This window comes from Scardinius erythrophthalmus (genome assembly GCF_964197995.2).
Source record: "Scardinius erythrophthalmus genome assembly, chromosome: 16".
Taxonomy (NCBI): domain Eukaryota; kingdom Metazoa; phylum Chordata; class Actinopteri; order Cypriniformes; family Leuciscidae; genus Scardinius; species Scardinius erythrophthalmus.
In genome coordinates, this window is record NC_138236.1 from 5,951,871 (window position 1) to 6,189,455 (window position 237,585).

Here is a 237,585-nt window from a genome sequence, read left to right on the forward strand (position 1 = left end):
AGTATTATTGATTTATTTTAATGCACAGGCCAGTTTTCTCTTAGTTTGCATTGGAACAAACATCCCCAATAAGTTCCGATAATGACAGAAAAGGCAACGTTCCACTGTTGTGTTTGGGAATAGCTTCCTTTTACTGCAAAATCATTGTGGACTTATGAATAAATCATTATGCATAAGATAATATAATGCATCAAGCCATATTGGCCATAGACCTTTAACCCTTGGTAGGTTATGAGATTAATCAAAGAAAATGCACTCACCCAGATATTTGGTTAATGTTTGGCCTCAAATGCCAAACCACCGAAAGGATTGATCTCCATCAAACACTGAGGAGATGAAAAAGGTTTGTGTTTAATCCATCACCAAAAGATTATTTAATAATCTCTATAGGATTTAAATGATGCTAATAGAAGCAGGGCCACTCTTAATATGCAGCGCAGTTTCATATCCCCATCATACTGTATATGTGTTCATGTATTGACATTCTTTTGTGCATGACAATGAACTCAAGACTTAAATTTGAATACCCACGACTAACGAGGGAATGCTATTTCAGTTCTTTTAGCTTCACAAATAGGAAGTACTTCATAAATAAGAAACAAAAACTGTTTGTTACATTGTTCCAACATGTTTACCACTTCATAATATCAAGCAACTGCACATAGCCGAAAAACAGCTGAAAATAAATAAATAAAGTCGCATGAGAAAATCTATTGTAAAGTTGTAATTAAAGTAAAGAGGAACAAATGAAAAGACCTGTTCAAGGATCAGAGAAGACATTTCATATCTTCTTGTGAATGGCAATCGACCCTGAGCCCCTTGAAACAGCCACGAAACAGCCTTGGGCTTTTTGGGACCCTTTCATTTAAAGAAATTAAATTATATTTTTTGCATTGAGGTCAGTCACGTAATTAGGCTATTTCATAATGATGCATTATAATAATTGAATGGATCCGGACCAAGACCAAACCTGATGAGATAGGCTACATAAGATCAGTCGATACAGTTCGAGTGAATCATTTTTTGATTCCTCGCTATTTAAAAGCACTTTTATTAGAATATTTGCAAGGAAGCCATATGCGGCTGATGATAGTGCCTTCTTAAAAAATAAAAAATAAAACACATAATGGGTTTGTTTACACTGGGTCACTTCGTATTTTCTCTGATCGGATAACTATCCGATCGTAAAAAAACCAGGTGTAAATGCCGTCCGAAAAGCTTTCGAGACGGATTTAAATCCGATCGCTCAATTAGCCTACCATTTCAGGTGGAGGTCTGGGCCGCATTCCAGACGAAACTGGAAAAGTGTAAATGCATCTGGTTTTTGAAACCACATGTAGATTTTACTCCACCCAAAATGTTAAATTTAAACAAACGCGTGAGATCGTGTTATAGGATATGTTTGGCGGCGCTACCGCAACACGCATCGCCGTAGATGAATATTACTTGTGTAGGCATTTTTATTTAGTCATTTATTTAGTAATTTAGGCCTACTTGATTTTATCACGGGAAATGACCCGTGCAAAATCTAAACCTCTGTCCTTCATTTTAAAGGAAATATTCGCACAATATTGGAAAAATCCAGCTATTTTAAACCATGAAGGTGAGCCAGTGGAAACAAGTGCAAACAATGCCGGTGTTATGCCGGTAAAGAAGTCGCAAACCCCAGTCAATTATTCACTAGTCTACAGAAACTGAAAGTATGAACATCTGACGCTGCATTAAAGGTTCTCTCAGAGACGATGAGAGTAGGCTATCTAGGCTAGGCTACTTAAACGTGCTGATAACGGTAGGCTAATAGCTGTCTTAATCTATTTTCTTAATATTTCTCTTGTGGCCCATAATAAGTGAAAAAATTAGAAGAGAAGAATTTCGTGTAAAACAGGTAGGCTAGTTTCTTAAATGATGTGTAGGCCTAAACTAATCTAACTAATCTTCTACTTTCCTCGCAGCTCGTCGGTTATGCGCTTTAAAATTATTGCGGGGCAAATGAATTGTAATAGCCTATAGGCCTAATAAAGGTAGTAGCCTTGTAATAATAATTATAATTTAATACGTTACTGGAAATGTCAAATCCTCTTGATAAGGCCGATAACTGATCATCTTCTGATCATGGTCTATAAGCTGATCATCGTCTATCGGCACAACCTGGCACGGGGCTATCTCGGGGTTAGTGTTTCTTGATTTAAGAAAAAGCTGCTTTTTCAAAGAACCAGTTCCTTACCCAATGCAAACAATCAGAGACGGTTTGTGTGGCACTTCATTTACGATAGAGGCGGGGGAGTTATGAGGTTTAACTGACAGTTTAAGTAGGCTATCCAATGGAGATACGAGGTTCAGTCACAAGCTCTTTTTAATACATTTCATTGGTTAAATATTTTTAAAACCCACAGACAGATCATGTAAAGGGTGACCAATAGTAATGATTTATTTTTTTTAAATGGCAAAAAATGGAAATATGAGGTTTGTGCCAATATTTAAACTGTTAAATTATATAGTAGTTGTCTTACAGTGTTGTACTATAAGAGTGAAATAATTAATAATAATTAAAAATGTGCAATAAGCCTGTAAATCCGGCCCTGATTATGCTTTATAGTCCCCATGAAATCAAGTTTTTGGCTTTTAGTATGAATAGCCTATGTTAGTCTTACATTTATCTATAAGCTATAGTGTGCTCCAAAACAATGACAAAATCCGCATTTAGAAGATATAAGCATTCAAAACTTATACAGTCCAAATATGGATGAATGATTTTGATGACATCACTCTGCACTTCAACTTCTCATCAGATTTCCTGTCCAATCAAATGCTCTCTAGAATCTAAAGCCTCGCCCCCTACATTATAAATAGATCCTGCACCTAAAATCGGTCACTTGTTCACACATTTACTTTCTACATTGTGAATGGCACTTAGTGCACTATATAGGGGATAGGCAACGATTCAGAAAATATGCTTTCCATTGAAGCAAATGAAGTTTGCGCAGTGCAGTGTCAGTGCAGACAGCAAAATGTATCGGACCCATTTGAATTCTGCAGAATGCTAGATTTTAAAGTGATATGGAAAACATTTTAGAAGGAAACTGCGGCTTTACTGAGCTCAACGGCTCTGGCCAAGCTTTGACATAAACAAAATCCTATTGGCTATTTTAAAAAGGGGGAGGAGCTAATTGATATGTCCACCCTGTCCTCCTGTTTCAGTGGAAATTACGTCAATATATTAAATAATGTTTCAAGTCACTTCAGTGGGCCTTTAAATTGTTAATTTAGATAGTAATTTTCTTACAGTGTTTTACTATTAGAGTGAAATAATTATAATAATTAAAAATGTTCACTATGCTCGAATGTCCAGGGGGTGCCTATAAATCCGGCCCTGATTTTGCTTTAATTTCAAGTGGAAATTAGACCGAGAGTGAGCTAATACACAAAAGAGGCAGAAATGGAGACAACTGTGAGAGCGAGCCAGAATGGAGGCATGAGAGGAGATGCTGCATGTTCATTAGTCTTTGGCGAACTGCTCCTCGAGTTTCGGCTCATCTGCATGAAGACGGGCTTCTCGTGTCCCTAATGAGAGAACCTAGATTCGGTTACATTACCAAAACCCCCAGCAGCATGAGCCAATCGATCCCAGGTTTACCCCAGCGAGTCTCACTGACACTGCTGCTCTGAATACTATGATTTGGGTGTTGCTGGGGACTGGTTCCTGGTAGAGAGATGATGTGAGAAGAAGACGAGGCAAAAGCTGCAGAACTGGAGATGGACACACCCTGCACTGCTCAGCAAAACATATCCTTTTTGTTGTTTTTATTTACTTTTCTACATAAAAACCAAACTGTATACTGTTCATTTAAATCAAGGGTGTCCAAACTCGGTCCTGGATGGCCACTGTCCTGCAGAGTTCAGCTCCAACTTGCCTCAACACTCCCGCCTGGAAGTTTCGCTTAGTAAGACCTTGGTTATCTGCTTTAGGTGTGTGGTTGGAGCTAAACTCTGCAGGACAGTGGCCCTCAAGGAGAAGGAGAAGGATTAGGATTGGACACCCCTAATCTAAATGCTCTGCTAACTGAAAAATGCATTATAGTGCTGGTCAATTGCTTGCTTTGAGTTGTCTCCCTAAAAACGACCCAGAACAACCACATCTCATTCCCCTAAGAACCACTAAACAATCTTTTTAATACTGAGGTGGAAGGGTCACATTTTAGGAGTTGCAATAAATTCACAAACTTATTGTGTTATTTTAATTTGGCATTACTCATAACTTAACCGGATATGCAAATGTAGCGCGTACAGGTCGATGGTTTGCTTTATTGTGTGTGGCAGTGGACAGCAGGAGTGTGGAGATCCATATATTAACCACTGCAGGTGTAAAAGCCTTTCCTTGTACCAGTTCCAGGAGTGCTTTTACTCCGGTCCACTCTGATGGTCTCTCTCTCTGTGGCAGGACATTAGTCTGATGTGGATTGAGAAACCTGCAGCCAGGTCACTACTCTCCCCTTCTGTCATAATACATCTTTATATCTCTCCAGATTCAGATATCACTGCTGCTTTGAAAAAAAGAGGGAGAAACAAGTTAAGACCAGTAATTACTAAAATGATTCAAAAATATTAACATTGAATGCAATAAGTATTTTTACATAAAATGTAAATAAATATTTTTGAAGTAAAAGACAATTTAAAAATTGATTTTAAATAAATGGCAACATTTATAGACATTTTCAAATAAAATGTTACTAAAAATAAATAGATTTAAATAAATAAAACATGCCAAAATTTAAGACATTTTAAAGGGATAGTTCGGCCATAAATTAATATTCTGTCATTTACTAACCCTTATATTGTTCCAAACCTGTATGAGTTTCTTTCTCCTGTTGAACTAAAAACAGAAAAAAAAAAAAATTGTGTGTTTGTGTTCACACATTAAGTGCCAAAACCTGTACCAAGTGTCGTACAATTTCGATGATGTAAAAAAATGCTAAAAAACAAAAACAAAAAACGTAAACATTTTCGGTAAAAAATGACAGAACCGCACTAGAAAGCTATAATAAAATTGAATTTGAAATATATATATATATTTTTATTGAATTAAACATGCAAGTCCATGAGGTCACTGACTTCCATAGTAGGAAAAAAAATACTATAGTCAATGGCTTCAATCAAATGTCTGGTTACCAACATTCTAGTTTTATGGGATTTTATGGTGCTAAATTATATTTATGGAATAGTTATGATCCATTTATGCCAAAACATTTACCAGGTGTTGAACCATTCAGATGAAGTAAACAAATAAAAAAAATAAAAAAATTCAAGCAAAACTGATATAATCAGCACCAGAGGGTTAAATATAATTGAATATTAATAAATAAAAAAAAGTTAACAAAATGTTTAAATAAAATTGTATACATTTATTTATTTATAATAAATATAGGCCAAAAATTTACACATTTTTAAATAAAGCTATATTTTAACTATATTATATTTTTATATTTTAAATAACCATATTTATTTCAGAGATAAATGGATGGCACTTTCTGAATTAAACATGCAATTCCATGTGGATATGTGACAACAATGTAGCATACTGTTTGAAACAAGTATCGCTAGGCTACTGCATACTTTTTCATATATTTTTTAAAATTAGCATGCAGGACGCTATTTAGTATATACTCTGAAGAAAAACAGTATTCTGCACAAAGCCTTTGAGTAGAGGAAACCGGTGTTTCCTTTTTATTTGGAAGCTGCAGCCCATTAGCAGTAGTTTTGTTGTGTGGGAGTGGTTCATTTGGCCTGTAATTGAATTATTCTCTACTTTGATTGGCTTGACAGACTTATTCAGCATATCCTGTTTAAAATCACTCATACTTCCTACGCCTACATTTAATGGACTGGGAGGGCACGCCGAAAAATAATGACAGTATTTTTTTTTTTATATACAGAAAATCAGAAAGTCTCTTCCAAACAAATTGTCTGATTCATGAATGAAACCTTCTTTTGAGTCAGAACTTTACAATGAATCATTGATCCAGTTCACAAAATCGTCTAAATGATTGTACATGAATCGGACAGATCTGACTCCCACTGACACAATGGCTTCAGAAGACACTTTTATTAACTTTTTTGGGGGAATTTTTCAAGCGTGAATGCTCTAGTTCACCTCAATTGTAAGTTAATGGAAAAGAGCCTAATATATCATTAAAAATGACTCCTTTTGAAAGGGTTTGGAACGACAAGAAAATTTTGACAGGAGAGGTGTAATGGTCAGCATGGATTTCTCTGCGTGTCGTTCTTTAAAGCACACTGAGGGAGTATCAACAGCCAGCCTCTCCTCATGCTGACGGTTTTCTCTCTTTCCAAAAGATTGAGAACGCACTGAAAGAAATCAATGGATTGTGGAAGCACACAGGTACACTGTTAGATGTAAAGAGGTAAACAACTGAGGTAATAATAGAGTCCGGAATCTACGAAATGGTCTTAAAAGCCTCTTCACAAGCTGAGCTTTTAAAGAGCACGAGAGAACCGTCCAAACTCTAGAGTTGCCATTTTAGGGCCACGGGATAGAAAACCACCATAGATGGATTTTTCACTCGCCCCCTCATTCTCTCTCTCTCTCTCCCCCCTACTATATCTTACTTTGCTGATCCTGATGAAGAGGGAACAAGAGGAGGAAGTCTGGAGCCATCACTATGTCCTTATTGCAGCAGAAAAAGGGTCTGCTCGGGTCCTGCCAGTAATTGTGGTCAGGGCATTATGACCTTACTGATGTGTGTATGGAGACTCTCTGAGAGGGAGGCGGGGCACAATATTTATCCCTTATGGGAGGACGAGACTCTGCAATCACAGCTGCAGTCGGCCAACAACATCCATCCTCCTCCTCTTGTACCCTTTCAGTACCAGAAAGCCTTGAGTGTCTCTGAGAGCTATACATGGAAAATTACAACAGGCATAGCTAGATCTGTAACACACGAGGGAAACAACTCTTTCATGTCAATCTAGAACTAAATGAGATTTGAAATGAAGTAATTTCATGTTGCACATCTCTGGATTTTCATAAGAGATCTCATAATATCTGCTTGAATTTGACAAGATTCCAGCAATCAAAAGTCTGAGATCTCAGTATGAGCTCAAATATTTCTCCTCAGATTTTAAGTTATACTATCCACTTTCATTTTATAGCACTATATGTAAACAATTTTCCATGAAATTTTAAGAGAGACTAAATCGATTCTTACTGTAAATGAAACGGCTCACCTGAGCAATAAAAGAGCAACTTGTGAGGATTCAAAATTTCTGCTGGATCTTTGTAAACATGTCAAAATATCGCGCTGATATTAAATAGAGATCAAATGTAATCATTTGCATGGGCTATTTCAAAGTGTCTCAAACGGTGCTCGGATTTGTCAAAGTCTGCAATCAAAATTCAAAGATCTCAATTTGAACTCCTATTTCTCATCAAATTATAGAGCTATACGTTATCTATATTAATTCTTAATGTCAACAATTTCCTATTGGTGTTCATGACATTTTAAGAGAAACATCTGAGAAAAGATTTCTGTTTATTGTAAATGTCTATGGAGCAAAAAAAAGAGCAACTTCTGAGCACACATCTTTTCTCTCAGACAAAAAGAAGAAAAATGAGTTCTCCTCAATCTCAATTGTTTCTCCAGGACAGCAATAATACTCAATGGAGAGCAAATGCAGACCTTTGCTTGAGTCTCCTGCTTCTCATAGTTATTCTGCTGAGAAAAAGCCCCAGTGATCTCACATGTGCCTCCTTCAGAGTTTCAGAAGAGATCTCTAAGTGTCACAAACTGTGCTCAGATTTGCAGATTTAGTCAGAAATCAAATGTCAAAGATCTCAATATGAACTCAAATATTTCTCATCAAACATTACCAAATGATCTGAGTTATGCTATTCGGATTCATTTAACATTTGTGTTTACCAGGAATATAGCAGGGAATTGTAGACGAAATTGATGCTCACATCTGAGATCTCCATTGAGTCTCCTGAGCTGTGAAAGAGCAGCCTCTGAGCAATATCATTTTCCTCTCATACCTGTAACATTTGAGTCTATTTTTACTTATTTTATCAGAAAAAATCCAAGAAAAAATGTATATCTAATATCTCAGTTGTTTCTTCTATGAGGTTATATGAAGACTTTCATTTACTCGTTATACTCTCATTTACAGCGATCTCACATGGCTCCTCACAGATCATCGGACCAGTTGCAATGAATCATTTCAGATGATACCAAACATAACATTTTTTAAAAAAAATTTTTTTTTATCATAACTAACATTTCTTTTTCTTGCAGGATTCACATTTATATGCTTAAGATCCCCAGCACTTTGGGCAAAGTTCGTGTGTCTGAGAATTAAAAGAGGAAACAAAACTGTCTAAATATATAACCTCATGACCCAACAACAAGCTGAAGTATCAAGGAATCCAAATTAACAGAAAAATGATACAATGAATCATATCACCTTTGCCATGCTCCTATAAAACTACTGGGTAAATGGCACAATCCCCTTTGTGCATACATGAGTCATGAGTTGTTTTGCCTCATGAGCTCAAAGTTCATGGTCACTTCCGATCTATCCGTGTCCACCTGCAGCTCATGAGTCTGACTACAGTCACTTCTGCAAGTGTCACAGAGGTGTCTGGTGACCATTTCTCTCTCTCATCTCACACTCAACTAATGGACCGCTTTGCCCCTCCCCTCCTTTTCTCCATCTCGGACTGGGAGGTAGTGAGAGGAGGAGAGGAGGCAACAGCCCACCGTTCCCCTGGGCCCTTCTACACGGCTCAATAGCTCAGCTCCTGGATGGGATCATAACCCTGAGTGCTGGCCAAGAGAAGAGCCGCTTCTCCTCACTGCAGGGTGGAGATTCCTCCAGGAGAACAAACTCACTCGAACCCCACAATGGCTGAGCGAGGGGTGGTCCACGTTGTGGTTTTGCTTCTTGTCCTGGTCGCACCAGCCCTGAGCGGATGCCCAAGCGCCTGTCGCTGTTCCTTTGCCATGCTGCAATGCCTGGAGTTGGACGGGATCACCAGCATCCCGGCGTTGGCGCCACAGGAGGGTGAAAACGTCACTGAAATGTAAGTTGAGTTTGGTGTACGAATCTGTTCGATGAGCTGCTTGATAAAAGTTGCTGAGACTTCCGAGGAAGTTCAGTGCGGTGCTCGATCTTGCATGGAGATGGAACAGGTGGCGAGTTCAATCAAAGTGATTGGCCTTCATGAATTTTCATGGAGAAATCTGGGCATTTGGATGTATAGTTTGTGCATGCGTTCCTTGGTTTAGCCTAGAGGGTTTTTTTTTTTTCTGGCAGGCCAATCTAATTGTCAGACCTGCATTTATTGCTTTATAGTACATTTCATTTAACTAGTGGAATCAGGACCTAATGCACTGAAAGCAGAATTTTCCCAAAACAAGGAAATCCTTGGAAACTAATCAAGGGCTGGAGGGAAAGTGGCCTGGTACTTTGTGCTGCTGAGCTTCTCTTTAAGTGCCTTTAAGAGTGTCAGGTACATAATCTATTCTCGGAAATGGTGAGAAAAACATCTCAATGTTCATGTGTGTACAGTCAGACAGATGTTTCCCAGAGGTGTATGTGTTTTAACATTGATACCAAGCCTTGCAGGATGTTGCACTTCATTCAGAATAGTGTTTATATGATTATGGCACTTATGCGTATAGTAGGATAATCACCACACCTCTTACAATCTTTATCTCACTATGTTTCATGCATTCTCTCGTTCTCCTCCCTTCAGTGTAAATAATGCAATGTTTAATGGAAAGAAATGCTAGATTTATTATATCTAAAAAGCCAATGTACCTTTACACTACTTTTACAATACCATATAATTCACATCAGAATCTGGTGTCAATAACAATATCCACTTCATATCTAAGTAATGCTTCATCTTGTTATTAATTATGTCAAATGGAGCGTTTTATTCAGTCAGTGTTTTTCGCATTATTTAGTGGTATTTAGATGTGTGTTACCTTGATAGTGTTTGTTTGGGTCACAATGTGCGCTTCCCATATCTGTGTATCACTCATAGATCCTGGAGATATATATCTTTTTTTTTTGATACTGTACACCATCATGAGCCTTTCCATCGTACCATCATTATGCTCAAGAGGTGTTTTTAGAGATCATGTGTTCAGGATCTGGTTCACTTGGTGGCCTGGAAGAGATGAGACAAAAAATACTTGGTTCAACATAGTAAGCAGGGAACGTAAAGGGAACCTGGGTTCAAATCCCAATCTAATATCATGTTCTAATAAATCAAGCTTTAAATTTAAGCTCCATGCAATTTCATTACACAGAAAAGAGCAACTTTGACATTTTGACAACTCCTATTTCCTATGTAGAAAAATAATGCAATATGAGATTCAAGCAACATGAGAATGAATAGATGACAAAAAAGTGCAACTCAAATGACCCCATTTTCAAATGAAAATGGCTGATTTCTGCTATTTCTTTTAGACAAACAACCAAATTATAAGAGATTTTATTCTTGGAAGTTGCACTTAAATCAGCTTAGGTCAAAATTTGTCAATCAGTGTTAGGATAATTCAATAATATATAGAACAGCTAATAACTGTAAAGTATATGCAATCGAACAATGTCTGACGTCATCACTGTATTTTATGGTAAAGTTCTGCACGGCTGCCACTGTTGTTTGGCTCAGTACACCTGCTCAAGTGTGATTCTCTGAACTCCAGTGGAGTCTCTACATTTACTACAAGCATTCAATCAATAAATGAGAATGCTCTTTCGCCACGTGTTTACACAGAACACTTTGTGCCCGTAAAAACGCAGCATTTCGCTGTATTAGTGAGACGGGCACAGTACAGAGGAACAGCACTTCTACCGGGGAGGAAAACAAGAGACCATTAACTTCATACCAGCGGCAGAAATACATCATTCATCATGCTGTAAATTCCATTCTGCGAATTGCTTGTGAATGCCCCGCTGAAAACAATAGATGAAATATTGCCCACTCGACTCGATTCAATAAGCCAAAGCAGTTTGAGATGTCGTCCCACCTGCTCTGTAATTGCATTATGGCTCTCTGGGTCAATCAGACGCTAATGAATATCTGTTTGTGCTTCTTGAACACAACTGGACCGAATCACAGATCAAAAGATTCCAGTGAAGTCAGAAGAAATGTCTTTAGTTATCAGCATCTATATTTGAAAAGATTATTTATGTAAATGCAAGTAAGAGAGGATATTAGGCAGGGTCATTATTATCAGCATGACTCTGTGTATATTCAATGCCTCACTACACAATAAAACACTGGTTATATTATATCCCTACTCTTTAAAGCTGTCATTTTAAAAAAGAAACATATTTCAGCATGGTACACTGAATGCAATAATTTGCACCTGCTTGATTATGTATTGACAATGAATCATCATATGAATTTGTCAAGATGGTTTATAAAAATATTTCTGAAATTAGTTCTGTGGTTTATTTGGCTTTTACTAATGTCAAGTGCTGCTGCCAGCCGACACTGACCCACGGGATGAAGTTTTCTAGATGATTAGAGACTAAAAACATGGCAACACCATGGTACTTTCTGTTAGTGCATATTTTAACTATACTACTTTGTTGCATTGAATTATGGAACAGCTAAGTTTAAGCATACATCATATGAAGTGTCTCATTTGAAAGGCTGCATCCTCTGCATGCGTCATAGGAAGTCTTATTTCAGAACAGTAACCATTATTAAAATTAATTTGTAATGTAGTGCAGCCTCGAAATGAGCCACATAGACTAGCGATATATAGTTTGATTCAATGAGACAATATGAAAACTTTTTCTCAAAAAGAATCTGAGTTCTCATTCCTGGAAGTACAAGTACTCTTCAGTAAAACTGCTTGTGTGGAAATGAAAAAGTAATCGATTTCAAAATACTTCACTGATGGTGTTTATGCCCCATAATAATGGCTGCAAGGGCACAAAACTATTTAATATAGGCTAACTCACAGAGACCTGGAATCACAAACTTGAATGAAACAAAATTCAGGAGTCTTAGAGTGGAGATGGAAGAAGTTTCTTCTTGCTAAATGTACTCAGGTGAACATGAATTAATTGAAATATTTGTACAACAAAAAATTTAAGAACAAATGTCAAACAAACTATGTGGCTGCATTTCCATGTTTCTCAGCATTTCAACAAAGCAAGATCATTATATGAAAAACTATTTTATTTCAATATATTCCTGATTGAATAGGATATTCGTTGAAAAATAATATAGGATTGGGAATAGATGAGATCATGAAAAGGGGGCGTTACATACCAGATTGGAGTCAGGTGGTTGGAGGGGAAGGGTTGAAAGTTGAAGATGGATTTGTGGCATAATCTGAAAAGGAGATGAAGCAAGTTGTTACATTTGATCATGCAAACAAAATTTGCACAGAAATAATGTGTACCAATGAAATATATCAGAAACATACAGTAAGCAGTTTCAGATTTGAAATAATGACATTGAGCATAAATATTAGAACATTGTTTTAGTTGAATTTCAACATGTTCTTTCATTTCAACCCACTAGCTACATAGAGAATCAAGCAAACCTGGAGAACATCACAGACATAGACCTCGCCAACTACAGAGAACTGAAGAACCTGTAAGTATTTAAGACTACAAACGATGTACAAGATTCAAAAAAGATTAAAGATCATTTATACAATACTGTCTGTATCATTTTTTTAATGTTTTACAAAGAAGTCTCTCGTGCAGACCAATGCTGCATTCATTAGGTCAAAAATGCAGTAAGAAATGTAATATTGTGGAATATTGCAGTTTAAGATAACAGTTTTTTCAATATAATGCATTCCTGTTATGTCAAAGCTGAATTTTCAGCATCATGATTTCAGTCTTCAGTGTCACATGATCCTTCAGAAATCATTCTAATATGCTGATTTGCTGCTCAAGAAACATTTCTTTTTATTATCAATGTCGAATTTTTTTGTGGAAACTGTGAGAACGGCATTTTCTGAACAATGTAAAAGTCTTTACTGTCACTTTTGAAATTTATTTCCAATGAATAATTTACTCTGAGAACAAAAATTTGAACGGTATTCAAACTTCTCATATTCAAAAAGTCAATTATCTGGCTGACTTGTGTATATATTTTTCAGGACGGTCACAGATTGTGGGATGGTGTACATCTCTGAAAATGCCTTCCAGCATAATCTCAAGCTGCAGTATGTGTGAGTGTTCTTTACATATACGACTGGCCTTCCCACAATACACTTGGGTCTCAGGGCTTGTACCTGTCAATCACTTCAAGTCCTCTTCCCTTCTGATGAGTGAAGCTGCTTTATTGGTCTCAGGCGGTAAAAACCCTAGACACTTTTAAAGTTAGTTAGCAACTGAATGACTATTAAGGAAAACATTTTTACATTTCACTTCCAGAAATCATTTAATTGCATTTATTTCCCCTAATTAAAAAGAAATTGGCAGAGATTTGTTGTTCATGATCATCAAGGGCGTAAGAACAATCTGAAAATTGTGTTTGGTGGGATGCAGGAGACATTACAAAATCAGCTTGGCTCTTGAATATTAATTGAGTGACATGACATCCAGTTGTTCTCATTCTGTCATTATTTATTCATTTTCACGTCATTCCAAATCTGTATGCTGTTTCTTTTCTGGAACTTTAGGAGACTTAAAGGGATAGTTGAAGGTAACCATTGACTTCCATAGTATTTTTTCCCCCATACTATGGAAGTCAATGGCAATCTTTAAAACGTTCGAATTCAGTGTCCATGTGGAATTTATTTATTTAGCTTGATCTTTAATCACCATGAATTATCACTAGATGGAAAAAAATCTCAAAATATAATGATCATTTCCCAAAAACTGGGGGGACAATAATGTTTTTTAATGCACTTGATCTCATCCAAATCATGTATAGCCTACAACAAATCAAACTTCACTTATACCAAGAAACCTTATAGAACCTCCACAACAAGACATCTTAATATAATAAAACATATTAACTCAATACCTAAAAACAGAAGCATAACTATTTTTAATCATGCATTTTAGGGCTAAAAGAGCTATTCCCTCCTGAAGGGAAGATTTCTAATCACAGCATCAACAAAACACTAATGATATTAGCAGAAAGGTTGTTGACCCTTATCTCCACTATCTTGTAATCGTTATCTTCCAGTGTGTGCGACATGCCCACTGTTGTTGATGTGGGGGAAAGCGGTCACACAGGAGGGGGGGGGGGGAATGGAGGGGTTCTGGGGAAACATGAGAGCATATCCAGCAGTCACCTTTTACTCGCCCACTTTGGCGTATTATTGACAACTGATGCATAATAAATACACTCCACTAAGGGTCCATTATCACGCAATCAATATTTCACAGAGGGCTGTGCGGAGGACCAGATGTGTCTGTAAGCTTCAAGTGGCGGTGGGGATGTACTGTATGAAAAATCATAAGTATAAACGAGCCTATCTTTTATACGCCTGATCCATCCTTTGCTTCGGTTCTTTAAATCCACGCCCCCCCCCCTTCGACGCCAGTATGAAACGGCAGCTGCTATTCTCAGACGCTCTCTCCCTACGGTAGAATCGAGCTGTAATAGATAGGCCCCGATGGCCGACCCATCTGACATGAACTTTTGGGAGTAGGGAAAACAAATATTTGAACCCTTGCTGGCCCCCATTAGCCCTGCCACAGAGAATCTATATCTGCCAAGCCGTTATTGTCCCCATCGTTTGTCATCTCTCTTTATTTAGCTTTTGATTTCAGCTTCCGTCTCCTCCAGAGGTCTCGCAAAATTCAATGAAACAAGACGACAAATACTTCTAAATCAGAACCTTTCAGTACAAAAGAATGATGCAAAAAAATTCATCAAACTGCCTGTTGCCAACACACAGGCCTTCAAAATTCACTCTCTCACACTTGTCAAACCTATTCTCTGTGAGAAAGAGAGAAAATCACTCAACTAATTAAGCTTGAGTCCAGTTGTCAGCCAATACAGAGAGATGCGTGCCAGTGTTATTTAGAAATGCAGTTCTACTATGAAATATTTTGCTGCATTGAATCTTGTTATAGTGCCATTAGCTACTGCGCATACTTAACGATTTGAACAAGCCCTTAAGCTTAAGTAGGCCTATAGGCATTTATACCTAACACACAAAGCACATCTCGTTTTTTTTTGCTTCACTAACCTGCGCTTTTTAACAGCAAAAACGCGAGATGCAGGCTAGTGGAACGAAAAAAAGGGCAAGGTCTAACTTTTTTTTCCCTTGAGCCCCATGTTATAGAATGCTGTGTCATGCGTGAGACACTGCAAAAGACGCGAATCGGTTAAAAACGTCCGTCTAGTCCGTGTTTACATAAAACAATGTTTCAAAACAATGAAAAAGGTTTTTTTTTGTGGTTAAAAACTCGTGAAGCGAAAACCCTCCCCTAAAGGTCTAAAGATGCGTTTTTTAAAAAGTTGAACTTATTTTAACTTGAGTGCCGCTTTTTTGGAATGGCGTGTTGTGCTCGAGATGCTGCAAAAGACACGAGATGCGAGCGCAATGGTCAAACACATCCGTCTAGCACTGCACGAGTTTACATTGAAAATCTATGGATAAGTAGCGCAGTGGATTGGAAAAACCGCATTCAATGTGAACTGGCCCTTCCTTACTCTTTAGAACATAACACATCCTGTATGTTTGTGCTAATAATTTGAGGTATATTTCATGTCCATAGGCTATGGACATGAAAGATACCTCAAGTTGTGGTACCATTACTTTTCCAAGCGATTGTCGACGAAAGATTTTCACATGGAAAACAATAAAGCTGGCCAAAAATCCCACTCACATTGAAGGGTTTATTGGAGCCATATCTAGATATAGGCAGTGTTATTCTAGTATTATTTATAAGCTATTATAGTATTTATTAATATTTTGAATTAGCTAAATGTTAACAAAACAAAAATTAACAAAAATCTAGTTGTGTGATAAAATGCCTCAAAACAGGTTAAACTCTCGCATCTGAGCTGCCTACACATCATTTTTTGAAAGAGAATGAGTCCTATTTATTAAGAACTATTGTACAACAGAGCCAATAGCATCTCTCTTTTGCATATGTAGTTCACATCTTCTCTTCTTTTACAGAAACCTGGCCTCTAATTTACTAATGCACATCAGTTGGAGGGTGTTTCATTCGGTCCCTCTATTGAGTCTGTGAGTAACAAACTCCACTCATATACTGCTATGCTGAGATTTACAGATTTACTCTGCTGGCCATTTGAGACTGAACAATTTAAACAATTTACCTCAGTCTGAAAAACTGAAATGATAGATTTGAGGTCCTATGTATGTGTTATTTTGCTGAAAGCATGAAGTAAGCATAAGAAATCGGTTCTTTTCACAGAATTTTGAAGGACAATCCACTCACCTGCTCATGTGACATATACTGGCTTCAGCAATGGCATAGAAAAAGACAAAGCGATATTGATTCTCAACAAAACTGCATCTACAATGGCAACAGCATTCAGCTGGATTCATTTGAAATGGATAATTGTAGTAAGTGCACCTATCTGGAATGAAACATATTTTAAGATCAAGTGTGTAACTTTACTTCCATCCCTATTAAATATGCAGAGACAATAAGCAAGATTGATTTCCCCAAAAGTGACTGTGAGTTTGGGAAAACTGTTTGAAATAAACCATTAAAATACATCACCTTTCAGCTAGTGAAACACAATTGTCATAATGGTTACTTTACAATTTTACATACACTACTGTTCAAAGGTTTAGGATCTTAAAATCAGTGAATTTTTTTTTTCTTGTTCTGCAGGTGTTCCTGAAGTCAAAATTGACCCTCCGACACTGACCACTCAAGAAGGTGGAAATCTGACATTTACCTGTCTGGTGACTGGAGTACCAACGCCGACCATCCGCTGGAGAACAGAGCATCTACTGTCCAGCTGGACCCTGCAGGTACATGACACTGGATTCATACTGTATTAAAGTATTTTAATACTCACGTGCCTGGATCAAGATCATTTGTTGGTACTGGAAGATAAAAAAATATATCCTATGATTTATCACTTTCCTTGAAGTATTCCTCATTTGTAAGTCACTTTGGACAACATTAATACATGTACATTCAATTAGTTGAAAGAACTTTTCTTGAAGTTCCTTACCCCTGGTTGGTTGATCAGACATTGTTGCAGGACTTGTTGCAAGAGATGTTTGATCTTTGTCAATCCATTAAAGCTGGTCTACATTCATCTTTGTCCACAGCAAGTAATCTGGGGATCAACCCTGGAGCTGGTTCTCCACATGAGGAGCGTGTCTTCTCGAGACAACCTGCACAATCTCACCTGTGAGGCGGAGAATCGCGCGGGAATGGATGAAGCCACGGTGCAGCTGGATATTGAATGTAAGTACTGACATTTTTTGCTCTGTAATTTCTGAAATTTTCTCTCTCACCTCGTATACTGCTATTTATCTGCCAATGACCAAACTGTTTAGCATAAATGTCTACCAACACATTTTCAAATCTGAATGCGACAACAGATGAGATTCTTATGGAAAATAATTTCTGCATATGAGTAAAATTTTTTAAAAAATTAAAAAAATTTAAAAAAACTGAGATAAAGTTTAAAATTAGAAAGTCACACTGTGAAACATAAAGTAGCAATTGCAAGACTTTTATTCTTTTACTCTTCCAGGCATCCATAGATTTCATTAACAGAGCAACATATGTGACTCAAACCCAAAGTTATTATGAAATTTATCTTGCCAAACAACTAAGCCGTGTTCAAAGTGTGAAACCCATTTGAGGTTCCTTATTCCTTACATTTTTGTATTATTTATACACTATTATATCTTTTATTAATATTTTGAATTAGCTTTTATTTTAGTTTTAAGTTTAGTTTAACTTAACTTTTAGTAATTTAAAAAAAATTCTAAAAAGTTTTTTTTTTTTTCAGTTTAAATTCATATTATGGAGCCCTGCACATGACATGCGGACAAAAATATATATATTTATTGTAAGAATTCGTTCTCTCGTTTTAAGTAAATTGTGCGCATATATAATAATTTGTTCCCTCGATTACTAATCACGGCCACGTTGTGCTAATTCATTCACTTATTTTGATTGAACTAAAACAAGGAAACAAATTATTATATCATGCGCACAATTTACTTAAAACGATGGAACGGATTAGTAAAACGTTCTGATGTATTAGTAAGTCGTGGGAGCGATTTGTGAATTTGTAGCCATGATATTTTTCCCGTATGTTGTGCAGGCTCCATACTTTTTAGTACATCAATCATGTTGCTTTGGCAGCTAGCTTAAATAAAATAAGTTGAATATTTTATATTCTATTATTGTCACGGTTGTGTGGTAGTAAGCGCACGAAAGAAGAAGGTTAAAGTTCAAAACAGTGTTTGATACCATCCACTAGTAAATCCAACAGAGAACAAAGCAACACAACATACCATAGATGAGACCCAACAAAGACAAGGAGAACACACATGAACTTATATACAACTGAAAACAATGATGATTGACTACACACATCGAACTGAATGACGAAATCAAATCTGTAACCATGACAACAAACTACAGGCGGGAAATAGTGCAAACCGGAAAAGTCCAAACTGGGTGAAACTTATTTCAGTTAGTTGCCAAGGGCATTTTCATTTTTTTTTTTTCAGCTTTATAGCTTTAATTCAATTTAAAATGTAAGTTTTTTAATATTTTAGTTAACGATGATAACCCTGCCCTTCACAGAAGCAACAGCATTGCAACGGCCGGAATTTTCCATCGAAAATCCTCCCATATGACGCACTCCACACCACAGCAATTATCACTGTTTATCACCTCCTCTTCAGAAAGAAGAAAAACAGTGCTTGACTTCAGACAAATGTATAGCCATCAGGGGAGCGATAATGACTGTCAGGAAAATGGGATGATAACTGTCTTCAGATCTTGTTTGTTCTCTACTAATGGATTTCTCTCCCCCATAGTCCGGAAATATAATTGTGAGGACCGATTGGCAGATAGCAAGTGTGCTAGTTGCCAGTCTATCAGAATCACGTGACTGGTGGACAACGGCTCGACGCCGGCCACTGCTTAATTAGCTCTTAAATTAGCAGTCCGGTTATAGCCACAGGTGCGGCCACGGCATAATTCTGACCCCAAACATCTTTTATTAAACCCAGACGCCAATCGATAATACAATTCCCTAGTGTTGGTTATGCCATAGTGTACTGATGATGAAATTCACCTTTGGCCATGTACCTTTACCGCAACCCAATTAATGGATTCAATTATTTAATTCCTTTTGATTACCACAATTAGTGGAGTTCAAAAATGGCTCAACCGTTAACATCGGGCCGGTGTAACGAGGACGGTTTTTCAAGCGTGAACTCTAGGCCATGACACAAATGACTGTGATTCTCCGTGCGAAGCACTTTCTGAAGGAAGGGTCACGGGTTAAGAGCACTGAAATGGTTATGAAGCAGCGACCGGGTTGTGCGCATCAGCATGTTCTCCCGGCTAAAAGAACCATTTCCTGTATCCCACCTTCACCCGGCTCTCAAGTGCCTCTTGTGGTTAGGTCCCCTAAACAGATAGAGATTTATTATTTATAACAGGTCAACAGGTTTAATGTAAAGATTGAGCACATTGATTCATGGAAAAAAAAAATTATGATGGATGCTCCAGTCATCTGAGCTATTCTGAAGAACTATAACTAGTTATAGAACAGCATTATTCATACAGGAACATTATGTGAACTTCTTTAACAGACTTCTTTACAGCAATGGTTTGCGGCAGTTAGTGAATTCAACTTTATGCAAATGAGCTGTGATGCAATTCAATGACTACCAATAGGAATACATACAGTAATCTGCTGCCTGATAGTTGGATACAGAAGCAGAATAAGAGCGGAGACTAGAAACCAACAGCTCACACACACACACACACACACACACACACACACACACACACACACACACACACACACACACACACACACACACACACACACACACAAATAATGGATAAATATAATGTACAGTATTCTTAAAATATTCTTTCATTTAATAAAGATACATACAATTTTTCAATAATTATTTAATTATTTTAAATTATTATTATAATTCTTTATTATTATTTAATAATAATAATAGTAGTACATTTTATTATTGAAATCTGCTTTAAAAATATATACTTTTTAAATAAGAAAGGAATAAGTTCTTATAATTATACAGTATTAAATAGAGATTAGACAGCTAGAAGCAAAAAGTTTGTTGTACTTGATAAAAAAAAGGTATTTACCATTTCATGCACAGGTGCTATCAGTGACAAAAACGCTACATGAACACATGTACACATCACAAACAATAATAATAACAATTCATTTTTGATATCTAACAGAGTAGGGACCTCTGGGATGCTTGTACTTTAAAAAAATATTATTTTATCCTCAAAAGCACACATATCACTATCCTATTGCACACACAACTCTGACTTGCATTCTTAAAGGGAAATTGCACATCAAGCATTATCGCTATCCATTTACATTAGTCCAAGATGATATCTAAGTCTCAAAATAGGCAGAAACAATTAAATACCCAATATCGGCTGATATTGTGCATCCCTAATGGACTGTGATTATGTCTCACTGCACACGTGTGAACTCATTCCCCGTCTGTGTTTAGTTCCAGTGCGGATCTTGTTTCTGAGGGACCCAGAACCACAACATCACTGGTGTATCCCATTTGCTGTGGACAGCAATCCTCCCGCCACCATCAAATGGCTTTACAACAACACGCCTCTCATCGAAACCCGCTACACCTACACCGAACTGATCAGAGACGCGACAGATGGCTCCATCCAACACGGGTGTCTGTTCCTCAACAAGCCCACCCATCTGAACAACGGCAACTACACACTCATCGTGGAGAATAAACTGGGTAGGGACCAGGCTACGGCAAAGGGGATGTTCATGGTAAATCCTTTCGACCCCTTTGACCCAGAGGGCATCATTCCTGGTGAGTGCACATCATCACACAACATGTATGGCATCAGCTTTGTGGTGAATTGAGTAATTTATTGTTATAATTTCTCTCCACATGCCAGTCCACCCTGATGAGCCAAGTAAGTTTCTCTAAATCAGCTTCCCGTAGTAGGTCAACGCCCCGTTGTCATTTTCCTGTACAAACACCTAAACATTCCTAAATAACAGATACATTTAGTTGAGAAGCAAAATTTCAGAAGATATTAAGTCTTGCTTTATGAACAATGTATCAAAATTAAGTGACTTTTTTCTCAAAACAAGAAAAAATATCTGTCATGGAGTAAAAAAACCAAACAATTCAAAGCAAAAACAAGATTTTTCTTTCTTAATTTTGATAGATTTAATATCTTAAAAGATATATTTGACCTATTATGCTTTTTCACATTTTACACTTTCTCTATATCAGTTTCTGAACTCCCTAAAACACCTTGATTTTAGTCGGAAACAAACATGCCACAATATTCCTCATTTAAATAATTCCCCCCCAATGCATACACAAAATAAAGGGGCGAGGCCTGGTTGATTTGAGTTAGTAGTGTGTTAAAACTCACTGTTATGGTAAGCCAATCACAACACACTAGTCAAGCCGACTAATCAGAGCGCACTGCACTTTTCAGAAGGAGGAGCTTCATAAAGACAGGAACTAAACGGAGCGTTACTGACAGACTGGGAATAGAGGACCTGCAACAATGGAGAAAGTGAAAAATAATGTTTTTGAACATTTAACATGAAAAACAAAAACAAAATCAAGACGTTGTATAAGGGCAAAATACTTAATAATGTATCTTGATTTAAAAATGTTTAGATATTTGTACTGGAAAACAAGAAAATATATATTTTTTGGCAGTGTTGATAAAGTAACATTTCATTAAATGTTTTAACCTTAGCACTTCCCACCAACCAATCAACGGAGACGGAGAAACTGGAGACCAGAGTGTTTGGGGTACGAGATGAGTGATCACAACATCCTGTTATTTTTTACATTCTTGTACAAGTGTTATCGCTCTGATTCTGTCCATTTGCACATTCATAGGTGTCAGTAGCGGTGGGTCTCGCTGTGTTTGCGTGCACATTTCTTCTCATCATGGTTGTTGTCATCAATAAATGTGGACAGCACTCCAAGTTCGGCATCCACCGTAAGTTCTTCTTTACTTAATGCACATTAATCGTGCGAGTTATACCATATTAACAAACATTTTGCTTCCTAAACCTTGCTTTGCACTGCTCTGAAACAACTTTCCTTTTCAGCTGGTTACAAATCCCTTTCGCTGTTCAACCACTGAAGTTTTCATTTTCACAATCAAATGAATTCTCTACGGATCCCATTAAGCCTCACCCTGCATTCTCATTAAATATCCTGTTTTGCTCGAAAATGTTGTAATTAACATTTCATGGTGACTTTTTATGTATTACCAAAATCCCTTTCAAGGTATGTCAGTTCACTCCAATAGCCATATTTCCAATGCCTCCGGGCAGATATTTCGGGCATGCAAGACCAACTTGAAAGGGGAAAATTCTTGCCAAACTCACATTTAAATGACATATTTCAAATCAGTAGCAAAATCTATCTCAAATGGAAACCAGAGCTTCTAACAGCAGCTGTAGTGTTACTCCTCCATATTGTACACTGCAGTTTCTCCCATTCATAGCAATATGAATGCACCATCTTAGTATATATGAAGAGTTCAGATGCAAAAGCTTCAAGGTGCCATCTGAAATTTTCTTCTAGAATGATAATTTTTATCAAGCCCATATATTTAAGTTCAGTAATTTCACTTAAACGGCAATGAAAATTACTTATTAATTGTCATTTAAGTGAAATTACTGAACTTAAATATACGAGCTTGTGAAAAATGATCATTCTAGAAGAAAATTTCAGATGGCACTTAGAGGCTTTTGCATCTGAACTCTTCAGTCTTTGTGAAAAGTCAACATGAAATCAAAACCGGCCACATTTACTTTTGTTTTTACTGATGTTATATACATCCCTTTTACTTTTCAAAATCTTCCCACCAACTATCCAATATGGCATGTAATCAAGCCCCACCCCTAATTTTTCCTTATTAAACATCCTATTTTGCTCAAAAGTACATCAGATAATGGAAGTAAAATGGATTGTGTGATTAATTAACGTTATTTCGACTGCTCATTTTAGACATTCTACTAACTATTAGTACCTTTGCAACTACATGTCAACTAACTCTCATTAGAGTATTACTGACTGTCTTCTTAATATCTGCTAACACTTTATTTTGATGGTCCTTCAACAGACATTTACTGACTTTGAAAGTACACGTCAACTTATTCTTCTAACCGTAACCTAACAGTCTACTAATACTCTAATAAGAGTTATTTGACATGTAGTTGGCAAAGTTACTTTAGTTAGTAGAATGTCTAGAACATAGAACATTATTACTTTTTTTATTACTGGCTGATGTGACAGTCATGGTCATGTGATCTAAATATAGTGGCCACCATTTGTAGGATTTGTATTTTTTATTTTTTTTGCATGCTACGCTACTAATATGAGTGAAGTGGAGATGTTATCATTTCATCTGTCAAAAGTGCTACATTAAAAAATATATATTTCTCCCAAAATCCAGCTAATGACACAACAATTTTCACTTAATCAGAAAGCAAAATCAGTTTAAGCCTCAAGCGAGGATGTTTTGAGATCTTTCAAAGGAAAGGGAACTAAACAAACACATCGCAGAAACAAACCAGGTGTGACTCGCGCAACAGCGGAAGAATGTTATCGCTAAACAAGAAAGCCGGAGACAGAACATGCCAAAATGACTTTCTCCATTATTATTTTGGAATCGGAATGAGTTCCACATGAGGCATTGTGTTATTTTTAAGTAACGCACAATAAGGGAGCGAAATACGGTCTCTTTTAAGCTGTAACTTTGTACAGTGTCAGCCTAACAGCTCGGCAAAGTGCTGCCAGGTCTTAATTACAGCATGCAAAGTAAATAGCATCGGGAGCCCCAGCCGCGAGCCAGCCATTAAAGAAGAGTGATGGAGCCAGGCTTTTCAGGTCCACTCGCTCCGCTCACAAAGTGCCTAAGTGGACCTGATTGCCTCCCTCCCCTCTCGCCCTCTATTCCCTGCGTTCCTCTTCTCTGCCCAGTCTGGGGTCTCTGCGGTTATAGCTTGAGTGGGTTTTGTGATTTGAAGGAGAGGCCTTTGCATTTAATTCCGCTTCCTTTAAAACTGAGGTGATTTGCTTCGGATCAAGTAAACATTCTGTTGATGCTTTTTTGTGCATGGAGTAACTTGTCAATTTTATACAACACAACATACTGTACATACAACACAACATACTGTTAGCTGCTTGGGAACCACTTTCTGTCCGTGTGTCCACAGGTTCGTCTGTTCTAGGCACTGAGGACGATCTGGCCGTGTCTCTCCGCTTCATGAACTTCGGGGCAAGTCCTCCATCTTCAGATGACAGCACGCTGGATTCTGGCTTGTCCAGTTTTGTGGAAAACCCGCAGTATTTCTGTGGCATCATCAAAGACAAAGACATGTGTGAGTGTCTCACAATCCCAAGCTTTCAGCATGCTGATTCAGTTTGTACTAAATTAAAGTGATTATTTCTTTGTATTTTGCAGGTGTCCAAAACATTAAAAGAAAAGACATTATTTTGAAGTGGGAACTGGGTGAAGGAGCTTTTGGCAAGGTTTACCTGGCAGAATGTGCCAACCTTTGTCCTGATACTGACAAGATGCTGGTTGCTATCAAGGTATGATCATGCTTTAGCTTATCATGGCTTCTTTTAGGCTTAGGGTTATATAATGTTTTCATTAAATGTTACATTTTTCTTTATAATTTATTATACAGCTAAAATATTTAACTCCATGGCAGCTATATGCATATACACAGATTTGAACAAGAACAATGGCAAGCAATGCAAAACATTACTGATTGGTTAGTAATTTTCAACCAATTCCTCCAGATTTGCCCAAGACTATCACAAGTTTTCACAATGTATATTAACAAGCTAGATAACAAGCTAGAAACAACATCCAATACAACCACAGAAAATTAATGTTTGCAAAGCAAAGTTGTTATTGATAACTAAAACTATTTTAAAACATTTTTGTTAACTGAAACAAAATAAAATATGGATGAAAAAATTTAATTAATTCCAAAAATAATTACTAAAATTACTCAAACTGAAATCTAAATAGACTAAAGCCAAAGCTAAATAGAAATATTTAATACATTATTAAAAAAGACTATTAAAATGACAAATAAGCACACCAAAATGACTAAAATTACCTAAAAATTACCACTAAAAAATAAAATGAAAACCAAAAATAAAATAAAATACAAAATATCAATAAAGAATGCTGTTGCAAACCATGAAACCAGAGTTGAGCACCATTCAAAATTTAATTGAATTCAAATTTAAGTAGCGAACTGGATGAAGAATTGGAATTGGAATTGAAATGTCAGGAAGTAGCATTAAAACAGATTTATATTACAAATGCAATTTACATAAAAAAAAGTTAATTTCCCAGAATGCATTACCTTTGTTGCTTTTATTGAAAGTATTCAGATACTTTTTTGGGGGCACCGTATGTTCACTGAACATCTGATTGTCTTCATGTGTAGACCTTGAAAGTTGCCAGCGAGTCCACCCGACAGGACTTCCAGCGCGAGGCCGAGCTGCTCACGGTGCTGCAGCATGAACACATAGTGCGGTTCTACGGTGTGTGTACAGACGGAGAACCTCTGGCCATGGTGTTTGAGTACATGCGACACGGAGACCTCAACCGCTTTCTAAGGTCAGTCAAATAACCACCAGCCACTCACAGCGAATTAACTACAGTGCCAACAAAGTGGTGTAGCGGTCAGAAACTGGCCAGCTGAAAGAGTCTTTAGAGACAGAGCTTTTATCCACATTTGCTGTCTTAGGGCAACCTTAAAAACAGAAAAAACGTGTTTCCTTGGACGATTTAGCCAAAAGCATCAAGGAAATTATTGGGAGCAGGGCTTGACATTAACCTTTTTGCTCACCAGCCACTGTGGCTTTCCAAAGTTACTAGCCACCCAGCATTTTCACTGGCCTTTGGCATCGATACCATGGGGAAAAACTGCCATATAGACATTTTTAATATTATCCCATTATTTGCTGTCACTTTACGACCTGTCACACAGATCAATTATACTCTTATACGTGTTTTCTTTCTCAAATGTTTACGTTCATTTAAAAAATGACTGACTGTGTTTACGTGAATACTCGCCAAGACCGGCATTTCTTTTACATTATTACATATGTGTTTGATTGTTTAAGTGCAATAAGAAGCGAAAAAGAACTCAGTTTAGTTCTGAGAGGCGGCTTTATGTATGCACACTTTGGGCGAGAGCACAACATCTGCGGGAATGAGAAAATGATGCGAACTTCAAGCCCTGTAACACCAACAATATTCATCTGGATAAAAATAAAACGAGTGAGTGAATGGAGGCGGGTTTGTGTGTTAACTCGCTGTCGGAGAGACGAGAAAGAGAGAAAGCTCAGCTGGTATCATGTATCTATTCTGCGGAAAATGAGTATTGGAAGTGTTTCATATATGTGACCCTGGACCACAAAACCAGTCATACGGGTAAATTTTTTTGCAATTGAGATTTATACATCATCTGAAAGCTGAATAAATAAGATTTCCATTGATGTATGGTTTGCTAGGATAAGACAATATTTGGCCGGGATTCAACTATCTGAAAATCTGGAATCTGAGGATCTCCTTTAAAGTTGTCCATTTATGTTGGCGATTGTGATGCATTCACTCAGAAAAATAAACGTTTTACATATTTACAGCAGGAAATTTACAAAAAAAACCTTCATGGACCATGATCTTAACTTAATATCCTAATGATTTTTGGCATAAAAGAAAAATGTATAATTTTGACCCATACAATGTATTGTTGGCTATTGCCACAAATATACCTGTGCAACATGTGACTGGTTTTGTGATCCAGGGTCACATATTTCAGTAACGATATGTATCAAAAAATTAATGAATTAATAATTATTTCAGATGGCTTTTTAAAAGGTTCCAACTGAAAAATGTATACAGTATTTTATATATAATTCAACCCGTCAAAGTGGCTAGTAGGAGTGACTGCGTTACACGCCACAGCTGAAATACACACGCATTTGGTGTGTGTTAATGTCAAGTCCTGCTTGGGAAAAATAGGATGCAAGCTGCACTCGACCCAAGAAAGTTTAGTATACCCTCTCAAGAGTCAACAGTTAGCCTAATAATCTGGCATGCAAGTCAACTTTCTGCATTTTCTTTTGGGCTTTCATGTTACATGAACAGTTACATCAAATTCAAAGCCTTTCATTTACCATATTTCCATCTACATCTACTGAAACCAAATGCCCAAACTGAGTAGAAGAGCGATGGAGCCCAAATGCGGATCCAGCTTTGTGATGCTCCAGTCTTAATTAAGATGTAAAGTTCACTGAAGTATGAGGTGGCTGATGGGGGACTGACTGACCATATGTCCAGCACAGCTGAGTCTCGGTGCGTAAAGATCCAGTCTGTTTGCCAGGTGGTTGCTGGGGCCAGATTGGGAGTGGGGACAAGTGAATGTTTGAGGGGGAGATGGAAATCGCATTTTCACGTGTATGGATGTGTCTCCAGTCTCGGTTGCAGCTGCCCCATCCTGCCACCTGCCTGCTAAACTAATAGGGATCACATACTAAACCTCAGAGCAGAAAAGAAGGCAAGCGAGTGGCAGAGAGTTTGCATGCGTATATTAGGATGAATGGAGACAGTGGTTTGCTCATTGAGGCCTGACACGCAAGGCAATGGTGCTTGTGCTCTCATTTAGCAGATGTTTTTTTTTAATCCAATGTAATTTACAGTATACTTACTACAATCTAGAGTTTGCTCAAAAGCATAACAGTATAATTAAGGCGTTATAAACGACTTTTAACCACTACAACCTTAAAAATAAAGGTTCCAAAAGGGTGTTTTCGCTGTGATGCCATAGAAGAACCATTTTTGGTTCCCCAAAGAACCTTGAACAGTTTTTTTTATTAGTGTGAAAAATATTTTAATAATCATATCTTTAATAACCTTTTTTCCACTATAAAATAACCTTTTGTGCAATGGAAAGTTTCCAAACACGTCAAAGGTTCTTCATGGAACCAGAACCATCGATGCCAATAAAGAACCTGAATTTTTCAGTGTAGGATGCTTGTGTTCAGAATAGAACTAGCATAATACTTGTTGCATACTGCCTACTATTTAAACATTTTTAAAAAGTAGCATGTGAAACAACATTCAATCAATGTAGTGATAAAAAGTGGCATGCTACATCGTTGTCACGTTGTCATCCAGTTATGTTGTAATACACATATTTTTTTACTTTTCATTCAATTTTGCTCAAAATTGTCCAGCCTTTAAGCAGTTTGATTAAATAGTGTGCCAAGATTATGGCTGTTGTCACTTCCAGTTTATTTATTATGGTGGAAATAAAGTGCTGTGGGAATTACTCCAAAAACCTGGAAATAAGTTAGCATAATTGAACTTCCAGTTCCATCGTCCAGAACATTTTTGAATGAATTTTTTGTTAAATGGATGAAATAAGGTCTGTGGTTAACACAAGTTCAGGATGTTTTCATGTTTTATTCAATGACATAAAATACATCAATAATACCCCACACCATTTTTCTAAAAACTTTAGCATGTTTTGAAAAAGGCTATCAAGTGGCTTAATGGGACTATAGAGGTTATAAGGGACATTAAATGTCATTATTATTTTCTGCAATAATCCAAAAGCTGATTTAAACAATCCTTTAGCCTTTTTGTCGAAGGAACCAGGTTAATGCTAGTCTCATCCTCACAGTTCACCAGCTGATTTTTTAAGTAGTCATCTGATTGGTTGAATTCTACAGGATGTCCAGGAGACGTGTGTGTCGCATTCTTTAACGGTCCATTCTTTTGCTATGATGCCAAACCCCCTCATGGAAGAAGAAAGCCATTTTGTTTACAACTGTGACAATGAGCGCTTATCAGGGTCAACTAAACGCTGGATTTTCAAAAGTTTGTGAAGCATGTAAAGTTTGCGGCATAGACTCCTTAAAATATGTCCAAGATTTTACAGACCATTGTAGGAATATGAACGATACATTTTCACAAAACATGACGCAGAACAAAACAAACTGTGAATGGTTGCGTTACATGTCAGTCAAACATCCTCTTGGCCAATGAAAGCTGCTATAAAGTGCAGACCTTCTGCCGTCAGTCTGAAGGTCTGGCTGTGCGAGACTAGGGTCACGCTAACTTGTCTGGTCTGCAAAAATATGTCATTTTTGCAGCACTCTGTGGAGGATCAAGTAGAGTGCATTGCATTGTGGGATACAGTATTCCACATACACTCTTATAAAGGTTCTTAATTGGCATCTATGATTCCATGAAGAACCATAGATGCATAAAACACATCCATAAAACCTTTACATTGCACACAGTTCTTTATAGTGTAAAAATGTTCTTCACACTGAAAGGTTCTTTCTGGAACCAAAAATGGTTCTTCTATGGCATAACTGCGAAAACACCCTTTTGGAGAGTGTAGTGTGCTTTTGAATGTGTACTAAACATCTAGAACAATTTAGTAGGGTAATCGATGCATGTAGAAAATTCACATAACATGCACATACTGCAAAAATAGAACACATCCGAAATCTCTTTTCTCAGGTTAATGTTTTTAGGCAGCTGTGTTATAATGCGTGTCGTGTTTGTACAGGGCTCACGGTCCAGATGCTCGTATCTTGGACGAGATGAAGGTTCCTCTGATGGGTCAGCTGACCCTTCCTCAGATGCTCCAAATCGCAGCTCAGATCGCCTCGGGCATGGTGTACCTCGCTTCCCTTCATTTTGTCCACAGAGATCTGGCCACCAGGAACTGTTTGGTTGGAGAAGGGCTGGTGGTGAAGATCGGGGACTTCGGGATGTCGAGAGACATTTACAGCACTGATTACTACAGGGTAAAACATTTCATAGCAATATCAATGATGTTACTCCAAAAACTCTTTGGTGGGAAATATCTACAGTACGTTCATATTGAGATCTCTACCTTTGGTATATGCAAATTTGATTATAATTTGAGAAATCATAGACATCTGAGAAACATTTGAGACATAAACCGGAAACATTTGAGACACTAAAGAGATTGTGATTTTGCCTTTCTTTCCTTTGAAGTTTTTGTATATTTACCAACAGCAGAGATGTTTGATTGTAATTTGTTCTCGTTCACGCCATCAGGTCGGTGGGAGGACGATGTTGCCCATTCGCTGGATGCCGCCAGAAAGCATCATGTACAGGAAGTTCACCACGGAGAGTGACATCTGGAGCTTTGGAGTGGTCCTTTGGGAAATCTTCACCTACGGCAAACAACCGTGGTATCAGCTATCCAACAGTGAGGTACAGTGCCACATATAATGTCAACCATTCATGGCTGCATAATTGTACCTATTTAAATGTCAAACTTATTCATTGTTGAGCGTTTAAAACAATACAACCAAAAAAAAGATTTTAAAAGAAAAGTTTACCTAAAAATTACACTTCTGTCATCATTTACCCTCAAGTTGTTCCTGTATGGATGGAAATCAAATGTAACAATTGTGGTTCCGATTGATCTTATTAATGATTCTTTGAGTATTTTTAAGGATAAAAATAGTAAACAATACTATTTTGCACATTTTATTTTTCAATCAAAGTTGCACTACCATTCAAAAGTTTGGGTTCAAGTAAGATTTTTTTTTTGAGAGAAATTTCTAGTTTTGTGCAATAAGGATGCATTAAATTGACCAAAAGTGACAGTCAAGACCTTCATTTGGCATTAAATGACTCCTGTAATGTTTACCTGCAATGGCAGAAGTGATTTAGGCTGTCTGATGGCATCAGTGCTGGTCAGTGAGCTAAAGCAAACAGACAGAGCTATTCCAAACCTTCATCGTGATGTGAACATCCATTTTGGACTGGATCAGACTGTGCTCTTAAGCACTTATGAACAAGAAGATCAATAGATTTTTTCGGTTCCAGAGTGATCCAGACCTCTCAGATTAGGCACCAAAAAGTGGACTCTGGTGTGACCACAACTGCACTATTACGCTGGAGAGGCCTCTCTTCTTTCAACAGAGAGGTAGATCACTTTCCCGCCGACTCGATTTTAATCCGATTAAACCTCATCTTCGCTTTGGGCCGACGTTGTTTAACCTTGTTAACCTAATCCTTCCCGAGCCATGATGGACACAGCTAATTATCGGGAGCCTAATTGTACAGGACAGAGACGGATCGTTCGTGACTTTCCATCTGCGAGGAAAGAGGGTGCCAGACTTTCAGAGGGGTCAATGTGAATTTTTGTTAATTTATTGCAGTGATTGAAAGCCCATTTCAGAATGATGTTGTGTGGTGCTGACAGTCTCTTCACCTCATTTGATTAAGAGGCAATGCTATAAGGGCTTGAAGTCACTGGCGTTTTAAATAGCCACCAGGAATAGCCATGGAGAAAAGAAAGTGAGTCTTTACAGGCAGCTGCTAAAAGGGGTCATATCATGAGAAATCATATTTTCTTTGATTTCTTTTTATTGAAATACATGTGTACATAATGTACTACGAAAACATGCTTTAACTATTAGAACTGAAAAATTCCTTCACACTAAATTAAAGACCATTATTGACACAAAGCTACAGGAACGGCCCGTTCTGAACATCTGAATACATTTATTACACGACTGCCCACATTTACATGTCAACAATCTCTATTCTATACATAGCTTGTGTTGGAATTTTAAAGGTAAAGCTGCAAAAAAGGGAAGTTTAATTCAAAAGGTCAAAGAGAAGGTAGAAAATAGTTTTAAATAAATGTTTTTTTGTGAAGACTTCTATAACTTCTGAACTTCACAATTTTTAAAAATCATATATAAATGTATGCTATGAGTGTGTGTGTGCTTTTAAAGGGGTCATAAAATACATACAAAATAATTATTCAATTATAATTGTAATATCTTAGTGATATTATTAATGAATTATTAATAATTACGTTTAAGTGTCTGTTATATGACCCCTTTGAAAGAATTACAATATATATAATTATATATATTGATTTATAATAATAATAAAGAAAATAATTAAATATATATAATATATCCAAAATTTGATCAATTCATGAATGATTTTTGTGCACAATTTTTTTTTAAATTACCGTATTAACATTAAAAGTGGACCTCAGGAAAAAAACACAATAATAATAATAAAAAGCATAAACATATATGTAAAATCAAATAATAATAAAATACGATATAAAAATTAAAACAATATATATATATATATACATATATAATACAATAATTTAATAATAATAATAATAAAAACAATAAAAGCATATATAATGGATTAATATATTATAGGCATAATATATATTAAATATTACAAATATTCAAAAATACCCTGCAGATTAAAATTCCACTATAACCATCTTAACCATTTTTGGCAATTATCTCATTGTAAATATGAAATATTTCCCCTCTTTCCAGGCCATTGAGTGTATCACGCAGGGACGAGAGCTTGAACGGCCACGTACCTGCCCAAAGGAAGTGCACCTCCTCATGCAGGGCTGCTGGCAGAGAGAACCACAGCAGAGGCTCGTCATCAAGGACATCTACAACCGCCTCGTGGCCCTCGTCAAGAGCCCGCCTGTCTATCTGGACATCCTGGAGTAGCAGCACACGGTCCTGCACGGAAAAGACATGCTTCTGATGGCAGGTTGTTTGGGCTGAGCAGGAAAGTCAATGGTGGGTTGAGGACAGACAGAATTCACAAACTGTCTCAGATGTGCAGTATGAACGTTTTTGCGGTGTTTGTTGATGTGTACGTTTAATCCACTAAACGTGTAAGATTGTGTCCATGTGTTTAAATTTGAAATGGACTGAGTAAATGGACAGTGGATACTTTGAACATGCATTAATGGAAATTGCTCATGGATCTTCATGACTCAACCCTGAAGAGACACTAGATTTTCTATATAAGGATGCAGTTGTCAAGGTCTTGTAATTAAAGTTCATTAAAGGTGAAGTGTGTCATTTTCAGATTAATATTCAGAGACATTTTAGGCTTATTTCCCCATAAATGTAAAAACGGTGGCTCTGTTTATTAGAGCATTCCGCCCAGCCTGACCCAACAACAGTTCCTCAACCAATGGCGTGAGTTTGGGGGAGGGACTTACTGTTTTGTCTGACGGGTAAAGTGAAAACCAGGGCCTGTATTACAGAATTATTCTAACTTAGTAAACAGAATGTTTTAAAATCTTAAGTCAAGAATAAAGATAGGAAGTTTCTGTAATATAACTCCTGGTCATTATTTTAGGATTTGCTGCTTTAATGGCACACACATTACATACTTCACCTTTAACCATCATGTGCAGTTTCTAAATAATGTGCCCCCAAAACAAACACTCTTTAGTTGTTGATTTCCACGTTGTGCCAAGCTGACTGCATTTCTTTTCAATGTCTTGCGATTATGAATATATTACATCAACATGTTACGCGTGATCTTCACATGCATGTATTTTACATCTCTCAATGTTTAACAGCAACTTCCTGTTATGGCTCCAGAGTTCTGCTTTATTTCCTAAATCAGAAGCATCAGCAAGGCCAGCAACTACACAACAACAGTGGAAACACACGGGCTGTGTACGGAACTAACATACTGCATACTAGTTTTTAATCGAAACAGCAACTGTACAATTTTCAAGCAGTAGTTTGTCACATGAATTGCATGCTTTAGGCAAGACACTACAGGTGAATATGGTCAGTGTAAACAATAGATATCACCATTCTTTTCCTAGTTTATTAATAACATCTAATAAACAATAACATCGTTTTCTAGTAAAAGCTGAACTTTTTTATACGTTTTTGCCGTTCATTTACACGACAATGGCGTGTTGGCGGCCTGAAAATGCAAGCTTTTGGAATCGGGTTTTTGAAAATGATACCGTTACAGTCAGTGTAACCTACAAAATTGTGAATTTGTGAAAACGGTGACATCATGTGCACACGTATTACATGTTCATTCTATAGACCTTATGCAGCAGAGAAACGAGGGCGCAGCCATCTTGAGAATATTGTCTTTGAACCTTCGTTTTTGTGGTCGCTCTGTATATTTCTATGGCATTGCTGTCCAGGAGTAATTAGCTGGTGAAGTGGATACTTAATGTAAAATTAACGGAAGTTATCATGAGGATTATAAAGTTTAAAGCAGATGTCTTAACAAATGTCAGTAGACCGGGAAGATTTTAAAACGAGCCATTCATTCATAAATACGCAAGATCGCTGTGAAACAGACCAGAAGTCAAAAGACAACGAGTGCAGCGCTGAAAAGGGGCGGGGCTACATAAGGTCTATAGGCGTGTAGTGTTTCTTTTCACAGTGACATCGCCAACTACTGGCCTAGCAGCAGAATACAGAGGTTTTTTTTAATCATTTTCGTGAATCAGTGTGAACGGGAATTGTTTTGACATTGTCGTCTGTATGCGAAAAAAGCAAAAGAAAACTTTTCAGTTTTTTGTACATTGTCAAGTAAACATACCCAAAGACAATTGTTTTGTATTACCAGTTTTATGAAATGTTATGCTTTCCAAAACAGAAATATGAACATTTGATAAAGCCAAGTTCAAAATTGTTTAATTTTGTTGATTTGAATTAAAGGTTTTTACAGAAGGGATTTTGGATATCTCTTGAATAACTCAATAAATCCGAAAATAATGTCAACAGGCAGAAAAAAAATTATTCATATAATGAAATTATATCATCTGTAAAATCATTCAGAATATAGATAGGAATAAAACTGTAAATTTTGGTGGATGTAGTGCAACTCAAGTGGAGATTGCAGGAGAAAAAGTCTTTTAAATACATGAATTTGTAATTTAAATATAAAAATAGATAAAGTATATAAATAAAAAATAATAAAAATAAACACTTAAATGTAATGTTTTCTTTTCACTTATCTGAAGACGACAAGTTACGAGAGCAAAATATAGCCTACGTATTGGGATATTAATATTTATGGGTAGGGTTAAGGGAGAAGAAAATCGTACATTTTTGTATGCTTCGCATCGTACAAATTCATACAAATTCACCACATTGTAACGTGAGATTGGGTTTCCAGTAAAGATTTTGGGACTGAACTGAACCCATAAAGCAAAATATCCCAAAATCTTAACTGGAAACCCAATCTCACAGTACAATGTGGTGATTTTGTATGAATTTGTACGATGCGAAGCATACAAAAATGTAAGATTTTCTTCTCCCTTAACCCTACCCATAAACCCAACTGCCACTGGGGTGTCAGCAGATCATACGAAAACATACCAATGAGATTGTACGAATTCATACGAATTAGCCACCAATTCGCCAAAACATAAAATAGTTACGAATTGCCATGAGGTTGTGTTGAAATTGACCAGAGCTTGGAAAAACACTGGTTCTGTCTGTAGTATCTTGCCTTAATTATTTTTTTTATAACATTTTGTGTTATAATAACTATAACACCTGCTTTCCATGAGCATTCCCATTCATCTCAATGGCTCAGCCAGAGCATGCAGGCCTGTAAGTACACAACATGCATGATGCCATCTTTGCTCATGTGCTGTCAGTTATGGCCTTGTATTTTGAGCTGTAATTGCCATGTGACTAACAACCATTGAACCACATGCTGCAGAAACCATATGCTAGTATGCAATTCCGAACACAGCCAGAATCCCAGCATGATAATACTGGTGCAAGGGCATAGATCAATCAATCAATCAAATATTAATTTATCATACAGCATGTTCAATCTACAGTGGTCGCGGTTTACCATTTTATTATTTTATTCATGGGTGCATCATTTTTACTCACTGGCTGTGCCTCTTGTACATAATCTAGTGACTGAATGACATTATTTTCTTTTATTGATTTTCTATTTTTATTAAACCCTTATCTTACCTAGTGTTTAAAAATATTTCACAAATACAAGTCTATACTTCAATGCCTGGTTATTAAACAACTGGTTTACAGCTGGGAATCAGAATACAGCACATTTTCAAAGAATGAAAGTCAAGATAAATATTCCTTTAACATCAGTAACAGTCAGAGAGCATCAGCATCTGACAGCCATACTATCATTTGTTTCATTGTACAAATATATATATAACAATTTGGATAGACTTTGTTTTGACTTTGTTGATGGACAATGTACAGTAGCTGTATTAAACTTGATTTTATTCTAATATGTCATAATCTCATTGTTTATCTCACATTATTGCTGCATTATGTTCACATTATGCTCTATTTATTCATGAATGCAAATTTAGTCGATATCAGCCATATCAATCCGCAAACATAGACTTCTATTGTTTTTATGTAAAACTAATTTTACATTATATGACGCTCAGAAATCGGAGGCTACACTGAAAATGTGGGATTCAAAATCTCATTCAGACCTGGAAATGAGCTGAACATATATATTTTTTAATTTAAAACCAAGAAATTATGTAAAATGAAGAAATACTTGAGAGTCTGCACTATTTCTAGGTTGCTATTAAATAATCAAATGTGGGTTTTTACAATAAGGTTTTATTTGTTAACATTAGTTAACTATATTAGTTAACATGAATTAGCAATGAACAATAATTCTATTCAATGGTAATTTCAACATTTATTAGTACGTTTTTAAAATCCAAAGTTGTATTTGAGAACATTTGTTAATGCACTGTGAACTAACATGAACAATTCAATTTTTGCTAACGTTTTACTAATGTTTACTAACAAAGATTAATAAATGCTTTAAAAAATCTATTGTTAGTTCATGGTAGCTAGCTAATGCATTAACTTATGTTAACAAATGATACCTTGTTGTAAAAGTGTTACCCAAATTTGTAACATTAATCCTTTGTATAAAAGGTCTGATTTTCTGACATAATTGAGAGTGCAAATAACATGGCAGAGGTGAAGAGATATAAAGAGGATCTTTACAGAAACCAACAGATGGACAGAAGAGATGCTGGAAGAAGGTGACAGATGGAGGTGAAGCTGAAACCTCAGTGCTAATACAGATTACAACACAGATACATCCACGAACATACTGTACCATAGCCTGAAAGAGGCAATGGTTTTATTCAATTAAAATGTAGCATCTGTAAACATTTGACAACAAATCAGCTATTCATGAACGCTGTGCTGAACATATCTGGGTGATTTTGTAAGAAAGCCAAACACTTATCACAGTACATCTGTATTAAGGGGGGCAACATAGGCCTACTATCGCTTCCACACATTTATTTTGCCTCAGCTCAGAGACTCTAGAGAACTGTAATGCATTCTGGGTAATGGTATCGCTGCCTCTGCGGTGCCTAAACTCAATTCTCACGGGTCATTTGTGTCTGGACCACTATTCCATTTCACCCCTTTTCCAGGCAGTCTGTGTATTCCTGCCTCAGACACTACACTGACTTGTGATGCACAATTAAAGGGACAGTTCAACCAAAATGAAAATTCTGTCACTATTTACCCCTCATATCTAACGTTATTTTCAGAAACAAAAGAGAAATGTTCATACAGATTTTTACACATATGTGGAGAGTGACAGTTGTCAAGCTTCAAACAGAAAAACCTATTCAATCATAAAAAATTAAAAAAAGATCTATACAATATAAACCTTCTAAAGTCATACAATAGATTTTGTTTACCCGAAACACTGATTTGACCAATCAGCATCCAGGACAGGAACTAAAGGCCTATATCTATTAGCATGAATTTGACTTTCCTCATCAGCCTAATAGACCTTCTTCACATCAGCGACATTTAGATTTTTAACAGGAATCAAAGCGAGTCTGTGAGGGATAGACATACATTTCTTCAATGGGTTGTACTGTTATTTAATGTTTTTGGATTGTTCTGCTGATGAAACACTGCAAAAATATCTTTCCAAGAAATTTCAGTAGACAAAAAAAAAAAAAAAAAAAAAGATCTAGTAGTAGTGTGGTAAGATTACATTTCTATAAATTAATTATAGCATCATTTGAATTAATTAGAGAGAGAGAGAGAGAGAGAGAGAGAGAGAGAGAGAGAGAGAGAGAGAGAGAGAGAGAGAGAGAGAGAGAGAGAGAGAGAGAGAGAGAGAGAGAGAGAGAGAAAATTGCCTGTGTGTATATTACCTCCATCTGTGCAGGTTCTCTGTCTACCGACAATGGAGCTGTCGAGTTTAATTACTTCAAAAACAGCAATTTACATCCTCCTTACTGAGACATTTAGTTTAGCGATTCAGTGGCGAAGCTATTTTATTAATAAAAGTAGCAGGGCAGCGTTGATAAGTTTCTGTAGGCTTAAGTTACTCCTGTCCTGGGATGCATTTCCCGAAACACGACGTAACTCGCTGCTGAACTAGCCTACTGTAGTACGATGCACTATTGAAGAAATCAACTACCTAGTCACGACTGTTTCCCGAAACCATATTGTCGCAAATTGGTCGTTTATGGCACGCAGGTGATGGAGTAATAACTAATTTAATGAATCTGTTTGAGATCGAATTAATGCTAGATGTTTTGCTATAAATTAGGCTACAGACATGGTATCTGAGGACTATTGCTCATTTTTCTCAGTTATTTTGCTTTATTTCCAGATTCATAGGCCCATTCTTACGTAGGCTACTAGCAGAGCCCGTCTACGGAGAGCCTGCCCACTCCCTATTAAAGGTGCTCTAAGCGATGCCACACGTTTTTTAGGCCAAAACATTTTTTGTCACATACAACAAACATCTCTTCACTATCCGCTAGCTGCCTGTCCCCTGAACACACTGTAAAAAAACGCGGTCTCTGTAGACACCACAGGCTCCACAAACGGCAACAAAAACAAACTGGGCTCACCCGCACCACGAAACACAACAAACAGTGCTCCAGCCAATCACCGACAAGAAAAATTTGAGGGTGGGGTTTGGGGGGGTTAGTGCGCGTGCACGTGAAGTGGGTGTGGAGCGTGTGGAGGAGAGAGAAGCATGAAGAGGGAAGTTTGAATTATGGCCGAAACACGACCAAAGAGACGATGTTCCGATGAACAAATTGCAAAGAAGAGGGACAAGGATAAGGAACGCGCAAAATACCGAATTTACATCGGAAAAACCTTTTAAAGGTGGCGAGAACTCCGCCGGCAGAAGGGCTTCCGATCCGACATTCAGTTGCTCTGTTTTTGCAGAACAGGTAAATCCATCTTTCTTTCTAAACTGACGTTCATGTTCGCCAAACCAACACAAGGATGTAATTAGCTAGAACTACGCAGTCAGCGTTAACTTTGGTGAATACAACATATAACGTTATGTTTCTAGCAGCTAGCGATCAATCTCTATTGTAAATGATCAAGCAAATTCACAGTAGGGCGACAATTTGTGTGAATGATTATTTTCATCCACTGTTATGAATTTGAATGTTTATTTATAGGCTATTAACAACTTTGACTAAATTTGTTTACGACGCCGCCATTGTTTATGCTCACTGGGAAACACGAAGCTAACGTTATCTTGTTATTATTGCGTCCTTGTATGGGAGCTATAGTTATACCTCAGGTGGCGAAATGATTTTAAGATAGCCTAATGGTTATCTTTTTCTGCATTCTGTTCTGCAATATATAAAAGCATTTATCTAACTTGGCGACATTACACATTGAATGAAGTATCAGTAAAACTTAACTTTGTTTGTGACTACTTTGACTTTCCTTTATGTCGGAAGGGAGGGGAGGAGGGAGGAGACGGGATGAGGAGGAGGGAGGGTCTAGCTAGCCTCCATTTTGTTTGACAACATTTCGAATGTCAACAAGAAGGTTCGACTCCCGGGATCGCTTAGAGCACCTTTAAGTCCTATTGTACCGAATTTTGGTTGTAGTTCCACCAGAGTTCCACTGGGGGCGATCACCCATGAGTGCAGAATGAATGGGAGTCTAATGGGGCTAGACGGCTAAATTTGTCTTTCACCCGATTGCCGTTGAGAAATCTCAGATTTGATTTAGGTTTTGCAAGTTCAACATGGGTTATAGGTCGAAAGTTGAATGAACGAGTACTTATGTCCTTTCGATTTCTTACAAGTTGAGTTGTTGTTGCCCATAACACGCTAGCATTCTGCTAATGAACGCTGATTGGTCAGTGAAGGACTGATTACTCGCTAGAGCACGTTCGCACATGCGCACTATTCAAGAACGACGATTCTTTAAATCTCTTGACAAATTAAAATACGTAAATTACATTTGTATGTATTCTAAATAAAATATAGATTGTTGTCAGCTTGCTTATTTGACTTAAGATAAGGATTTATTAAGTCCACATGTCATGCAAACTAGAAACTATGCTTCTAACCACAGGTCGAGAGCTGTCGTTCCACCCACACAAGTTGCGATGCTGTTTGCGAATGTTCGTTGGAACGATGGTTTCGGGAAACACCGACTCGTTGAACTATGCTGATAACGACGGAACTTGCGACCATAAGTGCCTAACGATGTTTTTGGGAAACTCACCCCTGAATGTTTGTCTCCGTGCGCAGCGCTTCAATAAAAGGAGCGTATTAAAATAGAATGGTGGTGATTAAACTGACTGGAACTACCTGCAATAAACTTATGGTTTTAATGCAAACCTTCCAGCCAATAACAATCGAGTATTCAAAGTGACAGACCATTGTATGCATGTATGTATAAATAAATAAATACTTAATTTGCAGCTCACTTTAAAAGTCTTGCTGTGTGACAAGTGAAAATTCTAAGATAGAAATATTTTATTGGAAGGCAGAGATACCTGTACTTAAATCTCTGATCAGTGAATTACTGATGATTCACAAGTCCTCATTATACTGCAAACAAACACTCTATTAATAATATCTGATACACAACAGAATTACAAGAATAGTATTGGCTCCTACAGTTTTGTGGTAAGCCAATAATGCTATTTTGCGTAATCACTCTGTATTCAATGATATCACAGGACAAACACTGTAGTGAACAATGGATCAGTTTAATTCTAAGCACTTTCATATTTTTCACATTTGTTACAAAAATATTTCAAAATTGACAATGGGAAATAAAAGGCATTGCAATAATGATCGCATATTTTAATTCTCAGATTTAAAGGGAAGCATTATAGTAAAAAATAATAATAAAAAACAGAAAAACATTTCTGGAACATTTAAAAAAAAATTAAATTACTATTTCTAATTTTAATTTCCTTGGCAATTTTAAATGCTACATTGTAACATTAAATGGGTCTTTAACAACACAGTTTAAAAAACTGCAATACATTCATTTAGGCCATCAAACACACAGGGATTGGGATGCCAAAACCTTTTACGTTTCATTTAACTCTAGTGCACAAAATACTACTGTCACCAGTCACATTCACATCTAAACCTCTTATAGCAGAAGAACAGACTCCGTCAGGGCTGGAGCTGAAAAACACACACACAGTGAGCGAGAATTTCTGCTGTCGAACTACAAATAGGCATTTGGAGAAATGCAGAACCTTTCCGCCACTAACCACTGAAACACCTACTTTTCCTTTTTAAACCAAGATCCCTTTCATAAACGACCATTAAACATCATTACCACCATGTGACCGACCTTAAGAGCTTTTTAGAAAAGGTTCCGGTAAACTATTGCCTTTTATGCAGCATTAATTGCACTAAATTACAAGCCTACAGTTCGTACCTGTCCTGCACTGTTCGGTCAGACAAAAACAAGTGCAGTATTCTACTAAAGGACAAAATGACAGATGGAGGTTAACAGCTTAGGCAAACACAATGATTAGCTTTAAGAACAAAACGTAACTAGTGTTGCATGAGCAAAGACACTATTTTGAGTTACGCACTACATTGCACCAGAGTAAAAAAAAATCGACAAGTGCACTGACAAAATGCAATTAAATATTAAAAACAAAAGCCTTGTGGTTCATTATAAAACACTCTGTATTGTATGCCATAAACCTGCAATGAACAAAACAATACCACAGAAATGTGACCTGATGCAGAGAAGGACACATAACTCAAAGTTGTAGAAACATCGAAACGACAGTGACGGACTCCAGTGCAGCCCCATATTCCCATGAGATGCAGTTTAGTAGGAGAATGATGCTTAGACGAGCTAAACAGAACATTATCATTCAAATATGAAAGTGAAAAAATTGATATATTGTGTTTTTAGAAATATGACTCAATTAATTAATGTTACTGTACCTGTGAGATTATTCTAAGGCATTCCAGTAAATCCAAACAATTCACCATTGATAATAAGGGATATTACAAATACAAGTATTTAAAGGGGCAAAATTTCACCGACACGCCAGTCATTTTAAATATGATATTCACCATAATTTTTGTCCATTGTATATTTTGATACGCACACACATCATAAAATTGGATTAATGATGTTATTCATGATGATGCAAATATAAAATCCCTGATTAATGCTACTATCATTTTCCAGTTAAAGCTATGATAACATTATTATGTAATGATGCAAATGTTTATAAAACCCTTAAACTATATGTTAAAATATAACATTATCAACTTTAGCGTCATTCAACCCTCAACCTTTCAAGTATAAAAATCGAAGGCACAACGGTTAAATAACACCATGAAAGGTTGCGATTATCGTTAGGGTTTTCAGCTGAAATAATAAACCGTAAGTATAAAAGGAAACTAGAATATATAGAATAAACGCTTTTTAGAACAAAAGTATCAATGCTAGAGGCTTTTCTATCAGTGAAAGTGCGCTAGTGAAATCTAGAGTAACATCGTCCAGAAAGGTGCACAGTGAGGTGTGGAGTGGTCAAGAAAGCTTGTTACTCCTGATGAGGGTGGGCACCACAAGAGGCCGAAGTGCTTTGGTGAGGTGTTCGAGGTAAACCCACGCTAAAGATGCCGATGATGCCCAGGTTGAGCAGGACGCCCAGTGCGAGAGCCCCCAAGGTACCTAGGAAGGAAGGTAAAGCGGAGTGGGACATCAGCCACTCTTTGCGAGACGACATGTCCGTCAACACTGCCTCCATCTGGAAATGGGTGCCCACGACCGCACATATGTGAAAGAGCTGGTGGCTGTGACCTTGGAGGAGAGTGAGTGAAAAACTAGTCAAAAGAACCGTGTGACACTGGTGTGAACCTCTACAGCCATTAAAAACCAAACAAAGACAACTGTAAAATTGCTAAAAATGAGGTACCGATGTAGTCGAAGCGTCCAGGGGCCAGTCTCTCGGGCAGGTGAGATGCAAACAGGAAGCATGTGAGAAACGCAAAGAACAGATGGTAAGAGTGGCTGGCCAGAGCTTCACTGGGACTACAGCTCCCCCAACAGCACGACAGCAGCTATACACACACATGGAGAGAGACACACATCGCCGTCCATAAAAGAGCATCCGTATCTGGTGTTACGCAGGAATGATTTGCTTAATTAAGTGTCTAATTTACATGTGCAATCAAGTGTGACCATACTTACTCGGTAAAACAGTGGGATACTATCAAAGAGGAAGGGGACAACAAATGCGGCCGTTCTCAAGATTTTACTTATGTGTGGGTACTGCAACTCTACAAACCTGTTACAAAAGACAGAGGAAAACGCACCCTCACTTAAAATTCGCTTATTATAGATAATATATGTTCATAGTTGAATGCTTTTTAGTTTTATTTTAGATGAAGAGCATGTGAGTGGCACTTGATCATGCAAAAGTTTTTTGCAAGGTTATTGTGTGCGGTTGTCGGGGTGTTTTTATATGGTTGCTAGGGTGTTGCCGATGGTTAATGGGTGTTGTTATGTGGTTGATTAATGGTGCAATCCAAAACAAGCCCAACCTCTCTCTAGATATTTAACAAAATATCAAAGAAAAGTGACATGCGATCAAATTATGTGAGAGAGACTTTGAATTTTGAATTTCAATGACTTTGAACTAATTTTATCGGATGTATGGATACCTTCAAAATTGTATTTTATCATTCTGCATACTACTGTGTTTCTTGTAGAATTTATATTCATAGTTAAATGCTTTTTAGTTTTAAATAAATAAATATACATTATTTTCTGTAAATATAGCTCCATTTCATCATCCTCCAAACATAAATCATACATTCGCTCGTTTAGAAAAATAAACCGCACACCTCTTCTGCAGGATTTGAGGTATCAGAGCGGGACAAGTTACGTGCCAAAGTTTAATATTATATATGAGAGATAGTGGTGCTTAACTAAGCGAAACTAATTCATTCACTGAATTCAACAACCAGTTAAGTTCTTCTGTAAATAATTTATTAAAATGACTGAAACCTTTTGTGCAACCAAAAACAAGGTCAGAACAAACAAAGGTCTGTGTGTGAGAAGGACTTAAGTTACATAATAAACTCCCTATTATTCTGAGTCTGGCTACAATGAAATCTGAATTAGCCCCTGTAATCGCAGACTTAGTAAATGAGTCTTAATTACCCTCCAAACCGCTCTCACCTGGAGTAGCAGGACATGCTGGTACAAAAGAGCGAGTTGCAGACGGCAATGGTCACAAAATGCTGGTGAAGCCAACTGTTGACCCAGGAGTCGGGCATCACGTAAGAGGCGTATGTGATGGCGCAACCTGTGAAAGAGAATAGCATACTTAAAACACAGACATGTGTATGACACAGTGTTTCTATTTAACAAAAAGACATTAATTAGAAGATAAATGCATGCTTTCATTTGGATATAGTTTTCAACTCTTGGTTAGTTCACTATGAATCTTGTATAAATAAGATTTGTTAACAGATTGAGATTTAAACAAAGAAACTGTATCACACAATAACATATAACTTTTTTTTTGTCTCCAAATACAGAATTTTATACATATAAAATTTCTGTATTTGGAGTAAAAAAAAGTCAATGTTATAGTGTTATTTAACAAAATATCAAACAAAAGTGGCATTTGCGATCAAATGTTTACATTTTTATGTGTGATTTTTTTGTGCATGTATGGATATGTTTGAAATAGCATATAACCAAAGTACTTCAATTATTTCTGAAGTATGTAGTATGCATACTACGCATAGTATGTGAATTTCTCCCATATTTACCTGGATAAATTGCCTAAACACTATTAAAAAACGTAATGTAAATGAACCGTTATTTCCAAGAGAGCACTGTGATGAGGTTATGTGGCAACAACGTAGCATCCTACAGTTTAAAAAATTTACGGTTGCATACTGCGTAATGTTTCATGCACAGTTTTAAGAAACATTGCATGGCATATACTGCACAAAACGAATAGTTACAGTATTAAATACCATGTTTTATTGGATTTGTGTCTTTTGTAATGCTTGGCTGTTATGCCAGATCTCTGAACATACACAGCAACTCTGCTTTTCTCAAAGGTTGGTATAAGAGCTCTTTCATTGCCGCAACTGTGGAAAACATGACCAGAGGGTTTCATTCCACATTCCACAAATGAAAGAATAATATTTTTATTAGACTATGGGACTTTACAATAAAGACTCACTGATCTACACACAGGATATTGAACAGCTGACCATCCCATCATTCAGTACAGATTATTGTGGCCGAAGTCAAATGAATGGAAATACTGTAAAAATACTGTTTTTTTTAAACATACTGTAATATAGATTTCTGCTTGAAAGAATAATTTTAAAAGGTGCATTTATAAATCACTCGCTCTATGTAAGGTAAAGTGTTCCGAGCCAATTAAAATTGCACTTTTATTTCGCACTAGCTCTTCACGCTTCTGAAGTGCCTCGAACAAAATAGTAGTTTCTCAGCCTTCTCTCTTTATCAATGCAGACTTTAAAGGTTTTCTCTGGAGCCAGAGCATTTGCTTTCTTTCCTTTGAAGTCATACAATAAAATGCCAGCAGTGTATTAGACGGCTCATTTCCTCCAAAGCTCATGCTTTCCATAACCTCTCATCAACCCTCCAATTCCTTTCTACAGCTGGCTTTCGTGAAATTCTCCTATTTGACATCAGCTTTACATCAGAATTGTGTTTCTTTTTACTGGCCAGGTATAGGGAATTCTATATTCTGTCAAGGACGGCTGACAGAATGTCTGGCACATATATCTCAGAATGTCATGCATTTACATTTATGCATTTAGCAGCAACTTACTTTGCATTTAAGATATGCATTTTATCAGTTCATGCATTCTCTGGAAAAAACCCTCAATGACCTTGATGTTGCTAGCACTATGCTCTATTGTTTGAGGTACATGAATGCAGTGTTGTTAATGTTAACTAAAACTATAAAATAAAAATTGTTGGTCATTGAAATAAAGCTGAAATAAAATATTACATATAAAAAGTTACAAAACCTAAACAATAATTAGAAACATTGCCTTGACAACTAACTGAAATAAATAAGTTGAAATGACTAAGTTTAAAGTATTAGAATGAATAAAAATAAATTAAAACTAAATATAATATATATATGGTCAAACTTTAGATTAGGGTACACTGCTCACTATTAACTAACTGTTGACTATGACTTTTGCCTCTTAGCTTATTAATAGTTTGTAAGGTGGTTGTTAAGTTTAAGGGATGTAGAATATGGTCATGCAGAATAAGGCCTTAATATGTGCTTTATAAGTACTAATAAACAGCCAATATCCTAGTAATATGCATGCTAATAAGCAACTAGTTAACAGTGAGAATTGGACCCTAAACTAAGGTTTTAAAATGAATGTATTAAAAGCAACACCACTGCACTACCAATTATCAAACCCAAACCAAGTTGTGTTTACTAGTTACCCGGTCGATATGATGAGTGTTTTTGATTTAGGACTAATTTGTGAATTTGATAAGTTTGTCAGGTTACCAGCATCAAATCTTTGCAAGATATTCAATTGTTTTGTTTGTAGGCCACTTTTTTTCTTTTTAAATTTGAAAAGTCTCTTTTACCATTTTTGTTAAGAATGTTTTTTTTTAAAAAGTACCATAGGTTAGCTTGTTAGTCAAAAGTCTGGCTATGCAAGACTAAATGCAGTCTTATTTGCTCACCAGTGATGTTTAAATAGAAAATAGTTGGTAGGAAAGGCCACTATGTTTTGATGATAATGTGTCTATCTACCGGCCAATAGGGTGAACAGTCCCTAAAGGGCCAGATTTTCTAACAGCTTACAAAACATACAGGACAGAATCACCCAGGAGAACTGGAGCGTACCGAGACTGTACAGGCTGAGCGCTCCGTAGTCGAAGAAGTAGCAGACGTGACGAGCCTTGGTGGACATGGTGCTGAAGGTGTGAGCGCAGCTGGAGGTGAAGGGGTACAGGCAGATCAGAAGCATGTAGACGAGCATCGGCCAGGAGTAGCTCTCCGTCAGGAAGTCCAGCGTAAAGCACAGCATGCTGAACCGCCACAGGAAGTACCTATAATAGCACAGCACAGGTCCTACACGGGGCATTTATGTCTTGTGTGAGGAAAGTAGAGCAGATAAGCTGGTTATTAAAGGGGTCATGACATGACCAAAACGCACCTTAATACCAGGTGTAAACAGGGCCTTAATTAATCAAGCTCCAAAAATAGCTTGTTTGGATACTGGGGGACTTGTGACGTCACACGGGCAAAGCATTTGCATAAGACTGCCTCCAGAGCAAGACATCGACGAATAGTTTTACATCATCGCACCACAGGCCCCGCCCACTGGTGTTCAGTCGCTTAAAGGCTGACACTTTTATATTCACTGACGCTCTAATGGATCGCGTCAGTGGATTATCTGTTTGTTCAGAGAATTTGACTGCATACTGTTTTGCAAACGATGCATAGTGTAATAAAGAGTTTGCAAAGAAACTTTTGTTGACAGATGAAGCAGTCAGCTGTATTGGATCTCACAGTCGCAACAGGCTGCATCGCTTTGAAATTTGCATGTGCAACAAAAAATGTTATTAACATTATCAGTGAACCTCAAGGAATAGCTGAAAAATAATGTCATGACCCCGTTAGACCTTTTCCTGTACTATTAGGTCTTTAACGTTCAGCTGGGTGATATGACGATAGAGCACATCACAGTTTATTAGTCATCAGTTCATGACTTGGAATATGGCTCATCCAAAAAGAGTTCAGATTCTGTACTGTCTGTCTATTTATATACAGGTAGTAGTATCCAAAAGTAATGTCCGGAGGGCACGTTTGTTTTTTATGACCTAACAAGTTCGAAAAAAATAAATAAATAAATAAATAAAATAATATATATATATATATGTATGTATATATATATATATATATATATATATATATATATATATATATATATATATATATATATATATATATATATATATATATATATATATATAATTTTAAATACAGAGGGAAAAACAAAACACTGAATTTGGTCAAGATATTTATCTGACAAAAGTATTTGGCAAGAAAGGCAATCTACAGTATAGGCTTTATTTTACCATGCAAAAAAATGCATGGACAAAAAAAGTCTTAATTTCTTTGTATGACAGCAAGGCCAAAAATTATGTTTGCACAATTTGTCATGTTTTATTGCATTATCACAAATAAAACAACTACATTATATGCTTTTGTAAATTTTTACATTTTTTGTAAATTTTTAATGATATATATATATATATATATTTTTTTTTAAATAAAATAAAAAAAACATTTTTTTATTTACTATAAAAAAATAATCAAGGTTTCCACAAGAATATTAAGCATGAACTACTGTTTTCAACGTTGATAATAATAAGAAATGTTTCTTGAGCAGCAAATCAGCATATTATAATGATTTCTGAAGGATCATGTGACTGGAATATAACTACATAAATACATAGCTAATCATAAATATAATAATAACAATATGATATAACAATAGAGCCTGCTCTAATAACACTAATCAGATATATACAGTACCATATATTAAATGACTTGAAGCAAGATTTAGGTCATACTGCCCACTCCTACAAATACATAATCCTTTTCAAGTAATGTGTTTAGTCCCTGTAAAATCTGATATTGCATAAAAGTGTCTGCTTATAAGCTAAATCATAATTGCATAATGTAGCAGCTGAAACAAAGCTTCAAAGCTGACAAACTACTAGCTCTGGCACTGAAAGGAGATTATATGTTTAACTGGGCTCTTTACCAGGTCGGCAGGAAGTGGGTCCAGATATTGACCGTCTCATTGGTCATTTGAAAACTGCTGAGAATGCAGTCGAGGGCTGAGCTGCTGGGATGGCGGTACCCAGACATGATGCCGTCCTCTCTAAACACCTGCAAAGATGCACACGGACGAGTAAATTACACGCAAACAACTAAAGAATCATGAAAAAAGGTGTTTTTCTAAACATCATCTTTTGTGTTCCATAGAAGAAAGAAAGTCATACAGGTTTGGAATGACATTAGGGGATTGACTTTTTAGGTGAACTACTGCTTTAAAGTGCCCTTATTATGCTATTTTATTTTTAGTTTTGGAGTCTCCTACAATAGATTGACATGCATCCTAGGTCAAAAAAAATTATTTAATGTTCTCATGATAATATACATTGCAGCATCACCTCTTTTCTCACAGTGTCTGAAACAGTTCGATAAAGGATTCGGTCTCTCTAAACCCCTCCTTTAGTAGAGCCTACTCTGCTCTGATTGGTCAGATGGCCCAGTCTGTTGTGATATGTCTACTGATTACAGCGTGTTTTGTGAAACAAAACACCCATTACCATATCTGAACTTCAGCTCCGGAGACTTCCACAGCAATTGATACACAGTGATACAAACAGTAACAACGGTTATCGGTTTTACCATATCAATTCCTCGTCCTTTAAAAGTGCATGCAAAGAGGATTTCAGGATTACCTTCCAGCCTCAGCTACAACTACAATGTTTGAGTGCAGTGTTATAAAACACTATACATGAAAGGTAAAATGTATAATAGGGCCACTTTAATATTCTGAATGCAAGTCATTCATCTGATGTAATCTTACAGAAACAGTGCTGTGCTGGACTCAATTTCTTTAAGAAAGATTAAAGCAGAACTGAAAACGGTGGCTTGCACCACTTGGTCCCACTTATTCGGCTTGTAACTTTTAAGTACATGCAGGATTTCCCAGGGATTTCCCTTAAAGGGAGCGTATGAAACAGTTTATCACTTTAGTTCTGTTCTCCGAACTACCATATTAAACTGTTTCAAATGCTCCTTTTGTATGTCAAACAGATAGTCCTGTCCTCACCTTTGGAACCTGGTGGATGTCAAAGAGCTGTGGAAGTCTGAGGGTCAGCATGTCTGCGGGCAGGCGCAGTGCTCCCCTCCCTCTCTGACAGGCCTGCTTCAGTCTCTCCCGTCCTCCTCGACACAGGACACACCACAGCGGACACTCCAGGCCCCGGGACGGGCCCCCTTCCCCAGCCTCCCACCTCACACACTGAGTCCAGCCCCAACCATGACCCTCACCAGCCCCCCGCCACGCAGGAAACACTGCAGAGAGAGAGACATATGCATTGAAAAGTAAGTTGGATTACTGCTGAACACTCACTTAATAAGCTTTGAATTAATGGATTTGTTTCAGGACCCAGATTTTACATTGGGCGTTTAGTACCACTTGATTCTCAATGTCGTGAAACATATTAATATGAACTATAAGGAAGAATGAAAAAAAAAGAAAACAATAAATATAATTATTATTATTATTATCATTGAAAACGGTTTAAAAAACAATTTTTACATAGGTAAAGATTCACAGATTCATGTAATGAATGGTATACTATCTGTACTATTTTAAAAGTAAGTATTGTGCAGTAGAAAGTACACTACTGTTCAAACGTTTAGCCTAGTTTTAAGAATTAATCCTTTTATTGAAAAAAAAATGCAATGAATTGATCGAAAGTGACAGTGAAAACATTGTTTACAAACAAAATGTTACGAATTAATTTTTTTTAAAAATGGTTTCCACAAAAATATTAAGCAGTAATATTATTCAGTTTTGCCATCACAGGAACAAATTACATTTTAAAATGCACAATTTATTTTAAATTGTAATAATATTTCACATGCCTCAATGGTGAGCAATGAGAGTCTTCTTTCAAAAACATTTAAAAAAAACTGTATGCAAACATTTAAAAAAAAACTGTATGTATGAACTTTCTGTATGCAAAGAATACCCAGAATGACCTAAATCATTTGCAGTATACAACTATAGTACACTGCTGAAATGCTGTATCCAAAGACTTTATAGAAAGACAGTGCACTCATATTACTATGAATGGGAGAAAGTACAACACGCAATATGGTGGAATAAGTCCCGCCTTCTAAATAAAAGAGCCAATCACCAGTTGGTAAAGTCTTCGCATCACTGCAGCTGCAGTTAGAAGCTCAACAGTTCTTAAACAGTCAGTGTTCTGAGACACAAGGAATTATTACATTTTGATTACAGATTACGAGGGCACATAAAAAAAAAGATGTGCACGGATAAATCATTATTAATAAATTCTGCAACATTCCATAAATAAAACAAGTTGTAAATTTTGATTTCATGTTGACTTTAAAATGCTTTTCACTACATACTTCCATATCTGCATTTCTATTTTATACGATTACAGAGTGAATTTAGAGAAATTCTTTAGAGAAATTTAGTGTGCTTTAAAGCTTTAACACTCAAATCAATCCCAGATATCTTGTCTTCACACACCCCAGTATGGGCCTCCAGTTTGAGTATTTCAACCAATAGCTGGGAACATAACTTGGCACACTGGTGACATTGCATGATACTGTTCCATGAAAACATTTTTGCACAACTTTTGAGCAATAAATCCATCTTCTTGGAAGCTGAAGTTCAACTCTTTAGCTCCAAGTACCTGCCTTTCTAAAGGGGTACGTGTTTTGCTTTGCACAGGGGCCAATCTTGCAAACTAGAACAGAATGTGCTTTGTGAGGGTCACAGAGTTTCCTGTTGACACGTGGAGCCGTATGAAAATGAGCACGCTTTCTGCACACGGACAAACGGCAGCCTAAACAAAGCAGATGGAAATGCTTGAGCAATGCCTCTACATAAGAGACATGCCTCTTTCTAGCTGCTTGAAGATACTCTGTGGATCTGACTAAATGGATTGTTATTAAGGTTGGGTGACATGGCGCATTTTTTCCCCAGCTATTTATGATTCAATTATTTCTCAGTATTTATATAGGGTTATTTGCTTTGAATGGCTTAAAGGGGTGATATTGTTTCATTAGTGAACCACCACATGTCATATATACAAATTCATATACACAAATATCAATAATAAAATTTGCCTATACAGTTCACCACAATCTTTTAATAAATGAAAAATCCATGTCACTATCCACAATAAATGAAAAATGAGACTATCCATTAGTATTAAAGCGAACAATTTCAATTTCAATGACTCGAAATCAATCAAACTAATATTGATACTGTTTAAGTGGCCTAATAATTACAAAACAAATCCAGTGACGCTGCTCTTAAATGGACCATTAAAAAGCTCAAAATAGTATAATAAAATATTATTGTAATACAATCAGCATTATGTCACATGTCAGTGTTATTTTAACATATTTTATATACTATTTTAGTATTTATTAATACTTATTATATAATATTTAATTATTAATATTTTGATTTATTTATTTCTTTAAATTTAAGTTTGAGTAATTTTTTATGCTTTTGTCATTTGTATGTATATATATATATTTATATTCTTTTTAAAAAGTTTTTCATCTTATATTCATATTTAAAGTTAACAATACCAACACCAGTCCAGTATACTTTCACAGTATGGAAGAGATCAGCATGAACATTCGGCTAAACATTTCCTTTTGCACTTTACAGATAAAAAAAGATTGTCATATGGCTTTAGAGTGTCATGCGGGAGATTGAACAATGACAATCTTCATTTTTAGATGAACTACTGCTTTGAAAGCAGATTACAGAAACTGTCAAGTCAAACGGATTTGCATAAACTGATACAACGGCTAAATTCCTCCCGGTCAGATCATGCAGGGCTGGACATCCATTCATGGAATATGCTGTCATTATTCCATGGGCCAGTGTTGATCTTATGGATTAACGGATTGTGGAATGTCTCATACATCAGCTGTTTCTATGGAAGTCAAACATAAACACAATTCATCTGACACTGGATATGAAGTTCTCCCCAATAATGCCCTCTGGGAAACGTGTTATTCAGAAACAAACAGTTCGCAAACATTTCTCATCCCAGTTGCCACTGCTCAGTTTGAACTGGATGTTTGTTCGTTTTTTGCATACAACATGTCTTGTTGATAGGTGGAGATGTTTCGATTGCACTGACTAACTTAATCCCATGACACACCATTCTGAGTCTAAACAAGAAGAGCAGATGAGCTCAGCTGAATCTGATGTGTGTGTGTGTGTCCACCAACTGTGACCAACGAAAGAGAGAACCGTATTGTTGCAATTCATATTGACATATTTCTGATAAAAATGGGATATTCAAAGAATGGGTGTTTTATCCATCAGGAACTGATTGGATTGTGAAAAGCAACATTACATACATGAATGAAGCCAGATGGTTGGAAGAGGCCTCAGTGGTGTAAGGAAAAATACAATTATTTTATTCAAGGCCTTTTGGTTCCAGAAGTTTTAGCGAATGCATAAATTAGCATAATATAGTGACACCTAGAGGTGAATGGATGTTATTGTACTTGCCTGGGTAGTGGGTGGAAAGTGGGACCCAAACTACTCAAGACATGTTTTACAAATTCTTCACTAAATGAACACAAGGAAGAATGATATTTAGTTATTTCCAATCATATGCACTAATATGCATAAAAATTGGGGTCGGATAGATTTGTTTTTTTTTAAATAGTCTATTATGCTTAAAAAGGCTGCGTTTATTTGATCAAAATAGAGTAAAAACAGTGATATTGTGTAAACTTTTGTCTATTTTAGTATATTTTAAAATGTAATTTATTCCTGTGATTAAAGCTGAACAAAAGTTTTGTAATATTTTAGCCAGAAATGAACTGTAACTCATAATCTGAAATGGTGTATTAAATACGTACAAAAGTGTATTTTTTGGGTGGGACCAAGAAGGCTAAGTGACGTCAGCCAATAAGCAAAATCATTTCAGAGGCAGTGTAAGTTATTTTGACGGAATTTAGCATTTTTACAAACACTTTTTCCATTTGGAATAACATGCACTGATGAATTGTTCATAAAAAAGAACAGGAATGTCCATTAAAAAGGTAGGCCTACATATAGGGTCAATTTGTATTTCACATTGGCTCACGAACTACTGCATAATCCAATCCAGAACATATCAGACAAAGACAAATGTTTCAAGACCTTGATTTCTGGGTCCTTGTGTTTTTCTCGCTCCACATCTCACCCTCTACAGTAATTCTGACATTCTTTCTCTGGCTTGTGATTGTGTCACAAGATCTGCCTCAATGGACGTCTTTATCACTGTGTGTTGACAAAAGAGCGCCTATGCAGCCTGTATGTGCGTGTTCTGTTGGGCTCACGTGTAACTGCAGTAACCGTACGGACACTATCTCAGCCTCTGAGCATTCCTTTGTCATGTTAATACATGATCATGGGATGAAGTTGTCTGGCTACCACCTTCACACACAAGACTAATAATCATGCAAATGCTTATACTGGGAGAACTGGAATTTTCCACCAAGTTTGAACAACTTGGTTTTAAAAGCTGTTGCAAATTTTAATTAGGCAAAATATCTTGCTAGAAAACATTTCTGTTAGCACAACCAAAACCTGTTTTGGAAGGTACATTTAAATTTTGCTTAAGGCTTTTTCCTGGAAACGAAAGCTTTTAATGATACCAAGCAGCGCACTGGACCCAAACTGCACCTAACATACATTACATCTCTAGATTTCAGTAGATTTAACAAATTATTAGTGCTGTTTACCATTGCTCATATTTAAAAGTAAGGTTTTGAACAAACCCCAAACCCATTTTGTATACATACGATTTTTACCTGGCAGACTATAACGAAAAGAAAAGAAAATCCCATAGAATTACTCTGAAAACATGAAAGCCACAAGAATGTACACTTAATTGACAACGGCTTAAACAATATCACATGCTTTGCTTCTATGTTTAAGACTTTGGAGAGAATGAAACTGAAAAAAAGTTCCTGCCGTCCTGAAAAATGCTGACTATGCAGTTCGTGTAGGCGAAATCATCCTGAATGCGCAGGAACGGTGAGAAAAGAAGGAACATAAAAGTGAGCTTCATAGGTCATAGGGTTCCCAACAAAAAGCAGAATATGGAACACATGTAATATTCAGTATAATTTGGGAACACTTATAAGACAAGAAACTTCCATTTTTTTGGAAGTGAACAGTCAAACAACCACCAAAAAGGAATTAAGGACCCTGTTATATCATGTGGGTAAAACAAGATTTTTTTATGAAGCAAATTTACACTGATGAGTAAAAACATTCTGACCAGTCACAAGTGAAGTGATCATCTCTGAACAACGCCATATATTAATGTCTGGGTAGAATAGATGCTAAGCAAACAATCAGTTCTCGTAATCAACGTGTTGGATCCAGGAGAAATGCGCAGGAATAAAGATCTGAGCGATTTTGACAAGGGCCAAATTGTTATGGCAAGGCTTGTAGGCTTGCGGGTTCACCCTAAAAAATCTTGGGTTATTTTTTCTAACCAAATCCTGGGTTGAGCCTTTTAGGTCATTTTCTTGGGTTATTTTTCCAGTATTTGGGTAGTTTTTGTGCTACCCAGCTCCTGGGTCAGACGTAACAACCCAGTGTTTGGGTAGTTTTCTTGTGTTACCCAGATCTTGGGTAAGCATAACAACCCAGGGATTGAGTTATTTACCGCGGGCTTTTTGCAACCTCTTCAAGTGAGAGCAGTTCTCTCAAAATGGTGCATGTCTTCGGTAAAATACTGGTTTGTGTACATTTTATTTGATTTATAAATTCCTTATTGTGCTGTATATCGTTTTATTTAATGCAAAGCAACGATGTGAGTGCACCTACACTAGTGTCGCGTGACTCGCGTCAGACTTTTCGCGTGATGGAAATGCTTGATGCCATGCAGTAAATATACAGAATATAAATATGTATGATGTTAAAATATGTTCTCGGAACTGTACACTGTTTGTTTATGGCCAGGTTATGGAGCCAGTCGGCGCATATTTCGGCTACGAGTGGAACGCAGGGTGGCGGTCTGAAGTTAGAAGAACCCCCGTTGAAACGGGACAACAGAGACTGGTCGATTACAGTTGAATTACTCATAAATGTAACATTTTTACTGATAATATTTGTTAATATTTGTATAATATAATATTTGAGCTTAAGTGTTGTCAATATGTATTAAAAATGATATAAAATATACTATACTGTAAAATATGATTGAAAATAAAGGAATTATCATGCAAGTATTGGTTGTGTCGAGTATTTTTTTAAAGTTTTAAGTTAATCCGTATACATTAATTCATGTATGAAGTAAAAAAAAAAGTATAAATGAATATTAAAAATGAATCAAGTATGCTGGGTTAAATCAATCCATTATGCTGGGTTAAATAAACAACCCAGCTAGGTAAAATTAACCCAACATGTGTTCTGTCCAATATTTACCAATCCCTTGGGTTGAAAACAACCCGAATTGGGTTGTTCTTAACCCAGTGTTTTTTAGAGTGTTGATCCCGGTCAGCAGTGGTGAATTTACCAACAGTGGTCTGAGGAGTGACAAACCACAAACCGGCGACAGGGTGTTGGGCGCCCAAGACGTAGGCTAACCCTTCTGGTCCGAACCAACGGAAGGTTTACTGTGGTACAAGTCCACACAATTTTAATAATGGTTATGTGAGGAATGTGTCACAACACACAGTGCATCACACTCTGCTGTGTATGGGGCTGTGTAGCCGCTGACCAATCAGAGTGTCTATGATGACCCCTGTCCACCATTGAAAACGGCTACAATGGGCACGGAAGCCTTTGGAAGTGGAAGGTCACCTGGTCCGATGAGTCCTGTTTTCTTTTACATCACGTGGACGGCCATGTACTTGTGCACCGTGATCCTGGGGAAGAGATGCACTGTGGGATGACGACAAGCCAGTGGAGGGGGTGTGATGCTCTGGTCAGTGTTCTGCTGGGAAATCGGGTTTGGCCATTAATGTGAACGTAAATATGACACGTGCCACCAACCTAAACATTGTTGCAGACCTGGTCCTTCATGCCAATGGTGTTCCCTGGAGGAAGCGCCTCTTTCAGCAGGATAATCACACTGCCACACTGCTCACATTGTTCAGGAATGGTTTGAGGAACATGATGAATAGTTCAAGGTGTTGCCCTGGCCTCCAAATTCCCCAGATCTCAGTCTGTGCTGGACCAACAAGTTCAATCCATGGCGGCTCCACCTCATAACCTACAGGACTTGAAGGATCTGCTGCTGACGTCTTGGTGCCAGACAGACACCACAGGACACATTCAGGGCTCTTGTAGAGTCCATGCCAGGGCAGGTCAGCGCTGTTTTGGCAGCATGTTGAGGATCAACAGCATATAGGCATCGGTATAAGTGGAGCATGCCTGTGCGAAAGATGCAGGGTGTTGTGGTGTTCCGAGTGGTTTTAACATGCTGCCATTCTAGGTGTCTGGGTGGTTAGTAATACGTTGCTTTTTGGTTTTGCATACTCGAAACAGTCGCCACAAAAAAGATTTTACAAAATGTAGTGTTTAGAGATGTCAGAATTAACATGTTAAGATATTATATGCTTGAATATGCAATAATTTTAACTTATTTTTGACAGAAAAATCTGTTTTTGGTCAGAAATCATAAGATTAATTGGGATTATTTTATTCTATTGATGATAGCCATAGTTTATACCAAAAAAATGTTAGCATTGAATTTAAACCAAATCTTACCTGAATTTGACATCTTTATCTTGAGAATTTTAAGGTAATATTCTTTGTAAAACAGCTTTGGAGCAGTATTTATTGAAATGGTTCATACATTTAACGGATAGTGAGTAGAAAAAAAAACGTCATCTTCTTTACCAAGTAGCCATGAAATGGACTTTGCAACAGATCATTACTTACAAGTGTGACAGATGTGGGCGGGGCGCTCAAAAATTCAAGCTTGCAGATGAAAAATTAAACAAACAGATGGATGAATCATTCACAATAAGACCTAGAACATGCATTAACAAAACAGATGCTGACTTTAATACAAACTAAATATTTTCCAGATGATGTTTTAGTAAATCCCTTTGTCTTTAGTACGATTACTATTTGCCAGTTATTTAATTTAGTCTTTATAATATCATGCTTAAGCTTACTATTTCTAAAATAGTAGCCTATAAATGGAACTGCATACATGAGAATCTATACATCTATGTACTTATATTTTAGGAAGGGGGTCCCTCACAAGGGGATCATCATATTTCAAAATGCTGCATTATGGGCACCAATAAAGTTTTAGAAAGTTGGCTATATAGAATCCAAACAACTGTATAAAGGTACAACAGAAGCACATACATGTAACTTTCTTCATATCTTCTGGTGGAAACATGGAACTCAGGAGGGCGTCCAGCATGAAAAGAGACCTAGACAGACTGATGCTGTCAGTAATGAGGGTTTATTACTTACAGAAGCCTGTTCACGTGGACTAATGTAATGGATAGACTATGTTCCATATGTGTTCGAGGAAAAGACAGGCAGTTCTGCAAAAGCAACCATGCCCTCCCATTATATCCACGCTATATATATATATTCTCTCTCTCACACATGGGGAGGTGATCATTGTCAACTCAACACTTCCACAATTCACAAAATGCCAAACTCATTTCCTCAACTTTAGAAACCCAAACTTTTACAGTAACTTTTTGATGATCTACTCTTCAAAACTTAAACATTCAAACTTCAGTCCTCCACTTTGCTGTTGAGCAACATTACATTTCTACTTTTTCCTCACCAACTTCGCAAGAATTACATATTTGATTGTGGAGTGTTGGTGTGAGAGATTGTTGTGAATTTCACAACAACCCACTGGCCACTGTAAGTTCGAACATGACATGTTGACAAGTATTTTCTTTACATTGCTTTAAATATATCTTTCGAAGAACTATTTTGTTGTTGTTGTTGCGCGGCAACAAATCTGACATTATGGAATTAAAGTACCAACATAACGCTCAATGTGCAAAAGAAAATGTAAAGTCCAAACCTTTGAGCTTGATCTGGTCTATGAGATCATTTGCGCGTGCCAGTTGGAGATGTGAGGTCGCCAGTTTGGGATCCGAAAAAGTTACAGTTAATGGGAAAAAGAAGCGCGAAATAACTACACATCCATGGCTGAACTAGATTCTAACGTTAGTGGACATCCCCGAGAATCATTCAGGCTTTGTGTGTCCTTCACATTCCTAGGCAAAGGAACACAAACAACAGTAGAAATCCCACCCTCCGTGCACGAGCATTCTCTCATTGGATGGAGACATGAAAGCAGCCCAGTGTTCGAGATCAGGAGACCAGCGAGAACAAAACACGAAACCCGTTCAACTACTTTTAGCGTCCTCGCTCTGTTTCTAAGAAAGACAAGTAAAAGTAAAAAATGATGCTACAAAAAAGAGGGGAAATGCATTTATTTGACACTTAGAGGCTCCATTCACAATCTTGCAATATGGCCTTGAGTGTTTAATTGATTTTATGCAACGAGATCATATATTTCTATATTATATTATATAATGAAAATATTTAAATAATAATAATAATTCCATTAAAACAGAATTTTATTTGGGGATCTCTCTCATTAGGTGACATTCTTCCGTTAAAAGCCCGTTTATTTATTTATTTGGGAAACAACAACTCTTAACAGGCATTTAACATTTATATGATCTTATTTTCAGTTAGTGTCTAAACATTAATAAAAGTATATAATTAGTGATGTTTCGTTCTGTGTTTTTTAAATAAGTGAAAACGAATCAGTTGAGTCAACGATTAAATGACTTGCTAAAAAGTTTTTAAAAAGTGTAATGTGTTGCCACCTACTGGTGAAGATTTATAAGAATGATTGGCTGCATCTGAAATCGCATACGTAGCAAGGCCGTGACCATGTCTAGAACATAGCATTTACACCGCAATTAATTGCACAAATAATGTGATATTATTGTTTTTAATACAACATTTTGAATATAGAAATATGAAATGATGGAAACAATGAAATAATACGTTTAAATATTAAACTAAAACAGCCAGTAGGTGGCGGCAAGGACTGTCTTAATGAGTGAGTTGAGTGAACATAGCAACCTGGAATTATCACAAACGGATAGGCCTATAATAAAAATACAATATAATTTTTTTATTAATATTTATTTTTAATTAAGGAAGAGCACAGAATTAAGAAATTATTATATTAACATATTGCCTGTTATATTGCGCTCGATGGTGCCTTTTAGAAGACATTTTAGATATCCCGACCGGCTGATGTTATACGGCCATGTCCAGAATAAAGAGTATGGTAAACCTATACATACAGTTAGGGTGATATTAAAGGACATAAACCGTGATATAAGATTTTGGCCATATTGCCCATCTCTAAGTCATTCATAATATGCCTAATTCATAATATGCCATTCTAAGCCTAATATATAGCAGGGCCGTAACCACCATAGACATTGAGGGGCACAAGTCCCCACCAATAATTTGAAATGGCCAAATTGTCCCCCCAATATTTGATCTTTCTTAAAGCTGCTCTCCATTACGCACCGCTCCATTTCTTGAAGGATGTAAGTTTAAAAATGTACATTTTTAGGCTGGTCTGCCTCAGCAATCTAACAGCACTTGTCAATATTTAAACATTGAACACTGATGATTTGAACAGCACTGTTTAGTTTTCAGCTGTGGTATCATTTCCCCATCCTCCATTCCACTGAAACCCCAGGGTACATTTGGTCATTGGACTGGACTGCAAATAATTCTTCCCTATTAAGTGGGGCAGAGCCCAGCCATTCTTTGACAGTGTGGCACTTGGTGTTTTGCCAGAGAACTGGCCATAATGCCACAATGAGTCCTCGGCAGAGGGCCCAGCGCATGAGGGCATGAGACGCTGGAAATAATCGAACGGAGACCTACTTAGACCAAATAGATACTGGAAAGAGAAGGAACAGGCTAGCATGTTTGTTGCTTGCCATGAATATAGAAATCCCTTGATTTTATTGGATATAGCATCCAATTAAAATTTTAAAGCATTAGATACATAATTTGTTTTTTTCTATCTATAGTGAGAACTGAAAATGTATCAATAATTATGAACGTTTTGTCTCAAACTATAGCTATAGCCCCCACTTAGTTTAGGACTAATTAATCAGGATTCATCCTGCAAACATATTACAAATTCTAGCAGTTTTTATTTTTATTGAAATTTTCACTTAACATTTATTGCCAGAAGATAATTCAAATAAAATAAATGCAAAATATATTTCCTATAATACACAACGATTAAAAATTTCATGGTCAGTAAGATATTTTAATTATGTTTATTAAGTGACAAAGACAATTATGCTACAAAATAATTATATTTCAAAGAAATGCTGTATTTTTGAGCATTCATTTTTTTAAGAATACAAAAGAATTCTCTAATTTTCCAGCAAAATATCAAAATACTCTAATCAAAACTGATAATAAAAAAATGGAGTCTCTGGAATAAATGACACGTTAAAAGTGCTCTAAGTGATGTTGGGTGACGTCACTTCTTGTTGACGTTTAAAGTATTGTCAAACCAAACGGAGGCTAGCTAGACCCTCCCTCCTCCTCATCCGCGCACTAACCCCCCAAACCCCACCCCCAAATCTTCGTTGTCGGTTATTGGCTGGAACTGTTTGTTACATTTCGTGGTGCGGGTTAGACCCGTTTGTTTTTCTTGCCGTTTGTGGAGCCTGTGGTGTCGGCAGAGACCGCGTTTTTTTTACAGTTTGTTCAGGGGACAGGCATCTAGCGGATAGTGAGGAGATGTTTGCTGTACGTGAGAAAAAATGTTTTGGCCTAAAAAACGCTTAGAGTACCTTTCAAATATATTTAAATAGAAATATGTTATTTTAAAATGTAACAATATTTCAATTATTTTTTATAGATTTGAACGACGATGCATTTGAAAAGCACGACAGGGACAAAACAGAGCATTTTTAAATGAAATCTTTTATTGTTTAATGCACTGCCTCACACATACACTGGATTCCTTTGCGATGTGCAATATGGGACAATTACTATGAGAATGTGATGGCGAATGGCTGCGACTAGATTTGCGGAGTAGTAATCTCATGTTTAGAGTCGAGCAGAAACACTTCCACATCTGTAAGCAGAGAATCAGATGTTTGTAACTCTGAGCCGTTTCTTTATGCCATAACAGAAAGAAACATCTCGACACCCAACCTCATTCCTGTGTGTTCAGCACAGCATATAAAGGCAATAATACGACATACAAAAATAAAATCAAAGCAACCATTTGCCAGACTTCCTGCTCATACACAGATAACACAATACATTAAATCACAAAGTTACACCGCAAAAAAAAAAAAAAAAAAAAAACTGGTGGGGAAAGCCACGTTAGAAAGAACAAATCATCAAAAAGAAGTGTACACCCTATACCCTGAATCCTTCGTGACCCTAGGAACCACGGGTAAACGCTAGACGGTGTTCACCGCTCCAGTCAAAAACACACATCCACGTGGCAGTGCAACCCCCATGACTGTAGCGAAAAGACGGAAATAAAAAGTCATCCAAAAACATTGTTCTATACATTTCAATTTATGGGTTTGTTTTTGACATATATGCACATGAATGTTTGTTCTCTCTCAAAACATATACACTCATTTCATCGGCAGATATGCCTGGTTATAGCGCACCAGGGGCACTTAAACGCAGTTATTTCACCCTGTAGCTTTTAATCCTCCTGTGTCGGGGTCGAGGATGCGCCGTTTTCGTTTAAAGCCCCTGTGCATCTGACTTCTCTTTTCTCCGAACACTTCCTGCACCCTCCCTTCCTTACAAACCTCCATCTTTTGAGTATTTTTTCCCCTGGAGACACAGATACAGATAAAGTTGGAGAGAGAGAGAGTGAGAGATTGAGAGAGAGGGGGAGTGAGTGTGCGATCAGCTGAATGCCAAGCCGACCCCTTGCGTCCCACGCCGTCTCTCAGCCGATCTCTTTCCACTGCCGGTAGAACTCGGTGATGTTCTTCAGCTCCATGCCCGCCGCTGCCACCGCCTGGATAGACACCTACAGCCGGATCAATGGAAAAACTGTGTAAACACACCATTGCATCACACAAACGGACACTATAGCCGCTTTCCGACCGGAGGAACCTTTTCACAGTTCTTAGAACTATTGGCTAAAGTACCCGGATGTCGGCGTGTTCGCACCGCAGGAACTAGGAACGATTTTAGTTCTAGGAACTCCATTTGGAGGAACTAATTTAGGTCCTACTTCGGAGTAGGGTCTAAACCAGCACTATAGGAACTACCCGTGACGTTAGTGTATGCTGATAACCGAACGCACGCGGAACACCAGCAGCCGCCATTTTTAAAACAGCTAGAATGGAAACACACAGATTTAGCCTATATATTTACTCCATAAACTAACTATACAAACATGGAAAAAGGTGATAGATGGGTCTCTAAACCTTTATGCTGAAGAGAAAATCCAACGCAACTTTGAGGGGAGTCGGGGACCAAGTCAAACATGATTATGTATTTCTGCCCAGCTAGCAACACTGGACATCAACCACACGGCATAGGCTAATAACCTTTTTTTCATATACTGTCTACTTTCTATAACAGTTCTATCTAATAAGATATTAAACAGTACTGTTAGACAGATCGCTAACTAATAAACACAGAGAATGCGAGCATTGTTTGCTCTGGCGTTCTCAGCACCGCCAAAATAAAGGTCCGTCGCGCCGTCAAAATAAAAGTCACTGTGCTTGCGTCACTCCCTTAGCCCGCCTACCAGTTCCTATGGCCACTTGGCCAGTGCGAACGCAAACAGCAAAACCGAGTTTGGGGGAGAGTAGTTCTTAGAACTGTTTAGAAGTGGACAGTTCCTAGAACTAAGTTCCTGTAACTACTTGGTCGGAAAGCGGCTTATGACAATAACCCCAACGGTTCTTACAGAGAAACATCTGGATGATTCTACTCGGTCTGGGTGGCATGACAGTGTTGGGGAGTAACTAAGTAAAAGATGTGATGCTACGAAATAGCGTAGGTTTCCATTTAAGAGATTAGAGAATACTAAGATGTTTCTACTAAGAATACAACAAGTCAAATTCTAGAAATTCGGACAAAATTACTGCAGTCTAATTAAAAATATTTATTTAATTTGAATAAAAAAAAAAAACTTAAAAAAACTGGTTTGAATGAATGATTCAATGACTGACTTATAAAGACTTGTTTCATTACCGGATGATTCAGCATTTTAAATGGATCCCTTGAATGAATGATTTGACGACAAACACATTTTTTAACAGTCGCTTGTCGTCACCTACTGGTGTGACAATGTAAATGATACAATCTTCATTTGAAGCATTTCAAAAGGTGATTTGCTCTATTTTAATCGCCACCAAAGATATCAGTGTTTATATCTGAACTATAAACTTTTATCCCAGTGCTTCTGTGATTATTTGAATTACTGTATCACAGAAATAATGAGACTGTGTGGTTGAAAGGACTGTTAGTGAAGCTCTTTCGCATATAAACATGACAACTGCTCTCTCTAGCTCAGCGGCAGCACCAAAGCAGATTGATATGTTTCGTGTGATCGTACTTGTCAAAGGTTTAATAGACACAGGCGAAATGTTGTCATTTAGGAATAATATCACTAAACGGGTGTTTGAATCGAGCTCGCGATCTTTAAATGATTAATCGTGCAGCTCTACTACAATCTAATACTGTTATAAAGTTTTGGTTAAACTGCCAACCAATACCACACTATAAAAGCCTATTTGGAGTCTTCTAATGGACAACTGACCTTCATGGGAGCTGATCTTTCAGTCAGCTCCTCCAATGAGTGTCCTGTTAAAATGGTCACCATGCCAGCGGTGTCTTCATCTCCACTGCTCTGAGATCCCGTCAGCTGACGACAGCTGTCCACCATCTTATACAGGTGCCTGCCAACAGAACAATCAATGCAGCGATGCTGTCTGCAGAAAACCCTACAGGGCTTCACGACTGCATTTAAAATCACTTTGCTCTGAAACAAGAAGTGAAGATGCCAGGGCTTACCAGGCCTCTATGTCCTGTCGTTTTAATTTGTCCCTCTCAAAGCTTCTTCCCGACTCTTTTTGACAGCGGATGTACCTGTTGCATAGTAAGTAAGAATAAATGCTCAGCATTGACTGAGCTCTACAGGTCTGCAGTCTGGAACAAACAGAGCTACAATCCTCAAGATGTACCTGTTCCCTTTCCGAAACTCTGTCTCAAGGAACCGGATGCCATCTCTCGCTCCAGAGTTCTCTTTCTTCAGCATATCCAGACCATCAATCACTGCAAGAGATCAGAAATCTCAGTCAGGCAATTTGCAAAAACATATATTGACTGATCATTCCTGACGGTTAACAACTTCTGTGCAAAATGCCCATTTAAGATTACTTTACATTACATATGAGGTGCCAAACTGGAGAAGTCTCGATCTTAAATCATTCAAAGTGTAGTCATAAGCCGCTTTCCGACCGGAGGAACCTTTTCACAGTTCTTAGAACTATTGGCTATAGTACCCGGATGTCGGCGTGTTCGCACCGCAGGAACTAGGAACGATTTTAGTTCTAGGAACTCCATTTGTAGGAACTAATTTAGGTCCTACTTCAGAGTAGGGTCTAAACCAGCACTATTGAGAGTGAGGAGTTGTCGTCACGGTATAGAGCCCCTCCCCTCGATCCGCCATGTTGGCAGGATTCCAGCGGCAAAACATCATTGTTTACGTGTGCTGTTAACTCGGTAGTAGAGGAGGTTTTCGCAATTCCGCACTGTTTTACCATGCCTGGAAGTAAAAACTGCTCCAGTGTTTGTCACAAGAAGCCAAGCGCCGACATTAGGCATTTCTCAATAGCAAGTACGCAAAGTTCGGACTTCAATGTCAAGTGCAGCTCAGGAGAATGACTCCCGAGGACGCGCGTCACTCAGCTCGCTCTGCTACTCCGGTTATCTCACTCTGTATGTACATTTTAGGCAACAATAAAACGAAATATGTTATAAAACACTACACTGCCTCTTTTCGTTTTCATTTAAAGAAATCTTAAACATTACACAAATGTGGTTCAGGCAACGCATATTTATTATATTCACTACATGTAACGTTAGCATATTTATAACAAAACTTTTTTTTTTTTAATTGTTATATTTAAATTGTTCTTTCCGTTTAAATTTTAAAAATATTAAACTTATTAATATGGTTCAGGCAATATATAATGTGCATTTGTACTCTGATCATCACTGTAATAAAAAAAATAAATAATAAAAAAACTAAACCCTGTCTCTTTTTGTTGAATTTCAGTTTTATCAATAATAGCCATTATAAAAGTAAGTAGCCTATAAGTAAAAAGTACAAGAAGCTATACAATAAGAAATAAAGCAAACGATTCAGTCAAACATACAAAGTCAGCGCTCTAGTCTAATATTACAACAACGGTAAAGTTAAATAGCCTAAATATAAAGTTATGAAATTTCACTTAGCCCTCAGTTTGGCCAGGGAACAAGATTCACAAGACCAAAGATCGCCCGTTAGGTCAACACAAGACGAATTATATGTTATCTTCTCTAAATACCGCTGTTTTGCGCTTGGTGTGAGCTTGTTCCTGTAAGGTCCCTTTTCTTTCGCTTTATCTTTTTGCATTGCTTTACTTTCTTCCTTTTCTTTTTCGTATTCGTAGATCAGTCTGTGTCCCGCTGAAATAATAAATAGCCTAATAATAATAGCCTAATAAATGCGCAAAAATGAAAGAGCTCTGGAATGTTTAGTCGCGCTTCTGTGTAGTTCTGAAGGCGTTGCCCCTGGCAACCGATAGCGTCTCCTTCCATCATGGCCGACAGGCTCAGACCCCGCCCAAATCAACCCAAGTCGGCACGTGACTCCTCACTCTCAATAGGAACTACCCGTGACGTTAGTGTACGCTGATTGACCGAACGCACGCAGAACACCAGCACCCGCCATTTTTAAAACAGCTAGAATGTAAACACACAGATTATAGCCTATATATTTACTCCATAAACTAACTATACAAACATAGAAAACAGTGATAGATGGGTCTCTAAACCTTAAATGCTGAAGAGAAAATCCAACGCAACTTTGAGGGGACCAAGTCAAACATGATTATGTAAGCTAATAACCTTTTTTCATATACTGTCTACTTTCTATAACAGTTCTATCTAATAAGATATTAAACAGTACTGTTAGACAGATCGCTAACTAATAAACACAGCGAATGCGAGCATTGTTTGCTCTGGCGTTCTCAGCGCCGCCAAAATAAAGGTCCGTCGCGCCGTCAAAATAAAAGTCACCGTGCTTGCGTCACTCCCTTAGCCCGCCTACCAGTTCCTATGGCCACTTGGCCAGTGCGAACGCAAACAGCAAAACCGAGTTTGGGGGAGAGTAGTTCTTAGAACTGTTTAGAAGTGGACAGTTCCTAGAACTAAGTTCCTAGAACTACTTGGTCGGAAAGCGGCTATAATAGAAAAAAAAAAAAAAAAATAGTGTAAAAACTGTTAGGCAATTAAAAATATTTGCACATAAAATCAGAAGGCTGCCATTCAGATGCTAAGGCTCCCACTCTTTTTTACCAATAAATCTCCTTTTACATGTCATTTTCCATTTCTAGGCTGAATAAGAATTGTTTAAAATCATTTTGAGTCACACTAACATGCTAATGAATCATTCAGAATGATTTCATAAATCGCTTCGAATTACTAAAAAAGAATGTTTCGCCCATTTCAGGCTTCACTATGGTTTACAGACTAGTTTGTGCAGTCATTTTAGCAATGTATATATACTGTTACAGAATTTGTATTAATAAACATGAATTAGCTTTATATTTTTATATTTCAGATTTTTGTATTTTTAGTACTTCAAACTTATTTTAGTTAGTTCTAAAAGCAACAAAGTTTCATAATTTTTCCAATTAGAAAATCATTTCTAGTTTTTCATCAAATATTTAAAATATCATCTTTTTTCCTGAGTAAACGATGGATTCTAACTTCTGTTTATATGCTGTCCTGTTCCGCTCTCCAGGCTAAAAAAAAAGCGACTGAATTAAACAGAAACTTTTTGAACATTACTAAAAATGAGTGAAGGGTTAAGCTGTGCTATTGTTGGCTGCCACAACAACATCAATAAACTGAAGAGATTCCTGGAAAGTACCGGATTGTTCCGAATATAAGACGACCCTGAACATAAGACAACCGCCCCACACACACACGCACACACACACACGCACCCTTCTTTTCAAGATGTACCTTTTTGAATACCAAATCTTTATTGCTTTAGAAAATGCTTTATTTGAAAATATTTTTTTCATATTGAAATTTTTCATTTTTGTATTTAAAGTAGGCCTATTGTAAAAACTGGTAAATCATCTGATCCAGGGGATATGAAAAGACAGCAGTTTCTCCTTAAAGTGTCGGAGGGCAAGCGCTAATCCATTACGCTGCATTAAAGTGGCCGCTTCAAAGATATTGACAGGCAAGTGCATCAGTATGTAGCCGAAATAAGAAATGAGGTCCTCGCTGGTGCGTATGTTCAGCTCTTTGGCGATCTCCAGTCTCTTTTTGTTGGCATTTTTAAGACTGTCTTTTTGGGTTTGCCATCCTCTAACATTACACTCTGACACACCGTATTTCTTGGCTGCTTAATGAGAGTTGTTTGATGACTCCGCTGCATTTATCAGTTCTGGGGGAAACACTAGTTTTACTCATATTTGGCGCTCCCTATTGTTGCGGGTGTATCAAAGAATATAAGACGACCCCATTTTTTCAGATGTATTTCTAAGAAAAAAAACATTGTCTTATATTCTGAACAATACGGTAAGTGTTTTGAGCACCAGCAAATCTGAAAAGAATGTCCGTATACGGCGCCATGTGCCTTGGATTTAATGCCAAAGAATGAAAAGAGAAAATATGCAGCATTTAAAAGGGTGTTTCACCCAAAAAACGAAAATTGTCATTTACTCACCCTCAAGTTGTTCCAAATCTGTATGAGTTTCTTTCTTTTGCTGAACACAAAAGAAGATATTTTGAAGAAAGTTGGTAACCAAACAGTTGACGGTAACCATTGACTTCCATAGTAGGAAAAGGTCAAAGGCTACTATCAACTGTCAAACTTTCTTCAAAATATCTTCTTTTGTGTTCAACAGAAGAAAGAATATGTGCACTGTTATAATTCTAAGGACAAACCCCCCTAAACTTCACCCGATCGGGAGCTGGATGAAGCATATGAGCACCCATCTGTTTTCAATGTAGCTAACTTCGGGCAGCTTCATGTCATCTACGCACTTATTAAACTTTGACGGGTGAGGCACTGGCAAAAGATGGTCAATGCAACATTGTAAAGTGATGGCACTATGGAGCCATGTGCTTTTTGAAACAATTTTAACAGCTTTAACGTTACATTATCAGCTCTGAAAATATACTAATTGGACTAGAAACACCAGAGACCGGAAATGTAAAGGATATTTACGCCATGAGTCGGGCGAGACTTCTGCATTCAGGAAAAAGATGGATAAATATTTTATTTTAGCTTTATTAAAATGACTGAAAATGATTTCTAACCGTTTTAGTTAACGGAGTAATTAGATGTATTCATTTCCGTGACATTTCCAGGCTATGTCCAGATTTCCCACATCTGGAAACTCTCATTTGGAGATGGGAGGAGACTCGTGGACTGACCTGTGCGAGGGATGATGATGATGAAGCAGCCGCTGGCAGCCAGCTGTCTGAGCAGCCCCAGGTGCTGGCAGAGAACAGCGGTATCTGGCACCAGATAAGGAGACATGGAGGACTGGGCTTTGGGCTGCTGCAGACTGCCCTCCAGCTGAGAGACCTCCAACTGCAGAGAGAGAGAGAGACAAGGAAATGGTTCATTACTGCTTCAATTAATTGAGTACATTTGGATAAATGCTGTGAAGACGACGTGGATTAATGAAAGTTAAAAATAAACCCAACAGCTGGTCTGACCTGTAGGCGCAGCTGGGCCATATCTCTCATGAGCCGGTTTCTGCGAGCTTCCTCCTCCGCCTGTGGATGAGATGAGGCAAGGTCAATATCACCTCTGTGTAACCTCAAAATATTACTCAGATGTGAAAAAGCAGCTAAATATATTTTTACCCTTAAAGAGCAGTATACAGTAAATAGACAGGAAAACACAAACTCAAAAACAGTGGTGATTTGGGCACGATTCTTTATTATTATTTTTTAAAGAATAACTTTAAAGTGCACTTAAAGAGATTAATGGTTAAACCACAGATAAATGTAACCTTACAATACTGGGAAGTAAAATACAAAAAGGGCACCTTGAAGTTTCACACATTTCAACTCTAAGGTAATATTGTAAGAGTGAGGGAAAATATAAGGACAGAGAGATAAGTATTAAATATAAACTACAAGCATTGGATCTTTTGTCAATTTTAAGATGGCTTTGGAGATTACATTTATTTGCATAACATGCCCTTATTGTGCCAATGAAGTTTAGTCATGCTCCTGCTTCAGATTTATGTTATACCATGAATATTTCTTGTCTTTAGTTTATTGTGTACACTACCATTCAAAACACTTGACACTGACAGCAGAGGTTGATCCTTAAAAAGGGAAATTTTTACAGTCAATATTATTGTCTGTGACCATAAATGTCTTACAGACCGAAATATCTATTATGAAAAATGCAGGACCAATAATATGGGCCAAAATGAATGGATAAACTACTGCTGCTATCCTACAACATTTTAAAACCCTCCATATATTCCGTGTTCATCTTTGGATCTGTGACATTTTACAGATTCAAACACTGAATTTTGAAAAGGCTTCATGATTCATGTTTACAAATTCCCATGATTCCACTAACCTTACCTCAATGTCATGTGATGGTTTCAGAGAGGAACTAAGATTATCTGACACGTAGTGTTAATTTCGTCAGCTTTTTTTTTATTTAGTCTTAGTCCTGTGTCAAATGTTCCTTTGAGTTTATTTTTTTTCATATTTAGTCAACCTTATGTTTTTTTTTTAGCCAAGTTTTAGTCGACTAAATGTCTGGCCATTTTAGTCAGTGAAAAGTAGTGCTGCATAATGGTTAAATTGATAATTATGATTATTTTGCTGAAAAATATAATCTCAAATTTTTTTGTCATTTAAGTAATGTATTTTTAAATTTCATCAGAATTATTGCACTCTTTCACATAAGCACAAATCAACAAAAGTCAACTCGTATGCATGGTTTGCCAGATTGCAAAGATTAAGTAAAACACCTGACAGAAAATGTAGGCTATCCTTTTAAGAGAGGAAAGTTCTGATTGGGGGATTTAAGCTCGTGATCAGTAGCGGCTCGTGACCATAAATTTAGGTAGGGCAGTTTATTAGGGTCTTGGCGCTTGTTTATGATAAACATTTTTTATTAGCTTTATATTCTAATCGCTGAACACACGCATAACACTTTTGGCAGAAGTTGAGTTATTCAGCCTGGAGGGTGGTTGATTGAGTAATATTGATTGACAGGCTTTAAAGTATGCATGACACATGCATAGATTTGCCTTAAAGGGGTCATATGTTGCGTTTACATATCTTCCTTTTTCTTTATTGTGTTTGTGCGCGTATAAGATCTGCTAAGTTACAAAGCTCAAAGTCTCCTATAAAAAAGATTTATTCTATTTAAAAGAGAAGGCAGATTCAGACCTAGCTAAAACACCTAGATCGAGTTCTCCCTCGCAGACCTACGTCACTCTGTGGTAATATCTGCATAATGCCACCCAAATGCGTACGTACGCATAAGAAAAAAGGCGTGACTTCAGTGGTCAGTAGTGTTGTCGCCACCATGTTGTGGAGATGCTGTGTTTCTCTATATGAAAGCAAAAGCAGCACTTTATTCGGCCTTCCGACAGTGGAGGCAATTATGAATCAGTGGTTAAGATTTATTTACAACACTGTTCCAGGACAGTACAACCCAAATGTTCTTGAGTGTGAAGCGCATTTTACGGAGGACTGCATCCTGAACCTGGGAGAGTACAAGGCCGGCTGTGCACTAAGGCTATTTTCTAAAAAATAAGGCAATTCTAAACTTGCTAGGGTAATCTGGCGCTGCTCAATCAGAGCCTGTAAGTATGCTTTATAATTTGTTAAAGTTTTATTTGCTGACTGTTCAAGTTAAGTGCAGTGTAGAGTAACACATATTGTTTGTCATTCTTCCGATCAAACGTGCAGAGATGGATTTGTTCACAAACATAGTATCCTCTGTTCTCCACTCTAATTGGAAAACTTTTGGTGAAAAGATAACAAACATGGATGTAGTGTTCCTTTCAAGCAGAACTGAAGCAGCCTGCACTTTCAAACTGGTGGTGTTTGTGACGTTCAGCTGAGCCGCGGCTTGTGTACTGTAAATACATACGAGTGTCAGGTTCTGAACGATTGGTTTGGTCATCTGCATTTTCAGAATCTGACTCTGGCTCGAACTGATATGATAAAACTGACAACATTATTAACTGTATTTATAATCGCTTTGGAAGCTGAAGCTTGCGATAATGGTAAGGGGGCGTTACATTTCCGACAAACGCATGAGGTGTTCGACCAATCACAACGCACTGGGTCAGCGGGCCAATCAGAGAACACTACGCTTTTCAGAAGGAGGGGCTTTGTGGAAATCGACGCGTTTTAGAAAGACTGGGCATGAATAGCAACAATAATGTACAGTATGTGAAAAATATTATATTTTTTGAACATTAAAGCATGTTTGCGACATTTTTTTGTCCTACTTTTGTTTCTTGAAGAACACAAACTTTCTTCTTTGTTAATGTGCAATGTGAACTGAACGCTGATCTGCATTTAAAACCCTGGTCAAAGACTCATGCGTCATCACTACGACACACCCCTTGCGGAATTGGTCCTGCCTTTTGTTCACACAGGGCGCGTTCTGGGACTGATACCAGCAATGTTATTAGGTCCCCATCCTGGGATCGATCCTGGGACGAGTTTGCGTTCACACAGAAGGCACTCTAGCAATTCTATGGAATCAACGCTTTATGTGAAAGGGGCTTTATACACACATAGCTGAAGCGGATTATTATCGTCTTGGTCTGGAGCGGGGTTTTACGCAAGCTAACGTGAAAATAATTGGGGCAGTCTGAAATCTGAGCTGCAGTTCCATTTTTCACAACAGATTTACACTGGAAAATTGTGGAGCACTGTAGAGCTGGGGAGGGCTCTGAGACGGGAAGTCCCGCTTAATATAATAATAGACCCCTGCCGAAGCCATGCGTTAAATTTTAATATATCCTGCTCACTTTGCGACTTAAAGTGGTCTAGAAAATCAAAAAAATATTTGTTGCAGAATGCTGAACACATATATAAATTTATTAATGATGTAACTTATGTTTTGGATGAATATACAGACAAGCCACGGCTGCTCGTGACATCTGGCAACCGCAAGCATGAAAGCGCGTAGTAGAGGCTTGAACAGCAGTTTGTAATATTTTTCCCCCCGACATAAATAGAGTTTTTTTGTAGTTTACTTTTTAACTAAATTTTAGTCTTGTCTTTTTTCGTCAATGATATTGCATGTTATTATAGATACACAGTTATCGTTTAATGACCTTGGTGTCTTCTTGTCATTGTCTCTTCTTAGTCATGAAAAAAAAAAAGGTCGTTGATGAACATTTTATCGTCATAATTTTCGTTAATGAAATTAACACTACTGACACGTGACAATGACGAAAAATTCTGATGTGTTTAGATGTAGGTCAGATATCAGATGCATATTGCCAATCGGAAAATAACAGATCTCATATTTATGCTTTGCTGTTTACACAGAGAGATGACTGAAGGGACAAATAAATAAAACTGGAATTGAATTAAAACTTGCAAACTAAAACCAACAAAAGAGTCTTCTTAAAATAATGCAGGACTCTCAAACTCTGAGCTGGGTTTACAGCAGGGACAGAGAGTTCACACTGACTGCATTGGTCATGATTTAGTGGCGTCTTATGAGAGACCTGCGCTGTTGACTATAGCCTTATTCCATGAATGCCTGGCAGTCTATGACATGCTTTTCATTCGCAGACCCTGAAGGTTTTAATGAAATTGTACCAGAAAGGGCCGCCTCTTCACCGGCACAGCAAGGTGGCACTTCAAGCATCATTTGTTCTACCCGTAAGGGCTGCATGGTTGCTTGGCAACATAAGGCTCTCAAGCAAAAGCTCACAAATGTGGTGAGGTTTTATGAAAAAGCCTTGTTTTCTTTACCGCAGACATGTCTGTGTAGACCCTATCATTTAGAGGCACTTTCCATGACTATTTTGGCATGTATTTAAATGCTACAGCTACTGAAATGACCAAACGAGCCAATGCACCGAATACACAAAAGAAGTCAGTTGAGTTACTGTTTTAAGAGAAAATAGTTTCTAGTGCAAATTGAAGCAAATCTATTATTGCTAAACTAATACTTTGGCTTATTTTTTCTTCCATTACAATTAAATATAATGTCTTTTACCATACGGAACTGGGCCTTGGCCTGCTGAATCAGATTCTCCTGCTCTGATTGGCTGATGCTGGTGAAGATGCCCGCCTCTGGGTTGAAGTGCAACACGTTGCCTTGGAGACTTGTGAGGAAGTGACCAAAGCTGCGAATGCAGCACACGCGCACCACACACTGGACAGCACAGAGAAAACAAGACATAAAGAGAAAAAGCAAAAACCATGAATGATAATTGCACTTATGTAATTTAATGAAATCCTCTGCACACTAATTAGCTGGAACCAGCTACTTGACTTTCCCTGAACAATACATTATGAAACTCAAGTAGGGATGAGTGAGAATCCTAAGAAATGTAATGATTCCAACTGTTTTAATAGTACTTTTGAAAGCACTAAATAATTCATCCCTATATATGTGTGTATATATATATATATATATATATATATATATATATATATATATATATATATATATATATATAAATTATTTGGTGCTTTCAAATATACTACTAACACATTTGGAATCATTACATTTGTTAACAATGTTGGAAACAGTTGTGCTGCTTAATATTTTATCTATAACCGGTGATACTGCTGAAAAAAGAACAGCATTTATTTAAAATATTTTGTAACAATATACACTACTGTTCAAAAGTTTGGGGTCAGAAATGTGTTTGCTAAATAAGTCTCTTATGCTCACCAAGGCTGCATTTATTTGCACAATTTAAAGTCTTAAAATTAAGTACTAGGCTTCTTTAAGATAAAAAAAAAAAAAAAAAAAACAGGAACCTGGTAGCATTGGTAACCTGGTAAAACCAGTTTTCCACAGTTTTACTAAATGAACACAAGGAAAAGTTTATATCCTATATGAAATATCATTTGAATATATGAAGAATGCAATTGACGACGCAAACAAATTGTAAAAATAATTCCAAATAAAGAGGTAAGTGTGATGTTACCTCATCCAGAGGGGTAAGTGGGGGTCTCTGGTTAGTGAAGTCCAGGCGTCGATGGGCTACGCTGAGGGCAGGAAGGTGGCGGAGGGCCAGATCCTCGGGCAACAGCAGTGTCTGGACCAAACCAGGCTGCTCACACTCATTCAGGAGTTCTGTTACATCCTTATTCAGACCTAAATCTGCATCAGAACGAGAGAAAAAGATTGCATTATGAGGGAAATTAAAGGATATGTTTACTTTAATACAAAAAATTATAATAATAATGACTTCTCTCACCAGTTTCTAATATCTTGCTGCCCTCAGGAAGCAGATTAAGCAGCACTGAGAGTCTGTTCCACAAGCTCTGAGAACTCTGTTTGAGAAAAAAGACCAACATGTATACAAAAGTGTAGCGAAGCAACAACACCAACAAAAAACCGATTGTGCGGTTTTCACATGTACCTGGGCGCACATGAGGATGATATCAGTGTTCGTCCTCAGCCAATCCAAAAAGACCTTCACCACCTGGATGAGACCCTGATTGGTCAGAATCTCCAGTCGCTCAGAAAGGGTTTTCTCACTGGGAAGCGACTGGTTGCTGTGAACACTGCCCTCAGAATCAGAGTCAGGATCTGTAAACAACAAATCAAATAATCTTAGTTTTTATGAGTATGGACTAAATCTGCTCAAGCTCAAAAGTGTAATGTATATAAAAAGGTTAAAAGTTAAATTAATTGCAGAAAACTAAAATGACTTCTCTGTATGCAATATACCTTTTTCGTTGGTTCCATTAGCGATCTCTGGACTCATGTGCTTCAGTGTTTCTCCAGTAGGAGGTGTGGCTTCTTGTTTTGGGGCGGGGTTTGAGTCTGGGGTGGGGTTAGTGGCAGCGGCAGGGCGGAGCAGAACATTGCTGAAGGTGGGGGCGAGCCGGAAGCAGCGTTTCGCCTGAAAGAGCTGAGAGGACATGGCCTGCAGGTTACTGCTGATGCTGGCATCATTAGACACTAAAGGGCCGTTGGTTACTGGAGGGGTCGAGTTTTCCTCTCTAGATGGTTGCGGCTGCTCGTTTTCCTCTTGTTGCGGTTGTTGTGGCGCATTCTCTGCATCCTCCATGTCTTCCAGGTCCGAACGAGATTCCTGACTGTTCATGTCGGAATCCGTCTCGACGTCAAAAGCAGTGCCGCCCTCCTCCTCCTCTGAACCACTTTCGAAGCTGCCATCCTCTGCCAGTGGTCCCTTCCGCCCTTCCCTTCCTAAAGAGTTTATCTGGACCCTAGTGGCTCCCAGACCGTCGACCGGACCGCCGCCTTCCTCGTCCTCTTCTTCATCACTCTCAAATCCCTCGCTCAGGTCGCTCTCGTCCTCCTTGTGAGCGCAGCGTCTGCGGCGAAGCATGGAGAGTCGTGAGAACTTCCGCTTCTGTTTTTGCTTCTCCTCAGCTGATCTCTTCTTCTCCAGGCTTTTCTTGATCCCCACTGTACTTCCGTTCCCCTTAGTCACATCTTCCTCATTCTCCTTGTCCTCCTCTTCGTCATCCTCCTCTTCCAGGGAGCCGTTCTGAAGGGTCTTCTCCTCTGAGAGAGCAGCACCACTGTGATCTCTGGCTTCAGCGTCATCTACGAACAAATGCATCACATTGGGAAGGTTAGTTTTAAGTTTGAACAATCACATAGCAGGAAAACAAAGACAAAAGCTTTTCCAAATCCTAGAGAGCTGCCTAACTAGACAGCATTTTAAGGCATCATAGGTGCTTTATTACAAAAAATAGATGCCAACATTATGGTGCTTTCTAAGATACCTACTTCTCACTAAAATCTAAGGCAGCACCGCATATTTTCTTCTGGCAGATTACGAAAGTACCCATAAGAACCTTACAATCCGAAAGACACATAGAAGCAAAGAAGTACCCATACCAGTGTTATCAGTGCGCAGGGGTGGGACGTCACTCTCTCCCTCCTCCAGTTCAGCTTGCAGTCGAATGTTGACATGATTGACCAAATGGGAGAACAGAGCCAATGTGAAAGCGATGGAGGCGCTGTACTGCTTTGAAGCTAGAATTGAATTAGAGTTGACAGATGAGTTTGTACTTCATTTGCGAGAAAATTTAAATAACAACTGTGGTTTTAATGCTTTCAACGGTGCCCTAACAGCCATTAAATCAACAGAGTTTGGATGGATGGATGGAAATCACAATTCTCTGATCATTTTTCATGACCAAAGAAACCTGAAATGTTATATATTATATAAAACCGAAAATATAAAAACTAAAATCGAACTCAAAATATTAATAAATATTATAAAAGTATATAAATAGCACCTATGTAAAAATATAAATATGCAGACATGACAGTTCACAACAGGGAAAAAAAATATCTCATGGCATGTGGTGACTGGTTTGGGCAAAAAGTTATGATGGCTTTTTACAAAGTTGTATCTGATAAAGCTGCAGTAATACCAGGAAATTGTGCTTTTTGCATGATGTATCAGAATAGGCCTGAAGCAACACACATCTGCCATTTCACTGAATAAAAATAAATAGTTTGAAGCCAGCACTATTTTTAGGTTGGTGAAGCAGTATCTGTCTGCTTATTGAATGCAAATTAATGACAAAATGACATGGCGTAAAATGAGCAGCAGATGTTGAACATCATGATCAATCCTTTCAGTCCCAACTTACCCCCTCTCTTCAGGCTGTGCACCACCATAAGGCAAGTCACCACCATCTTGAATATGAGGCTGTCAGGAAGCACAGAACAGAGCGAGTCGTGCTCTTCCTCCTCCTCGCTGGCTGACTGGCTGCCGTGAGCAGGAAGGGGCAGGTAGAACAGCACCAGGTTAAAGTCTTCCAGCACGGACTGGCACAGTGACGTCAGCTCCGTCTCCATCAGACTGAAGAGGTGACAGGTTATTAGTAAACTTGATCTCAAATTCAATCTTGTACCTTTCAGGGGAGGGATAGGGATTTTATATAATTAAACGGGTTGATGCTCTCACCTGTTCTTGGGCTGCAACAGGCTCTGCAAATACATGAAGCTCACCAGCAGTCTTTTGATGTCTTTTGACCTGAAGCGAGAATAACCAAATTAATGTGACTGCTGCTTGCCAATTCTAGTCTCCACCATGAGGCTACGTAGAACATTTTGTGTGTTTTCCAGAGGCCTGTTGCATGAAGCCAGGTTCAGTTGCCCAGGAGTGCATTTCCCAAAAGCATCGTTAGCCAATTACGATAATCAGCTCGGCATAAGTTCAACAAATTGGTGTTTCCCGAAACCATAGTTCCAACGAATGTCCGTAATTTATAGCAAAAAACATTTTTTAATGCATTTATATCATTTGTTTGTTCTCAAACGGATTCATTAAAATAAGTTATTACTCCACCACCTGCATGACATCATTAACCAATGTGGTCAAAAGACAAATTTGCGACAATATGGTTTCGGGAAATAGTCGTGACAAGCTTGTTGATTTCTTCACCGATGCATCATACGAAGGTAGTTCAGCAGTGAGTTACGACATTGTACGGGAAACGCACCCCAGGTAAGTTTGAGATTTGTTGAAGAAAAAAAGTTTTTCTGGCTCAAGAAGGTGGATTGGTTTTTAGCGGTGTTCATTGCCATGCTAACTTATGCTACACAGCTAATGTGCTTCGGAGGGTTAAAGATCGCAAGCCAAAACTGGACCAATCAGCTGTGAGCAAAGTGACACATATCTGATGCATTAAAGCCACTCCCCCTGTATCTCTTGCTTCAAATTAAAGCAGTTCATAGTGAATTTTTTTGTTGTTGTTGTTGACAAAATTGCCCTTTTGCCACTGATAAATACTAATATTTTATATTATATGAATTATAATTATTTATAATTCATATAGTCAAATAATTATTATATGAATTGACAATTAATATTAAACGTTGCATTTAAATTAATATACATATATACATATGTAAATAAAAGCTTTAATATATAATGCTTTTAAAATTACTAAGCTAACTTGTTTTCTTTTGAGCTCTTTGTGAACCTATTTAATTATTATTTAAAATTCAGCTGATTCACTTGCATTGATATAGTCAGACATTTCTCATATTTTTACTGCAGCAGCAGTGTTTATTCATGTAAAGCCATGTAAATGCATTTAAATTCATGATCATTTTTCATAAATATCTCTTAATCTTCAGCAGAGAAGTGAATTGCACGGCTCTCTTGCGAGAAGTGAATTAAACTGACACTCCCCATGTTCCACGTGATTGGCTGTACGTGTGACACTTTCAGGTTAATCACAAACTCTGGATCAAACCTGAGTTGACAGAGAATGTTTATACTGAGCATTCTGAGCCTGCTGAACCAGGATGGATTTGTATGGTTTAGTCAACTCTAAGCCTACTCTGAAACTCAGGGTTTGTTCAGCTAGCTTCACGCAACAGGCCACAGGTCATTGCTGAGAGCTTTGTAGAGCATTGTTAGGTGGTTGTTTACTGAACTCACCCCCAAGTCTCTATTCTGGCCTCTAGATATGGATCAGAGGTGTTTTACAGAAACTTTCAATCTTAATTCATTCATTTATTTACTAAAATAATGCACGGTGTTACTGTGCATCAGTGCACGCTCCATGGTTCTCAAACAGAGCCTAACCAAACTTCCAAGGGGGCCTACAGAACGACTTAAAATCAGCAATTCATTTAGATTTGTTTTGTACATTATTTCAGTCTTAAACATGCTATTTTTATACTTTACACACCAATCTTGGTAAGATCCTTAATACATTTTAAATACATTTTCGCCTCAGTTCTTGAAACTTCGACAATCAAAAAAAAAATGATTGTAGTCAATTTATTTACTATATTGACACTCCCAGTTTCTGGTAAAAGAAAAAAGTTTGAAGACAAGCAGCTTTGTCATAATTAAAGCAGAAACACTGGTAGAAATATTATAGCATATATGAGGGGCCTTTGAATATTGTGTTGAACAATGGGAGGCAAGTCAAAATGTTTGAGAACCACTGATTTATGTTACAGGAACACACTGAACACAATGGACACATTTTCAGAAAAATTCCTTCATCCTGTCTTTTATATGTATACAAAAGAGAGGGAACACACCTCTGGCGTGATGGTGAAAGTTTCTTCATCTCTTGTTTCTTCACCTGGTGGTACATCTTGGCAGCCTTGTCAAACAGACGCTTTAAATTCCCATAAGCGCCATCGAAGGGCGTCTCTGACTGAATGCTGTTCAACGGGAAAAACCAGTTTGTCAAGTTCATGCAGGGTTATCAGATTCTTGGAACGCTAATCATATTAAACTACAATTTAAAAGGAATGTAACAGTCCTTCACATTCCTCTTTATTATTACTGTGCTGTTGCTGCAATTTTCATTTAATGTCATGTTTTACTTTATATGCATTAACATGATTCGGTTCTCAGAAGCCTTACCAGCGCAAGTAGTAGTAAGTAGCCTCCACATTATAAAATTTACTTCCAGCAAGCGTACCCAACTGATTAAACGGCATGCCTGTAAAAGACAACAATTGCATTTCCCCAATGCAATAATGTGAAATGAAATAATAACAATGAATACCATTAATGTGAATTAAAATTCACTGTTTAACAGAGAAAATCATAAAAAGCATGCTCTCCTGTGCCAGGAAAATGTGTTGGTGAGAGGACTCGCTCACCGGCGTGAGGTGCGACAGACAGGGCCTGGTGATAAAAGCGCTCCGCCAGCTGCTCTGCTTCCACTCCCGCCAGTTCGTTTTGGTACCGCGCTTCATAAACATCAAACGTGAACATGAGATCGCACTGCAAGACAGAGCTTTCCAAGGCTGATTTGAAGAAATATCAAGTGAGAACACACTTACCAAGATCTCCCAAGTACACAAGACATCTGTGACAAGCCATCTGGGCCCACTCCATCTCTTTAGGGGTGGCTGAGACTGGTTTCTTACGACCTGTGGTCATTGAGCACAGAAAGGTTCATTCAGCAAACGCTAACACTGGGTAGTATGACAGGCTATAATGTGAGATACAATAGATTTTGCTACACAGTATTCCCAAACTTTTTGACCACTGAACTTTTCCATGACTTCAAGTGTGATGACTAAATAATATTTTAGTAACAAAAGGACATTTAGGGATAGTTCACTCAAAAATTAAAATACTGTCATAATTTACTCACCCTCAAGTTGTTCCAAACCTGTATAAATTTCTTTGTTCCCCTGAACACAGGAAGATATTTTGAAGAAAGTTTGTAACCAGGCCGCTTTGGGGCACCATTGACTTTCATAGTAGGAAAAAAAATATTGGTGCCCCAGAACTGTTCAGTTTCCCGCATTCTTCAAAATATCTTCCTTTGTGTTCAACAGAACAAAGAAATTCATACAGGTTTGGAACAACATGAGGGTGAGTAAATGATGACAGAATTTTCATTTATGGGAATTTTCAATTTCCAGCCAATTATATATTTTAAAGCTGATAACTACAGTCAGATATTCAAAATTCCATACTTTTCCAGGCTCAAATTTCCAAACCTCTCAGTAGATTTTTTTAGATCATATTGAACAAATGATTCATACAGCATATATTATTTTCAGCATTATATATGCCATATAGTACAGTCATCTGTAAATACTTTTTTAACTGGTCATCTTGAAGTGATAACATGCACTTATATGATGAGAAGAAACCTAAAACGCTTTATAACCTTTATATATATTCACCTCTTGACACATCAGTTTGATACTGTAAATGTGGTTAGATGTTGCACGATCACCAAACAGCAAAGCAGTCTGAGATGATCGTTTGCTCCTTTATCTATTGCTGGTTTGAATGGCACACATACATTTGTTTAATGAAGTCAAAAAAAGACTCACTTATGGTAAAGACAAACAGTTTTGAGTAATGAAAATGTACGATCATGCCATAAAAACACTCTGCTTATTTGATTATTTTTTAGAAATTCTTAATTTTATATTTTAGAAAACTTAATAAGGGCAATAGTCTGGAAACACAAAAAAATGTCCATACATATTCATACTTGGATATTGCTCAAATCAAATTCCATAGTTTTCCAATTTGTGTAGGAACCCTATAACTAGAACAATGTACATTCACTAAAAATCTAATTATTTTCCCGGACATATCCATGCATGGAAATCAAAATGTTTGACTTCCCTGAAATTTTCAAGTTCTCCATAATTGGGGAAAACTTTAATATATTGTTTATATTGTGGTAGACATATTTACAACATGAGGGCTAATAAATGATGACTTTGGGTTCCCAAAACTCCTGACCAGTAAATTTCCACAACTTTTTTTGTTATTACTTCATAAAGATAACACTCACAAAGAGCAATTACTAGCCAAATAAATAAAAGTACGAAGTTAAGAGAGAGAGAGAGAGAGAGAGAGAGAGAGAGAGAAATCACATTTACTATAGAAATATTTATTATAATATTATTGTTTTTTTAAATATCACTAATATAGTAACTATAATTAATATATATATTTTAATATTATTATTAGTATTATTATATTTAAATATATTTTAGACTTATTTTACATTTGTAATTCCTTGATATTCCCCAGTTTTCCATGACTGTGAGAACGCTGCCTTTAATATGCGTCTGGAAACATGTCTCACCGATGAGTGGGTCGGTGACGTGTGTCCAGTCGATGCAGTCCTGTAACTCCAGCTGATAGTGTGACTGGATATAGAGCAGCAGGTGTTGAAAAAAGCCCACCCCAGCGATCAGATGAGTCCTGTAGGCACACTCCAGAGCACTGCGGCTGTGAATATGCTGCAAACACAGTCAGGATTTCAGCCTGATGGCCAATACAACAGCAAAAAAAACTACTTTTAAATAATGAGACATGTGCAGTGTTACGTGACAGTACCTTCTTATTGGTCTTGATGACCTGAATGACCTCATAGTAGACTTTCCTCCAAAGAAGCTCTTCTGCCTTGCGTCCATAGTCCACAGGATGCAGGAACATCAGCTTTACACAAAGTTCCCGCAATCTGATTATAAAAAAACATATATATAAAATAATATATATATAACAAAAAAGCCCAGTAAAGTAAGTATATGGGAATGTTGATGAGTTATTAAGAGCTAATGTAACTGCATCCTAACCAGGTGACAAGCAATAAAAGCTCTCTTCCATGTAAACACAACCTTATCTGACCGATTATACTGCACTGTGCCTGGTTGGGTTGCAGAGAGAGTGAACTTGTGCTTACTTGTTCCTCAAGCTGATATTCTCAGGTTTGAAGACCTCCCTATACGACGACTTGCCGCTGATTATAATATCCAACTTGTGCACCGTTTCCACCACAGCCCTTCATGAAAACAGACCAGAAATGATGAACACTGTTATATACACCACAAACTCACAATATAATAAATCCCATTCAACACTTTCACAATAATAATAATTATAAAAAAATCACAATTATTGATTTATGATTTAGTTAAATCTATGGGGTTGAAATTCAAACAAATCAGTAATGGTTTGCATTATATGGAATAATTTCCCACGTGTTTTTTCTTTCACAAAGACGCATTATAGCAAATTAAAAACCTAAATTGTTTACTTACTAAAGATAAAAAGTATATTTTATCGCCATGGGACCAAAACATTGAATCTTCCGAATGTAAAAACCCACCTGAGCTTAACTGTTGCTTTACAAACAATCTTTTTGACAATAAAAATGTATTAGAAAAAAAAAAGTTCACTAAACATATTGTGAATGTAACTTAACATCAGAGCTATGTTTTTGATTTATTATGGTTAAGGTGTAAACACGGGCATTTGAACTAGAGCTTAAAGATTAATTTCAGCTGCTCCTAACCATAAAAAGCCTACTTTATCATATATGATCATCTTTCTAAGAGGTTTTATTGGGAGATATAGAGTGACAAGACAGATTTTACATGCATTTTTATAAGGAGTCTGTTATAAAAAAATAAAATAGTCATGCATTTACATAAAAAGCTTTCAGAATTTCATCTTTGGCCATTTAAAAAATAAAACCTGCAATAAACTGTTCCATTTAAAAAAGGGCTTTACAGGGTTAACAATCATTGCATAGTTCAGATGCTATAAGTATTCTATCTTCAATTCTCATATAATTCAGGCCTATCATTTTAATTACCCATATCTGTTATTTTATAGGAAATAAAAAGAGTATCTGTGGACATAGATCATAAAGTAAATTTAGATTTAATAGCTATAATTTCATGCCACACATGCCAAATAATATAAGATTTCCAGATGAGACATAATGGGCTGAGAATGACTATACGGCCTCTGTATTCAAGTGTCAATTGTCTCATTTAGCAGTTTAGCATTATCAATATATTTTCAAACACTTCTGAGCCCAAAAAACATCAAATACATAAAGAATTACTGAGATTTCCTGACAGAACCGGCCTGCTGTCAACGCTCTTACCTGTACAGCCGTTTAATATGAAGCACTTTGGCCTCTGGCTCGCTGTCCTGACCCGGTCCGCTCATCCTAGCAGTGATAGTGCGGCTGCTGGGGTCTGTTTTCGTGGATCTTGTACTGGTTCTGGTTCGTTCAGCTCTAGTTTAGCGTGCGGCTAACGTTAGCAGGCTAGCTAACTCACCTATTTCCCTCAAATTACAACTTAAAAACAAACGCTGTCGTTCCTGACCTCCCCCGTCACCGGCCGCGATACCCATCCGTTCGGAAGCCGGTGTGTGTGCTGGTGTCGGTTCGGGTCAGCTGTCACATTTTGAAGGGGTTGTGTTTGTGTTGTTGTTGCTCATCATTTCGAGTGTCGCTTCGCGAGCGGCCATTTTTTCCCCCTCCCACCGCACACAGTTCAGCGACCGCTGCAAGTATCGCGATAGTTGCAAGTAGCGCTCGGCTCTGCAGGCGGGATGATCAGCCACTGTTCCTAACAATGACCGTTAGTAGGCCTTCTCAGAAATGTACTATGATAGCCAGAATTCCTGCCAAAGTACTGTAGTACAGTTATTATTTATACTGTAAAATTATAATAACAGAGATTTTCTTCAAACTCTAAGAAGCTTGCAGAATTATTTTTATGTCGTTAACATATTTTAATAACAATATATATATATATTTTTCGCAATTAATACATTGGTATTTTGTCAGAAATATGTTCTGTACTTTGTTTCTTTGCATCTTTTCTCACTGTCTAAATCAATTGATCACCCAGAGATAAATCACCATGTATTCCATATTTGTAGCCTATAACATTTTTACAATTTACAATAGCCTAAATAATGGATTTGTGTAAAGGTACACTGTAATTAAATAAGATTTGTATGAATGGAAAGTGAAAGTCACACTCTAAAAAGTAATTCAGGAGACCTGTTACGACAACTCTGTAAGTTAAAAAATCTAATTTATTGTTTTAATTAAACCTTTTAAGTTGCAAACATTATTTCTTAGAGTTCTGTTGACATAATAATGTTGATCATTACAATAACTTAATGTCGTCTGTAACTTACACTAAAATTTCTGTTAATTGGCTTCTTTTTTTTTTTTGATAACTTCGGAAATTAGGCAGTGAATTTCTAGTTCCCAGCATGCTTTGCATATGACTGATAAGGAGAATAAATGTTGAAATGAAGTGTTAATTTGTTTGTTTTTAGTGAAGGGAAAGTCCTGTTAGTGTTTAATGCTGTTATGTTTGACATTTAAAAGAGTTTCTGTAATGTTGAAGTTTTGTGGTTACCATTGTGCTGAAGAGTAGATACATGAAGCGAAACACTATTGAATCTCAGCAATGACTGTGTTAATGCCAATGACTGCGCCTACAAGTATTCTTAGTTGTTCATAAAATAAGAATTTATTAAGAAGTTCATAAAGCTTATACATATAATTTAGTAAATAGGGTCAGTCCCACAAATTATCTGCAAGAATATGTCCAAAGTCATAGTTTCATAATGCAAAAATAATCTCATGTTCATTACAGTAATAAGAAATATACTTCTATATTATTTAAATGGTAAAGTTACCGGTATACATCATAGGAATTTGTTTGTGCTGCCTTAATTTCATCCCACACATTCTCATCAACCCCTCATCTCTGGACACGATTAGCAGGCAAACCATCTGGCATCACCTGGCAACTGCATTTGTGAATCATCAGCAGGGGGTTTTAACACGACACAGCAATCCTGAAATCACAAGCTTCCATCTTGTTTCCTTGATCCTTTATATCTTCTACTTTGACTGATAGCATTAGTAAAGATGGATTTTACCAGTTGAGTTGATGAAGACCATAAGAAGCTGTGAGTGGCATCAGTCATTTCAACTGAAACAACTTTATTTTTTCAGACAGACAGACAGACAGACAGACAGACAGACAGACAGACAGACAGACAGACAGACAGACAGACAGACAGATAGATAGATAGATAGAGACAGTAGACAGACAGATAGATAGATAGATAGATAGATAGATAGATAGATAGATAGACAGATAGATAGATAAAAACATCATTCTCAATATAATAAATGAATTCAGTACAAATGCATTTCTTTATTCATCTGTTTAATTGATTTCATTTCTATAATTAGCCCACCCGAAAAATATAAATTCCGATTTATTCAAAAAGAAATGAAAGTCTTCAACAGCTTTGAATAAACTAAAGAATGATGAAATGATAACAGCAGTCATTATATTATTACAATAATAATCATAATTCAATAACCAGAATATCAACATTCATAACAAATCCAAAAACATTGGCAATACACTCTGACATACCACTCTTTCTATTAATATAATATATACAAAAAGAAATAAAATTCCCAAGTGTCTGCCCTTTTCACAAATGGAAATTTAGGGGCGGGGCTTATGGCTTGTCAAGAAAGATGACTGTGATTGGCTTATGGCTGACAAAGATCAACTGAAGTTTATTAGAAAGAGGCACATCATGGGAACTCCATTCATTTACAGGGGACAAAGAAGCGCTTACTTGCATGGAAGAGTTGCTAGGCAAGTAATGAGGGAATAAAGCATCAAGCCATATAAAAGGTCAGTATAGTAAAATGGGAACGTCTTCTCACAAGAGCGACCTTCTAACAGCGAGCCAAAAAAAAAACTCATCTGATGCACGGCACCGCATTGAAATTGAAAGCAAGAGGAGATGCAAAAGCTGCAAAGATTAGCAGGTGACTTATGTCTGGAAAAGTTGATATATGCATACATACGGTAGGTATTAAGCCTAGGCTATATATTTATGTACAAGCATTGCTTGGTCACCCAGAACCTGTTACAAAACACCCCAATCAGTGAGAAAATGAGTGCAAGCTTTAGACTGGCAAACCACGTGGCGGACTCACGGCGACGCATCGTAGGTTTCAGACTGCGTACAATCAGCCTGAGCAAAAAGTGCTTCGAAGACATCCGTCGACGAGTCGCCAACATGAGTTTGAATTCCCACAAAGTTCTGTTATGCTTTTTCTTGTCCACATATTGAGAAAAAGGGAAATCGGTGTAAAAGAACACATTCTGTACACTGCATATACAAACATACCTTATGTACAAATACATATATATATATATATATTTATATTGTATAACCATACATCCAGTATATACACAAAAACTGTACACACACTGTATATACACACAGTCACCCACAACATTATTCGACCTGCATGATCTCTCAAAATTGATATTTTTGTCTAGTGGTGTAAAAAGGAAGCAGAGAAATGTCTGTGTTGCCCGGCAATGACATCCAAAGGAAATAAAGTTCAATTTAAAACAGCAACTTGGCTTCGCTTTTCAAAACTACCCACAACGTTCGGCCGCCAATTTTCTAAACAAGAGGATTCCACATCCAAACAGCGTCGTTCATAAAATCAATGACTCCACAGCAAAACGAAAGAGAGTTAAAAAGTAAAAGAATCCATCTTTCTTTCACAGACAAAGGAGTTGCCGAGGATCCGGGACGTAGCAAAATGCGGAGAGGGGGAGCAGGTAAAATAACAGGTTGTCGATACTTCTTTGCAAGGAGATTGTCACATAAATTCACGGATCTAAAAAGGATTAATTTCAGTTCTTGTCTCACATTACCAGCATGTAAATATGTGATTTCATCTGGGTGAGGTCCAGTCAAAGTAGTAGAAAACTACCAGGAAACAAAAGTTCGGATACTTCCAGCCTCTAACCAAATCCGCTGAAGGACAAATCAGCGTCTCTTGAGAATAAAAGGCAGGGCATATTCTGTTTCCCCAAAATAAAAGACATGATTGAGACACAGGCAGGCATGACAGGCAGAGCTAATGAAGATCATAATGAGAAGAAGTAGAGGATTGTTCAATATCCTACATGTAGTTAATAAAGAACCTAAAAAACAGCACCTTTGAGATTGATCTTATCCACAGAACCTCTCCAACTCTCTCAACTCGAACCACTTGCGCTGCATGCGACGTCATCTCTCGTACTGTTAAGAGGCACGCAGAAGCCATCTGACGGATGTTAAGCATCCCAAACTGCCATCACATCAAATTATATCAGAGAGAGGGCACGTCAGAGGAGGGGAACCTATTTTTTTTTCTTTGGATCGGCTCTGGCACTGAGTCTAAGCCTCAGTTTCCCCTCTGTCAACCAACCGAATCGCGTGACAGCACTCTGGAATTAAACATCGGCCAACCTGAAGAATGTCCTTGGTGAGGCCTCCAATTAGGTTCCAGATTGTCCTCCATGAAGCTTTGTGATTGGCTGGAGATGCAGGGAAAAGAGGAGGTGCTTGATGAGCTGCTGACCAATCACTGCTACTAATCTCAGAGAAGAAATGGACTAACTACCAAAACAGGCAGGTCAACTTAAAATGTGTTTTTTTTTTTCCAGTTTGCAGTAAACTGTGAGGCAATTGAAAGTTTACCTGAGTCATTCGATTTTACGTCTGAGGTATATTCATGTCATGGCACATTTATCAGCCGATAACCCTGTTATCCCATTTCTCTCAACCGCTTTTGGGACATAAACAAAATTGCCTGTTGATTATTACTAAATGGTGTAGAAGTCACTTAAAGATAGCCCTCGAAGCTCTAAAAAGCTAAAATGGCAATCAGTCCATTCTCTCTAGTGCCTTCCCAACCTTTAAATATTACAGTACAGCTCAGTGTTTTTATTGTGCAGTTATGATTAATGTTTCCTTGCTCTCATCTAGGCCTGCTGTATTGGTGTAGCTGTATTACATACAGAACTTGAGTAGTTTTTCAATGCAACAACAAGGCAATCAGCAATGAATTGGGTTACAAATGAATGACTTGTGTCAGCGAAGCCACGAGAATGTCTTGAGTCTGTAGAAACATGACAATGAACTGATTAATAGTAAAACAAACAATAAAACGAAAGCTGTAGTGAACGATGAGGTATACAATCAGTACCAGATGGCAGTGATACTTAAATGAAGAATTATAGCTAGCAATATTTCTGTACAGTACATAAGATTTGATTATTTTACAAACCAAGTCAGTTATCTTACAAGATCTTTCCTAAATTTGAAGCTTTCCAGTTGCTCAAACAGTACGGTATGGCAAAGCCAAGGTCATGGGTTCGATTCCCAGAGAATGCATGAACTGATAAAATGTATACCTTGCATCTGCCAAATGCATATATGTAAATGATTATTTGGTGCAAGTCCCTGTTTACTTTTTCAATGCACATCCTTGATCTTATTTTTTATGATTTGGTGCATGGTAATCTATATTAAAAACAGGGTTGTTTTCATAATTTTTTAACAAAATATAACGTGCACCACCTCTTAAAAAAATCTATTTTTCAGCCACCAAAATCCATTATACCCATCAATTCCTAAAAGTTCAAATTTATCTATTTTATACTCAAAAACGTGTCACATAATGGATTAAAAATTGGTTGCTTTCAAGTTGACTTTCATGTTGAGTTTAAAATGTCTTTTAAGACAAACCAAAAAAACACACACACAAAGTTCTGCTTATTTGAAATATCAGCTCTCTTCGCATCATGCCATTTTGAGGAAAACGCATCAGTATAAAAAAATGCCTTATGACCAAAACTGCATTCTGGCCTAGCATTTTGTTTTAAGAAAAAAGACAAAAGGTTTTTTGACCTGACAGAGATCACCTCACGCTGCAGTGCACACACACACACACACACACACACACACACACACACACACACACACACTGAAAGAAATCAAAATTGGCCTGTAAGGAGATGAATGGGAGGACGAAGACGTACTGTATATGAACGGTTAGGACGATGACAGAATGAGAGGTGGTGATGTAACACAGAGCAATGCTTTGTGAATCCATAGCACCAGTTAAATACACATAGGTTCTGAGATTGAGAAGAGAAAACATTGCACAAGTTCAGTCTAGTGAGGCAATTCAAAGACCACAAGCACTTTCCAGACATTGTCCACAAAAACCGAGCCATGGTCGGATTCCCAAACTTGACATTTTCAGCATTACATTGAGGCAGATGAACACATCAATCTCTCCTAAATGAGCAATCTCGAGAAGAGAGTGGAGTTTGCACAACCATTTCTGTAATTCTGCCATCCTTATTCTTGTGTTCGTTTGAAAACCCTGTCTAGAGATACAGAAAGGCACTAGGGAAGGCAGATGACAAGACAAAATCCCCAAGACAAAGCTGATGCGTGTTCGTGGGTCAAATTTCGATCTCTATACACTTCGAAACATACGTATTCGTTTGTTTTTCCACCGTTCTTGGGATTTTTTTTAAACGCAATATGAGGGAGCTCAGTCAAAAACTTGGAAACTGAACCAAGCACTTTCCAGTGGTTTGGATGACGTGGTGGCAGAGGTACTGTACGTGCAAGGGGCTTTTAACTTTGATCCAAAGAAAAAGTGATGTCGGAATAACATATCGGATCCAATGGAGAGCCCTTTTGTTTTGGATGGTGCAAGTAATGTCCCGCCTCCCATTTGTCCTCAGTCTAATGTACAAAAAAAAAAACATCCTTACAATGCGGATGACAAAAGATGTGACTTTTTCTTCGGAATTCCTAAAAATGTTCTCAGATTTGGTCAACGTTGTAATTGACCTGCTCCCCCTCCAAACTTGCCCTCGATGCTGTTGCTGATTTTTCAGTTGCCGGGGAGCTCTCCGTTTGGCCAGAGTTGTGCGTGAGGAAGAGAACGAGGAGGGGGGGCTAACGGGAAGGACAAGATTCCATTCAGGGGGGATCGGTTGGAGGATTTGTCCGAGTGGGAGACTCCAACAAAGCCAGGAGTGCTGGTCATTTCTCCTCCAAAACTCACACCGGGGTCTGCTGAACCCAAGGCGGAAAGCTGCTTTTCCTAGCAAGACAGAGAGAGAGAGAGGAAAAGGGAGGAGAAGAAAGAGAGCAGGTGGAGGAGGAGGAATGGAAGGATGAAGATTCCACACACACACAAAAAAAAGGCAAATGGAATGCAAAGGAGTTCCCATGGCAAGTAGATTGATAGGGAAATGCAGAACAGGAAGATCAAAGGAAATAGAGGTCACAGAGAGAAAGAGAGATTTGAGGTGATGAGGGATTGGAAGAGCAGTAAAGGAGGAATAAAACAGGAGCATGAGTTGTACAGCAGAGGAATGAAAAATTTCCATAGAAATGCTCAGGGAAAGAGGGATAGACACAAAAAAGAGGAAGAGAGAGGGATGAGGAGGGAATTACAAATGCTGTTGATACACTTGTGCTCTTGTGAGGTTGCACTGCAGAAGACCAGAGTGGTTGTCAGTGACACTGAACGATTCAATATTGGATTTTTTTGGGGTAAATATACCCAAATTGTGATTTTAAGTAAGAAGAGAAACCTATTTATTTATTATCAATTTTGCATTAAAGGGGTCATAACACATGTTTTTTTAGAGCCGTCAAATCGATTAATCTTGATGTGTGCGCGCGCGTGTCTGTGTATATATACACACACACACACACACACACACACACACACACACATATATATATATATATATATGCATACATATATGTATGTACACACACACACTCATATTATATATTATATAAACACAAACTTTTATGTTATATGTGATTAATCATGATTAATCGATTTTTTTTTTTACCTTTTTTTTTTTGTTTGATTTTGGTCCAAAAATATATGTTGGATCATTTAATTCTTCTCATGGAAGCATAAAAATAGATTACCAGTTATATGTAAAGTGGCAATGTAACGTCCCAAAGTTTACATTTATTTGACCTCAAAGATCAGAAAATTTGATGACTCATGATATGACCCCTACCACTGCACTCACTCCAGTGTCTGAGTGCAGTACAATAGACTTATACCGAGCATGCAACTGATGCAAAAGTGTGATCAACTGAAAAGAACAGGAGGTGAGAATGAATATTTATGTGGAATGTAGGTGCTTTTTTATTCTGCTATCACAAGCATATCTGGACTGTTGTGACAGTCTGCCTTGTGAAGATGTGCCTGACAGTGTTATGCAAGCTCAAATGACTCTAGGGAACAAACTGTCAATCCATTTACTATCTTATAAATGTTTTATAGAAAGTAGTTTAGATTTGTATTATATTGCATGATTATACAATTTTGATATTTTATATCAAAATTTACTTTTGATTTACAAAACAGTGTCAAATCCACTATTTAGAATTTCAGGGAGTTTCCACACTTGGTTTGAACCTGAGTTCGGTTGGTTCCAACTGTACAATTGTTCATCGTATGCACACTTCAGAATCTCGCCAGAAGTAGTAGGTCATCCGGGTACTTTTTGCTCACTCTTTTATGAGTACTGTGAATTCGGACATACTACTTTTGACACATACTGAATTTCGCCTACTATGTAGTAGGGAAGTGTGCACTTCGGAAACAACCTATTGCAAACTACATGCCGCCATTTTGAAATGCATTCATTTTTGTAAAGTGGACGAGGGAAGTTAATTTCGACAGAACCTCGACCCCTCGATTTTAACCGAGGGGGCGTGTACACTTCAGGCAGATTCATAGACCACAATGCAACAAAATTGTGACGTCACAACAGAAACTCGCACTTAATTTATCCACAAGTGATCAAGGGCTTAGGGCGTTCCATTTAAACCCATTGAAAGGGTTTCACCAGCAGTGGGCACTTGTGCAACATTAGCAAGGAAAGGGCATAAAAAAGTGGACTTAAATGCAGCCCTGGTTTCGTACCTGAATGAATTCGTGTTTTTGAATGAATCGTTTGAGTGAATGATTCAATGACTCCCTCGTAAGAAGCTTACTTGCTTTGTGCATAAATGAATATGTGTTTTTGAACGAATTGGTAGAGAAAGATTCAGTGAATCACTCATAACACAGAAAACACAGTCACTTGTCGCCACCTACTGGCGTAACTATGTAACTTGCAGAAAGAGTCATGCTGAAAGCATTGCAAATGATATATCAGATTCTATCAGTATATTTGTATGCATCTGAATATTTTGTACTACTTTTTTTTATCAGCTCAGATATTTATATAACACTTTGGCTAATATATTACAGGTCAGATATAGTATTCTGTTTTTAACACTTTTTTAAATTCTATATTTACATTGGGCCCGCAATAGTTTCATAGCTAGTGTATTATCATTGCTGGTTAAATTATATTGAACTTGGGTCCGCTCTGCAACAAAAGCGTGAAAACAACCTCAAGCCCATTTCTGCCACACACACACACAAAAAAGGGATAGTTTGACTTTCAGATTTTTTTGTTATGTGTAGCTGGGCTAAGATTCTCATATAGTGGAGACACCATTTTTATTTTGCTCTTATCCTCTAATCTTACCTACAGAGGCGCAGTGCAGTGCCCAAAGCAGCCTCAGCTCATTTTATATCTAAATCATGCTCAGTGTGTTTTTCATCAAGTTCAGTCCGTTTCAGTGAAATCTGGATTGGGGTGGAAACATTGGAGTTAAATCAACCTAAAGTTAAAGCTGAGGCTAATGCATGAGAAACTCAACAAAACAACATGACAACAACATTTGGTGATAATATGCTTTACCATTCTAAATATACTCACCTGGTATTTGTGTTTGACTTCATTTTTACAAGAATTATAAGTGAATGGCTCAACTTTAATAGGTTCTATGTTTTTAACACCAAGGAATTTGCTTTGGTTCCAGACTGTTACATTAGCGAAGTGGCTAGCTTTGCTAACATAAGTCAGTCTGACTCCGTTATGGTGCAATTTCTTTCTCTTCTCAATCAGAACCTAGTATTTGAGAATGAATATGGAATTAGTGTTGGGGAACGGAGGTTTGGAACTAGCTGCAACACTAAACAAAGACAAGTGATGACGACAACAGGAGTAAAGGGTGCATCTCTGTCAGAACTGAAACTCATACGACGGTCACTTTTGTCTGGAACCATTGCTTTTCTTTAGGTGGTCAAATCGAAGTCCTGGTTGAATTGGTCTGTCAGGTAATTTAGGTTCAAAAGAAAGGGTTAATACGTTCTGATGTGTTTCTACAGCTCTTTTGATGCAATCACACGTAGAAACCTTTAAAACATCATCTAAAGCAAACTAAATCATCAAATACATCGAGTAACACCGCACACATTCACCTTTCACTTTCATCCAGCCTTTTACTTCACATGAACGTTGCATGTCAATTTACCCGTAAAAAATGAGTTATTAATGCAACCATGAACAATACATTTCTATGCAACAAACTACACCACTTAATGCACAAATGTCTACACAAATACTTCTACTGTAAACCACCAGAAGCGCTCTAAACACCGCAACAGAAGCATGAACACCTACACACATTCACACTCATCCGGGTTCTCATGCACGCTGATAACCCACCCCTGACTCCTGTCAGGGCGGCACGGAGAAAGATACGGAGATTTCCCAGAAATCATCATCATCTGTTTCAAAGTGCAATGGTGATGATGTAGATAGAATGGACATGATGACAAGAAGTCCTTCGCCTTGCACTGAGCCATATGCCCTGCTCACCTCTATTTTATGTCAGATTATGCTGAAATTGTGGCGTTTTGTATGGATGTGAGGTGAAACCTCCTGCAAAACAAACAAACAAGCTCCTAAAAATGACAGCATCTCTATGAATCTATGAATGGTAGCAAAAATGATTTTCAGGATACTCAGCATTTGATAATGCACTTGTATTCAAATGACATCATTACATTCATCAGTTTGGCGTAGTTTTAATGTTTTTTTTTTTTTTTTTCTGCAGAATGCAAAAGTAATAAAAACTAGCTGATGCATTCATTTCCATTAAACTAATTGTAATGCAATTTCTTATTTTTGGTAGGAATAATGCAGTTAACACAGTACTGTTTTTTTCAGTATCTATCTATCTATCTATCTATCTATCTATCTATCTATCTATCTATCTATCTATCTATCTATCTATCTATCTATCTATCTATCTATCTATCTATCTATCTATCTATCTATCTATCTATCTATCTATCTATCTATCTTTCTGTCTGTCTATCTATCTGTCTAAACATCTGTCTATCAATACATCTGTCTGTCTGTCTATCTATCTATCTATCTATCTATCTATCTATCTATCTATCTATCTATCTATCTATCTATCTATCTATCTATCTATCTATCTATCTATCTATCTATCTCTCTCTCTTTCTGTCTGTCTGTCTGTCTATCTATCTGTCTAAACATCTGTCTATCAATACATCTGTCTGTTTGTCTATCTATCTATCTATCTATCTATCTATCTATCTATCTATCTATCTATCTATCTATCTATCTATCTATCTATCTATCTATCTATCTATCTATCTATCTATCTATCTATCTATCTATCTATCTATCTTTCTATCTTTCTGTCTGTCTATCTATCTGTCTAAACATCTGTCTATCAATACATCTGTCTGTTTTTCTATCTATCCATACATCTGTCTGTCTATCTATCTATCTATCTATCTATCTATCTATCTATCTATCTATCTATCTATCTATCTATCTATCTATCTATCTATCTATCTATCTATCTATCTATCTATCTATCTATCTATCTATCTATCTATCTATCTATCTATCTATCTATCTATCTATCTCTCTTTCTGTCTGTCTGTCTATCTATCTGTCTAAACATCTGTCTATCAATACATCTGTCTGTTTGTCTATCTATCTATCTATCTATCTATCTATCTATCTATCTATCTATCTTTCTGTCCGTCCGTCCGTCCGTCCGTCCGTCCGTCCGTCCGTCCGTCCGTCCGTCCGTCCGTCTATCTATCTATCTATCTATCTATCTATCTATCTATCTATCTATCTATCTATCTATCTATCTATCTATCTATCTGTCTATCTGTCTGTCTGTCTGTCTGTCTGTCTGTCTATCACAAGACTCAACTTTTAATCATCAAATCTCTTTTCAAACTCCTCAAACTACATATGGCCTACATAAAATATGGCTTTTTTCAGATTTTGTCAAGCCAACATTCATTCTAGTATAATTAACTCTAGAATAAAGAAAGTAGAGGTGCATATGACTCTGTGCAGGCGAGGTGTAGTGTGTGTGTGTGTGTGTGTGTGTGTGTGTGTGTACAGTATGTGTGTGGACAAGTCCAGTGTACATACGGTGAATGTGGGAGGAGACAGACGTGGAGTGGGCGGGTCACAGTCAGGTGATTCATTACCTTTGCATTCGCAGTGGGACGGGTGCAAGGCGGGGCTGCACTAGGATGGACTGCCGCCTCCCCTAAGAGAAATCACCGTATCTCATCAACACACAGGAGAGGACAGAGAGGTGTGTATGTGAGGGTGTGGGCCTGTGCACAGCAGGCAAAGGGAGTGTGTGTCCGTGAGACGGGATCGGCATGCATGTGGACATACGCACACACGCACACAAAAACACACACAAATTCCCAGACAAACATTTAAATGTCCACCAAATTACACATACATACCTCAGCTCACCACAAAGTAAAAGGCAAACAAAGCTCTAAATGCCACGTTGGTCATCTTTATTATTTTGCAGCCAACATGCAGCTACAAGATAAACAAAATAAAACTCTTCTCTACAAAATTCCACAGAATTATTCCTCAGCTCTTAAAATCCTAATCATTTGCGAACAGGGACATGCTACTGGCTCAATGCACCTGACATAATAAAAGTGGAGGGGGAAAAAACAGCCGAACAGAAACAAACACAGCGTGTGAACGTCTGCCAAGCACATGAGCAAACACAGAACTGACAGAGACGCATCATTAAAAACTACGGGACAAAACCAGGGCACTTTACAAACACAAACTTCTCTCTTGCTGAAATCAGAGTGGCTTTGGAAGAGTTTTTATAATAATTTAAAAAAGGAAGCTGTTTTATTACAATTGTTTATTATTAAGTGAATAGGAACAAATAATTAATTGTACACATTTACATAACTTTTTACCTAAAATTAAGAAAATGTATAATATTAAATTATTTATTATTATAAATTAATTGATATTAAAGTCACCATGAAATCAAAATCAGCAATTCTTGCTTTATTTATGGAATATTGCAGTTCCCTTTCAGTCGCTCACGTTCGACGTAACGTCAACTTGACGTAATTGGGATCCCAATTACGTCGTCACGTCGACGTTACGTCTCCCGTTCCCTCCTTCAGGGAACGAGGGTTACATCAGTAACCGAGACGTTTTTATCATAATGATTTATCCGTGATTTTTTTTTTTATTTTTTTTTTTATTCATATGACCTTGCAATCACTTCTTTAATCAAAATAACTGCCCTCCCTCTCTCAGCCAAATCTCTTCTCTTCTCTGATGATGTGTTTACTGGCGTAAGGGCGGGACAACCTGTCACTCACATGAGATCGACCAATAGCAAACCACAACCAATCAATTCCCAGTGTTTGAGAAGCAGCTTCACTTGGATATACATCATAATAGGGAAGAAAAGACTACTGCAACTTTCGTTTCATGCAGATTTCCTAATCATCAGTTTAAAGGATGTTACAAGGCCCAGATGTAGCTAATCTGCACACTTTTTTTTTAACCAACCACATCTGGGTGATTTAAACATTAAAACATGTTAAATGAATGTTAAAGGGATGTTTTCTTCTGGAACCCTGCAGTTGCATCTCTTCCAAACGTCCACCTGAGCTTCATCTAATAGATGCTTTCTTTCACACACTAATTGTATTCTTCAGGAGAATCTATGCTGACTGTGCTGAACTTTCGTCTGCGGTTCTGTCCACTCAGCAGTTTCCCTGATCCCTGAGTTATACGTGCAGCTCATACTCAACTCCCTCGTTTTATCTTATCTTATCTCATCAGAAACAGGATTATTGATTTTCTTCTTTTCAAAGTCACATTGGAAGTTGATTTAAAGACAGCTGGAGCTCTGGATCAGAGAAGTCGAGTGACGTGTGTGCACAGACTGGAACTGCTGAGAATTTGGTGTTTGTTGTAACATAGAGTACAGCGATGCACCATTTATGAGAAATCAAAGCATAAAAAAGAAGCGAGGGATGACACATGGAAAGAAACACGAAGCATTTGACATCCCTACTGGAGGTGCTAATGCTTAGCTAAACATTTCTCCACTCGAGGTAAGGCAACACTGAGCAAATAATGCTACAAAAATTCAATAACTATGCAAAACGTACTTTTGGATCTATCTCATTGGAAACATTTCTATAATACCTTAAAATAAGACTAAATGGAGAGCAAAATGTTTCTCATAAGACCCCAATGATCAAAAGAGAGTTTCAGAAGAGATCTCAGCCTTGTCTCAAACTTGTGCTCAGATTTGTCAAGATATCAAAATAAATAGATATTCAAATCGAAGAGATCTCAGTATGAACTCAAACATTTATCATCAAGAGCAAGTGATCTGATATACTACATTAATTTATAGCTTTATATTCTTTTGGTGTGATAACAATGTCTCATTGGTTTCTATTTGTCTTTTCTTCTTTGTAATTTAGATGAACCATCTTAATAATTATTACTTAAATGAAACAATAAAGAACTCTATTCAAGGGGTAATGTCTTGAATATTTGTATTATTATATTTTTTCTCCCTGAAATCCCCCTTTTAATGTAAACTACTGTTCAAAAGTTTGTGGTCAGTAAGATTGTCTTAAAGAAATGAATACTTTTATTCTGCAAATATGCATTAAACTGATCAAAAGTGACAGTAAAGACATTTATAATGCTACAAAAGATTTCCATTTCAAATAAATGCTGTTCTTTTGAACTTTCTATTCATGAAAGAATTCTGAAAGAAAGAAAAAATATCACGATTTCAAGCAGCTGTTAAGCAAACTGTTTTCAACATTGATGATAATAAGAAATATTCATATTAGAATGATTTCTGAAGGGTCATGTGACACTGAAGACTGGAGTAATGACGCTGAAAAATTTAGCTTTGATCACAGTATATTTAAATAGAAAATAATTATTTAAAATTGTAATAATATTTCACAATTTTACTGTTTTTACTGTGATTTTGATCAAATAAATGCAGCCTTGGTGAGCAGAAGAGACTTACGGTAGTGTAGTTATATAAGACAGTCATGGGTGGTTAAATGTTTCAAATTTGGGGTTTATGATATTATTATTATTTTTTGCACAAAGCTACAGTATGTTTCCATAGAAATCAAATCAAAATATCAAGGAAAGGTTGATACTTTTGCCCCAGTTTCACAGACAAGGCTTACGTCTCGTCCCATGTTTTAACTGAGAGCAACTTGCACTAAATATCTTCAAATATGTCAGTCAGTGCCGTTGTTTTGTCTCAAGAAACACACCAGTTATGTGTTTTTTTCTAAGCTACCTAAATGTCTTAATTGAACTAAGGCCTAATCCTGGCTTAATCCAAGCCCTGTCTTTGAAACCGGGGCTAAGTGTCCTGAGCTTAGAAAAAGATCAACGTCTGATCAGTAAAGCATTCCTTCCTAAAGTCCAGCGTTTAGCATCAGGATGTTTCCTTCAGTGCTGCTCTTCCTCAAGTGGATCAAATCTGAGATCTGTAAGTGCTGACCTACTGAATATAATACGGCAGTCCCGTGAAGCGTTCAGACAGGCAGAGCGAACAAGCAAAGACACATTCCAGCGTGGACGTAGAGGGACAGACACGCAAACAACGGACAGAACGGTCCAGGAGATATTCACAGAGAAAAAGAATAAGAAGACAGACCTGGTCTGCGAATATCCTGGGTTTTTGCTCAGGCACCACCCCTACCCTCAGCTCGTCTTCCACAGCCATGAGTCTTCATGGAAAACAAGAAAGCGAGGGAGAAAGAAAGAGTGAAAGAGGGAGACATTATTAGTTCCAAAGCACACAGACATCATTGAGATCAGACAATCAACAATAAGTGTTCATCTGCCACAAATATCAGATTGATTGTGGGATAAATAGGATTAGTTTGCTTTGAAATGGCTTTTTGTCCAATCTGGAAAGCATACTGTAGAAAAAAAATCAACCATATTATATCATGATGATATATTTCCATCATCCCATGGGAATAAGTGAGCTGATAAATGAAAATGGGCCACGTTGTATGGCTTCTAACGACGGCTGCCGCTCTTACTGGCAGCTTATTTCAGAAATTACACGCCATTGAAGTGGCCGCCAGCGCGCATCAAAGCGACGTTCGGTTTCACACACAAAACAGGGATGTTTTCATATCTCCACGTGAACATTTCCTCTCGGGATATCACATCAGATGCTGTTTTTAGGCACAAGTGGCAGCCAAACGAAGCACTTTAATGGGCAGGATAGTGGTGTGATTATCAGGTGAATGACTGCTTTCTAAGGAATGATGTTTTTTGATGTTTGATTTATGTTGACAAGACGACACGAGTACATGACAGTACATGTGATATTAATAAGATGCATCTGGGTCAAATGTGAAAAGTTTCATTGGATAGGTATCATTGTGCCAGTTTAGGGGACAGATTTGACATTGTTTTGATGTAGACTGATATGAAATAGTCATGAAAGGTACATTAATTCATTGCAGAAAAAGGCCTGTTCACACCAAGGATGATAACTTTAAAGATAGTTTTAAAAATCATTCTAAATATAAAAGAATAGCAGAGTCTGCACCACAACTAGCCTATAACGATAACGGCACAGAGAAACAATATCGTTGGAATCACTTTCAGAAAGATTTTTTTTAGTTGATGAACGATAAAGACACTGACAACCAATCAGAATCCAGCATTTAAAGCGACAGACGGCAAAACTGCAGCATGTGCTTTAACAAACAGAATGATATTGTGCATTGGTGTGGATGGTAACATAGTTATTGTTATAGTTATCTGTCTTGGTGTGAACGGGCCTTAACTTATTCTAGTCTTTAGCATTTATTCTAATAAATAATGAATTCCACAGTTTAGGTTTAAAACAATATGATTGGATATTTTATTACATTTATAAATGTACATATATGATATTGCTTGTACAAAATTCAAATGCAAAAGTAAAAACAAACAAAAAAATTTAGTGCTTCAAGATTTCTTAAAAAGACAGAAGCATCCAATTTATTAAAGATATGCTCAAGCCTGTTTTATATTCAACAATGTGATTGTTTATTAACAAAGATCAGACAAAAGGTCATGGGGTCAGACACATTTCACAAGCAGGGGTCAGAAGGGTCACGAGAGGGAATCATTAATAATCCTTCATTGTGCTATTTTTCATCGCTACAGTTATCAAGGTATATTTATTGCACACAGTTTGGCTACAAGAGTTATGAATATATATCATCTCGTAAACAGAATATATATGATTCTATGCTCTATATTTCTGCTTTTAAAAGAATTTATAGGGAAGCAATGTCTGTTATTATTTTCTAACAGTATTAGATTATTTAATACACTCATTTTTATACATCAATTTAATATATGAAAGTCTAACAATGGAAAACTAAAAAGGCTTATTTCAGTGCAAACATTCCATATTATTCAAAATGATTCTTTATCAACATCACATTACAAAAGAGATTTTCTAAAAATTCTAAATTAACTAACTCTTTATGTTTCCTGATCTATAATTAATATCTCTATGTTTATTTCACAAACAACACCACACAAAAAAAGATATTCATAAGCATGACAACTCACTTACCTCATGTTTAATATGTTATACTGTATCTTCTTGCTATTTTACATTGAACATAATACCAAAGCACACTCACCAAACTGTGTTAATATTTATCTATGAGGGTGAAAACAAATCCAGGTCAAATTTCACCATAAAAAAAAAAAGATTATAATTTGCATAAAGAGAATTAAACTTATTTTGTATTTTGCATTATGACTTTAAAAAAATAAAGCAGCATAAATTTAAGGCAGTGCAATGATATACAAACACGATTTTCTATTGGTTATAGACTGAAACATGACCTGGAACAGGTTTTGTGAGAATTAAGTCATGAGTTTGAATATTAGGAATCATATATGAGGCTTTTGTTTGAATATAAGCAAACACAAGCCTCTTTCTGAAGCTTGGAAATATCTGCTTTTATTGCATATTTCAAAATGAATGATCTAAACACTGAAACCTGAACAACTGAAATCCAAATGTGATGAGGAGTGGTTGACACAAGCGATCGCTGTTCTCGTGATAGCACATAGAGATATGGAAAACATCTGAAATATGATCTATTTTGATGAGTAAGACACTTTCATCACACAGTATGTTATAGAACACAGTGAAGAGAGAAGTGCAGCAGAGAACATGTGCAGATCAGGAAGCGATTCTGTGTATTTTCAAGATGTTTTGCTACAATTAATGATGGTTATTTGGAGGAAAAATCCCCTGCACCATTTCTGTTTCAAGACAAATAAGCAGAAGCCAAATAAAGGCTTGTCTAAATACTTTATTATTGCAGCTATGCAGTTTTACACTCATTAAAGGATCAAATCACCCTAATGAATGAAAATGTCATCATCATTTACCAGAGATGGGACCAAGTCACACATGTGCAAGTCTCAAGTAAGTCTCAAGTCTTAACCTTCAAGTCTCAAGTAAGTCCCAAGTATTTTTTTCTTGGGCAAGTCAAGTCAAGTCAAGTCACAGGCTATGTCAAGTCAAGTCAAGTCAAGTCCTGTAGTAGGTCAAGTCAAGTCCAAGTCAAGTCACATTATTATTGTAATTTTACCTGCAGAATCTGATCTTAATAAAGTGTAAAGACCAGATATGGGTAACTGTCAATAAATTACAATAATTTGGAGTTGCATTGTAAATACTCATGTTCAGTAAAATACATCATGGAATCAAACAAAATTGTTACTTCATAAAATTATTTATTTTTCACTTCTGCCAACAGTGTTTAAAATGTAACAAAGTTTAATGTTGTATGTAAACTGTGTTTACAATAAGTGTATTGTGATTGTCAAAACATTTTAGTAACTAAACTGAATTGTATTCGGTTTAGTGACAACATGTTACAATGTTTACATGGTACAATTTCTGGTAAGCTACGCTTTTTTATTATTTCAATTCAATTATTGTAATCTGATTTAATATTGACTCATTTGGATAAATATTAGGTAGGCTACACAAGATAGGCATTAATTTTTCTCAAGAAAAAAACAACTCACCTAATGCTGTAAATATACAGAGAGAGATAATGCGTTTTTTATTATAATAACAACTTTATTTAATGATAAGTAAAAATATAATAAATATGTAATAGTACACATATTTAGCAAAATACTTTTTTTCTAGCCAACTAACGTGCTATAGCCATATTATGGTCATCAAATGGCTTTCCTGGGGTAAATGTTATGTGACATAATTGTTCTCCAGCTGTTTTATTAAACCATTTGTTTGATTGATTGGTCGATATTATGTATGAGGAATATACATTTCGGTAAGTTGTAGGCCTACTGTATCTTTCAACATTGTTCATTCGTGTTTATTTTTAGAGATGATCGGTTCACCTGCCGCTAGGGATCTGTCGCGTCACATTTACAAGCGCCAAAACGGTATTTATTGTTTGAATTTCGTAATAAAAGTGACATAATCTGAGAGCTGAGATTTTTTTTATATCATATGTAACCTCCTCTTGCGTCGCGATTTTTCTGTGCGTGAGAAAATGAACGTGTGGCGACGTGAGAGCATGTGAAAAGTGTCGCGTGTGTCTCACGGTGAATGCGTGAGTTGGCAGCTCTGTCTGGCTATCCGCGATGTTAATGTTGCATGTCTTGCAAAGCGCTGTTCATCTTTTGCCATCTTGTGAATAATTCTTGAAGCCGAAAGCGATGACCCTCGGAGTCAGTACCCCTCCGGCTGACATGTTGATGTGATATCTGATCTGAGTGCGCGTGGTGTGCGAGGTACGAGAGGGCGCGACTGATGATAGTGTCGTGATCCAGTCATGACAACGCTATTCTCAGCCTGCGCTCCAGCTGGGTAATCAACTTTATTTTTTAAAATAATTTATATATTTTATATTCAAACTTGAAAACATGATGTGATTAACACTCAAGTCATTCAAGTCATCGTGTCTCAAGTCAAGTCAAGTCCCGAGTCTTTAACTTCCAAGTCCGAGTCAAGTCTCAAGTATTTTATTTTTTGTCAAGTCAAGTCACAAGTCATAAAAATAGCGACTCGAGTCGACTCGAGTCCAAGTCACCAAGTCACAAGTCCCCATGTCTGTCATTTACACACCCTCATGTCGTTCTTAAACCCGCATGACTGTCTTTTTTCAGTTGAACAAAAGTTGATGGTTGCTTTTATGGTGTTTTTGTCCTTTTTGGAGCTTGTGTGTGAAAGATGTGTGTAGATAAAAAAAAATCTCCTTTTGTGTTCCACTGAAAAGTTAACGACAGTATACAGGTTCGCAACGACATGAGGGATGAATAAATAACCACAGCATTTCTATTAATGGATGAATGATCCTTGTAAGAGCTTTAGAAAACAGCGATTTTTCTTTCTGAATAAGTGCTTTAAACATTAGCAATTCATAAAGCAATTTCTTTTCAGCTTAAGCACAATTTATGACACTTTGTCCATGTCAAACTTGTTTCCTCGGACGGCAGCGCTTAAACTGACAAATACATTAACAATACTGCACACATACGACTGCCTCAATTACAAACACATCCTGATATGATCAGTTATGATTATGATGATTTCTGGAGATCATTCCATAAAGGTATTGCACTAATACACGCCAAGGAAGGAAGAGACGATGATTTATATTTGTATGCCCTTTTGGGAGTAAGAACCCTGGTCTCCCTTCACCATCTTCACTCCATGTCTTCATTCCTAGAATTGGATTGAAATAGCAATATACTCTGTGACACAAAATCTGCAGTAAATGCTGCATTACAGGAAGTTACATCATTTCATCAACCAATGGCTGGGGTGAGTGAAGCAAAATATTGGCAGATGTGTCTCTGTAGATTCACAAAGCCGCAAAGAATCCAAATAACAGGGTAATAAAAAAGATGAAATGAAACAAACACAACAACAGGAAGGAAATAAACCCAGTTCATCAATTAAAAAGCAGCTTTGTGATGACACACATCACGGCAATTACAAGACTGAGAAGTCCAAGAGTAAAGATGTGGTTAAGCTACTATACTGCATAGAAATGGCAGACGCTCTAGATAGAAAACCCCTTATAAAATCTATAGAACAAAATATCAAAGAACTTCACTTTCTTAAAATAAATAAATAAATAAATAAATCTGTCTTCATTTTGAACAGATTACACTACCATTCAAAAGTTTGGGGTCAGTAAGATTTTCTTTTTTTTTTAAGAAATTAATACATTTATTCAGCAAGGATGCATTATACTGATCAAAAGTGACAGAAAAGACTTTTATAATGTTATAAAAGATTTCTATTTCAAATAAATCCTGTTCTTTTGAACTTTCTATTGATCGAGGAATCCTGAACAAATGTATCATGAGTTCTACAAAACATATGAAGCAGCACAACTGTTTTCTACATTGATAATTATACTTCGCCAACATTTGTAATAATAATAAATGTTCATTTAGCAGTAAATCAGCATATTCGAATGATTTCTGAGGGATCATGTGACACTGACAACTGGAATAATGTTGCTGAACAACATTTCATCGCAGAAATAAATTGTATTTTAATATATATTAATAAAATCTATTTTAATCAAATAAATACAACCTTGGTGAGCATTAAGAGACTTCTTTCAAAAACATTTACTAAATCTTACTAAGTCCAAACTATTGAATGAAAGTGTAAATGTTTTCTCACTTCTTTTCGGGAAATGCTTTGCATGAAAAGTGTGCTATATTTCTTTTAAATAATGTCACTTGATTTGACATTTTGATAGTTTGATATTTTGTTATCTAAAGTTTGGCTTAAATGTCCAAATACTTTTTGGGGCCACTATTTCTTTACAGAATTACATAAGGGGTCATCGTCAACTGAGCTTAGAAGGAAGCGTACAGCGTAGCGCACAGCGAGTGTGATCACGTGACCACTGCTGTTTCTCCAGCCTCTTTTTTTTTCATATTACCTGTCAATAATTCCTTTAATTTGGTTGTCTTTCTCCATCTGCTGCTGTCTCAGTCTCCTCTCGCTGTCGTCCAGTCGGCTCTGATACTGCAGCAGGATTTTATTGGTCTGCTGCTCCTGAGTTAACAGCCTCCTCTCGTACTCCTCCAGCTTACGGTGTGACATCATCAGACGATCCTTCAAAGAGTTGATCTCCTCCTCGTATTCACGCACCTGCACCAGACAAGAGATGAGGACAGCGGGCATGTTATCACAGCAGATGTCACAATCTTGACGTTTCGTTGAGACAGTAAGGTAATTAAGCAACTTCTAGTGTCCAGCGTTGGTGAGTGACTAACTAAAACCGAAAATTCTGCCATCATTTACCAACTCTCATGCTGTTCCAAATCCTTTCTTTCTTCAGTGAAAAAAAAAAATTAAAAATTAATTTCTGCAGGATATTCTTCAAAAATGCATCTTTTGTGCGAAGAAAGAAAGTCATGCAGGTTTAGAATGACATCAAGTTTAGTAATCAATGACTGGTTTTATAATTTTGTAGCTCAGCCATTTTCAAAACAGTGTGGTTTTTCCAGTAATGAGCAACTTTCAGATTTTGGCCACAATTTTGCAACTTATACGGAAGCACGATTTTGCTCCCTACAGCTTTTCCGCAAGGAGTGTGTCATTCATGCATGAAAATGTTGCCTGGGTGGGCAACTACAGTCAATGCAAATGAACAAATTCTCCTTGCAAACCACATGGGAATGAGAAAGTGCTGATTCATAACAGGATTTAATGGCAGATTTTAAAGATGAAACTGTCCTTTAATAGGCACACTGAGAAGCAATGAAAAGAGGCCGCGTGTCACCTCTACACGAACATCCAGACGGGGGAACAGAGGGTAAAGAACAGCCAGGACGTCCTGACTGAAAGCCCATGCTGCTCTCTCCTGTAGTCTGTTTAGAGCAAAAGGCTGTTCATTCTCATTTTATATTTAAATAATGCATAAATCAGGCACCATCTGTTGCCAAGGTGAAAGACATGATATGCATTTCCTTGACACTTGTGTGCTGAGACACAACTGCGCTCAGTCAACTGAGTGTCTTGGGACATTTGGTATACGGAGACGAGTTCATTTGCACGAGTAGAGGAATCAAGAACAAACTGTGTGAAAACACTCTGAAGTAATTCTAATTCAAAGCTCACAACATTCACATCACAACAGCCGTCTAGCATGGCAATATCTGTTGGCTTAATTAAAATAAACCCAAATCACATAGCTAATATACAGTCAAACCAAAATATATTCAGACACCTTCAACATTTCTCACATTATCACAGTTTATTCGCTATAGTTGGTAATAAAATATGACAAGAACTCAGATTTATCAAATCAGTTGATATTTCACTGGTTTTGTCTGGTTTTGTTTAGACTGTCTCACAAATGAATTAGGTTGAATAGCTGTCAGCTGTTAAATTAAGTACACCATTAGATAATACCAATTTACGTCAACCAATTACCAAACAATGCTTAATTTTGTTCAGTCTGTGGTGTAAAAATGTCGCATTAGCAATTAAAGAAAAATCATTTAAACAAAACATGGTCAGATCAAAGGGTCCCAAATTTTTATACATTTTACTGGCAGTCCGCTGTATGAAGAATTTTTGGGTATAATATGTCACAGTTTACTTTATTTTGCTATCCTGACTTAGATAAATGAACTATAGTGTCCTGCACCCACTAGTAAAAAAATATAAAAAATGATATCTGGTGTCTGATTAATTTTGTGTTTGACTGTATCTGGTTGAGAAGCAGAGAAACACACCCTGTCCAGACGCGACTCGTCCATGCTCTTGGAATACTCCTTTAGCTTGAATTCTTCTCTGTCGATGCGGGAACTCTCTATGTCAGCAGAAAGATGAGGCATGTTGGACACCCAGGCGACGGTTCGCTCAGAGGCTGGGGTCGTGGGGTTGAGAGTGGATGGAGATTGGGAAGAGCCCTGCGGAAAAGAGCAAAACATCACGTAAGTAAGGAAACAGGCATTTGGGTTGCAATATTTACACAGTTTGGGGTTGGTAAGATTTTGAATGTTTTTGTCTCTTATGCTCACCAAGGGTGCATTCATTTGATCAAAAATACATTGAAAACAGTAATGCTATGAAATGTTATTACAATTAAAAAAAAGTTTTCTTGAATATATTTTAAAATGTAATTTATTCTTGTGATGTCAAAGAGGAATTTCCAGCATCATTACTCCAGTCTTCAGTGTCACACGATCCTTCAGAAATCTTTCTAATATGATGATTTGCTGCTCAAGAAACATTTCTTATTATTACAATTGTTGGCAAAGTATTATTATCAATGTTGGAAATGTTGTGCTGCTGAACATTTATGTGAACATTTTTTTTAAAGGATACTTTGATGTACAGAAGGTTTTAAAAAAACCCAGCTATAAATATTTTGTAACATTATAAAAGCATTTACTGCCAACTTTGATCAATTTAATGCGTCCTTGCTGAATAAAAGTATTAATTTATTTGAACAAAAATGTTATTATTAATGCTGACTAATCTTATTATGCTTAAATCCATTTCACAGAATTCTGCAGATTTTTCTCTAAAATCTACACAAATATGTGAAAAGTTTTGTGTGTGATAAATATTATTTTTTTAATAATTTGTGAAAAGTACAATTAACAAGATATTATCTAGTAAATAACTTTAATAAACATTTAAATATTATTAAAATCTGCAAAACTGCAAAAAAAGTGAGGTATTTTATATCTTTTTTATAGTGAAATAAATATTTATTTGAAATAACCACATTTATCACTACGTTTTCCATTCAGATGGATAAATTGTGGTGTGATAAATATTGCTGATTACAAAAAAAAAAAGAGTTAAAACAATTAAAATATTGCCAAGTTGGTGGCTATTTAAAAGTTCTACACTTTTTCATGACTTTCCGTCATAAATGATTTTTAAAAAGAATTTTATAAAGATCACACACAAAAAGAAATATCTAGCTGAAGAAATACTAGACATTGATAACAGGTAGAGTAGGAGTTTTCTGATCCGAACACCTGTTTGCTCATGGTAGGCTTGAGCAGATGCTGTTGCTGGACCTGCTGGCGTTCCTTATGTGATTTCGATTGCTGTGTGGACTGTGGCGTTCCGCCCTGAGAGCCCTGGGATCCCTGGCTCTCCCTGGTGGAGCTCTGCTGATGGGGCAGGCCCGGGGGGGTGCTGTCTTTGACGGACAGCTGCTGTCGGGGCCCCTGTTGCCGGCTCCCGAAGCCAGACTCCGGGGACTGGAGCAGGTTTCCGCTCTGTGGCCTGGTCTTTGCTGCAGGGGTGGCGGCGGCGGCAGAACTCACCGAAAGCTGATGTGAGGGTTGCGATTTCATGCGCTGTGTGGGAGGAGCCATGGAGCTTTGACGGACAGGCTGAACGGTGGAAGGAGGCGTGGCTAGTGATGAATGAGATGTGCCGGTCTGCGATGCCATGCCTGCCATCTGCTGCTGCTCCTGGTCATGAGACACATGCTTAAATAAACAACCTCCATTTCTGCCACTCATTTCTAAATCAATTTACTCAGAAATTTGATGTAAACAATGGATAATATAACAATATTTGACAGATTTGATGCTTTTAGGGACAAAAGATGCTAATGGATTTGTTTTTAACGGGCGGATTGGATTCATCTCACAATGAAAGTATGAAGTCTTGTTTTGATTCCATAGACAAAAGATGCATAATTTGTTAACATTTGTAACATTTGTGGACAGCTGACTATATAGTGAATGTAAACAAAGGTCAACAAAGTGCCTTGAAGTCTTTAGTTTTCTTCTAGGAACGAACAGGCCTGGTCGAGTTAGTTAGTAGAGTGTTGAAACTCGCGGTTATGGTAAGGGACGTGGCATTTCCCAAACATGCTCAAAGTAGTTGAGCAATCACAACACAGTAGTCTAGCTGACCAATCAGAGCACACTGCACTTTTCAGAAGGAGGGGCTTCATAAAGACAGGAACTAAAAGAACGTTACTGACAGACTGGGAAGAGAGGTGCTGCAACAATGGAGAATATGTGAAAAATAATGTGTTTTTAAAACATTCAAGCATGAAAACCTATTCTAATAAACCCAAAAAACAAAATCAAGACTAAAAGGGCATAATAGGTCCTTTTTAAGATCAAAACGATGGTCAAGAAAATACCTGCATGTGCATCGAGAGCTGGCGTCCCCTGAAGTCACTCTGGTTATGGCGGGTGTAGTCGTCGCTGTAGCTGTGGGAGTGAATGATGCTCGGCTGACCCAGATGAGGGCCGGGTCTGAGGGTGGACAGGTCTTCGCTTCGGGAGAAACCACCATGGGCGAACTGCGGGATGTACGCTGGGTGAGAGGCGTCCGGCTCAGGGGCCAGCAGGAGAGGAGGAGGAGGTTGGGCTCGACTGTGCTGGTGGTGAATCTGAGGCCCGTCAGCAGCGAGGTGGAACAGAGGGTTCTGGAAGGAGAGGGGGTAGCGGAGTGCGGCGGCTTGCTGCTGTTGCTGCTGGGACAGCGAGTCGGTGGTGGCTCCCATCTGGCTCAGCTGGCTCAACCTCAGACCTCCGGACATGCTGGAACCGCCGGATCCGGCCGACATACGCCCTCCGGCGCGCAGCTGACCTCCGAGGCCTCCTCCCAAGGCCGCGAGCCCACCGTAGCTGCCGAGGCCGGCAATCGAGGCCTGGGAAGAGTTGAGCATGTCCCCCATAGACTGCAGGTTAGAGACGCTGTTCATTCTTGAGTCCTGGAGGTCCATCATAGAAATGCTTTCATTAACACCTAGAACCTACGGGCGAGAGCGCTGCAGATACCTGCCGGGCGCAGCAGTTGTGGGCGGTTTATGCATGTGGCTTGACTGCATGTGAGTGATGTTACTGAGTGAACTTGAGGGTTAAAAGGAATAAGTCACCCAAAAATGACATTTCTGTCATTATTTACTCTGTCATATGCTGTTCTTTTTTCAGTGGAATTTTTGTGCAGCTCTTTTTCATACAGTTTGTCAAATAAAATAAAATAAAAACATATTGCCTCCTGGCAATAATGTCAAGAAAAATTATATTGAATTGTTTAAATAATATATATTATATTTAAATAATAGTAATACACATTAAATATATAACACATAATAAACATAAACAAGTAACATTTGATTTTACAGGAGAATAATTCATTTAACTGAATTCAAAATGGACATTAAAAGCACCATCTTTTTATATACAGTTTATTTAAATGTTTCATTGTTACATTGTTTAATGCTTGTGTAAAAGGTTTTTCCATTTAAAAAAAAATCATGCTTAGCTTATTGATTATAGTCTATACAGAGGTAAGTTTTTTTTTTTTTGCTTAAATTTACAGAATCTTCAAAAAATTATGTTGTATAATAAATAATAATATAAAGAACAGAAGCCAAGCTGTCCTGGGGAGCGTTTCCCGTATAACGACGTATTAAGCATCGTTGGAGAAATCAACTTGCTAGTCACGACTGTTTCCCGAAACCATATGGTCGCAAAGTGGTCATTCAACCACGTTGGTTAATAATGTCACGCAGGTAATGGAGTAATAACTTCTTTAAATGAAACTGTTTGAGATTGAATTAACACTAGATGTTTTGCTATAAATTACAGACATGGCATCTGAGGACTAATTATCATTTTTCCCAGTTATTTTGCTCTATTTACAGATTTCCAAACTAAAAGATGTAAATTACATTTGTATGTATTCTAAATAAAAGACACGGGTTGTACTGAATGTCAGCTTGCTTTTGCTCAAGACAATGATTTATTACAGTTTTTCTCAGTCGCTTTGGTGCATTTCTCACATCACTATTTACATTTGCACAACAGTTAGTTCAACCTCCACAACATTTAGTCATTTGGGCACATCATAGTAGCAGTTTCTCATTCCTTCCAACAAATTGCAAATGCTTTTGGACATGCATCAATTGCTTTCATACAACTCTCTGCTGTTTTATAACTTTATCATTTGCTTATGTCATGTCAGTCAAAATTAACTATACTTGTGAATGCTGAATAGTCATTCCATATAAAACTAATAGTCCTCATTTCATTGCTTGAGTCATTACATACAAAAATGTTGAACTAGCTGTCAAAATTTGTCATTTAAAAAAAAAAAAAAAATCCTGAAAAAGTCTCCTAAATTGAACAATTTGCAATTGAGCAAGAGATGATATTCGCTGTGATGTAGATTACTGTAAATTATGTGACCAGACAGAGAGGAACGTCTGGATGTGCATGAATGATTACAGTACCATGTATGTTGTATGTTCAGTTCCAATATGTTCTGCAATATTGTGTACAGTTGTGCACAGCTCTACCCAAAGGGAGTTTATGTTTGTTGTAAATAATGGTGTATTTTTTCTTTGCACAATGCTGTGAACAAATTAGAATTGCAAAGAGCATATGCAGTAAAAATGTGAAACATACATATATTCAGTGTCTTGTACTCAGTTACCTCATAAATACAGTAATGTGTAACTTTACTGTATTTTTCAAATGGCTGTGCAAATAGTATTTAGTGCTGTATTGAGCATTTTCAGGTAGTGTCACCAAGATCTGACTTTTATCATTGGAAAACATTTACAGAGTAAACTGTCATAATGAAAACACGACTAAGCCATTTGACTATCTTGTTCATAAACGATGGTGTCAGGACTTTTTATTTTGATGACACTGACACTTTCATTGACATAAATACTTGCTTTTGAGGAATGGGCTATCCATTTTGAGCAAGTGACACACTTTTGCAGGTTATCAACTAGGTTTTGCAGTTTGTACTATTTGTTTTGAGAACTGCATTAACTGTTGTGCAAATGTAAATAGTGTTATGAGAAATGCACCAAAGCGACTGAGAAAAACTGTAAGTCCACATGTCATGAAAACTAGAAACTATGCTTCTAACCACAGTTCGAGAGCTGTTCCAACCACACAAGTTTGCGATGCTGTTTGCGAATGTTCGTTGGAACGATGTTTTCGGGAAACACAGACTTGTTAAACTATGCTGATAACGACGGAACTTGCGACCATAATTGGCTAACGATGCTTTTGGGAAATGCACCCCTGGTAATGATGTCAAGGAAAATTATATTTATTTATTAAAATATAATATTCTATACAATATAATATTTAAATGATGGTAAATAATATAATATTATATAATAATAAATAAACAATAAATAATTAACATCTGCTTTTATAAGAGAAAAATTAATTTTAACTAAATTTCTATTTATTTATATATTTATTTATAGGGAGAATGACACATGCTATATTCTGAGACTTATATTTTGAAGCAAAGTAGAGATGAAATGGATGACAAAAGTCAAATGAACTAAACATGGTATTGTGTGTCCATCTGAGGCAAACCCTGACATGACAGGTGCCATTTGTGTCATATAGATTTTTTTTTTAAATTAAATCTCTCTCTCCCTCTTTCTCTCTTTCTCTCTCTCTCTCTCTCTCTCTCTCTCTCTCTCTCTCTCTCTCTCTCTCTCTCTCTCTCTCTCTCTCTCTCTCTCTCTCTCGTATGTGTTCATAAGACCTGAAATATAGTTCACAAACTATACGATTTTAAACTATTTTTATAATATATAAATATTTTACATTCTGAAAACTTGTCACTATAAACATTGCACATGAAAGTGCAGGATACAATAATCACAAAACTTTCATTTTTGGGTGAAATATACATTTTTGTATGTCAGGACCCTGAATCCTAAATGGTGATGGAAGTTTAACGTAAAGAATCTCTTTATGTATTGACTGCACCCACATCATCTTGTAGCCCTCTTTTCCATGCTTGGGTGGTATTTGACCATGCAGTGAGCAGGTCAGTGGCGCTTCCTTCTCCGACAGGAACAAAGCGAACCCTCAGAAAAGCTGGGGAAACGTGTGCTAGGGAGTGAGCTGTTATTCAAATGAGAATTTGGACCAGAAAGCACTGACCACTGTCATGAAAGAATTCTAAATGAGAGGGGATATTATTTAATCAGAACACCCCACCCAATCAGAACCACTGTCCTTTGGGACTTACCTTTGGGTCTGGATCAGTAATATCAGAACTGCTAGTACAGTACGCTGGACTAGAGCGGGCCAACGGGGGACGGGCAACGTAGAAAACTTCTTTAGATGAGGCTCGGTGAGGATGATCGCGATCCACAAAACCCCCTATTCCAGCTCGGGATGGGGGGGCTCCGCCACTGGACATGGCAGAGGTTGGAGAGGGCAGGCGAGTGATATCGATTGAACTGGATGAGATATGAGAAAGTTGACAAGGAAAAGAGTTTCCATGCTCATTTGCTCCAGAAGCAATATTCCATAAGACATTCACTTAAGCTCAGGGTTACACTTTACTTCGATGGTCCACTTTAGACATTCTAACTTGTCAACTACATGTCATCAACTCTCATTGGGTCTCATTCATGAAACATTCGTAAATATACGCGTAAATATGTGAGTGATTTGCGCGTAAAGAGACATTCCCGAAAATTCTTCTCCTGATTCACAAATACTTCGTAAACGTCAGATTTGATAGTGAAATGTGTGTGTGGGTTAATGAATTCCAGTCAGTCGTAAATGGGACGCGCGTGCACGCTCATTCTCTCAATTACCATAAATCCCGCCCATTAAAACCGACTGACAACTATATGCATCATATTATGACACGAAACGAAGGATTTCAACGTTTTCTCAAAAGCGAATGAAGAAGAGAAATTTCTCAGATGCAGAAATTTAAGTTTTATTATCAGAAGTTCATTCAAAACGCCACATTTTATTTTCAAGCGTACATAGTGGCGTATCAGGTCCTAAAAAAAAGGGATTTTTTAATGCTTTTACCTAAATGCTTTAGGTAAAAATGCTTGGCAGCATATTATATGCAGTTAATGGAGTTTCATCTGTTAATCGAACAGTCCCGTGAAAAGAAAATGGTTCGACATGAAGCTTGACTGCAACACTTGTGACTTGCGGACTTGTAAAAAAAAAAAAAAAAAAAAAAAAAGAATAAACAGCTTGAATATAAAAAAATGTAAAAAAAAAAAAAAAAAAAAAAAAAAAATTAAAAAAAAGACTTGCGGACTTGTGTTCCGTTTGCAGATGCTATTACTGGCTCTCTTAATATAAGTAAAAAGAAAAACCGTATGTAATTACTATATATAATATTTTTTTCAAAATGCTGTGTAAATATGTACCCGATTAAGGTGAATTAAAATGCAGCCTTATTAATGAGCAAAACGTTCGGATGTTAAACGCACTATTTACGCGTGGCTGGGAGCAGGTGTAGATTTCTTTCGTACCAACTAACATTTGGAAAATACGAACATTTTAATGAATCCGAAAATTTACGCCAGAACCACTTTACACACGATTTACACAAAAATTCGTCCTGCTCGTGTTTCATGAATGAGACCCATTAAGTTTACATGTAGTTGAAATTTTGTTATAGTCAGTTGAATGTCTGGTTGGGGAGCATCACAATAAAGTGTTACCAAGCTCAGTTCCAAAACCTAGCAAGCCATATGATGTGATATTTGATTTGTAGTTGATTATTTATTTTATTAATAAATAAAATAAACTTTGATACTGTATTATTTTATTATCATTGATATACTATTATAGTTTTTGTTAATATGTTAAAGTAGATTTGATTTGTATATTTTCTGTTTTCACTTTAATTTTAGTTGAAGCTTTAGTAATTTTGTCATTTTATTAGTTTGTCTTTATAGTTTTTATTCATTTTTATGAATTAGTTCTAGTTACTTTAGAACTTCCAAGTTAAACTAAATAAAAATGAGAAATGTTGGCAACTAGCTGAAATAAAATAATTGTAAGTTTTTATATTTTATTTTATTTCAGTTAATGTTTATTTTTTTAAATAAATAAAATGTTTATTTTTTTTTTTAGTTAAAGTTAACAATTTAAGCTTTGACAGAAGCAGAAGTATGAAAAAATACATTTTTTTTAGATGACGGCAATGAAAATCCAAATGCAAAAATAGGGAAAATGAAAACTAAAAAAAAAAAAAATCTAAAATAAAATACAATACATAAATAAATATTTATTTATTTACTTGTAGGTGGCTTTGCATCCCCCCAAATGTGGTCCCGTTTTTATATATAATATTTTATATTATTTTATTATATTTTATAATATAATAAAATTACATTAAACATTTTACATTAAACATTAAACATACATTAAACATTTTATTTTAAATGTTTTTTGTACTGTTTGAAAAATATTTAATATAAAATACAATACAAGTGTGATATTATAGACAACATGTTGTTTCCTAAATTAAATAATTGTCTTTCATATAGTCCAATGCCTCGTTATTGTACCAAAACAAAAACAAAAAAAGTATATGTAAAATTTAATAAAAAAGCTTAAAAACAGAAAGCATGAATGAAACAGTAAAGAAATTAAAATCCTGTAAATGTAGCACTCATTTGCATCTCCTCTCCAGTTTGTAAACCCCTGGCACAGATGCCTAAAAATATTAGGCAGACTAACTAGGTTTTGGAAGATCCTCTCTTCTCCAAGGTGCTGCGATGTGACACAAATAACGCGTGCATATAAAGACCCCAGACGCTACCTGTTGAGGTCTCTCATCATGAGGTTCTGGAACTCGGATGAGATGGCCCTGTTGAAGCTGGGCCTGGAGAGCAGTCTATCTGTCTGTCTCTCTGGAGGCTGTCTGTCTGTCTGATGACTGGGCTGTCTCTGGAGGTGCGGGTTACGGAGGGCCATGCTGATGTCATTTAGAAGGCGGGGCAATGGTCCGAGTTTGATGATAGCGTCCTTTGGCACAAACAACAGACAGAAAACAGGAGACCAACCTGATGAACGATCACAAACGCAAGTAGACAATCACACTTATCTTCGTCTAGATTATCAAACATCATCTACCTTGCTTAGTTGTGCCATGACTTCCCACAGAAGACTGTGCAGGATCGAGAGCTCCCTTCCCAAGTCGATGTAGCCCTCAAAAGCAACTGCGTTGCTCACGGTATCGAGATTGGAGATCTCGTAGAGGAATTGTTGCATGGAGCCCCACTCCATCTCTAAAAACTCATTCATATAGCACATGTACTCCTCCTTACTGCCAAACCTGTAATACAGAGAAGAACTGGTAAGGACATGGCCTGATATGGTTAGTAGGAACATAGAATGTTGTGTCAACGATAAAGATGATAATGCTCATCATCATCATCAACATCAGTAACAGCTGCACTAATGTTATAGCTTTGATATTGCTTAATGTCTAATGATCTGGGCTGACAGCCCTAACGTCATAATGTAACCCATAATACTGGAGCACTAAAGAGATCCCCATCACTATTGTGTCCTTAACCCAAAGTTAAGATGACTGTCCCAGATCAATTATTTTAAATGCTGAAAAGGTGATTTTAAGCATCATAACATTATAAAGTACAGTGTGAAAAATGGATGTTAATTTAGAATATTTGCTAAATATTACATTATACAGTGCTATTGAAGTATTAGTGATTTTAAAGATTAATTTCAAGTGAGCTTTAGATGGCACAAAGATTATCTAAATTTTAAAAATGGGGAAAATGAGAATGCACAACTAAATATCAAATATGGATAAAAAAAATAAAAAAAATGATGATAACCAATATGGTCCCAATATGTTAAGCATTGGAACAGATAACATGAGAATACAAATATCCAGTGTGGATAAATGAATAAAATAAAATAATGCCAGTTGATAACTAATATGGTCCCATTATATCACGCATCCCATTTCAGAATGATGAAAATGAGAATGCACAATTGAATATCCGATGTGAAAAATTAAATTAAATATCGGTTGATAACCAAAATGGTCCCAATACATCATCCATCTCCAATCAGAAGGGTTTCCCTGCTGAAAAGACCAGCGTGAATGCAAGTTACAGTACTCCGAGTCAGAGCATACAGCAAAAATGATGACATGGTAATAAAGTTAAAAGACCTTAAAGAAGTGTGTACTGACTTTGAGAAGTTTGCAAGGTTCTGCACAACTTTGGCTATGAGGGTGAGTGTGCGTGAGGTCTGTTCATCGGGGTATTCCTGTGTGAGATTGAATAAGGATGGCGACATGACGGCTGGACACAGGAAGCGCAGGAAGAGGGAACCACTGATCAGTCGATCTGCAATGTCCTCTCTTCCTCTCTCAGCGCATCGCACGCGCCAGGACGCAAACACCTCTTTCAGTTCTCTTGGAAACGCACTGGGGAAAACAAACAATATATTTCCAGGATGATTAACTTAGTTGGTTTGTTATCATGCTTTCACTGTCCATTCTTTTAAAATATATTAAAATATTAAAATATATAAGCCTGGAAATTCATGATTAAGAATAATGTGCATCATCATACAATTTTCACCATGCAATCTATGAAGATCTGCTATCATAACTATCATTAAAAAGTTGTTTTGCCACTTAAACTGTTTTAAAGAGTCACAGTTGTAAAAAATAACACCAATTTTACTGCCCTGTGGTGTGGTGTACATTATTAAATATAATCAATTTTAAAATTTACCCATTTAAAAAATTTACTGTCACTGTGCATAAGAAGAATTTCACTTTCCATAGAAAAAAAGCAGTAAGGGGCCATTCACACAGTATGTGTTCTTGCATCTGTCCCAGCTGTTTTTTTTTTCCTCTATGTAAACGTGCTATATTGATGTATTTGATTGCTGTTCTTTAAAGGTATAGTTCACCCAAAAAGAAAATCAAGTCATCATTTACTCACCCTGGTGTTGTTCTAATGCCAAATGCCCTTGTTTCTTTTTTGGACCACAAAAGGAGTAATTTAAAAAAAAATGTCACGCTCGTCCATATAATGGCAGTGAATATCGACCAGCATCAAGGTTTTTTTTTTTTTAAAGCAAAAGTATCACAGAAATGTTCTGGGTGTATACAATAGGGTTTGGTAAAAAACAACGAACATCTTGACCTTGGCTGTTGGTCTTCTGTGCACAGCCGTGAGACTCTATTAGCGCCGCAGTTCAAATTCTGGCATCATCAAAAAGGTGTAAACTGAATTTGATCTTTTAATATCTCTGTTTTAGTACATTATTACGGCACTTTAAGGGTGGGTTGCACCAATAAGTCAGTTCATCTCCGTCAGTTCACCCTCTGCCTATGCTGCTTGATCAGCTCTTTAATTCTAACAGTCTTTCTACGTAGCAGTTTATAAACACAGTTGACATTTTACAAGTTTATTTCTTTTATTGGCAAGAGCTATTGTCAGAGTGAGAGTTTCTAGTGGTCTATAAAAGAGGAAATGGAATATTAACATTGTTGCTGTTAAATTGGCAAATACATCATGAGGGAGAATTTTTTTATCGTAGATTGATTGTTTTAATCACAGGTTAGAACTGTAATCCCTGATTTGTTCATCTACATTTAAAATTAAGTGGTGCAACACAACTCGATTTAAAATAAAACCCAGATCAACAAATCCTTGATTAGCGTTAAACTTTGCTTAATTTAATCCTTATTGGTGCAACCCACCCTAAGTGTTTTTCACATTAAGCGTTTTCAGTAATTGAAATACTTCAGCAGGAGCTGTATATGGATCACAAGTGCTTGTTCACATATTTTTGTTTTTGAGATGGGTATGATTAGAAGGCAATGATGATGGACAGAAGCCAATGGGTCAATTTGGCCAGGATGCCGGTGAGTAAAGGATGACTTGATTTTCATTTTAGGGTGAATTAATCCTTTAAGACGGCGTGTCCATTTAAAACAGCTCAAGACTGTGTGAACGGCCCATAAGAGGACTGTCCTATGTCGGCTTTGTAACTAACCAATGAGAGTTGACGATTTTACAGAGTGCAAGCTCACAGCACATCCGGAGGTTGGCTTGATGTTCGGGCAGTACAGAAGGTGGAGTTCTCATTGGGTCGACTTCACAGTTCTCTTCTGACTCATACAGCGCTCGGATAAAATCACCTTAATTCAAATGAAACCCTTAATGTGTGAGCGTACAGCAACAGAAACAACGACAACTCTCAAACAATCTCAGAATTTGAGGAACTCTCACCTAAAACGTCTTTGAGGTACTTATGTCCAATGAGTTTGAGGTACTCTTCTATGGCTTTGGTGGCCAGGGTGTTCTCTCTGAAGATAAGGTGCTCTCGGTCGATAAATCGGTCCACCTCACACATTGCCATGTCTGAAAGAAAATCCTTGTGCAGAGCAAAAGAAGATACGTCTGTAATCACTTTACAATTGCTTGCATGTAAAAAATTAAGATAAAACCAAATAAGTGACTGATTTGGAGTGCCCTAGATAGGCAGCAACTCTGTATGTCAGTGTTGCTATTGTTAACTAAAGCTAGTAAAAACTGTTTGCGGTAATTTAAATAAAGCTAAAATAAAATGAATGAAAAGATGAAAAGCTTTTAATTCAAATTAGAAAAGTTGCCTTGGCAATTAACTGATGTTAAAAAGTTTAAGTACTAAAATTACTAAAAATAAACTATGTAAATTAAAGCTATATATTTAAAAAAAAGACTAATAAAATGACAAAAGCACATACAATTATTAAAACAAACTAAATTTAAAATGACAAGAGAATATATTAAGTTTATTTAAAATATGAATAAATACTATAATAGTATATAAATACTAGTAAAATAATACTGTGCGCCACATTTGTTTGATGTTAGGATGTTGCAAATTTAATGTAACATCTCCAAAAATGTATAAATTACACAAGATACAGAAATATAAGGCAAAATATTTCATTTTTAATTAGATTAAACTATTTTTTCAATCATTTCAGTATTAAATTAAATATTAGCAGGTGCTGGATTTAAACATGGTAAATGAGTCAAATGGAGCTGAAAGCATTTGATTGGTATCTGAAAATAAATTTTCAAAAGTATATTTATAATCAACTGTAACTGAGCTTGTCACAACAAAGTATATATGCTATTGTAACTTAAAATCTTACCTAGACAAGCTTTTGCGTCAGGAGCATGCATCCAATGCCTCAAAATCCTGTCTAGGTAGGCAGCTCAACAAGATTTTGAACATTCTTACAAACACACATTATTGAAACAAAGTCCTACCTTGGCCTTCCCTGTGCTCTGCAGGATGTGCACCAGAGCACAGGCCACTTCCTCTTTGCTCTTGACGCTCAGCAGTGGCTCCAGAACCGCGCACAGCGTTCTGTAGTTGTTGGTGACATACTCTGCGAACTCTTTGTACAGCTCCATTGGCAGGATGCTCATGGTCTGAAAGCGTGACTTGAGCCGCAGAGAGGCGTTGATGATTTTGCCCCCTCCCACACCGCCACCCTTGGCCAGGACGCTAGGCTGAATGACGGGGTACCATTGCTCCACAAACTGACGGCCAGTGATGCTGGAAATGGGGATGCTGACCAAGCCCAGGTATGTGCTCTTTTCCTGTTATAGACAAAAAATGATGATGATCAGTCACTTTAAAATAGCAGGATGTACCCCTTCTTAGCTAATGAAAGGCTAGCATCATCAAGCTACAAAAAAAAAAAAAAAAAAAAAAAAAAAAATAGCACCAATGTTAGAAACCTTAGAATTGCTTGTCAAGTGCAGTTTTGTATTTTTTTTATATAGTTTTGTATTTCCAGGATCTTTATTTAAATAGCCAATTACCATGAAGCTATTATTTGCTGCTTGCTATTTGCATATTGTAAATGCATATATCTGGGAATTTGTTTTGTAGAGTCTAGTGGATTCAATATAATTGGATTACATAACTATATTAACTATATATTTTAATATGTTTTGATAATATTAAATGTACATTTTATTATATTATTTAACAAATCTGTTTGTGGATATCTAGTTTAAATGCTACCAAGCACTAGCCTGGGTTTCCTCATGCTGCCTTGCGCACAGCGCGATTTTATTCACGCTGCTAGGCAGCCTGGACACCATGGACTAGATTTTCCCGTCGGGAACCAATCACAGAACGGGGAGGGAGCAGCAAGACGATGACGACGTCTATGCGACACACCGAAGCAGTTTGTTTATATCTATGGATCCAACATGGCATCAGACGCGAAGTTACCTTTCGATGCAGCCTTAGATATTGTTCTAAGTAGTTTAGAACGCAAGTTTATTTCGTCTTCTTCCTCGTCGAATTTCTGTCGCTCTACATACGTCATCTGGTATAATTGAAACGATTGGCTATGAGCTACGTACAGGCGCATTTGATAGACATTTGTAGCGCCCAATAAACGGCTCTGGGCATTCGTAAACCACGCCTCAAATACGAGAAAATGAACATGTGGTTCCCAGACCACGTCTCAATGAGAAGAGGTCTGACGTTAGCCAGGCTAACCAAGCACCTCAAAAAAACAACAACAACAACAACAACAAAAAAAACCTTCGAATATCTTTCATATATTTGATGTCACTAAATAAAATAAAAATATTTGTATGCTAGTGTGCCATTACAAATACACTAGCCTAGACGTCTTATGTATGAACAAAAAGCCACAATAAGTATTCATTTGGAGTTGAGTGTCTAGCAGAAGAGCATGAGGTAGTCTTTTACCTTGCGTCTTTTTTTATCAGTCTCTTTGTAAAGATGAAGGCGGAGGCTGCGGACAGCTGGCAGGTTGTTGAACTCAAAGTGCTCACCCCAGAACACAGTGTCGGTTCGGGGTTTGCTGGTGGTGCGGGCGTAAAGCATGTCATCCAAGCACAGTTCACAATAATAGCGCTTTTTGGGTGGGAGTTCACGGGCCTCGATGATCCACAGCTTCAGAACATTGTCGACGCGTCGACTGTTGTCCTGAGTGTGGGAAACAGAATCATATTTGCATCATATATAAACTATAGGTGATGGTGAGAGGGTTTGCAGAACTTTAAATGTGCTGTTAAGCATGCGGACAGACAGGAGAGATTGCAAGTTTGAGGGTGGCAGTGCTTTAGAAAGGATAATGATTTGAATTACTGTTAGTCTAACACCTACTGCATGTCTAAAAGTGCTGGAGTGGTCATAGACAATGATGTTTCAGAGAAAGATGAGTCATTCAGACTCATCAAAATGGCCCTGGAACATTCGTTTTCTACTGGCATTTATAGTAATATACCCTTAAAAACAGATTTCATAAGCTCCAGCCATTTTATTAAAAGATACAGTGATGTTAATATGCTACAGTGATGGTCTCTCAGGGGGTATGGTATATATATTCATACCATGCTACTGAATGCAAAAAGCAACCAATCACAGTTCATTCTGTTTTTACATGCTGTTCATAAGCGGGTAAATCTGTAATCCATGACATTAGACATATTGATTATGTGGAAATGCATCAAAATAATGTCAATTCAGTGTACCAAAAATACAGTGGAAAAAATATGTGATCTGAATTTCTGCACATCCTGAAATAACATACATTTATTATTAATATATTTATTAAATTATCTGAATTTCTGTATATCCTAAAATAAATGGCAATTATTATTCATTCTTATAATTATTATTATTATCATTAGTATAAATTAACTTTACATTTTATTTTAATAATAAAGTTGTTATTAATATATTTATTTTTTATTTATAGATTTACATATTTATAATATTAAACATTATTATTATTATTATTATATACATTAATATTATAACATAATATGTATTAATAAAGTGACAGTTCTGATATCTACTTTACTTGCAACTAAGTGTCTTAAAACTGAATATCTTTCAAGGTATTTGCGAACATATGGTGATGATTTCACACATTCACACAAAGCACATTGTACCTTGTAAAGGTGGACTGGTAAAAACTGTGCAACCCAAATCCCAGAAGTTACATAACAATTCTGATTAGAGCTTTCCCGTTTTGACGGTCAGTGAACAGACTGTGACTCCATCTGTGACTATGTCAAAGAAACTATGGTAAACGTTTAAAAAAAGCTAAAAAAAACATGGCATTCCCATGGTGCCATATGTTCAAATCGTGTTTTTTGCCAGTGAGTGCTTCAATGGTTTGCTATGAACTACTCAGATTTTTCCATAACTTCGGAAACTTCTTAAACTAATCAGCTAATAATCCAAACTAATGAACACCCTTGGTCTGTCCTCATTTATTGTAATATTGACAACGCATCTGTTGCAAGACTGAGCAAGCTGATCATTTTCTGGACGCCTGTGTCATGTTCTCCACGATTCAGTCCAAACTCCCGCTGCCTGAACATCTGGACGAGTCAATCCACACTGCTCGTTCCACCGAGACACTTTTTAAAGCCTATCCATTCAAAACCCAAACAACAGACACAGCCAACATGAGAGATAATAGATGTCTGAAGAAGGAACACTCAGTATTCTGCATCGGCCTTTGGGATACATCTTAGCATACCAGATTAAAAAAGGAGTTTGTTTCATTATGTGGCAGAACAGCACATGGAAGTTCATTTGAGAATCCCACAAACACCAGTAGAGGGTAAAATGAGTGCAAAGATGAAAATGACAGAAGAGGTTGTTGCTGAAGTAGATTGGTGCAGAGTCATGGAAGAAGAGGAGAGAGAAATACAGCGTTCCTCTTTGCTTTTTCTTCTTTACACTCACTTTGTTTGGTTTGACAGCTCTCTGTAGATTCTCTATCCATTTGTCTCTCTCCGCAGCCGACCGACAGGCAAAACACTTTGTTCCTGAAGCAGTTGTCACCTAAGGAAAGGAATAATGAGTTTCACTATTTCAACCATCAGTGTAATTAGGAGAAAAAGCAACACAATTCCACAGGGCACTGGAGCTAATACAGTCATGCATTAAATGCTTCAAAGTGAAATGTGTGATTTCTATGCCACTAGTGGCACCAAGGGGAAATGCAAAAAATCAGATAGACATGGTTATGTCTTGTGTCCCATTTGGAACTGAATTGAGTGCCTTTTAAATTCTATTTCAATCCCTGAATTTAAAATGAATTTGAATTCAGGTATGCAGAATTGTTAGTTGGAAAAATTTGACGATATAACGATAGATAGACAGATCTACAGATGGACGGATGGATGGATGGATGGATGGATTGATAGATAGTCACTGACGGTTGAGGGAGCAACACGTGGTTTTAAGAAATGTGAACACTAAGTGTGTGAACATTTGAACAGGAAAATGTGCATAAATTCGGTTATTATTTTAAATATGTACAGTTAAAATAGCTCCATCAGATCTGTATTAAATAAAAAAATAAAATTAACTTTTTTAATAAACATCTCATTGATTTTCTAAGGAGCATGCAAGTTATGAGTCTGAAGTGTATAGTTTGCTATAGATCACCTCAAAACAGTACTCCTGTCCCAGTATACTGGAGTGAACAGGCTTGATGATCGCATCTTCATCAAGTGTCAAATCCAAGGCCTCGGCTGCGCTGCTGGGAGACAGCAAAGACTCATGGGAGTGTGATTCTTTGAAGCTCTGCATCAGACGAGTCCTGTGAGGGAGCAATAACAGCATGTCTGAGAGAGAAAAGGCTCACAGGTTGCGCTTACATCACACGCCTACATGATGAGGTCAGTATTGCATTTGACATTACAGAAGTCGGGTTTCTTTGCAAGTCCTTTTTTTGTGGTTTATGGACAACGACATCAGCCTCTATCATCAACCCTGAGATAAATCATGAGTGTTTGAGCACTTGGGGAGAATTTACTAAGAAGAATGAATAGTGTTGAACGGAATTTGCACATCATGATTTGCGATGTTGAAAATACTGAAAGCGGACTCAATTACACTGCGTATCCATATACATTTTTTTTTTACTTTGATAGATAAAAAATTTACACAATCATCACTTTTCAATAAAATTCTGTTTCCACCTGCTTTCCTTAGTTTAACTTTCAAAGTTCAAAGTTCTAAAATCATCTAAAATTAGCCTAATTTCCCAAAATTAAAGAAAAGAAAAATCTTAAATTCTCAAGGTGGATTTCATTTCATTGCATTTTGCACTTGGTTAAACTGGATTGTAGGTAATTAGCAAATAGCATGAGAAAACGTTTAGTGTATCGTTTTGTGAATTTGCCCCTTAATATGATCTTAAAAGTAAGAGAAGGTTTACTTTCATACACATTTCTAATCAGTTCTAATCAGCACAAATATGAGCACATTTACTCTGCATAAAAAAAATTATTTAATAATAAAATTAAATTATCCTGTTTATAAATATACTGATTCATGAATAAAAATAAAAAAGGTAATTGCGACTTTTTATCTCACAATTCTGACTTTTTTCTCGCAATTGCTAGTCATATAAACTTGCAATTCGAAAAAAAAAAAAAATCCCGCCTTTTTTCCTTAAAAAAGACTTTATACCTCGCAGAGTAAAAACAAGCTTCCATAGGCTTGTGGGTAATTAGCGAATAGGAGGAAAGTTTTTGCCCTGAAATAACATGAGCGAACGTGTCGTTAAGTGTATAGTTTCATGAATTCGAGAATTCTTAAAAGTGAAAAAGTCTTTACTTGCATACGTTTCTAATCAGTCTCAGCACAAATGCGAGTACATTTACACTGCATAACAACATACACCTTTACCCCACTGTACCTGCAAACCCCCACACACACTCACTTCGCAGTTTAGAGCCACAAACCCTTAAAAGAGCTGAAGAGAAGATTGACAAGCTTATCGAGAAGTACAATTATATAAATATCAAGAGAAAAAGTGTGATAAATTGTTAGATCCCTACTAGTGATGTATCGCTTCCCCTGCGTCTTCGGAGAATCACTGTATATGTATACATACAGCCTCACAGCGTTAAGTGCATACAGTGTGGGAGAGAGAGAGAGAGACAGAGCGAAAGAGATGGAAGGTATAAAAATAGACCCAAAGGAGTGAGTCAGAATGAAAGAAATGATAGAGCGAGTGGAGGAGGGAGATAGAGAGAGAGAGATGGAGACAGTGAAAGTAGTGAGACAGTGAGAGACTTCTCAGAGGAAATCAAAATGTTACATAAACCATGGGAACTGAAAGGAATAAGACAAAGACAGACAGACCGAATGAAGGACAGAGATCCAGCAGTAACAAGAGGACAACAGGACAGAGATGAAAAAACGACATTTCTGTCATCATTTACTCGTTGGAGATGTTAAGCGGAATGTCCAAGCAGCTTTTGTCCATACAACGAAGGCATATAGTGGCCGAGGGGCTGTCGAGCTTCAAAATAATATTAAATCACCATAAAAGTATTGTAAATGTAGTCATGATGCTTCACCCTCTGTATATCATGTTTAGAGACTTGTAGCTCTCGATTCTCGCCGGGTTTGATGTCACGACTGGTGTCAGACATCTAACAGTGACGGACAAGAAGAAACAGCCCAGGAACAGGAATATTACGATTTTTACTGTATTTTTGCCTTCTAATATAATTTTTTATTATTATATTGGAATGAAATCTCAAACAGGGTGCATTTGATTTATGTTTGAACTTAAAATGTAATGTACATTTAATTTTTTTCACATAACATCCATCTTCCATTAGGTTTGGCTTTTGAGCAGGTGAGGAGACTAATGTGCGGGAAGCTAGATGAAAAAAAAGGGATTATTCTTCTCGGAAAGCAATGTACTTAGTAACTGAGACGAACAAAGACTTACATTTCAATCTGTTCGTTGCACAAAGCTATCATACAAGCCACTTTTAAGGAGCTTTTATTGAGCCTGACAAGATCATTTATTTGGATTGCATGGAAAAGAACTACTTGGACATTTCCAAAGACCCTCATTTTGGGTTTTGGAACGAAAAACGTTCCAACGTGAGGGTGAGGAAATTATGACAGAATTTGGACAAAGTATGTCATTCACAAACTACACAAACAAGCTTTTGGGACACAGTCAGTCAAATCCAAAAGATAAGTGAGGTTTGTACACAAAATTCCAGTGCATTTTTGCTGGCATATTAGATTTGTGGATTTAAATCATCCTGACAACCAGTTACAATTACACAATTACATCCCGAAATTAAAGGGAGCAGAAGAAACGATGCCTTTCCATTCACAGCACTGAAATGCCGCACCGCACACTGTCACTCCAGCTGTTAGACTCCATTTGTGCGTCACACGACAATCCAGCTCACAACGATTCCAGTTAAGGGCTGAATCAAACGATTATATGAAAGCGGAGTTGTCTGTTTGAATTACTCAAAACGGCAGCACGGCCTTCATTTCAAAGATACAGCACAGCGGAAAACTTCCTCTTTGAAATAGAAACGTCACTGGAGCACTTCCCTGTCCAAACTGAGCAAGAACTTCAAAAACCACGACCTGCCTTTTTCTCAAAGAACACAGGCTGACCGTGGTTGAGCTTAGAGCTTGGAGCATGAATAAATGAATGAAAAAACCATTAAAAGAGCACCTCAGCACCTGTCTGGATGCTTGAAGAAGAAGAATAAGGAACCAGAGGACGTTGCAGATATTAAGAGATATTAAACCGCAGTGCAAACCGGCGTTTAATGGAGCAGTTCATCCAAAAATGATGATTCGCTGACCTCTATTTTATAACGATTTTATATTATTTTCATTCTTTCCTGAAACACAAAACGACTCATGCACTATAAACGAATTCCTTAAATTTCAGGTCAGGAATTATAGTGCACTGGTCATTTGATTGTTTTTTATGATGCTTTAATGGTGCATTTTTGGAGTTTAACAGTATAATTCACCACCAAACCATTGGAAAAGTGTTGTTGTTTTACAGAAAAAAAGAAAAGAATACAGGGTGTCATTTTTGAGTGAACTATCCCACTATGACTGTACAATACTCATGACACAGCACTGTTTCAGCATGCGTTTATGGGAGGAAGAGTTTGGACGGTACCGGTCCTGGTCGGCGCTGCGGAAACGAGGGAGGATCATGTGGCGGAAGCTGCTGGTTCGGTCCAGTTTGGGCTGACTCTTGGCCCGTTTAATGGACCCCTTCAGTCTTCTACTGAGGAAACTCTGAGAAAAAGAAACAGACTCAGAATTAATATGCATGACAACAGACAACAAATTGATCATTTGGATTGCATAGTCTGACACTAGAAAACTTAATAATAGGCAATGTTTGCTCACATGATTTGTAAGGGCATGCATTTTATTAAACCTTTATGAAGGCTATAAAAAAAAAACATCTAACCATATAAGACACACAGTGTGCAGGCATTTATACTTTACATGTAAAATATTTTAACACTGAAAAAATATATGTATAATAATTTTTTTTATTACAATTATTATATATGATTTTATTATTTTATTTATTATATGTAATATTTTATTAAAACATCTAATTGGAGTAAAGTAAAAAATGTTGCATATATCTTAAAAAAATAAAAAATATATATATATATATATATATTGATATATATATATATATATAGACAAAATAATTATTTATTATTTTTATTATTAATAATATAAAATATTATAACATTGAGCAGATGTAAAACAAAATTATATATATTTTACAAAAAAATTACTCTTATATTAAATATACAACATTTTTGTCATTTTAATATAATAATACATTTTATTATTATATTAAAATGACAAAAATGTTGTTGTTTATATATAAACATTAAACATTTTTTTTAATAATATAAATGATTATAACATTAATTAGATGAGCAGATGTAAAATTGTGGTGCAACTGACTGAAATGATATTCCCTTGCTCGTGGCAAAACACTCTGGCACTGTTGCACTATCCACAGTCAACCAATAGTGGGAAGTATTGCTTCATAAATATTTCCCGACGCCTACAGTAAGAACAGACCGGCAACAGCAGGCAACAGAGGTTCACGCCACAACAGAGTAAAATCATGTCAAATCTCACTGTGTACGTAATTCGTTCATAAGACGTGCAATCTTAGATACAACCTGAAAACACAACTCATCAACAGAAGAATGTTTAGACACAGCAGATGAAGCTGTGAAAGCTCATTTGCTCAGTGATAATTACAGTCTAAGGCAGCAGTGTATTGATATTCCTCAGACATTCTGTTTAGTGGTTTATTATGCACTACAAACCCTTAGTATTAAACTTATGCAATTAATTCAGCCCAAACTGCTCAACCAACTAAAACTTTTATTCGACATTTGTTTCATGTGCTATCTACTTCTTAGTTTTTGTAAAGTTTATACTTACAAAGAAAGCTCAAATTACATTTTGAAAACCTTCCATTTAGATAGTGGCATTTCATTTACACAGATCCAAAGCCTAAAACCTGTATACCTGAAACTTTGCTGCCTCGCAACCAGTAAACAACCATATTACAACTAGGGTTAGAAATTAACTTTTTTTTAATTAAAGGTGAAAAAAAATGTTTAATTAAAAATGAAAGCCATTTCTGAGAAACCCTGTTGATATTTGAAATCAACCCAAAATAGCTCTGCCACCAAAATAATAAACACACAATGCAAGAGTGGATGTCTCTATAGCTAAAGCGAAGAAGAAGAAAAAATACTTGTAAAAATACAGTGAAGATGACGAACAAATGACAAGAACAAAAAAATGAACACACAGTACACAAGAGTATATACAAGCAAGAGTCTCTCGTTAGTCGCCAGCAGCACACCAGCTCCAGACAAACAATGACACTCAAAATTGCCCTGTTACTATAGCTAACCTTACAGCAACAGCATATCTTGGTTCTGTGAAACAGCAAAAGCAATGTAACTCACGTATGGAGCAGAAACAACGCAACCTTGGCATCCATTTTCAGGCCTTCCCTCTTAGGTCTTTGATCTTGCCTGATCAAAACCCTTCTTCTTCCAGTGATATTCCTCTGACCTTTTCTCTTTTGTAATGTCTCTCAGGCATCTCTCTTTCTACACTCTTTCTTTAAATCTCCCTCTTGCTCACTCTCTCTCCTCCCCCATGATCACATCATGAGTGGACACACCCCCTACTGCTGATTGGCTCACTCTCTCTCCTCCCCATGATCACATCATGAGTGGACACACCCCCTACTGCTGATTGGCTCACTCTCTCTCCTCCCCCATCATGGGTGGATACAATCCCTACTGCTGATTGGCTCACTTTCTCTCCTCCCCCATCATGAGAGGATACACTCACTACTGCTGATTGGCTCACTTTATCTTCTTCCCCATCATGAGTGGATACACTCACTACTGCTGATTGGCTCACTTTATCTCCTCCCCCATCATGAGCGGATACACTCACTACTGCTGATTGGCTACAAGTGTGTTGTAGAGATCGGACCGATCCACTTTCAACAGCATTTTTCAGAAATTGCTTACTGTACCTTTAACAGACAATACTTAAAACTGATTTGTAGGTGCTTTTCTATAGATTACTTCTTTTTTTCGAGCCATACAAAAACACAGTGGGCCATTAATTATATCAAATACTCTATCAATTATGGAACAAGGAGCATTTACGGCCCCTATATTTTAATTATCTGGGGTATTTTTTGGTCACTTTCAATGAAACCCCCTTTCCACTATCTCTTCGCATTTTGTCCCCCTAGTGGCAGGCGGACAGAACTTTCAGAAGCAGCAGTGACCCTCCACTTTTTCACCATGGTATAATGAATGAATAATGAATGTATACACAAAACAAATCACCGTCAGTATATCTGAAAGATAAGCATAGTGCATTTTCTAGAACTCATCAATGTAAATAATTGTGTAATAATTCTAAAATGATTATTTCGGACATAATTATTCAAAACTGCCCATTTTAGAGAAATTGTGTATAAAGAAAAGTAAATATTGGCAATTTTCACACTCTTTTTCATAGTTTTGATTAGAAAACATCACATTCAGTCTGGCAGTCATGTACGGTCTAGCCGCAAAAGCGGATTCAAATCAGATCCGAAAATTCCGCATTCGAAAAATGATCAGAATGCCACAGAGCTCCAATATACTGGAAATGAATGACTTCTGTGGCCAGTTGCATAAACTGTTAAGACTAGTCTTACAAGTTAGTCATCCAATTTTATTCTTTAAAACTGTTAATAACTTTTTAAAGTCAGTAACATAAAAACGTAGATTGGTCTAATTTGACACCGAACAGTAAGACTGATTACCCCTAACTAACTTCTAGTTGATCATACTAGTTCTTAACATATTGGCTATGTTTATGCAACTGGCCCCTGGTCTGACGTTTGTTAGAAGCCGACAAGAACATTCCCCTCATTGCAATGCATTAACAACCACTCAGAACAGATTAACTCAGATTTACTAAACTAACTAAACCAGTAAATTGACGCAAACCTTAGTAATAATAATAATAATTCATTACATTTAACACACCAGCTTATTGGTGGAGAGGAGACAGAGTGATGAAGCCAATCAGTATATATGAGGATGATTAGAAGGCAATGATGATGGACAGAAGCCAATGGGCAAATTTGGCCAGGATGGCGAGATTCTTTTTCGAAGGACATCCTGGGATTTTTTATGACCAGAGAGTCAGGACCTCGGTTTAATGTCTCATCCGAAGGACGGTGCTTTTTGAGAGTATAGTGTCCCCATCATTATACTGGGGCGGTAGGACCCACACAGACCTCACTAACACCTCTTCCAACAGATACCTATTTTTCCCAGGAGGTCTCCCATCCAGGTACTGACCAGGCTCAGCCCAACAAAATCACCTTACATGAATCATTCAAATAATCTCGTCCCATAAATTTTGCGCCTGAAAGGAAACTCTTACAAAATGCATATGCAACACGGTCAGCCGCCTAAAGAATTACTGTGTCCACTGTCCACGCCTTTTCAGCGCTAATTTTTCACTGTGTGTATTTAATCAATAATGACAGTAGTTTTTTTAACGCCAAAAGAGGGTTTGCACTGGCGTAAGCTGTTAGTAAATCTAGTTCTTAGTACAATAAAACTAGGGTAACTTAGTTTGCCACCAGAATCATCAAAACCAAATGAGATCCCATAAAAATGTGTTATGCTTGTACAGTAGCAATGGCATTTTTGGTAGATTTGGCAAAATCTGCAGTTGCAATGGTACATTTTCATTTCATTAAACCGGGATACTAAACAAAAGTCGTCTTGCTCACACTCTTAAGAATGAATTGGCATTGATGGTTCCATGAAGGACTTTTAACATCCATGGAACATTTCCATTGCGCAAAAGGTTCTTTATAGTAATAGTTCTTTAGATTTTTAAAATGAAGAACTGTTCACTGTAAGATTATTTGGGGAACCAAAAATGTTTTTTCTATGGCATCGCTGCAAAAAAAACCCTTTTGGAACCTTTATTTTTAACCCTCAGTGCTCCACATTTAGTGGACACACTCATACTCCTCCCAGTCAAAAATGGCCGAACACCTCAAATGTAACTTTTTTTCCAGGTAAAATAAATGTGATATATTTCTGTTCAACAATAAGTCAATAAGTGAAGGAATTGTATGGTACTAAGTGATATTTATGCAATAATTAGGACCATTTAACCTTTTCAAATCATGGTCTTATTTTTTTTTTCACATACAGTAGCAAGTGCCACAAAACAAGTGCTCACAAAGAGTCATAGTATTCCAATGAAGTAAAACATTGAAATCATAATTTTTTTTCTTTTTTTTTCTGTACCACTGCAACTACAGATTCTGTCACAATACAATACAATATTGTTACTCTTTGCGAGAAAGTAGTGAAAAGGTAGGGTTGACCTTCTGGTGTTCTTCGGTCACTTTTGACAAAAAATAAATTTACACTTAATCTGAATGGTATGACACTTGGTGACTTTTGTGGCATTTGCTTTGTGAACACAAAAACAATCAAGGAAAAGTGACCGAAGAGCACCAGAGGGACAAAAATGTCAACACTACTTTGTCGCAAAGAATAACAATGTAGTTTCCGTGGTACATTTATTTATTTTTTCAATTATAAGTATTTGCCATGTTGCTCAAATCCCTGCGCATTTCAATTGAACCAGGACACTAAACATAAGTCATCACTTTCAGCCTATTATTAAACAGACAAATTCATTTAATAGCAAAGAAGTTGTTAGTTATATCTGATGAACTCAGACATAATGACTCAATCATTGGCTAAAGAACAGATAAACATGATTGCTTCCTGCGTGACTAACTGTTTGTCTAACACTTCCAAACCGGCCGCTCGAACCCACAGCAGAAGCTGTGTCGGAGACAGCTCAGCTGTTAGATAACGTACCTCAAGAGAGGGTTGTGTCGCCAAACTGGGTCCAGTCCCTGGATTAGAACCCACAACCTTCCACTCACCAGCAGCCCAGTGAGAGAGCGGGACTGAGGGAGGGAGAGTCAGAGAGACGGTCGGGGAGAGAGGGAGGGAATGAGGGAGCGGAGGGGTGCTCACTCTCTTGTGTGAGAGAGACGGGGAGAGGGAGGGCGACAGGGGCAGAGGGGCGAATGGGAGCGAGAGGGATAAGGAGGGAGAGAGGGATCTGGGACGGAACGGTGGGGTACTCACGGATTGTCGGAAGGGTTGTGGGGGGGCAGTGGGTGGGATCTCCATGCTTGGCTGCTTCCCGGTGGCGATGCTCTTCCGCCGAAGCCGAGCGTTTTCTGAAAGAGAGAGCGATAAAAAGTGTCAGAACAAACCTAACTTTTTTTTTTCTGTGAAATAAATGTAATATATTTTTGTTCAATAATATTTTTTGTTTAATACTATGTATTTTGAGGGAATTTGATGGTACTACTAAGTAATATTTATGCAATAATTATGACCATTTAACCTATGACAATAATTAAGCTAATGTAACAAAAGGCTGGGATACACTACATGACTTTTGCACAGATTTTTGTCCCGATTTGCAGTCTGAAAGTATCATATGTTAAGCTAGGTTTATACTCGCCGCGTCCGCATGAGCGCGAAGGTGCGCGCGGCAAAATGTCACAAGTAATAATATCAGGGTTTACTGGATTTTACACGATTCTTTTTGTAGTGTGGTATTGGTGGTGATGTACTAAAATAAACATCGTCACATGTGTATAGCTTTCTTCTTCTCACCGCTGATTCCTGATGGTTTAGAGGACAATTACTCGAGTCGCCCCTTGTCGCTTCACAGAATAGTACAACGGCGAGCGCGTCGTGTATAAACGCCTCACCCGTTTGGGGAGGTGTGCGCGCATTCAGCGGAGACTCGCGCTGCGGAGCCAGGCGAAAGTATAAACAAGGCTTCAGTTGCCAAAAGTCTGCAGGATACAGCAGTCGGAGCTGACAGATTTCCCAGAAAATCGCATAGATTATGAAGGGCACAGACTCAGATTTTTAAGTTTCAGACTATGATTCCATCCAGTCGTCAAATATGTTTGATATTTTGAGCCGATTTTAGAATACATATTGTTTTGATTTGTCACGTGTCTCCTAGCAAAGTGGCACACGTTTCTGCGCGAGTATGTTGCTTAGTCTTTTAGTGTATGATGCCCAGTTTTTCTCTGCAACCATTTACCAAAAAAAAAAAAACGTAAAAGAGCTGAAATTTAAATTGAATTTTTCACTTGCCAACTGCCTGTAATAAAAAAAAGTTTAATTTGAAATACTAACAACTAAAACTAAAATAAAAATAATTATAAATAGAAATATAAAATATTTTATATATTAAAAAATCAATCACCTAATAATGAAAATTCATTAATTTTACTGAATATAAATAAATAATTATTTAAATATAAATAAACTATTGTTTTTTCCCAAAAAATAAAAGAAAGAAAAGAAATCTAAATCAAGCTAAAAGAAATCATATTTTTGTCAAACATTTTTCAAAAGTTGTTTTATTTTATATAAGGATGTTAATCATGTTGACAGTATTTTCTTTATACTTTCAGGTGTAGATTCAGTAAATCATGTTAAATATATATAAATATATAAATATACCTGTGAACACCTTTTTTTTTTTACAAATGCATTGGTAATCGAAGATGCTCTATCTATGTGCCAGTAGGTATCAGTATAAAATCTAAGACCACCTTCACATCACCAGTGAAACCAGCTATTCTTTATTTGAAAAAAATAAAATAAAAAAATTGCCAAACGCAAGTGAAATTGGCTGTTACTTGCCAGTTTGCAACCTAATGCACATTAGATCCCAATTTAGTCAGTGACATCTGTCTTGAATTCGCACAACTTCTAGTGAAAAAAATGTATCATGGTAAGACATACTTTATATCTACTATCTAATCTACTATTTATATCTTTATATCTATATATTATATATATAATATATATATATATATATATATATATATATATATTTATAATATATATATATATATTATATTATATATATATATATATATATATATATATATATATATATATATATATATATATATATATATAATATATATATATTTATAGTAGATTTATATCTACTATCTAATGTTCATCACATTAAACCACCAAAACAACAATTTGTGCGATAAAATCAATGTGGCTTTTCTTTACATTGTAGTGCCAGGTTGCATTTCACTGAGAGACGGAGTCTGGCTCATCTCGTATATGATGCTGCGAGTGACACTGTATGGCTCTGTCCCAAAACCAAGTGGACTGCCAATGTAGGCAGCATTCCCAATGCAAGGGCTGTTCCAAAAGGTAAGATACCTTCTTTTAGCTGTGGTGAAGGCAATCCCATAATGCATTTCAACAAGAATAATTGCAAAAGAAGCAAAAGAAATGTCAATAACTATAAACAATTTAATTACAACAAACGTTATTATTAATTAACATAATGCAATCCATTTAAGAATATGTATTGATTATTTATATGTGCTATGTAAAGAATTGTTATGCATTTTACTATTCCAAATCACTTACTCTATGAGTTTCAATTTAGAACAGAGCCATTGATCTGTGGCCAAGAAATATGCAAGGAAAATAGCTAAAAACGAACTTAAGGATCAGTATTAGGGCTGATTTATATTGGCTATCCTAATGCCTGCTACAGACTGTGTGATTTCGGAAATTCTATAAGATCATTACAAATCACACTGTATGACATGGATCTAATAAACTTGGGTACGACATGTACTGTATATAGACTGTATGATAATGACACTATTGAATCGTAGGTTACGACGCAAGTTAATATAGAAGAATAAAAAGTCATCAGCATGCGCTAGTAGTAAACAAATAGAGCAAGATGAATCGCACTTGGGTGGTTTTTATGTGAGCTGAAAAAAGAGGAGGAAGCGAAAAAGGAGAATATGGATGCAGTCATGGCTAGGGAATAGAGGCCAACTGGGCTGGCATGCCAGTTTTGTAAATGGAGCTTGAGGTAAGTCGTTTTAAGTATGTCGCGTTGATCAATACGCCATTTCATGTTTCATTTTTATTGGCTAGTCAGATGTAGGTCGTAGCAGCAAACACACTGTGAGATGATCATCCTAAATTTATGACACTGTCAGAAAATTATCACAGGCTTTCTTTGGTCGCAAGACCGTGACAACGGCCATCTTTGAATCTCTCTCACTGTACGACGTAGGACCACCGTTTCAGAGCCACGACCACAGAATTCGCCACGATTGGTCATCTTTGATCTGGGACAGCCCAAAATCGTACAATATGTTAGCTTTCACGCATGTGTTGTGCAGTAGGTGGCAGTATTCACCTTTAAGTGGGTTTAACAACCGCCATTAAAAGGAAAAGAACAAGCTCAATGTGCGTGTGTACAACGAAGGCTGTCCCAATTCGAACGCTCCTTCAAATTTGTTCTTGAAATGCGTCCTTTGTTTAACGGGTAAAGAAGGATAAAACAGATGGACCCTTCGCGGCCTTGCCTACCCCAGAATTCATTATATTTATTCATTTATTTAATCAAAAATACAGTAAAAACAGTAACTGTTTCCTATTTGAACATATTTTAAAACGTAATTTATTTGAAATGTAAATCTTTCTTAACATTATACATGTCTGTCACTTTTGATCAATTTGAACGCATCCTTGCTGAATAAAAGTATTGATTTCTTTCAAACAAAAATAAATATACTACAAATAATGTACAATATACTTTCATGCAATATTTTTGGCCAGTAAATTTTCTCAATTCAACTGCTATTATTGGCAGACGTGGTAAAAGTTCATTTTGGACCAAAGCGAAGTAAAGAAAATGGCAAAACAATGAGAGATAAAACAGTCTAACTGCAGGCACAAGAGACAGGCACTTGCAAACAAAGTGCTTATTGACTGGCGTCCTTGAGTAAGTACCGGATACCGAAGCGCAGTCATTGGCGGAGCTATAGACACGACTATTGCTCAGGAATGTGAAGTCATTAAAATAAGACCAACAGAAACAAATGAATGGGCGGCTTAATGAACGTAGAGGTGCTGGGAGGAGAAAAGACTGAAAAAAGCAGTGCTCAACCATCAAACCATCAGTCTCTCCTGCTCGATGCTGTGATAACCCTCTCATAAATCTCAGTGTAAATACCCACTGTCTCTCCAGCCAAAGCAATCTGTCTCTCTCTCTCAATCTCTGAAGCTCACATCTCACTCACACACACACACACACACACACTATCACAGCCATACAGTTCTCTCGCCTTGCACCCACGCAACTCTTTTACATAAATCAAACAGTGTATTTATCCATCTCTCTGCCTCTCTCTTTTTTTATGAGAGCATTTTCCTTCCCCTCACCTCTCACATCCATTCTATTCTCTGCACTTTCAATCTCATCAGTTTTTTCGGTCTCTTTGCGATCCTGAACGTCAGACCTCAAATCTCCAAATCGCTCCTCCTGATCCCTCTCCTGGTGCACAGCCTCAACTCAGCTGATTTTACAGTTCTTATTATGTAATATGTCCATTAAAGTCAAGTATATTTTACATACCGATTCATCTGAGGCCTCAGTTCTTGGTCATGCTGTCTCTTGAATACTGTATGTTTTGCAATCTTAAACTGTTTCTCGTTCAGAATCGGTTGTTTGTTTCCCGTTTTTTTTTTTTTTTTTTTTTTTGGACAAAAATTCTGGAACTGAATCATTTTCATGACTTTTGGCTCCACTAACAGTTTTTTTATGCCAAATGGGGACAGAAAACCATAAACAAAAATAGAAGCATAAGAGCCGTTGTCATGACAATCAGCTAGAATCTTCTTTTCTACTACTGTGAATAACCGACCAGCTTTCGAGTGTGATTCTTGTTCAAGATAAGGATATGGGATCATTTCTGAACTCAATAGAACATTACAAATCAGAATGAAGTCTCTTATGCTCACCAAGGCTGCATTTATTTGATCAAAAATACAGTAAAAACAGTAATAATGTGACATATTAATACCATTTAAAATAACTTTTCTATTTGAATATATTTAAAAAATATAACTTATTTATGTGATGCAAAGCTGAATTTTCAGCATCATTAATCCAGTCTTCAGTGTCACATGATATTTCTAATATGCTGATTTGCTGCTCAAGAAACAGTTTGTGTGCTTAATATTTTGTGGAAACTGTGATATATTTTTTTGGGGGGGGATTCTTTGATTAATAGAAACTTAAAAATAACAGGATTTATTTGAAATATAAATCTTTTGTAACATTATAAATGGCTTTACTTTGCTAAATGAAAGTATTAACGTCTTACAAAAAAAAAAGTCTTATACTGACCTCAAACTTTTTAACAGTAGTGTATATGCACACACAGACACAGATATATATTTCTGAAAGTTTATTTAATCAACTTTTAGAAGCACACTGCATGAATGAGGCTTTTTGATGGATTTAATCAAGAACGCTTATTTTCAGAAGAAGAGATCAATGGAAATGATCAGCATGTAATAGAGATGTGCTTTTCCATGATGACGTCGAGCCCAAGAAGCCCAAAAAAATGATCTAAAAATGTAACATTCTTTTGAGGATGGTGAATATTGCTTGTCAAACATCGGCCATTCTTCCTTCCACAAAATTATTGCAAGATTCTAAAACAACTATTAAGGAAACAAAAAATTGTATGCAATCAGAATCTGAATTTCCTATGATTTTCATCTCTATTCGTGAAAACGGAGTTGTGTTGCCAGTTATATTACAAATAATACACCCTTCACTTAATTAGCTGTTATTATGGAAACTTACATTACTAATATATATATATATATATATATATAGCTTTGCATATATTTTAAAATGTAATTTATTACTGTGATGCAAAGGTGAATTTTCAGCATAATTACTCCAGTCTTCAGTGGCAAATGATCCTTCAGAAATGTCTTATTATTATTAATGTTGAAAACAGTTTTTTCAGGATCATTTGATAAAAAGTTAACCAAAAGAACAGCATCAATTTGAAATATAAATCTTTTGTAACACTTGTCTTCATTGTCACTTTTGATCAATTGAATGAATCCTTGCTGAATAAATCTTAGTGTCCCCAAACTTTTGAATGTTAGTGTATATGAATATAGTAGTCATTCAGTACTATGGCATAGTATGGTACCATCACAGTAATGTTCTGAAAGGATATAAAAAAATCAAATGCATTGCGACTACTAATTGCAAATCAATCTCCAGTTTTTAATATGAATCATCATATGGTTCAACAATAAACTATAAATCACTTTAATGTGTCTGAGATGGAGAGATCATTGAAAACACTATATAAATGTTCACCCTTATAAATGCCCTTCAAGAACCACAGAACTTAATGGACTGAACCTGATCGCAGGTCAGAGGTCACTATTCCTTTTAATTATGCCGAACTGAAAGCCAAAGTAAAGCGGGCTCAATACATCCATTTATTTCAATTTCTCCCTGTCCTTCTGGATCCAAATCCAGGCTCTTTATTTGGTTGCCATGGCAACATTTTCTAGTACCTTACATTTGACTAACATGATGAAACACTGAAGTGATGGAACACAGACTCACACGCATGTGAACATGTATGAACAAGGCTGTCGGACGGACGAGAAATGGCAAGTTGCCTTTCGATGAAGTTCAAACGGGCACCGTCTATTATCAAACATATCGCTAAAATAAGCATGTGTTCTGCAACTTGAGGATAAAAGGAGATATTTTCTATCACACAATAATGATGGAAGGGAGAACAAGCTGGACTTCCAACATAGGTGTGTACAAGTATGTGTGGGTGTGTGTGTGTGTGTGCACTTTTTATTCTCAATGTAAATCTGATGTCAAGCTGAAAGCCAGAGCTGAAGTGTGTGGGTGGAAAAAGCTTCAAGCTTCAGTCCCTTTGAGAGAGACAGAACGGAAGAGAGAGAGAGAGAGAGAGAGACAGAGAGAGGAGGGGGAGCAAACATGATAAAAAGTGAAACTAATGACAAAAAATAATGCTCAGCTTTTGATTGATATGCGTGGGGTTGCAAGTGGATCGATTTTTACACCTAAATTGGATTTGTAATGGTGTACGGGGCTTGAATAAAACAAAGAAGAAATGAAAACAATATTATTTGAAATTAAGCCGTATTGAGTATTGTTCATAAAAGTGAAGTTTGTAATCTGTCTCCTATCCCAGCTCAATATGCACAGACAATTATAAGTAGGTCTGAGCTGTAAACGTCACATGACTAATTCGATTACACTTTATTTTAAGGTGCTCTTGTTACAGTGTAAATTAAACATTTAAGTACTGAGTAATAGAAATTAAGAACATGATTAGTATATAATTAGGGTTAGGGTTTGGTTAAGTTGCATGTAATTATGCACCATTTACTGTTATTACTATAGTAAGTACATGTGTATGTAACAAGGAAACTGTAAAATAAAGTGTTACCACAAATTCCATTAGCAACCTTTGAATAGCCGTCAATAGAAATGGTGTAGTTACAAAATCTACCAGGAGGGGGCTAAAGGAGTCAGAGTCAAACAATAACACTGGCTCAACCAATGGTGTGAGTTTGGGACGGGGTTATCTGTGTGTTTGACGAATGGGAGTGTTTGGGAAACCTGTTTGATTGTCATTATTTGTCCAATTCGTTTGGTGCCTCTGTAGTGGCACATAAATCACACACTTTAGCTTTATTAAAAAATATATATATAAGAAGATTTTTTAAGTGAAGCTGCAAAAGAAAAAAAGAAAGAAAGTGATGCCTGCAAATCCTAGAGACAAATTACCAAAGGACATCTGTGCGATGCTTTCTTCTATTGTCATTGTCAAGGATTTTTCTCCTGAAGCAGTGTTTTTTTTAAACACTCTTTTCATAAAAGCATCACGAAACAACCTTCCAAAAAGTTCCACGGACTAGAAATACATTTTTAAGACTGAAATATAGTATATATGCATAAATCAAATGACTAGATCTATGCAGTATTACATATCGTCAAAATGAATTTTTGATTTTTTTAGGAGCACAAAAAGGATGAGGACTGATTTATGATGCAATTCGTTTAAAATATCGAAACATTATTGAATTCCAATTTTTGCAAAAGTTTAAATTCATTCAAAAGACCAGTTAAATGATGTGTTTTCCTAGTTGTTCACAAAATGAGAGAACCAGTTTAGATACTAAATCAAATAACTGTAATATGCATATCATTCCTACCTACAGCAGAAATGCAACTGTAAGGGGGCGGTACAATCCCTTATTCCTCCTTAATTATTCCCGTCCAGGATCCAGAAGTAATCTCAAGCCACCAAGAAAGACAAATTGTCCAAACTGTCCTTCTCCAATCATATTCCAGTCTTGATTTCTTTTAAGTCACTTGTTTCTGCTTCACTTGAGAACGATTGCTTTCCCTTAGCAGATCAAGTGTTCCTCTAAAGGTCAACAGAAGGGTGGATTCCCACACCATGTTTGGTTGTAATCATGTGTCTATATGCACTATTCTCTCAAATCTGGCATCAGCGACTTTTTGACCATTAAATAAATCCAGAAAAACTTCCATTCTTGCTTTCCCCAAGTAATCCTCTATGCATTAACGAACATCTCTGCATGTCACGTTCACTTGTGAAGTTCAACACTGCCATAATACTTATCTTTAAATGTAAATCCTAACTAAAAACAGCCATTTATGCATTAACTTGAATTATTATTGCAAGTAAGCTAAATATAATAGTTTAATACATGTATTTCACTTACACTATATTTAAGACTTCTATTTTGATATCTATTTACCTAAGAATTATTATGTAGTAAATCATTAAAAATGTCAATATTTACAATCAAGAATTCGAACTCTATAAAAGGACTCTATTTAACTGTTAGAATTGTTGTGTCTCATTCCTCCACCTCGTCTCAGTCACTCTCTCCAGCCCTGACAGCGGCTGTTCCTCAGAAGAGTGCCAGATAGAGAGCTCCGGGTCCCGGGGACGCTCACCGGCGCCTTCACGCACGACCCTGAACCGACGAGCCGTTTCCCTTCTGCCTTTACTGCGGTTACCAACACCAGATCTGCGGCGAAACTCTCTCATGTTTTACTTCAGCTATAATTATAGGCGTCGTTTAGCGTTGCAATCGAGCTATCAACGTTTAAAACGCTCTAAGCGAGAACTTTTCAGAGCGTGCGTGCACATGACTAAGGCGTTTATTCTAAGCTTACACTTCCATAGACAGTAAAACACTGGCATCTGATGCAAACTTGTGTGTGTGTGTGTGTGTGTGTGTGTGTGTGTGTGTGTATGAGTGTGACGGAGCCAGACTTCTCCGCAGCTCCGTGCCAGTGACACTGATGCGTAAATCCTCCGAGCGCACGAAGTTCAGACGTTCATTCTTGCACAAAACCGATGCATTTAGCGACGAATCAAAGCTCAGATGATGAGGATTCAGACGGATGGATCATTTGCATGAGGACTTCCAAAAGCAATTCCAAAATGACATCGGAAATCCTTTGCACGAGGAAAGGCTTGCTGTATTCCGGAATATGTTTGCTTGTTTCCAGTCACACACGCAGGAATATCAGCAGCAAGGCGACGCATCCTTTCCTGCGGTTGTCCTTTTCTTTACTGCGCTCTCACTCACTCGAGGAGGCGAGAGGAGAGAAGAGGGGGTGAGCTGGACAGGGGGGTGGGGGAGAGATGGGATTTGATGGAGAGAACTTCATGTAAAAGCCTGGGGCAAACTCTCTCTCTCTCTCTCTCTCTCTCTCTCTCTCTCTCTCACACACACACACACACACACACACACACACACACACACACACAGCTCTTGTGTGTGTGTGTGTGTGTGTGGATGTGATGCTTTCAGGCAGCCGGTGAGTGGAGAGGCTTGTGTAGAGGCAGGTTATGTGGGAGGAATGTGTGTAATTACACAACTACACAAACTGAAGACAAATGACAATGTAGATTAAACTCTGAGAGCACACGTATACAGTACAGAGAGACGCTGCAAGCTGCATGTTAGCTTTCAGTGTATTAATTCTATTGTATAACTAGCATAGATTTTTACATTTGATTTGGGGCACAAGGGTGGTTTGCGTGGTTGTGTGCTCTGGTTATGTGTTTGCTACGGTGTTCTGAGTAGTGATGCTATGCGGTTGCTAGGATGTGCTGACTGGTTGCCATTCATTACTGGTGAAAAGAGCTCAGCCTCAAGTTTCTATGATATTCTGGCAGTCTGAAAGTCTGATTGCTTGGAAGAGTGATAGTACAGCAATCATAAAAGGGATAGTTCACCCCTAAAAAAAAGAAAATTCTGTCATCATTTACTACCCCTCATGTCGTTTCAAATTTTTTTTTGGATGGACTATCTTTAATATACTGTATAAATACACATTTAAAATGTCAAGACATTTACTTTTTTTTAATAATATATACTGAAATGTATAAATATGTATTTATTAACAGAAATGTATATTATATATATTTAATGTTGTATTAAAAATTGACAAGTAGTTTTATATAGCTGTCTCTACTGTACATGCACTCTCAGAATTGAATTTTGTGTGTATGTATGTATGTATGTATATATATATGTATATTGTCAGGGATAGTCTGTCATTTCTTTGTTTAGTTTCATGTTCATGTTCATAGTTCATGTTTTTTGCCATCATTAGTTGCTATGGATATTCATTTGATCATCCCACCTGTTAGTCTTTTAGCTCATTATCTGTGTGTATTTAAGGACGCTTTCACACTAGCACTTTTGGTGCGCACCCGGGTTCGAATGACGTCAGAGTTCGGTTCGTTTGGATGATGTGAACGCTGTCTTATTAACTCGGGTGCGCACCCGCGAACCATACTCAACTCGAGTCCGATTAAAAAGGTGGTCTGGGGTATGGTTCATGTGAACTCGGGTACGGTTCGCTGCTGATATGAACGCAATCGAACCAAACCGCGGAAGTGAACCGCTATTGATGACGTATAATGTGTCTTCGGTGGACAGATCGCTGTCTTTGAAACGTTTTCAGAATTTTTGCGGCAGACAGACGCAAGTGTGTTTCTGTATGTCTATGTTGAAAACAAAACCAAAGGTTAAAAAAAGAAGAACAAATGTCAACCGAGCAAGTCTATCCATTTGGGCGCCTTTTCATTCGCGGTTACCAAGCAACACCATTACGCCAGCTGCAGCCTGATGACGCAAACGTACCGCGGTTCGGATAGAAATAATATAATGTGAACACAGTCCATCGGGGGCAGGGGGAGGGGGGAACAATCGAACTCGGGTTCGGAACAGGCAATCGAACCAAGTGTGAAAGCGCCCTAAGATCATCGTTTCTCTTCCTTGGTTGTCGGTTATTGTTTGTGTTAGTGTTTGAACTAGAACACACTGTGACGCTACCTGTGCACTATCTAAGTTTGTTTTATTAAAATACCTTTATTTTTTTAATCTTCTTCATTTCTTCATCATCTGTAGGCTTTATACACAGCATTTGGGACAGATTTATGTATATATAAAATGAATATATATACTGTATTAAACGTATACTAAAATGTAATTTATTCCAGTGATGTCAAAGCTGAATTTTCAGCATCATTACTCAAGTCTTCAGTGTCACATGATCCTTCAGAAATGATTCTAATATGCTGATTTGTTGCTCAAGACACATTTCTTATTATTATCAATGTTGAAAGCTTAATATTTTGGTGGAAATCTTAATACGTTGTTTCAAGATTCTTTGATGAATAGAAAGTGAAAAAAAAACAGTATTGAAATATAAATCTTTTATAACATTATGATTGTCTTTACTGTGCAATTTTGAGCAAATGAATGCATCCTCGTGAATAAAAGTAATAATTTCTTTCAAGAAAAAAATTGTACTGACCACAAACTTTTGAATGGTAGTTTGTATATTGTATATTTTTTTTACAAAACTTTTAGAAGCTTTCTAGCACTAAAAACCATAAGACTGCATTATTAATGGGTTCTTTAACAAATCACACCCACATCACACCAAAAATAAATAAAAAATTACGTTTTTAATCAAGAATGGTCATTTTCAGACAAAGTGCTGTGTAAATGATCAGCGTGTTATAGAGATGTGAGTTTCCATGACGACTGCAAGCCCAAGCCCGGCCTGCAAGCACTAAAGTTGAACCATTGAGACAAGGCCGAGCTGGACACATTTCCAGTGGAGAGGCATCTTAATGCTCACAAAGACAGCTGACGCACACATCATCCCTCCTGATGATTGGAATCCACCTCAAGAACAGCGCGATTGATCCAGACCGCAAGAAAATGGACACGGCTAATGTATGTATATCCCTCATTCAAGAGCCTGACCATATGTACATTTAATAAAAAGAACACTATATACGTGATCAAAGACAATTTAAAATCTGTCTGCCTTGCCCCGAGTTTTATTAAAACTTAGAAACCAAGATTCACGATCCAAAGATGCACTCTTCTTTCTCTCCCTCTTCTAATTCCTCCCCTCTCTCTTTCATTTTTCTTTTCTCTCTAGCAGTCAGTCTGCTCTATAATTATTTCCATGGTTACCATTAGCGATCTTAGGCTAAGCTCAATGTACAAATGTCTCTTTTCTCTTTCACATTTTCTTTCAGCTCCTCAATTTGCCTGACTGTGTTCGTTAGCATACAATTACTCCCTTCTGAGATGTTTCCTCTTTTAAAGAACCAGCCCATGGCCAAGACAAATCAGAGAGGCCATCTCTTCTATATCTTCATTGCTTCCCACAGACAGCGATGAGATCAAACAGAGAACAAATACAGACTTTGCTGAGTCTTTTGCATTGACCCACTGACTATTTTTTCCCCGATGCTATGGAAGTCAATAGGGCCCATCAACTGTTTGGTTACCGGGATTCTTCGAAATATCTTCATTTGTGTTTAAATTCATACAGGTTTGGAACAACATGAGGGTGAGTAAATGATGACACAATTTTCATTTTTAGGTGAACTATCCCTTTAACCCTACCCAATAGAATGCAACAGTGCCCGCCCCCTTTTTCAGTGGCGCTGGTTCCGGAAGTATCTATCCCTTTAAGGGATGTATAATATGATAATGTAGAATATGTGCTTTATAAGAAGTAATAAACAGCCAATATGCTAGTTATATGCATGCTAATAAGCAGCAAGTTAATAGTGTTCCCTAAAGTGTTATCAATATCTCCCGTCAGATTCTACCTATCTGAGCTATGCTATTTTGGACAGCTATTTTGTCTCAGTGGGACTAAAATAAAGATACAAATAAAAATAATATTAGTTTGTCATCAATATGCTCTACTAAATTACTCTAAATGTGTCTATTATTATTTCTAAGATTTTAAGAAGAAATTCAAGACAAAGTGGATTCATAACTGAGGACTTAATTAAGTCTCCTTTGCTTTGAAAGAGCAACTTCTGTTCTAAACAATACAAACTATTGCATCAGGCCTTGTGCATGTAATGCAATCATGTGATGTTTATAAATGCCAGTGTTTCTCCAGGTTTGATTTGAGATAATTTATTGTATTGGTGGAATCCTGGTAACCATCAGTGAAGAGAGTGTAACAGAGAACTCAGCATCACCACAGAATACAGAATGAATAACGGTTCCACCCACCTCCCACAGATTTACCACCTACTGGGATCAACACCAAACAGCAGCCGGGCAAGACTAACAAACACCGACACACATCAAACAAACACTTACAGCTTTGTGTGTGTCTCACTCGCCGAGAATGAACAATAACACCCAGAGGTTCAAATTGTATTGTTCAGCGATTGCTCTTACATATCTCAGGAAACTTAATAGAGTTCTCAGTTACATTAAGTGCCAACTTTGCATCAGATGTTTCTCCTTAAAGGGACAGCACACCCACAAATAAAAATTCTGTCAACATTTTATTGTGGTTTGGACCTCATCATTCTGTCATCTCACCCTCATGTCGTTCCAAACCTGTATGACTTTCTATCTCCTGCAGAACACATAAGATATTTAAACGAGTGAAGAGGTCCAAACAACGTTGAAGCCCAATCACTTCCATTGTATGGACAAAAAAACACTAAGATATTTTAAAAGACCCTTAAAATTCAGTAATATTACTGATTTGACGAATTTTGCAACATCGACACTGTTATTGAACTAAATTGAATCAACACTGAACTGACTTGAGCTGAACAACAACACCGTTGTCTTCTGTAGAGCTGCTTCCCGGCTAACAAAAATATGTTCTAAGCATGTTTTTCTAACGTTTTACATTAAGTTATAAAAATGTATGGTTACACTATATTTCAATGGATCTATGTCTGTATGTCTGTAGGAAGACATTCTACTTCCTACAGACTTTATACTGACTACAAGTAACTTTGCAACTACATGTCAACTAACTCTCATTAGAGTATTAGTAGACTGGACCAAACACAGGAAAACTGAACATAACCCTGACATATCCCCCGCGTCCTTGTGCCTCAATAATAAAAAAGTCCAACAGAGGAGGGCGGGAGGGGGCTTAGATGGGGGATGCAGAGCAGGAACATGGGCCAGGCAGGGCAAGGGCAGAGATGAAGGTGGGCAGAGACAGGGAGGGATCCCCAGCAGGAGGCCCAGGACGCAGGCCCACGGCAGAGTTTAGGGAAGGAGGAGCTATGGTGAAGGCTTGGCAGCTGGAACCAGGGGTACGATTGACTGAGACGAAGCACGCAGTGGATACCCAGGTGCAATCGCAGGACTGCAGGGACCGGGCAATGGCACAGATTCTGGAGGGCAGGGCGGAGCGACAAGCATTTGAGGTGGAGCTAGGTCGTTGGAGGACTGAGGCGAAGGCAGAGCGGCCAAGGTCCAAGGTGGAGCCGGAGGGAAGGAGAAGCCCAGCGGAGTCGAAGGGGTGGAGCTACGAGGCGCAGGTGAAGGACTGGAAGTCATGGCGCAGGCAGAGCAACGACTGACCAATGTGGAACCAGAGGGACAAAGAAACCCGATGAAGCCAAAGGGACAAAGGTCCCAGGTGAAGCCAGGGCACCGGAGGACTGAGGCTAAGGCAGAGCGACCGAGGACAAAGGTGGAGCCGGAGGGAAGGAAAAGCCCAGCGAAGACAAAGGCATGGAGGGACGAGGCACAGGTGAAGGACCGGAAATCATGGCGCAGGCAGAGTGATGACTGACCAAAGTGGAGCTAGAGGGACGAGGAAGCCCGGTGGAGACGAAGGGACGACGGTCCCAGGTGAAGCCGAGAGAGGGAGGAGCTGACTGCTCAACAGGCCAAGGAGAAGTGGCGGGCACATAGATCCAAGGTGGAGCTACTGGGTCGACATCATGGGCTGAGCTGGCGAATACTCTTACAGAGACAAACCAATGATGACCAGAGGGGGAGCCAAAGGGCTGAGGAGAGGCAGTGCAGGCAGGGCTGGAGGACTGGGCAGTACAGATGGGGGTGAAACGACAGGCTTAACAGGGTCACACGGGACAGGCATAAAATTCAGGGATGGATCTCTAGGCTGACATTGAACAGGCAGACTTAAAACAGGCAGAGGAGGTGGGAGCGGGAGGCAGGGCGGGAATTCAAATTCTAACATTTCAGTACTGATAACAAAGACAAGCTCGGTGCAAAAAACAGAAATGGGAAGGATGCACTCACTCTGAAAGTCTATAAGCAGCCGTTGTAGAGGGTGTTGGGCTCCATGACATCCCCTCAAACTCCACCAGTAATCCCAGGGGCACAGGCAATGTTGCCGGCTCACGCACCTGGTCAGACGTTTCTTCGGGCTTGGGCTACGGGACGATCCTTGGCTCAATTTCCTTTGTTACTGCAGCTGGTATTGTGGCGGGCTCTGGATCTGCGTCTGCAGTGGGCTCAGGGTTCGCCGTCGCTAGTGGCAGTGTTTGGCGGTGATCTCCTCCTCGCTCTTGCAGAACATGAAGAGTGAACTGTTGTGGAGGACTACCCACTCCACGTACTCCATGAAAGTCCCTAGAGGCTCATTTCCGGCAAACGCGCTCTCGTCTCCACGTTGAGGCTTGTCCGGAAAAGCACACACAGGCAGTCGTCATCATAATGGACACGATGGCAACGATCCAGAAACGCCTGTTTGAGCCTCTCTAGGGACTGGTTCACCTGTGAGAGGAGGAGGATTCTTTTTTGCTGCCGCTAAATCCAAGTTAAGTCCGTTATTCTGTCACGGTTAGGTTGCAAAGATGGATCTAATTGCAACAGCTTAAATTTATTTACAAGAACTTATTTAAAAGACTCAGGAATAAACTCTTAGACATGAACTGAACTACCTAGCATAAAGCGACAGTGAACAGAACAAATCTTAAAAACGGGGCTTAAATGGGCAAAACTAATAAACAAAATGAACAACAGGTGTACCTGAATAAGTAACCAAAGCACCAAACAAAGGAACACTGAATATAACCCTGACATTACCATGCCATACATGTGACCATTAAGTGACATCAGATAACCACAAACAATTAGTAAAAATATATACTTAAAATCTCATCAACAGCTCCTTCAACTGTGAAAGCTAATGTATAAAATCCAGAGCCCCCCCACACACACTGTTCAAATGGAAACTACATTCATACATCAAACATTATGTGTTCTTTCTTCCTCCACCACCCTGTCATGGTTGCGACACTAATGTAATCTCTTTCTCTGTGAAAAGGTGCATTGCTGGATTATGTAACAAGCCTTTTTTTTCCTTCTGCTAATCAGACATGACTGCATTTGGTACTTATTTTGAATCCTAGCAAACAAGCTCTGCAAAATGCCGAAGGGACAATCATGCAACTAAACACCTCAACCAGCACAGGTTTTATTACTTTCTCTAAAAGGACACTTGTTTGTGTCAGTTCAGCCCTCCTGCATTCTCGGTCTCGTATCGAGGTCCCCACTGATGCCATCGCTCAGAGGGAGAAGGAATCGGACGCTTGCATGACCAAACTGAATTCCTGTGTGAATGACTGGCCAATAAGAGAACAGATCTTGACCTTTGCCAAGCCACATGGAGAGGACATTATTACTCCTGACATTTGCACACATTTCTTTGTGGTTTTTATGCTTTCGACTGTGACCGTCATTTGAAATCAGTTCGAGACAAACGAAATGATAATGAAGAAGATGACAGGCATTACTACGGCTGCTAAAATCTAACTACATGACACAATCGACAACTGATTTGAGGCAACTGCAAGTGACAGGTATAATAAAAGAGAGGAACTCATCGATACTGCTGAAAAGTCCACTATAGCCCCAGGTTGAAGTTCAATTATGGCCAATGACCAGATAAATTGTAAATGAACAGTTGCATATCTTAGAGCAGAACACATACTGGCATTACTGAAAAAAATCAGTGCTTTTGATTTGTGAATGATTTCATGAGACAGTTAGGGGTTAATTCAGGATAATTTGGGTCATTTTTCTCGGTCATCTCAATGGCAAAACAGTGTCCAAATTTACCTGAAATCACCCTTACTTGTGTTTTCCTAAATAAATAATTGTTTTTGAACAAATCAGACAAATGAATGATTTCATGAAATTACTCATAAAATAATGTCTCTCAATTAATTGAATTAATCAAATGAGTGAATGATTTAAAAGGTTAGTTCACCCAAAAATGAAAATTCTGTCAGTAATTACTCACCCTCATGTTGTTCCAACCGCGTAAGACTTTCGTTCATCTTCGGAACACAAATTAAGATATTTTTGATGAAATCTGAGTGCTGGATCACTCCTCCTGCAGGCTTATGGACACTATAACTTGCTGGCCCAGAAATGTATTAAAGACATTGTTAATATAGTCCAAGTGACTCCAGTGGCTCAATCTTAAGTTTATAAAGCGACGAGAATACTTTTTGTGCGCAAAAACAAAAAAAATTGACCTCTCTGGACCTCGAGTCTTTTTACGTAGTGTTTAAGCGTAGCACGTCTGTGTTGCACGTCACCACGTAGGCTCACTATTGGGCGACTCTGGTCATGTGTGATACGTGAAACACAGACGCGCTACGCTATTACACTACATAAAAAAAAAACTCGAGGTCCAGAGAGAAGGAAATGAAAAGTGGAATAAAGTCGTTATTTTTGTTTGTTTTTGCGCACAAAAAGTATTCTCGTCGCTTTATAAACTTAAGATTGAGCCACTGGAGTCACTTGGACTATATTAACAATGTCTTTAATACATTTTCTGGGCCAGCAAGTTAAGGTGTCCATAAGCCTGCAGGAGGAGTGATCCAGCACTCAGATTTCATCAAAAATATCTTAATTTGTGTTCCGAAGATGAACGAAAGTCTTACGGGGTTGGAACAACATGAGGGTGAGTAATTACTGACAGAATTTTCCTTTTTGGGTGAACTAACACTTTAGTGTTAGTCTTGAATGAATCAGTGTTTTTGAACAAATCTGAGTCAACGATTACTCATAAATGAATGTTCCTGAGTGATTCTGTTTTTGAATTAATGATTTAAAGAATCACGAACAAAAAACTCAACTCAAATCAATAATTTTAATGATTCTCCCCCTCGTGTATCTCTCTGTACTAATTTAATATAACATGTTCAAAAAGCAAAAACTTGAATCAACCAGATACTGTAATTTTTTCTCTCTACAGTTTTGTTTTGTTTTGTGTGAATGGACATGTACTGTATTGTAGAATATACATATGCAATTCATTGTGTAAATGTTTCTCCTTAAAAAATAGAATAAATGTACTTACAGTATACATGCAGCTGATTGGTTCCTGCCGTATTCAGTAGCCAATGAGCTCGCTGCTCAACCTTTAAATACTTGGGTAGCATTTGCCTTAGCAGTGCAGCGCATTTTCAGAAACCCTCCACCTTCCCCAGCTCCACCTGTATAGATCTGCTATGGGTAATTCATGTACTCCATATTGTACAGCAGCAGCATGTCTTACTTGCTCACAGCAGCGTGTCGTGTATGTATTGGCAGTAGCAGATCCCGTACTTGCTCTGCAGCAGCAGCAGCAATAACAGCAGCAGCAGCAACAGCGTTGCAAATCTATTCCGCCAAGACCAAACATACAACATTGTCATACCCATTACCATGCCAATCACTCAGAGAGTTGTCATGACATTAAAATCATTTTAAATGTGAATTCTGGCTTCACAACATGAAATATGTTGAAAAATTAATATTTATTTAGAGATTTGCTAAATATTACAAGGTAACACTTTGCAATAAGGTGTAATTTGTTAGCATTAGTTTATGCATTAAATAACGTGAACTAACAATGAGCAATCTATTTTTGCAGGATTTATTAATCTTTGTCAATGCTAGTTTATAAAAATGTTCATGTTAGTTTAAAGTGCATTAACTAATGTTAACAGATACAACTTATGGTCTTAAAAAAACGATTAATAAATGTTGAGATTAACTAAATTGAGATTAACTAAGAATGCTGAAGAAGTATTGTTCATTCTAAGTTCAAAGTGTTATTAAAAAAGCGTTTTTAAAGATTAACTTTAATAGTGCATTAAATAATGGCAAAATATGTACAATTGAAAAACCAATATCATATTGTTTTACGAACAGTACTCTCCAATATCGGCTGACAACCAATATGGTACCGTTATATTGTGCAAAAAAAGGGAGCATGCATACTCTACATGAAAGTAAACAGGGTCAACTTTGATTTCATGTTGACATTTAGTAAAAAGGTGACAAGCAGGAAGCAGGTTTTATGTGACAGCCGAGATAAGACAGGATAAACAGACCAGCAGAAAACTGGCGTCAGTGTGAGCGAGAGGAATGATGCTGAAATGAGGACGCACATGAAGCGTACACAGTGCCACCTGGATAGGCCCTGCGCCAAGACTGTTGTGTAAACTTGCTGTTCCATGCATATGCACGTGTGAACACACAAACGCACGCATGCTTGTTTTGGGTTGCCTTCTACTTGCACACTTAATGATACGCAACTGATGCAAAACAGCGACATCATCGCGCACACACAATAATTGTCACACACATTAATCTGTTTTGGCATGTCGCTCGACACCCACAGTGACAGAGTGTGAGAGCGATTCTCGTGCAGCCTTTTGCACAGTGATTCTGAAGAAAGGAGATATCGGCGGCAAGCTGTACCCTGACAGCCTTTCCACTCCCCACCCTCTCGGAAAGGATCTGCACTAGCGGGGCCGCAGTGCTGCGAGCACATCATCATTTAGAGCAGTAATGGCTCTAGTCTCCATGATAGAGGAAGGCAGCTGGAGAGACTGCAGGCTGCGGCCCGATTCGCCTGCTTATACTATGCACTAAAAGTGTGTACTTTTTGGTGATGGGGAAAGTGCATCATTTTGAGTGTACAGTCAGAATATTAAAGTACTGGGACAGGTAGTGCGGGGGTGGGCACAGACCCCTTTGGCACATTTGTATATGTGTCCTGCCACCATAAACCAGTATTGTCCAAGATTCAAGCCCCCTGAAGGGGTTTGTTGCCTGATTGGAATGGTTGTCATGTTGTCCTGTTTTAGCTGATCATGTAATACATTTATTGAGAAATTATTAAGAAATATTAAATATTACTATTATTATAATTAACCCTGTAATGCCTACTGTATAGTATTCAGGATGTGGTACGTGTCTTTATGCTGTGAAATCTTTACTGATTTTTAAGAAAATGTAAGAATAACTTTCAGATTGTAGTAATATTCAAGATGAATACTTACTGGACTGAAGAAACTTGGGTCATCCAAGGATGTATTGATCATCCATACATTTTTTTTTTAAATTCATGTTCAAATGTTAGTATGAAAGCCTAGTATTAGGCTTTTGATGAATGTTTATTTGTTAATCTCTCAATCATCATTATATTGCATTGCATAATATGTTTTGCCCACACAATAAAACTACAGAGCCTTAATCATAAAACTTAGCATTTAAATATCATCTTACTAAGACATATTATTGGGAGATATAGAGTGATGACTGATATTTATGTAAGTAGTCTGCTGTACTATTATAATTTCATCTTACTTTTTGGCCATATAAGTATCAGCAACAGCACCAAATTATATAAAATGTTTATGCATTGCTCAGCTTAGGTGTTTTTCCTCTTAGAGTGGCAGCTACATATTATCCCATAATATGTGAGCCCTAAAATCCTGATGTATCAAATATGATACTCAATATGATATGCAAAAGTATTGTTAGCAAACTTTGGTCGCAACTTCCAGTGAACTCTATTGGTAATGACATCAAAAAGTTTGGCTAAGTGCCTGCACTGAGACCGCTGCTGTGTCCCAAATCACTCTGATATAAATAAGAAATGTTAAAATGATATCACTTCCAATTCAGTCATTCATTTATTCAAACTGCAAAGAATGGTAAGGTAGAGTGCATTGCATTGTAGGACACAGTTACCAATACAGTGTGCTCTATTACTGCTTATTTTGATAAATGAAGTAGGTCATACAGGTATTTTACGCATAATGAAAATGCGCAGTATTGCAGAAAAACTAAGACTAGAAGTTTAGTATGCTAGTAAGTACTCACCGCACAGTATCTAAAATTAACGGTTTATAATCAGGCTGATGGCTCAATCGGATTGAAATCCTTCCTTCAGCAGGTTGTGCTTGATAATGAGTTATTAAAAGCACAATTAACCGCGATAGAGGACTGAATTGGTTACTGACAGGTGGCTTTCGGTGGAGCATCCGAAGCGCATGAGTACTGAATTTATTTAACTTTCTATTTAGTAGAATTTAGTATTGCGCTTGAACAGTCAAATACACACACTTATGTGTCAAAATGCCTGTCTTGGTGAGTATTCATGTAAACAGCCAGTTGTCTAAATTGAAACAGTCAAGCAGCAAAATTACGATTATATTGGATCCATGCATAAGGTCTTAAAGTGACAGCAGTCTCATATACAGTAGGCCTGCCAGCTGCTGTCTGTCTGTTAATGCTAATCAAACAACAACAACAAAAATAATTCAATGCTCTTATAAATTTCATAGTTGTGTTAAGAATCTGTGTATATGTAATTCATGGTAGGGGAGGGAGGGGATTCGTGTATATTGTTTTAGAAGGGAGGTCCACTGTCTTTGACTTTGACAACCCCTGCTATACAATATGCAATAGCATGATAGTATGCTTTTTAGTAATTTTTAACTCAGGGTTTGGTGAATAAGCAATGTGGAATTCCTTATCACTTCAATTTAACAAGAAATGTTCAGATGGAACAATAAAGAAAGGCAGCAGCTATATTTGCACTAAGTGCAAATAGTGATAGATGCGTTTTACACTAAGTGAAAAATAGCAGTATTTTCTTGCACTAAGTGTAAATAGTTGCTAGACTCTATTTAACCTAGTGCAAATAGTGGCAGATACTATTTGAGTGTATTGTAGTACTATATTATAAAATAGTATGCATGAATAACAACATATTAAGTGTATATGATTATTATATTTATTAAAATCGTAAAGTGAAGCTTATTTATTGGGACACTGTCCCAATCCCTAAAGCCCTCCATTACACCTACCCCTAACCCTACCAATTAAACACTTTATTTCCACTAGTAAATGCCAATCAGGCAAATTATTTCCCTTTTTTTTAAATGTTTTCTTACTTTTAATTTAAAATAAACTTCTCTCCGAACTGATAAACAATGAGTAAAGGGAAAAAAATGCATTCAGAAACCCAGGTCAGTCGCGTCAAAAGATACTACCACCCACGCTTTTTGCACTTGGTGACACTCTGATAAAGAAACTCTTAAACCTAGCAAGTCTCGTCGGCAGTATGATGATGCTTGTCAGCAAGTTAAAACCAACTCACTGCATCAATTAAGTCATGACATCAAGCCTTCACGGAGCACTGAGTGGATATTTTAAGAGATGGCTTTAAGTTCTTTTAGCATAACAACCTTTAATTGAACACTGGTAACTATTAAACAAAACAAACCACTTGAAGGACTTAATTCCTCAACATGTCAGTCATAAAACAGCAAAGCTACAGCAGCAGCCATTATGTGCCATCAGATAAGTCAAGACAATTCAGCACTTCTTGCTCATGACAAATAGTGAATCTAAAGGGGCTTTTGCACCGGATAGTTCTAGGAACTAACCACCAGTGTGGTTCCCTGAGAACTAATGGCTCCCATAGGGACGTTTTCTGGTTGCATTCGCACCACCAGTAGGAACTCTGAAGAGACGTAAGCCGCACTTGTTGTTGTGACTTTTATTTTGACGGCGCAGCGGATCTTTATTTTGACCTTTTTCTTTTTTCTTTATTTTGATGGCGCTCAGAGTCAGAACGCCAGAGCCTGAGCAAACAAACAGTGCTTGCATTCTCCGTGTTCATTATAGTTTACGATCTGTCTAACAGTCCTGTCTAATACTGTACGTTATTAGATAGAACTGTTATACATAGAAAGTAGACAGTAATGAAAAGTTATTAGCGTATGCCGTGTGGTTGATGTCCAGTGATGCTAGCTGAGCAGAAATACATAATCATGTTTCGCTTGGTCCCCTCAAAGTTGCGTTGGATTTTCTCCTCAGCATAAAGGTTAAGAGGCCCATCTATCACTGTTTTCCATGTTCGTAGAGTTAGTTTGTGGAGTAAATATATAGGCTAATCTGTTTGTTTACACAGCCTTTTTAAAAATGGCGGGTACTGGTGTTTTGTGTGCGTTCGGCCAATCAGCAAACACTAACGTCACGGACAGTTCGTATAGTGCTTGTTTAGACCCTACTCTGAAGTAGGAGCTAAATTAATTCCTCCAATAGAGTTTCTAGAGCTAAAATAGTTCCTAGTTCCTGCGGTGAGAACGCGCCAAAATCTGGGTACTTCCGCAAATAGTTCAAGGAACTATGAAAAGGTTCCTCTGGTGCGAAAGCCCCTTAAGAGACAAGCATGTCCTCTAAAAGTACACCATCAGCCTTTAGACACACACACAGTCATTGTGGCTTTCTTAAATAGGCCTATCCCATCATTACAAACTTATCAGACTATGGGCCCTATCTTGCACCCAGCGCAATTGACTTTGTACACCGACGCATGTATCATTCCTATTTTGCACCCGACGCACAGAGGACTTTCCCCTAGACAGACGCACGTCTGTAAATTAGGGAATGAACTGTTCAGAGCTATTTTAAGGGATCATGCTTGGCCATAATGTAGCGTGTGCACAACGCACATTAACTTTGCTTCTCTCATCTACACACAGACGCAGCAGTTGCCATTTTTGCAAACCATACATAATTACAAGGAAAATATTCCACATGAGGGAATTCATTGTAGTGTCCATGAAGATGTAAAAAAAAGCCATAAATCTAGCTTACACATTTACAAAATCATTATACGCCTGTATAACAAAGCTAATTTGGTTGGGTTTCTCCCATCCCCATACAATGTCACTTCTCTGTCTTTTACGGCCCTGACGAGAACGTCAGTCTCCTCGGCTGCGAACCGCTCCTGGCGTGCGCCTGTCAAATCCGCCGTTATAATAGCAATCCGCCATGGAACATATGCGCCTGCTCTTAAAGGGAATGTGAGATGATGCTCTGATTGGTTTATTTCACGTTACACCCAAACCACACCTATGTAGCTACTTCAGACCAACCCATTTTAGATTTGCGTCAGGCGCAAGAGTAATTTATCCCGCTGGTATAATAGCAACAGCGCCCGAGATCCGCCCACAAAGTTACTTGCGTTTCGTGTTTGATACTTGCGTTTCAGATCGTTAAAATAGGGCCCATAGAGAATTGTGCAACATGAATATCTAATATAAATATTATTTAGAAGTTGCATTCATAATCTAAACGATGATTCATGATGCATCTGTGTGTGATCACTTTCTGATAATCATTCAATGCATCTACATTGTCATATGCCACAAAAATCAGTGTGATCATTCCTAGAAATCAATACTAGTCGGCGTTATAATTTTTTTGTGGTAGATCTCTAGATATCAATGCTTTGGCCTCCGGACACACTGGCACCATGATATGCCTGTTGCATATTTCATATGACAGAACATATGAGGCAACAGCACTGGAGCAGAACCGCAAAAACAACAGCACTGAAAATGAATTGCGTGGCCTTGCATGACCTCTGCCTTTTGGGGAGCCGTAGATGTCAGGGATTATTTCAGCCCGTAGTTTTGTATAATCAATATATGGTGCATCTGTAATCATTCAAAAGTTGACTCACACTTTACAGTAAAAGATGTGTCTGGAAAAGGAGCCAGGCACACAGAATTTATATTATATTACAAAATAAAATTCAAAGAGGGTCTAAAATGTCCAAGGGGGAGCGTGCAAACAGAAAGTGAGTATGGCGTCCTCTTTGTGCCAGAGAAATGAAGGTCGGGCCGTGCAAAGGGGCGTTAAATCCAGAGATGCAGAGCCAGGCAGTCATTATCTTAGCAGAAAATTCACAACTGAAGAATTGACTCCATTTTAATTCATGAGCTGGAATTTAAAATGAATCGGCCACATCTTACATCTTGCATTTGAATTGGAATGACAGGAAGAGGAATTTGAATTGTAATTCAAAGAAATTCCATATAGATAATGGATTTTTGGATGTTCTTTCGCCCTGATCTACAGAAGTTAATTTATTAAATTATATCAATGTAATGTATCTATGTCTGTATTTAAGTATGTCTATCTATCCATCCATCCATCCACCTATCTATAATATGCATTAGGTGTGTACTTAATCCTTTATCCTTGTACACAATATTACTCTGTTACTATAGTAAAATAAAGTTTTATTTTTAGAATCTTATACTTTAAATTTTGACTCCACAACATTACAGAAAAATATGTTATTCCTTGGAGATATAAAAAAAATTCTCAGTCGCTTTGTAGCATTTCTCAGATCACAACTGAAATTCTCAAAACTACTTGTTCATCCTCCACATTATCTAGTCATTTGTGCACATCATAAAAGCAATTTCTCATTCTTTTGAACAAATTGCAAATGCTTTGGTACATTCATGCAATTGATTATGTATAATTATCTGCTGTTAATTACATTATCAATTGCTTATGTCAATGTATTATAACAACGTCAAAGTATTAGTTTGATGTATTAGTTAAAAATGGTTGAACTAGTTGTCATAAACTGTCAAGCATATTTTCTGTACATCTCTCAGACTTTGAATCTTGAATATCACTAATGAAGGGAAAGGTAAAGTATTAGATCAACCAATGATTAACTAGGTGCATCTCATGAACCTTCATTTGGCAAGTATAGACAGACAAATTCTGATAATGGAAGAACAACAAGGAAACAAACAGGGTCAACCGTCAGGAAGAAGAAGAGGAGTAATGATGCGTTATGAGACAAAGTGGTAGAAGAGGCCAATGACGTATGAATGTTTCTGATGTAATAAGGGCCACTACCATATTCTCAATCATGACCTTACGAGTCGAAAGTTATACAGCCGAATGCTGGGAGAACAACCTTGTCCGTGTCAGACAATGTTCATTATACTGTTATACTGTATACTTACTGTAATGCTACATTACATGCATTTTACATCATACAGTAAATATACTTTATAGACACTTGTTTTGAGAAATGCACTTAGCCTACTGGTTGCAAATGTTGAGGATGATTCCAGAAATGTTCCAAAGCGACTGAGAAAAACTGTATTAACTTTGAATAAAAAATATGCCAATCAGTATCAGTGGTAAAAGTTTCAGTCACTCATTTTTGTTATAAAAGTTTTTATATTTCAGCCTGAAACTGGTGCAACTGTGAATATAAAAACGCACTTTTTTTCCCAAAAAAACTTTTCTTCTCTTCTGTTGTTCACATATTCTCTCCTCAGGAAGTTTATGTTCTGTCAGTTGATGTGCCAGACGTGGCTTTGGTCATGAATATTAATGCTGCTTTGAGACGTTTGCCCTAACTGATTTGCTGAAAGGCGGACATTGATAGGTGAGAATGCTAGCCGCGTGGGATAACAGTTTACCGTTTGTGTGTTTGTTCAGCCCATTGTCAAAGCAATGGCTGGCAGAATCTTCTGATCGACATTTTAAGCGACGAGCTGCAATTTTTCCCTTCACACCGTGACAAAGCAAAATAAACCTCTTTAAATGATTGTCTCTCAAACAGTGTGTTTATAGTCACAATGTGTGGTTGTTTTGCCCCTTTAATGTGAGCAAGAGGATAAAGCAAATCAAACTGCCCCATGCAGCAAAAAAAAAAAAGAAAAGAAAAAAGTATAGATTGGTTTTTGGGTGCCGCGAGCGCACTCTCCCGTCAGCGGCCGCCCCCAATACTTTTCTTCCCAGAAGTGCATGAGGAGGTCACGAGGTCCTGGAAGTCTCCATTGTCTTCTCGCAATCGCTTAGCGGCCTCCTCCGCCTTTTCTGCCCTTGACGGGGCCACGGCCAAAGGGTACACTGGGGTTCCCCCGGTTGAACGCTCTGTTGTGATGCAACTGTGTCCTCAGAGCGCTTCTTCCTGTGGTAACCCAAAGCACCCCTCCAAAGCCTGTAGGTTTTCGTCAACATGCCATGGCTATCCTGCAGGTTTATCAGGCACGGATGCTCAGGGACATGCACAAGGGTAGAACTGACCCAGGGCTCTTAGATGACCTCGCTCTCCGGGTGACTATAAGGTGACCGCACGCTCCCTGGGCCAGGTGATGTCCACAAACGTGGTCCAGGAGAGACACCTCTGGCATTTAAGAGAGAGGCCGAGTGAACCCGTTTCCTCGACTCTCCCATATCCCATGGCCTCTTAGGCGGCGCGGTCGAGGACTTTGCCCAACAGTTCTCGACTGCCCAGAAGCAGACTGAGGCTATTAAGCATATTCTGCTCCGATAGCTTGCTGCTGCTTCCACCCAGCCGTCGGCACAGAATCCTCAGTCTGCTCGCCGCCGAGGGCGCCTTCCTGCGGCTCCCACCCCTCCCGCCCGGCCCCAGCAGCAGCCTCCACCCGGGCCGCGCCATGGAGGTAGCCGCAGGAAGGTGCCCAAGCCCGCTCCAGCCCTGCAGCCTGCCAAACACCAGACCAAATGGCGCTCCTGAGACGGGCTGCTCAGAGATGGCAATCAGTTCTTTTCAGGAGATGGTAGCAAGACCACTCCTTCCCCCAGTGGAGGGCCAGGGGAGAATATTTTGTTCTCCACTCACCACTGCTCGCCCTCCGGCTCAGTTTTTGGGAGCTTGGTTAGAGCTTCCCAACCTGTCCCACTGGGTCGCGAGAACCATCAGGCTCGGCTACGCGATTCAATTCGCACGGTCTCCTCCCCGCTTTCGGGGAGCCCGTTATACCATGCTCGGTGGCAATGCCCCTGTCATGCGTGCACACTTGCCACCCTACTGGCGAAGTGTGCGATCGAGACTGTCCCTCCAGCTGAAATGAAGTCCGGCTTCTAAAACCCCTACTTCATTGTACCCAAGAAGACCGGTGGGTTACGACCAATCCTGGACCTGCGCGTCTTGAACCGATCCCTTTACAGGCTTCCATTCAAGATGTTGACAGCGAAACGCATTTTCGAATGCGTTCGTCCATTGGATTGGTTTGCAGCGATGGTGGACATGCTGTCAGGACCTGGACAGGACCCCAGCACCTTTGGCATGTCAATTGCCTCGAGTTTCTGGCGGTACATTTGGCTCTGCACTGCTTCCGTGCATTGCTCAAGGACCAACACGTACTAGTCCGCTCAGACAATACTGCGACAGTAGCGTACATCAACCGACAAAGTGGTCTACGCTCTTGCCATATATCGCAACTCACCCGCCACCTCCTCCTATGGAGTCAGAAGCATCTGAGGTCGCTTCGAGCCATTCACATCCCGGGAGAGTTGAACCATGCAGCTGTCTCCCTCCACCCTCAAAGTGTATGTTACCCCTATCGCCGCACATCATAATGCAGTTAAAGGTAAGTCTCTGTGGGGAAGCATGACCTGGTCATCAGGTTCCTTAGAGGAGCGAGGAGACTAAATCCTCCTCACTCTCCTCTTGTACCCTCTTGGGACCTCGCAGTGGTGCTATCTGCCCTGCAGAGAGCTCCCTTGGAGCCTTTGCAGTCAGTGGAACTTTAGTTCCTGTCCATGAAGACAGCGCTCCTGACCACTTTGGGCCTCCATCAAGAGGGTAGTGGACCTGCAGGCATTTTCGGTTGACGAAGCGTGCCTGGAATTCGGGCCAGCCAACTCTCACGTGATCCTGGATATGTGCCAAAGGTTTCCACCACTCCGTTCAGAGATCAGGTGGTGAACCAGGTGGTGTCATCACTTGCTGCGCCATTCCACTCCACGGACTGGATGTGTGCGCTATTTCACTCAGATGAGTTCTTCCTTCCAAGACCCTGAGTTCCTCCTACACTGATGATGCCGTCACCAGAGTGCTGCCCGGTTGCTCAGCCCTCGTGATTGGCTAGGTGTTCCACGTGCATGGTTCCCCCGTTGGGTGACCCCCACATGTGTATTTCCACGGTAAGTCTCCTTCGACTTGTGTTTTCCCTCTATCTCGAGGTTGAAACATTCCACCCTGCGGGCTGGATACATCTGAGTCTTCCATATGCATCCCGTACTCGGGTCATATGTGTATTCTAAGTCCTCCCTATGAGTAGGCATTGTTTTACATGTTCCTCCTGGGATATGTTACCCGGTGTACCTTGGTATTCTTGCGTTAAGCCTAGCCCTTTGTCCGTGCTAGTCTCACGACAGGGGGCTCAGTCTTGCGCAGGGCACTGGAAGAGAGCCGATGTGGGTGATTATACTGGGACCCCCATTTTCGTCAGTCACTGACGTAACTCGTAGTGACTGTACAAAAGGGTTCCTCTGCCACAATCGCTGTACCGCTGGAATAGCCTGGAGTTCAGTCTCGACTCCTCAGCGAGGAAACATAATGCGAGATTATACCCACGCGGTGGGGTGGAATCGCGGCATGCAAATTCCGCAGACCCAACACATTTTCATGCCATTGGCTCGTTTTCTAAAACTCGAAGGTGATAGGAGGAGGAGTTTTTTCTAAAACTCTAAGCGAAACCCCCACTTTCGTAAGTCACTGACGTAACATCTCCATTCCCTACTCAGGGAACGAGGGTTTCATACGTAACCGAGATGTTTTTCAATGATACTAAAATAATAGGAGAAACTAAAAACAAAAAATTAACAGTATGAAAATATATTTTGGGTAATATAAATATATTTAAATTGCAAAAAGATTTTGAAAATATATAACTACAACATGTTGAAAATATATTTAAATTTTCTTAAATTTAAATTAAATCTATGTAAATATTTAATAATATAAATGTTTAGTATTTTAATAGTATTTAATATACTATTACATTTATTATTAATTTAGTATTTAATAGTAAGTATTTTAATATTAGAAATATATTTATAGTCATTTTCTTGTACATTTAAAATATTAAAAATACTATAGTCATAAAAAAGTCTTGATACTACAGTAGTCTGGCAAACTATAGTTTTAATAATTCAGCACTTTTACTTGATATATTAAAAAATTAGTTATTTTGTACTTTTACTCAAGTAGGAATCTAAATGTAATACTATAATATTCCATTAGGGTATGAAATGTATTTTGGTCGCACAAGCATGCCAGCTCATAAACTAGATTAATAATTAGTACTCTTCATGAACTGTACACAAAATCCACACAAACTATTAAAAACATATTATGACCCCAGCACATTTGCTCCCACAATGACTCTCTAATTGAAACCAACTCAGAGAGTCAAAGCTTACAGAAAATCTTACACGACATTGTGGTGCGTTCATCTTGTAAATACGATGATAGCGACGTGACATGAAGGCACAAGGGGAGGTGGACCCTCTGCCACAGGGAATACAGGCGAGCACAGCATTTATTCAGCATTACAACCCAACGGCTGCACAGAGATTCATGGCACTGCGAAGACACAGCATGATGTTCTTTCTGTCTGAAGAAAAACTGCATGCCCATGCTCTGAATCAATAATTCATATAGTTTCATGTGTGTGAAGAACAGGGGAAGAAAGGGTGAACAAAAGAGAACAGGCCTGACTAAACTGTAGTCTCGCCTTTGGCATCCTGCAGGTACAAAGAAATGTTTCCATTAAATGAAATATTGGAAAATGAAATGAAGTCTCTCTAGAAACAGGAAGAGAGACAGAAAGCTAATCATTGGGAGAATCTGTACAAATGTAAGTGCAGTTTCTGACAAGATATTGCACTATGTAGCACTACTTTCTTAACTAAAGCAAGAGCTCTGAGCGCATAAAACTCACAGTAAGATTATGGCTGTGATCTCAGCAATCCGATTCAAAAACAAGCACAGAATGTGCTTGTTATGATGTTCCCCTGCCGAAAATAGCGCAAGCAAAGACTATTTAATATACACCTTCATACTTGGGTGTGTAATGAAGACAAAAATGCCACTTAAAGGAATAGTTCAGAAAAATAAATAAAAAATACATTCTCATTATTTGAACGTGCGCAAAAGTTTGGGGACAGTACGTTTTTTTTATGTTTTTGAAAGAAGTCTCTTATGCTAACCATTTATTTGATTAAAATTACAATAAAAACATGAATACTATGAAATATTTAAACCATTTTAATATATTTTGAAAAGTAATTTATTCCTGTAGTAGACAAAGCTACATTTTCAGCATCATTACTCCAGTCTTAAGTGTCACATGATCCTTCAGAAATCCTTCTAATAAACTGATTTGTTGCTCAATTATTATTATTATTATCAAAACAGTTTTATTATTAAAACAGGTCTGCTGCTTAATTTATGTGCAGCATTTATTCAAAATCTTTTGTTATATTATACATGCCTTTATTGTTACTTTTAATTAATTAAATGCATGCACGCTAAAACATAGCGAGCTATACTGTATATATATATAAATTCTTGTTGGTTTAACTTAAAAAAGTTACCTGGTTGCCTGAAAATTTGAGTTTATTGAAATTAAAAATTTTAGTTAATAAAATGAAGCAGATTGGTTTGATAAATAGAAACTGTCTGAACCACATTAATTTTCTAAGTTAACTTGAGTAAAATTGTGTGTGTGTGTGTGTGTGTTTGTTTTTGTTCTTTCTTTATGAATGAAAATCTTAGTAGAACACAATCAATACAGAGTAATCTCAATATAGTAAACGGTGAATTTTATTTATTCATTTTATTTGTATTTATTTTATGAATAAAATAACATTTAGCATTAAGATGTTCACAGAACATCATTGTATACAAAAAAAAAACTGTATATAGATTCTTCGAAATTATAGCATACAGGTTTGGAACAACATGAGTATAAGTAAATAATGACAAATCTGTCATTTTTGGATGCACTATCCCTTTAAAAGTGTACTCCTTTAGTGCACTCAGATGAAGACATCTGCATAAAACACAAATGCCTTGTCTCAAAATCTTTGCCCAGTCACACGCTGTTAGTTAGCTAGCTGAGAGCAATATGCTCTGCCATCCCAAATAAAGAGAATTTTATTCATTAATGTGACTCATTTTCTCATGTGACTATATATCTCGCCACATCACAGTAATTCCTTTAGCCTAGAACTATTTTCATAGCCAGTGCTGTACTGTCAAGTTGGCTTTTTGTCAAGATGAAATTTCTTACAGTATGTGCTATGAAATTTAATTTAACTATTAACAGTATTATTTATTTAAGGCTGAAAATGAACATTTTGTCATCATTTACTCATCCTCAAGTGGTTCCAAAGCCGTATTAAATTCTTCTTGGCCGCCGAAAAAAGATCTTTGAAATGTCTGAGTTGCTTTTTACAACTCAATTAAAGTAGGTATTTATACCTTAAAATACCACAACAGCGCCATAAATGTAGTCCATAAAAGACATTTGAACTCATATGTTAGATTTGTGTGAAGAATAGATCATAATTAAAGTGTTGAAGACAAAACCTTGTGTAAGTTGTGTCCATTTTGACATTTTAAAATTACACACAAGCACAAATGAGATTGAAGAGCTCCAGCGGAAGTAACATCTCTGGTTTTGCAGAAGAAAGAAATAGTACATGAGGGGGAGTAAATAATTTTTGGGTGAATTATTCTTTTTATTATCCAAAAGACCAAAAGGTATTTTAGATCCATTCTAACCAACAACAGCAAGTGATTTGCAGCACTTACAAAAATTCCCTCACATAGATGTCACATAGCAGATAATATTTTCTACTATTAATAAATTAACACTACCTTGAGGCCGATTTTATGGCCTGGATCTGGACAAACCTTCTTGGATTTCGCCGCATAAGAGCCACTGCATTGGTGATTTGCAAATTGCAATTAACAACCAACATTAACCCAAAGCTTTAAGTGCTTGTTTATTACTTAGTCTTCAATTAATTCTAACGCCCAAGGCAGCACAAAAAAACATAAAAAAATTGACTGCATCAGTGAAAGTACTCTACATCCAAAGACAAACTTCAACCACGCGGACCAATGCTTTCAGAATTTCCTTTTCAATTAATTCTTTCGAGGGCATCCTAGCAAATAGCTTCTGACCATACTTAGCTGCTTAAAGCCAAATAATTCTTAAAGGAGAAGAGAGTAATCTATTTTATGTTAAAACACTTTCTATGTGGTGTGGTACCACCGCTATCTGTGGTGGTTTCACAATATTGCACAGTTTATTTGGGTACTTTTTCATGTCAATTTCTAGCTCAATCAATGATCTGTTTGCTTAGGGCAAAAGAAATGTGTTTGAAAATTATATTTGCAATTTTGTTTAGCGCTAAGGGCACCAGAATTACACATTTCACCTTTAACTACCAAACTCGATATTATATAAGGTGTATTAGTCAGTAAAGCAACAAATAAAAGCTACATCATCCTTCGCAAGTAAGGAAAAAATCCAAAATGGTGGAGAGTTGATGTAAATGTAAATACTCAAAAACAGAAATAAAACAGTTAATGAAAAAAACATGCAAACTCCACAGAGAAAGGACTCCTGGCTCAGCCGGTGTTCGAACCCGGAGACCTTCTTGCTATGAGGCGACAGTGCTACCACTGACTCACCGTGCCGCCCGTTTTAAGGATTTTTATATAGAGCACTAATTAAGAAAACAGGTTATGCAGTGTTTAGACAGCGAGGCTGCTCACTAAAGTGTGGAACAGAGCTAAATAGTCTCATCCTGAAAGTCTACACATGTGCAAATTAAGCTGGAACCACAGGAAAAGACACTACAAAATAGGTCACTGTGTCATTATGCAATGAAGAATTAATCTATAGTTCACTGAACGTTACCCCCCTTCCCACCCCCAAATAGCATGCCTTGTCAGCTAATTTACACCATTCTCCTGAGATAAATTCCATTCAATATTTCGTTTTCCTTAAGGCCTCTTTTTCTGGAAGGCATATGGTGGTATGGAGCCCCTGTGTTGCTCAGAGAAAAGCTCACGTTCATTAGAACGTATAGCTGTGGGCAGCCCTTCTCGGAAACCGTGCAAATCCCAAATCGTTGTCACGGAAACTGCGAAAGGAGTCTCGGATGATCAGCAGAGGGCCACCTCGTTCAACACCTCGCACGGATGTGCTATTCACCAGGAGTCAGCATGCTATACTCTTACAAATAAAGGTTTTGCAGTGATGCCATAGAAGAAACATTTTTTTCTTACAGTAGTTTGAAGAACATTTTTAAGGCTAGATATAGGCAAAAACATTGTGTTTTCACACTCTGGTCAATTTTGTGCTCTTTGGCTTTTCATAACGTGCTTTTTCAAACTAATGGAAAGAAAATAGTAAGTGTTTATTTTATAGCACTTTATCTATTTGCATATATTTCAATTACAATGCATATCCTTAAAGCCCATTTTGTCAAAATGAGCCAGAAATCTTCACTTCAGTAAGAAACCAAAGTTTTATTCTGTTTATATATATATATTAACTTTTATCTATACTGGAATATATATATATATATATATATATATATATATATATATATATATATATATATATATATATATATATATATATATATATTTAATTAATTATGGAGTAATAAAAATCCCTTATGTAAAAAACCTTTGACTCTAATAATAACAAACAACAACATGAAAAAAATTATTTTGAAACTGGCTTTATCCAATGTTTAGATTTCTGTCCTGGAAATGTATGCAAATTTAGTGCATATTAAAAGGGGTACTTCACCACTGGCAAAATGGGCTCTCAATAAAACTTGGCTGCTGAAGTTTTGCTTCTTAGCAAACTTTTAGTCATAATGGTGTCGACTTGTATTGTTCCCAGGTGCAAGAATTCAAAGAGTAAATGTTTAGCGGGAGTGAGTTGCTTTCGGATTCCAGGGAAGGATCCAGCGCGTTGTAGACAGTGGCTAAAGGCTGCAAAGAATCGTAAATACTGAGAGAATGCCACGACAGAAAATCTGAAAAACCTCTGTGTTTTTAGTAAACATTACAAACTGGATAAACATGAACAGTGTTTTAGGCCAAACGGTGGAAGAAAACTGAAAGAAACTGCAGTTCTGTCAGTTTCACTCAAAGAAAAATAAAAATGTGGAAGTATAATCAGTAGTTTTCACAAAGACCCCAGAGCTGTCAAAAGTCAAACGCGTAATCCGGTGGACATTTGCTGACAAATGAATGTGAATTTCTCGGTCCAGGTAACAGAATGAGTAAACTTTGTTCATTTATATATACTGCCGATATTGTAAAAATACAAAGCGGGCTGAAAATCATAAATAAAGTTACACTTTAAAGGTAGGCAATTGCAGAGAGGCTAGCAATAGCAAGTTAGCTTTGAAAGCATGAGATCCCACCCTCCCTTCAGAGCATCTCCAAAGCCATGCCTCCTTCAAAACACATGAACGCACACAGCAGATTCTGCAAAGCATCACGAGAGATTGCGTTAAATTAAATAGAACACAGAACATTAGAATTATATCAAAGTAAACAATTTACAGAGCTCTTGCTTGAACCACTTGACTGCTGCAGATTAATTTCGGTGTTGATAGTGTTGACATAGGAATGCATAAATCAGCTCCGGGTAGAACCTCACGGGTTCCCATCTTGTAATCACATTTACAACACGGGGTGAACTCAGCATAAGCTTGTTGTTTTGGTTAAGGAGGAACTGTAAATGGCGGCTGCTTTTCGTTTGTGGTAATGACGTGTGATTTCAGCAGTTGGCGTTGGTATGGAAATACATATGTTGTCGAACCGAATGCAATGATTGGATGAATGTTTTTTGGTCCTGAGACTTCCACAGAAGATATATGTACATGTTTTATTATTTAGACCACTTCTATTATTGATTGCTATCAGGATGTTTTAACCAGTAAAACAGTATATCAACCAGTATAAAACAAATTGCCTACCCTACCTTTAATTAGATAATGCCTCATTTGCATATTGAAACAATTTCAGAAAAAAGTTAATACAAAAAAAAAGTTTGTACTTAATGTAATCAATCAACTGGGGAATAATGGTGATATCTATTAGTTAAATGTTTTACCCTATTCACCTGATGTCTTGCCTTAATAATCTAAAGAACTTTTTTCAACTATAAAAACCTTTTGTGCAATGGAAAGGTTCCATGGATTTTAAAGGTCCTTCATGGAACTACTAAAGAACCTTCATTTTTAATAGTGTAGGCGCTTTGTTAAAGGTGTCACTGTCATAAGGCATCAGATCGAGTGGAAGCAGGACGGCACGTCTGCACGACTCACCCATTTCAGGATGGTGCCTCCCCTCCACAGGCACGCTGACCGTCCGTCGCAGCAGCTTGTTCCTGTGCGACTCGGAGCGCCGCTCGCGCATCAACAAAGGGTGAACCTGCGGGAGAGCAGAGATAAAAGGTCAGTGCAAAGAGTGTGAGGTCAATACGGCAAGCTGAGTCAAACCTGCAGGGCTCTGCGCTAAACCAGTCGGAAACCTCCGCTATTAAAACAACAAGTCCCGTTGAGACTAGATTCCTTAAAATAATAAAGCAATGGTGTGTGTTTGGGGTGAGTGGGGAAAATAATTGCAAACTTGTGTGTTAAATGTGTTTATTTAAGCCTCGGTATGCGGCTGCATCTCACGGGAGTTCTTCTTAATAGGGAGAGCTCACTCATCTTCGTGAGCTCGGGGTCCGCAAGCACACGGAGGACAACATCAACGCCTTCAAATTGCACAGGGGTTGTTTAGCGGCGTGAGCGTCTCTCCTGTGTTCGCCGGCACTATCCGGAGGGAGATACGATCGGGATATCGAGAGCAAGGCTGTGAAGGAGGCGATTACCTACAGTCTGGTGTGATAAATGAGTGGGGCAAGAGAGGATCAGACACTGAGCCCTATGGGAAGCAGCTAAAATGTTTCAGGGGTGGCCTTGTCACTCGGACCCAGCTGCATTATGGGAAACTCTTTCCATTTTTATGCACAGCTCAGCTTTTCACACACGGAGAAAAATGCAGATTTAGGAGGTCTGAAGGGATCGACACAGCTGACTGACAGTAAGATAATGGTGCGCACTCTGCCTGACGGTGCATTCGTGCGGTTTGTCTTTATAGTTTAAAAAATGAAGGATGTCTACATTATGTTATAACCATGAGGGTGTTTTCTGTTAGGGCAAAGCAAACTAAATATTATGTTTTACTTGTATGTCTTCTAAAATGGCTCTATAGCCAGCTGCAACAAAATTGCATGAAGTATTGCCTCATAAAAGATGCACAGCATGCAATAAATCCTTCATGACTTACTAGAAAGCATGCAAGATCGCGTACATGCCCTTTTATGTGAACAATTATCTACTATGCAGGCAGTGCAGATTTATTTTTAAGGATAAACTCAGTGCACGCCATTAAAGGGACAGTTCACCCAAAAATGAAGATTCTGTCATTACTTTAATAAAATCTGAGAGCTTTCTGTCCCTCCATTGACAGCTACGCAACTGACACTTTGACACTTCAAAAAGTTAATTAAAAGATCGTAAAACTAATCCATATGAATTGAGGGGTTTAGTCCAAATTTTCTGAAGAGACACAATCGCTTTATATGATGAACAGATTTAATTTAGGCTTGGTCTGTTACAATCATGCTGACAAGAAACTGAAACCAATAGATTCACATCTACAATGTGTATCAGGACTTGTGGGACTCTACTTGTGATTTCAGATGGGCAACACAGTCGTTGGCTTGGCAGCAATTACCTGGTTCAATGTTATCTGGCACACAACACAGAGAGTAACTGTGAACAAAACACAGAGTCAGAGACTGGGTGGAGATGGACCCACTACTGATCGACAATCAGCTGCCCAACAGACGAGCAATCACTGGATATAGAGCACAACAGTGCCCGCCCACTTTTCCAACAGCCTTGGTTCCGGAAGTCTTCATTAAAGAGTTACAAGACATTAGCCGCGTTTCCATTACAGATTTGCGCAAATGTTTTGCGCTATTATCTAAATATCGATAAAAAACTATTGCGAAATGACGGCGTTTCCATTAACCGATGTTATGCGACTAAAACGTCCTTTTTTCTCTCGCGATAAGTCATTCCAAAAATCACGGCAACTGACGTTGGTTTATAAAATATCACAGCCAACGCATTAGACATTATTATTATTAATGGAAGGAGACGTGGCGTGTTATCCAAGCATAAATGGCAGGGAAAGACCCTTAATGCGAACGACACATGGAGTTTCTGGGTGTTTCGCCCTAATTTCTGCTCCGAGGTTTTGATTGTGGCATTTCTTTGAGATTTAGAATCCAGTATTCCTATAGTCTAATTATTATTATTTTTTTAATGAATTTAATAAAGAACTCTGTCTCGTATTCTGTCCAAACGATCCATGTAGGCTATTTTGTGTCCATTCGTTTTTCCTTTTTAACCCGTAGTTGAAAAACGAAAAATGAACGGTTGTTGTCTTTTTAAAACGCAAAGTTGAACACCAAAATTTTAATTTGAACTGGCTACACCAGCTGCTGCGCAAAAAAAAGTAAATATCGAAGAATTTTCAGATTTTTGTTTATGACTTTTTGCCCCTTTATTAAACATTTAAAATAGTCACAAATTAATATGGAAAACATCTCGATTTTACTGGTTTTCTAAGGCCAAATTAGAACCTGGAATTGATGTTTTCCCGCAGTGCTGAATGAGAAGAGCCATTAATATTATTAATAAACTATTGTTTTGGCTAAAATCACATCTCCATCTCCGCTGTTAAGCAGATGCGCTTTTAGAGAGAAATGCACCTTTCATACGAATTACAAAATCAGAAGGTATTAGCTCGATTCGAATTTGTTCGTTTTAAAGTGGACATTTCAAGCTTTAGCCTATATTTTGTTTCAGTTCTCGCGCTCCAGTTTACGGATATCATGAAAGTGCGTCTGATTGTTTTCTTTTACTTTACAAAAGCACAACGTTTTATTTTGTTATTGTGAGTTTACACAAATAAAAGTAGTTGAAAATAATGTATTATTATTTTCTGTATGGCCAGAAATGATAGAGTATTTTTAAGTTGTTTCCACTGTTGATAGGAAAATGCAAGTGTTCACGCCCGCGCCTCCGTGCCATGCAGTGCGCGCTCCTCACTCAGCTTTGTTCTTTTTTTTGCATAAAAGCGTCTTCTAAATATAGCCTATTAAATGTTAAAATAAAATAATATAAAATAATTATTAGGCCTATTTGCGTAGCTATACATGGACCTCAAACACACCGCGTCTTCTTAGTCAGGTGACTGTAAATGCGCAAAAACTGTTTCCATTGCAGTTTTGCGAAATATTCCTTTTTCGAATTGCCTGAAAAACCACCTCATGAGAGCGTAAAAACTTTTTTGCGATAAACGGGAGTTTTTGCGAAATTGACGTGTTTCCATTGAGCGTATTTTTAATTCGCAATTTCAATTTGCGCAATTTGAAGGGTAATGGAAACGCGGCTACTGACCAAACCAACCAGCGATGTACATGGTGAATCACAACGATACAAACTCTCTTTTGATCTAATGGACGAAATAAACTCACATTTTATATATAAATGCGAAAGGAGATGACGGAAAAAACATACGGAGAACATCAGCCTTCGTATCTGCTCTTATCGCCGCAAGATCACGGCAAACGCTGTGAGTGTGTGTTAGAAATCAGGAATGGTGAGAGAACATTGTGCTTGGTACGTTTTTCATTTTCAAACCAAACATAGGTGAGGTCTTCAGCTGACAAGGTTTAAATCCCTTCTGGCTTTCTCACTTCCCGTAATGTTTCCGCATTAAGTCAGTAGCCGGAGAGAAGGCGTCTTTTGAGGCTGTTCGAATGCATGAGTGTCTGCAATCCGGTCGAATGCATTTTTGACTACCTCTGGAAGTGGTCGAAAGTGCTCAAGCTCAAAACGTTTTAGGGTACATTTATATGACGACGATGTAATAAAAATTGAAAACGTTTTTCCTTTGCATTTTTCGCGGACAGATGAAAACATTGTCAAAACTATCCCCGTTCACACGGATCTGCGGAAACGACTAAAAACGCTGTGAATGAACAGCGCGGTTTAAAATCTTCCCGGTCTACTGACGTTTGTTATGGCATCCACTTCAAACATTACAATGCTCATGATAACTTCCATTAACTCTACAATAAGTAGATCCACTTCTCCTTCGACAGCGATGCCATAGAAATATACAGAGCTACCGCAAAAGGCGCATAAGGTCTATAGACTGAAAACAAAATAAGCATGCGCATAACTTCACCATTTGTGTTTTTATGGTTTACACGGAGATGATAACGGTACATTTAGTCATTTAGCAGACGCTTTTGTCCAAAGCGACTTACAATTTAGGACTAAATTAAGAGAGTCATCGTGAAGAGGCAAAAACAGCGCAAGAAGTGCTCAAAATACAAAGTTGAGGCATTGTTCAGAGTAGCATAAGCCCGATAAGGGAAGATTAATGGAAAAGGAAAGATTTTTTTTAATTTTTTTAAGAGGTTAAGTCGGGGGTCGGCAACCCGCGGCTCTTAAGCGCCGCCCTGGTGGCTCCCTGGAGCTTTTTCAAAAATATGAAAATGGAAAAAATATTTTTTGTTTTAATATAATTTCTGTAGGAGGAAAAACATGACAAACATTCTTAAAGTTTTTCAACGTTGTAAAAATGTGTATAATAAATATTTAATTTCAACATTTCTGTCAACGAACATTTAATCACGAATGCTCATTGTAGCCTACTTATTTTGATACTAAGGGGCTAATAAAGCTAATATAGACACTTACAGCATGTGTTGCCTTCATTATAAGGTTTATATAAGGCTTTTAATTTTTTGCGGCTCCAGACAGATTTTTTTTTTTTTTTTTTTGGTCCAATATGGCTCTTTCAACATTTTGGGTTGCCGACCCGTGGGTTAAGTGCTCACGGAAGAGATGAGTTTTCAGTTGTCTTGAATGTTGTCAGGGATTCTGCATTCTGGATGAGGGTGGGGAGAGCATTCCACCAGCATGGAACCGTGAATGAGAATGTTCTGGAAAGTGATTTTGTGGCTCTCTGTGATGGAACCACGAGCCGTCGCTCGTTGACCGATCGTAGGCTTCTGGTAGGGATGTAGACTCGTAGGAGCGAGTGAAATTAGGAGGGAGCTGACCCTGTGATAGATCTGTAAGCAAGCATCAATGCCTTGAACTTGATGCGAGCAGCGAGTGGTAGCCAGTGCAGAGAGATGAACAGAGGAGTGACGTGGGCCCTTTTTGGCTCGTTGAAGACAAGACGAACTGCAGCATTCTGAATCATTTGTAGAGGTTTAGTTGCACATGATGGAAGTCCAGCCAGAAGAGCATTGCAGTAATCAAGCCTAGATATGACCAGGGCCTGGACGAGAAGTTGTGTTAGGAAAGGCCTGATCTTCCTGATGTTGTGCAGTGCAAACCTGCATGATCGAGCTGTCTTTGAAATGTGGTCTGTGAAGGTCAGCTGGTCATCCAATATTACTCCAAGATTTCTGACCGACCTTGATGGGGTGATTGATGATGAATCTAGCTGGATAGTCAGTGATAGCTTTGAGACATCTGTGTCCTGTTGTTTAACATCTAGCTGTTTTGAACCCAAGAATCCTTTCTGTGTGTGATAGTGGTATCGGTTTAAAAAAATTGCATTTTGTGTTTTTCCGTTTTTGCTTGAAACCGATGTTGTGTCAACGGCCCCTAGACACATTTAGACCTGTATTTAGCGTCATTCACTTGTGATCGGATTGATGAAAATACTTCTTGATACCAGGGCCATAGTGCCAGTTCCTTGTTTTGATTCTCTGATTGGTGGATATTTTGCTGCAGAATCATGGGTATATAATTTATATAATGGGGAGAATAATGTAATCTTTCATTAGGAATTCCACTGCTAAATTTGCTTATTTAAAAAAAATAATAATAATAAGGTTAAATAATGCAGAATGATGGCTTAACAACCTCAGAGTAGTGCTGTCTTTAATGGTTTATAAGTTATCATTAAAAATAATTTCCCTTGGATAAAGGATGCCCTATATTTAATGAAATTAGAGAAAAGTAATTTTCTTTTCAGTGGCAACAGTATTTTTTATTAAAATTTGGTAGCCATTTCTCCAGCTTGATCCAGACTTCACTGTATTATATATATATATATATATATATATATATATATATATATATATATATATATATATATATATATATATATAAACCAATAGCAGATCGGGAGCGTGTTAGAAGGAAAACAATTGATTATGTGTTGGTGACACTAATTTCACCTTTAGAATACAGTAGTTCAGCTTTGAGGCATCTGTGTCCTGTTGTTTGAACATCTAGCTGTTTTGAACCCAAGAACCCTTTCTGTGTGTATCCCACCTAAATCTGGACTGAGCTCAGGCTTGGCAAACGCATCCATGCTGCTCTATAGGGGAGTATGCCATATGTCATATATCTAAACCAGCCCAGCTGTGTGATGGGGCAGGTGAGGGAGGAAACAGGGAGGAGAGCAGCAGGTGTGCAGTCCGTTCTGTCCTAATGGTACGCTAATAGATCACAGCCCAACCTGACAGCACCCTGCCGGCAGCCCGACTGACCCCGAACCTCGACTGACTTCGCTGACACCCCGCTCCATCCCGGATCTGCCCCGTGAACACCGCGGTATCACAGCAGAACAGCGAAGGTAAAGAGAAGAAGGATGAGATCTGTCTGCTTCTATCAACATCACATCACTGTCAGGTTCCAGCTGCTCTGGTAATAAATGACACAGGATGATTTTCACTTGTTTGTATCCTGATCCTGAGAACGTTGTACCAGAGATATATTATCTCCTGTTTCATTTCTACTGTGCAATCATTGAATTATGGATTGAAAATACAGTTGCAATCAGTCAGATGTGGCAGTTGAAAGATATAGATAGATGGATGCACAGTTTTCTCACCACAAATATATGGAAATTAATTCTCCACCTACAACAAAATGGCAGCCTTGTTGCAGCTCTACATTGCTTTTTACATTTTTTAATAGTGATAAATGAAATAACAAAACAGACATCTTTAGACCTATGTTAGTGCATTCAAGTAACTTCTATTCAACAGTTAAAAGAGGTTAAAATTAGCATTGGCGTTGAGACTAACATTTATAAGCCAGAACTCTCCTAAAAGTTGACTAAATAAATTTGAAAACATTATAATATACAATCTTTTCTTTTCCTGCCTCTGACTAGCAATAGCAACTAAAACCTATTGGCTATTTTAGATAAGGAATCCCATTCATTTACTCATTAGGGGAAGAGATTTTTAACAATAACTTCTAAACATTTAAAGACAGACTTACTGTGAGCAATGAGCGTGTTAATTGATGATATGCTTCTATTGAAGCCGTCAGTCTGCATGATTTCAAATTATTTTTAAGTCTTTCTGCAACACACACACACACACACACACATATATACAGTATATTATAAATAATCAGTAACTGATTATTTGCAACCTGAATTACGTAATCAGATTCCAAAAATTAAATACTTGCAATTAGAATATCTTACATTTTCAAATCTGAATTTATAATCAGACTAGTTACTTTTTACTGATAACATGATTACTTCATTATCAGAAAAAAATTATTTATAATTTATTAATCCTCCCTAATTATTCTTTTCAGTTTTCTTTTCAAAAAAAGCCTATTGCTTATATGAGTATTTGGAAAGTCTTCTGTTTTTTTTGCAATTGCACAAACAAACCGGCCACTCGGAAAATTAAAACATCGCACGACATAAAATATTTCATCTTTTTTAGTAAGTGTTTTATTTTGACTATTATTTTTATTTTGCTGTGATATACACCCTGTAACTGGTTGGTTTGGTTAATGGCATGAATTAACAAAGACTTTATTCAAATCCCTTTGGGGAAAATGAATGGGAGAAATACTGCCAGAAAGGACGTTGCAAAACTAGACAGCTACTGTTGCTCTCTATGGGAAAGAACCATTTCATGAGCTCTCCTCATATTTTCACGTGACACATCCCAGGAATCCATTACATAATCTTTTCCTCCAGTTCAAACAGACTCCCACAATGCTAACGGCTCTTCTCAAAGACTTGTCATGTTCTGTCACAGCGTCAGCTGCGATCAAAGCCTCTCTGTTGACTGTGTCCATACTAATTAATATATTTACTGTGACATCTTGGAATACCACAATGAAACACAATGCGAGCAGCCACAGAGAGCGATTTGGTTAGCGCATGATTCCATAGCCTGATTCCTGGGGCAACTACAAGAATGGCTGCCGCCCACTCACAGCGAGAGAAGCCTTGCTCTGGGTCTACTTGCGTAACGCAGTGTCACGGTTGCACAGATCTGTACGAGGACCATTCATCTGAGGGCTGGTGCACAGAGAGTGTGTGGAGTCGGACGTGGGCCACTGTCACCAAACATCAATTAGGATCTAATGACATGGCGGCAAATCACTCCTCACTCTCTCACTCCCTCTAAAGGCTGTTTCTGAGCATAGCAACAAGTCACTACATTTCTATCATCCACGTAACTGTAACCTACTCTGAATCTGATTCTCTTTCAACGTGATTTTACGTGATGGCTCAAATTAGCTGTAAATCAGACAATTAAACATATTTAAATGTATTTAGACGGTTATTGATATAATGTATCAATGTCATTTCATGAAATACATATCAAGTGGTATTTATTTTAAGAAATATAAGCACACTTTTAAAAAACAAAATTACCAGAAGTAGTTTTTAGGTGTTTTTTAAATTATATAATATAATATATAATATTAATATAATTATTATAATATATAATGTAATAAATAATTTATATAATAAATAATAGTAACACTAATAGTAAATATATGTATATTAAACATTATATATTTTTTTTTTCTTTTTTTTAAAAAGTAAGTCCTATACACACACACACACACACACACACATATGTATATATATATATATATGACGAAGTTTGACGTTTAAGTACTAAAATTAAAAGCAAATTAGAACAAATAAAAATGGTAACATCATAAACTGATTGGAAAGTACTTTACTCGCCTCACTCATCAACACCTCCTGAAACAATCAGAGAAAGCATGTCTTCCTGCAGACTCCCAGAGTGCAAATGTCTTCATGGAGGAGATGATTGTCATTCACTACAGGACCTGAATGAAGACCCTTCACACACACAAACAGGGCTGCAACTGTCCCCTGCAGCAGATGAGTGACAACCATGAATATTTCATGGTGCTCATCTTCACAGAGGTGACAGCCATTAGCCTGTCACGACTGATTCACATCTATTCAAAGTGTGGCCTTATCAGGACATGCAACAAAACGGGTGCAATTAGTCAGGACGGTGCCTCTGATTAATGAGCCTCTCAGCGCTCTCCTCCACTAGAGACCTGATCCACATCGCTGCCTGCTTTACAGTTCAGCCAGCGTGTCCATTAGATCCACAGGCACTGCACCGGCTGACTTCCTCAAGGTACGCTCAGACTAGACTCTAAAGGTACTTGCACACTGAGTCCGAAATTCGCGTATAATAAATCCGACTCATGTTTTGTCAATCACGTTTACACACTGCCACCGAAACTTTCGCCCGTCATAAAAAAATTCGGATCGGGTTCGATTTTCTGCGGTTTTCACATCCGTAGCAAGCATTTTGAGAGGTGTTTTGACAATTCAAATCCGAAAAAACGCACACTCAGACACACTGTTAGACTCAGTGTGCAAGGACCTTAAGAATGCAATAAAAAAGAATGGGGTTGGAATTTGTGGGGTTCATTTAACATGCAAAGGAACTTGTGTTCACATCCCAACCTAATATATATATTTGTATTGTTTTTATTTACTAAAACAAGCAAATTGCATCTGAACCCCTCCATCAGTGATCATTTGAATAAGAAACTATTTATCTTTTCCAAATTTGAAATGCAGTTTTAATAAATTGCGAGTAATCACTGTTTGGTTAACTGCAGCAATTTTGTGTACATTTCATTTGCTAAAAAAATTTAAATATATATTTTTTAATATTTATATAGACTTTTAATTAATAACTAAAATATATATATATTATATATATTATAATATTATATATGCTATTCTAATAATATAATATATTATTTATCAGGTATATTACAACATTATATTTACATACGCTATTATACAGTAATATGACATGATACTGTATACTGTATTTATACTGTATTACAATAGATTATTAATCGGATATATTACAACAATAATAATTAATTAATATAACAATATATATTTATCGGGTTTATTATACAATATAAATATTATATAATATATATATATTTTTACATACACTATTATATTATGACATAATACTGTATATTGTACTTATATTATAACCTGATACATGTATAAATAAAAAAATATATATTGTGCATGTGTGTGTGTGTGTGTATATATATATATATATATATATATATATATATACATACACACACACACACACACATGCACAATATATATTTTTTTATTTATACATGTATCAGGTTATAATATAAAACATACATATATATAAAACATACATAATAACTGCTCCTTACTTTTGTAACTTGCCATTGAAAAATATTTAGAATAAAAACTGGTATTATCTTCTTCAAATATTGATTTAATCAGACTACTGATAATTTACAAACTGATAATAATGACTCACCACACTTAATACTTATGCGAGTTACACAACTGCACTTACATCACTCCCAGACTGTACATGCAAGTCAACTAAAGAATATAGAAACAGAAAGTGTGTGTTTTGATCCGTTGCAAGTCTCAAATAAAGATCCTCATGTTACCACCCGGCACACAAACTCAGTAAAGGAACAGGCTGGAAAGGAAGTGCATGAGGAAGTGCATGATTACATGTGATTGGGCTGCCAGTACCTCCTCCTGGTCCAACATGTAGAGCTGATTTCCACTGATCACACACAGACGAGGATTCCAGTCGGGTTGCTCGTAGGAGGGAGCAGCAGCGAAGGAGGGCTGTTGTCGGTAGGAGGGGGGGACAGCATACCTCGCATCTGGGAGAGGAGGAGGAGGAGGAGAGGACAACAGGTAAGGGACTGCATGTTGATAATAAAAATGCAAGACAGAACTATGCTTTAATTCCAATTAGTTCAAAGTCTATATTTAACCGGAACATACAACATTTGACCAGTATGAGGTGCTGTTACCAAACATTCATCTGCAAAGTCATCCACTTAATTTAAATAATCTATACCTCGAATGCAGCGCAAGTCGCTTTGAATAATGTTAGCATTCAATTGTCATGGTAAAATTAATTTATGCATTACTGTAGAATGACTGAAAAACCATGTAAAATAGTGGATCGGCTATATGGCTGAACTAAAGATATATATTGTATGAATATCAATGAATTATTATACTTCAATTTGCTTAATAGGATTAGGTGTTACAATCCTTAACAATTCAGCACAGCACTGGCCGTGACTGCATTGAAGAAGTCTTCTTAGGTGGATTGACTTGTAGCCACATTCCTGGAAAAACACAACAATCCAATAGTTTGCAGCAAAACTGCTGCACGTAACTAAAGAAAGCACCAAAACCGGAAAAAAAACATTCATCTTAGTCACGAAAATTTCGAGAGGATGCTCACTGCAGATCCAATGGGTGGAGCTTGACGTCCAGCTCCTCCTCTATGAATGTTAGGGGTGGGGTTTTAGGGTCTAGCCACACCCTAACCCTAATTAGGTCCACAGTGGTAGAGCATGGACTAGTTAAAGCTCCACCCATTAAATCCTTTGGCTCTGCGTGAGCACCACTTGAAGATTTCTGAGGAGTGATTTCTAACCAATAGGTGGCGCTAGAACTGCTAAAGTAACCGTAAGCCCATTTCACACAGAGATTCCAGAGAATACACAGATAATCGTTTGATTTCGGTTCATTCACACTGCCAGTGATTTTCCGGAGTCTGTGAGTGCGTTCACACACATCCCGTAAAGATCCCGTAAAGACACGTGACGTCAGGATGTGTTGTTGAAAGGCCAGTCTAATCTTCCACTACTGCTCTTTCCATTGTAGCCGTGCACTTAGTGGATTGTTTTATGCATCTTAAAGCTACACTGTGTAAGATTTTCTCCCATGTAGCGTTGAAATCATATATGACTACCAACAGAATATTACTTTCTAGCCCCTCCCATTCCGAGGGCGTTTTAATTCCTACAGTGGCTCCTACAGAGTAATCTCCCCCTCGCATTCGTCACGGTGCCACTGAGTGTAAAAGCGCGAAAAGGCGAAGCTTGAATTTCCAGGTATGTCCTTCTTTGGCTAATGTATTTTCAAGATGGAAGCGTAACATGGCTGCCGCCATTCGAGCGACTCGCTCATACAGTATGTATACTGAATGGCAGATTTTACGCTAATGAGAATACTTGATTAGTTGGTGGAAGTAATTACACATGAATGAGCACATATACTTTTGAAAGATCAAAGTGTTTTTTGCTAAAAATCAACTTAAAAAGTTACACAGTGTAGCTTTAAGTTTACTAATGATCTGCGCTTTCGATCTCGAGAAACCACGCTTGAGCATTTTTGTCCGGATTCGGTTGTACATTAACGCATCGTGTACCGTTCCACAAAGCTGGCAAATGATCTCGCTTCAGTGAGGATAGTAAGGAGATCCCTGGTCTCTGCTTCATTCTAGTTTGCACACATTTTTTCGTTCTTTCTTTGTTGATGACGAACACAAACTTTCTTCAAAGAGCAACAAAATACCCCTTACGGCATTGGTCCTGGCTTATGTTCACACAGGGCGTGTTTCGGGACTGATCCCGGCAATGTTACAAGGTCCCCATTCCGGCATCGATCCCGGCATCAATCCTGGAACGTGTTTGCGTTCACACAGAAGGCACTCTAACAATTTTACATCAATTTCCCGGGATAAACGCGCTGTGTGAAAGGGGCTTTAGTGTAGTCTTACATAGACACTCCTTTGACTAGTGGCATAAGTCCACTTCGAAGCTTATTATGTCTAAAAAACACCCACTTAGACAGTGAGGGATCATCATACAATGAACCATAGTGCAGCAACCAACCACAATTAATTTTTAATTTTATGTGCTATTTAAGGCCAGATAAATCTGAAATGGATTGTTTCACAATAATTGACAGGCACAGCAAAAAAGTATTTCAAAAGATGGCGCAACACTCTCCATGAACAGTTTTATGGAAACGCCTGAATAATAGGGGTGGGAGAAACAAAAATCGATACATCAATGCATCTTGATTCTCTCTCCAACGATTCAGAATAGATTCTGAGCTTAATTTTTAACCGCAGATGCACAATGACATTGCGTTGCTTCCAATTCCTCACACACAAATACTCGAACAGTCTATAAAATATTTTTTATAAAGTTCAGAAAGGTTGAAACGAATTACAAGGATATTAATATTTAATTAATTTTTTTAATGTGTAATTATTAAAAAAATACAAAAAATAATAATATTATGTGATGATACTTATGTAATTAAATTAAATAAAAAGATTTTAAGATTTTCAAGTTGGTAAATGATTTAATACGGGGAAAAAAGTAGATAAAGAATCGTTCTGGAATCGGATTGTGACTCCCAGAATCGGAACTGGATCGGATCGTGAGGTTCCTAAAGATTCCCACTCCTACTGAAGTAGCAGCGTAAATTTGTGTAGACTTCGTAATGAGAATTTCTGTGTGTCTAAAATCATTAAAGGGATAGTTCACCCAAATATTTCATTTCTGTCTGATTACTCGCCCTCATGTCGTTCCAAACCTGTGAGACTTTCGTTCATCTTTGGAACAAAAATTAAGATCTTTTTAATGAAATCTGAGAGCTTTCTCTCCCTCCATTGACGGTCTACGCAACTACCACTTTCAACCTTTTGTGACCCAAGTAGTTAAACCTCAATTGCATGAAGAAATGCAAGTGCTTTGTTGTACATAATTTACCACTTATCAGCCTACTAGCTTTTTGTAAGCATTACATCAGTCAGTAAATGGACTGTTGGTGGGCCAACACTAACATCAGAGTTAAACCAGTTGGTCAAAATAAAATTCATACCCTTCCCAATCAGTGTGCCAAATTTGGCAACTTTTTACCATATGGTTCAATGGGCTGTCATAGACGCCCAGCCAAAAACAGCAAGAAAAAACCCAACAGACACAATATGTACCTAAGATGCGTGGTACCTTTGGTCCGTGGCTAATCATAAACATAGCAAACAACAGCTTTCAAACATAAACACCACAATACATATGAGCTTCTACATTTTTAGACAGCAATGTACCTTACAGACACCAGGGTGTCTTTCTCCTCAGACTGTAAACGTATAATTCATGTGCAGACTTTGATATTGATAGCCCTGTAAAGCTCTAAGGTTTCATCAGGTTCAGCTCTGGCCCTGTCAGGCAAGGCAAGAGCAATAAAGCCATTACTTTGGCCTTTGACTTTTTTTACTTCATCTCTGTTCTTCTATAAAACTTACAGCTAGACGTGTCTCCCACACTTTCGCTCCAAAAACAGCTCAGAGTCGATATTCTGCCCCGGTGTCCTCTCGTTGCATGAGTCCCTACCCTCGGAACCTCCAGCCAATCAGAAACAGTCTTGACAGATGGTGGCGGCATCAGAGGGATGCTGGACCAGCTCAGGACGCTTCTGTCCAGACTCGCACACACATTTGTCAGTTTTCCTCCAAGCACTCGAGAACAACAGAGAAATGCACTCACAAACCAGATCTCTGGACTTAAGTAGCCTTATGTTTGCTAGAATTGATGCATAGACAAATGAACTTTCAGCTTTTCATTTGTTGGAGCTTCCTCAGAAAAAAAATTCTGAAAAGCATCTTCAGAAATTGGAAAAGAATGTCTATTGAACACTGAACCATTTACTGATTTGATTTAACACAAGGCACAATATGTTTATCCAAGGTAATGAAGCTAAAGGGAACATACACCACTGTTCAAAATACTTTTTTTTTTTTGTTCAGCAAGGATGCACAAAAGACATTTAAAATGTCAAAATTATAAAAAAATATATATTTCAAATACTTTCATCAAAGAATCGCAAAAAATGTATTGCGATTTCCATAAAAGTGTTAAGCAGCATTTTCAGCATTGACAATAATAAGGAATGTTATATAAAAACAGAAAAATTATATTAAATTCTAATAATATACTGTAATTTTACTGTATTTTTGATCAAATAAGTGCAGCAGCCATTGTGTGAGCATTAGAGAAACTTACATTGAACTTAAATAAATTCTGATGCAACAAGCACCCCAAAAGAACTACAAAAGTAGTCAATATGATTCGACAAATGAGACTTAGTAGATAATGACAGACTTTTCATTTGAAGGTGAACTATTCCTTTAACATGACAGCAGGCCATGAAGTGACTCGAACAAGCAGAGTACACACAGTACTGCGCCGGTGCTCTGAGCCGTAGCCCCACCGCTGGGCTGTGCAACACACTCACTACTGCGCGCTGGGCTCTCCGCTTGACAGTAAGCCAGCTGAAATCTGTTCTGCCATGGAAATCGCCTGTCACATCCAGCTCTGTCCTGACAAGAAGTTCCGGTGAGCTGCCCAGCGCTGCTCTGTTCAACGGCACGCCATGAAAGAAACTGCTTATGACAATAACTAAAGACTTCATAGGGAAAGAACATGAAATGATTTAGGTGCAAGAAATATATGAAGTGACTTTATGCCAGCATAACACAAGGTACTATGTTAGTGTTTGTTCAAGGCAATAAAGCTAAAGGGAACATACACTTACTGTTAAAAAGACTTTTTAAGAAGACTAGACTTAATACTTTTATTCAGCAAGGATTTATTAAATTGATCAAAAAAAAAAAAACGTGTCATGGTTTCCATAAAAATATTAGACAGCACAACTGTTTTCAACATTGATAATAAGACATTTTTCTTGAGCAGCAAATGATTTCTGAAGGATCATGTGACACTGAAGACTGGAGTAATGATGCTGAAAAATAACTTCTGCTTTGAATCACTGGAATGAAGTGCATTTAATTCATGAGGCGGGTGCCTGTGTGTTGATGGGTTAGTTCATGCAATTTTTTTTTATTCTGTCATCATTTACTCACCCTCATGTTGTTCCAAACCCGCAAGACTTCCGTTCATCTTTGGAACACAAATGAAGATCTTTCTGTCCCTCCATTGACAGCTACGCAACTACACTTTGACACATAAAAAAAAAAAAAGAGAGATCGTAAATCTAATCCAAATGAATTGAGCGTTTTAGTCCAACATTTTCTGAAGAGACATGATCGGTTTATGATGAACAGATTGAATGGCAAAGCAACCTAAATTCAATCTGTTCATCGTATAAAGTGACCAAGTCTTTTCAGAAACTTTTTTAGTTTTACGATCTCTTCATGAACTTTTTGAAGTTTCAAAGATGGAGGGAGACCGTCAATGGAGGGACAGAAAGCTCTCAGATTTCATCAAACAGATTTTCACTTGTGTTCTGAAGATGAACAAGTCTTACGGGTTTGGAACAACATGAAGGTGAGTAATTAATGACAGAATTTACATTTTTGGGTGAACTAACCCTATAATGTTCATGGTTGTGACATAATAATTTTGAACCACCTGTTTTTGCAGCTTAATTTCGATAAACAGCCTGGCTGAAGGAGGATTTGTTTTCGTGAAAGTTAAAGAGGACCTATAATGCTCTTTTACATTTTCAACTTTCTTTAGTGTGTAATGTTGCTGTTTGAGCATATAAAAGGTCTGCAAAGTTACAAAGCACTAAGTCACTCCAGTCCAAAGGGAGTTATTCTCTATATCAGTGTCACTGTTTCTGAACTCCCTGAAGCGACTCGATTGTAGTCTTGAGTTTTCTTCCGGGAATATGTAGTACCGCAGGAGGTAGGGCTGAACGTGCTGCAGCATCCTGGCATGAGGCCTTAGAAAAAAAATCCCCTTCCTTTACAACGAATGCTTTGTGGTTCCTTATTGCTTTTTAATGAAAACACAACAACAATAAAACAATGACAAACTCATTTATATTAGACAAAGAAATGCAACTTTTATTAACAAAAGCGCTTTTGCCTCCGCCATCGTCCTGTCAGTCATCGTGCCTCACTCGCGTCACATGACTCCTGCGGCTCTGTGCTGCTTCTCTTGATCTATGGAGCAGACGCGCCTTACATTATAACTGTAGCATCCGTTGTCCAACTGAACTAAATGATTTTATTTCTATAAAAATGTAAAACTCGGTGTATGGCCAAACTGGTACACCGGTAACACGACTACCGCGCCAATCCTACTATGCACACTCAAAACTTAATTCCTGGCAAAACCCCCCCACACACCAACACACCTTTATTCTCAGAACCCCCCCCCCCCCCACCTCCACACGCACACACTTAAAATACGTTCCCACGGCTATGCGTGAACATCACAATAATCCTCATTTAAATAAAAGCCATACGCAAAGTTGAGTTACGTTAGTAGTTTGTTGAAACTCGCGGTCATGGTAAGCCGGCGTGACATTTCCCAAACGCACTTGACCAATCACAACACAGTGGTCCAGCAGAACAATCAGAGCACACTGTGCTTTTCAGAAGGAGGGGCTTCATAGAGACAGGAACTGACAGACTGGGAAGAGAGGAGCTGCAACAATGGAGAATATGTGAAAAATAATGTTGAAAACTAGACCAAAAACTAAATAGAGACTTTGTAAAAGGTCATAATATGACCTCTTTATTTCTAGAGCACAGTAATTGTTTCTGTAGCATTTTCTTTGTTAAATGAAAAGCTGTTCTTCATATGCATCCGTTTCAGCACATTTGCAACAGATCAGTAAATGAGTGCACCAGTTCGAGTCCTAAACACCCTCTGACATCAGACACAAACGCTGCAGGCGCCTCTTCATGTTCTCCATCACAAACGCTGAGTGTCTTTGGCTTGCACACTTCTGAGAGGGTGCTACTATTCTTTGGCGGGCTGTGGGTGATGATGTGTGCCGTGCACATGAGGAAAAGGCCACGGATGGGTCAGCCTCACATTGTCATTACGCAGCCCAACAGGAGAAACACTGATTATTCACATCGCTGCACTCAAAACAGTGCTAAAAATATTCACACAGTATCTCCAGATGCCCCAGGCAGGTAGTGCACAGAAAAGAGAGTAGAAGCACGTTTTTCATAATCATATCTGTGTTGCATTAGCCGATGTCAATGGTCTGTTACAGTAGGCTCAAGCACACTGAAAGGCCGTGCTTTGATGCATGCACAAAAGCGTTTCTGCGTTCATGCACCGTGATGGACATGTGACCTCACATCATAATGGACTTTAAAAGGCAGGAATGTGTCATCCAGCAGTAGCAGGAACAAAATGTTATTGCTCAGAGGATGATCTACAGCTCAGGAGATTTAAGCATCAGCTTTGCCTCAGATGTTTCTCCTAAACTCATTTGGAGAAATAAAAATAGATGCAAATAGACAATATTTGACATACAGTTCCAAAATGAATATGGATAGCAATTCAGATCATTTGGTATTGGAAGTAAACAGATGAGAAATGAGACCTCGACTTTTCAGAGAATCTGAGCAAACGCTGAGATAAGAAGCTGCTAAAAGTTCAAGAGATTTTATCAAACACATCTCCAAAGACATCTCAGTTATTAGTCAATATTGCCAGCAAACTCCAACATGCAAAATGATTGACAGGTTGAGAATGTTTCTGATTGGCTAGTTTTTAGAATGGTTCAAATGATACATATTTTGTTATTTACAGAGCCCAAGGTCTCTCACCAAAAGGTCAAGGTTTAGCTGGTAAACATGAGTCAGTTAACCACTGCTGGTAGATGCCAACATTCTGAAGGCAAAAAAAAAGTAAAGAAAAAAATTATCTTCATTGAAGTCCATTTAAAAGTCGATCTCTATTTTATTGTTATGTTTTTATAAGTGAAAAATAATAATATTGTGATTTAACATTAATATTTCAAAAACGGCTCCAGGCTTGTTTGTAGGGCTGCACAACTGAGCCAAACATATTTTGATTTTTTACATCAATATCATATCACTATATAATAACGCTAACAGTACACCAAACTGACGGTTCGTTCGGTACAGCAGGAGGGGAGAAAACTAAACATAAAATTGCTTTTTTTTATTATTAAACAGTGGTTTACTGAATACATTATGTATCTGTCTTTAAATTAATTCAGTTACAGTTAAAAGTTTCTTAAAGATAAAATAATTATCTCTGCTAATGCTGTAAACTATATGGAGCTGTTACTTGCACATTACTATTCTATTAAAGGTTAACAACAGAGCCCAAACCATTAGTCTAATTTCAGTTGCTATTTATTTTTAGATATAATAATCAACACTCAAATAACAAATTGTATGCAAACATGTAAGCTGCACATAAGGCAGTTTTTGCATTAACTTCTAAATTTAATTAGGCCTAGTCTAGTCTAGTATGTTTTTACTCCAATTCGTTGTTGAATTATAATCATTTATACACAGTGGCTGTCATTTTCATTCCAGATTTATTCAAGCCTACATTAAATAATCAAGACATAACTTAATATAGTGCATATATTTAGCGAAAGAGTTAATTTCGCTAGCTGACTAACAAAGCTGTGGACACTGGACGCTGAATGACTTGCCTGAGGTGTAATGCTACGTGGGATATTGTTTACAACTGTTTTACTGATGTCTTTCCACCGTTGAAAAACTGATTGACAGATTACACGAGATAATACCTTTCAGTAAGTTGTACTGTATCTTTCAACATACCTTCTGATGTTCAATAGGATCACGTTCATGCGCTGCTGCTTAAACTGAGGCGCCTATGTAGTGATCTGTCATGCCAAATTAAAGAGCGTCAAAACCTAATTTATTGTTTGAATTTCATGATAAAATGGACATAATTTGAAAAATTACACTTTGTTTCTTATAGAAAGTAAAAACGCATAGCTTATTGTGATTATTGTTGGTTAATGGTGGTTAGGCTACAATGCTGTATTCGTCTTGTACACAGACACATAAAAGTTTGCGGTACGAATACGTGTACCGGTGTTGTGCCGAATTCCGACTGCCTGCCAAATTATAACCCCCCAATAATTTGGTGGGGGTCAGAATTCGACACAACACTGGTACATGCCTAATTACTTTTTAATAAAATTTCAAGGAAGAAAATTCTGTTTTGCGACATAAGGTAAAGTGAGGTCAACCTCAACAATGGGCTAGGGCTGGGCTGGGCTATATATATATAATACAATACTTTTAAATATTATTATTATTGATAAAATGTTTATCTGAAAATAATGCGATGGACATATTGTGGTGATGCGTGGCAAATTCTTGTCATTCAATTCTTATTCACACTCAAAAAGTGTGATAAGCCAAGTCTAAAGGCCTGTTCACACCAGGACGAATTTCGCGCGCGATATTCGCCGACGTTTAACGCCTCGTGACTAAACAAAGGGCGCCAATGTGAGTGTGCACACCGACGCGAAAAACGCCACGCGTAAAAGCGTCATTTTTTAAAAAACGCCTCGGGTTCGTTTTTTTGGTTTGACGCGCCGCGTCAAAAACTATCCGACCAATGAGTTTGGCGCTTTTGCTCACGTGTCTGGAGCTTCTGAAGTTACAATAAAACACAACTTGGGGGCGCTCAAACACAAAACGGTCTTGCCGAGCACACATACGTAACGGCGGAGAAGATATATGCCGAGTAGCGTCTAAACACTGCCGGGAAGAAATAAGACGAGGAAGATGCAAGGCAAGATGAATGTAGAGCTGCTGGTCTCGTTGGTGTCGGAACATAAAGAACTATATGACAAACGCGACAGCGACTACAAAAATCTAGATAAAAGAGAACTGTTATGGAGTGGTATTAAGCGCCATCTAATGTCAGGGAATGAATTTGCATGTTCACTCGGCTCATCGTCAGCGAAAATCGCTTGGGTGTGAACACAAAAAACGCGTTGAAAAATGCTGGCGAATAACGCGCGCCGATATTCGGTGTGTACGGGCCTTTAAACTCTGAATTTTTGCCATAATTTGTCATATATACTGAACGTTTAATCAGATACAGTAATCAATCGGGATTACGATTTCAACAACAGCATTACTGCTGCAGCTGCTGATTTAAGTACAAGCAAAAGATGAGACTTTTAATTCAAGCCACTTTTAGAATTACACTTGACCATATCTAGGCCTAAAAGCCACAAAACTACAATCCACACATGTTTTTTAAGCAAAGGCCTCCATTTACTAATCTCATTGCTCTCTAGGAGAAACGACTGAGATTAAAGAGTGATTTTCCATGCTAATCCTCCCGAGCATTTCCACTGCACACTGTAGTTGTGGAAAGAAAAGCTGTCCTCATGCAGTCCTGATCAATAGCTGGAAGCTCTCGAAGCAGCGTTTCCATCTACAGTACCTGCTCGTCTCCTCGCCGCATCCTCCACACGGCGTCACTGTAGCTGCACTTTACAGCTCCCGCCCCACAAATCTACATACAGGAAACAAGGTTACTGCCCAAGAGATGTCACTTCCGAAACACCCACTCTCTCTCGCGCGCACGTTCCCTCGCTCTTTCTCACCCACACACCCCCAGCTTATTGCCATGACAACCGAGAAAAGAATAGAATATAAGTGAGTGTTAAAGAGACAGATGATCAGAGAGAGAGGGGGAATGAGAGAGGTATGGAAGACGAGGATAGAACGGGACGAAAAGAGAGAGGGAGGCGGAGAGAAAGAGTGCTAAAATGTGTGGGAGAGAGAGAAAAAAGCGAGAGACTGAGAGGAGGGAGAAAAAACAGAAGGGAGAGAGATGGAAAAGAAAGCAAAAGGAGAATGAGAGAGAAAAAATGAGGGGTTTTGAGAGAAACAGAGGGAACGAGGACACTTTTTTGGGAAAAGAGAGACCATTTCTTGTTCCCATAGCAACCTAGCCATCCATGAAATACTCTATTTCTCTCTCTCTCTCTCTCTCTCTCTCTCTCTCTCTCTCTCTCAGTCGTTTGCTCTCTCTGTTCGCTATGTATAGCTCATAGTATGTGTACATGAAACCAGAGATCTGATGAGTGAATGAGATGTGGAAATCAGAGGATGAATTAGTGGTGATGACTGTTATATAATCTCAGTTTGATGGAAACTGCCGCCCATGTGCAGAACAAGCAAGTAAAGTTACTCGTAAAATCAGGGCCATTCAGAACTGAACTGAAGTGGCACACAATACAGAACTGTAACTGTAAGGAAAACACAATTAAAATGGAATAAATAAAAAAGTGTAGTGCTATCAATGTCAAATCAATTAATCGCAAGTTTGTAAATATACTCAATGTGTGTGTGTATATATATATATATACACACACACACACACACACACACACACACACACACACACACACACACACACACACACACACACACACACACCATTTTAAATCATGAAAACATTTGAAACCATGGTTTCAAATTATTTTTAAATGGTAATATACACTTGAAAAGGAAATGTATTCCACAAATCAGGGAATAAACAGGCATAATTACTCAAAATTAAAGATGTAATTATAGTGCATAATGTGTTGGACTAATAAAATTGGCCTGATGTGTGACTGGGTTGAAATTCTGTTAAATGTCTTAATTGAAATTCAATACAGTCCTCTTCCTGTCATTCAGATTCAAATTTAATTTAACATCCTGTTGCATTTAATTCAAAACCATGCTCAAAAAGTGTGAGCCAAATCTAAAACTCTTAAATATTATATTATGCCATATTTTGTCATATATATCAAGCAAGAGTTGTACGATTAACCAGAAAAATAATGAGGATTTCTACAATGGCATTGGTGACTTAAAGGGTTAGTTCACCCAAAAATGAAAATTCTGTCAGTAATTACTTACCCTCATGTTGTTCCAACCCCGTAAGACTTTCGTTCATCTTCGGAACACAATTTAAGATATTTTTGATGAAATCTGAGAGCTGGATCACTCCTCCTGCAGACTTATGGACACGTTAACTTGCTGGCCCAGAAAATGTATTAAAGACATTGTTAATATAGTCCAAGTGACTACAGTGGCTCAATCTTAAGTTTATAAAGCGACGAAAAGTCGTTATTTTTGTTTGTTTTTGCGCACAAAAAGTATTTTCGTCGCTTACGGGGTTGGAACAACATGAGGGTGAGTAATTACTGACAGAATTTTCATTTTTGGGTGAACTAACCCTTTAATTTTTTTTTTTTTTTTTTTTTTTTTTTGCTTTATGCACTGTAAAAAAAAAAAAAAAACTTGCTGCCTAAAATTTTTAAGTACAATCAACTTGGCTGTTTAAATAATTTCAACATAAATATTATTAAACTGACTTTAAAAAATGAGATGAATCTTGTAGGCTATAACTTAAAGAAAGTTGAAAGAAAAAAGAAAGAAAATGGCTGAACTTATTTTGATGAGTTAAAGCACAAGATATCGACCAGTGAAACATATAATAAACATCAGAGTGCACATTTAATGTAAATTCTATTAATTGAAATGAATAATTATAATTACTGTAAATGAACCCTTTTGTGTACTGTCATAATCGTGCAGCCCTTCAGACAAAAAGGATGAGCTAAAAAATGAGATCCAACCCACCAACAAACTCACTGGCAACCTCCGTTCCTGTGTGTTCCTCTAGCAGCCCCCCTCCACCTTTAATCCATCTGTCTCCCGGCCTCCCCTCACACTCTCTGGCTGCGTCCAAAAACACATACTTGAGTAGGTACTTATTTTGAATAAGTAATTTCTTAGTGATTGCTAAAAGAGTATTTCCTATAGTATGAATGTGTGTGGTATGAATGTAATTCGGACGTACTACATTTGCCATGTTGTCATTATCATGTGATCTACCAGCATCAGTTGTCGCTTCCCTGCCGTTTATAAATCCTCTCCCGTGGCCCCATGGGATAGTAAAGTGTCCATCGTATGCACGCTTCAGAATCTTGTCAGAAGTAGTAGGTCATCTGGGTACTTTTGTCTACCCTTTTATGAGTACTGTGAATTCGGACATAATAATTTTGTCACATGTTTTACCACTGTTTTACCCACTGTTTTAAGTGTGCGATTTCGGATGCAGCCGCTGTCTTTCTCTCTCTCATTTGGAAGCTCATAAATATTTAAAGTGAGACAGCATTCACAAACAGGGGTAAAATAGTATTTGATACTATGAAACACTTAAAAGAAATGTGATGCTGGTGCTCACGCCTGTGTGGGGAAAAAAAACCCTCTTTTTTCTTAATGACAGAATAGCGTAGCATACTACCATAGTACTCTTACTCTTACTATTTCTGCAGTATGTAGTCTGTTGAAAGCAGTTGTAAGTGCTTTATATTTTTTTGCAGAAACCTTTATAAAAAAAAATCAAGATTCTTTGATGAATAGAAAGAGAACAGCATTTATTTGAAATAGAAATCTTTTGTAACATTAAACTATTACTTTTTATCAATTAAATGCATTTAATAATAATATAAATAACATATTAAATATCTGTAACATTTATATGTTGCTTGAAACAAAATGTATTTAACCAGAATAAACAGCTCTTTCAATGCCATCAATAGAAAAAAAAAAATGCTTTAGAATATAGTAGTTACACAGACTGGCAGACTGGTGCATAGATATATACACTAGATGTCGCCTTGTCTACGGCAGTTCATTGGAACGAATGTCTTTAAGGCGAAATCTAGTGTATTTATCTATGCACCAGTCTGCGTACACGTCACACACCAGGATGCGCGCGCGCCCTCAGATCACTTGGACGTGGCTGTGTATAAGAGGTAAAAACGATATAAATACTGTTCGTTTTCTCACACAATCGCTCGTTTCGTGTCTTAGGCCATCAATGTGTACTTACGATGGGGAATTGTTTAATTTGGACGATGGGGAATTGTTTTAATTTGGACTATGTGCATGCTCTTTGAGACAGTGACCACAGACCTGCATTATACGACTGACAGGCAAGAGCGGTTTGACCTAAAAATATCAAAATTGAAACTACTGCGGGAAAAAAGACACCTACATCTTGGATGCCCTTGAGGTAAGCTAAAACATACCAAAATTTAATTTCAAAGTGAACTATCCCTTTAAATTTAAACTCACCTAATTTTGATATATTTGTCAGAAAACAACACTTAATATACTGTCATTATGCTTATAATATATATTAATTTAAAGGTGCAGTAAGCGATTTTTGAATAACATTGTTTAAAAGTGGATTGGACCGAGCACCAAATCCCACTTGTAGCCAATCAGCAGTAAGGGGCGTGTCCACTCATGATGGGGGAGGAGAGAGAGCTCAGTGAAGACATACATTAGCAAAGAGAGAGATGGCAGAAAAAATACAAAAGAGGAAAAGGCCAGTGGAATATAACTTTACAAAGAAGAGTTATGATCAGGCAAGAGGTAGAAGAGGTAGAATTGATATCGGAGAAGCTTTCCAGTGCTGGAGAGACTTAAGGAGCAGGAAGGCCGGAAAACGGACGCGGGGACGAGGTTATGTATTTTTTTTCTTTTGGTTCCCCTTTTAGTGATCTCTAGAACCCCTTAATCTTGTCACATTTGTAATATATTAGTTACTTGGACTATCGTGTTATGTAGGAAGCCGTTCATGTTTTTGGGAAGGAATGGATGACTTTACCATCAAAGTAAAGGAGCTAAATAACAATTAGACATTTGACCTGAATTATCATAGCAACTTTTTCTCACATACCCTCAAGTGGCAGACACAGCAGATTCCGCCATAGTCGTTGTCTGTGTTGCATAGTGTGCACGTGAATGTAGGGGCGGAGGCATCAAGATAGGAGTGTGATCCTTTTGGGTAGGGCCGTATTTGCTTTGGTGATTTCAAACATCAACAGCGTTTACCAGAAATCGCTTACTGCACCTTTAAGAATGTTTAGATATTTGTACTGGAAGCCAAAACAGAAATACTAAGGAAATAATTTTTTGTAGTGTACGGCATCTACCTAGCCTGGAAATCCAGACCTAAATCTGAAAGATTAAGAATCTGGCATCGACTAATGAAAATCGCCCAGCTCGAGGGGCAGTACCAAGTATGCATTTGAAAATCTCACTGCACGCAATTGGATAACACTACGACCAATCACAACAAGCCCCATACGCTTAGCTACCAGCGGAGCTAACTGGTAAATAAGACTCTTGCCATATCCGGTCGGCAAGACAGCAAAAACGCCTTTCTTGCAAAGGAATGATTCGAACGCCGAATCTTCTGTTCCTCTTTTAGATAAAAAGCCAAGTCTAACTCGTTCATTGTAGCGGCCAAAGCCGTTTCAAACAACTGGTGTTCATCCATAGCCATCTTGCAATGTTTACTAATGACTTCGACGTCACAGCGCTGTCATCATCTGTTTAGCTCGCCTCTGGCCCGCCTATATCAGATAACCCGATATGATTGGTGCAGCTCGGATACAAGGGCATATTTAATGAGCATCATTACTCGACGCCAGAGTAACTCGCTGAGCAAATTCAATTTGTGCTCTCGCGAGAACTCTGGATTTTCAGGGTAGCATCTACCAGCAAGGGGTTACTATGCTAACCAGCTAGACCTTGACCGCTTGCGTAAAATAACCAATTACATGTGCTATAAGGTGCCATATACAACAGAGCACACTACACTGTGCACGGTATCCCACAATGCAGTGCACCCTATCTCTTCCTGGACTCATAATTGGCTCTGACTGCCAAGAGTTAAAATATTTTTACACAAATTTAGATGAAAATGCTCATATTTACTTTCAAGATGACAACTGAATGCCACCCACTGAATTATAGACCTTTTGTAGCCCCACTCATTTTTAACGCTGCTTGTTGTGTTCCGTCTTCCGGTTTGTATTTCCACAGCATGAAGGAAAGATCTAACAAATTTATGAATGAACCACTCATTTTAAAATCTTCCGGATCTAACTGATATCCGTTATGACATTCGCTTCAAACATTACAATGCTCATGATAGCTTTCGTTAACTCTACAATATGTAAATCCACTTCACCAGCTAATTACTCTTCGACAGTGATGCCACAGAAATATACAGAGCTACCGCAAAATCGGAAGTTCAAAGACAGAATTCTAAAGATCTATATGCAACAAGATGAGGTCATGTGACAACAATGCAGCATATAAACATCTGAAATGTTTATAGTTGCATAATTTCACATACTATGTTTTATATATCTAGCACTATACTGTGTATTCAGCAAGCTAATGTTCCATTCGAAACACAGCCGTCCTGTCCTCCGGCATCTATTTTACATTTAACGCCGGAGAAACTGTCAAAACAAGTACGAGGTGCAGCAGTGCCTCAATGAAGTTTGCATATTTGCATTGTACCGTACTTTCCGTTCACTGGAATATTCCACATGCTGAATAAATCACTGACAGTCTGGGGCTACAATATTTCCCATCCGTGTCTGCAAAAACACATGACACAGCCATCATTCGTTGCTTCAGCACAGAGATGTGTGTGTGTGCGCTCTGTTGCATTGCTCCTAAGTGTATTCCTTTATATGTCTTTATGCGTGTGGGTCGCTCCGCTGAGAGAAAACGGGTCGTGATTTGGGTCCTGAGAGATAAAGCGTAATTATAGTGATCCGTCCTCAATCCAGAGATAGACTGAGAACTGTGTCATTGTATCATTACCCTGAGGCCAGTCGCTAACATTCATACCTGCGCTAGTTCGCCAACATCAGAGCAGACACACGCAATGGTGCTATAGCAGATGGACAGAACTTTTTTGAGAAGCAACAGAGGAATACATTTAAGTCTTAAGAGAAATCAACTCTAATATGAACACTACCGTTCAAAAGTTTGGGGTCGTTAAAATTAAGATAGTCTCTTCTGCTCAAGGCTGCATTTATTTGATCAAAATACAGTAAAAAAATGCTATTTAAAATAACTGTTGTCTATTTGAATATATTTTAAAATGTAATTTATTCTTGTGATGCAAAGCTGAATTTTTAGCATCATTACTTTGCAGTGTCACATTAATTTTCAGTCTTTTAAAATCTTAAAAAAAAGAAGATTTTTCGAAATGAAAATGAAACAATGAAACAAAGATCTTTATGTTTAGCAAGAAAGTACTATTTTAGTCTTTCTACTTTCCAATGTTTACATTGTAGGTTTACATCTCGTGATTCTGACTTTTTTTCAGCTCACAATTGCGAGTTATAAAGTCTGAATTGCGAGATGTAAACCTACAATTGCAAGGGAAAAAGTCAAAATTTTGTCCATCATTGTGACTTTTTCTCACAATTTTGATTTTGTTTCTCAGAATTGCGTTTATATTTCGCAATTCAGATTTTTTTTTCTCGCACTTGTGATTTTACATCTCACAATTCTGAGAAAAAAAAAGACAATTCAATTCTAAAAACTTGCAATTACCTTTTGATTTTTTTTTATTCCGTGACAAGACAAGTTTCTATAGTTACTTGCAATTTCTTTGTAATTATTTGTGAATTTTTGAGTGCAAATTACGAATTGTTTCAAAGTAACTTCTACACCAATTTTTTTTCAGCGTACTGAAGAGACCAGTGAAGGTCCAGTGAGGACACTATACAGCAGAGACACAGGCACATGCTGGCCCACTTTTCATGCAACACAGCGTGTGTTTACCTGCGCGATCTGTGTGTGTCAGTGTGTGCCAGCCCGTCCCGGTCACACCTTCGGTCCCAGACAGTGATGAGCAGGTGGCCTATACAGCAGAAGCCTGGATGCTCACTGATCTATAGGCCGAGGACATTGAGTGCAGCAGATTATGAGCATAAAATGTGGTCCGAGAGCATGAAATGCAGTTAAACCGAGTGTGAGGGGTAGAGAAGGGGGGAAAGGAGGGTTTAATATGGACAGTGCGTGTGTGTGGGGCATGTTATTGCATATAAGTAACATAATGCAGATATCCTCTCCGACTAAACCTAGGTCATCCTGCAAAAGGGCTGTAAGCCAGCATGAAAATGAACCCTGAGTCGTGCAGAAGACAGCTTACAGCTACACGACTCTAATGCGCTGTCAGTGGGGAGCGAACACAGGCTGATATTAAAATTCACACAACAGACTCCTTCATCAAACTCATTTCTAAAGCTCACCTTCAAGAGCTGCTTTCCAGCTTTATCCCACAAAGACTTCACAGCACCACGTGGGAACCGTTTAAAGACAAAAAAAAAAAAAAAAAAAAAACGCTTTTCTCATAAATGGATTTGCAGGTACTTATGAAAGGGCAAAGAAGTAACAGCTGTTTTGAACTCATAACCTTATGCTTACTGCACTGTGTATTGGATGTGCAAAACTATATTTTCATAATCGACCAGTCTGTCTCAGCAAGCTCTGTATAATTAGACTGGTTTCTGGCTTAATCAGATAGCTTTCAGTCAAGTGTTCTTGTGTTCAAAAACAGCAGGACAGGCTTAAGAATGCAGGATTTCAGGACTAATTTTTGAAAATAACTATTTTTAACTTGCCATGGTGAAATAAAAAACAAAATGCTCATGGCAAAAGAGGATCAAAAAAGACATGATGCAATGGCAAAAACAGATAAAGACACAACAAGTTAAATGGTTGTAAACAGTTAAAGAAACTAAATCTAAAACTAGGGGATTCACTGAAAATTTCTAATACAAAAAACAAAATGTCCCAATCATATTTCATAACATGAGATTGTGTAAATTACTTATTTCAGACAGCATAGTTGTAACCATACAAATAAATAAATAAAAACAAATCTACTTAAAGTTTTATTAAAAAATAATTTATATATATATATATATATATATATATATATATATATATATATATATATATATATATATATATATATATATATATATATATATATATATATATATATGGGTGTAACAGTAACGGTTCGGTACGTACCTCGGTTTTGGGGTTATGGTCTGACACAAGTTTACATGGTACATTTACATGGTACATTTACATGGTACATTTACCCCCGAGATTCCTGATTGCTTAAAATATGCGCAAATTGTCAGTGAAGCACGGCTCTGTGATCAGTAATCCCAAAATCCCAATTAGTGATGGGAAGTCCGGTTCTTTTCAGCGAAGCGGTTCTTTCGAAAAGTTCGTTTCATTGAACCGGTTAAAAAAAACGGTTCACCAGTTCTTTTACGTCCTCACGTAATGACGTCAATTCTATCACCCCGGTGGATAAAAATACATTAAAATAATTAGTGATCATAACTTCAGTTAGTAATCATCTTAAGTTTCTTACAATTACGTTTTGCAAATTAACCCTATAGGATAGGTGATGTGCAAACGCGAATGTTTTATATGTCTTAAAGATATAAAGTGAATAAACTGGTCTTCATCAATTTTTTTTTATTACACTGAACAAAATTATAAACGCAACACTTTTGTTTTTACCCCCATTTTTCATGAGCTGAACTCAAAGATCTAAGACTTTTTCTATGTACACAAAAGGCCTATTTCTCTCAAATATTGTTCACAAATCTGTCTAAATCTGTGTTAGTGAGCACTTCTCCTTTGCTGAGATAATCCATCCACCTCACAGGTGTGGCATATCAAGATGCTGACTAGACAGCATGATTATTCGCATATTCGCATTGTGTAACTCGCTCTAGATTACTCGCGGGATTACTTGTTTTTCAGGTCACTCACGCAAATAAAACATTGCATGATGAGGAGTGTCTTCACGCACATCATCAACAACAACAGCATATTTTCATCACTTACCAGTCCAAATTCCTCGCTTACTTGTCTCCAAACTGTCTCCTTTTTTGTCCAGTCTTTGTATGAATAAGAAGTTGAGTGCCCGCAGACAGCTACAATTTCCATTTTCTCTCCTCCATTTTCTGATACAACTGGACATGTCAAACCGTGTCAATAAGCTCTTTGCTGATTGGCTCCCGCGACAGTGAGTCATGCTAATTTCCCGCTTGATTTGAAATTAGATTGAGGTGAATATCGTGCGTTCACTTTTGGTGTGCATACACCATAAGAAGCCACATTATCTCACAAAAGGAAGTTTTCAAACACTCAACTGACGTTATGAAGTGAGTTTGGAGTAAAAATATGCTATTAAATGTTGACTTTTGTTGGACAAGAGGTTCATAGATGCTTCTCATGTTTGGAAAGATGTTTGACGTGTGTTGCTTTTTCAAACGCACGTTGTAAGCAACTCAGACTCGCATTGCTTTCAGATGGAGTAGCATTTACTACCGATCACAGAGCCGTGCTTCACTGACAAGATGCGCATAAAAAATAATTTCATAATTGCACTAAGCCAAATTGGTTTAAACACAATTTTGGATTAATTGCGATTAATAGTATAAGGAATTGTTGATTTGTTACTCCAACATTACTTATTGGTTTGATTAACATGTTTTGTGTAACCTGCGCTGTCATTGTCTTTGACCGTTTGAGTTTATTAACATGTGGAAACAATGACAGATGCACAAAGTTAAATATTACGCTTTTTCAAGAAATCACGGAGAGATGAGCGAGAAGTAGAAAAAGCCTACTTCACCTGCGAGTGAAGCAGCACCTGAGGCTTCCCATTTCCAACATTTGAACTTTTTCAAAGTTTTTTTTTTTTTTTTACATTTGTATCAAGCTGAAACCCAATACTTACGTTTAAATGTGTAATTCGGCAATTTCTCTCAAAAAATACTCTTGTCACTGGCGCGCAATTATATTCTGGGGTAGGCAAGGCCGCGAAGGATCTATCAGTTGTATCCTTCATTTCATGAAAAACGAAGGCTGCATTTTTAACGAAACGCGCTTAGATTACCGCGTGCGACCCCTTCTGGACTTCTGTATTTGTCGTCTAACTGTATGTACCGAACTGTGATGTCCGTACCGTTCAACTTCCCTCTGATCTATACATGAGTCATGACCTATGGTTTACATCAAACAAGTAAAAAATTACAATTAAATAATAAAATGTAAATAATTTTTTGCTTTTATGACAAAATTTCAATTTAAACAAGTTTTCTTTACAATATGAAACGTATTATTTTTCTCACACAGTATAAATGGGTCTTAAAATATATAGCTACTTTTATATTTTATGAAGGCAGTCCTTTAAAAGCCAATCATTTTTATTAGGTGGTCCTTGAAATCCAAACAGTCTGAAAATCCCTGTGCTAGTCAGCTAGTTTGTGAATGCAGCTTCACACAGTGTAGCTTCCACTCGAGGGAGGGATGTCATCGTGTTACATGATAAGCAAGAACACAAGCACAACCTCAAGGGTTACTTCCATGTTGAGGAGCAGTAACTGGAATAGACACATGCCCTCCACCGTATCTCGCTTCAATCTCAAACTCAGAGCTTTTGAGAGAAGGCCACTAAACAGTCATAAGCACTGCTGCCAGATGTTGTTACTTCATGCCAATATCTCAAACAAACTTTGATGTCAAAACATCAAAACAGTGAATAATTGCTTAAATTTTGGCTTGATATTGTCTGGGTTCAGAAGAATTGAAATATAACTATTACTATACAGGCAACTTTATGGAACTTTTTCTGATGGGTTTTTGTCCTTTTTGAAGCTCGACAGCTAAGGTCTCTAAAACAGGTCACTGAAAGAGCTGCCTTAAATGACATGCTTTAAAGAAATGTAAGCCAATACAAAACCCATGTAAATGATCAATTTCTCTATTTTTGCAAGCCCCATGAGCAAGAATGTCACATCTGGAGAAAAGCATGCGGGGTGGAACTAAAGAACAAAGTGCTACGTGAACCGCCACCGATCTGAGCTGTTCTAGACTAGTGTATCGGAGAAACAACAGAAAGCTGAGAACATGAATGAAAATCATACATGAAAGCGTGAAGAGAGAAACCTCAATATCAAACAAGTTTTACATGCAGTGCTGCAGACGTGCAAAAGAACAGTCTGTGCAAAGAGCCCTATTGCTTTACTGATGGATCTTACATGCTTATTATCTTTCCTAAACTCATTTATAGGCTTCACATTAGTCGTTTCAAACAGCACCTCATGCATGCGTTAAAGGAGCAGTTGTACAGAAACAAACTCAAACTTACTAAATTGTGGTTGAAATGCAAATAAACAATGCAATTTCAATTATTTGAATATTACATAAATATAATTCACTCAGTAATACTGAAAAAAACATGTTTGACTGAATTGTCATTTCAAATAGTCTGTATAAACCCTTAAGGCTACAGATTTGATTAATTCCTTAAGATAATATTCAAAGGATAATGAATGTTTCTAATATCCTTCCACTCCCAAAGCACCTGAGTGTTTTGATGAAAATATGGAAATTTGACATGAATTAGAGCCATACGAGTCTATAAAAGAAATTAACCTCTGTGGATACAGCGCTCGATCACCGCACTAATGTATCCCTGCAATATTAATGTGTAATTCCCATTAGCTTTATTTATTCAGATCCTTTAAAAGCACACAATTTTAGTCTTCAAGATTAAAAGCATCACTATTATAATCGATTATATTTAGGGTTAGTGATTTGAACAAACCCTTAGTAAACTTTAGTAACTCATTTACACAAGAGGCATGAATGATACCGCAATGAATTACAATACATTTAAAATATATATATATTTCTTAATAATCTTAATAAAAAATTCTTATTTACTTCTAAGTGATGAGCAAATATAAATGGATATGGAAATATTTAGACATCTAACAATACAATACAAATTTTCTTAATAATAATTTATTTTCTTTTGGCTTTAGTACAATAACAATATAAATGCTAATTATTCATATTATTTACATCAAACTTTTTCATTTTGCTGAGAGCCATATTTTTAATAAATGAAACAAATATACATACAGTTCTGTGAAAAATATAATATTATTTTATAATAAATAGTGTCAAATATTTCTTAATATAACATATATAGCTACATTAAATATTTCTAAGCACTGAACATTTAAACTGAATATAAATGAAAATGTTTCACATCAGGATATAACTGTACATAATAATTTCCTTTGCCTTCAGTAAAATTGCAACATAAATGGCAATTATTTAATATTATTTCTAATTTCTTCCCCATTATATCGTGAGCCATCATTTTAATAGTATAAATTAAACAAATATAAATACAGTTTTGTGAAAAATAGTATAATACATTATTTGATAATAAATAGTATAATAAATATTTATTAATATTTTAATAATAATAACTTTTGGCTTCAATAACTAATGCCATTGATTTAATATTTAAATATGTTATCTTCATAAAAACAAATAGTATAACCAGGTCTTAAAATATACATATTTATATTCTATGAAGGAGGTCCTAACTATAAATGTGTTGTTTTACATATTCAAAACACTGCAAACAGCATCATAGCATGCATACATACTATATAATGAAGGAATGCACACACATTAAACAGTTTCATAACCAGTCATGGCCAGTCTCATAAATGTGCTGTAATGAAATGCCAGTATGGTGGGCTTCTGTGGCGGGGTCCATTGGCTCTATATTGCCCTGGCTGTGTAGAGTTGATTACAGTCAATTACAGTAAGCTTCATTCTTTATCACTGCATCAGTAAGCGAGAGCGTGAGCCGTGAAGTCCTAAAACAGGCAGTCTGCCACACTCCACCTACCTACTGCATCTGTCATCTGTCTCTGTGTGCTAATACTCCATCACTGGAGCTAAGACTGCAAAAAATGAATGATTTACACAGTATCTGCTGCTTTGAATCATTTAAAAAACAAATGATTTTGGACACCTAAGCCACACAATAATATCTATAATGATCTATAGCAATGTCAGTGCATTATGTATACACCAAGTGGCATCTGCAAACAAATGATGCATGAGCTTTTGTTTGCAGTTATTTACATTAGCCTAGCTAGTAGCATTTGCATTCACATACTTGCATGGTCTATGTTTAGCCCTTACACTATGTCAGAAAGCAAGAGAAAACATCCGAAAAAGTGTGATAGTCTAAAACTCGGGTCAGGAAAGCTACAGTAAATAGTGAAATGCTAAAATTTTCTATCTGGAGAATTGAGAGCGGATGATCCGTTCTTCTTCCCCGAAAGATTCACAAAAAGTTGCTGAGGCACAGCTGTAGTTTAACAGTGTCAGCTGGCCGATGCTCTCAGTATAAGAGCTTTAAATATAACTCTCACTCACTGATGGCCGTCTCGAGTGAGAACTAATGGATGGACTCGCATCCACTGTCTTCACGTGTCACGAATAGCTCCTCGGTGTAAGGTGCCACTGTGTAGGTTTCATATTAATTTCTACACAATTATATCATAAGCTGCTACATCAGCATGTAATTTGACACAGAGGAAAAGATCAAATCCCTTGCAGGCTAGTTAATGGAAAAAAGTTCAAGGTGTTAGTCATATAGCAGGCCTACATTATGTAAAGAACAGTGTGAAGAACTATAAAAGTAGTGATGCAACTAACACTACTAACAATGTACATTTTTCAGTAGTGTGACACCATAAAATAAAGGTTCTTTATTGGCATTGACGATTCCATGAAGAAACTTTAGCATAAAAATAAAGGTTCCAAAAGGGGGGGTTTGCAGTGATGCAATAGAGGAACCATTTTTAGTTCCCCAAACAAACTTTAAGTTTCCAATTCTTAAAGAACATTCTCCATTATTAAGAACCTGTCAGGGTTATGTCCGGTTTAATCTGTGTTTGAGTTTTACAATGAGTTGGTTTTTGCTCTGTTTTCTGTTTCCTTTTCCCCTTTTCTAGTTAGTCTCCTAGGTTACACATTGTTTGATTATCAATTGCACCTGATGTTCATTTAGTTGATACACTGGTTTGTTCAGTGTATTTTAAGCTCTGTATTTGAACCTTCTGTTCATTGTCAGTTCTTGTTGAGTTATTTAGGCTACGTTTACATGTGGCCGGTTATTTTCATAAATGGATATTTCACCCTCTCCGTTTTCAGAAAAGTGTTCGTTTACACAAACCCGTGTATATGCCGTCAAGAGCATGCCAAGCCTGTAGGTGGCAGTGTAACGAGAAGGTCAAGCCCATGTTAGCCAATCAGAATCCAGAAAATATAGGTCGCACCTTTGACGCAGTGCAAGTTCTGTTGCATACGGTGACGTCGACTGCCCGTTTTTCTCAGTTTACGTGCAAACAGAGTTTTCCAAAATCTCCACTCTGGCCGGAGTTTTTAGAAAGAATCGCTTTCAGAGGCGAATTCTCCGTTTGCGTGTAAACGAGGGGCACAACCGAAGGGAAATTTTTCAAAATAACCATGTACATGTAAACGGGGCCTCAGTTAAATAAAAATGCTGCATTTAGATCCTTTTTTCCTCATCATTTCAACCATTGTGTGATAGAACATTTTGTGCAATGAAAATGAATGTTCCATGAATGTTAAAGACTCTTTATGGAATCATTAGTGGCTTTTGCACCGGAGGAACCTTTCATAGTTCCTAGAACTAATTGCGGAAGTACACGTTTTTCCTACTTCAGAGTAGGGGCTAAACCAGATCAATAGGAACAACCAGTGACATAAGTGTACTGATTGGCCAAACACACACGAAACACCAGCACCTGCTATTTTAAAAAAAAGCCTGTGTACACACACATATTATAGCCTGTATATTTACTCCACTAACTAACTCTACGAACATGGAAAAGAGTGATAGATGGACCTCTCAACCTTTACGCTAAGGAGAAAATCCAACGTGACTTTGAAGGGACCAAGCGATTATTTCTGCTCAGCTACGGACATTGGGCATCAACCAAATGCTAAAGCTTTTTCATATACTGTTTGCTTTCTTTGTATACTGTTTGCTTCAAAGTCACAACAACAGGCGTGGCTTACGTCACCAGGAAAACGGCCCAAGGGGAACCGCCCTAGTGGCTAGTTCCTATAAAGTTCTTAGAACTACCCGGTGCAAAAGCCCCTAATGATGCCAAAAAATAAATACAAATATTTTTAAGAGTGTGGAACTTTTCCATTGTGCAAATGGTTCTTTAGATTATTAAAATGTTCTTCACATAAAGAAATATAATTTCTACACATACATCATTTTTATAACCTTTATTTTTAAGAGAGCAGCTTATCTGTTTTCATAATAGTCTAGCTTTTCCAGAAACAAGCTAGTTTTTCCACAAGTATACTGTATGTCATATGCAGCATAAACAAATCTGATACATATTAGTGAATGTGTTTGTTTCAGAAGGTTCACCTAAATAAATGATTCACTGATCAAAACTCCTGCATCTTCTCTTTTGAAGTGAAATATTTAATTAAATTATAGTGTTTGTCACTGCAGTATGTGTTCGTCTCAGTTATATAAATGCTGAGCATGTTTTCTAATTTTAGCAGTTACACTCTTAAAAATAAAGGTTATTTCTTTGCTTCTATGGTTCCCAGGAACCTTTAACATCCATAGAACATTTCCATTGCATGAAAGTTTTTTTTTTTTTTGATTTTTTTTTTTGGAAAAGGGTTCTTCAGAATATAAAAATGTTCTTAAAACCCCCATTTGGAACCTTTATTTTTAAGAGTGTACATTGTACAATTAAGAAGGGGTCACCCTAAATGATAAATGCAGATGTTTTTGTGCCGGATAAAATGTGTTAATTCCTGAATTAAACAGTATCATCTGACTCTTTTGAATTTATAAAGGCATTGTTCCCTTAAATAGCTTTAATAGTTGTCTACTTTCTTAACAACATGTAGAGTAGCTAACTACTTTAGTGAGTTGACTGCACTAAACTTTAAACTAGTTTGTAGCTTCGCATGCTACTGTACAGTTTCAAAAAATCACTCTATGATATTTAGTCCTTCTGTAGATCTATAGTCTAGGAGTAAAAAGTATGTCAGTGATTGAGCTTCACAAAAGTACAGTAATAGCACACCTCTTCTCAACAATCTCATGAAATACTCAGGACAAGCTACACACCAAAGTTTAATAAGGTTAGAGGTTTGTTCAAATCCCTTGAATATGAGCTACAATAAAAATTATGCTTGTCTAAGCAAAAAAAAAAAACACTAATTAGCATGTTCTGCTAACAGCTTAAAATATGAATTTATCACAAACTGTAGCTGCTGTTTATACGGTATGCATACAGTAAACCGTTCAAAAGTTTTGGGTGGATAAAATAAAAAAAGGCTGCATGTATTTTTAAATGTAATTAATTTCTGTGATGAATTTTCAGCATCATTACTGCAGTGTTCAATTCTTCAGAAATTATTCTAAAATGCTGATTTGCTGCTCAAGAAACTGTGCTGAAAACAGTTGATTTGAAATAGAAATCTTTTGAAGCAGTCTACTTATCAATTTAATGCATCCTCGATGAATAAAAATCGTACTTTCTTTAAAAAAGAAAAAAAAAAGAATCGTACTCACCCCAAAACTTTTGAACGGTAATGTACGTTTATAGATCCTTATTAAAAGTTTTACTATTTAAAATGACTGATGGATGTAATATCTGTTAAGAACCCCTTATTCTGACTTCGGACTGAATCAGTCTTTAGGGTTTTCTGGCCCTAAATGACCTTCTGGCAACATGAATAGTTAAAACCAATCAAAATGTGGAGACCATCTTTTCTACAGAAGCCTGTTAAGTCAAGCTGTAGGCTAAACATTTGAGTGTAATTGAATTACTATAAGGCTGACTTTATAATAAGGGAACATCTTGCTGGCCTCTTTGGTCCTGGTGTGAATATTAAAACCCCGGAGTACAGTGATCTTTTTTCTGCAATGCTGATGTTAAAGTGAGTCAGAAGCTTTCTTCCAAACCCTGGTGAACTCCCTAGCCAGAATTTTAAGGCATAATCTCAATATATATTTCGATATTTGAGTGACAGGAAGCACAAGCTCAAGCGAAAAAGTGTTGCATTTCGCTGCGTTCTAAAGTTCAAGTTTGATGAACTCTAACCTGCGAATTCATATCACATGAAGACGTTTAATAGAAAATTGATACACCACAGTGTGACCTTTTAACTGGATTAAAAGAATGCAAAACTTAAATCTGCAGTAAAGTGGAGTAGATTGCATATTTGTAAAAAGAAATGATGTATTGATATTGTTGAATTATGTTTTTCTTTTAAATACGCCACAGAATGTGATGTCATTCTACGATCATGATGGCATGATGCCTTTCTTTATAAAGTATATCGGAAAAAATCCTGAACCTGGAAAAATCCGAAAAATTTTCCATCCACCTATTTTTATGCACAGTTTGGGATATCGCATAAAAAATGTGCTGGATGGAAACGCCAGTTGCAAATAAATTCTAAAAATGTGCATAAATGCGCTCATCTGAGTCGGATCATTTTTTATCCGATAAAAAAACATGCGCATAAACGATGGAAACGCATTTGCCGAATAAATCATCAAAAAAGACACGTGACTTTGCGATGGGACGACACAACTGGACCAACCAGCAGACCGATCTCTTGCACAGCGTCTGAAATGCTGATTTGGTCATTCTGAAATGCCTGAGTAAAGTGGTTCAGTATAATAACCCCCAGAACTGTCTTATACGACTGCATTCCCAAACAGCAGGTATCCACCTGAGAAAGCACGTTAACATGACCGTGTTTATTGCGTTTATATATTGAGTTATATATTACATACAAAAATTATTATATACAGTGGCTTCTCCTACATCAACTTCCATTCTTCTTAGTGATATTCAGCGGCAGTTTATCAGGAAGAGACAATTTTGATCTCTTTGACTCACTGGATGGAAATGATACTTATTCGCAAATGTTTTATGCGGTATTCCAATTTTGCACAACTGAAGATCTTTTTGATGAAATCTGAGAGCTTTCTGGCCCTCTAATGAGTTTGGAACGACATGAGGATGAGTAAATAATGACTGAATTTTCATATTTGGGTGAACTATCCCTTTAAGGCCCATTCAAACCAAGAACGATAACTATAAAGATAGCTATAACAATAACTCTATTAGCGTCGACACCAGTGCATAATATAGTTATGTTTATTCTATACAGTTTTGTTGTCTGTCACTTTAAATGCTCAAGCTCTTGGATGGATTCTGATTGGCTGTCAATGTTTTTATCATTCATCAGCTGGAAAGTGATTCCAAAGATATTGTTTCTCTGTGCCGTTTTCGTTATAGTTGTGGTGCGGACTTTGCTATTCTTTTATATTTAGAATGATTTTAGAACTATACCTTTATCGATTTCATTATAGTTATTGTCCTTGGTGTGAATGGGCCTTAGGTTTGATCTTCCTTCTTCACTGATAGTTTCTTTTACAAAGCCAATGATGATCTTTTACAACAATCATTGTCAATTGTCCATGAAATGTCTGTAGACATTAATAACAGGCAGCAAAAGTCTTGAAATTAGCTTTATAGTATTACTTTGACATTATGAGGCTGTTAGGACAGTTAGACTATTATTTTTTAGACACTGACCACAGTCTACTTTCACTGTTGAAAGTGTTCCAAAACTCCAAAACAATTATTCTCCCTTATGGAACAAACATTAGAAGAAAATTCCCATTAGAAAACCCTCTTTACTAAACAAATTGGAAACAGCTTAGGTGGAACTCAGGCACATTATATTCTCAAAAATCATTTTCCACGCTTCGACTTTGAACCGACAGAGGTCAGTCATTGGGCAAGTTACTTCTCGACCCAGTTAGTCATCTTTCCTTTTTCATCATACAGTATAAGAGTTCAAAGCAACTATTTACACTGTCCACACAAATATTAGGCTATGCTATAACATAACCAGCAGCACTCAAATACAAGAGCTGAACTGACATCATTTTAAATTCAGCTAAAGACAAAACATGAAAATATAAGTCTGATGAAGTTTTCTCCTCCTCACAAGAGATCAAAACGCAAAGCCACTGAAGTGACTTAATATTACATGCACACAAAATAAGAGTGAATGATCAGCGCTTCTCACTCAACAGCAATACTCCATTTAAAAACTATTAAGTGACTGTTAAAGTATTGATGCGCCTGCTATTGAGGAAAACAGATGCACCGCTGCAAAAGGAAGGCAATAAGCTCATTCCCCCCAAAGCATGCAATAACATCCCAGTCAGCTACTTCACAAAACTCAAGAGTACACACACAAAAAGTATCCAAATGAAAGGATATGTCAGTACAATACTCGTAGTGAGCATCTGAACCATTTCATTCATATACACAAATCAAGACAATTCCTAACCAGTGAGCTTCCATGCAGTGGGATAGAGACCCTGCAGGGTTTGCAGGTGCTTAAACAGATTGTAAAACGTCGTAAAGGGCAGAGGGGTCTCTAACCCTCACGAGCACACAGAAGCTGCCTGACTTGGAGTGATAAAATGACAGCAGTCCTCCACCTGCAGCACTGAGAGCATCAGCATCAGCATCAGTGGTCCTCTAGCGCAGGAGGACGCTGAGGGAGGAACACGGAGGACGCAGCACAAATCTTACCTTGAAAGGGAACATATGACATGTTCCAACGGCATTGAACGTGCTCTCAGTGTCTCATCAGTCTCTCGACATGCGAAAATATCCTTCAGCAGTCAAAGGAAGCCAAAAACCCCTTGTGCTCATGGACTGCGTCGATGCTGGAGCGATATTCCCGTAATGCGAATGGAAGAATCGAAACAAAATCATCGTCCATGCTCGACAAGAGCCATTGGAATGATTACAGCCCGTATATCGCATCACATATCACACACGCGCAAAACAAGAGTGATGAAGAAGGAGAACGAAGGGAGAGAGAGAGAGAGAGAGAGAGAGAGAGAGAGAGAGAGAGAGAGAGAGAGAGAGAGAGAGAGAGAGAGAAGGGGGCGGTGAAGAGAAGAGAGCGCGCGCATGTATGTGTGTGCGCGTTTACCAGAGTAGATCGATCTAAATGCACTGTGTGTATGTCTGTAAATTGGATGTGATATAATCCCATTTAGATTCAATTGACAATTAACCATGTAAATACCATCGAATATGAATATGGTAGGCTAATCATCATATAAATACGAGTAGGCTACTACAGTATTTCTGATGCCATCGCTGGGTTCTGAAGTTACACGATGAGTGAACAATTCATTTGAACCTCGATCTAACATCTAAAATAATAACCAAACTACTGTACAAACTACAGACCAGTTAAATATAAAACTATGATTTATGACTATGATAAGTTCTTTCCGTTATAGGATAAAAATGTATGGGGTCAAATATGGACAAACCCAACCGTTGGTTTAATTTTTTTTTATTACATTTTAAACCGTTTTAAACCCAACGGTTGGGTTTGTCAATTTGACCCAAACAACACAGCATTTTTTAGTGTAAAGCAAAGTATTACTATTGCTCATGATCTGAATAAAACACACATTAAAGGGTTAGTTCACCCAAAAATGAAAATTATGTCATTAATTAGGCCTAGGCCTACTCACCCATGACGTTCCAAACCCGTAAGACCTTCGTTCATCTTCGGAACACAAATTAAACTTAAACTGCAACGTTAGGCCTACAACTTTCAAGGCCCAGAAAGGTAGTAAAGACATCGTTAAAATAGTCCATGTGAGTGGTTTAACCTAATGTTATGAAGCGACGAGAATACTTTTTGTGCGCAGCAAAAAAAAAAAAAACTTTATTCAACAATTTCTTCTCTTCCATTACTGTCTCTGACGCTTTTCACCACGATGCATGTGGTTGGCTACTGAAGGCCAATACTGAGCCAGCGTTCTGACGTAGAACCTGGAAGCACTGCTGCATTGTGACAAAAAGTAGTCACATGACTATTTTAACAGTGTCTTTACTACCTAATATGGATGAATAGTTTAGAATAAGATAACATTTCTTTTCGATACGGGGAATTTTTTTACTTTTTGTATCCTTTTTACAAGATTTCAGATTAAACTTAAATCTCCCAATGACTGATGACATCTTTATAATATTTGCACACACACACACACACACACACACACACACACACACACACACACACACACACACACACACACACACACATTCTACATTAGAATTCAACCAAGCCATGTAATAAATATATATATATATATATATATATATATATATATATATATATATATATATATATATATATATATATATATATATATCCTACAGGTTTTCTATTCTTACTGGCTGCATGTTTTGTGCCCAAGATTTAATTAGGTTGTTTTATTAAAGGTGCATTGCGCAAGTCTCTGAGTTTTTGCAGAACCCTCTGGCGACAAGCGAAACTGCAACACTGCAACTGAACGCGCATGACGTCACGCCAAGTCTCAAATTCCGACCTGAATCCCTCTTATTTATTTTACTGTACAGGATTATAGAGGCAATCGCAGTGATCAGAGAAGGGCTCATTCAGCCCATCAGGCAATTGTTTAAGCATGTATGGGTTAGAAAAACGGGTATTTTTAACATGAAATTTTGCGCAATGCACCTTTAAAGATTTATGAACACATTTCTCTCTGGCATTGTTTGGCAGCTGTAATACATTTTTATGGTTATTCGAAGAACATTAGAACCTAAAAAAAAAAAAATTACAAAATCACAAAATTTAAAATGAATAATTACAAAAGCACAGACTTAATTTGTACTGGTAAAATGAATCTGAGCTTAGTAATTGGCCTACAGTATATTAGCCTATTTGATTTACCACAATAGTCCCTTTACAGTTATTGCTATCATAAAAATACACTTACTTGTAGGTTTAAAATTCTAAATAAGGCACATTTAATGTCCATCAACAAATATTTTAGCATATATATATATATATATATATATATATATATATATTGTACTTTATTATGTCTTTCAATTCAAACACATTTAACACAATTAACGGACAGTTGCTTTAAAGACATAATATTTTCCCCCATAAATATTCCTTATTTTTCCTTCTACCTTTTTCCTTTTGTGATAATACCCACCAACACATAAAAAACACATAATTAGAACAATAACCAATAAATACATTAAATGAATATTAATAAAAATGAAACATTCACATATCCAAAACTCTTATAATGACACATAATTCATAGTAAGTAATTAAAGTAATATTATTTAAATAGAAAATAATAAGATTAGTATACTTATAATAAATAAAATAACTAGAATTAATAGTTAATGGGTTATGTAAAAAAAAAGAAATTAATGTAATATGTATTCCTCTTTGATTTTAGAGTTGCCTATATCTTTTCAAAATTATTGCTCTTAATTTCATGTTATCCTCTCCGTAGTGTACTTTAGAAACTAAATCTAGCCAATAATTTAAAACGGGGGATTCTTGCTTTCTCCAATTATTTTTTATTGCTTTAAAAGCTGTAATTCTCAGCATTCTAAATAAGATAGCATCATCCACCCAAAACTATATTTTGTATCTTTATTATATTTGGTTTCATAAAAATGTCTTCCATGAATTATACTTCTGTTCAAGTAGCCTATAAAATACATGAGAGTAATGAGAGATAAGTTCACAGCAACTTATCCAACATAATAAAGATAAATATTTATAGTTTGAAGATATTTCTGGAGTTATAAAATATTGCATAGTAATTTTCTAACCAAATTGTATGTTTTACTCAGAATTATTGCGCTCATTTGGCGTGCATGCGCGCAGCAGCGTTCATTCAGTGTGAAGTTTAGCAGCAAAATTGATATATTTGCATGACTTTCTAACATTTACAGATGGAGAATATACCTGTGAAATGTAAGTTTTGCACTAAAGAAAAACACCATCTCTCAAACGCATAAAACAGCACAAAATATACACTGTTTGATGGTGGATCCATTTGATCCATGCTCGACCTCTATGGTTGCTTAGGAAAAGAGTGCACACGCAGTTATCTAGACTAGATAAACCTGGATCAAATTAGTGGGATTGCGTGAACTTCAATTTCCTTTTATGAAACCACTTTAGCCCCAACTTATTTGTTAGGTTCATTCAAGTCAGGTGTTGGAGTTTAATCCCCGCTTTTCTAAGCGTCTTTTATGAAACAGCCCTCAGTTGTGGTAAACAGAAGCTCAAGTTTGTTCACTTGACGTGTGAGAACCAATGAAGTTCATTCTCGTGTTATACGCAGCACGTTTGTGCTTCTGCAAAAAACAATGAGGTTTGTTCTCGCGCGTCAAGCATGTTCGGTTGAGCTTCTGTGTATGTTTTCTGATCAATGTTTAAATGTGAATAAAAGCCTAAATTCAATCTGTTCATCACATAAAAAAGCGATCAAGTCTCTTCAGGAAATTTTGACTAAACCGCTCAATTCATATGGATTAGTTTTACGATCTCTTTATGAACTTTTTGAAGAGTCAAAGTGGTAGTTGCGTAGCTGTCAATGGAGTGACAGAAAGCTCCCTTTCTTCATTTGAAAGATCTTCATTTGTGTTCTGAAGATGAACGAAAGTCTTACAGGTTTGGAACGACATGAGGGTGAGCAATTAATGACAGGACTTTCATTTTTGGGTGAACTATCCCTTTAAGCTTGTCAGCAACTTAAAAAAAAAAAAAAAAAAAAGGACTTCAAAATTCCAATTTGAGTATGACTGTGTTAAAGCAAAACATAAAATCTCTTCTAGTCTTTTAGTTTATTTTTTATTATTATAATAAAAATCCATAGAAAATTGCAGACAGAAACCTATAGCTCATAAATGAAAAATCTCTTCCAGGTTTTAGGACTACAAACTGAACATGTTGGATTGTCATTCGGCTATTAGGCTAAATGTTAAACATAATTACATTTGATATCTTATAGTCTCTTTACTGACATTTTCTCTTTTATTATAGACCCTTACATTGCCAAACTATTAATAAGCATAAAAACCCTCTCTTTACCAACTAAACGCATGTTGCCTTCGAATGTACAGTAGGCTACATGTGAAGTCAATCAGTATTTTGACATTCACATAGGCCTACTCAAAACAGAAACAAAATACAGAAGTAACCTAAACAATGCATGATGGAGGCAAACTGTTGTAGAAGTGTTTTGCATAGGCTAGCTACACAAATACACCTGCATCACTTTTACAATGACTATGCATGGTAGGCTATCTAAAGAAAAAAGGTTAGGTCTAGCTCTTTTATAGGCTATAACAAATCAATAGTGTTGAAATAAAATAACTTTGCAAAACCTTTCAGTATAACGCAGAGTTGTTTCCCGCCATCTTTCATGCGTACAACACGCCCCCTTTAACGTCATAACTTGTTTTTTCACTGCAAAACACGACTAGGCTTGGTCAGTCATGAGCACGTAAATCCCCCAATTACGATATTTCAGAGTTCACTTGAAGGAGTACTGTATTAACGCACATATTTCTCTGAAGATCATCTCCACAGAGCCAGAAACTGAGGCCTGCTGTCAAGGCAACCGGAGCCAAAATGGCGTTCAGCGCATATCTAAACTCCAAACTACAACATTCCCAGCCGTCTGCTGTTATGTTATTTCTCCAAATAGATTACAGTCCTTATAAAACATAATACAACGTGCTTGAACCTGTGAGAAGTATAACGAAATTCCTAGTGTCACAGAGCTCACCTGTTAGGGGAAGGTGGGCGTTCAATGGTCGTACACGGCTGCCACCCGGTGGTCGCAATAAGAAATGCACATATGATACACATTATAATTAATCTCTCTCACATGTTGTGTTTTCATGTTTTATGGGGACTTTCTATTGACATAATGATTTTTAAACTACAAAATGTATATTATATCCCCTTACACTAACCCTACCCCTAAATCTACTCATCACAGAAAACCTTCTGCATTTTGACATGTTCAAAAAACATCACTTATGAACTGTTTTCCTCATGGGGACCAAAACATTTCACCACAAGGACAAGGATTTTGGATACTGCCATCTTTGTGGGGATATTTGTTATCACACACACACACACACACACACACACACACACACACACACACACACACACACACACACACACACACACACACACACACACAGCGGAAGTTCTTTTTTTCTTCTTTTTTTATGGGAATTTAAACAGAGAAAGTCGACAAGTGCAACTTTTATACAACATAATGGTATCTTTTTATTGTTTGTTTACATTTTTAGGTGTCAACCTAGAGTACATATAAACATAATCTGACAAAACGTCAAAGAATACATCAAATTAAACTTGACTATAAAAAAAAAGGACTACAGTCTGCTAATTCTGGTCACCCTGACATAAAATTTGTCTATCTATGACCTAACAAGTACGTACCATGGATTTAAAAAATAAAGAAATAAAAACACACACAATACATTCATTATCATTCACTGATGAAATGAGCTTCACATAAGGACTAAATGCCTCATGTTTTTATTCAGGTAGAATGATGTAATCTGTATTGGACCTGATAAATGTTCAGGGACTCGTTTCTGTCATCTTTAAATATATTTCTGTTGCAGTCGTTAGAGTTACGATAAAAGCCTACTTCCGCCATGCAAGAAAAAAAAACATGACATACATACTAAATCCTATTTCTGAGATAAAAAGTCATAATTATGACGTATTTCATCATTTCACATAATTGAGTTCATTCACTTTTTTTATGTCAATTTCTGTCAAAAGTAATGACAAAAGTTGAAATTATGAGAAAATGTTAATTGATTTTTTTTATTACTTTTTATCAAAATTATAACCGTCACAATAATGATTTTTCATGTCATAATTATGACAAAAAGCATGTTGTTTTTTCTTTTGTTGCAGAAATAGGCTTCTATATAAGTTACAGTGATTTTAACAGGGTTAAAAGTTTTAAGAACAGTCTTATATTAATTTAAATCCACTCTTTCAATAGCATATCTTGACAAACTTCTAATTTATGTTGTTAATCGTTAAAAAAATGATCTCTTGATGTTTAAAGATGGGGATTATCTGCATTGTTTGTTTTATTTGCCATCCATCATGAAACATTTGAATGATATGCTTACTATTAAAGGAATATTCCTAAATTCAGTACAAGATAAGGTCAATCGACCACATTTGTGGCATAAAACTCGAGATTACGGTGAAGCATTTACAATGGAAGTAACGGTCAACTTTTGGAGAATTTAAAAGCAGAAATGTGAATCTTATCATTTTGAGCTGTAAAGCGGTTTAAATCATTTTTACAGTTGTTAAATATGGCTATACTATTGAAATAGCGAGCATTTTAACACTTCACTTCCATTGTAAATGTAACCGTACCTTTAAGGAGGGACAAGAGGAAATGAATGTTTGTGATAATCAACATTATGCCATAATTGCTGTCGACTGAACTCGTACTGAACCATATTTCTGTAATGACTATTTTTAGAGGAGAACTCATTTCCCTGTCGTTAAAATATTACAATTATTGATGTGATCGCATGAAAAAAAAAGCTTTCCTGAAATTGTACATTTTGACCGTTATGCGTACATGAACGACGTGTGATGGCGATGATTAGCTTATACATTACAAATCATGATAATAAAGTTCAAGGCATTCTAAAGGCGTTTTCTAACAGTATTCAAAATATAGGAGACACTGTAAAAGAAACTAAAGAGATTTAACAGTATAATCTCAGAGTGAAGCTGCTGTGTAGCTCAACCTGGATTTGCTCGCTGTGGTTTTCTTCTCGAGACACCCACCTGCTCATTGATGCTTTCACACCTCTGCTCGTAACCATGCAAACCTTAATGATGCGTCTTGATGTCTCTAGCCCTTTCCCCTTTCTCTTTCTCTATCTCACACAGTCTCAGTACACGCTCACGTTTCCCCATTCAACCAGGTACTGGACTTTTCCGTCCGCCGTCACGCGTCTGGCCAGGATCCGGACGGCGTCGCCTCCCCCCCATCCCATGGCCGTGGGCCCCCCCATGCCGACCGTGCTGGGGTAGGGTGGCACGTCACGCAGGAAGAGAGAAGGGCAGCTTTCATACCGCTGTCCGGGTGGGTGACCCGAGGACGGAGAGAATGGAAGGCAGGGGGCTGGAAGTCGACAAGGGTCCTCTGCACTGAACAGAACAATTACACAGACATGCAAAAAGTACTCAATTTGAAAGAACAGGGAAGAAAGGGGTAACTCTCGCCAAATTGCAACCTAGGCTATTTTTGTGAATCTACCCAAGTCAAACTTTCGTGTAAAAGCATAATTAGAATGTTAACGCCACTTTTAATTTTGACCGTATTTTCGTTTTCGGTCAAAATGCCTTTTGAATGGGAGTGCATGGGGCACTTCTATGATAGCATCAAAAATCGCTATTTTTAAAACACTAAGAAGGCTCGACACAACATGAAACTTTGCTCAAAGTATCACCAGAAGCTCTACACATGAACTCGAGCATTGAGAACATTGTTTGTGTACAGAGATGTTTACTAAAAAAAAAGGTATTTCATTTGTCCTGTTGTCGTCAGAAACTTATGGAAGCTTGTTTCCGCCACAAAAAAAAAAAAAGATAATTGCGACTTTTTATCTCACAATTGCGAGTTTACATCTCGTGTTTTAAATTGTGTGATATAAAGTCAGAATTATGAGATATAAAGTCAGAATTGCGTGAAATAAAGTCGCAATTGCGTGTTTTAAAGTCAGAATTGCGTGAAATAAAGTCAGAATTGCGTGTTATAAAGTCAGAATTCTGACTTTTTTTCTCGCAATTGCGACTTTATATCACGCAATTCTGACTTTATATCTCATAATTCTGACTTTATATCACACAATTGGGAGATATAAAGTCAGAATTGCATGATATAAAGTCGCAATTGCGTGTTATAAAGTCAGAATTGTGAGATATAAACTATTAAACTATTTCCCCTTAGAATTGGACTTTATATCTCACAATTCTGAGAAAAGATGCGAACAAAAGATGCTCGCAATTATGTGTTATAAAGTCAGAATTGCGTGATATAAAGTCAGAATTCTGAGATATAAAGTCAGAATTGCGTGACATAAAGTCGGAATTGCGAGAAAAAAAGTCAGAATTCTGACTTTATATCTCAGAATTCTGACTTTATTTCAAGCAATTCTGACTTTATATCTCAGAATTCTGACTTTATTTCACGCAATTCTGACTTTATATCTCAGAATTCTGACTTTATTTCACGCAATTCTGACTTTATATCTCGCAATTCTGAGAAATAAAGTCAGAATTGCGAGATGTAAACTCGCAATTGTGAGATAAAAAGTCGCAATTATCTTTTAAAATGTTTTATTCAGTGGCGGAAACAAGCTTCCATAGAAACTGAACGAGGATCTGTTTACTGTATCCACCGTAAACCGTGTCAGTGATTATAATGGGAAGATTATGATTTGCATTTGCATTATTTGAAAATGATTTGCATTTGATATGACTCTACGCTTATATGTAGGCAAATGTCAGTCGTTAAAGGGTTAGTTCACCCGAAAATGAAAATTATCCCATAATTTACTCATCCTCAAGCCATGCTAGGTGTTTATGACTTTTCTTCTTTCAGCCAAACACAATCAGAGTTATATTAAATAATATCCTGGCTCTTTCAAGCTTTATAATGGCAGTGAATGGTACCATTTTTTTGAAGGCCAAAAAAAGTGCATCCCTCCATCATAAAAGTAATCCATACAGCTCCAGGACGTTAATAAAGATCTTCTGAAGCGAAGCGATGTGTTTTTGTAAGAAAAATATCCATATTTACAACTTTACAAACTGTAATTACTAGCTTCCAGCAACAGCCGTCTGTGCGTTCACGAGAGAGTCGAGTTCCGAGGGAAGAGTGACCTCTGACCCGACGCATGACGCATGTAGGACGCGAGCGCAGCGTAAGCTGAGGTGAGAGTAGACGCCTCTCGGGGTTCAAACAAATAAGGCTGAGTTTCAAACAATCTCAAGCTCCTCTGACACTTCCCTGTTTGTCAGTACGTCATGCATCGGGTCAGAGGTCATTCTTCCCGCCGGAACTTGACTTGTGGACGGCCGTAGCCGGAAGCCAGTGAATATAATTTATAAAGTTATAAATATGGAAATTGAAAAAAAATATGGAAACTTTCAAACAATGCATTGCTTCGCTTCAGAACGCCTTTCTTAACTCCTGGTGATGGATGATGGATGGATGCGCTTTTTTGGGCTTCAAAAAAAAAAAAATGGTAATATTCACTCCCATTATAAAGCTTGGAAGAGCCAGGATATTATTTAATATATCTCCAATTGTGTTTGGCTGAAAGAAGAAAGTCATATACATCTAGGATGGCGAGTAAATAATGGGTTGATTATAATTTTTAGGTGAACTACTGTATTCCTTTAAGCGACTGAACACCAGTGGGCGGGGCTCTGGAGGCTGTCATTCCCAAATGCATTTGCCCGTATGACGTTGCAGATCCCGCAATATCAAAACGAGCCATTTTTAGGGCTTGATTAAATAAATTCTTGTTTTTAATAAGGAGGATGATTTAAGCTCTGAAACTTGCAGGATGATTTAATGGATCAAAGACCTCTTATATGTCAAAAGATCAAGGCAAATTTGATTATCAATTTTACAGAACACAAGACTTTTTCTCAAGTAATTTTCCTACCCAAGTAAATGTATCTTGATTTGCATTGGAAAAAATACAAAAATACTAAGTAAGAAGTATAAACACTGTTGCTGCATTATTATGGTGGTCCTTTTTGGAGCTTGATACCTGCTGATAAGCTTGAATAAAGCCTACCACATAACGGTTTGGAACTTCATGAGCTGAGTAAATCATTTTCATTTTCAGAATGACAGTAGCATTAAATTAATCTCTAATTGACTTCAGTGTACAGACCTGTAATGATGCAGAGTTCTAGACAGGTCCTGAGATCCGTTGTATGAAGGGTGATAGAGCGCGAACATTCTCTTGGGAGGTGAACTGTAATACATAAAGACTTTTTTAAATAAATTAAACAGTGATTATGATTCATAGTATGAAAGCTTGTTACCGCTATGGAATAAATAAAGGTAATCGCGACTTTTTATCTCACAACTCAGACTTTTTTCTTTTTTTCTTTCTCAGAATTGTGAGATATAAACCTGTATGTCTCAAATGCAAATTGATAACTCGCAATTCTGAGGAAAAAAGTCAGAACTGTGAGATAAAAAGTCGCAATTGGTCTACCTATTTAATTTTTTTATTCCGTGGCAGAAACAAGCTTCCATATCTGAAAATGTTATGGTTTTTCATTTTAACGTGCTACTAACCCCAAACTCATCTCTTCCTCTGGTTTTCTGGGGTTATACAGGCTTGTTCCATCAGCATAACCGTGGCAACATGGCACTAGGTCAATAGCGTTTGTCGCAACTCCTGGTGGACAAGTCTAAAATGACATGATCAACTGTTATAAATAATAAATATGATCAGTTTAAAAGGCATATTCACCAGGATATTCTTCAAAAAATCACTTTTTGTGTTCTAAGGAATAAATAGTCATATGTATATACTATGGAAGCTTGTTTCCGCCATGGAATAAAAAATAAAAAAGGGAATTTTTATCTCACTATTCTGACTTTTTCTCTCGCAATTGCGTGATACAGTCGCAATTACGTATTATAAAGTCAGAATTGTGAGATATAAAGTCGCAATTGCATGTTATAACGTCGGAATTGTAAGATGTAAAGTTACAATTGCGTGTTATAAAGTTGGAATTGTGATAAAGTCAGAATTACAAGATATAAAGTCACAATTGAGAGTTATAAAGTCAGAATTGAGAGATGTAAAGTCAGAATTGCGTTAAAGTCAGAATTACAAGATATAAAGTCGCTATTGAGAGTTATAAAGTCAGAATTGAGAGATATAAAGTCAGAATTGCGATAAAGTCAGAATTACAAGATATAAAGTCGCTATTGAGAGTTATAAAGTCAGAATTGTGATAAAGTCAGAATTACAAGATATAAAGTTGCAATTGAGAGTTATAAAGTCAGAATTGCGATAAAGTCATAATTACGAGATATTAAGTCGCAATTGTGAGTTTTAAAGTCTGAATTGCATGTTATAAAGTCAGAATTGAGATAGAATTGCCTGATATAAAGACGCAATTGAGAGAAAAATAAATCGTGAATGTCAGATAAAAAGTCACAATTATATATATTTTTTAATTATTCTGTGGTGGATACAAGCTTCCATGATAAAACAAAAATAAAACATACAGCTGAAAATATTTGACTGATATTATTTTATAACTGAAGTTCATTGTACCTTTAAATAAGACTGCAAATGTCATAAATGCAGAAATGCATTTATTCATGTCGCCTGTATGCCTGTGGACTCTTGTTATTATTTATGATGATTATAAAAAAATTGAGACGCCTCTCCAACAGAATGGTTTCTTGTTCATAAGTGCTGGAAAGCACAAAAGAAAATTAGACTTTCAAACGATATTAGGTGATTTCTGCCCATAGTCTTAAGATTTATGGCTGTGTTAGCCGTGTAATACAGCACACAGTGGGGGAGAAGCGATGTGACACAAGTGTGAGGATGAACTCGTACACATACTGAATCTAAATGACTGCATTATTCTGAGGTACATTACATATCATACCAAAGTCAACTGACAATAGCAGTTTGATACAGCAGCTCAAAACTAGAGATAGCATTAGTGCCCGATCACTTGGAAATGAGGGTAATGAACAATCAAAAAGATGAGGTTTGGCTAGTTAGCTATGGCTGTTAGTCAGACCCTATTGGTAGATGTCCTTACAAAAACAATCTGCATGCAAAAAGCATTATTCTCCATTGAGAACCATTTAAAAATAAGTATGTATTATGACAACATTATTTGTTTTTTTTGCTAGCAACATATAAATGCAAATAAATAATTTAAATGGTGCTTGCCACACTAAAGGAAATTGTGGTCAAATAAAATAAAATAAAATAAAATAAAATAAAATAAAATAAAATAAAATAAAATAAAATAAAATAAAATAAAATAAAATAAAATAAAATAAAATAAAATAAAATAAAATAAAATAAAATAAAATAAAATAAAATAAAATAAAATAAAATAAAATAAAATAAATGGTATTTTGAAATACATATTTTTATGAAATGAAAATAAAAATACAAAAGTAAATGCAAAACATTAACACAAATGGTATTTTAAAACAGATTTTTTATGTAAGATGTATGAGGAAAACAAAGTAACTGAACTACCTGTGCAGTGCAAAATAAAATAAAAAGAAATAAAAAGAAATTGCAAAACTATAACTAATATGTTTTTATATGGGTTAGGGAAAAAAGCTTGACTACCTGTGCAAAACAACAACAACAAAATAAAGCAAAACAAGACAAAAAAAAAAAAAAATTTAATTAAATACTATGACTCCTACCCAAAACTTGTATATGAACTGATAAAAACATAACATCAAAATGTAACTTTTTTTTGCACACTTACCCGGCAGAATAAGAAAAAATGTTGTTTTACAGTACAAGTGTGGATGCAAAATGGACGCATACAATCATTGTGTCTTTGTGTACATGTATTTTATGGCTACTTGCAAGGCTAGACAGACCTTGTTGATTCAGTGTTGCATGTTGCAAAAAATAAGTCAAATGAACATGAAGAGAAAAACAAACCCAAAGGGGGATGCTGGGTGTCTTTCATGAATGAGAAAGTCTCAGTACTGATGCAGGGTGACATCTTTTGATCGCTGCTGTTAAAGGCAGACGCACTGACCTGTGTCTCAGTGACCCGACGTTTTGATTTACGGGCCTCCGGACCCACCGCTCTCCGCTGGCAGGACAGTGACGTGGGGCTGGAGCAAAGACGACAACTGATTTTTGAGCTTGGCAAACATGGTCACAAAAAACAGTCAATAATTTAGAATATTAAATATTATATTAAAATTTGTCATTTAAAATATATTATACTGATGGTGTTTTGGTGTCCTGCTTTTGAGCTTGGCAAACATTGCCACAAAAAAGTCAATAATTATTTAAAATATTAAATATTATATTAAAATGTGTAATTTAAAATATCAATTATTAAAAATACATCAAAATGATGGTGTTTTTGTGTCCTGTTTTTTAGCTCGGCAAACATGGTCACATAAAACAGCCAATAATAATGAAAAATATTAAAATTATATTAATTGTTAAATAATATTTCATACTGGTGATGTTTTTGCATCCTGTTTTTGAGCTTGGCAACCATGGTCACAAAAAATCAAACAGTAATTATTTAAAATATTAAGAATAAATAGAATATTATAAATATTGTTATAATATAAATTATAAAAAAATACAAATCACACTGGTGGTGTTTTTGTGTCCCGTTTTTTTAACCTGGCAAACGTGATCACAAAAAACAGCCAAAAGTTTATTTAAAAAATGTGACTTTTGTGTTTTTCATGTTTAGGAAATCATCAATTAGGAAAAATTATTTTCATTCCTTCAAAGTTAATTCTGCCTAGTGTTAAAGACAACTTACAGGGTTTTACAGGGTAACTATTTTGTAAAGTCTAATAAATAAAATTAAAATCATTTTGTTTTCGGCTTATGTCATTAATTCCTCTTCCCTTTTCAACCCTTCCCGTCTTATCAACTTGTGTTCATTCTGGTACTGTACGTGATTTATCCATTGTATTGAATTATCCAACAGAAAAAATACATTACAGAAGTAAAATAGTTTGTGAAGTGCATTTAATGCTGATATGAAAAGAGCTTGATGTGCTCCTGCCTCTGACCTTCTCCTGTGGGTGATGTTGATTGGCTGTTCAGCGATGAAAGGAGATTGGTCCGATGACAGAGGGGGAGGAGCCCGAACTTGGAGACCGAAGAGACACTTCTTCTTCTTTATTTCCTTCCCCGAGACAAACCTTTACGACAGATCAAAATCACATTGGATTGGTATTCAACTGCTGTTCTTCAGGGCTCGCTGACAGATTTTTATTTGTTCCTGGGCGTCTCACACTCGCCAACTAAAACATCTGATTCAGTTAATGAAGTGCTAGCATTTGAGCGGCATCATCCACAAACCTTGACAGAAGGAAAATGGAAATGGGCTTTGAATTATTTATTTTGAAAGACAGAACCACCTTCAGCTATCAAAACACTATTTGTAGAGAGCGAAATAACACATGCAGAGCCGCTTATAATGTAAAGCAATTACAGTAATGGTTTTGCAGATATTATTGGAAATATGTGCTATAACCCTATGGGCTGCCGCATAGAAATCAAGCAGAACGGCAGTTTTCAGAGTATAATCCATGTCTCACCTGTCTTTGTGTGAATTTAAAGCATTGAGCAGGTTTTGGCAACGGTCTTGCCTCGGTGTGTCCGACAGCTGAGGGACCAAAATATAGAGTCGAATGAAAGGCAGTGTGTAACAAATGCATTTGAAAGGTAAAAGCTCAGATTGACCACAAAGAGAGAGTATTCAAAGTGAATAGATTCACAACGTGAAATCAAAATTGACCTTTTTACTTCCTTAAAACCTTGCGAAAAAGCTCTATGAGTGCAGGCTTCTTTCCTGTGTTGATGTATTTCTTATTGAAATGTCGGACCGGGACATATTCAAGTGCGTAATATTAGTCAATATCCTTTATGTCAAAGCCATGAATCATGATGGGCGGGGGGCATTTACAATTTATGGAGGAAAAATCCTTATTTTGGAGAAAACATTATTTTTGCCCAATAAAATTCACATGAATAATATTTTAAATTATTTTTTTTTATTGTTTTAAATATATCTTTTTATCTTTGATATATATTTAGTTCTATCTGTTTTTTAATTAGTAGCTAATGCAACATTTCTAATTTTCATTTGTTTATTTTTTTTAAGTTTAAGTTTTGCATCTAATAATTTATTTTATTTCAGCTTGATTGCAATTAATGAAAGAGAATTTTAATGGTTTTATATTGCTCTGCCTTCAAAATGCCTTTTGATCCAGTTTCTTGTAAATAAAATAAGGTCCTGCACAACATTTTTCCTTAATAAATATCCTGTTTCTTTCATAAATATGTCAGAAAGCAAAAGAAAAATTGCATTTGGTGTTTCATGTTGACTTTAAATTGTGCAGTGCTATTGACTAGGATATTTTCCTACCGTGCCAAGAAGCAAAGATTCCCAATTTTCATTTGCAAAAGACATGATTTCATGATCGAAATCAAAATACTTCCTCTTGCAGCACAAGGAGAGGTGATACAACACCAAATGGGCCAAATCTACCCTGCAATACAACAGAATAAGGATCATCAGAAATGACATTCAGCTCTTCAGATCAGTTCTTCATTCAGAACAGAAGAAGTGCACTTACCAGGTCATTGGAAGCCTCTGGATGGTCTCTAAACCGTTTGTGCACGATGAGCACTGGAACTGATAAAAGCTGAAAGGTGAAGCAGAGACACAGATGAAAAGGTTTAGACAGGATTAGCTTAGCAACCGCATGTGCTCAACAATGGCATCAGCCTCACCGGTCTCCATAGAGAAGAGGTTTGGTCAGGCACTGAGTGCAAGCTTCATGAAACCACTGCCCACAACTCCCACACTGCAACATCTTCAGATTCCACCTGGCAAAAGCAACGTGCTTCAGCTTAGACATACACACACTCCTAAAACTAAAATGAACTCACTCTGAACTTGCTTCAATTGTTAGTTGTGCAATTCTTTTTTAAAGAATTGACTTCATACATTTTCTGCAAATACACAGTGCACCCAAAAGTATGTATACACTTAAGACACACTTAAAATGTCTGAACGCCACAAGCCAAAATATCAAACCAATTAGCGTCTGCAAACAAATGACGCTAGACCTTTATCTCAGAACTAATGTTACTTTTCAAACTAATTTTTGCTCAATGCCTTCTAATCAGCGAGTGTTTCTCTGAGTTTTACTGGATGTATGAGGTCAGATTTGCTTAGGTTCACAGAGCTGTTCCAGCCAAATGGAAAAAAAAAAAATGGACCCCAGATCTACATATATTTTATATAGTTGATTGATGATGAACATGAACCAAAGCAACAACTCACTGCGTGACGGAGCCTATAGAATGCAGTTAGAATGCCTCTAAAATTCAAGATATCAGGGCAAAAATGCCCCTGTATGAGTTTTTGTCTCATTTATAGGCCTAAAGGCCCTTGCACACTGAGTCCGAAATTATCGCATGCGTTTTTTCGCTTTCGTGATTCGGTGGCTCTGAATTGTCAAAACACCATTCAAAAAGCTTGCTACGGATGCGAAAAACGCAGAAAATCGAACCTGATTAGATTTTTTTTTTTTTTTTGACTGACGAAAGTTTCGGAGGCAGTGTGTAAGCGTGATTGACATAACGTGAGGTCGTATTTATTTTTTAACGTGCGAAAATTTCGGACTCAGTGTGCAAGGGCCTTAAATGACTTGATATAGTTAAAGGGTTAGTTCACCCAAAAATGAAAATTATGTCATTAATTTCTCACCCTCATGTCGTTCCAAGCCCGTAAGACCTTCGTTCATCTTCGGAACACAGTTTAAGATATGTTAGATTTAGTCCGAGAGCTTTCTGTTCCTCCATTGAAAGTCAATGGACGGCATACTGTTCACGTCCAGTAAGGCAATACAGACATCATCAAAGTAGTCCATGTGACATCAGTGGCTCGATCTTAAGTTTATCAAGCGACGAGAATACTTTTTGTGCGCAAAAAGTAAACAAAATAACGACTTTATTCCACTATTCATTTCCTTCTCTCTGGGTCTCGAGCTATTTCACGTAATGTAACTGCGTAGCGCTTCTGTATTGTACGTCACACGTAGGCTCACTATTGGCCGACGCTGGTCATGTGTGATGCGTGTGACGTACAACACAGACGCGCTACGCAAAAACACTACGTGAACTCACTCGAGGCCCAGAGAGAAGGAAATGAATAGTGGAATAAAGTCGTTATTTTTGTTTGTTTTTGCGCACAAAAAGTATTCTCGTCGCTTGATAAACTTAAGATCGAGCCACTGATGTCACATGGACCACTTTGATGATGTCTGTATTGCCTTCTGGACGTGAACAGTATGCCGTCCATTGACTTTCAATGGAGGAACAGAAAGCTCTCGGACTAAATCTAACATATCTTAAACTGTGTTCCGAAGATGAACGAAGATCTTACGGGCTTGGAACGACATGAGGGTGAGTCATTAATGACATAATTTTCATTTTTGGGTGAACTAACCCTTTAAGCACCATCACATGAGTAACGATATCACGATATCATGAATATCACACAAGTGCTGTTTTTATCCCAAACAGCATGAATGCAAATGTGATATTGATTTTATATAGCAGTTTCATAAATAAGAGGTCAATATTGTGATGTGTTTTGCTTAATTTTTCCAACAAAAATATTACCTATAAAGCCAGAGCAGAATTGTTGTGGGTCTCCAAGCAACACAGGCTCAATTCTGTCATTTCTGAATGAATCCGTGTTTCGGGTGAACCAATGATTCAATGACCAATTCATAAAGAGAGCCATTAGGTGTGTTTGACTTGAAGCGGTGCTGCCGCTGGTGTACCGCAAACGCGATTAGATAGCAAACAGCTCTGTATGCTTTCGATTCGCTCTGGTGGTACTTTGATGTCATACACCGATCGGCTTGCACAAGTCGAACACACCGGTTTACTTCATTCCTGAATGAATCAGCCTTTGAACAAATCGAATGAATGAATGACTCAATGACTTCCTCATTTAGAAATGTACCGCCATCTACTGGCAGTTTTAGTTTCTGATTTAGACTATAATTTCATTGAAAAAAAATATTTTATATTTTGGAGATAGTTTGCTAAAAAAACATTTGACATTTACTCACCATCGTGTTGTTTCAACCCTGCATGACCTTTTTTCTTTTGTGGAACATAAAAGAAGATATTCTGAAGAATTTTGAAGAAAATATATATAAAAAAAAAAACTCAGATGCAGCTTCTAAAAAAAAGCATGGTCGTTGTAGCCTAAACGTTTGTGTAATAGAAAAAAAAATAGAAAAAAAATTCTAAAGCTACTTTTTGTAATTTCGATTTGATCCTTTTCTCATTAATAATATAATACAATGTAATATATTATAATTATACATAATATAATGACTTTAAATGATCTTTTGGGGGATAATTTCTCAGCCTAATTTGATGTGCGATTATTTAATGTATGTAATCATATAAAGTTATGTAATTAATTAGATTAAAAACAATGTAATTGCTTGGTAGCCCTATATTGTATAAAACAGTTTAGGAATGATATATTGCTTGCTGTTTTTGAAAGCAAGTCGTATGCATTATGTATTTTGTACCAAATGACCGACTTTATTTGCCAAAATGTCCAGTATAAAATGAATACGAAGACATTTTTGACACAAAACTGAACTGAATAACTTTTTTTCTGCATACTGTCCACACACTACTTTTCAAAATAGTATATACTTGGTATATATTCGTGCATAGAGTATATACTTGTGCAGTCGCAGTACACTAATATGCCATTGTCATAGTCATGTGAGAATGTTCTAAGTTGGACTCACTCTCCTGGTCCAGCACAATAGCAGTAACACTGCTGCTGGTTGGTCAAGTGCTGCGGGTCCCAGTCTAAAGATGACAGCTGATAGGGCAGCCGCACTTTCATGATCTGCATGAGCCGCGCGAAGCGTCCTCTTTTCAACGCTCCCCCTCTCTAGGACAGAACACAGTTCGTCATTACAATGTATCTCACCTCTCCGTGACATGCGCTCTCCTGTCATGTAAGCACACTTAACAGCGATTTCATCTGAAGATTGAATTTGGAGAGGACACGCTGAAGGAAGTCATTAATATTTCCTGCTGGGGGGTGTTGGTGAATATGATTTTATCTTAAAATCAGCATGTAAGGCCTGTGAAACGAGCGCGCTGACAGACGGATTAAAGCACAGGCCCATTTAACGCAGCTCTAGCACCGACATCACCTGCAGAGTGCTGCAATGTAATAAACACGCAGTCAAGTGCAGTAAGCCATGGATACCCTTTACATCTCAGAGCAAGATTAAAGCCTTGTGTTAGGATGCCATTTGAAATAGACCTTGAATGCCAACGTTGTCCGCGTTTCTAAATATTCACTTCGGGATTTAAGCAAAGTACAACCTTTGTTGCGACTGCAAAGACACATTGGCGACATATCCAGCTACTGGGGTCAACTTCAGGTTCAATGGGTGGTGTATGGCACTCTGGATGATAACCTGGGGAAACAACATATGTAACATATATACTTTATACACAAGGGCTAAAAATAAATATAAGACAAATAAAATGAAAACCAAACCCAAAGATTTAAATCTACAGGTCTGTATAATCTACACGAACAGTTTCTCTAAATCGGATTACCGTGGCGACATTTGAGGCAGTTTACGAGAGGTTCTTTAAGAGGCGGAGCATCACAGATACAGCACACATCCTCTCCTCCTGAAGAGACTGAACACAAGAAACAAAACACAGGGTCATTTACTGGACAGACGGCAACTAGACGCTTCAAAATATCTAGCACACATCAACATTTCTTTATTTTGATCTTTACTTTAGATTACCAAAAAGGTCACACTTTATATTAGGTGTTTTTAACTACTATGTAGTTACAACAAAAAAATAAGTACAATGTGCTTATTGTGTTCACTTTTGCTACTATTGAGATTGGACATGGGTTGGACATGCCCTCCATTGACAGCTACGCAACTATACCACTTTGACGCTTCAAAAAGTTCATAAAGATTGTAAAACTAATCCAAATGAATTTTTTGGAGAGACTCGATCGCTTAATATGATGAACAAATTATGACGGCAATTGACGCCTCTCACGGTTCAAACAAACAGGGCTGGGCAACCAAGTTCGTCATTTCATTGTGCGTCAAGTTCAAGGGTTACTCTTTTGGCGTAAATCGACGGGTACGGCCGTCTGCCAGAAGCTAGTTGATTTAGTTGATAAAGTATTAAATATGGATATTTTTCTTACACAAACACATCTCTTCACTTCAGAAGGCCTTTATTAACCCCCAGAGCAGTGTGGAGCACTTTAATCATGAATAGATGCGCTTTGATGGACTTCCAAAGACATACAGCCATTCACTCCCATTATCAAGCTAGGAAGAGCCAGGACATTTTTTAATATAACTCTGCTTGTATTCGTCTGAAAGAATGTCATATACACCGAGGATGGCTTCAGGGTGAGTAAATCATGGGCTACTTTTCATTTTTGGGTAAACTATTCCTTTAAGGTGTAAGTGAAGGCTCAACAGTGTAATTATAGAAGTAATTACAGAAAGTAATTACAGATGTATTTACATGCATGCATTTTTTTAATATAAGTATAGAGCAAAAACGTACAATATTAATTTAAGTGTTAGTACATATAAAGTGGGACAAACAAAAAATACACAAATGAAAAAAAGTCCAGTATATTAATGCACTACACAGTTTCTCAAATTATATATAATGTAAAAGGTGATGTGAGCCATTTTTAAATGTTAAAAAAGCACCCCAATGAGCCTGAGACAGTGTGAGTTTGGGGGTGGGACTATATGTTTGATCGACCAATGGCAGAGAGGAATAGTTTTAGGGAGACTTTTTTTCTTTTGCAATTCCATATGGGGACATAGTGATGCAACAGAAAAAAATTAAGTTAAAATAAACATCAATACTTTGTTTTATTAGAATTCTTATTAGTATTTTGTAAACCACTCCTTATTCTTTCATAAGGCGTAATTTCTGATGCTATATCCAGGGTGTATCACAAAATCTGTCTAGATGTCAGGTCATATTTCACTCCAGAACCAAAAGAGATTTTTAAGAAATTATACTTTTCACCACGTTTTATTTTAATAGCACATTTTGCATCCAAAATCTTATTATTGTAATTCAAATATAAATCTCATTCTCATTTCTATAATGAAAAATAAGTAAATGATAAATTACAGTATTTAAAGTATTTATACATCATGGCAGTGGTTGTTGTATTCATTTCTGTAAATTTGTCTTTAATTTATGTTTATTTTGAAATAAAGTAAAAAGTAATGATTAATGAGACTCACCATTAAAAAAAAAACTATGAAAAAATCTAAAGTGAAAGGCATGCATTACATAGATAACAATTTAATGAAAATGTCACAATGACAATGAGAATTAAAATAATTCTCCGTAATAGTCTTAAAAACAGCACACACTGTTTTTATTGATTGATTTATTTACTTTGGTTTTTGGATGTTTTTACAAACTTTTTAGGTTTGAATTTAAAGTTTATCACTTACATGAGTGGATGTCTTTCCTGAGGACCCAGAATTCAGAGTTATCCTCAAATCTGATCAAACAGCACTGCTTGACACTGTCCACCTGAAAAATAAATACAATACAGTTAAATATCACTTATTTAAAAAAAAATACAACTACACTGATTTAAAAAAAAAAGCACAGCAAGTCACAGTTTAAAACTTGTTCTTTCCCTCTCTCTGCTAGTGTCTCTGTCTCTCTTCCAGACAAACTTTGAGAAAAAGAAAGAACAAACTTACTCGTTTGACATTGCCAAGGTACAAAAGTCCATCGCTCCACCTGGCTAAAACATCCTCTCCTTCACTGACTCCCCCCATCCTGAAGAGCGCGGGAAAGAAAGATCAAAAAAAGATCCAGAGAGGTTAAAATGTGTTTCCAGACAAGCAAACAGCAGCAGCCTAAAGGGTTAAACTCTGTGCATAGCGACAGTATACAGTACAGTAGGATAAATGATGAAGAGTCAATGCACATTGCAGTACCACACATGATCAAAAACACTGGCTGCCATATGCAACGAACCATAATATATGCAGATGCCAACAATGCATGAAAGAGCGCACAATTGATTGCATGCAAAATGCATGCATGGCAGATGCGCGTAATCAATGCACACAACTCATCAGAGCAGACACATATGATGGCACGCGCATGCACATATCAATTAACACGCATGACAGATCATACGTGGACGGGATGTACCTGTGTTAAGTGTTCTGCTCTGCTGGGGTCACAGAGACGGGGAAGAGATGTCAGACTCACATGAAATGCCTGATGCCCGGTGTTGTTCTCCGTCTCAATCACTGTCCCGAATAATCGGCGCGTTTGGAGAGTCGCGGTGGATCAAACGCGCGTCACTCAAGCCGTCAGTGCGCAACCGTCTGTCCGTCCGTCTTTCTCTCTGTCTGTCGGGACATGTTCCCAGCCCTCCTCTGTCTCTCGGTTGATGCTATCAGGCGTGTTTATCAGGGAAGCGGCATGAGAATCAGCCCGAGAGAGACGCCATCATAATCTCTGCCTCTCTCTCTGTCTCTCCTTCGACTTGTTGTGACGCAGACATAAAACACAGGGAGATGGAGAGGGAGGGAGATCCTGAAAACACCTTCACATCTGTACGACTGACCGACATCCCACCGGATTGAAAGCCGGCACGACCACCTGCGCCCGACCCCACAGCGGCTCGGCCACTGCGCACACGCACAGCGGATCATTAGGGAAAGTTTGGGGATGTAATTAGTCCAGCAGAGCCGCGCCGTGGACTTTTTGGACTGGAGAAAGTTTGAAAATGCCCTTGGGTGCCGGCAAAAAAAAAAAAAAAAAAAAAATGTGGCAACGCTGTTACGCGCAGCCTTTCTTGAAAAAGAGATTTTAATGGAAAATATTTGAACCTGCGTCATAAAAAATAAATAAAAATTTTAACCGATATGAGGGTTGAGTGGGAATACAATGATGATCAATTATAAATAAATCGGTGAGGGTAAATAATAATAATACAAAATACAAGAAAGAAACGCTTATTTTCACAAGATTTATTTAAAGTAAAATGTTAGGCTATATGTTAAAATGCTTTGCACTATGCATTTGTTGCAATAAATGAACATGAAACACAAAAATGTCAATGCAATATATATTATTAATGATCAATAAATTATAATATATATATATATATATTAGTGCTGTCAAATCGCATCTAGATGTGGAATTAGATATTAGATACAAATTTAATAATTTATTTACCAATTTGACCATGGTGGTCGACTAAGACAGTTAAGTCAGGGTGTCAGATAAATGCGCTTCAGCTACTCTGATTTTTTTTTTATTACTATATTCTTATTATTTCAGTTATACAATATTATTTTACATACAATATACAGGCGAAATAACTGAGATCACTTTTGTTTTACATTTTTATCCTCTTGAAGACGAAATTTGTTTCATGTTGCTAATCAGCCGACTGGTAACACAAGTAAATGAGTTAGATCAAAACAAAACAAAATCATGACATATCAAACACAACTGTGTAACACATATTGTGTGATGATGGTAGTGCAGGAATGTTCAAAATGGCCTCTGGCGTGTCTTTTGTAAAGCGCTTTTCTGAGAGTCCAGCAGGGGGCGCAAACACAAAAGATGCAAAGAGACTGGCTTCGTTTGATCCTTTGTCAAATTACAGCTAACTCAAAACAGTCTGCATTTAGTAGGCTACCTATTAGATTCTTTCAAACTTAGTGATTCTTCATACAAACATGAAAGAGTTTTGGGTAACAACATACCTTTTGCATAATAGTTGCCATGCCATTTAGAGAGCAGGCCTAAAGAGCTTGATAGGAGTGATAAATTATTCATAAGCACCAAACCACTGTTTTAATTAGTCCACTCCAACGAATTGAATGCATAGCTCACATTACCAATGCTTTTATTCCCCATAACATCCTTTTAATAAACACAGAAATCTCCCAGAGACGCTGAAGTCTTGCATAGGCTAACACACACTTCTAACTCCATAACAGATGGATAGTGACAAACTCAGGGTCACAATATGGTTTCTTGTGCATGTACAGTCGCTTTGTTTTAGAGTGGAAAATTATGAGCTCATCCACAAACACATAATTTAAAACCTGTTGTAATTTCCAGACGTTTATTGTTAGAATAAACAAAACATGTAAGAAGTGCT

At 37.2% G+C, this 237,585-nt stretch overlaps 5 protein-coding genes across 9 annotated transcripts; 1 reads left to right on the top strand and 4 right to left on the bottom strand.

The window, feature by feature from the left end:
* Nucleotides 1–8,915: 8,915 nt before the first annotated feature.
* ntrk1 (neurotrophic tyrosine kinase, receptor, type 1) lies at nt 8,916–34,676 on the top strand (the record flags this gene model as incomplete). Its single annotated transcript, XM_081388030.1, has 16 exons — nt 8,916–9,094; nt 12,569–12,643; nt 13,158–13,229; nt 16,146–16,214; nt 16,405–16,556; nt 16,831–16,973; nt 17,280–17,418; nt 20,712–21,044; nt 21,958–22,013; nt 22,104–22,206; nt 24,437–24,601; nt 24,685–24,815; nt 25,691–25,863; nt 29,834–30,074; nt 30,352–30,510; nt 32,625–34,676. 16 exons carry the CDS (start codon nt 8,916–8,918, stop codon nt 32,808–32,810), a joined length of 2,376 nt encoding a protein of 791 aa, XP_081244156.1. The 3' UTR covers nt 32,811–34,676.
* A 6,415-nt stretch (nt 34,677–41,091) lies between these two features.
* paqr6 (progestin and adipoQ receptor family member VI) lies at nt 41,092–59,511 on the bottom strand. Of its 2 annotated transcripts, none has more exons than XM_081387883.1 (8): nt 59,253–59,511; nt 50,279–50,523; nt 49,199–49,326; nt 47,269–47,474; nt 44,577–44,703; nt 43,584–43,680; nt 43,309–43,453; nt 41,092–43,193 (listed from the first exon to the last, which is right to left on the bottom strand). In XM_081387883.1, exons 2-8 carry the CDS (start codon nt 50,327–50,329, stop codon nt 42,934–42,936), a joined length of 1,014 nt encoding a protein of 337 aa, XP_081244009.1. In that variant the 5' UTR covers nt 50,330–50,523; nt 59,253–59,511; the 3' UTR covers nt 41,092–42,933. The 2 variants fall into 2 exon arrangements, with proteins under 2 accessions (XP_081244009.1, XP_081244010.1); XM_081387884.1 differs by having other exon boundaries at nt 47,269–47,496.
* A 2,688-nt stretch (nt 59,512–62,199) lies between these two features.
* Nucleotides 62,200–85,509, bottom strand: smg5 (SMG5 nonsense mediated mRNA decay factor). The gene is made up of 22 exons (XM_081389188.1): nt 85,115–85,509; nt 83,903–84,001; nt 83,557–83,680; nt 83,303–83,459; nt 81,522–81,611; nt 81,339–81,428; nt 81,097–81,175; nt 80,766–80,891; nt 78,667–78,735; nt 78,350–78,561; nt 77,586–77,723; nt 76,443–77,288; nt 76,132–76,301; nt 75,967–76,042; nt 75,694–75,869; nt 74,751–74,909; nt 70,238–70,297; nt 69,950–70,109; nt 65,470–65,560; nt 65,300–65,374; nt 65,046–65,184; nt 62,200–63,299 (listed from the first exon to the last, which is right to left on the bottom strand). The coding sequence occupies exons 1-22, from the start codon at nt 85,177–85,179 to the stop codon at nt 63,216–63,218; spliced, it is 3,285 nt and encodes a 1,094-aa protein (XP_081245314.1). The 5' UTR covers nt 85,180–85,509; the 3' UTR covers nt 62,200–63,215.
* A 6,192-nt stretch (nt 85,510–91,701) lies between these two features.
* On the bottom strand, nt 91,702–182,696 carry syngap1b (synaptic Ras GTPase activating protein 1b; the record flags this gene model as incomplete). The annotated part of the gene is given in 21 exon segments (XM_081388322.1): nt 91,702–91,773; nt 91,775–91,984; nt 100,813–100,885; nt 107,138–107,349; nt 108,942–109,118; nt 110,202–110,645; nt 111,332–111,907; nt 115,213–115,426; nt 117,772–118,010; nt 118,086–118,287; nt 119,176–119,412; nt 120,999–121,143; nt 121,235–121,379; nt 122,267–122,602; nt 123,735–123,974; nt 125,751–125,849; nt 126,459–126,612; nt 129,982–130,103; nt 135,296–135,666; nt 172,019–172,124; nt 182,664–182,696. Coding segments are annotated over 21 exon segments (4,392 nt in total). The 5' UTR covers nt 182,682–182,696.
* Nucleotides 182,697–218,755: 36,059 nt separating this feature from the next.
* phf1 (PHD finger protein 1) lies at nt 218,756–235,960 on the bottom strand. Of its 4 annotated transcripts, none has more exons than XM_081388403.1 (15): nt 235,674–235,960; nt 235,154–235,232; nt 234,896–234,977; nt 232,983–233,069; nt 232,743–232,837; nt 232,151–232,299; nt 229,092–229,187; nt 228,935–229,003; nt 228,724–228,847; nt 227,894–227,961; nt 227,363–227,494; nt 226,354–226,462; nt 223,883–223,998; nt 223,470–223,553; nt 218,756–220,707 (listed from the first exon to the last, which is right to left on the bottom strand). In XM_081388403.1, coding segments are annotated over exons 1-15 (1,551 nt in total). In that variant the 5' UTR covers nt 235,676–235,960; the 3' UTR covers nt 218,756–220,448. The 4 variants fall into 4 exon arrangements, with proteins under 4 accessions (XP_081244529.1, XP_081244531.1, XP_081244530.1 ...); XM_081388405.1 differs by having other exon boundaries at nt 226,354–226,432; nt 235,614–235,960; XM_081388404.1 differs by having other exon boundaries at nt 218,762–220,707; nt 235,614–235,960.
* Nucleotides 235,961–237,585: the final 1,625 nt, after the last annotated feature.

Excerpts from the sequence above, each read along its gene's own strand:
- phf1 (XM_081388403.1), bottom strand. Across the intron at positions 234,978-235,153 it reads ACCTTGGCAATGTCAAACGA|GTGGACAGTGTCAAGCAGTG; the intron begins GTAAGTTTGTTC and ends TTTATTTTTCAG. Across the intron at positions 229,188-232,150 it reads TATTGTGCTGGACCAGGAGA|GTGGAATCTGAAGATGTTGC; the intron begins GTGAGTCCAACT and ends TGCTTTTGCCAG.
- paqr6 (XM_081387883.1), bottom strand. The coding sequence starts at position 50,329 with ATGCTGACCCTCAGACTTCCACAGCTCTTTGACATCCACCAGGTTCCA. Across the intron at positions 43,681-44,576 it reads AGCATGTCCTGCTACTCCAG|GTTTGTAGAGTTGCAGTACC; the intron begins GTGAGAGCGGTT and ends CTTTTGTAACAG. Across the intron at positions 43,194-43,308 it reads TGGACGCTTCGACTACATCG|GTCACAGCCACCAGCTCTTT; the intron begins GTACCTCATTTT and ends CTCTCCTCCAAG.
- smg5 (XM_081389188.1), bottom strand. The coding sequence starts at position 85,179 with ATGAGCGGACCGGGTCAGGACAGCGAGCCAGAGGCCAAAGTGCTTCAT. Across the intron at positions 65,185-65,299 it reads CGACAGGACATAGAGGCCTG|GCACCTGTATAAGATGGTGG; the intron begins GTAAGCCCTGGC and ends TTCTGTTGGCAG. Across the intron at positions 63,300-65,045 it reads AAAGATCAGCTCCCATGAAG|GTGTCTATCCAGGCGGTGGC; the intron begins GTCAGTTGTCCA and ends ATCCGGCTGTAG.